The following is a 229,185-nucleotide window of genomic DNA, read 5'->3' as shown; positions in this document are numbered from 1 at the left end:
CGGGCTCTTCCCCACCCCCCTCCAGCCTGGCCCTTTAAGTAACTTGAGCCTCCAGGCTGCAAATCCCAGTCTCTAACTAAAAGGATGGAAAAGCAGTTTTCCCCCTTCCCCCTTCTGGGTCTTGTCTTTTTAAAGCAACCATTTCTCCCCCTTTCCTTTCTGGTGGGAAGAGATGGTTCACCAAGAGACAGAGCAACTTTCTGAGCATCCCCCTCCCATATCAAGGCAAATTGGTAATTTCCCCACCCCGTAATGGTTCTGGCAGCTCTTTTTTGCAGCTTTCCTCCCCTCCCACTGGTCTTTGGCAAACCTCAGCTGATTTCCAAACCCTCCGTGGCTGCTGGGGGTTGGTGCAAAGGTTTAATTATTTGCTTTTCCTTGGATGTGTAAGGCGGGGATAGGGAGGTTGGGCCCCACCGCCTGACGCTGCAGATCTTGCCCACTTTTGTTGTATAGTCCCTCTCCCACCCCCCTTCCTTCCCCGTCTCCCGCCCAGCTCCCAGAGCCCACCATGAATCCGCAGGCATTTTGGGGATACATTTGCCTGCTTTGCTTTTCCTTCGTGAGCCCAGCAAAAGGTAAGAGACTTTGGGCTGCTTTGGGTCCAGGGACACGATGGGGTCCGGATACCCCAAGAGGCGGGATGCTCATCCTGGTGCACAAAGAGCCTCCCGGGGCTCGCCGTAACACAATATCTCCCCAGTCTCCGGCCGGGGAGGGAAGAGTTATTGCCACAACTGCAAACTGAGCATCTCCTGAGGCGGGGAAATATTTTGGGACCATGGAAGTCCTCCCTGGGGGGTAAGGAAAACCAGAGAGCTGGAGCTTTTTAAACTGCACACAGTGCAGAAATATAGAAACTCTTCAGGCTGACTCATGGAGGAAGCCCCAGGGAATGAGCTGGATTTCCATCGATTCCTTTCATTTGTCATTATAACAAAATTAGCAAAACTACAAAACATTTCAGAACCCCAGCAAGTGCATCAGATTTGCAAGAGAATTTCAAATGACTTCTGAAAATAGATTAGGCTGGTTATGTCATGGCAAAGGCAACCCTCCCCCCTACAATCCTATTTGTATATGAACAAAAGAAGGGATTCCAAATAATTCTAGATAAATGAGATTAAAGCAAGGAGTTTTCATCCTAAGCTGCCCCATCAACTTCATTTTGCCCCATCACAAAGTCAGTGATTTAATTAAGAATTGGCAGTTCGGATGGGAAACACACAACATGAAGAATATGACCTCTCTTCTCCCCTAAATAAAAATGCTAGCATTGCCCCAGTTAATGCACAATGCTGAAAAGACACTTCAGAGACATCCCTCCTGTCTGCGGGCATGCTCAGGAAACTTTGCTTCAGGACTAAAGTGTGTTTCTCTGGTAGTTTCGAAAAGTCCTGAAGTTCCCAGAGAGGACCCCCACTCTGGCCATCATTTCTAAGGCAGGACTGGAAATGCAAGCAGGAAGCAGCTGTCACCCCGCGAACACCCAAATATCCAAACCACAAGCACAAATAATTTCTTGTGAAAACCTTCCCACGTTCTCCCCCAAACATGTCAGTTATACCTGCTGCTTGGCATAAAAATGACACTTCTAGGAGGCAAAGTGATGCAGGTCACAAGCATCCCTGTGGGTCCAGGTCCTCTCTAAGGTGGAGGATGCCAGCTGCAGCAAGCAGAGGGACTGAGGTCTGTGACCACATACCTTCAACATTTGCATCTTTCCTTAGGGGATTTGCAGCCGCTTTCTTTCCAGCCTGAGACCCTGTATCAGTACCGCTATTCCCTGGATCTCCAGCTGGACCACGTGTCCACACCGTCCCCGCGGGGAGCCTGGCTGCGGGCTGAGGCATTGGTCCAGCTGCAACGTCTCTGGAGGGACCCCGGCGGGGAAGAGCTGCTCCAGGTGCAGGTGCGTGAGGTGGTAAATCCATTGCAGCCAGGTACTCCTCCTGGGAGCAGCGATGCTGTCTTTCCTTACCCCCTTCACTTTCTAGTCCAAGCCACCTGAAAAATGACCTCTGTGACCAAGAGGCCATCGCCTGCAGGTAAAATGCCCAGCAGCCTTAGAGCAGATGTGCTCGGTCACTGCTTTCTGCCATCTTCTGCTGTCATAGATCCGCGACCTGAAAACCCAACATGAGCCAGAAGAGGAGAGGAGACAGGACGGCACTGGAGGTGCCCCTGCAGAGATTGCACTGAGCCAGGAGGCGTGGGCAGAGCTCCAGCAGCCGGTGTTCATCTCCTGGAGCGGCGGGAAGGTCAGCTGGACACCTCCTGGGCTTCCTTATGCCCTCTGCAGAGCACTCCTGCCCGCATCCCAAATTTTCCCAGCTACAAAGCCCATACAAACTCCTGTTCCACCTCTGATCTCATACCAGAACACAAGGAACTGGACAGGGTGGCAAATGCAGTTCTTCCAGTGTGACCCTAGATGCAGCCCCATCCTCCAAAGGGGCTGAAGGCTTGGCTGGAGCTGCAGCATCCTGTGTGAAAAGGGCCTCGGTCCTTACTGTGGGATGCGAGCTCCTTTCTGACCTTCTCCTCTAAGGCTTGGGAAAACCATCACGGGGAATAAAAGGGAAAATTTGTGAGCATGTATCCACAAAGCCCGTGCCATTGAGGGTTAGGGTCCTCCTTGTGAAAAATCTTTGGGTATCTACAGGGTTTTGCTTAGGTTGCAGGGGAGATGCCTTTCAGCAGGGAAGGCGGCAGAGAGCCCGCAGAGCCACCCCCGCAGGCAAACATCACCTCTTGCCCTCCCAGGTGAAAGCCTTCTACGGGGACGAAGGGGAAAGCATCCTGATCTCAAACCTGAAGCGAGGCGTCGTCAGTCTGCTCCAGCTCCAGCCCCACGCCGGCACCGCAGTGGAGGTAGGTGCACAGCTGGGGCCAGATCCTGCCCAAAAGCCAGGGACCGTGGTGCAGCAGGAGAGCTGGCCCCAAAGCACAGTCAGCCCAGGTGCTTTGGCAGAGGAGGCAAAATTCAGGATAAACATCATGGGCTTTGCTGATCCAGCTGCGTTTGGGCTGTGAGCAAGGATGACTATTGGAAAGACAGAAGGGGTTTATGAACATCAATTAAAAAAAAAATCATCTGTAGAGGATTTTCAGGAATGGGCACACTGACAAAATCATCATCTTTCCTTGGGCAGTGGGAAAAGTGGAGGAAAAAAGAAAATCTACAGGGATTTCTACCAAGTGGGATTCACTTCACCCAACCTAACAGGGAAATCTCTCCCTCCTGACCTCAGCTGATGCTGGACTGACCTGTGAACAACACGAAATATCCTCAAAATCCAAAATGCAGGCACAAAGATGCTGCTGCTGGTGTTAGCCTGAATTTGCAAAAGCAAATTTCCTGCCCTTGGAGCTATCTAACACCCCCAAATATGGCCCACTTTCTAGCTTTTTGATGATTTTTCTATTTATTAGTTTGTTCTTTGTGTCTGTCCTTGACACAGATCATTTTATTCAGGCTCGATCAAAGCCGATCACCCTTACCCATGGTCACTTACATTTGCGTTTCAGGAGGACGTCTCTGGGAGCTGCGAAGTCACGTATGCCGTGTCCAACCATTCCATCACAAAGACAAAAGATCTCCTCAGCTGCGCAAAGCCAAACTCTGGATTCACCTCCGTAAACAAAGCAAGTCCATTGCTCTCGCGGTGGTGGGCTCAACTTATGTCAAGTACATCAGGGCTGTCCCCAAAATCTTCCTGCAGGTGGGTTTTGAGTCCCACTTTCAGCTGGCTTCAGCCTTCTGCACCAGCCTGGGATGGGACTCTAGCTCTTAGACCCATACCCAAAGTGGGATGCACCAACATACCTCGGGAGGAGCGTATTGTTTCGAGGTGGGTAGGAGCACAAAAGATGTCCTGGGTCATCCCATCCCCATCCTTGTTATCACTTCTGACCTGTCAGCTAATCCTGCTTGGGAAAGTGGAGATACAGAAATGTTTTCTGGACCTCAGACTCATTGGATTGGGGATTAGATTGACAGGGGACAGCACCAAAGACCACTGCTTGTTTTGTTTAAAGCAGTAGCCCGCATTCAGCCCCGACATAAATAGGTGAAACTCTCCAGGTCTTAATGCAGTTATACCTGCCATGGTTAAAGCTGATGGGTTTTTAAAATAAATATATATATTGTACTGAATTCAATATAAAAATGGACATCACTGCACAGAGAGCCCACAGGCTTTGGCAGGGGTCTCCACACCTGGCAGTCAAACTCTGAGTGTTCATATAATCAAAGCTTTCAGGGGTATGAATCATGGGAAACTTACCCAAGCAAGTAACAAAACCTGCACAGCACATGTTTTTGGAAATAGGGGTTTCCCACAAGCCTGCCATCTGGATTGAGGCAGCTCTCTGGACCTTGCCTGTATCCATAGCTGTGACAGCAAAATAACAATGCTGCCCCGCTCTGTAAAAGGCAAAGCCTGTGGATAAGAAAATTTCTATTAAGATAGTGATGTTATTATTGCTAATGCCATTTGCTGTCAAAAACCACCGCTTGCACATAGTTCACCTCTTCCCCTTCCCCAAGACCCGCCACGTGCAAGCCCAGCTGCTCCGATAACATCTCCTGGTGTGACCAGCGCTCCCCTCACCACAGCTGGGGAACGAGGCAGAGGTGAAGTCCAGCAAGTGCGTCATTTCTTTCGGAAGGAAAAAAATCCGGAGAGCTTCCCCAAGGTCACAACGCAGCGCAGCGAGGAAGCCGAGCATTTTTTGGCATAAGCTCGGTGGAAATTGCTGTTGCTTAGCTTTCTCTTTCACTCAGAGAATGTCCTTGCTGATGCTCGTCAGGATGAGGTGGGTTTTGGCATTGAGGGCCATACCTCTTCCCACGCCATGCAGCTGCGTTGGGGCAGCTACGGAGCTAGCACTGTCAAATGGACCTGAAGGAAGGGCAAGGCTTTGGGAGGCATTTTTTTCCAGTTTGCACTCTCCAGGCATCACCCATGCCAGGCAGAAGCATTCCCTGCTCCCCTTTCCTTCTGTGGCTGAGCCAAGGTGACACCACCTTGTAATGAAAGAGAAAGTCTGCCTAGTGTCACCAGTCCATCTCCCCACAGCAGCCACGGGTGAGAGCATCCCCTCGCCCTGGTCCTCACCTGGCGCTGCCTTCTCCATCTGGGAAGAGGTTGGGCTCTTCCAGATTTTCCTTTCCTACATTTTGCAAGCGAAGCAGATGACACTGTGGTCTGGAAAGCTCTTTTGCTGCTAATAGAGAGGAGACAAATCACCTGGAGTGAGGGGAAGAGAGAAAAGGTTGCATTTTTTTCTCCTTTCTTTTCCTTTTTCAAGATTTTTGGAGTCGAGTGGCAGCCCACCAGCAAAAGCCAGTACATGGTGAAGGAAAACCTCCTCCAGTCGGTGCTGGCAGAGGAAAGCCACACGGTGTCTCCAGCCCTGAGGTCCACCACCGGCATCAAAATCAGTTCAAGGTGAGTGATGTCCCCACATACCACTGCCCGAATTGGGCAGCCTGGCACGGGATGAAGGTGCATCTGTTGGAGTTCTGGCACAGCCTGGTGCAGGCAGCAAGGACAGGGTCCAGCAGCTGGGCACGGCACGGAGGGAACACCAGACACCTTTTGACAGCTTCCCGCTGCATCTGCTCCTTCTCCAAACCTGTATGAACCCAACCAGCCTCTGAGCCACAGCGGGTGTAAATGATGAAGCGCTTCCCAATGACTTCTTCTCCCTCCACAGGCAGCAGCTCCAGCTAGTGTCTCCTCCGATGCCCGGCCCAGCAGAGGTGGCCGGCCAAAGCCTTGAGGATGCGCTGGCTGGCACAGAGGGACGGCACCAGCCCCTGGGCATGGCCAGCCTGCCCTTCAGGAGGGTCTGCACCCACTGCCCATCGGTCAGTGACGCTACCCACCCCCAAAATTCACCCCATGTTCTCCCCCAAGCTGGGCACCTGGGCGGGCAGAAGGCGGCTGTAGGATTTGGGGTTAAACCACAATGGTGCATTTGGAGGGGCCGGTTACCGCTGTCGAGGCAGGATGTGGCCCCGGGAGCGCTGTAGATCAGCAGCCTGCCTTATTACCTCTCTTAAATAGTGTCTAATGTTGCTACCCATGGTGGAAAGACCCCTCTGTCCCTCCAGACATAGCTGCGTTTCTGTGACGGGAGAAGCAACCTGGTCCACGGCTGGCACATCCAGTTGGGTTAAACTCATCACAGGTCCGAGGTCAGGAAACATTTCCACCGCAGGTCAGGCTAGCAAGGACAGAGGGTTATTTCTGCCTCCTCAAGTCCTCCAGGCTTTTCACCTAGGAAATCTGGACTTGCCGTGACTTTCAGGCACCAGTGATGCTCACAATTTCTCCTGCTCTTTTCCTGGCACATACCACAAATTGGGGCGTTTGGGCTTCAGCACAAGTCCTCAGCAGTGGGGGTGGGAGGCTGCAGTAGGGGCCTGCAGGCAACTGTGCGACCCCCATGGGCTCCTCCCACTCCTAAATATTTCCTGAGTATAAACATAATCCCATGATTCAGAATTAGGCGTAAAAGAGGCTAAATTCCACCTAACAAACCTCATCTTTGCAGCTGAGAGCCTACCTGAAGGCTTTTGACAGCCAGAGAGTCAAAACAGACACCTCCAAGGTGGCGACCACATGGCAGTTCCAGAGGTTCATCCAGATGCTGCGCAGCGCCAAGAAGAGAGATGTTCTGCAGCTGCTGAGGAAAGCGCCCGAGGAGATGCTGTGAGACTCCCAGGAGCTATCTTGCCAAAATTGGCTTTCTGTGCATGTAGAGCCCTGGCACATAGGGTCATTCCTGGCCCTGGCAACTAGGGTCGTTTGCTGCTGGTCCACACACCGTACCTGGTCCAGGCAGCTGTCCTGGCTGTCCTCACTAGTGCAAACATACTCTGTTTTTTCTTAATGCCTGTTCTGTACAAACACTGCATGGCTTTTTTTTTTTTTTTTTTCCCTCGATTTGGAGCAGAGCAAATGCTCCAGCAAGGCTTTCTGCAAATATCATTGGAGGTCTGTTATTTACAGACCATCCACCCATGGCCATAGCATCCATCCCTTGTCAGTGTGGGCACTGGGGCCGGGCTCCTCTCTGCAGTGAAATACCTAGACATGGGTGAGTTTGGAGCAAGAGCCGACCTTCTAGGGTTTTTTTAACCCATAAACTGAAGCTTCCGTGAGTTTTAAAGCAAGAGGAAAGCATGGAGAAGAGAAAGGGGGAGGAGGAGCTGCACAGGGTACCTTATTTCTTCTCCAGGTCTGCTGGTGGGTCATGCCACTGATTACCTCCCTCTTCTTGCTCCAGCCCTTTCGTTGTGGAGACAGCAGTGGCTGCACAGTCAGTGGCATCCTTGGCTGCTCTCTCGGACTTTCTGGATTTCAGCAAGGAGCCCAAATCCCTGCTGGAGAAGTTTCTCTACGCAGCAGCTTTCTCTCCCCGGCCTTCAGGAGAGCTTCTCCGCCTGGTGTTAGTAAGTACAGACATTTCTCTCCCTCCCTGAGCCCCGGATAGGTCCTCACCCCATTTCAGCCAGGAGGGAACAGCAAGCGTATTTTCCTGGAAAAGGAAATTAGTTTCTGCAGAAATATATCTTCCCGCTTATGGGATTATTTTATGTGCTTTTAATGGGACACTGGTGATGGGAGTAGATGCTCCTCCGAGGAAAAGCATTCAGCAGAAAGTGCTTTATGTCAGTGCATTACAGATAATAAAAGCTTAATTAAAAGCCACTGTGAAAAATCAGCATTTTATCCAATTAAACCATGCATTGCCTCCTTCAAGACAGGTAAGAACTAATTTTTCCTTACTTTTTTGGTAAACACTTTGAGATAATAGGTAAAGCATACCCTCCTCTGTCTTTTTCCCCATTTTTTTTTTTTTCCCATTTCCTAATACCCCTCTCCCGGTGCCTAGGACAAGCTGGATGGGAAGCAGCTGGCCCCCGAGGTCCAGGAGACAGGGATAGTTGCCGTGGGCTCTCTGGTCGGCAAGCTATGCTGGCAGAAGCTGTGTGGGCTGCAGGTGGGTTCTCTGCAAACCTCCATGCTTTGCTTTTTCAGACCCCCCGCCATCCCGCCTCCGGGAATGCCCAAAATGTCACCCGTCCCTCCCCTCATTCTCCTTCTCTTCTGCCCTCCTGCAACCCCGAGCAGGAGGTGGAGCATGGGGTGGAAACCATCCTCGCAGGGCTAAGAGGTGCCAAGGAGGAGTCCGAGGTGGTCATTTACCTGCTGGCCTTGGGGAACGCAGCACTCCCCAAAACCATCCCCACTCTCCTTGACCATGCCGAGGAGGGTCCCGCCGCCATCACCACCGCAGCCGTATCTGCCCTGCGGCAATTCCCTGCTCGGCACATCTCCAGCAAGGTACGAAACAAAGCTGCCAAGGCTTGGTGCTCCTCTTCCCATTCAAAGCCAAGCCATTGGGGTGCAAACAGAGCCACCGTTTGCGCATCCCCACCCTAAACGGCACCATTTTAATTGGCCTCTCGCATCAGGTGAAGCGAGCAATGAGGAGGATTTTCCATGAGAAGAGGAAGAACTATGAAAAAACGTGCCGCCTGGCCGCTGCAGAAATCCTCCTAGATAACGAGCCCTCACCCATGGATGTCATTAACATCCTGCTGGCTGCCAAGGAGCTGGACACAGAGATGGCAACGTTTCTGCTGCTGAAAGTCCAGAACAGCCTGCGTGCTGACCACCACCCAGCAAGGTGGGTCTGGAGGGGAAGGTTGCTTTTTTCCCCCCTAGCTCTACATCGCTATTTTTTCCTCCTCCACACTCCAGCTGTGGCTTTTGACCCAACATGCCTTTAAAGCTGGATAAGTGCGCATGCTAGCATCACTTTTTGGAGCTGCCTGGAAATTCCCTGCTGCAGGAGGAAGAAAACAGCAGGGCTGCTAATGCACATGACACCCAGCCAGCCGAAACCTGGCATCCCTCCTCATTCTGCCCCGTAGCAACAGGATCCAGGCTCATGGCTTCAGCAGAGTCCTTGGAGGCCAAAGCTCTGCCTCGCAGGGCAGTGCACAATTTGTAACTGCATTAATCTTCCTATCTGCACAAAACGAACCAAGCATTAACATTTTTCAGAGCTAAGCAAAAGCTGCACAAAAATATCTGACTGGTTTATCCTAATAAACCAGAGGAGAGGGAAATTCCAGGGTAGCCCATGTCTGCTCATTGTCTTTTTGCTCACGCTTCTCTGAGCAGTCAGCAACCAAGAGAAATACTTTGGAAATCTATATTCCCTTCTTTGTACAGCCTTCTGTAATGACCACTGACATTTTCCCTTCCTTTTCTCCCAGTGCTGACATACCCTTTCCCTCTTGCTTCTAGGAAGATAATGAAAGACATCATGGGAGACCCACAGATAAATAATTACAACTTCTTCTCGAAAGCCGGCATCTCCTCTTCTTTCTCAGGACCTCTGACAGGTGACACCGCAGAGAACACTGATCCCATAGTCCCCTCAGATGGCTAAAGGAGGAACTGGTAGGGAAAGGCAGCTTTCAGAAGAGGCCTCAGCTTTATAGAAATGCCCCAAAATCTCAGTGTGATGTTTCTGAGCATGTGCTCCCACACCAGCTGAGGCTGGCTGGTTGCCATCACCTGACAGATAGATATAGATATATATATATATATACACACACACCTTTCTCTGACACCCCTACAGCAGAAGGGCTGGGCTGTGCCACATACTTTTCCCAAATCCTACTAATTTGAAAGGGGAACTTCAGCTGAAGATGAGACTAATGGTGCATTGTAGGTGGGAGTTTCTATGATTTTCCTGATAAGTCAAGGTATTTAGCTCCATTCCTCAGTTCCTTAGGTATTTTTAATAAGCTCTTCAAAGAGGAGAATCCTTGTACTGAGATAAAAATCATCAAACTTCAGAGACACTGCAACATTCCACACTTGCTAAATATCTGCTTAAATCTTCGCCCCTCAGCTCTCATTTCTGTCCCTCTTCAAATTAGCTCAGCCTAGCCTTGTAGGAGGTAGGTGAAGGCAAAAATAGCCAACACCTGGGAGAAAAACATTGCAATGCTAAATCCTTTGATTATTGCAAGAATGGAAGGAGACAGTGCAGAGAAGCTTTCCCCTCTGAATCATTTAGCTTTATCAGATATTTAACAGTTAACATATGAGATGTGTGCATGTCAGCCACCCTGACCATAGATGGGACAGCTCTACAGGACTAGCCACGCAATCTATTGAGGAGGCTTACAAATTACCAAGGAGCTCTCAGGATGCTGCTTTTAGATGTACCCAGTGACCTCCCAATTCCTGCAATCAATCTGGATGAGCTCTTTTAAGAAACCACCCCATTCTGCCGAGTGCTGACTTAGCGGCACTGGGCACAGGGGATGCGCTTGCCAGAATCCCAGCCTTGCACATCCTACCTATGGGCTCTTTATTTTCTTGTCAGCCTTCATCTCCTGCTGCTGCTCTCAGTTCACCACCACCATTCAGTGACTCATTCACAAAAAGAGATGTGCCAGGCACTGCCCAGGGATGCTTATGGGCATCTCTATGCCTTTCAGTCACCCAGGACCTGCTTTCCACCTTTGGGCTGGACCTGCTGTTTTTGGAGGGTGGATTCCTGAGGAAGAGCATCTCTGACTTCTCGCTGCTCAGCCACGGCCAGCGGCTTCATGCAGCTCAGGTGTGCTGCCGGGAGAGCAGCTGGGGGGCACATACATGGGTGGGGGGGGTGACCGCACCAACCCAGTGCTGCCACTGCCCCATCTGTGTCCCTTCTTCATCTCCTTATGGTGCTTGACCTCACCTCTGCACTCAGTGAGCCCTGTATCAGAAATACATAAATGCATACCCCCCATCACCAATGTGAAGCCAGGCTGACCTGCTCAGGAGAAGGGAGTCCCCTGCCCCCCCCCAAAAAATAGGGGATGTGACACCGCTTCTGCAAGGTGCTAAGGGAGAGCTTGGATGCCCCATCCAACCCACCCCATCACTGTCCTCCTGCTTCAAAGGGTCCCTACCCAAGGGTTGGACAAGTATAGCAATTGAAATAGCGTTGTGGGGCACAAAATGGACTCTCCAGCTTTGCCCCATGCAGTTTTCACATCTCTGTTTTTGTGTTTTAGGTCACTATTGAAGCACAAGGGATGGAGTCGATGCTGGGAGAAAACGTCTTGGAAGGGGAAGAGGAGCCAGAACTCATGGCTGGGATGTCTGCCATCTTCTTCGATGTTCAGTTGCGGCCGATCGTCTTCTTTCGGGGATATACAGACTTAATGGCCAAGGTCCTGTTAAGCAGCGGAGAACCCACAAGTGTGGTCAAAGGGAACCTCCTGCTGATGGACCATCACCAGGTACTGGATGGGGGGGAGGACGGGGCGTGACCTGCCTCCACACCAAATCCTAGGGAATTCCATAGCATGAGCCAGTGGATTTTAGGTATGTTACTCACTGCGGATGCAGACATAAGAGCAAGGTGGCACTGCCGGACAACTCCTGGAGTTGGTAGAACAGCCGGATAGCTGGCTCTGCCGTGGGACATACGAGGCTCAAGTTCCTCCCATGCGAGCCCAGCTGCGGAGTTGGGTAGTCCCAGCAGCCACAAGTCGCCGCTGGTATCAGCCGCTCAGCCAAGAGCAGTGCCCGGTCACAGCAAGGTCTGCCTTCTCCATCTTCCAGGTCATTCCTCTGCAGTCTGGCCTGCAAGTGGCTGTCAAACTCCAGGGTGGGCTGGGGCTTGACATTTCAGCCGACATGGACGTGAGCATTTGGGAGCAGGAATTGAAAACGAGCATCAACACAAGGTCAGTGGGTGGGAAACTGTTTGGCTCTGGGGACCCAGAGGGCTCAGCACCCACCGCAAGGCATGCTCCACCTTAGGCTGGCTTTCCACAGCCCCCTGCTCTTCTCCTGCTGGGTCCAGCCCTGCCTGATGGACACGTTGGGTAGGGGTCTGGCAGGCATTGGTTACACGCTCTTTTTCCACGGCCAGACCTAAAATTAAGATGCTTATGGGGCTGTTTGGTGCCAGTGCATGGTGCCCAGCACAGGGCCATTGCTCAGTGACCGGACCCACGTGTTTCCCTCTCGCAGGGGAAGTCTTGCCATTGATTTCCAGGCAGAACTAGATGCCCCTTTCCTCCAAGCCACCCTGAGAAGCCAGACAGAGGTGGAGACCTCAATCCACTTTGACACCATCCTGAGGTTTTCCAGCAGCCCGGTGCTCATGTGCCTGCAGCTGAGAGAGGAGCAGGTCCCATACAGGTAAGCTCTGGATATGGCCAGATACTGCAGAAACATCACGACGTGTTTGACATAAAGGAGGACTTCTTGGGGAGAGGAGGGAATTAATGCCTGTACACTTATTGAGCAGGGTGGGTGGAAACCAGTAGGGAAGGGGGCGAAGGACACCGCAAGTTCATGGTGATGGTCTAGGCATGGCACTTCCATCCCCATCAGGAGAAGCTCTGTAGGTGAATATACTGGTCTGGGAGGGGGGACGAGGTCCACCACCACCACCACCACAGCCTCCTGACCACCTTGCTGTCGCCTTGTCCCACAGAGAAATCTTCACAGTTTCCAAGTCTGCCGGGAGCCAGAGCAGCACCGCTCGAAAAGGCAGGCAGGGCACCGTGCCCGGGCGGGAGTTTGCCTTGCACCGCGCCAACTCCAAGGTCTGCAACCTCCTGCTGATGGCAGAAGAATAGGGGAGTCGGAGCACTTTGGGACCGGGTGTCTGCCCCCTCTCCTGCCGCACACCCCAGTTCTCTGTGAACCCGACACAAGCTGTCAAGGACTCTGCCCAACTCCTCCACAACCATCTTTTAATAAGAAAAATGCTGCAATAAGGGGCATCAGAAGAGACCACAAGAGAAACTGCTGCAGGACAGCCAGAGGCACCCCTTGCTTGGGGCTGGAGGAGCCAAACCTGCCCTCCCCACCCCAAAGACTGAGATTTCCCCTGCCTGAACTCTTCCCCTTCGTGGGGAAGGGCTTGCTGGAAGCCAAACTGGTCCTTGTGCAAAACAGCCTTCTTTTGCGAATGAATGAGTTTCTCAGAGCCCAAGAAACCCTTCTGCAAGCCTATGCCCCAAAATGACATGTTTTCTCCCCATTTATCAAAGCAGTCAGGAGGGAGCACATCTTCAGCCAGTAGGGAGGAGGTTCCCCACGGAGGGAGTGAATGACCCTCCTTTAATGCACAGTTTTGTGGCTGCCAAATTGTCCAGGAATATGGGAAAAAATATTTCTGGAGGAGGTGTGGGGTTTTTAATTTTTTTTTATTTTTTTTTTTTTAATGCAACCACGAAATATTCACCCCAGAATAATCCTCGGGGAGAAAGGCAGAGAAGCAAGACAAAATGCTTCATAACCTGTTGCCAATTATTCTGTTGTTTCTGGATTAATTGAAGGTGTTTGCATTTATTTGCATACGAAGGCAACTCAGCTCCCTCACAGCTTGGTGCCATCCAAGTGCTCTTGGGGGGAATTTGCACTCTGTTGCCAGGAATTTGGCTGGTGCCACATCAGGCAGAAAGGGTGAGGCCCTTAAAATACAGCTTGTATTTCAGTGGGGATGAGATTCACACTCAGAGCCAAAAAAAAAAAAAAATTAAAAATGAGCAAGGCAGAGGAATGCAGCCCACAGAGCTTTCCCAAAAATTGGGCAAAAGGCGGCAAAGTTAAAACAGAGCAAGGGAGAGTGTAGCAAATTGCAAGAGACCCTTCTAAAGAGCATGGACCAGCAGCCTCAATCCTCATCTTGAAACAGGGAGAACTGTCTTGAAGATGGAGCTTTAAAATGTGGAAAAAATGTTGGGGACTCACCAGCTGCTGGGGGAGGCTGGAAGGAGATGGGGGAACTAGAGCAAGAACTGGCTGAAGGAAAAAGGGAAGAGACATTGGCGTCTCCAAGGCATTAAAGCATCTCATCGCAGCTCTGCGTATCCCCTTGTGACGCCGATCCTCAGTGACTGCTTCCTGCTCTAGTGTCTACACTTGAATTTTTCCTCATGTTTTCCCCTTTAAGATGGGCAGGGCTGCAAGAATCATCCCAGGTCATAGAAATTTGTAATTAAAAACCACAAGAGCACAAACATTTTAGTGTTTGCAAAGAGTGGATTAAAAAGGTGTTTTGAGATTACCAGGACTCCCACCATAGGGTGAAGACGCTGGAAGTAGAGATACTACTATTTTGACAGGGGTGGCACACAGACCTGGATCTGAAGTCAGGAATTCTCAGCTGGGGAAACAGATTATTTCAAACCATGGGCACAAGGTGCCAAGGTGTTTGGAAAGTTCTCCGTCCTTTGGGTATGATTTTTTTTAATGAGTTATTGGTGGTTCAGTCAATCCTATAGGGCAAATACAGATGCTGGTTGCCATGGAGGGCAGGAGATCCTTTTTGGCTGATGTGGTCCTGTCTGGATTTGAGAACCTATCACAAGAGCTTGGACAAACATTACAAAGCTGTTACTTCAGGTATACATCCTTCAGGGTGGACATTATTCAATCCAAACTGGAAAAGTTTAGTGGGATCATATCTCCATCCCATCCTCCTCCTCCTCTTTATAGAAGCCAGCACATACTAGATGTGCCTTTTGCTGATGCATGCAGATTCAAAACCCATCTATTGAGAGGTGACTTCTGCCTAGAGCCTCTTTTTGATCCAAAGGCTTCCTTCTTGATCCAAAGTTTACATATTAATGGAGAAGCCTCTGCCCCCTCTTATCACCTGAACAGCAGTTCCCCTTCTCTTTTAATCGAGGCAGCAGATGGAGATAAGATCGCCTCAACCCTACGTGCTGGAAGGCAGCGTTCCAGCAACAAAGAGATACAGCAGCTTCCCTTTTCTGCTGATATTTGGGCTCTTTTGGTGACCATTTGTGAAAATTACAATTAGCTTCAAGTAAATATTGTTATTCTGTTTTGCATTCTCCTCTCAAGTTGGATTGTTATCAGCCACAATCACCAAGCACCTCTCCAGCGCTGGAGGGAGGCTCACAATGAAAAAAGCAGTATTTCTTCATTCCTTCCTGATAAGAATGTGTCTTTGAAATATTTTTAGCCCTTTTTTTTTTGTATTATAAAACCTGCTTTTTAGGAAAGAAGAAGGACATGGAGCATTTTTTTTTTATTATGAGCCTGACAATGTAGCACTGAGTCTCCTGGTTTGGGGGGAGGAAACTTGTCCGGGTTTCTATCTGGAGATGCTAATTACGAGCGCTTTGGTTATGTACAGAAATAAATGACATGCATTTTTATATTTTCTCTGTTTGACTCTTAACTTTTCTGGACACACAATTGGGAAGAAGAGAGACAGAAAGCAGCTCCCACATCAGAGGCATTTCCAGCAAGAACAGCATGGCCAAAGGTCCCCAGGGACCTGCTTTCTAGGTCCATATTTAGGGTGCCCCAGAGACGCATAGCTAAATGCCCCATCAGGGCTGCAAGATGGGGACGAGAGGGCTACCTCTGCTCCTAGAAACCCCCAGAGCACTGTTAGGGATGACTGCAGCCCTGCAAGAGGGTTCCCATGGGGCCAAAGACGCTGCCTTATCCTCTGCTGCCAACTTCTGCAAAGGTATTGGAGGCCATCCAAGACTTTGCTTAAAATCAGGGCTTCCCCTGCATCAAGGCTCTGCTGATTACAGAGCAGTCTCACTCAGAGCAGGACTCAAGGACATGAAGAGTAATTGCCCTGGGACTTGCCCTCGGGTCTGAACAGGAGGATCCCTGCATGACCGTGGGAGGAGGGAGCCCGTATCGCCCTTGCTGCATTGCTCAGCTTTCTGCCGAGCTGCTGATAGCAGCTCCGAGTCCCGCTTGCTCTCCATCTTCACCCTTTCACCAGGAGCATCCCATTATTTCCCACTCCACTTGTCTCACAGTCAGGATTTGGGCTGACTCAGACTATGTTTTACACACTGATGAGTTGCTACAACCGCTGCTGGCATGCACCACCCCTGTGACCACCTATGGACCTGCACAAGCCTTAATCCCCACCCAAAACCATGCTGGTCTACCAGGTGTTTGGGAAGGACTGTTTGGACCCAAAACCTCTCAGCCTCAGTGTTTGCTCCTCAGCCAAAGCCAGGAGGCACCCACCTGCTGTTTAGGACCTTTTCCATTGCTCTCTTTCCCCCTTCTCCTTCTCTAAATATCCTTTAGAGAGTCAGATTTGTCATTCAGCTGAGGTTTGCATTGCACAGGCTAAATCAGAAAATTCTACCCTCACCCCTTGGGGTGGGGAGAGGATAATATTCCTGATGGGTGAGCTCTTATAGCAGATAGCGGATCAGTTTTGCCCTAAACAAATAAGTGAAGTTTGCTCACTACCTGTAGACAAGGAAACATCAGTGTTCAGGGGGTGTAGAAACCCCAAAAGATTTTAGTTCAGGTTTTACTTAAGTGCTGAGCAACAGCGTTACCCTAAATTGGTTGAACTTCTAGTCCTGAAGGACAATACTTGTCCTGCCAGAGGGGCCAGGTGCTATAGCTGGGATTGGAACTGGAAATGTGGTTCCACCCATTTCTTTGGCAATGGCTCCAAAACCCTCCTAGAAGGGACTTTTCAGCCCCAAACGCCCAATGCTGACTCTATCGCACCCACAGAGCTGGGGTGTAGCACCACACGGGACACCGGGACACCGAGCCACCTCGGTCAAAGGGGGCAGAAAGGGGCCTGGCCAGACCAAGAAGAGGTGAAACGAATAAGAGCATCCTCCTTAAAATGGACATTATTCCTACTAGCGAACTTCATTACAGACTATCTGACGAGAACAACAAGGGAAGAATTAGCTGCTGAAATTCTACCTTTGCCTCCCGAAGTGCGGGTTACAGGCGTTGCATTTCACATTTGGCAGTGCTGTTTGCTCAGGAGCTGTAGGATGCTCCCCGAGCCAGCATCCCTCCCAGGAGGTCCTACACTGAACCGGGCAATTGGAAATGGTGGGTCCCCAAAGGGTCCTTGCATCCAGGAGCAGGGCACAGGGATAATCGGGGAGGGTTGGGGGTGCCAAATCTTATTTCTAGTGGAGGTCCTACGTGCCAGCAACCACCCAGCTCCCAGGGAATTTGTAGGGGGTTAGAGGCAAAGCAGCCCAGAGCCAACACCTGGGAGCAGGGCTCCTACCCGCCTCTCCAAAAGTGGCTTTGCGTGTGGAGCTGCAGATCAGCAGTGACCTCCAGCGGCTGCAGCCAAAGTTGGTGGAGATGTCAGGCCAAAACTGCTCCGCTGCAGTCACGCAGGAGCTGGGGCCACGGCACCCTGCACCCACGGGTGTCCTGCAACCAGCACCCAAGGTCGTGGGACCTTTGCATCAGCAGGCTGTGGACCAGGGCTGACCCATGGCAGCCCCTCACTGCTCTGAGCTGGGGTCTCGTTTGGCAATGCCATCCTGTCCTGGCCTCTGGGCTTGCCATCACAGGCAATTTTTGATATTTTCTTTTCCCCTGTAAGTCACTTCATTCCCAGGACATCCCGTACAGGCCTCAGGAGAGCATATGGACACCGCTCACCCAATGGGGAGATAAAACATTATCTGCCTGTCTATTACAGCTTTATGCAGAGACAAAACTAACACGAGAAAGTGTGCACAAAAGTGAGGGGAATGTGTGTGAGAGGATAGACCATCAGCAGGGACCGGCTTGCTCTGGGAGCTAACGGAGGTGCAGGTTTAAAGCGCTGGGGCAGATCTCTTATCAGCCGCTGCTCTGTCCTCCCTAGGCAGCTTGCCGAAAAAGTATTGTCATTCCTAACTGCTGGGTCCCAGTGACTCCCCAGACCCCATGAAAAAATCCAGAAAAAGTGGTTTGCAACTCACCAAAGCAGCAGTGTAAATCCCAACGCTGAACAGAGAGCTCTGGCAATAGCAAATCTCCCACAGAGCTACAGTTGGGCTACAGCGCACCTCCCAAGCCCCTGCTGCAAAGCTTGCAGCTGCTTTGGGCCACGCACATCACACAGGCATATCTGCAAGGCTTTCCTGCAGGCACGGGACATGGACACAAGCACTTATCTGGGTACCACCACATATGAAGTCACCCTGGAGCAGACCGCAAAAGCGGAGCATCCAAAAAGCAGCAGCTGGCAGGGGGTTGCTGTTATAACCTGCCCAGCAATCAGGAATGGAGGGAGAAAGCTGTGAAGGTGCAACGGGACACAGCTGTGCAAGCCACAGCGGCTGTGCCATGAGGTTAGCCCTGCAGGAAAAGCCAGGGGGCAAAGCTCAGGGCCAGGGCTGGTGAATCAGGCAAGGAGCCTGGGAACTGGCTGAGCTGAGCCAACAAGTCCCCAGGGCTGGGATAAATCTCTCTGGCACAGCAGGGTCAAAACCCATGGGAAAAAATCTGAAGTTTTCCTAGGAAACTGTTCCACCCGCTCCATCCCTGTCAATAGTGGGAGTATCGAAGGGATGCGATGCTTGCTATCGGGAACAAGATACTAGCAGCGCAGACGTTTGGAGGGACAGCCGGAGCCCCCAGCTCTTGTGTGGGACAAGGCAGTGAAGGGTGACACAGGGACAAGCCCCTGCTCTGGCCCATCTCCCCGCACGGGCAGGGGCTGCTGCCTTCCTCAGCTGCCGGGATGCCGGGCAGACTGCAAGGGTCACCCCATCGGTGAGCGGTTGCTTCTTGGCATGAGCACTCACCAGGAGGGACCCAGCACTATGAGTCAGAAAGAGCAAAAAACCATAATTAACTCCATCAGTTTTGGCTGAAAACAGTCGTTTCCTACTGCTGGTTTTCCCACTTACTCAATTACCCTCCGCCGCAGTTATTCTGCCATGCCCAAAAGCCATCCACAGGCATCTCTCTTGCTACTCCGCTCCTAATAAGACACGTATTAAATCAACGTGCGATACTGTATAGATTCACCAGACTGTCTCCATCATGGCTGTGACAGCCCCAGAGCTGCCAGGGAACAGGGGTCCACAGGCAGCTGCCTGCAGCGCTTGCACGGGCGCCACGGAAGGACTGTTCCCCTCCCAGCAAGAGATCTGCTTGCCACAACCACACCAGATTGCAAGCCTTGAAGTCTCTCCTACCCTTTTTGAAGCCAAAAAGCCCTCCTGGCCTCCTTGCCCAAGTATTTTGGCTGTTGCAGTCTCAGATACTGAAGGTAAAGTGGGCCACAGTGTTGCTAAGTGAAACAAAAGCATCCAGCCCCTTAGGCACATACAGGTGGAAGAGCCTTTCCATGGTAAAAATCAAGCAGGGTTTTCAAAGCACTTGAAAAAGCAGGTATTGCAAAGGGCCAGAGGAATACAATGTGGCTGTATGTTAGCGAGTGACCTAGTAGGTTTTATGTTTAACCTTTTAACAGGGGCAATTAAAAACACAAGGGGAAGGACTGAATAACTTCATGCCAAAAGATGTAGTGATCCCACCATCACCCTGAGCAACAGAGGTCTGCAGGGGACAATTAGGAGGGAGTAAAGTAGAAAAGAGGAAAATAAGGAGTTACTTGAGGAGTTACAACAGCAGCAATTACCACCATAATTTCTATGGAGTTTCCATAGGAAGAAGCACCATTTTCTGCAACCACGGCTTTAACAGCAGCTTCCACGCTCCCGGAGAGCAAAGCCATGTTGCTCTCAATTCCCACCCCATCCAAGTGCCTTGGTTGCCTTTGCCAGCTTGTTTGCCACCACAGTCCTCGATCGAGTGGCACTGGGGACCACTAACGCCCCCCATCTCAGCCGTGTCCCGGGGACACATTCATTCACAGCCGCCTGCCCAGGGCAGGAGGAAAGGCAGGGACTGCTCATTCAAAGGGAATCATGGCCTTTCCCTCCGGCCCCTCCTCTCGCTTGCCTTGTCCTTGAGTACTCCTTATTCCCAGCTGCTATCTGGCACCGTGGTCCTATCATCAGGTGCCGGCCTTCAGGCCGGCTATAAAGACGCTCCGGGATGCGGCGTGCTCCCGGAGGCAGCCCCGCTCCCACGCCATGCTGCGGGCCACCGTCAAGCTGTGCTGCGGCATCGCCCACGACCACCTCCGCCGCCTGCCCGGTAAGCACCGCTCACCTTCCCCCTCCGCAGCCCCCAACCCTGGGAAGAACAGGCAGAAAAGAGGGTCCTAAAGGAGATGCTAAGTCTGCATCTGATGGGCATCCCCTTGGGAGGTGCTCCCTTGGAAACGTCGCATCTATGCGCCTATTTTCCTCCAGCGTTGTATCATGCATAGGGTAGTCTCGGTCTCAGCTGCAAATGAACTTCTAGCAGGGATGCGGAGCACCACGGCATCTTCCTTGCACGCTCTGTGCTCACCAAAGCCTGCACGTCTCTCCCCCAGGCTTGAAGATAACAGCCGTTGCGGCAGTACAGAAGGACGTGAGAGGGCTGGTGGTAAGAGGCTCCCGTCGCCTGCATTCCAAAATTCCTCGTTATATTCAGAGGCTGATGGGGAAGGAGACAGGTAAGCTCAGCCCAGGCGCTTGGGCATTTCCTAGCCCTGCTCACAACCCCCTTGCAATGCATGATGGAGGGATGTGTATTAAAACGCACCCCTCTCCATATGATTTGACCATATTTGGAGGGACAGAGTTAACTGTCTTCTCACTGCTGGGCTGGTTTCCAGCTCTCTGATAGCTTAAAAGCATTCCCCGTACTGTTGGCAAACTGGGTTAGTGGGGAGACCCTGAGATTCTGGGAAGGCAAATTGCATTGGCTCACCATACAGGCAGGCAAAGCTTTTAGCAGAGGTTACAGGCACTTAAAAGTGTTTTGTTGCATGTCTGCTGTGTCTCTAGTTCCACCGCTTACCTAAAGACTTGAAAATTGGCAAATTCATCTGGGTTTTTTTCGAAGTGTGGCTCGGTCCAAAGGCTGCCTATGCAATGTTAATAATACCCAAGCAACGTGCAATTTGTACCACAGTGTAACCGGGAATTGATTTGGAAAGCAAATTCAAAAAGCTTTCCAAGCAGTCAGCCCAGACACAGCGAATGAATGCCAGGGATGCTCCTGACAGCAAGGTTTTCTACACCAAGCCATTCCCCCAGCCCAAGAGGGGACCAGCTGCGTGGCGGAAATGAAGGTGTAAGAGCCGAGACTTTGGGTCAGCAAAACCCTCTGCTCCAGCTCCGTTTGCACTTCTATACCTGCAGCCACGTGCGCAGGCGAAGCCGGGGGGGGGTGGATTTTCACGTTGCTCTGCCTTGTTCCTTCAGCCACGTGCCCAGAGTCTGACGGAGACGCCAGCCCCAGCCGGTTCTCCAGCACGGACCTCTCCTACATCACCCAGGGAGAAACAGCCCTGCAGCGAGCGCTGAGCATCCTGCAGCAGCACACCAGCTGGCAGGCAGAAACGATGCTGGTAAAACCCGGCCGCCTCTTGCCTTTGCTGCTTCATGCCAGAAAAGCTCTCGGGAGGAGAAATGAGTCCGGGAAGGGGAGATTTGCTTCTCTTATTCCTCCTGCTTGAAGGGAAGCCGCGGGCGCAGGAGACGTGCCGTGCAAAAGCATGCACGGCAAAGAGGGTTTCCAAGCAAGCCTTCCTTAAGCACATTCGCAAGCAAATCCGCAAAGTAAATAGACAGCAGGAAAAGGCTTGGAAGGGGAAACTCAGATAATTCTGTTCCCAGGGAAAGCCAGGAGTATTTCGGCAGAAAAACCCAACAGATTGCGACTTTATTGTTATTTACGGTGTTTGTTCATTAAGCTGTTTGCTGAATTGTTTAATTTAGCTAGAAAGGAGCTTAAAAAAAAAAAGCAATCATGGTGTCATGATTTAGATATAACAGCTTTCGCCTGTAAACCAAGCAGTGATTAAAAGAGGACTGGGATGATTTATTAGCAAGGCATTTCAGCGTGTAGCCGATGCCTCTCGGGGTATTTGGGGTTGATGCAGGCTCTCTGCTCTCCCAGGACGCCGGGGCCACCGTGTCCAGCGCTGCCCTCCCTGGGCTGGGCAAGGTGTTTCGGGCAGAGGTGGTCTTGGCCGTGCCAGTGGCACGGCTGCACCAGGAGCTGTTCGAGAGGATCGAGCAAATGCCCCAGTGGAACCCAACCCTCAGCCAGGTGAAGGTAAGGTGGGGAGGGATGCCCCACAGGTGGCAAGGGATGCCATCGTGGGCAGACGGTCCGAGATTTTGCATCACCGGGGTTGCTAGCATCCAAAAAAATCGTATTTATCAAGGTTTTAAAGATCGCTGAAGGATTAAAGCTAATTCCACACTCCTGCAAAAGCAGGATATCACCCCAGGGAGAGAAGATGCGCTTTACTGGTGTGGCACTGAGAAATGTGTTGTTTCCAAGCTCTCTTTTCTGCACGGTGCCGGTTCACAGAGGTTTTTCCGCACTGGGGGACTCCGATGTTGCTCAGACTTTAATGTCACAGGAGACGTCCTTCAGGGGAATCAGACAGCTCAAAAAAAAGAGGCAAAACCAAATATATCAAGCTGCGGGGGCACCCCCAGCAAGCTTATGTGTTGTCTTGGGCTTCTTTTGAGTAGTTGCCTTATTTCTCTGCTCCCAAATCACAGCATATCCCTAAGCAAGCTGCCAGTCTCCGACAGCCTCCCCTAACTCACCTGGGCTGGCTCAGATGCTACCCAGCCTCTGCTTATTTATTGCTACCACTTCCCTGTCCCTTCAGAAAAAGGAATAGCATAGAGACAGGGAGTCACCCACCCCAGATAAAAAAGGCTGCAAAAATCACCCACTTTCCCCCTTAATAGCCTGCAGGGGATGGGGATTTAATTATCACCAGGTGCCGGCCCCAAGCCCCTGTTTTGCTGATGGTCCTGCTCCTGCTGCTACCCCACGTTGCTGCCCTCAAGGTGCCTTAATGTCCCCCGGGGCAGGAGTAAGGGGGTGGCAGGGATGTCCCCAGAGGGGACTTAATCCCCCGGGGCCCTCCTTGCTCTGGTAGGTCCTGCAGCGCGTCGGGACGGACACGCTGGTGACGCACGAAGTCACCGCTCCCAGTCCGGGCAACCTGGTGGGCCAGCGGGACTTTGTCAGCGTGCGGCACCGCGGGAGGAGGGAGACGGCCGTCTACCTGGTGGGCACCGCCACCCACGTCGAGCCGCTGCCCTTGCAGGAAGGGTGCATCAGGTAAAGCCCCCCCCCCCCCAAAAAAAAAAGTGACCGTCACGGGGTATCGTGTCCCTGCAAGGGGGGAGACCACGGCTGCAGCCATGAACGTTTGCAGCGGGTACGGCAAGGGAGGCACGCCAAGAGCTACCTGTTGCGTTTGCTCCGGGATCTCCTTACCCTGTTTTTCCCACTGCCCCGTGTCAGACCCTCACTGCCTGCTCCCTTGCCCCACCGCAGGGCCGAGTCCCGGCTGAGCTGCATCGTCCTACAGCCGCTGGCGGGGGACCCCGACCGTACCCGCTTCACCTGGCTCCTCAGCATGGACCTGAAGGCAAGTGCCACCGCGTTCACTCGGGGTGGGACAGCAAGGGGTACGCATCCCCTGCGTGCAAACGCACCCTCCTCCCCGCGGGGCTGGGCGCCCCAACTCTCTTTGACCCAGCGGGACCAAATCCAGGGGGTGTTTTCTCTCCCAAAGGGCTGGATCCCCACGTCTGTCATTAACCGCGTCCTGCCGCAGTCCCAAGCAGACTTCATCGAGCACCTCCGCCGGCACCTCTCGGCCGCCGCGTGCCCCTGAGCCGCGGGAGGACGGGCTCTGCCCCAGCACGAGGGACGAGGCCCGAGCTGGAGACCCGTTCCTGCCCCGGCTCAGCACGAGGAGCTGCGGCCGCCGGCGATGGGGCGAGACGGCGCACCCGCCGAGCACCCACTGAGCACGGAGGACACCCTTCGCCCAGCACCGAGGTGCTGCTTCGGGGACGGAGCGGAGCATCTGCAAGCTGGGGCGACCGAGGCAGCACCGAGACGTGCAGGAGGGGCTGCCTAAAAAAACCCTTGCCCAAACCTCACCCATCAGCAGCAACGGTAGCTGATGCTGGGCATCGCTCCTCCCCGCCACGCGCAAGGGAAGGGGGGGCTGCCGAAACGCACCCCGACATTGGGCATCGCTGCCCATGGTGCGGTTTGCTCTGCAGCTTCAGCCCTGCCCTGGTTTCGTCGCTCTATTTATTACCCGACCGTGGATATCAGTTGTCAGTGCAAACTCAGGGGCTCCTTTTGGCCTGAACCAGTAACACATCTTTTATTTTTGCAATGGCTAAGCTGTATGTTTTTGTGTGTGTTTATATGTATATACGTAGAGGTTTTTCTCCTGCTATGCCAACAGTAGCAGGCACAGCTGGAGCAGGCGTATGGCACTAAAGCCATGTCCCGGGGGGTCAGCAATGTGCTTTTCACCATCAGTTCAATTGACTTAGGGTACTGCAACGCGAGAGGGGGTGGCACGGCAAGCGAAAAAGCAGCAAACGGAGACAGGCAGCAGCAGGGTCAGACTCGGCCCCACGACCCCACAACGCAGCATCGTGCCCTCCGGGACCATGCATCCAGGGGAGCTTGTCACTGCAGACCTGCAGCATGATAAAACCCCTGGTTGGTTTTGTCCTAGGAGGATCCCTGGGACATCACCAGCCATCCCACAGCCACAGCCCTTTGCAGCAGCAGGGATGGCCGGTCCAGTGATCCCAACATTATCCTGCACCCTGGGAACGAGCACGTTGTGCCAGAAAGCTGTTGCCGACCGCAGCTAGAAAAAAGCCTTGCGAGAGCGAAGCCAAGCAGCTGGGTGTCATGAAATGGTATATCACAGCCATCACAGGGTGCTTGTAATTTAGACATCCGTGGGTTTCCCTGGGTCTTTGTCTTATTTAAAAGGAAAAAAAAAAATCATCTCAAAACAGCTATGCGAAACTCTGGCTGACAGAGAGGAGTGGCTGTGTTGAAATAAAATAAAGAGGTGGTGGCTCACTCTGTGAAATCCATTTCTTTCAACAACCACACACAGGTCACAATCGTATTTCCCCCCCCTCACACACCCATCCCCCAAATAAATCAACAGAAAGAGATTTTGATGTGGATTTATTTTTTTTTTTTACATTATGTTAGAGTTCAAAAAAAAAAAAAAAAGAGAACCCAACAAAATTAATAAATATTAAAAGTTAAAAAGCTCTGAATCTCATATGTACAAAACTTTATACATCATTGTAACACTGAACAAGGTTACATCACAGGAATGACTTGGTGCATCTGCCCGCCTCAGGAGGATGGGGGGGGACCAGACGCACCCCCTCCTCCCGAAGACAGGGCCAAATCCCTGCTGGGAGCTGGGCTGTCGCAGCGTTACATCCCCACGCCGCAGCTTTCCACGCACCGTGGCATCTGTACGGCGAGAAGCCGCCCAACCTCAGCCCGCCCTAGGTGCTTCTTGCGCTCGCCTGGAATTAAATACCCAGTGCTGGGTCCCAACCCTGCAGCATCACCGCCCCAGAGCATCCCCATGTGGCAGAGGAGGGGGGGGGTTATCACACCTTGCTTTAAATCTCGCCCGCCTCTCTTGGCTAGAGGCAGGGGGTTAGCACCTGCAGCGCAGAAGCCCCCCCCCGGGCACCCCAGCTGCGGGGTGCGAGGGGACTGGGCCAGTCCTGAGCCACCGCTCTCCTCCGAGGTATAGCAAGGAACCACTGCAAATATTCCTAATGCAATAAAGCACTAATGCCCACCCAGGACAGCACTGAAAAGGAGGGGTGCAGACGAGAATTTGGGAGGAAGGAGCGAGCACGCATGCATGCACGCACATCTACTGCGCCCTGGAGACATTACAGCCCATTTTTGATGGGGGGGGGGGGGGGAGGTTTTTTTTTTATTCAATGCCTCCAAGGCTACAGGGCAGGGGGCTGAACGCTGGAGAAAAGACTTGCTCCGGGCAGGGAAAGGCGAAGCAAGCTCAGTCCTGCCCTGAGCCAGCCCAGGGCTGTCCCAGCAGCAGGAGAAGGCTGCGGCACACCCTGCACCGCGCCGCAGGGGAAAGATGCTCCTTGAAGAGTAAACGAAGCGTTATCTTTGGCACAATAAATAAATGCTGGCACTCCTGCGGAGGGCGGTACTGGCGGATAGGCTGGCAAGGGGCACGGCGGCAGTGTCAGCAGTCCGAGGGATGAATCCCACCCTGGTACATCCAGAGCGTCTCGTCAATCCCGTGGGTACCAATACCTGCAACGCCTCGGACCTGGGCACCCCGCCGCAGCGTTTCATAGGCATCCCTCCGTCTGTCCGCTCCCAAGAGGTGTGCTGGTTGCTTGGCTCAGACAGACGTGTGGCTTTGTTTCGTCTTTCGTGAAGCCCACTTAATGCCAAAGGGCAGCACCCAGCAGGCAGGGGACCTCCAGCCTCAGGTGCTTTTAAGAGTAGTTCCATAAACGCTCCTCGTCCAGCCTTGACTTGAAGGCGATCCGGGGGCAGGAGGGTGCACAAGCTGCCCTCTTAACATCTCTTCAGCCCCTTCTGTACTGCTGGGTAGCTCCAGGGGAGCACTGCAGAGGGAGTCCAATGCTTAAAACATCAGGAATGCACAGGGGTCTCCATTCGGTTCAATTAAAGCGTGTACCTCAACCTCTCCCCTGCTGCAATCCACGCCGGACCAGCAAAGGTTGAGGGGAGCTCGCACACTGACGTGAGCTCCTCCAAGATGCCCCGACCTCAAGTTTCTTGCAGCCACACAAGTGCTACTGGTGCGGCACTCTGCCCCAGCACTGAAAGCACCAGTATCGAACAGCAGCGTGCCCTAAACCCAACGTGCCGAGCACCCCGGGGTGCCTCGCCAGCAAGCCCTGGACACGTGAAGAGCTTACTAAGCAGTGCCCCTCGAGATGCCCCGTCCTGCTCGTCAGACGGCCAGGGAAGCGGCACCATCAGGGCCAGCGGACGCACCCACGCCACGCACGTGCTCCCAAGAGATCCTGCTTTGCGATGCCAAACTGGTCTATCGGCCAAGCCTTGCCTTCCTCGGACTCCACCGCTCTGTCCCCCAAAACCTCCTCCCTACCAGCGTTCATCCCCCAGGGAAGCCCACCTTCCCCTGCCACTGCACCTAGAGGTGCTGGATGCCCTCAGCTGGGAGGCTGCACACCCCTAAGCACCGAAACCGCGGCAGCCCCCTCGGGGACACCCCTCAGGGATACCCCTCGGGGACACAGCAGGCTGCCTGACCCGGCTCTGGGGAGGTTTTGAGGACTGTTAACTCCTCCAGCAGACCCTGTGCCCGGAGCTGGCCTGACACCAAGCAAGCTGCACGCAGCCCTTGGCTCCTAAAGTGCTGTGCATACGTTTAGTACTTGGCACAATATTTTTTAACGGCGTTAATCATCTCCCTTTCAGCCCAGCCCCTCCCAAGTGACAAAAAAGGACGGAGATTAATCTTCCTCTCCTTTCTTTGTAACTGCCCCTAAAATCCATTCCGGGCTTCCCAGTCATCCCCATTTCCCTCTGAAAGGAGTTGATGCCCCACAGGCACTGAGTACAAGGGTGCAGGGATGAGGCTGGTGGTCCTGGGGAGGCTGCGCATCAGTATCAGCTCAAGGCTGGCCAAGGGCAGTACTGGCTAAAAAGTCACCGCCAGGTGACAGGCATTTTTTACATGTATTTTTGGTCTTTGACCTTGTTCTTATTGCTCACGTTAAAGTTGCCTGGAACATCTCCTGCCTATCCTGCAATGCAGGACAGAAGCTGATCTATTGGTTTTCACGCTCCATCATTCCCCCAGACATGTTTCCCAAACCCTCTACCCCAACAGAGACAGCCCAGGGCAGCAGTTTGAGCATTTCCCGACATTTCCCCCTCCCCACCTCACCACCTCCCTCCAGTTGCTTGTCCCCCCAAATTCGCAGCACCCTCCCATTGCTACTCCCAAGCTCCGAGCACTGGGGCTGAACCGCCGAGCCAGGACCCTCCTCTCCAGCACATCTTGGGGGCATGGGGAAGGAAAAAACAACATTAAAGCCCCCCCCCCAATCTTTTTTTAGCACCTTGGGAGGAAGCAGCCCGTCTACCCACAGCCAAGCCGCTGTCGCTTTTTTTTGCTCCTTTTGACCTTTTTTTCTGTGGCGCTGTCAAAAAAAAAACCCCACGCTACAGCTGGGAGGGCGGGGGAGATCATGAGAAAAAAAGTGGTTTTCCCGGGAATTTCTGGGTGAGCCAGGTCATTTCCAAACCTGGCAGTGCCACCCATGAAAACCATCACTGGAAGCGGAGAGGAGAGGAAAAAGAGTGGGAGGAGGAGGAGGAAAGGGAGGAAGGGAGGGCGGTGAAAGGCTTCCCCTGCTCCGCGGCGAGGTGGTCCCGAGCGGGTTACCTGGCTGCCTGGCCCCTGCCCGGCTCCCTCAGGGCTGGCAGCCCCCCGGGGAAAGCACCGCTGCCGGGCATCCCTCCTCCACCAGCAACTGGCCCGACCCGAGGTGCCGGCATGGGGTCCCCACCGGGTCCCCCCCGTGCAGGGGTGGTGGGGTTGGGGGGGAGCGGCGGAGCGGGGCTGGGAGCGGCGGTTCCCGGGGGAGCGCTGGGGCCGGTGGCCGGGGGCGAGCCGGTGGTGGTGGAGGAGGCTTTCTTGCCGCAGGATTCGCAGCAGAGCTTGTTGTAGCCAGGGATGGAGCAGTAGCGAGCCAGGACCTCCATCTGGCAGAAGATGGACTTGTCCCCAAGGCAAGGCTCCCCTGCAGAGGGACAGAGCAGCGTCAGACAGCACGCAAGATGACGACGGCATTAGGCTCCCACCCCTGCACCTTGTCCCGAAGGCAATGAGGTGCCCCCGTTGCAGGGTGCTGCCAAACCTATAATTGCTCTCTGCCCCGAGGCGGCAATTTTGGCAATGCTTGTATAGGAAGGCGGGGTGAAGGAGCTGGAAAACGAAGCCGAAGCGCTCGAGGTTTCTGCGCACGGGAGGAAAAAGAGAGCAAGGGATGCTTCAAACCAGCACTTTAAATCAGATCGTGATGCATCTCGCCCCAGCTATGAAACGCTCTAAGCAATCCCTTGCCTGGAGCAAGGGCCAAAAGCCAGAAGCCATCTCCCTGCTCGGGTAAACACGGGAGAGTGAAAAAAGTTCCAAGGTAAAAAGGAAAGGGCATAAAATCCGGGAGACAAAGGGAGTGCGCCGCGGTGCCCAGCCAAAGGCAGTGGAAACTGCAAGATCCCAGACTCCACGAGATGGCAACCGAGCGGCAGGCTTTGCAAGCAGAGGCCTCAGGGATGCAGCAGCAGAGGGTAAAACTCCCCAAAACCACTGCTGGATGTGCGTCCTCCCTCCGACCCGCCTCCGTTTCCCACGGGGAGCTGCAGAAGCCCTCGGGAGGGTTCTCCTGTTCTCCTGGGAAGCATCATCCTTACCCGAGCAGGGCCACTTACTGGAGGAGATCTTGCTAACAGGGTTTTTGGCCCCGTCCTGGGGCACCCGCTGCCCTTTGGGCGTGCCGTGGTCGTCGGCGTCGGCGCTGGCGGTGATGCCGGAGAGGTTTCCTGCGGAGAGAGCACCGTGATGCCCAGCCGCCACGGGAGGTTGGGGGCACTTGAAATACCTTAGGAGGGGTTTTGGCGGCGTTTTTTGTTTGTTTTAAGGGATCTCCTTCAAAATGAGGCCCCTTGCGGAGCACCCAGTTGGCCCAGCGCTTAAGCCACCCAAAAAACCCCAAGATGAACTCCAAGGTGCCCATCTCCATCGTACCCACGCTGCCAGAAAACCCAAAACCATCTACAGCAAATATCAGGGCCAAGAACAGAAAAGTGCAATATTTGGGCTGGTGTTTAACCCTTTCTCTGCCAGCAGCATCAGGGACTTTCAACCCGACCTTCTTTGCTGGCATCCCCCTGAAGCCAAGATGGGCTGGAGGCATGCATGAAGGTTGGTCCCCACCGGTGCGTGCCCCCCACCCCTCCTCCTCGCACCTCCTCCTCCTCCTCTCACCCGGACAGAGGGCCACGTGGCAACCCTGGACGGCCTCCGGCTTGTCCCCCTCGCAGCGCCCACCGCTCTCGCTGCCTTTGCATACCACCTGCCGCTGCTGGACGCCTTCCCCGCAGCTCGCCGAGCACTGCGCCCAGACAGACAGACAGACAGTCAGGGATGGAGTGGGGGGAGCTGGCATGCCCCAATAGCCACCCCGGAGGAGTATTTAGTGGCAGATAATGACTCCTCGGCTGAATACTGCTTTCTAATGAGGGCTTTTCCTCCCCCTCTCCAGCAAACCCCAAACGTTCTCCGCTGGGGCGCACAGGGATGCTATATCCCCTGTCTAATTTTGAGTTTCCCCACAAACTCTGGTGAAAAAATCACGGGCTCTTGTACCTTTATCTCCATCCCTATGAGACCAGCCTGCTCTATAAGCACGTGGCCTTCACACCCAGCTCCTATACCCGTCCTCCCGACCCCACCGTGCGGTCGGGGGGGGCTTCCTCCCCCTTCACCAGCTCACCTCCGACCAAGCGCCCGTCCTCCACTGTGCGGGGCAGGGCAGGCGGCTGCAGGGCCGGCGCGTCTCGGGCCGCTGGCCGGTGCAGTATTTGGTGTGCAGGGTTCGGTTGGTGCCGTCCTGCAAGCGCTGCACGCACTGCACCGCCCGCGCCTGCACCCCCAGCTTGCCGCAGGACCTGCTGCAGGCACCCCATTCCTCGGCCACCCAGCTGCCAGGGGTTGGAAAGACGGACACGGCGAAGGCGTTAAGAGGGGATACCCGACCCGGGAAGCGGCCGGCATCCCCCCCCATAGAGGGGATGGGAGCACCTCGGGCCGGCCGGGGAGGACTTACGCTGGCTGGGAGCACTCCTGGAGGTTACAACGCCGACGGATCGGCTTCGGCTTCTTGCCGTTGTCGCAGAAGTTTCTATGCACCATCCGGTTGTCGCTTTTCCGCCGGCAGCCGTACTTGGTGTACTGGATGCCTGGGAGGGGCAGAGCATGGGCGGTGAGGCAACGGGTGCGGGGGTCCCACCGGCTCCCTGCCCAGTCCCCTCCTGCATCCCCGCTGGGACGCGTCCTCTCGGATGTCACCGCTCGGGTGGGACCCAAGCGGTGCTTCACCCAGGCTTGCAGAAGATGCTCGTGTGGGTGCCAGACCCCCCAGACTCCTGGGGTCACCCAGCCTGCCGTGGGGTGCACACACAGAGAGGGGTGAAGCAGACTCAGCCTTCCCCCACCACCTCCCTCCCCCAAGCTGCTCACCCCAAAACCCAGGTCAAGACATCAGAGTTTCTTGGTGGAGACAGCCAACCACAGCCCCATGAGCATTTAGCAAGCTAAAAATTCAGCTTTATTGCTCCAGATGGGGGGGGGGGGGGGGGAAAGCAGCACATTGCAAGCCCAGCCAAAGCACTGCTCTAATTTGCCAAATAAGCTGCACTTGCTTGGGAGCAGACCAGACCGGGGCTAAGCCAGCCTTAACCACAAGCTGCCTGCCGCCTTGCTGGGAGCCAGGCTGCAGCAAGGTCTGGGGAGCCAGCGAGAGCTCGCTTTCCAACTCTGCAAGTCCCAAAAATCTTCCAGCCATGAGCTGGCCGGTGCAAGGTGGAAGCGCGAGGTCTTCTCCGTTATTTGAGGGTCAGGGAGGTTGGAAGTGACCTCTGGAGGTCTCTGGTCCACCCCCTGCCACCACCAGTCATCCGCAAGATTGCTACTCCTTGGCTCAAATCCTGCTAAAAACAGCCAAGGAATTCAAAAGTCATCGCAGCTACATGGATAGACAAAGGTATGCACACATGATCACATAAGCCTGTTTTCATAAAAAAACTGGCTAAAATGCTCACCTAAGCTGCTCTGCAATAATGGTTTTTAACACTCATGTTCCCATGTGGTAGATCCCCCAAATTACAGAGGTGCAAAGAACATGGGTATGGGCATGGAGAAGAAAGCCAGGCCTCCAAGCAGTACCAGGTCTAGGTCTAAAGCCTTGCAATGTGTGATCTTAGGGAGAAACGCTTTAAAACAGCATCTGCGTGTTTCCAAACCAGAGATGCCCCAAAGGGCTCACGCGCTGCCCAACATACCCAAGTGTCCTCCCAAACACGCGCTGTAGGCTGCTATGAAGGGAAAGCTACCTCCTCCGCACGCCTTGGAGCACTGAGACCAGCTCTTGAGGGCCCACTCGTAGGAATCCATCTCCTCAAGCAGGACGTTGTTGTTTCCGATCATGGGCAGCAGGTCTTCATGGATGATGTACCGGTACATCAGGCTGCTTCTCGCCTCCTCCTCCTGAGGGATGACCTGCAGGCAGAGAGAGGACGATCGGAGAGGGGGAAGGAGAGGAAGGAGTGATGCCATGGGAGAGGGAAGGGAAGACGAGGCGATCAAAGAAAAAAAAGAAGTGAACAATGGCCATACAGTACAGAACACAAGAGTAGGAGAGAAAAACCCCGTTACTACCTCCAACATGATTACAACACCAAGTTGGGAGGGAGGGTTGACCTGCTTGAGGGTAGGAAGGCTCTATAGAGGGATCTGGACAGGCTGGATCGATGGGCTGAGGCCAACTGTATGAGGTTCAACAAGGCTGAGTGCTGGGTCCTGCACTTCGGTCACAACAACCACATGCAGCGCTACAGGCTTGGGGAAGAGTGGCTGGAAAGCTGCCCGGCGGAAAAAGACCTGGACATGCTGGTCGACAGCCGGCTGAATATGAGCCAGCAGTGTGCCCAGGTGGCCAAGGCAGCCAACGGCATCCTGGCCTGCATCAGAAATAGCGTGGCCAGCAGGAGCAGGGAGGTGGTTGTCCCCCTGTACTCGGCACTGGTGAGGCTGCACCTCAAGTACTGTGTTCAGTTTTGGGCCCCTCACTCCAGGAAAGACATGGAGTTGCTGGAGCATGTCCAGAGAAGGGCAACGAAGGTGGAGCACAAGTCGTATGAGGAGCAGCTGAGGGAACTGGGGCTGTTTAGCCTGGAGAAAAGGAGGCTGAGGGGAGACCTTATCGCTCTCTACAACTACCTGAAAGGGGGTTGTAGTGAGGTGGGTGCTGGTCTCTTCTCCCAAGTAACAAGCAATAGGACAAGAGGAAATGGCCTCAAGTTGCGGCAGGGGAGATTTAGGTTGGATATTAGGAAAAATTTCTTTACTGAAAGGGTTGTCAGACTTTGGAACAGGCTGCCCAGGGAAGTGGTTGAGTCACCATCCCTGGAAGTATTCAAAAAGCGCGTAGACAAGGCACTTCAGGACATGGTTTAGTGGGCATGGTTGATGGTTGGACTTGATGATCTTGAAGGTCTTCTCCAATCTAAATGATTCCATGAGTAGGTGGGCTCTGAACACAGAGTCTACCCTTCAGGAATGTACCTCTCCAGTTGTGGAGAAAAACGCTGCCCAAACATCCCAACTCCAGCCTCGGGTCGCATGCCCCTGGCCTCTCCTCTGACCTGCAGGACCACAGTCTACACCCAAAGCCAGCGCCGGCCACGGGGATGGACGCGAGTGCAAACCTACCCTTCGCAGGGAACCCAATCCCTAACTCCCCAAAATACCAGTATAACTAAAATGAGACGTGAAGTCATAAGCAATTGCTGCACAGAGCAAAATACAGTTGGACTCAAAGGCAAGCACCTGAGCAAGGCGTCCTTACGCCATTCTTGCACGCAGCTCATTGCCCCTTGCTTTTGGCTAGCTCATTCCCCTGGTTTTAATGGCAGGCCCTACATCCTTTCTCTACCAAAGTCCTTCTACCACCTCTTACATCCCATCTCACTCCACCTGCCCTCTCTGTACCGCTGGGTGATGGATGGTTGTCCCCAACATCCCCAGAGGATGTGTCAGCCAGGCTTACCAAAACGCTGATGGCCTCGTGCAGAGGACCGCTGGTTTTCAGGCTCTCCTTGCCATGTTCGACGGTGTATTCCCACTCCAAGCCCATCTCAATGAACACTTGGCTTTTGGCTTCTTTGCCCTTGGCGTTAAGGATGAAGTTACCTGTGGCTTGATTCTTAACAGCTGGAGGAGAAAGGAGGTATTTCAACGTCATTTCCTCTGGTAACTGCCTTTGAAGGACTGGAATGACCCAAATAAGACGCTTTGGGTGGGAATTGTCACAATAGGTCTGAGAAAGAGGTAGCGGGTGAAGGGAGAGGTGAATTATAGCATACTTACCGATGCTGTGGGATGCCGGCTCCATCTCTTCTATCTGAAGATGCCTCGCCCCAGCTGGAATCTCAAACATCTTCAAAACACCTGCTGAAAGGGAGGGAGGAAGGATGGAGGGAAGAAAAAGAGCAGGTTTGCTCCAACCAGACACATACCCGCTGGTACCCATACGTGAATCCAGCCGACCCTGACCGAATCTGCTCCCAAACCCATCCAGCCCGCTCACCCGGCTGCTTGGGGGTCTTGGCCAGCGTGCCCTTCACCGTCCGGCAGTGGGAGTTGTCCCCCCCGCAGACCCCGCACTTGTCGTCCTGCTTCAGGGAGCCGACCTCCTTGTCACAGCCGACGTGCTGTCACCCGTGGGGAAGAGAAGACAAGCACGGGGTTACATCCCTGCAGCCCATCCCATCGGTCCGCCATCCCCTTTGCTGCACAAAGGGTCGGTCCCCGGGCTAAAACATGCGTCCCCAAGGGGCAGTGGGTCAAGGGGATGCATGAGCTCTCTCCTGGACAGGCAAAGGACAGGGACAGTTGTGCAGCAGCCGTCAGCTCCTCACCACGCACTCGCCCCGGACGCAGATGCTGTAGGGGTCTCGGTAGCTGCACCGGGTACCGTCGTGAACAACCTGATTCATGAACACCACGTCCCCCGTTCCCTCGGACCGGCAGATCAGCTCACACTTCTGAGCATCTGCGGCAAAATAAAAAGTAAAGGGGAAAAAGGGGGGGGAAAAAAGGGTTTGTGGAAATACGTTAGGGTGATTGAAGATCCATCTCAGCTTGTACCCCTAAGCACAGCCAGACTTCCAAAGCCCAGGCTATTCACGTGCCTTATTTTGCCGCGTCCGTTTGCTGCTCAAGAGCCTGCACTTTTGCCCAGCACACTCGGGAAATTAAGAGAAGGCAACTGGACGGGACACGCTACGTGACACTGCAATGCAAGACGCTTGGCTGCGTGCATGAGGAATACCAAGCCAGGCAGGCGGACCTGGCTCCCATCCCAGCCCGGAGTGGCACGCTCCCCACTGCGGCTCCGGGAGCGAGGAGGCAGCACCGTCACCCCACCGTCTCCAAGGAAAACAAGTCCTCTGCGTGCTTTGGCACGCGGAAAGCAGAGATAAAACTTTTAAAGTAGCGCAAACGGATTAATCTCTGGCTACCATTACAAGGGGCTCTCCTCTTGCTAGCGCAGGAGGAGCAGGGAGAGGTTTCAACACAGGCTGATCTTCTCAGCCCACCTCTGCCGCGCTTTGAGACAACAGGAACCAGAGCAACGTCTGGGTTTCTCTACGTGACACCTGAAGGCAAGCACAAGAGATTGATTTTTAAAGACCCGGCTGCTGGATGCTGGCTTATTGCACTCTCGTTTCCAGCTCAGGAGCTTTCCACAACCCAACAACCTCTGTGCAGCTGGCACAGTCTCCATCCCACGGTGACAGCCACCGGCACGGCCTCCTCTGGGAGAGAAGGCAACGGGGCTCCTGCTCCTTTGCTAGGACCCGCCGCCGCTCACCGTCGTGATGCTCGTAGGGAAGCCAGGCGTGCTTGCTGTTCTGGTGGGTGTAGTAGGAGTTGCGCTTGGAGCACTGCTGGGCACGGAAATCCTGGTAGGGCCCCGGGCACTCCTCGGCGTTGCACACTTGGTACTCGTAGGTGGCTCCTGGGCAGTGGCGCCCGCCATACGCCGGGCTGGAAAATAAAGCGGGTGGGTTAAAAGAGCATCGGGGAGGAGGGGGATGCTGTCGAAACGCGACGCAGCTCAGCACCCGAACGCGTGGCACAGCTCACGCAGGAGCAGATGTCCCCATCCCTGCCGACCGAGCGCGCAAGGGGAAGAGCGAGGAACTTCTGGCTCTCGGCCACTTCCAGTTTTACCCCCTGTTAAAAGGGAGGGAGGGAGGTGAAGGCCAAACGTACGGTGGGTTGTCGCAGCTCCGGCTGCGCGAGCGCACGCCTCCCCCGCAGGTCCTGGAGCACGAGCCGAACTTGGACCAGGAGCTCCAGCTGCCGTCCTGGCTGTAAGGCTGCTCCGACGTCTTCCAGATGCAGTGACCCTTGAAGCACCACTGGAAGGGAGGAGAAAGAAGGGCGAGCTCCACGCCTGCCTCTTCCAAAGCACTCGGCACCACTAAAGAGAGCCCTCCTGCACCCACACCGCTAAAAAAATAGCTCGCAGTTTGCAAAGCACGGGAGGAAGGTGCCCTTCATCATACCCTCGGGCACATCCCTCCCATTGGAAGCAGGACTAGGAGCGGGCCCCTGGGCATGCAAGCCTGGGGACGAGCAAGCGGTCATTTCAGGACCGACTAAGGAGCACAAGCAGCCCATGGCTTCGCTCCAAGAGCCCAGCACAGCTCCACGGACAGGACTTGCAGCAGAAAATGCAGCAGAGGAGCAGGGATAAGCAGGGCAGGTTCCTGACACATCTGTGCTTGAATCTGGTATAGAATAGCCTGCGCAGTGGTGATTTACATCAGCTGGGAAGCTGGCAGCTGGGTTACATTGTCATGGTTTTCTCCAGGGTTTACTTGTTCGCAAGTGTTTTGGTTTTTTAAATCATAGCTGGAAGAGCAGGCAACAGGGGAGGTGTGATTTGCTCCAGACATGATACACAAGCTGCACAGCTGCAGACACGGAGAGATCAGGATGTGGAAGGACAAACCCGTGCGAAAGGCTACTGAAGGCACAAGGCTGGCACATGCAAAGATCCCTCTGCAAAACAAATCCCTTTGGTTTTCTTTCCATAACACTGTATTTTTGAGTTCCTGGACTGGTTTTCTCTCTCCAACCAAGCTGCCTCTCTCTACCCATGCAGATCCTCGGGCAGGCACTGAATTACACCTGGGTCCGGGACTGGACCAGCCCTGGGGATGTCTCCTCGCTGGCACAGGGGGGATGAACCCCAACTTTTGCATAGAGCAGAGCAGCAAGCTGCTGGGCATTTTGGTAAGTGAAATCCAGAGCTTCCCACGCACGTATATGTCTGGCGTGAAGCTGGGTTTAACTCCAGCCCTAGGGAAAAGCCAACGGTGCCTTCGGTGGCCAACATGACAGACACGGGGAAGGTCCCTGAAGGGGCAAAACACTGACCAGCCCGTGGATGTCCCCAGTCCAGATGTTGCAGTCCCCTGCAACAAGCCACGTGCCAGCACAACGTGTAACACATCTGTACACGTTTCAGAAAGCCTCATTTTGGAAGCTTCTGGCAAACTGTCATTCAAGCACTCAAGGAGGCTGCATTTTCAGCGAGATTGCTGGGATTTATACAGAAACTTATCAGAAGTTGTTGGATGCTTTACGCCCAACCATTCTCTGGCAAAGAACCACCCAAAACCTACACGGGCCAGCAGCTTTTCCAACATATCCACGCTTTCATACTGTGCTAGCAAGCATACTAAGAGAGCCTAAAGTAAAAGCCTGATGACATCATGAGGTTGGATGTGCAATGACGTCATCGCTCTTTTGCCAGGTGACAAAACGAGTCCCGCTTCTCCGCAGAAGCAGGCGGATCAGAAGAAAAACAAAGTCCTCATCTGAGCACAAACTGGGGAAAAGGAGTAATGCCGGCTGAAAACCGGGGCACCCACCGACTGCTGCCCTCAAGGGTGTCCCTGTCCCCTCCCGAGGAGGGGGCAGGCAGGACCAGCCCCTACCTTGCCCGGAGAGCACTCGGTCCCGTCCAAGGGTGGCCCCTTTTTGGTTTTGCAGAAGTAAGGGTTGTCCGGGTGGCTGCACCACAGCTGCTTGCAGGGATCGAAGGTGCGGAACTGGGGAGCACAGAGGAGCTGGGCTGGGACGGCAGCGGGGAGTCCCGGCAGGCTGACGGCACCCCTCCTCGCCCCCGCAGCGCCCGGCTGGGCATCCCGGGGTGGGGGGGGCAATGAGGCCGTGCAACCCCTACTCACCGCCGTGCACGTTTTGTAGCCCACACCGAAGTCAAAGCGGCACTGCTCGTCCATGGAGTAGTTAATGCCCGGCAGCTCGGGTAACGTGGGCCACTGGTGCTCAAAGGGGTCGTCCAGGAGGCAGTCGTAGGAGCTGCAGAGGTGCAAGGCAGAGGCAAAGCAGAGTCAGCCATGGAGGATTTCCCTCCTTTGCCCCTTCCCTCACCTCCAGCCCTCTCTCCAAATTCAGATATTGAGAAATCTGAATTCTCTTGGCGCTGATGCTAACTACCTGCCACTGGAAAACCTGTTTCCAGCAAAGACCACCTCTCTCCAAATTCAGATATTGAGAAATCTGAATTCTCTTGGCGCTGATGCTAACTACCTGCCACTGGAAAACCTGTTTCCAGCAAAGACCACCTCTCTCCAAATTCAGATATTGAGAAATCTGAATTCTCTTGGCGCTGATGCTAACTACCCGCCGCTGGAAAACCTGTTTCCAGCAAAGACCAACTGTGCAGAGTCGCCCAAAGACAAGCATCCCTCCGCTGCCTGCGGCTCCCTAGGGCACAGAGCACCTTGGTGCTAGTGGGTGCCACCACTGTCACCTGCTTTCCCACTACTCTTCTTGGCCCCGATGCACAGAAAGCCGCTGGCCTCTTTCTACACCTTTTTATTATGCGGCACAGAACATTTTATAGCCTAAAGGGGAAACCACACAGGCTGCCCAAAGCAAACGACAAAAATATTTGAGATCTGGATCTGGGCTCCACCAGCACAGAGCTTCTGCATGCTATTGCTCTGCTGACATCACCAGCTTTTATCACGCTCCTATTTGCCTCCAGCCTCCGCAGCCCAAAACCAATTCAGACTTGTGCAAGGAACCAAAGCTGTTAGTAGAAGAAAAAAGGGAAAATAACCTCCCAAGGACCCGTTTTTGCTATTCCAGGCAAAACAAGCATTCCCAACGGGGACCTGTCCACTGCTCGCTTCACGCAGGAGCTGCTGGGTACAAAATGCAGGCAGTCATGCCGTCTGAAGGGAGAACATCCCCTCCTCATTAAAACTGACTTACTGAATGTAGCGGTTGAGCTCCTGCTTGCTGCAGCGGGACCAGTGGTAGCGGTGGAAGGCGGCCTGGACCAGCGGTGCCATGATGCTCCCCATGCTGGTCTCATCGGCGCAGCGGTTGCCCTGGCCGTCGTGCTCCATGCCTAACCTGGTGGGAAAAGCCAGTGTAAAGTCGGGTTCCCGGGGGATTTACGCCAGCCCATTGCATGCCAGGGGTCCGCACCAGCAGAAAGTCCCTTTTGCGAAGAAAGGGGCACCACCGCGCTTGTCCCCCCCGCCGAAGGGGACAGCCAGCTCTGCCCCCGTGACTTACACGTGGCCAGTCTCGTGGGCGACAACGAACGCCGAGGAGAAGCCGTCTTCGTGGTTGAGGGTGCAGCTGCGGAGCGGGTGGCACATCCCCGTCACCGGTGCGTAGCCTGGGGCAAGACAGAAGGGAAAGACAGGGGAAGAGAGGAGAGAGAAAACCTTTGAGAGAGGGGTGAAAAAGTGAAAAATTAAAAAAAAACAAAAACCCCTGCAGCCTGGCTTTACTGCAACAGGAGGAGAAAATGAAGAGGAAGGCGCTGAAGAAGAGGAGCCGCCCAGGTCACTTGGATGGCAGCCCGAGGACTTGCTCACCAGCACGACCATCCCGGCTGCCAGTGCCAAAAGCAGGCTGAGGTTATGCTGAGTCTCGCCAGCATGTCTCTGCCCTTGTGCCAACGCACCTGGGCTGGCGCGAGGGCAGCAAAGGGACCCACGGGTGCTTTATCGGTGTCAGTGACCACCGCCTCCCAGCCCAGAAATTACATCGCCCGCATTCTTCTTTATTAAAAAAAAAAAATAAAGAAGAAAGGAAGAGAGAGAACGAAAGGTGTGAGGTATCCCCCAGAGCCCCACCAAAAATACAGCCTTGCTCACCGCCGGCTATGGGGGACCCCTGCCATGCACCCTCACATGCACCCCAGGCACGGGGGCACCCCCCCGCCAGACAGAGCCGGGGAGGACCATGCACCTCCCCAGCCCCCAGCCCTCGATCAAGTGCAGTGCAGTGGGGCAGCTGTGGGCAGGGAAGCCTTCCCCCCGCCCATTCAGCAATGCATCATCTCGATTTTGGTTTATTTTCCTTTTTTTCCTCACATTATTTCTGCCCAATTAATTCCTTGGCACCTTCTAGAATTTACTTTCCAAATTTTTTATATATATATATATATATGTGTGGTTTGTTTTTTTTTAAAGACTGACCCTTTTTGGCATCAAGGGGAAGGAAGTTAGTGAAGGAAGGACTTACAGGTCCGAGAGGCAAAAGCAGGGCAGGACCATGCTGGATAACTCTGCCCTGGGGATAGGGATGCTCGAAGAGGAAAGCTCAGTGAGCCAAGAGGAAGGCTGAGCTGCAGCAGAGAGGGGTGCTGATGAGCTGAGGGTGGATGCACACCCCTACGCCTGCCCTCTTGCACACACCCCAGCCAAAACACGGGGTCCACGGAGCCCACGTGCCACCGCCCTCGCGGGCCACTTGCTCCGCACCAAGCCAGCGACTCGTGACTAATTGCCCTGGAAGAGGGTGGAGAGGAAAGGATGCGGTTGCGCTCAGCTTAATTCCCAAGCTGAATGAAATGGGTCCCGGCACCACGCAGCTGGCCCAGGACAAGAGATGAAAGCAAAAAATACAAAGTTTCTTACAGCTCTGCCCTAAAGTCAACAGCAGTTGACTTTATGGGCACACTGAGCAGATCGGATGCCTGATGGGACAAGGGACGGGTTGCTGCTGCACTGTTGGGTACCCAGAAGTCACCATGGCCCCAGGCATAAGGCAAAACCAAGGGGGTTTGGGGCGAGCATTTCCCTCAATATTTCTTTTTATCAGCTGAGCAGATTTTCCAGGGTGTCCACCTGCACTGGAACTTCTGAAGGAAACTTCTGTCATCATCATAACTTAATTTTTCAGAACAAGCCCAGACACGAACCTTTGAAGGGCTCACTCACATGGTATTTTGTGGGAAGCGATGGATGCATTTTTGCCTGTGCTCCAAGTGAAGGAGAAGTCGGATGAACCCAAGTTGCCGAGCAAAAAGCCCGAGATTAAATAAATACCCGATTCTCATTACATGCAGAGCAAGTTCACTTCTGCCTGCAAAACACCACGTAACCTCAGGGAAAGCCCTGCAACGGCAAGGATCTTCTCAAAGCAGTAAATACACTTGGGGTTTTATTTAACGGGGAAGTGTTTGGGTTTTCGTCTTCCCCACATTCAAGTGGGCAACAAGACTTACTCCAACGAACAAATAAACTAAAACACCTTAAGAAAGAGAGCAGAGAAATGACATGCTCAGTGGCTGCTGCCGTCAAAAGGAAAGTAAAAGGTAACAGGCCAAACTAAGAGCTTGAGAGAGAGAATCAGATAATTGGGTTTAACCATACAGTAATGAGCCGAATCCTGGATAAATCATTTTAAAAGTTCCCCCCCCATGAGACTTTCCACAAGAAAGAGTAAAGATGTGGAAAGTTTTCTGTACAACAGCAGAGAAAATATATTTTGTCTACGATGAATTACAAATTCCCAACCAAAGAGGCTCTGGATGTCTGGATGGGAGATGGGACAAAGGAGTATGAAAAGGCAGATGCTCAGGAAGGCAGACACTGGTCTCTCATAATTAAGACCCCAGTGAGAACTGGAAGAAGTATAAAGGGTTCTCCGCAGGAGAATGATGGCAAGAAGTAACTACCTGGAAAACACTTAATTGGTAAAGACCAGATTAGCCTGCCAACGCTTACCGGACACACATGTAGGAGAAGCGGCATGTCCTCACCATACTGGCAAGACACCAGCCAGTCCCTTGCTTCCTCCAAATGCACTTTATTCTTCTTTATGGACACTTTCTACCTGCTTTCAGCCTCTCTGACTTTCTACATGGACCACCAGCCTGCTCAAAGGCCAACCATAGGTGATTACAGGGCAACAAATTAAAATCTAAGCAAAAGCATCCTTCAGCTTGGGCCAGAAAGCCCCCCATGCCCACCGCTACACAGGGACACGGCACTCTCTTCTGGTTTAGACAGGGCTTCAGCAGCAGCAATTAATAATTTACAACCCATCTGTCCACCGCCGAGAGGCGTTTCTCTTTGAAGGGCAGGGGTTTATTTACAACCCACGTGCGAGGGCAGCGTACCTCAGCTGTTCCTCCTGGCCCTTCCCCTTCACACCTTCCAGCTTCCCTCAATTCCCAAAGCAACAATTGCATCGGTTTTCCAAAATTTCTCCGTGTTGGCCGTGACTGCTCCCATCCCCATCAAGAGATGCCATGAACAGGGCTGTTGCCAGCACCAAGAAGTTTTTGTAAACCTCCTTAGGGCTCGGCTTGGACCTGCAGTGGAGAACAGCTACGCCGCAAGACCACAACCGGTGCCATGCTAGACCAGCCACCAGTCTGGTTTACTGGCCAAGGGGAGGTGACAGGACACAGGGGGAGGTATGAGCCATGTCTGGTGGCAATGCGGTGACGGACCATGGTTGGCTTGCCAGCATGGAAATAGCCTCGGCTAAGAGGACTGCGCAGGTTAACGAGTCAGATTCAGCCCCGTCTCTGTTGCTGATCAGGCACACAACTGTAAGGAGTGATAAGGCATCAAGCTAAGAACGGTCTTGACGTTTAGGCTCCATTCCCAGGTCCCTGTGACATGGAGAACTTCATCCTCAAAGGCTTCCTTTCTCCTGGCTTGTTGATTTAGGCTGAAGGGTCTTTTGGGGGCAGGACCACCTCTGCCTTCAGCTCGGCTTCAGAGCACATATGAGCACGGCAGATGGCACTTCAGGACATGGTTTAGTGGGCATGGTGGTGTTGGGCTGATGGTTGGACTTGATGATCTTAGAGGTCTTTTCCAAACTTAATGATTCTAATTCTAATTCTAATCCTAATTCTAATTCTTCCCAACCTGCACATACATCCTACAGCAGTAGCTAAAGAAGCCAGCAGGTATTTGCCATCACCTCAGCAAGCCGCTCAGAACCATCAGTGAACACACGCCATGAGCAAGTATTGGAGGTGCCACAGTCTGGTCCTTCATCGCATGTAGCCCTGAGCTGAAGAGGGGTGATAGGGATCTAAAAGGACTTTGTTTTGAGGAAAAGAGGCAAGAGTAAGCAAAGTGTTGCTATTCCAGCAGCCCAACGAGAGGGCAGTTCCCGCTGGGTGAGGAGCACCCGCACTTTGTGCCATGCAACACAGCCAGGCAAGGACACGGCAGCCACAGGGACTTCTGCAGAAAGCAAACATTCGTCCCAGAGATGTGTGAAAAGCAGGGAGCCAGATCCACAGGGAAAAAGGGGAAGGAGCTGGAACAAGCACCCCTAGAGCAGGGCTACTCCACTGATCTCACAACTCCTTCCCACCAACGGGGAGTCTATGACGCTCCCCCTTCTGCCAACATGCCAAAAAAGGTCCTCTCCCCAATGCCTTTGGACACAGTCGCTTTGCCAGGAAGGGTCTAGAAAAATGAAACAAAACCTGGTATTTCACCCACGCTGTTCACCCCGGTCAACAGCTCGATGGGAAGGCTGTTGGCACAACCCAAGCTCTGCTCTTTGATGGCCAAGAGCACGTTCAAGAGGGCTTCCAGCTGGATATCTCCTGCAGTTCATCAGCTGCTGCAGGAAGACCCTTTTCAGGGAGGTAATCAAGGTGAGGACAGGACTCCTTCTCCATCTCTCCTTCCTCCCATGCACGCCAGAAGGACTCGTGCTACAAATCAGTGTGACGTTACCAGCATGTCCATGGCATCACATGGAGCCTCCTGATGGGAAATTCAGACCTTACCACCAGTGTGGGAAGGAGGAGATGGCAATTTGGAGGCAGCGGGCTCAGGAGAACTGGGAGAAGTCACCTCTTGTGATGACACCAAAGCATCTGCTTTTCTAATGGAGCCATGAAACACCAGAAGCTTTTCCTGCAAATTTTTTAAATTTTTTGCCTAGCTCTCTAACTTCTCAGACCATGTCAGCACAGCTTCTGCACCAAGGGGGTGAGAGGACCATTGCCATCATCCCTGCAGACTGCTGTAAGACCTCCTCTTTGGCCCAGGATTTACTCAGTGCTCCCACGTCCAAGTCCTAAGAGGACCAAGAAACCGACCCACGTAAAACCACGTTTTAAAGGTCCTCCAGAGGATGGAAAGGATTGACCGGCCCCGTGAAGCTCCCTGTAGTATTCCATCTTTTTTATGTTATTTTTAAACTTTTAGAGGCACTTTGGGACAAAGGGAGGATTGGTGCATGAAACCAAAGTAAGGGCAGAATGAATAAAGATGACTTTTTAATCCGTCCAGGTTGATGCTCTGGATGAATTCTGTCTTTCTTCTACGTCACATAAAACAAATACCAATTTTTATAACCTTTTTCTGGACCTTGCTGGCCAAGAAACAGACTGTGTTTGCAAGAAATCCTCTCCCCTCGCTGGCTTTCCCCCAGCAAACTGCACATACCTGATCGAGATAAATACAGTACCTTGCATACCTGCGGGACCAAAATCTTGCCTGGTGAGGAATACAGCGTGGTCATGGTACTCGGCGTGCTCCGGGTCGGAGCGCTGCTGCGAATGAGCCCAGCGGCAGACCTGCTCCAAGCTCCGAGACGGGTTCCCTCGCTCTATCAGGCTGACTGACTGGGTAAAGAATTAAAAAATAAAAGAAAAAATAAATAAAAAGATTGGTAAGTTAGTGGAGGAGAAGGAACCTTCCAAGAGTTTTGGGGTTCGAAAGACTCCAAAGCAGTGCTTCTCCATCATTAGAAGCAACAACACCCCACTTTGCATCTGCAAAGCATCTTGCACTTTTTTATTTAAAAACAGCTAAGAAATCACTCCCACAAACGGATGTGGTCTGGTACAAGAGACTATACGACCCTCTTTGGTCACACAAGTGCTCAGGGCAGCAGTAGATAAAAGGGAAGCAAAGAGGATTCGGATTCCCAGATCCTGCACGGGCTCCTCATCGAGATGCTGAGCATCAGCATCTCGTGACGATGAGCAGAGCAATGCTCCCCTGTAAAACTTGACCCACAGAGACCAAGACCCCAACAGGAAACAGGTGGAGGTCCAGGACTGTTTTATAGCAGTCACCTTACCCTTCATCTTTTTTTTTGGTTCAAGATTAGCATTTTGCAAAATTGTGCTCTATAGAATAAATGATGCTCTATAAAATAATTGATGCTTTCAGGCAGGTACTTGCTGAGCCGCAGTGGTGGGAAGAAAGGTAAGAAATATTGCCCTTTCCCTGGCCCTTAAGTGGAAGCCACGGAGGTTTTATCCTACAAAGTGGAAGATGGGAGACAAGAATCCACAGGAGGACTCACTGAGGAAGCATCAGACATAAACAGTGGTATGCTGAGATATTGCCTGGATTCAAACATCTGATCATCCCTGAGTCTCTAGGAGGCACTGGGTTTCTGCCAGCCAAAGAGATCTGTGTAAAAGCAGGGTTTTTTCCAAGACTTAATGGAGCTTATTTGTGGACCACACACACAGACAGCACCGTGTTGGGTCATTAATACCCTTGCTAGAACACTTCATGTAGGATAGGGGCTTGCCGCCAAAAGTATAGCAAATCACATTGTTTTAAAGAAAATCTTTTGGCTGCCGCACTCAGACGAGCCTTAAAAAAATAAATGCAACTTGAGAAACCGCAGGAAACCTTCCCGTGCTTTTTCTGTCTGTGCCCAAGCCACCCGAGAGCTGCGGGACAGCCAGCGAAGCCTTCCAGGGCTGCTGAGTCAAGCCCAGGACATAGGAGATCCAGGTCTTGGCTTCTTCTCACTAATATCCAGCTTCTGCCAATTTGGGAAGCCACATTTGTCCCATCACCTACTGCCACCCTAGAGCTTCTGAGGAAACCTCTTCGTGGTCTTTCCCACACCCCAGAGTGAGCAGATAAAGGCTGATCGCAGCCACCTGCCATCTCTCCAGGGACGGCTATGGGGCTCTCCAGACCTTCAGGCTCCAGAAACCAGCCGGATGAGGGTTCAAATTCATCCTTGCTCAGCACAGTTGTCACTTGGGCTTTGACGGCTGACCTGAACAGCCACGTTTTTCCAAGCTGGGGCTTACCTAACTGCTAAATGTTATGGTGATGAGATGCTAAGCCACGGTGCCGCTGCATGCTTGCTCGCCTTGGGAGAAGCAGCAGCTGCCTGCTGTGTCTATATTGCATTTCAGTGACCCTCCTTCCCTCACAGGGCAGGGCTCAAGCCGGGAAAGCAGCCGAAAAGCAGGGGCCAGCCTGAATCGCATCTCCTCCTCGCCATGTCTGAGTGCCGTACTTACCTGGCGGTATCCCACCATGATCATCCTGACCAGCACGATGTTGATGTGAACGCCCAGGGACTCGTCGTGATAAATTTCATCCACCTGAAGAAGGCAGGGAAATAAAAGAGAGAAGAAGTTAAGACCATCCCAGCTCTCAAGCCCCTCCTGTCCTCCACGCTCCCACGTTCAGCATTCTACCCCGCTTTCCAAGACCGCACAAGACCAGGTGCAAAGATCTCATCTCCCTCCTCCCACACCCAGCTTCCCCCCCCCCCCCCCCCCCCCCTCCCCCGTGTAAAAACCATGAAGTCAAAAAGCCAAGCTGGAATAAGCCAAATTTCCCCAGGATGGGTGGCTCAGATGGTCAATGACACCATGACATCACCCGTCCCACCGAGAGAGCGGAGGAGGGCTGTGTTTCCCACAGGGGATGCCTCCGCCGTCGAGCATCTCGCAATGAGCCATTGCCCCCTTCGGAGTATGAATTCCTCAGATGGAAGGAAACGCTTCAGACTCCAGCATCCTTGCATTTGGTGGAAAGAAAAACTGGCTTTTTGGGGAGAGGTGAGAGATCGTATCAAAGCAAGGGCATTACTCAGTTATACCGGTGAGTCAAATTTGACCTACTGCTTCCGAAACCCCAGGAGAAGACAACACAAGGAAAAGAACAGGGAGGGCTTGTGAGTCAATAAGATATCTATCAACGGCGGCTATTAAAAATGACTTCGCAAAGGAAATAATGAGCTATAACCTTTTCCTTCTGCGTTTCTAGGACGAATAAACAAATTCTACTCCTAAGTGCTACCAAGAGAAGAAGACACCCAGACGAGAAAGGTTCCTGCGAGCTGAGCACGGTGACAGCCGGCCACCAAGAGAGGCACTGAGCGGGCAGCCCTAAACCCATGCAAGCACAGGAGATCCCGTACCAGCCTTCACCCACCTGTGAAAACACAGCCCAGGAAAAAAAACTGATTTTTAGTGAACGGGACTTTCTTATTCCCCAGAAGTCTCCAAAATGAACGCTGCCACAGATGGGGGTTCACTGCAGAAGTCGAGGAAGTCAAACTAAAACCACTTTTAATATTGACTAGAATTAACGTTTAAATTAAAATATACTTTTTCAGCTTTGTCCAAGAGAGAAATAATTCGCCTCAGCTCTATCATAGCTTTCCAGACTGGATGAATATTATAAAGCCAGATTTCTGGAGCTTTTCTATTTTTTTCCCCATTCCTTGGTTGTTTTTTTTTTAAGCTTACATTTGAACTCGAGGGTTGGGTGACAACTACCCCTTTACCGCTGCCCAAATCCAAGTCAGCCATTTCCCAGACTGCACAAGTGCCTTGCGAGCCACCCGATTTATAGGCTGTGTATCCATTTGAAATACCCACTCGGGCCATTTTTAAACCCAAAGACCCAGCATTAACATTTCCCCATGGCAACTAATACTTCTGTGGAGGGGCTCCGAGCTTTACAGAGAGGTAATGCAGGTCCTGAGCCTGCCATGCCTTGAATGTAGTAAAATTGATTAAAAAAATAAATAAATCAATAAATAAATCGCCAGTCCATCCCCATTAATGCATCCCTCTGGATGCACAAGCTGTAAGCCCCACGGGGTCATTTCTTCATCAGCGTGGAAAGATAACGCTGCACGACCCATCCTCAGCTCACCCCTGCTTATCGTGGTTGGGATGCTCCTTCACGCTACACCAGTACATTTTAAAGGCATTTTGTAAGAATAATGAGAATATGATAGATTTCTTCTGATGCTAATTCTCTTTTTTTGGTGGGAGATGCGCGCAGATGGGAGGAAAGTCGTGCAGAGCTGCAGCTGGGCTCCTGCTTGCAAACATTACTCATACCTACATTCCCACCAAAGCACGAAGCACCCGTCCCAGCAAGGAGCTGCAACACCCCAGGGGGGTCACACTCAGCCCTGGGTTTTGGGATGTAGGAGGCTTTGGCATCCTGGAGAAAACGTTAGTGGATCTGAGAAGTCCCACGTCAGGAGTTTGACCTTTTACAAAAATATTTCAGCCTTAATGCGTGTCATATGAGAAGTAATATAAAAGGGCAAGAAAACGGAGGGGAGAGAGGGAGAAATGAAAAATATGCTATGGCCCTGAAGAACTGGAGAGCTGGACCTGGGGAACAGTTGAGGGGAACAAGGAGGAAAAACACAGCCATTTCCTTCACTTTCCCAAATCTTTATGCGTTTTCCTTCACCGCCAGCGCCTGTGGGGAGCTGGAGCACCATTAAGTCAGCGCCTCAGCATCATCCACTGGCACTCTGCTGCTTGCTCCCCGCTCCCGAGGACCCCTCGATCCATCGGGACGAACGGCGTTCCTGCCTTAGGGACCTGTCCACCAGCTGGAGCTCCCGGACAAGCCGCTGCCCAACCTTGCCGTGATTCAAAGCACCCAAGGGAGCAGCGCAGACCTCTCCCTTCCCGGCTGCACAGGATATTTTGGCAGGATGCTCGGCAGACCCCGCGGGCAGCGGGAAAGGATGCTCTGTGACAGCCTGCCACACCGCAGCCCCAGCCAGGGAGTGAAGAGGAGGGTCGCATCCAGAGGAGGAAGGAGCACGATCAAAGGAGCTGTCGGGGCAAGAGCTTTGCTCGGTGCCGGCTTACCTACCCAGCAGCTCTCCTCTCAGCAATGCCTTTTCCCACCAGCGGTGCCTGCAAACAGTCCCCAGGTCTCAGAAGAGCTCCCTGCCCCAAACTGTGCACCTGCAGGCAACATTATTAGCTACCCTGGGAGAAAAAAAAAAATTGGGGAACAGCAACGCTTTTCACAGGCACTGACAAATAAACTCATCAACGCCCTCCCGGCACTGCGCATCCTTCCTCAGCCTTGCTAGAAAAGCGGCTATGGACAGCAGCAGGACCATGAGCAGCTTAGAAACAGCTCATTAAGGGACTAAAAGGCAAGAAACTGTATTATTCCAAGATGGGATTTAATCCCCTAAATCTTCCTTTTAAAGTACTGCTAAATCCCACTCTCCTCCAGCTAGCAGGGACTAGGTCTCCCTCCAGCCTCTGAACCAAAGAGTTAACCCTAAACCCCAAACCCTGTTTTGTCTAGGGGAGGGCAGCATTTAGGCGGGGATCTGTACCTCACAGATACCAGCTCGGCAGCAGTGACCTTTACGGTTAATTGAGAAAGCAGATGTGGAACCAGACCGCCCAAGGCTACGGACTTCCCTTAATAGCCAGATATAAATAATTGATCGAGAAAAAAAATTTAAAAACAAATCAAAAGGGCTCGGCACTCGCTGCCATGGAGGCTGCAACCCCACGGTCCCCAAGTTTCAGGGGGGGTGAGCATCAGCAGGGCCAGCATCCCCCCCAGTGCCACGGTGCCTGTGGAAGGAGAAGTGGGGATGGAGCTGCTGGGGGCCAAGCATCACCTCCCCGCTCCCCATCAACCCGCCCTGGAGTTGGTTCAAGCCAGCAGAGGGGATGGAAATTGGCCCGGAGAGCAGTTTGCAGGCTTGGCACAACTCCCCCTGCCCTCTGCGGATGCCATTAAGTGAGTCAATGTCTTCAGAGAAGATCCCCCCCGAAAATACCTGCTCAGCAAAGGGCTCTGGTAAAGGGACCCACCTCCCTGAAGAGAGATGGGATAAAGATCTTCTTATCCCTCTCACCCATGTGGTTAGATGCCCAGCCTTTTTAATACTGTCACCTGGCAAGAAACGTTCTCCTATTTCATTTGAAAGAGGGTTTTTTTCACCTAAAACAGATCAGCCCTTCAGGTTAACTGCATGTTAAGGGCAAACCAGCAAGAACAACCAGTCCGCAGGCAACTCCAAAGCCCCCAGCCCTGCAATGCCAAGGGGATGACGCTAATGCTTTCCAAAGAATGAAAGGGACATTAAAACCCTGTGCATCCTCTCCGAAAAGCTCGATGAATTCGCCAAGTGCATAGGACCCCCTGCCCAGACGCTCGCTGGCGCTGGGAGTGAGCAAGGCTGCCTACCAAAATCCCTGCAAGCCTCTGGCCAGCCCCGAGCCTGCAGCCCCAAACGCAAGCTCTCGACAGCAAACCGCACTGGCAACGTCTAGACCTCGCCGTTCTTCAGGGAAGGAAAACAAAGAGAGAGACACGAGAAGAATTTGCCAAACCAGCAGAATAGCTGACATTTCAAAACCCCAGATCGCTTACTCAGAACAGCCAAGTCATCCTTAAGCTCCTTTCTTTTATTCCCTCGCTCAATTTTCAAGCCGGTGGATTCACCCCAAGCCTGTTTTCTGGGGCTGAGGGGCTAGGAACAGAAGCAAAAGTCCTCCTGACCACATTATTGGGCTTGCTACGTGCACTTGCATCCCCTGCAGGGATGCACACCGCTGTGAACGCCTTTGCGAGGGCTGACCCACATTATCTATGTTTTCAGTGCAGAGGAATGGAGGAAAGGGGAGGTTTGCCCTGCAGAGCAAGACTAGATTTTATCACAGCTCTCTACGCAACAGGCTATGTTGTCCCAAAAACATAGCAACAAACACATGAGCCTATATAGGGGGTGCAAAAAAATGCGTGCATGCGTTAAGAGAGACATCAGAGGTATTTTTTGTTATTATCAGTTGGTAAGGAGATGGCTCGCGAACCACTAAAAAAACCCCATACAGCAGAAGGACTACGACTTGCCCGTTATTTTAGACCAGCCTCCCTCCTGAAATGGCACCAAGCTTAGAAAATCAGTGTCTCGAGCAATTCACGCTCCGGCTTGGCTTTTCAGATAATCCCAGGTTAAAATTAAAGCCGGAGGTTTGATTTTTTTTTTCCCTAACCCTCTCCTCTGCGGGGTCTCACTAGCATTCTTTGTTGCTCAGCCCTTGGGAACAATAATTCGGCCAATGTGCCGGAGGGGAGCCGGGCAAGTCCTAGCCTGGAGAAGGCTCTGACTCACGGGGTTTCCCTAGTAACCCGAAACAATTGGAAAACACCAAGTACCTTTGCATCTTTAACCAAATCATGGGCAATATCCTACAAAAACCCAGCAAACCAGTTGACACCAGGGCCAGGCTTAACTGAGCCCATAGCTCGTCTTGTCTCCTCCGAGCGGCACCAGCCGCAGCCTTGAGAGCATCAGGGACGAGTGGTGGGAAGTCAGCAGAAGAAAACCAAGGAGCCCAACTGAATGACAAGGGGCTGAAAAGCAAAGCAGGACACAAAACGTTTCCCTCTCCTCTTTCCCTTACGGGGTGCTGGACCCCCTCCTGGTTCCCAGCCCTTCTCCCCACCCTTCAGCCCTCGCACGCAGCAGTCACTGCGGCTGGGGGATGCTAATTACGCTGCGATAGCATCGCAGTCCCTGCCACGGGCAGCAAGCGAGACAGGGGAACGGCTTTCCCCAGCTATCACATCACCCAATATTCATCCCGAGAGCCCAGCGTCAGGGAGGGGGCCAGGTTTTGCTAGGGTGGACACAGCTCAGAGTTACGAGAGATGCTCAGATGCGTCTTCTCCAGCGTGCACAGCAAGTGATTGCAAAGGATGCGTTTCCCACTCACTTCAACCTGTCCCAAAATCCTCGCGTAGCCTCCGAGCCAAGAAGGGAACGGCAGGCTGGGAACGCAGGCTGGGAGCTAGCAGGGACGGCAGCCTGCAGGGAAGCTCTTAAGTGCACAAAAGGAGCAGTCATCCTCATGTCAGCTTCCTAGGATGGACGCAGCGCCGTTTAATGAAAAGCCTGGCAACCCTATTTCTGGCAACAAAATAAGGGTGGTGTTTTGGTTTTTTTTTAAAAAAAAAAACAAAGTTCTCTGTGACGAATCACTTACCACCGAGCTTCGGCCAACACCGAGTTCCTAATAAAAGGGTTTGTGTCTCGGGGAGAGCCCCAGGACCCTACCTACAGCAGCGCTGCGTTAAGCCAAGCCCGCACAGCACCGGGAAGGGGTACGTCTCCCACCACCCCCTCGGCACCCAACGGGGACCCCAGAAAAGGCCAGGAAAGTTTTTGATGAACTTCCAAGCTCGCTGCCCCCTTTTCTTGGGACAGATCTTGATAGGAAAACTCCTGGAGGCTTTCCCAGCCGGCTCCCATGCACCATCTCCCCAGCATACTCCAGTCCAGCTCATTAAGTCCTTTCCTCGTTAGAGGGCTGGCCAAGCCTCTCCTCCTTCCCCTTGCCTCCAACTAATGGGATTAGCGTTCGGCTGTGTGGTCCCAGCACGCTCCTCCCCGCCAACCCCCGGCACCCTCCTCTCTCTCTCTCTCTCTCTCTCCCTCTGCCATCCAGGCCAGAAAGCATGTTTTTTTCTGCTGAATCGGGTATTTTAAGGCAATCCGAGCCGGTAAGGAAACGAGGCAGCGCCAAGGGAAGAGGAGGCAGACGGAGGTCATGGCAAAGCCGGAAAGAAAATGCACTAAAAAGCAGAAAGAAAGAAGGGGAAGGGGGTGGGGGAAGAACGTATAGAAGGAAATAATACTTGGGGAAGTATTTGTTGCGTGCATTATCCTGGTTTTTTCCCCCCTTTTATTGATGCTGCTTTTCTCCCCTCTTTATTTAATTCATTAAAGTCTCCAGCGCTGCCTTTATTTGAATAGACAGTGGTCCGCCCTTCTCCCAGCACAGCATCCCGCGCATTCACTCCCTGAAAAGTCCTGCCCACGGGGTATAAACCATGAAATGCGCCTGAAAACCAACCTTTTGATTAGAGCTGACAATCCCCAGGCGCTCAAACCGTCTGTCCTCCCCGATCGGAAAGGAAAAATGACATCATCTCCGACCCCCGTAACGTGGGAAGAGCCCTGGGGTCAGAATGGGGAACCCTGCGGCTTCCCGCTTGCAGAAGGATTTAATAAGCAAAGGGGAGAAACTTTCAGAGAGGGAATTTAAGTGATGCTGAGAGCATCCTACCACAGGCATCGGGATAACGCACCGGAGAATAAAACATTGTAGTGAAGGCATTTGCTTTTTAAAACCAACATCTTCCCTATTTGGGACCGGCCACATTACACTTGGCCTCTAATCCTGCAAATCCTTACCCCTTATGTTGATCATTTCCCCTTCATTACTGGCAATATGGCTCTGAGCCTGCCTGCCAGGGCAGAAATAATGCCCAAACAAGCTAACAAGCAACCAAAAAGCAAAAGAATCTTTATAGCTTGGTTATTTCTGAGCTGGTTGCGCCTTTTGAACATTTTCCGTCACCATGCTAAAGAGTACTGAAATAAAAATAAATAAATAGGGGCAAGGATAAAGCATGGAAAACAAAACAAAAATGGGACAGTGCGCAAAAGAGATCTTTGAACGCTGACCCTATCTGCAGACGTTCAGGTGCCGGCAGAGCAAACCTCCTGCAAGATGAATAGCTGAATAAATATTGATCCTTCCACATCTCTCAGGACTTGGGGAATACGCACATTTTTATCTTAAAAAGGAAAGAAAAGCAGTGTAGGGAATCGGCACAAGCTGCCCCGCGCCACCAGGCGAGGAGAGACGCAGAAGCAGGGCTGCAGTAAAGCTGCTATAAACTCCTTTTCAAAGACATCTGACAAATCCTCAAGGTGCGCAGGTTTTCCAAGGAATGTGAAAAAACTTCTGAAAATGTATAAAAATCTTCCCCCCATCAACAAATACTACTCAAAATAAATAATAAACATCATAATTACAAAACAAGTAATAAATATCACTATTTCAAACCAAATAATCAACAACCATTCTCTTTCCTAGCATTTGCTGAGGTTTCAGCCATGAGGAGGAGATGGTCTTGGCCAGGAGAAACAGAAGATGCTCTTGGACTCGGGTGATAGACAGTGATGGCAACCAACACGCCAGACCCTGCCGTTGGCCAGGGGAACGTGACGGAGATGAACATAAAAGGGCTCTGCTTTCCATCACTCCGATTGCCACAGCTATTAAATGCCAGAGACGGCTGTGCGAAGGAACAGCCCTTCCTGCAGCACCTTCCCCTCCCCAAACCCATTTTTTTTCCAGGATAACAGATTTGCAGCACCAGAAAAGCAGCAAACCAAGGGAGGGGTGGGAGCCACGGCCCCCCCAAAGCCAAGTCTTACTATGTTCATGAGGGTGAGGACATAGTTCTGGACGTGCTCCTTCCCGTGGAAGCGTACGACCGAGTCGTCCACCGCCAGCAAGACCTCGATGTTGTAGTCGTCCTTCCTGGCGTGACGCCTCTTGCGCTCCGCGTCCCCCAGCCGCTCCGTCATCAGCTCCAGGGAGTTGGGGAGATCACCCACCCGCACGCCGGGCACTGGGCAAGGCATGGGGGGCAGAAGAAGAAAGAGCCGTTGAGGTGACCTGACACCACGGTCACGCTCCAAAAAAATTTAAATTAAGCAGGAAAAATAAATAGGAGGTTTAACTCCAACCCGGTCGCTGATCCAGCTTGCTGTACGGTGGGGAAAGGGCTCTGAATTGGGAGCGAACAGCACCAAAAGACACATCTACGTGATGATGGTCCTACATTGTCCGTTGGGTGGTGGTGGGACACCCGGGGAGATGGGGAGAACACGTGCAAAACTGCGGGCTGCATTTTGAGAGTGGGCAGCCGTAGCCAGAGCATCCCCTATCCTTCATAGAATCCTTCACCCTTCATCCCATCCTTCACCCCATCACCCAGCAGCGCCTTCAGAGCTCTCAATCTCAATCCCCTTAGCGATGCTACAAAAGCAACGAGCACACCCTGGAAAACTTTCAAACTTTTTTAAAAATCAGGGAGCTGATTACGGTGCCACAAGAGGTGAATAAACGCTGGGGAAGGCTAATGCCTCTGCGTAAATATAAATAGGTTTATAGAGTGCTTTTGCACAACATTGACCCCACGCTTGTAAACACTTCTGGGTGCGCTCGGCTTTGTGCGGGTGAGAGGGGACGTCAGCAGGTGATTTATGCGCACAGAGTGCAGCGCATGGCTATGTGATGCTATTAAAAAAAAAAAAAAAAAAAGCCACGTTTTCTCCTTCAAGGCAAAGAAGAAGAAAAAGGACAAGGCACTAGAAAAGCCAAATGAATTATGAACACTGGGAAAAGGAAGAGCTTCTATCGTCTGTTAAAAAGTCAAATCAACGCCACATTTCACAATGTATAGGTGATTAAAACAAGACTGCAGCACCTACATCTCCAAGGTGTCGGACCAAGTCCGGCTCTTCCCGACCCCTCCACTCATGAGTCCCGACTCTGCTTCCCATCCCAAGCCCGATGTGACCATCCATGGGCCTGATCACACCCATCTAGGAGATTCTTCCTCTTTGAAGAAGAGGGAGAATAACTCCTATATAACTCATCCAATTTTAACGAAATTTGGAAGAATTTCAGAGTTCCCAGCAAAAGCCCAGCATTTTCTTTCCTTTCTTCTCGCTGATGACCCAACCGGCAGTTAAAGCCAGCCTAAAGCCATAGGGCTAGACTTACGACCCAGAGGGCAAGTGGAAGGAGAAATCCTCTCCCCACAAGAAATAGTTATTCTAAATTGCTGGGAAACACACTAGAATCAAGGAGTCCCTACCTTCGGGGTGGAGGTCCTGGCGGGGCTCGGCGCCGTCCTGCCGGATGGCCGACCGGCGGTACACCACGTGTGCCCTCCCGTGCTCCTCCGTCTCCTGCTGCCCCCTCTCCAGGGGCTCGATGAAGAACTCGTTGCTGTCTGTCCGAATCAGGCCAGCCTGGACTCCACAAAGAGATAAAGAAAAGGGAAAAAAAAAAAAAAAAAAAAAAAAAAAAAGGCATGTTTTTATATATGCATACATGTACATACACACTCAATATACTCATTAAAGATTGACGCGGAGCATGCATGAATGCAAGGGGAAAAAGCATCCCAAATAAACCGGGTGTCTTGTTGCTACTCCATGACACTGGGATGGATCCGTTACCATGTTCATGTATGATGACCCTTAACTTCTCCTGTAGATTGGAAAAAAAATAAAAAAGGGGGCAAAAAACAACCAACCAAAAAAAACCCAGGCCACAATTCAACTTATGTCTTTATATGGTTAGGAAACTCCATTCCTTCTCATCAGCGACAAGTTTTTCTGCCTCACCCTGTGGATCAGAGGATACAGGCTGCACAGGCTTCCACGCCACCTCACCTCCCTGCACCCTCCCCATCCCCATGCCCATGGTGCCGGGGAGGAAATGTGCCATTTCACCGACGCTACGAGCTGCAATCACAGCGCAAAGGAAGGAAAAAGAAACTATCATCTCTGCCCCGTGAAGTGCTTGGGAATTAACGCAGGGGAATCCCTTTGGAGGAGAAGCTGGAAAGCATTACGACTCCACCTCCCAAACACGGGGAAGATGAATGAGAGGGCAATCGTCGCTGGAAATGTTGCCCTGGCTACCGACCTGCTCCTAATTAACACCAAGCTCCCACCAAATCCCACTTACATCAACCCGAGCGCTCATGCCCCGCAGCGCCAGCCGGCTCGGACCTTGGGCAAGCAAAAGGATAGCCAGGATTTGGCTTCCATCCCACGGGCAGCTCCCCCCAGCCTGGCATTTTTCACGGTTCCCTCCATCGCGCACACGCGCGCTCCTTCCTCCGGCACTGCCCGCCGCTGCCTGCTGTTGAATAGCTGCCTGGAAAGCACGAGCGGAACATATGGATCTGTTCTTATAGCTGTTCGACAGCATGTACCTACTGGAGTCCTCATCAGGGCTGGGGTATTGGAACTGTTTTCGTCAAATAAAATACAATAAAATATACATATATTTTGCACAGAGCGGTACGAAGACATGACCTGGGCTCTGTAAACAGCCAAGCAAAGCTGGGGGTCTTCCAAGCCCGCCTGGGTCATCGGATCACCTTCGCGTTCACGTACCATTGCATTCGTCATGAAATCAGCCAACCCGGCTCTGTTAGACTTCATCAAATTTCCTGCTCCACTTGGGTTTTATTAGCTGCTTAACTCCTCTGGAAGGCAGGTTTTTGGCTGGTTTTGTTTCACCTCCTTCCCAAGGAATCTAAGTACGGGCAGTTGTGCTAGGATCGACTTGCCCGACACACGTATCTCAGGTCCTTCCCACAGGAGACGTTCAGGTCACCAGGGCAGGACCTCTCCAGCCAGGGCTTGTCCCACCACCCCCAGCCAAGGCGATGAAGATCACAGCCAGGTTCAACCAAGAGTTTGGAGCACCAGGCAAGGTGGCGGTGACGAGGCAGAGATCAAGCCAGGGAGTCAACCCACAGATCAGATCCAGTGACTGGACAAGTCCGCGACGACGGGGCAGGTCCAAGCTGTTGCTGCTCTTTGTTATATGATAGGAGAAGGTGGGCATCCATTGCTTAACACAAAAATGAGTAGCTGGGTGGGCATCCGACACAGGCATCGCAAACACACTTGGATTTTACATGCATGAATTACGCTGATGATTTCCCTCCAACTAACGTGCTTCCAGCTTCCCCATCGCTACAAATTTGGGCTGGATCGTCACTCCTGCTACCCGAAAGCACCCAGCGCGGTACCCCTGCCAGCACCCCATTTTAGCTCGGCGGCAGAAGAAGCAACCCCTGCCCCAGGAGGAGGTCTGCTAGGACATCGCTACGCCCTCGCAACCCTGCCACGGGGCGTTTCGCCCGGGACAAGGCATCCCAAAGCCGGTTTATGGGTTTACGGCAAAAGCCGGGACTTGCTGAGTCAGGCGGCCGGAGGAAAGCCGCGCCGCCGCGCCGGGGCAAGGCTGGATTAAAATATGAAAGAGCCTGGTCCCAAGCCACAGCCCACTTGGGTTTGTGCTGCTCTACAGCTCGTGACTAATTATATATGGCTCAAGAAATAAAGCAGCCCAGGCTTTCTCGCCCATGCTTTCTCCCAAAGGCAGGATGCAACACACTGCTGACTCCAGCGATGACCGACAGGCAAAGTGGATACCGCAAGGACTCCTGCCCACGTCTGATCAGAGCACCCTCATAAACGAAACAGAAACCGCAGCAGTCACCTTGGCATTTACAAAAATAAAAAAAAACAACCCAAAAACACCATTGCAAGAGGCATGCACGAACCTGCTCGGTCTTAAAAAGGAGCAGCTCGGGTTGTATTTCAGCATTTTGGGTAGGTTATAACAGTAGGGAGGCAGCAAGAGAGGCCAGACGTCACCCAAAAAGCCCCAATAAGCTTTCCTTGGGCACTTGCCAAGAGATCGATCCCATCTTCAGCGATCCATTTATCACGTGCTTCCCAACCCCTAATTTTATTTGGTTTAATAATACCAAATCAAATGAAATCTGGTAAGGTGGGACTATCAGTACTGATATTTCTAACACGAGATGCTGTCTGCAGCTCTCGGTGAAGGTAATTCCCGAAGTAAGAAAATGGCCCTTTGGAGACAATTCCACTGGAAAGAAGGAAAATACACTTCTTTTTTTTTTCTTTTAAGGAAAACACCAAACTCATTCCTGCCAGCTCACAGAGGGTAAAATCTCTTTTCCAGCTCTCCTGCGTCTCCCCAGGCTATGGGAGAGATGACCTGGGCTCGCTGGCCCGGCACCAGCCTCGCTAAGGGGGATCCCCCCCACCACCACCCCGGGTAAGCGACTCCTCCATCACCACTGGGTAAAAAGCTCCAACTCCCACAGGAATTCAGGAAATTCTGACACTTCAACGCAGCTGAAATGTGGAAAAATTAATAAAGCTGCTCCACTCAGCCAGAGAAGCAAACAGCACCAAGGAGGGGGAAATCCAGCTGCGTGCATAGTATGTATTTTTCCTACACGATTCACACTTAATTTGGACAAAAAGTCCCAGAAAGCCGGGCTGTGTGTGAACGCAGGCACCGTCGCTAGCCACCGCTCCCCTTTCATCCCAAGATCGCCCAGCGAGGGCATCGGAGGGATCTGGAGAGGGATGCATCTGCCCCGCGCGGAGCAGGACCACGGCTGGCAGCAGCACGGTCTGCATGGCACCTGGGCACAGCCCAGAGGTGCTCGGTCACTATTTTGGTAGCTCTTCACCTGCAAGCTCATTGGCATCACGGGGGAACATGAAATTAAGGGAGATAATTAACCACTGAGACTTTTACCCCACGCTCTTTACTGGGCACGCGGTCTAGTATTGCAAACTCGGGCAAGATGCTAAGCAGGACGCAGAGAGAGCTTTCCACTGGTGAAATTGGGGGGTAAAATACCACTTTCAGACTTGGGGGGTAAAATACCACCTTCGGACACTTTTGTTCCATTCCCATTGAGAGCAACATCCTGAGACATCTCACGCTCCAGGCATTTAAACCAGCACCTTTTTTCTTGCCGAAATGAACCCTACAGTTGAGGAGCTGCAAGGAAAATCCCGGAAGACAAATCCATACTTTTTGCGCAGGGAGATCGTTATGGGGACTGTTTCTCCCTTCGTTCCCTATTAATTACTGTTCCTGAGGGCTTTTGTGCTCTGCTTATCTGCTGCCACCCATCTGAAGCAAGCCAGGGCAACAGGGATGGAAAACGCTGGCTCTACGGTTTGCAGCACGTTAGCGTTTGGTGCAAATAACCCCAGAGAGCAGCAGGGAAAAGTCAGCCACGAAAAGCAAATATGGGGCCTACAGATGATAACTCTTCACCCATCTCTGCAACCAGCAAAGCACGAAGGAAGCAAGATCGACCACACGCTGCTAAAGCTGGCGTGGAAAGATGGGATGCCTTCACTGCAGCGAGATGTGTCCGCCGGGGGAGATTTCCGCCTAACGCTACTTTACCAGTTAGGAATTTGGTGGCTTGGATCAGCTTTGAAATTATGTTATGGCCGACAGCATCTTCCCACCCTGGTACGAGACACCCTTGCAAAAAAAAAAAAAAAAAAAAAAAAAAAAAAAGGCCGGATTTTCACGCGTGGATGCCCGCAGCAAATAACCCATGTGGAAGGTGCCATGGGTTTGGCATCTGTGAAAAAAAAAAAAAAAAATCAGGTCACTTACATGGCTAAATAAGGATTTAGGAAAGACTTAATGCGTACTCTGTTTCAAGAACTGGGTTGGGTTTTTTTTTCTCATTATTTATAATCTCAGTCTCCATTTATACACAGTGTAATCTCTTTGTGTACACAGCCTTCATCCGCAGCATCCCGGAACGCTTCCTCTGACCAGAAACGAGCGGCCAAGCGCAGTCCTGTGCCTCCCACGCACGCTATACTGGGACGCAAAAGCCGCAAGCCCCTTTTGAAGCTGGTGGAGAACATCCAGCAAAAGTCCACAGTAATTCCAGGGTACGTGCAGACCCAAGAGCAACAAAGCTACCTACAGCTGGTGCTCCCCACGTTAAGTTAGTCCTTATTTAGCGTGAGGTTAACAACAGTCCCATCGTGTACATCCCTCCCAGATGCTCTGCTGCTTCTCTGCTGGGTCATGCTGGAGGTACAGTGTGGTCATAAATACCATCCTCCCATCCATCCTCACCTATCGCCACATTCCAGTTCTGTTTCTTGGTCCATTTGCTACCTCAAGCTCTTTTTACCGCTTTTTGGAGGGGTTTTTTGGGTCCTCTTGATCTCATAGCTCCTCCAAAGGGGATATACAAGCTGTCAGACTTACCTAAGCCAGAGGACCATACAGCAATCTACACCAGCCAGAAAACCCATGAAAGAGAAAAACCAACCGCAACGTTGACCGTATCACAAAATCCTCTTTACCAGGGCAGGAGCAGAGCCCCTGCTCAGGCTCTGTCCTCCTGACCTCTTCCCCCAGCCTGCAATCACCACATGTGCTTCGCCGGATGATGGGAAATTGCTGCTTGAGGCCAGGGCACTTACTTGTTGGCCATGGAGCAATAAATACATTGCAGGAAGAAAAAAAAAAAAAGCATATTTTTTTTCTCTTCCCTAGTGCTGCTGGAGCTCTACGTGAAGAAATAAAACATCTGCGAGACAACACATCGGCAACCACGATGCCAATAGCGTGTCCCACGATAGCTTCAGAAATGGGGGTGCACCAAAACTGCCCTGCAGAAGCCCTCGGCGTTTGCAAACCACCGAAGCCCCATGCATCAGCACAACGTGGCTCGGCTAATCCCACCCCACACGGCAGAGCTGGCTGCATGGGGGGTTAATGAAGGTAAAAAGGGACGAAGCGAGCGCCCTGAGCTGCTGATCCTGGGGGAAGAGCCATTTCTTCCTTTACATGAGCTTAAAAGAGTGGGCTTGGGGTCACCAGGGATGGCAAGACAGGTATGGCTGCATAAATCCACATGCAAAAGCATCCCGCAGTACAAGTTACATCCTAAACCGGTGTCGCTGCTACTACCTGCGGCCAAGGGATGGCTGGAACAAGGGCAAAAATAACAACAACCCCCGCCTGAGAAGATGCGCAAGGGGCTGAGATGGGAGAACTTGGCGCTAAAGCCTAGAAAAGCCTGGAAAAGTTAAACTAAAGCCTACCTGAGCTGGACCCTAACAGTACAGTGGGCTCTGGGGAAGAGAAACCCCCCAACACCATCCTCGCTGCTTCCCAGACACAGCCTCAGCTGCTGACCGCTTCCAGCATCCCTTCGCTCACGATGCCAACCGGGAATTCTATCTGCAATGCAACCTGCACACTTAAAAAACAGGTTTTCAACTGGGACGCAGCACTACTAGTTGTTTGCTAGAGCTATTGGAAATACCTTTAAAGCTTTCAAGCCTGCCCAAATTCACCAGCCCCAGCACGATCCACATTACAGGGAAATTTCTGCAAATTCACAGTCTCAGCCAATTCCAGAAAAGATGCTTCAAAAGGTGTGGATTATGTGCTAAAATTGTTGGCAAAAAAAATAAACTACTATATGTAGGTGAAATATGTATTTCTAACTGTGCTGCTCTATCATTTCTGCTTGTATAGTAACACCAGGCGCTGTATAAAAAGAAAGGAATGCCAAATTGTTTGTGCTAGCAGCTAAAATTGGCTAAGGAACTCCCAGAATAAAACAACCAAAAAAGAAATATATAAAAAAAAAAAGGCAAAATAAGACGTTTACTGCAACCCAGCAGTAACGCAACTGGTACCAGGAGAAAACAGCAAACGCTCGCACCTACAACAAGAATTAAATTGGCTCAAAGGAAGTTTGAAGGGCAATGGGCCAATGGTATAAAAAAATTAGAAGCTATTCCTCTAGCGTATCAAAGGTAGGAAACCCACGGGCAGACCAGACGCTGGGGATAAGGAGGTAACAGAGCCATTTAAGTAATTAACGCGCTGTAGCAGTAAGTTACCGATGCTGAACTGCGCTCACCCTGCAGTGGGAAAGCCAAAAGGCTCTGAGCACGTCAGCTATTAGTAAAAAAAAAAAAAAAAAAAAAAAAAAAAAAAGAGGTCCTTCCTGAGAAAAGATGCTTAGTGGGAAGAAGACCGCATGCTAACAGTGATTTCGGGAGATGCTCGAGCTCACTTGGCCTCATTGAAGAGGTGGGAAACGCAGAGGAAAAGTTCCTGAAGCAGTCCCAAGGTAAAACGCGGGTGAGCGAGGATGCAGCAGCATCACCGGCAGCGTGGGTACCCGTCCCGGAGGCAGGGCAGAGCCCGCAGGCGTTACGGCATCCGACACGGTCCCCCTCCGGGCAGGAGGCAGCTCAGGTATGGGACAGGCAATTTTTTCAACCCCTTTAATTAAACATAGCTGCACATAGAGCGGAAGGACAGAGCGCTCACATGTGGAGTACCCTGCCCTGCTTACGCCACAAGCCACGTGGGGAAAGGGAACCCGCAGCGGCCAGCCAGTAAAGGGCAACGTACGGTGCAGACACCTAACACATCACCAAAAAAATCACGTTTCAGGACACCGCGATCCGCCTCTTAAGAGAAAACCACACTAAAACGCGGGCAGCGCGCACGAGGCCTCGAGGAGCTTACCAGTCCGTCGCAGTTGCTGATGGCCACGGCGGCTCCGGGCATGCCGGAGATGTCGCCGGTGAAAAGGCACCGCTGTTGGAGGGGTTCCCGGAAAAGCACCTCAAAATCCTCCTGCCATTCGGCCACGGCGCCCACCGGCACCAACCGCCGGTTGGGCCTCAGCCGGAGGTGCAGCTCCTTCCCGAAAACCGTGACGTTGAAGTAGAGCAAGCGGCCGCCGGCCCCGCGGCGCTGGGGGGACTCATCCGGGGGGCTGCGGGGGACACGGCGGCGAGACGGGCGCAGGGACGGGGGACAGGCGGCTTCGCCGATCCCCACCGCCGCCTCGCCGGACACCACGTGCGAGAGGAAGCGACCCCGGCAATCGGCGCTGAAGGGAACGATCACACCATACTCGCTGAGTTTGCCGGACAGGAGCAGCTCTGCGGAGACAAGACGGAGGGAAAAGGGCTCGACGACGGGCACGGAGCATCCCGCGCTACGCGCGCCGGGATTTCGGTGGCCAACCCAACTCGGGGAGCCTTTGGCGAGCCCCGCCGAAGCTCGATAAGCCCAAGAGCTACTTTTCCCTTCCCGACGCAGCCCCGCTTTGTAGTTTTAACCGAGCGCGTCAACCGTAGCAGAATAAACTCGGGCTGACGTGCCCCTCGCACGCCAAGCACGCCAACTATTTCTCGCCCAACCTCCATCTCCCCCAATTTCCCACTGAACCCGAACCCCCCCCCCCCCCCTCAACCCCAACCCTCTCCTTTCTCCCCATCCTCCGGGGTCCAAGCCACCTGTCAAAACAACCCCCGAGGAAAAAAAAAAAAAAAACAACAAAAAAAAAAAACCACACACACACACAGACACACACCACGCCGGGGGGGGGTGGGAAGGGGCCGTACCTGGGGCACTGCCGGCGGCCAGGCAGCCGTGCAGGGGGACGAGGCAGGAGAGCACCAGCCGCAGATAATCCATTAGGGGCCGGCGGCGCGGCGCGGCGCGGCGGGCTGCGGGGCGGGCGGGCTGCGGGGCGGGCGGCGCCCGGCGCCCGCCTCTCCCCCCGCCGCCGCCGCCGCGGGGGCCACCGGGGCCGGGGCCGGGGCCGCTCCCGCCGCCGCTGCCGCCTCTTAGGGAGGGGAAGGAGAGGGAAGGGAGGGGGGGGGGAAAGGGGAAGGGAGATGGGGGGGGGGGGGGGGCGGGCGGCGCCGCGCTACGCGCCCGCGGCCCCCCGTGCGCGGCGTGGGGCGGGCCGGGGGCAGGGTTTGAGGGAAGGGGGGGGAGTTGTGGGGTTTGTGGGTTTTTTTTTTTTGTAGTAGTAGTAGTAGTATTAGTATTCTTTTCCTTAATTTTTTTTTTTTAAGAATTTAATTTTTTTTCCTTTTTCACATTAAAAAAAAAAAAAAGTTCTCCGGTTGCGTTTGGATGGTTCTTTTCTCGGAGATTTAAAAAAAAAAAAAAAAAAACCGTTTCGGGCAGCCGGCTCCAGCCTGCCAGCCCTCCCTCCCTCCCCCGCCCCGCGGCCGCTCGGCTCCAGCCCTGCCCGAACAAAGGCGAAGCGCGGCGGGAGCCCCCCCCGCCCCTCCCGGCTCTGCCCCTTCTCTCTCTGCCTTGGGGTTCTCCCCAAAACCCACCCCTGGCCCCACGCTGGAGCGGGACCCCAGCACAGAGGAACTCCTTAAGGAGAGCCAAATCGTCTCCCAGCACTTCAACCGCTGCCGCCTCACGGGGTGTAGGTAAACATCCCGGTTAGAACCAGCTGGGATGATTATTTCTTTATTTTTTTACTCCTCCCTTCAGTTTTTAGGAAGAGATACGATGGGGAGAAGGCGCTCGCAGGCGAGCAGCACCTCGTTTCTGGATGCCAGGTTGCCGGTTCTCCAAGGCCGCCCGCCGCTTGGGTTTTCCAGCGGGCATCCATCGCTGAAGCTCTGCAGCCGGGACCACACGGTTCAGTCGGGCTCCTCCCTACCACCCTTACAAGGGGCAAAAAAATTAGGTTGTCCCCTCAAAAAAATAAACGGAATATCAACAAACCCAACACCACAAGAAAGGGGCTTCCCTCAACGCTTCTTGTCATTGCAGAAGACACCCACCGGCGCGAATGCTTGAAGCACAGGGCAGAGGACGAGCGGCCACCAGAACCCTCTAGAGCAGGGCCTCGCGTCATCTCTTGCCCAAACCTCACCTCCATCAACGCAGAGGAACATGCCTTCTGGGACCGTTTGCATTTTGCTGGGTCCAGCTATGTTTTGGGGGGTTTTTTTGCTTCTGAATCACATTCTGGACAGGACTCTTAAGGCCGGTTCCAGGGAGGGGGCTGTGCTGCAGCACCGGTAATACCAGTTGTGCTGGTTGTGCGTGGATTATACTTACCTGGGGCCTCAGGGGCAGTTCGGGTTACGCTGAGCAACCCAAAGCCTGTCCTAAGAGGTAATCCCTGCCTTGAAGACCTTGTCGTCTAAGCCGCCACAGGAGCCAGAGCGCGATGGGAGAGGCGAGCAGGGAAAACACCGTGCCAGGCTGCAAACTTAACATCACCTCGACTGTTAGGATTATTATTTTGGATCTCCTTGGTAGGACCTCGGTTGGAGCTTTGCTCCCAGCCCGGCAGCACGGCGATGCCGGGAGCAGCAGGAGAGGACCACCATTTGAGAAAAGCCACCTGTGGAAAAGTCCTGCTTACCTCCGCTGCGGACGTGGGTGGATGGTGAGGCTGCTTGGGTGCCAGAAGAAGGATCCACACGTGGGGATGGGGAACCCCTTGGAGATGGTCCTGCTGCAGCCGTTTCTGGTGCAGCGCTGAGGGAAGCGGTACTTCAGCGCTCCCCGGTCGTGTTAACGCAGAACGGCTGCTGCCAAAGCATCACTCCGGAGCTGTAGATGAGGGTGAAGAGCTTTGCTTTCTAGCTGGGTGATTGGGTTGGGTTTTGGAGAGAGGAGAGGAGACTGAGGTCTCGGTGATCAAAATCCAACCAAAAAACCCCTGTAGGTAAAGCCACAAGATGCCTCCAGAAAAAGAGATGAACAAGCTTACTTCAACTAGGGAAAGAGAATTTCAAGTGGGAAGAACAGACTTTGTTTCCCGGTTTAAGTCTTCGCATGCTTCTGTTGCTTAGTGCAATACATAATTAAACAGAAGAAGTGATATGTAAGAAATTCTTTGCATGAAAGATAGAAAAAGAATTTGTGCTCCAAGCATTTTAGGTGATTTAGGCAGATACGCACCCGTTAGAGCATTAAAGCTGGAACAAGCCCTCATTATGACTAGATTTATGATGAAACACGTAATAAAGAGCATACTTTACTTGTGAAGAGCAGCTCCGCAAAACATCATTTAATTACTTTTTTGCAGAGGCAGAAACTATTGCTTCATCCACAAGATTCATGAACTCATCCAGTCCCTCTAGACCATTAACACTTCCCCAGCGTTACCAAACCGTTGGCTTCGGCAGCATAAATCTGGCTGAACAACGGTGGCCGTGAACTGACATGCGACTCCCTCCGCATGTGGACCTTCTAAAGGTCCATAAAGAAATGGGTTTGGGTACCGATCCTATAACTTGCTGTGCGTGGTGAGAAGATGACCCCGAAGGGGATCTCTTGAGCTCCCAGATGCTGAGATGTTAATTTGACACCTTCACAGTGGCATCGGCCCTACCTGTTGGTCTTACCTGCCTGAAATATTAGAATGATCAACCACTACAAGTGGATGTTTGTGTTCTCTCTGCCAATACACCCATCATTTAAAAAGAAAAAGTTGTTGTTCTTGCCAGCCTTCTTCCTCCCAATTCCCAGCATAAAGAGAGGATAGGAAGAGTGAAAAAACAAGGCAACTATGGGATATTTCTTGCTGGGAAGGCCAAATCGAGACCTGCAACAATTTAATCTTTTGATAATAAATTAATAATGGAGGGGAGAGACAGCGACTGCGTCGTAGCATCGCCCCAAGCGGGGCAGAAGCCACACAGAGGAGACCCTGGGGGTCCCTCACACCCCGGAGGGGACTTGGCCAGGGCAGCAGGGTGGGTACCTGGACAACCCAGCTCCTTTTCCCCATCAACGCACTCACTTTTGCCCCCCAAAAGCCCCGCAACACCCTGTTTCAGCTGCAGCTGAAGAGAACAAGCCCTGCAGCGGCCCCCGGCCCCTCTGCCCCCCGTTTTGTCCTTTTCTTTCCTTCCCCGTTTGTCCTTTCCCTCCTGTCCTTCCCCTTTGCTTTGGCCCCTCTATTCTCCTCTTTGTCTCCTCACTTCGCCTTTCCCCTCCTGGCCTATAACTCTGCCTGACCCTTCTCCTTGACTTTAGGCTTAACCTTTTCCTTTCCATTTTTGAGTTCAAATGGAGCCTTTTCCTGTTTTCCCCTCCTCGAGTGTTAGTGTATCTCAAGCCCCCGCTTCCTCCACCGATAATACACTCTGTAATTCTGCTTTCTAATTCAATGGGCCCTCCCCTCTTCAGCCCTGAGATTTGCCAGTGACATCTTTTCGGGGACTTTCCCATTTACTAAGTGACCTCTAGGTCCGGGGAGGAGCACTTTTTCTTTCCAGCTTCCAGCGAAGAAAGCCGACAACAGCTGCTGCTTTTAAAACCCCAAATCAGATTGTTTTCCCTCTGGGAGACTCCAGCGTGTATTCCCAAAGCCTGATTTTTATCTGGCAGTACCCAAGCTCTGCCCATTCCAGCCGGGTACCACTCGGAGCTGGAGCCCAAGCAATGCGTCCCAAACCTCCGCACAGGGTAGTGTGTGTCCCCCCACTGGTAGTAGATGCGGCTATTGGCCCCTAAGTGCAATTAATCTTGAATTTGAGGGCTGGGGAAACCTTCACACCAGGCTGGAATTATTTCTTAAAAAAAAAAAACAACTTAATTGGTTCTATTTTTTGTGTCTTTATGGGTGCTGGTCGTTTTGCTCAGCCATGCAAACCTCCTGGAGGGGAGAGCATTAGGTCTAATAAAATCATAGCAATCTCCACCAATTACCTAGACTGGCTTTTCTACCCATAATATCATGAGTTGAGGAGCCAGGAGCTCGGGATCTACTGGAGCAAGAAGCGAGGGCTGTATTTCCAGCCATCAGTCACCATGTTTCTTCCTCCCAGAGATGTAAAGCTTCTGTTTGTTAATCCTAAAGGCTATGAAACAGCTGCCCCTGCACTCGGACTGAGTAACTACCAGCCTCATCCTCACGATGGGCTGATTTCTGGCAAGAAGCGGTAAAACCAGCAAAAAAATGTAAAAGAAAGAAGAAGGAGGAAAAAAAGCATTTCTCCAGCCATTTGGTTTCATTTGTGTTTTTAAAAGCAGCTGCAAGAAGAAAGCAGGAGCCCTGGGAGAGCTGGACTAGCATCCCGGGAGAGCTGGACTAGCATCCCGGGAGAGCTGGACTAGCATCCCGGGAGAGCTGGACTAGCATCCCGGGCACAGGTAAGATGGGCAGGGGGGCATGGCCAGGGTTTTTACCCGATGCCTATCTCCACCCTGGGTGCAACACACATCCGTGCCCAGAGCAGGACAAAGGTCTGCAGCGGTGTTTGGCGGTTAGGGAGCCATCCAAAACCCCACGGTGCAGGGACCCGGAGCCTCTGCAGGGACTGCAATCCCACCCAAACTAGAGGGACCGAAGCAAAAGCACCAGCAGGCTGGGGGTGAGCGAGCATGACCTCATCCCTCAGACACGCAGAGCCGCCATGAGATTAAACCAGAAAATAGTCACTGCCGCAGCGCCGGTGGCAGAAGGGGAGCCTCGCTCTTGGGGGAGAAAAGCCCCCTGAGAATCTTTCCCTCCGTCTCTAAAGCAGCCCCTGGCCGAAGCGGGGAAAGACACCCCTTTTCCAGGATTTCAGCTCTTTCCCAGGGCGGATTTTTAGGAGTGCTGCTAGAAGACCACCAAGGAGGGTCACAAAGATGCCACGCTCATCCAGGAGAAGAGGAGGAGAAGCGCAAGCCCTGCTCTCGGAGGCAGGGAGCTGACAGGCACATCATCTGGTCTCCGGCTGCCCGAGGCAGGATCATTCCTGGCAGATCTCTCCCTAATCCCTGCTTTAAGACCTCCAAAGATGGAGGGAGCCTCCACAAGCCCCCGGGACAATTTTTTTTTTTTTTTTTTTTTTTTGCTGTGTCTTGCTTTTCTTATCTTGGAAACTTTTTGCTCCTGTTTAATCTGAATATTTCTTGCAGCTGCTTACACCAAGGAGTTTTTGTGCCATTTACTTGGATTTTCTCGCCTTTCCTACAGCCCTTTCCCTACACAAAGATAGCTGCCGTGCCCCTCCGCAGCCTTCTCTGATCTCCCCTGACCTCTCCCTATTCAGGCCGGTGCTTTCCCTAGCCACGACGCTGAGCTCTCGGTGCACTCTGAATAAAATCCAATTAGCTGTCCTAATCCTCCACAAAGGTCCGGGGATACGACTTAAAGGCTTCTGGGCTTTTCCTCCAGAAGTGCAAAAGCAAAGCCATGCCCATCTGCCTCGCACACCCCTTGGGTCCCTTGCACGCAAGCACCCGCAACACCCGTGCGTGAACTCAGCTTTGTTCCGGGGGAATACTAATGCAAATATGCACGTCTGATACAGCCTGCCACCAAACTGCTTCTGCTAACATACCGAAGATGCTGGATGCTATTACAAAGCCAAGCGACAACGGCAGCGCCTGGCAATGTTCTCCCACGAGGCCCCGAACACGCTGCCATCATCACAATTTTGAAGGTGAGACTTCACCGCAGGTGGAAAACCAAGTTCTTTGTATGGATTTAGCACCTAGGAAGCAAGTAGCACAGGATGCTGTGGGTTTTCGGGAGGACTCAGGCTCCCAATGCCCTTTTCCAAGACCCAGAAGGGAGAGGCAGGTCTCCGGAGTGGGTAAGCTAGCCAGGATGGGAAACGGCGGTGAACTCCTGTGGTGCAAGGTCCTACGTTCTTCCCATCACCGGCCGCTCTGCAGCCCACATCTCCAAAGGCTCCCAGCCTCTTTGCTTCCTCGGCGAGGCCAGCATCCCACAAACATGTGGCATGAGGCCATTCCCGTGCAGGCAACGACCCCTGGAAGCAGCTGGCCAGCAAACGCGATGTCAAGTTATCGCAGGAAGGTGGGGGATAATGCGTGAAGGATGACAGCAAGAACCCCCCGGAGAGTGACAAATTCCCATACAGATGCATACCCTGCACCAAGACGGGGACAGAGCACAAACCCTGCCGGGGCACAGGTCCTCCTGATGGCACCCGGGCAGCCTTTGCTGGGATCAGAGCCCTGCACCCAGCCCGATCCGAGGGGAAGCATCTCCCGCTCATCCCACCTAACCGCATCGTGCTGCGCCTCCGAGCATCGCTTCTCCCGCGGGCCGGGCTCAGGCTCATCCCTAAAGCACATCTCCTTGCAGAGCACTCGGTTACGGCTGCATCTCCAAATTCCTGCAAGATATTCATCTTGGCAACCTCACAGGGACAAACCCGGGAGGTTTTTAGGGGCCAGCAGCCCCCCCTCAGCTCCCTGCCCACCCAGGGATGAACAAGCAAGCACGGGAAACGAAACCGTAAAGCTGAAAAAGGAATAAATGAGCCAGAAAGTGGAAATCAACGCCGGCCTCGGCTGATGGGAGATGCTGAACTGCAAGTTAAGGGATGGTGAAACAAGGTCAGTGAGATTTACACCGACAGCCTTGGATGGCTTCCAGCCCCTACTGTCAGCGGCGAAGGCTTGGAAAAGAGGAGGGAAAAAGTTGCTCTCCTTCTAGGAACCGCGCTGCAAGGTTTGCGGAGAAATCTCCGCCGGCGTGGCTGGGTCCCGCCGATGGGAAAGCAAAAAATAAACCCCCAAACCCCCTTGTTTTCCAATTGTAATGCAACACGGAGCCCAGCCGCGGCAGATGTTGAACTCCGGGTCAGCGGGACCGCAGAGGAGTTCAGGCGTTCAGCACCACCTCAGTTTAAATAAGCCAGCTGCCCAGCCAGCCCAGACGCCTGGGTGAGGGGCTCCCCGCTGTCAGGGGCGGAAACCTATTTAACCGCTCCTTCCCAAAAACACAGTGCCTACATAGAGGCTTAAAGCCGCCTGATCGCTGCGGCATCCAAAAGAAATATATATGCCGTATCCTCGGGACCCAGACGGCTGTTAAAGCCCCTCCGTGCCGGCGAGCGGCCGCGGCTCGGACCACCTACCGCCCGGGGGGGCACGATGCTAATGGCAGCATCTCCCGCATCCCACCAGCATCGCTTCGTCTCTGGGGCTCCGTGCGGGAGACAAGCTGTCCCTGCCAAAATACGCACCCACGCCGTGGGGCTGGCTGGTGGGAGACATCCATCCCTGCCCACTATCTTGTCATCCCTAGCCCTTTCCTTTATTTAAGGCAATATTTTTCCCGTCGAGGCCCAACACAAACTGGGTTAGCCTTGCCCAGCATCCCTCCAGATGCGCCTATCCCTCTCTACACATTGACTACCTTATTAATTTTTAATCATCCTCCTGCTAAAATTAAGCTTACTGGCGTGTAAAACCCAAATCTATATTTTTTTTTGCCTCTTCAAGCTAGCTACTGAGCATTTCCCGGTCCCCCGGGGCCTCACTCATCCCCTCAGCCGAGTTATCATTGCGGCACAACTCCTGCCAGCCAGCGAGTGCTTTCGAGTGAATCTCATTGAGCTCCATCTCCTCTTTCAGTGCTTTCAGCTCGAGCTGGGGAAAATTAATTTTTCATTTGCATGGGGCCAGAAGCACCCCGGGGTGGTGGAGAGCCAGAAAACAGCTTTTTCTTTTTTTTTTTTCCTGCAATAGTCACAGCTCAAATGTGAGAAAGAGGGGAGAAAAGTCATTTCAGGCCTGGGGACCACGGTTTGTACACACTTTGCTGCAAGAAAAGAGGCAGCCCTGATGCTTTGCATGACACCCCCAATTTTTCAGGCTTCGTAAAACCTCCCCTTGATACCCACAGGGATGCTTTCCCCTCCATGTAGGACAGCGTTTGCATGGCTCCTCTGGATTTAGCCAAAAATCCCCCTTCTCCGCACCATTCCCTTTCAGCCCGCTATTTATTCCTGCCTCCGCAGCACACCCCAGACCTGCCGCTCCGCTCCCTGAAACGATGCGGGGCTCGGCTCTGAAATGAGCCATGCTCGGGGGTCTGATGGGTCTTGGAGGGTGAAAACGGGGGGGAAAGGCAAGTTTATGGTGCTTGGAGGTCTGGTATTGTGCCTATATGGCTTTTATTTTTAGTTTTCCAAGCCCTGGCTCTGCAAAAGCATCTTAATTACTATTCTTCAGCTATAAAATGAAACACAGATGCGCTGTCTTTGCAGAGGTCCAATGGTTTCGTCGGGGGGTTCTGCTAGAGAGGTACATCATAGAAAGAAAAACATGGAAATTATTATTATTATTATTTTAAGAGCCGTTATGTCAGAGCTATTCGCGGTGGCCCTGAGCCAGCACGTGCCTCCCCAGCATTGCATTCACCCCAGCCCGCCAGCAGCTCCCCTGAGCTCAGCCTCTTCCCACGCACCCTCGCCTGCTTCATTAAATAGAAATTATATCATCCCCCAGCCCCAAAACAGGCTTTATTTTCACCAACGCTTAGGGAATGCTCCTGAGTTGGTACTTGAAAAGCTGATGTCCGTGGGACTCGGGTACATCTGACATTTTATATTAAGCAGAACTGCCACAGCTGGGTGGAGAAAATAGGAAAAAAGGGGTTTGTCTTTAAAAAAAACACAGCCCTGAAGCCCCTGATAGCTGCGGTGATTATCTGGGGCTGCGGCAGCTTTCCCCTTGCAGTCCCATGTGCCAGTGGAATATTGGCTCCTCGGTGTATTTTCCCCTTTCGATGTATGAAAAAACATAAAGACACGTGAATTTAAGCTTCCAAGGATTTCTGCTCACCCAGAAGAGGGGGGGGAACCCTGGCCAAGGTAAGAGGAGCCTCGTTCCTTTTACCTCTGTTAAGCCCAAAGAGAGGTCCCTTTGCCAGGGCCCCCATCTCATGCAAAGATGCAGAAAGGGAGAATCTGGCCGGGAACAGCTGTATTTTTGCACATTTTTGAGTTTAAAAAAAAGAAGCCTATCGATAATCTTACCAAAATAAAGGGGGTCCTGCAGGCTGGCTTATTCAGGGGGAGTTTCACAGGGAATGGTGGAGCTGCGATGTGGACCCTTGCCACCTTTTCACCCCCTGTGCAGCGAATTTATGTATTTATTTCCTACACATATTTATTATATGGATTATTATTCTGCCAGAAAATAGTTTCTGGCAGAAAGCTTTGCTTTCTCTGGAGGGAGGCAGCTGATCTAAGGGTACACGTGGATGAACACGGTGCAACTCTCCACTAAAATATTGCTCACGACAAACAAGCGTCATCCGAACGCGAAGGCTGAGCAGTGAGAAAGCACATCTGTACCCATCACATAGCGCTGATGCCCTCGCCCGTGCAAGGAATTAGGGTGTACCTCCACTTACCAGGCACCTTTTGACCTTGAACTTCCCACAGATGAAGTCACAGGGTTTTTAGGCAGTTCCAAAAAGGTTTTCCTCTTTTTTTTTTTTTTTTTTTTTTTTGAAGTGGTTTATATTAAAGTATGTTTTAATAGGGATGTAAGAAACAGCTTTTACCCCCGCGTGGATAGTGAATACCATTTAGCACTGCCAATGGTTACAGGTTAATCATGTCTCATTATATATAGGTGAGTTTTTTAATTCTACCCTTATTTGTGACTTTGCTATGAGAAAAGAGCACACGTGCAGCGCATCTACTGCAGAGAAAAACCTGGCAAGGGTACATCGGCATACACCAAACCCTCAGGGACGGGAAGGCAAATAGGAGCATTAATAACTGCATGCTTATCCATTTAAAAAATAATCTCGTTAGCCAGTAGCAGAGCACAGCTAGAAAAGTCACCGTTGCCACGTTACCCCCACGCTGCAGCCAGAAAGAAGGAAAAAAGTAATAAAATCACTCACTGCTTTTACGACAATGGAGCTGGACTCCCAAACTGGCCAAAAAAAAACCCTCTTTGATGATGATCCAGGGTATTTTGGCGCGCAGGAGCAAGCAAAGTCCCTCCTTTGCTCTGTGCTCAAGACTTCCTGAGCAACGCGGGGAGAAATGCAAACATCACTGCTGTGCAAGCAGAAATTGGGGGGGGCTTCTGGTGTCCCCAGGTTTGGGTTCCAGCTCCTGGGGGGGGGGGGGTGTAAGGCAGGTCCCACCTGAGGACAATTTACCCTTAAGATGCCCTTAAGGCTGCGTGTCCCAGCCCTGCAGGGAGGGAGGCACCGACAGCGATGCAGCGCCCGGATTTCTCTGGGAAAATGATGCGGTCCAGCCTGGGGCACGTGGGCAAGGCTCTGTTGGCATGGCAGCCTTCAAATTCGCTCCCTACAGCAATAGATATATATATAAATATATATCAAATATATATATTTTCTCTGGCACGGGTCAAAGGCCGGCTAACACTATTTGTTAAGGCAGCTGTGGGCCCCTTTTCAAAATTCTCCAGCCCCACATCTCATCTCTTTCAAGCTCCATCAGGGCTGTTGCCACAAAGACCATTTTTCAATGCCGCAAATAACTTTTTCCATAGGCAGAATAAGGGGTGGGGTTTGGTTTTTTGGTTTTTTTTACATGATGTTCAGAGTTTCCATGACCCACCCCAGCCTGTGTGTACAAACGTGGGTGCAAGGCAGGACGCCGGGCAATTTTGGGGGGTGTTGGCTTCTCCCCTTACCTTGCCGTAACACAGAGCCTGGCTTCGCATCCTTAGGTAGCCCAGACATCGCATCCCTAAAGACGGCGTGCTGGCTCCCGCGGCTGCAGAGCCGGCTCTTTCCCATTTTCCCAGGAGCCTGTGGGTTTGGGAAAAAAGAGCTTGTAAATAAAGCAAAGCCCAATAAATGGGCGACAATACCCAGAGCTGTAGGGATGCCCTGGGTGCCCCATGGAAATGAGATGCAGACCCGGGACGAACACGGAGATGTTATACCATCTGCCATATGGATGGATGCTATACCATCGGGCCGGTATAGCAGAAAACCAGCCAGGAATCCGTGTTTCCTGCTCTGAAATCAATCCCTTAGGACTGCTGGCTGGGATTTAAATATTTAATTATCTGCCCCAAAATAACCTCAGATCCCCTTGGCTGTATTCCCACACTCAAAGTCCCGAACAAGAAGATGGGGAGAGCAGAGAAATAGGAGTATAACATGGTTAACCGAGGGTCAGAAACCTGCAGAAAACCAGTTTTCATGAAAATCAATTAAATCAATCAATGAGCGCTCTTTCCATGGGCTTTCCTCGGCTGAGCAAAGCCGGCTCTGAAAAACCAGGGTAGAGTAGGAGGCAGGAGTAATACAGAGGTGAAAAAAATAAAGGCTTGTTTCACTCCCTGAACCTCACACTAAGCAATTTCCAGTGAAAAGGTCAGCTAGCAGACCCAGCCAATGGAAAATAGCATTTTTTAAAAAAATATAAAACCACCCTTTGAAGTTCTTTTTTGTAAGTATTTTTGTCCACAGACCCCCCTTGCTGATGCCTCCCTGGGTTGAAATGCTGCTCCTGGCAGGGAATATACCCTACTGAGGCTGGAGGTCAGCTCATTAACCCCATCTTACTAATAGCTGCTTTTAAAATATATCTTCATATTATATATATTATATATGTGTGTTATTATATAGAATATATATTCTACATTATATTATATAGAATAATTGTGGTTTATATTATTGTATAATTGTGTTCTATATAGTATATAAGATCTATATAATATATATACAATATATACACAATATATAATATACTATATACAATATAGTATATATGGTATATATAATAATGTATAATATAAATTCTATAACTATTCTATATTCTCTATATATGATATATGATATATATCCCCGCCCTGTTTGCTTTGTCTCCCTCCAGCTGAACGCTTTCAGAATTGCTGATCTTTTCCTTGGAGCCGTGGTTTCAGCAGGCAGGGCTGGGCGGCAGAGCTGGGGCAAGCACGGCGCTGGCACCCCCGGTGACCCCACGAGCCTTTTGCCGCCGGTGAGCGGCAAAACCGTAGCTCGGAGGGGACGGGCTGAGCCCGCGGAGGGTGCTGAGGGTAGGAAAGTCCTGCAGGTCAGGATGGAGATGCACGGCCGAATATCTCAGCAGAGCTCAGTGGTGCAACCACAGCTGGTTGGAACGATGGGAAGAAGGGAAACCATGAACTGAATTTGCAGAAAAGCAATTTGCTGCAGCAATCAGGACGGGAGAATTGATGGGGACCAGGTCACCCAGCACCCTTGAGGATGCTGTGCCCCGTCTCCCAGCCATTCCCCCCAACGCTGGGACCCCCCCAAGCTCCCCCCTGCCTTGCACCAAGAGCTTCAGCTTGAGCAAATCCCTCCAAAAAACCCATTCAGAGCCAGGTTTAACTTATCGTCTGGGAGAGGGAGCTAGGTTTCTGCCTTCCCAGCCTGGGGAAAAGAAGAAATAAATACAGCACGGTTGATTTTTCACGTTCAAACACATTTCCATCTCCAAGGGTTTGTTTTTTTTTTTCCCAGGCAATTGCTTTTACCCCACATTGGAAATCGCTTGTTAGGATGGTGGGAAAGCAGAAAGAAGCCTTTGAGCCCCGCGGTCCAGGTGATGCAAAGCTCCAGTCTTCATTACCAAGATTAAAGGGGCTGGGATTTCCTAAGCAATTAAAAACCCTGCCTAATTAAGTCAGGGCTATTAGGCAGGACTTCCAAGGGTTGCTGCCGGGGGCAGGAGAAGGGTCTGCATCTGCAGCCTGGCTGAAAGCAAAGGAGCCTGCAGGTAATTTCTTTAGTAAGGCAGAATAAATGGAGATGTACTGTGGCTCAGCAAAGATGGAAAGCACGTGCTCCGTTGAAAAAGAAGAGGAAAAAATAGCATCAACAGCCTCTTGCGAATCGCTAAGTCAACTGTCCTACTACATCAGCAGCAAATTATCCAAACACTGAAATATTCAACAAGGGACAAAATATTCAGGCAGGTATTTCTACATTTAAAAAAAAAAAAAAAAAAAAAAAGGAGTAAAACCAAAATGCATGGTTAAGTCAAAAAGAACAAGGGACCCCTTGGGAATCAGGGCTCTTGCAGCCACGGCAGGAACCATCCCAATGTTTAAGAAAAAGCATCCCTTGCTATTGAAAAATGATATTTTTCTTTCCACCCTCTACATTTGAATTTCTGCCGCCTGCGCCTCCCGCCACTGGCAGCAGATGAAAGCAGCTGCTGGGAGAGATGGAGCGTGTGCTCCTGCTTTTGTGCTCCCCATCCTATTTTATCATCCCTCCATCCGGGCTGCTGCCCGTACCAGTGACCTCCCCATCGCCCCCCAGCCTCCTCTTCCCCCCGCTGTGAGGGAAGGGGGGGCACTGGAGCCCTTCTTTGCATCTTCTTTTGATTAACTTTATTTTTCACTCTTCCCTTTCTCCTTTCCTTAAATAAGTAAGTCCCTACACTAATTATGCTTTTAAGTCTCCTCTTTGCTGAGCAGCTAAACCCCCCCCCAGCATCACTTTGGCAATGAAAAGGCAGGTCTGGGGGTCAGCAGGGCCCCCCAAGCCTGGGGCCGTGGCTGCCTTTCCCCCAGCCGCATCCATGACTAAAAAAGTTGGGAAGAACCAACAAAGATGCCTAAACCTTAAAAACACCCAGGTCTCCAGTGACCGGGATCTCTGTGAGTCCTAATCCAGGCTACTAGTGTTTATGGCTCCAGATAGATATAGAGATATATATATATATGCACAGACGGAGCCATAAATATATATCTGTGTATATTTATATATATATTTATGTGTACGCATATATATGCACGTATGATATTTGTGCGTGTATGCTGCACTGGTTTAGGGAGAAAGTGAGGATGGTCTCAAAAAATCTGGCACGATTCCGTGCATCCACCAAATTCAAGCGATGGCGTCCCAGCATTTCAGAGCCGCTCTTCAAATCACACCAGCTCGCATTTAAGCACCTGCCTAAAAGGATTGATTTTTAATTTACAATATTTTTATTGCATCCAAAAGAACCCCAGAAATTCCCACGTTCTAAGGCAGTTTCGGGGCTCACCCCTCCCTCCCCACACCCCCAGATTTTGGGAAAACAGTCTTTTTTCCTCTCCCCGCGCCAGGAGAAAGCGACGGGGGGGTCCCCCCACACCCCGATCCTACACGAAGTCCCCACGGAAAGGGCGGGAGGTGCCCCCCTGCGCCTGCCAGCGGCCCCGCAGCGTGCACAGGGGTTTGCCCTCCAGGCTCTCCAGCTCAGGGAAACCGAGCTGGTTCAGGACCTCGTAGATGCCAGCCACCGCCGCCACCTGAAAACAGAGGGAGAAGAGAGATTTAAACCCCCCCCCACAGCATCCTCCCGGGTGAAGATGCGCGGGGAAGGTCCCCAGCATCTCCCCGCATCCAGGTACCCACCCGCCTCCCACAGCCCCCCCAGCTTTCCTCCACCTCTAACATTTTATAAGCTGCTTCCTCGTTGCTGGGGTCAGCCTTTGCAGGGTTTGTTGGCTTTGGCACCCTTCTGCCAAAAAGCTACAATGGCGCCTTGTTTTTGCTAAAAACGCAGGGATTATGCAGCAGGAAGGGGCGCTTTTGGGGCCAAAGGCTCCTTGTAGCCACAGGTTGGGTGTATTTCCCCCCCCCTTCAGCAAACGGGGGGGACAGGGGGCAGATGTAAATGCAAGCATTAAAGATGCAGCATTAAAGATGCATTTAAACCCACGCATCCCACAGCCAGCCAACAGCAAGCATCACACATCTCCACTAAAAGATGGTCCAGCCCCAGCCACCGCCTTCCGCCAGGCAATGCAAACACCGGCATAACCGGGATGCCACGCCGGGGTGGGCACCGGCCATCCCCCCCCCTCCTCGCTGCGGCCCCTTCCAGCAAGATGGGGCAGGGGGGACGGTGAGCAGAGCTGGCAGCCACCGCTTTCATCTCCCGCCCGGCGGATCAAACGTGCCAAGATGAATTAGCGGCACTGGCAAAGGCAGGCGGAGGGATGAGGTTTTTTTTCCCACAAAGGCAGGCGCTGCCCACTTAGCGCTGTGCACACCCGGGGAGAGAAAAACGGATCTCTGCATAATAAAAATTAAAAAAATAATAAAAAGATGGAAACATGGATAATTTGGGGTCTCTCACCCACCTCCCATTTCATTTTTTCAGCTGGCTCACAATTCTCTCAGATGCCCAGCGCCATCCCCATCCTCCCAGGCCCTCCATCCCCTGCGCCGCCCGCCCCGGCCAGGCAAGGCAAAGCAGGTCTGCTTTTAATTATTCTTTCCTTTCACTCCCCCGATCCACTTGGCCAGGATATTGTATTTTTAATACGCTGCAAAGAGACCAGAGGTGGGTTTGGGTGCAAGGAGAGCCAGCCAAGCTAACCAAGCCAAGCAGAGGTACCCGGGGGGGGGTTGGCTGGTGGCCTCCCAGGCCCAGATACTGCAATCACAGCCAGCAGATCAAAATAAAACCCTGGGAAACTCAAAAGAGGAAAAAAGGGCAGATTTGGGGTGGGAGGAGCACCCCATCCATGTGGTGGGATGCCACCCATCTCCAGTGATCTGCCTGGCTTTCCAAGGAGAGCCACCAGCCCGGTGATACGGGAGCTCACCCAGAGCGAAGGGACCATGTACGATGCCCCCAGCTACCATACAGAAATCATATATAAAATAAAGACGGGGGTCTGCTTCCCAGCGCCCTCTAAATACAAGGTGGAGGCAGGGAGAGCCTCACCTCGCGCATCCAGAGGCTGAAGGGCCGCTGCCAGGAGTCCTTCTTCTCCAGATGCAGGTAGGCGTTGAAGAGGATCAAGTAGATGTAGCGCTCCAGGTACTGCAGGCTCCTCAGCTGCAGCGTCCACGTCTCCTTCTCGTCCTTGCCCGATTTCCCCTGGAAGAAGCAAGAAACCGGCTGAGATGCCTGTGGTACCCGCTTTGGGAGAGCATCCGAGAGGCAGCTCCTGCCCCAGTCCTCATCCACGGTCCTGCTCTCCATCCCGCGTGTGAAGTTTGGTGGTGAAGGACCCACGAGGACCTCTCACACTGGGGAAAAGCCATATACACTGCTGCACACCAGCCCCCCGACCCCGTTATCCCCCCACCCCGCGGAGCCCAGCCCAGCCTGCAGCTCCCACCTCGCCTCCAGCCGAGGAGGGAGGACCACTCTGAGGATAAAAATAAGCGCATCCTTCCAGCCCGCTCCCGCTGTGGCTTGGCAGTCCAGGCCCCCATTACCTTGTGGTTTCCAGCATATAAAAACTTCCCCTTCACCGTGCAGACCTCAAAAAATAGATGAGGCATTGCTAAATGTGTGGGGTGTGTGCCCAGGAGCCAGGAATAGATGCCCAGGTGCAAACCGTACCCGAAACCGTGAGCTTCTGGACTGCAAAGCATTTCCCCAGGGAAAAACATGTCCCGTTCCAGCATCCCCCAGTTGGCTTCAGCCTCCGCTGCTGGAGGACAGGAGGCCACGGCAGCCCCCCAGTGCCCCACTCCAAGGCTGGTGGCCATCACACCTCCCATTATTGTATTATTATATATATTATTATATTATTATTATAGCTGTTATTTTAAAAGCAGATGAGCCCTGCAGTGAAGCCCCTTCCAGGAATTAATAAATAATAAATAAGGGTTAAACAGCCAGCCGGCATAAGAGCCCTAATCCCACAGGCAATCCTGCTGTGTATCCCACAGACCACCCCAAAGAGCAGCAATTCCTCGCTCCGGTGTCAGCACCAACCCACCCTCAGGGACGAGCCAGCTCCACTTTCTCTAGGTCCTTCCCTGGAATTTTGTTGCCACGGCACACAAACATTTCCATACCTGGGCTTTGAAAATCACGGTTTGTTCGACCCACTTGCACCCCTATTCATGGCAGCACCAGGCAAGCGGTTCTGCCCTTGGATAAGGTGTCTCCTCTGCACATGTGTGCCAGTATTTGCAGAGAGCAGATCCTATTATTTATCATGTTATTTATTTATCCTTTTTATTTTTTATTCTGTTATCCTATTATTTATCATTTTATTGCATTCTCCTATTTAATTTTATTCTATTATCCTATTATTTATCATTTTTTATCCTATAATTTCTCTATTATCCTATTATTTAGTATTTTCTTACATCCTCCTATTTTTTCCTCCCAGTTAGGGGTGGGAAGGGGTAGGAACAAACCAAAGCAATTACCAGAGCACCTTTTTCTTCCCTCCTGCTTGCCCTATAACCCTGCAAAGCATCTCCCAGCAGGCACCCCAAACTACAAAGCAGCGTCAGCCCCGGGTGCACAGCATCCATCCCGTGACACTGCTGGTTCACCCAAACCCCACGTTTCTCTCAACTAACCACGGCTTAATTAAAAGTCCATTAGAGGAACGCCTAGAATATACAATTCCTGTAATTCCTCTTCTTCAAGGTGCCCATCACTGGGGAAAAAATAAAAATAATTAAAAATTAAAGCATTTGCATGTGCCTCCCTCCCGGTCCAGCCAAATCCAACGGGATGGATGGAGCAGCCAAGAGGGAAATGCAAAATGCAGGCAGTGACAAAAAGGCTTTTCCTAGGGCAGAGGGTGCAGGGGGAGCGGATGACTCCCTCCTTATCTCGCTTTCCCACCAGGACAAGTTGGATACGGCTGGCCCGGAAACAGGATACGGCCCAGGAACACCGACGTGTTGGTCCTGACCGCCAAGCACCGGGAAGAGAGGCAAGGAGGTCACGGGAATTGTCTTGCGAAAAAAAAAAAACCAAACACACTGGGAGCAGGCGGGTGAGACTGCTCTGCCGGGATTCTTCCTCCTGGGAGCCCCCAAAGGCTGAGTCTAGAGGCAGGAGTCGGCAGCAAGGCAGGGGATCATTCGGGGTCACCGGAGAGCATAATTAAATCCATAAGCAGGCAGCCGCTCGTTTAGCACGGGAGGTTTTTTGCTCTTGCAGCAGCAAAGCACACAATAAAATAGGTGAGACTTCCCGCCGGCCACGTGGCTGCCTCCCCGTAATACATAAAGGGGGGGAAAAATAAAATAAAATAACTTATCCCCAATAATTTCACAGTAGCTATTGCTGCAAACAGCCAAGGCCCCAGTGGTTCAGCCCGCAGAGCTCAGGTTTTTCCTCCCAGCCCCGAAAAAACGCAGAGGACCCCACAAACCATGAGGCAAACGCTCAGGGAGCTGCGGATGTTACCAGGTGAGTAAATGCGTCAGTTTTTCTTCCCCCAGTCAATCATCTGTGGCCATTAATTGAAAATACGGGTCAATGGCAGCCATCACTGGTGGGGACGTGGGTCAATCCAGCCCAGGCAGGGACATTGCCGAGCGCCAAGCTCAGCCCTTCCAAGACCCCATGAAACAGTTGCATAGCTTAAAAAAAAACCCCAAATCTAATAAAAATTATCCTTTCTCCCCTTCATCAGCTCCACGGAAGCTCCCACGTAAAACCGGGCCGTGGCCCCCAGGCTCGGCCGGCCGCGGGATGCCCCCTGCGTGGGTACGGATGGGTCGCCTCCCAAGGATGGGTCCCCTTCTGTGCTTGGAGGAGCCGGAGGAGCCTTCGGGGCTGGGAGCGGAGCGGGACGGATCGGCCCTGCCCTCTGCCGGCTGCGCGCCACTGGATGGGCGGGATGCTGGCTGGGATGCGGGATGGGATGCAGGATGGTGCCAGATGGGCGGGATGCTGGCTGGGATGCGGGATAGCACCAGACAGGCGGGAGGCTGGGTGGGACGCGGGATGGCACCAGATGGGCAGGATGCTAGGTGGGATGCAGGATGGGATGCAGGATGATGCCAGATGGGCAGGGTGCTGGCTGGGATGCGGGATAGCACCAGACGGGTGGGATGCTGGGCAGGATGTCGGATACCACTGGAGAGGTAGGATGCTGGGTGGGATGCAGGATGGGATGCAGGCTGGTGCCGGATGGGCGGGATGCTGCGTGGGATGCAGGATGGCACCAGATGGGCAAAACGCTGGTTGGGATCCGGGATGGTGCGGGGATGGGGGACTGCGCCAGACAGGTGGGATGCTGGCTAGGATGCAGGACAGCACCAGACAGGTCAGATGCGGGACAGCACAGGATGCAAGACGGCACTGGGTGACCATGACCAAAAGAGCCCTGGCACCTCTCTGGTGACATGCCAGAAAGCTTCAGCCCAAGAGAGCATCCAGCTTCAGCAGGGCTGGTCCCGGAGCCTGGCTGCACCCCCGGGATCGGGTGCAATGGACCTGGGCAGCGCTGTGCCAATGGGGAAGAGGGCACGCTCACCTGCCGGTAGGTGCAGATGATGATTTCTCGGAGGTGGTAGTGCATGGGCGTCATGGTCTCGCTGACAGTGTCCAGGGCCATGTCCACCTCCTTCTTCATCCGGTGACCGTCGGGCAGGAGCTGGACCACCTTCATCACCACCTGGAGCATGGGCAGAAGCAGCAGGGGCTTCAACAGGTGCCTCCTCACCTTGACCCCACTGCTCTGTCCCTGCCCGGGAAAGGACCCGACCCCTCCAAACAAGCAGCTGTGGCTAAGGTAGCAAAGAGTCGGCTCAGAGGAGGACCCCTAAAACACAGTCAGGCCCAAGGACTCACCTCGAACTCTCCTTTGGTGTACTTGGCATCAGGCACGCTCACGATTTCCTCCTCGCTCATCTCAGGAATTCCCTGGGGTGGTCAGAGAGGGCCATGCCATTAGGGGCTGCGCGGCCCCGTCCCCGCCGCCCAACAGCTGAGCAGAAATGCAGACCCAGAACCCAACCCACCAGGACCCAGGCATCCTCCACCTCCCCTCTGCAGAGAAGACCAAAACTTTACCCCCACCATTCGCTCTGCAAGGAGGGAGCTACAACTCTCCTGCCCTTAACCCTTCGTCCTGGGGTGGGAGCTCTCAGGAACGGGATAAAAGCTCACCAGGGATGCACCCAAACTTCTGCTGGAGCTCACTGGGGGCTAGGCACAGCAAGAAGCCAACGTACAGGCGTCCCCCCGCAGCCCACCCTGGCCCTCCCCACGCTCCTTTTAGCTCTCCCGTTGTGCAATGGCTGCTGCGGGCTGTACCGAGCTCCCCCAGCAGCCCCCGCTCCAGCCCGACCTCCGGGGAGAGCTGCGGACCCCAGTACCCACGTTGAAGTGCCAGAGGGTGAGGACAGCGATGACCATGGCCGTGGTGGTCCTGCCCCGGCCGCTGGAGCAGTTGAACACAAAGGCTGTCCGTGAGTCCTCGGCCAGGGCACTCTTCATCGCCTCCAGCAGCCGGTCAAAATCCTGCCGGGGGCGAAGCCAGTGGGTTTTTATGGGTGCAGCCCGCCATGGATCAGCACAGGCTGCCCACCTCCCTCCCCCACCATGGGATCCCCCTTGTCCTACAGCCTCCAGGCTGAAATCCCTGACTCATTGCTGCCGGATCCAGCCCGGCAGCGTCCCCTCCATCCCTGACCGGCTGAAGGTACCCAGGGTCTCAGTGCAGCATCTCCTGGGGGACCCTCCTTGCCCCAGCAAGCATCCCGCACCGAGCCTGGGCACACCACCATAGCCCCAGGGCTGGGTGGCACCGAGCACCCAAGTGACATTCACCCCGCAGCAGCAGGGGTGGCTTGGGAAAGGAGGCAGCAGCACCGTCCCGTCCACGAGGTACCTGCTCCTTGGGAGCGCAGAAGTCGGGGATGGGGATACGGCGGTAGGTCAGCCCCTGGCAGGCGTTCTTCTGCTGGCTGAAGATCTCCTGTGTGGTCAGGCAGCTCTTGAACATCTTCATTTGCTTCTCCGCCTCCAGGTACACCTCCAGCCACTTCTGGCACTTCAGCAGGTCACCCTTCAGGGTAGCCTCTAGTTTCTGTAGAGGATGGAGAAACCCTCACCATAAGACCCACTCCTCTTAAGTATTTTCAGGATTTTAATCAGGTTTTTCAGATGCAGGCTGACATCCCTCTCAAACACCCCGCAGTCAACTCAAAACCCCACACCAGGTCCTGGCCACCGCTTCTGCCCAGGACCACGGTCCCCACCGTGCTCTATGGGAGCCTCAGGAGCATCATCTCCCACCACCCTGGGCAGCTCCTCTGCACAGCCGTGCTGGCAGCCAAGCTCCTCCACTGCCTATCCCCTCTGGAAACGCAGCTGGGAACATCTGCTCTCCTTTCCCCCGGTGCCTTTTACCCTCGCTTTCAAGCCACACTATAAATTCTTCAGGGGAGGATCTCCGCTTTGCTCTGCTTTTGCAAACTCTTACATAGTGACAGGGAAGTCAGGAGGACTCCTTTATTTTTACAGTACGATAAAGAGCAGGTCGACCACCTGGTTTTGCATCAGCCGGGCTGTCCCCAGCCTCCAGCAGACACGAAGGGCACGAGCCAAGCACGGCACCCAATACCACCGCTGCCCCTCATTGCCAAAAGAGAAAAAAAAAAAAAAAACAACAAAAGAAAAAACCCAAAACAAACAGCTCCGGAGGGTGAGGGACTATCAAAGCCTGCGGACATCACCTATGAAGGCTCCCGCGAGGGGCATGAGCTCACCTCCAGCTGCTGGGGCGAGGCGGCGGGCACGGGGATCAGCTCCTCCAGGTGCCCGGGCTCCCGCAGCGTATAGATCTGTTCGTTCCCCTCCAGGACCACTTCTTCCCGGAGGTTGATCCAGACGATGCGGGCGTGCTTCCTCTTGGCATCCGTCAGGTACCGCAGGACGCTCCCCAGGGTCTAGGGGAAGGGGTGGGCAAGGGTGATGGGAGGGCTGGGAGCCCGTTGCGGGCAACCCTGCCCACCGCGGCTGTGCGTGCCCCCTCACCTTGGAGCTGGGCTGTGCCGTCCCGTAAACGGGCATTTTGGGCACCCGTCGGAAGTTGGCCACGCTCATCTCCTTGGCGGTGCTCAGCACGTCCGGGCAGAAGCGCTCATCCGCCACCTGCAGCGGAGCAAAGCCCGGGCAAGGGGTGCACCCCCCCCCGGCCATTGCAGCCGCCCCCTCCCACCCACGGCTTTGCAGAGGGGGTTCCCAGCACACCACAACCTCTCACCCGTGGTCCCCGCTCAGGAGAAGTCCCCAAACCCTTGCGACGCCAGCCCGCCGGGGCTCAAAGCCGCACGGCTGCATTTCAAAGGTGGGAGACGCTCTTCTTGCAGCAAGACCGTGCCAAAGCAACAGCTCTGGCCTCCCTTCATCCCACCGCAGCCGAGGACCACCAAGAAATAGGAAGCTGCAGCTAGGCTAGCAGCTTAGGCTCACGTCACGGGGTGCTCCAACATCCCGGTACCCTGGGTCTGCGGGGCCGGACACATCCGTGCGTACAGGGGGTCTCTGGCCACATGCCCATCCTTGCCGAGGATGCCAGCAGGACACGGACCCGAGACCCCAGCACAGACCTGGAGACCCCAAGACTCAGCACCTGCCCTCCAAAAGGGAAACCCTTTGCTTCTCCCACCCCACCAAAGCTCTTTGAGGGCGAGCATCCTGGGAAGGTGCCGTTTCCAGGGGACTACGAGGAGCCACCAGCCGAATCCCTACATCCAGGACGGGTACTCACCAGCACTCGCGTCCCCTTGGTGACGAGGTCCCCGGTGACGGTGAGCTCCGACGCATTCATCTCCGCCTGCAGCCGGTAGAGCTCGGGGTGCCGGCACATCCACCTGCTGAAGCTGAGGGCAAAGCCCAGGGGGTACTGCCGGCGGGGGGCCGGGGAGGAGGGGGGGGACGCGCCATCAGCCTGGGCTCGCACCCCCGACCCCACCAAAAAAACCTTGCATTTGCTTGGGAAACTCCAAGGTGGAGACCCCTTCCCTCCCACTACACGGGGAAGACAAAAAAAAAAAAAAAAAGCAAAAGAGGGGGGTTTGGGTTGCTGGGTTGTTTGGCTTTTTTTTTTTTTTTTTTTTTTTTTTTTTTTTTTTACCTGCTCATGAAGGTAGTAGTTGAAAGCAATCAAGTAGAAATAGCGTTCAAGGCTCTGCAAAGTCCTCTGGAGGAAATACTCTTTGGTGCTGCTCCCCTAAAAGCAAAGGCAGGTGGGATTTGTGATGCCCAACACCAACCCGTCCTGCAACCCGCAGCAGACTGGGAAGGTGGGGGGGATAAAAGCTCTACACATGCTTGTTTGCGGCTGGCTTAGAAGAGAGACGAGCAAGTAGCAAACAGGCCCGAGGCATTTTTTTTATGGAGCAGTTTTTCTGGGGGGAAAGAGAGGCAGAAATGCCATTTAAGCCACTCAGAATGTTTTTGGTATGTTCATGCTAACTTCACCAAGCTGTTTGTTTGGAAAGAAACCACTTCCAAATGAGAACGTGGCAGAGAACCTACAAAATCCAACTTCGAATATAGTTTTTTTGATGTTTTTTGTTGGTTTTTTTTTTTTAAATGAAACATTTCTAGTTTTCCATATTAAATGATGCTTAAAGACATAAATTTGCATTTCAGGTCAAACAAAACCTTCCCTTTAGCCCAAGGACACCTGGGAGCGGTTCCAACTGGTCCCAAGGGGCATTGCTGTCCTGGGGGGGGATACACTGTCCAGATACTAACGGGAGACTCCAACACAAGGGGAGGGTGTTGATTAACACCTCCCAGCCCCATGCTCCGGGTAATGTGAGGAATGGTCAGGGAACTCTTGGGGACCCCCCCGTCTGCCTTCAGAGCCCAGTGGGACACCCCAGACCTGCTCCGGGGTCAGCATCTCGGGGGGATGGCAGACCCCAAAATGATGGGTGACACTAGACGAACTTAAATAAGAGCAAGACGAGCTTATTAAATAAGAGACATAAGCCACACACCCTGTAATATCCTCCATTTCCAAGCGCCTGCTCTTTCCCTTCATCCCCAGAAGCATCTCAATGCCTACATAGATGGCTTCAAGCGTGCTCTCCTCCTCCTCGTCTTCATCATTACCCAAACCAGGTGTGTGTCCCAGTACAGCTCTCTCCTCCCAGGGGCACAAGCTCAAACCCTCAGGATCTTCCGTAATTTGGAAACCACCCCCACGCTGCCTCGGGACAGGGTTTGTACAGCTGAGCATCCCATCCAACAAATTAACCCGCAACGCTTGCACCAGCGAAGGAGCACCCAGCACGGGATCCAGGAGCATCCCTGGAGAGCCCGTTGGCATCCCCTCCCCAGGGTATGATGGAAAATCCTCTAAGATGGGGCTGTGTATGTACGGGGGTCGGCTTGGCGAGCAGGGTTTGCGCATCTCTGACATTACGTGGCTGAATATTTACTTACTTATGAATATTTACTTGTTCTCCGCAAGAGAAATCTGGCCCGCTGTCATTTATGAAGAGGCAGGGCAGCAGGCTTTGCTGTGGAAACTCAAAACAAAGCCTGCGAGGATGGAGCCGTGCCGGGGTTTGCCGGCGGCACTGCTGACAGAGCAGCGCTTCTCCCTGAGCGCTTGGGTTCCTGAGCCCTGCGCTCTCACCCAAGGTAAATCTCTTTAATATTCCCCTTAAATAGGCTTTTGATGAAAAGGGGGATGATCCGCTGGCGTTTCAGCTGTGGAGAGCTGGGTACCACGGGCGTCCATCTGCAGCTCAGCATCCCACACTGCGATGCACCTCCCCCTGCATCACCATCGCTTGAGGACCTAAATCTCCGCTTTTGGCCCCCCAACACAGGGCAGAAACCCACAATCCAGCGTGACATCATTCCCCTGTGCCCAGAAAAGCCCTTCCTCTCCCCAAAATCAAGCGGGGCTCTGCCGGCTCACCCGGCAAAGCCCCCCGGTACCACCCGCAGCCCCTCCAGCCCTCCCAAGCCCAGGCTGGTTTCTCAATGGCTGAGCATCAGCCCCTCTTCCCTCCTCATCCTCTCTCCCCCCTCCAGCACATTTTCCTGGCCCCTCGCCATTGTTTAAACCTGCTCTGCCTCCACGCAGACTTCAAATAAACACTCCTTGTAGCTATTTTACAGCAGTCCCCCAGCCGTTTGTTTCCCCGGCATCGAGGATGACATAGACCAGTTTGCCCCAGTGGAGAAAAGTCAGAGAAAGGCTTCGAGGCAGTGGGAAAATCCCCTGCCTCTTGCTCAAGCTTCCCCCACCATACAAGAGAGTATTTGCCATCACACGAGCCGCACCAAACATACCCAAATCTGCCCTAAAAGTGGTGGGGGGGGCCTAAAATTTAGTGTTTGCCACTAAACACTGAAAAAGTGACAGTAAATGCTTTCTTTTCCCATGGCTTAATCATTTTCATGGTGCTTTTCTGCTCCAGCCTATTTGCTTTGGCCGCACAGCACCTGTTTTTAGATTGCCCTTCACAACCAGCCCCAGCACTTCCACTCCACGTTCAGCATTTAAATGGGAAAATTAAATCTCCAAAGAGGCTGGGATCGGGGCAGCACTTCCATCTGAGCATCCTCTCTCCCTGTCTCCCTCCCTCCATCGCCTGGTGCGGAGCCCCCTGGTCAGACAGGAGAGACCATGGCTTTCCAGTGTGGAAAACCACCCTGATGGCTTTTCAAAACAAAAGGGGAAAAAAAATTTTAAAAATCTACAGATAGAAAAGCTTGACCTTGAGTAACTATATTTGCAGGAAAACCTCTAAGCAACAATCCCTCCCAACTCCCGAGGACTTTTACCACCCAGGCTGGTATGGATTTTCCAATTTTAGAGCTGACAAAACCAGGGCACAGGATATTATTTGGCCCCGAGGTCATCTACCAGAAGCAGTGGTGAAGCCCAAAACAGCCAGCTTCCCCCCAAATCCCAGCCTGCTCAATGTTATGGCTCTTCAATAATTGCTAAAAAAAAAAAAAAAAAAGAAAAGCGAAAAGCTCCACAACCTTCCAGGTTTCACATTCCTGGGAAATTTCCAGCTCACAGGAAGCTTCAGATTTCCAGAATTTACATTCTTCTCATCGCCGCGCAAAAACAGCTTGATAAATTACTCCGTGCAGGCAGCTTGCATCCAAGCAATCCTCTAATTAACGTACCTGGATCTGATAGTCCTCCCCGATCCCTTCCAGCTTCTTCTTGTACTCGTAGATGGCTTCCTTCATATCGTGCATCTCCGAGCAGGAGGCGATGGCACCATCCACCTTGCGAGGAGCAAGCGGAAAGCCGCTCAGCGAGCCCCGAATCGGGGCAGGGACCGACCTCGCCCCCTCCCACCCACCCCACTGGGCGTTTCGCCGGCACCCCCTTACCTCCTCGACTATCTGCTGGCCTTTGGGGACCATCTCGACGAAGGTCTGGATGACCCGAAGCCTGTCCCTGGGAGATGTTTTAGGCGGGTGGGGGAGGCTGGGGTGGGAGAAGAAGGGGATCAAACCGGCCCTGGGGGCACGGGGCATCCCCCCCGACCCCACCGGCCCCGGGGGTTGCCCCGCTTACTCGGGCTTCTGGGCAGCTCCTCGGTGGTGGTGGAGGACGAGCGTGCCCATGGCCATGGCCAAGTTGGTCCTGCCCACGCCGGTCTGGCAGCCGAAGAGCAGCGCCGGCGGGGGTCTGCCGGGGTCCCGCAGCAGCAGGCTGGGGCTCTCCTAGGAGGGAGGGACAGAGGGATGGGGACCACAGAGGCATCCAGGAGACCCGGGTCTGCCACCACTAATGGCCAGGGTGGAGGTGACGACGGCCCTGCCCAGGCGCGGAGGGGTGGGTGGCATCTCCCCTTTGCTCAGGGGGTGGTGTGGATGGACCAGGACAGCCCAACGGGTGGTCCATCCACTGCATTCCCCTGCCCCCTGCCCTCTCCAGCTGCCGGCGGACGTTGGCCTGTCCACCCCACCAGAGATGTTCCCACCACCTGCTGCTGAGATTTCATCTCCCAGACTAAAAAAAAGTCAAAAAAATAAGAAAAGAAAACAAAAAAAAAAAAAAGAGAGAAGCTGTGCCATCAAAAGCCTTTGCACCAAATGCAGATCATTTCTCCCAAACCCATTTAGGGAAAAGCCAACTGCACAGGGATGCTAGGAGGTGGCGAGGGATGGTCACCTCCAGCCAGCGGTAGGGACAAGCAGCTGGACAACGTGGACTTCTCCAGCAGGGTCTACAGCAATGGGAATGGGATGGAACCGCAGGCACAGGCATCCTCTAACAGGCAGAGTAAAGCCAAAACGAGAAGATGCTCCCCAACGCGGCACGCTTGCTCAGGCACCGGAGCAAATCCCAACCCGATGTGGCCCCGCAGACCTGGTGCTTTTCCTCGGCTCACCCTGAGGAAGCGGATGAAAGCGTCAAACTGCTCCTCCAAAGGGGCTCCCTCGGCAGGCAGGGGCAGCCGGTGGTACCTGCCGGACACGGGGACAGCCCTTGTTAGGAGGCCAGGGCCATGGCAGGGGCTTTGTCCCCACCACGGCGGAGGACACGTGGCTTCAGAGGGTATCAAGAGCCTGGCTTGCAAAAGCAAAGCCACCGACCGCATGTGAGGAGGAGGAGGAGGAAGGGCAGCACCTGTAGGAAGGCAGGAGGAAGACGGGTCTGCGATAGACCTCCTCCGTCACCTGGATGTCCTCCTCACATTGCACCCGCACGGCGTGGGGCTCGTCCCGCAAGCGCTCGATGTCATTGTAGACGTAGTAGACGCTCTCGCTCAGCTGCGCGAAGTCGTGGATCTAGCGGAGATGAGGACCCCTCATCAAAACCCATGGGGCGCCCACCACCTCCAACAACCCCTCCGCTCATCTTCGAGGGGGGGGGTGGGGGGTGCACGCACCCCATTATGGCTGGGGTGATGACCCCCTCCCGTCCCACCTCACCTCTTTGCGGACGGCCAGCTCCAGGCTTTCCGCCCGCAGCCCCCGCTGCAGGCGCTGGAGGTTCTCATGAAGGTTCTCCTTGCCCCGGGGGGTGTAGGACACGAAGTCCCCCTCCAACCGCAGGAAGACCACAGGTTCCTCACGGACACAGAAAAAGACGCACTCCTGCGAAGAGGGGGAGAGGCTGCCCAAAAGTTCTCCTGCCCTCTTCCAACCCCATTTCCACCCTCCCACCAACCTTGTGGCCCTCTCTCTGCAGCTTCTGCAGCACGAGCTTGAAGCCGTTGAGGCTGGGTTGCCCCATGCCGAACACGGCGTAACCTCCTTTGGCTTGTCGGAAATTGGGAGCGCCGCAGCTGCCAGTAGTGTTCAAGACATCTAATTTGCCGTATACGTCCCTGACCATGAAATATTTCCCCTGCAAAATAAGATGGGCAGAGAGAAGATGGGGAAGAAGCGGATTGGAGCAAGCAGGCTTGAATGCAGCTGGGAAGACAAGTGGCTTTTTCTTGGTGATCTTCAAAATTAGTCCCCAAAAACCCCAAACGCCAGGCTGAAATGGGTTCGGCATGGGGTGGCGGCGATGCTCACCTGCACAAGGTAGTGTTCCAGCGTGGCCTCAGAAATACGTCCCACCGTGTAGTTGGCCTTCAGCAGGTCGTCGTGGATCTGAAACTCCTCCCTGCAGTTGTACCTGCAAAAGCCACGTGCGGGTGGGCAAAGGAAAAAAAATAACGGCGTAGGTAAAGACTAAAAAGCAGCAATATTTAGGGAAGAGGCTGCAGAAAAAGAGAGGTGTGGAGTTGCAAGAGGCTGCCGAGGACTTACGTGATGACCACGGGCGCCACTTTGTTGGTGATGATGGACTTGGCCTTGCTGTTGTGAAGCCCCAGGGTCTGGAAGGAGTGGATGCTGAGGGAGCGCTGGTCCTCCATGCTGCCGTCGCCCGGAGCCCCGCTCTCCAGGGGGGATGCCGAAACTGCCTGCTGCGCCGCGCTGGCGGTCGTACCCATAATCCGCGGGCGGCTGCGCCGGGATGGGGAGGCAGCAGTGACCGCGGGGTGGGGGGGGGAAACAAGGAGGGAGAGAGAGAGGGAGGAGGAATTTTTTTTTTTTTCAGCCACTCCCGTTTTAGGAAGAAAAAATCCCGGGTGGGTGCAGGGCAGCCCCCCCCGCCACGGACAGCCGGCAAGGAGAGGCCCATTTGGGAAGAAACGCTAAGCCAGCTTTTTCCCTCCAGCTCCCGCAAAGGGCTTTCTTCCTCCCTGCCTGCCTGCCATGCGGCTCCCCCCGTCAGGGAGCGTCCGGACCTGGAGCAACCGACAGTGGGGCTGAGGAGGGGGGAGGGAAAAAAAAAAAAAAAAAAAAAATGCAAAATGCTGCTGGATCCACCCCCCCCCCCCAAATCTGCTGAGTCAGCAGATGGCATTGCAGAAGGACACAGCGGCACAGCCCTTAGCCTCATCCTCCGCTTTCCCAGGGCCCATAAACCACTCCGGGGTCCCTCCCCAGGCGGAAAACGCTTGAACAGCGAGCAAATATTACTAAATTTAGGATTTAGGAGGTGCCCAGCGTGGCTGGAGCAGCAAGCGAGGCTCAGGGAGTTTGCTCCCCGGTCCAGGCTGTGCATGCGTGTGCATGCACACACGCGTGTCGATGCACGTGCAAGCAGAGGAGGAGCCGGGGGGGACGGGTTGTGAAGTTCCCGCACGTGATTTTGCAGCCTCAGAAGCTGCGGGAGGCAGCAAGGAGGAAAGGTGCCCCCCACGCAGCCATAAATAATCCTGCAGTGCCGAGAAACGCCCTTGATTGCACCGGAGACATCGGGAACCTCGAGGCAGCGGGATGCGGGATTTCCTCCAGCTATTAATGAGCAAATCTGAAAGCTGCCTTTAATGTAGCTTGTTATTCCCATACCGGAGGGGCACCCTCTCCCCCAGCGCAGGTGGGAGACCCCAAAAGCAGACACCCCCCCCCGCCCCGATCCCCAGGGAGCTCATCCCTAAACAAGGATGAAAGCAAAAGAGCCAGCCCGGGGCGGGGGGGGGCTGGCGACGGCCAGGAGCATCCTGCCACACTCGACCGGTCCAGGACAATGCGCTGACTGTCTGCGCCAGCCAGGGCCGGATCCTGGTAACCAAATGAAGCGAGAGATGGCAAGGGGGTAGCCTGGAAAAAAATAAAAAAATAAAACTCTGCCCACCCCTAACGAGACGGTTCCCAATAAAATCTTCTTTGTACTTACTGATGCTGCACGGGGAATAACCCCGGCAGCATCCGAAGGGAGACGGTACCTGCTCGGTGGCGATGCACAGCGCTGGGAAACCCGGGGTGGCTTTAACTCAGCCCTACAAATGCTTTTGCAGCTGCTTCTGCTGCCTTGCAAGCAGTACAGGATCAGTCCCCGACTGCAATCCCAGGGAATACGATGCCCCCAGCAGCTGCAAATGCTTCAAGGAGGGGGAAAGCCTCCGGAAAATGTGCTATTTCGAGACGGCCGTGCCCCGGCACAGATTTTCCCCTCCTCCCCATCTTCCTTCCCTGCTCTGCAGAAAACTTGTTGCTCTACCGTGAATTTTCTGCACCAGTAGGCAGCCTGGTTTCTTTTACATGTGAGAGAAGGGGAGTAAAAAAAAAACAAAAAACAACAAAACAGCTCTTTCAAGCCAGTGCCATTTCTCCAAGTCCCCTTACGCTTTTCTTCCACATAAACACTGTTGGGGCAAAAATAAAGCAAAATAAAAATATATATAGGGAGGGTTTGAGTGTTTCAGAGCAGGCATTCGTGGCTTTGGAGAGCTCAGCCAGCAAGCAGGAGGGAGGCGTTCAGCCAGGACACTTTTTTTCCTTATTTTGCTCAGAATTGGTGCATCTTTTCAAAAGCAGCCAGCGCAGCCCAACGAGCCGTACTGATCCCTCTGGGTTTGCTCCAGCATTCCCATGCCGGGGGATGGACACTCACCCCACAACTTGCAGGCAGATGCAGGCAGCTTCTGTATTTCCTTCGTCCTTCTCCCCCCCACTGCAGTCACCCACCTTCACCGTAAATCCCCCAGGGATTATTTTTTGCCTGACAAACCACATCGGCAAATAACAGGCATAAAAGACGCCAGGCAGATTTGGAAATGGTTTTGCAAACCACAAAATGAATGGAGAAAGGAAATCACATTTCAGCTTCCTTCCCCCCCTTGGCTGGGCAGCAAAAGCAAGCATCTTCTAGAAAAGTACCGAAATTACCCAAAATGGGTGCTCTGGGCAACCGCGGGAACTGCTCTAAAAAGCCACGGGAAGAGGGAAGTGTTGGTGTTGTCTGTATGGGAGCAGCTATTTACTGGTACTGCTGCATCCGATGGGAGCCGGAGGGCTTGCAGCCTCCCAGTGCCCAACCTGCAAGCTGGGACACAAAATGGGACGGGCGGGGAAGCAAAACCCAAATCCAGGAAACTAGATAAAATGATCTTGCCTGAAAACTCTCCCAAATATCGCTGGTGGCTGCGATGAGAAGAGATGCAACTAGAGCCAGCATCACGGGCCAGCCAAGGCAGGCAGGAGCCCAGGCACCAGCCCGGGGGGGACCAGCCCACCAAAGGGCTCTGGATTAGCCCAAATATCAGGGTTTTTTCCCCAATAGTTGAACACAGTTAGCAAACACTAAGTAGGTGCTTAGGCAGGCAACTTACCCTTAAAAAAAAAAGTAGTTTTACTATTTTACCTATAGTTAAAAGAACCCCGCTGCATCCGACATCTCAGCCTGGAATGTTAAGATCTGAATTATTCCCAAAAAATCAGCCGAGCTGGTGGGGCTTTGCTCTGTTTTCATGCCACTCTAAGAAGCTAGGAGGCTCAGATGCAATCCGTGTGGATGTTATGACGGCGTTAGCCATTAGCCGGGGCGAGCCGGTTCTGAGCACCCCTTCCCTTGCACGATGCTGTATTTAGGGGTTTCCTTTCTAGGAGAGAGAGGTTGCGGAGACAAAACCCCCTGCACAGCACCCTTGCCTCCTGCCTACATCTTCTCCCCAGGGCGAGGGGCGCAGGGACAAACCCCAGAAATACTCACCCAGCCAGCTCAGCCCCTCGCCGGCACTCGCAGCCCTAAACTCAAGGACCTAAAAGCCAAGCCTGAGATAAATCGTGGCCATGGCTCCTTAACAAAGAGCCCTTTTTCTCCCCAGCCGCAAAAAAGACCGACACCCTGCGAGAGGGCATCCCGCCCGAACAAACCAGCACTGTTCTTCTCCAGGTGTTTTGCCTAAATTCAAAGCTCCAGCGGCCACCGGTTAATTATTCCTCCTGACTAACAAGAAAGCGGAGCCTCCGGGTGGGCAACGTATAGATGCTTCCCTTCCCCTGCAGACCCTCTCCCAGCGTGGCCAGTCCCGCCGAGCCTGGGCACACTGGAGGACGGCACCGGGATGCTGCTTGAGCATCCCAAGAGACGGCGCGCGGGCTCTGCGGCCTCTCCCACATAAGTCACGACGACGTACGGTGCTCAGCCCCCCACCTCCCCGCCTCGCAGAGCAGCTCCTCTCCCCCGCCGCCCGGCACGGGGGTTATTCCCGTGGCCAGGGACCTGGCGAGGACTCAAAGCCGGAGCAAACAATGGACTAAATATAGCGGGGGGCGGCCGGGCTGCAGCTGCAGGATGCATCTGCCCCGGCCGCCGCGATGAGGAGGAAGCATGCACTTGCCCGGCCGCCTCATTGTCAGCAGGAAATAAATCAAATAAATGTCCCTCCGTGCATCCTCAGGTTATTTTATAGTTTGGGTTTTTTTAAATAAAGTGCAAAGCCCTTTGGGAAGCAGCGGCAATTGCAGCATCCTCCTAACGCATCCATCCCTCCCCTGGGTGCGGGGCAGCCCTAGCAGCTTTTCGGCGTCGAGCCGGCACGGATGCATCCGTGAGGGACCGGGGGGCACCCAGCACCGGCGACCCAAGCAGGGAGGCAGGAAACACCGCGGCGGCTGGCAGGAAGCCCCGGCGCTGCCGGAGGGGCATCACCGAACCCCGGAGGAAGCGCTGGAGCCGAGCCCCCCGCCCCGGCGTGCTCTTTAACCTTCTTTTTCAAAAAACAGTGAAAATAAAACAACCCACGAATGGCAAGCCCTTTGCCGGTGGAGCCCGTGTGTGTCGGGAGATATCCCGGAGCAGAGGCTGCGTGGGAACCGGGCTCCTGTTGTTCCAGGTGATGACGGAAGGAAGCAGCTTGGCTTATTAAAAAAACATAATAAAACAAAAAAGAAAGGTGAGAAATAACATATTAAGCCATGGTTTATTTGAAACGTGTCCTTTGCCTGCCGAGCTGCAAGGGTGAAATAAGGCAAGGAAGCAATGTGACCCAAAATGCCTTAAACCAACCCAAAAGCGCTTTGCAACAGGGAGGAAAAGGCTCTGGAAAGCCAACTTCGCAGCAGACAGCTCTGATTTTACAAGCCTTGATCGTTTCATTATTATTTTTAAACAAGCAAAAGCAACCGCCCTCCATCCTCATGGGCTACGGGCTTCTCAGAGAGCCAGCGCCGACGGCCAAAAATATAACTAAATAAGCAGCATTTCCTAGAAAGTACAGAGGTATTTCTCAATTGGGCCGAGATCGGTGCTGCTGATCCCCTGCGCTCTACCACCAGCATTTGCCAAGGAGGACAGGAAAGCATCAGTGGGATGCCTTCCCCCAAATCCAAGCAGGAGCACTGGGATAACGAGGACCCCGGTGTTTCACGCCCCCCTCCCCGACACACTCCTGCCTTTTGGCAGGAAACTGAGTGCCACATCTCCGTCCTCCAACGTAAAAGTCCTTACCCTGAAGTCAGGGAAAGCTGTTTCAGACTGGAAGGAGGGGAGGGAAAAAGAAGGCATCCAGGCATGTCACCCCAGAAAAGTGGGTGCGACTCTGCACCCCGCCACGGAAGCGGCCACCGATGGGGAGGATGCTGGTACCCGTTGGGAGGTACCCGGGCTGCAGCCCCCACTCCCAAACCTGGTTTACAGTGAATAATTAATCATCAACATCAAACTTTCCTCGCTAAGCAAAGCCTGGGCGATGCACGGGAGGACTTAAGATATAAACGCGAGTATCTCGTTAGCAGGATACAAAGCAGACGTGGCTTTTTTGGCTGAGCCGCCTCGACTTTGCACAGAACCCACCTGTAACGGCCAACAGCAGCCCAGGCGCAGGATGCCCTTTGGGTGAGCAGCTACCGCACGCACCCTCTCCCCTCCAAAAAACTCCTTTACCGCGTTTTTTAAAGACCCCCGCCAGGTCCCCTCACACATCACGCCGCTCCCTGGGGTGCTGCTTTGCAGGGCCAAGAGGCGAGAGGCGGCTCTCGGACACGCGGGAGATGCTCAGGCTGCCCGATGTTGAAGCGAGGGGTTTTATCAATGAGCGTCAATGGAAAGAGGAACAAAGCCCTAATTTGCAAGCGCCAGCACTGCCGGTTGTGCCGTCAGCCCGCTGCCAGCGGTTTCAAGGTCTGCGAGCATGCTTACTGAAGAGTTTCCTTTCAATAGTGCAAAGAAAAAAAAAAAAGCCATAAAGGATGGAGAAAAAGGCCGGGGGCATCTCCAAAGAGACGACCGTCCTGCGGAGGAGCTTTCCTCTGACACCAAATACTCCCCGACTCACCAAGAAGCACCACGGCCCTACACCCAAACCCGCTCCCCCAAATTTTTCACCCCGAGGGTGGGGAGCCCGGGGTGGCACCCACGCCGCAGCACCCCGCTCCCAAACCCCGGGAAGCTCAGCGCCACGAGAAGCCCGGCCAGGGCGTTTCGGGAAGGCGAGGGCTATGATTTTGTGCTATTCATAGCTAACCACCGGCTCCCTTCCCGACGGGGCGGGGGGGAGGAAGGCTGGCGGAGCAACGGGCCGGCTCCATTTACACGGGGTCGCTTTTCAAAGCGGGGCTGCTGCAGACCACACCTTTTGCAAGACAAGCAGCACCTTCTTGCACGCCAGCACCCGCCGTCGCGCGCGCCTTTGCACGCTCGGTGGTTTTTCGCGCGCGGTAGCGCGCGGGAGATCGGTCTCCCCCAGCCCGCTCTCTTAAATAAAGCGAAACCGAGCAAATCCCAGGGGGTATTTGCTCACAACAGAGACCTGCCGGTTATTTTTAGGCTCCGTGTCATTCGTGCAAAGACATAATCACTTCCTGCCTTCCAGGAAGGAAATGTCCCACCACCGCTGCCTGCCTGCCTGCTCCTTCCTCAGGCAATGCCTGCCCGCTCCCAGCCCAGCCACGCCAAAACCCACTGCCCCCCCATCCGGGGGAGGTGGGGGGCAACAACCAGGACACAGTTTGGGATGTCACGAGTGCCACGGTCCGGAGTGCTGCGGGGAGAAGAGGTGGTTGTTCACACCCCCCCCCACACCCCGGTGCTAAGAGGAGCAACGCGCCGAGGAAGGAGTCCGGAAAAGTCCGGCAGCCATCGGAAACGCAGCCTGGATGCAGTTTCTGGAAGTTTTCAGCCCCGACAGCTACAGACGCTGGGCAGGAGCTCAGCGAGAGCGGGCAGCCTTTCCTCCTAGGATATTCTCCGTGTCCCGGCTCTACCCAGGCGACACGGCAGTGAGGGTGACCCTGTCCTGGATGCGGGTGGGAGCCCACCGGGCTCTGCAACATACCCTGCATGTACGTGGCAGTGGGAAACCTATTGCTGAGTGATCCCAGGTTTCCTGCCCCTCCTGTGCTCCCCAAATGGAAGGCTGTGGAGCCAAACCCCAGACCGGGATGCTCCCCGAGCAGGGAAGGGACTGTGGTTACATCTGCTCCTCATCCTCCTCCATCTTCATCCTTCAGCAGGGAGCCCTCCCACAGCTCCCCATTTCAAAGCCTGCTCCCCAGACGGTTTTTGGGGGTGTAAGGGAGGCAGCCAAGGGACACAAACCCCAAAACTCACTTTGGGGCACTCTAACCGCAGCGGGCACAGCTGGCACCAGCAGACAGCTGCGGTGGGCTCCCCGTCTGGGTCAGTCTCCTGCGGGGCTGGCTTCCAGGCAGCAAGAGGGAGAGAAAAGCCCCTTTTAAATAGAAAATGGGACTGCAAAGGCACAAGAGCTGGGGAGACGCTGCGGGGTGGATGCTGGGCCTCAAAACTTGTTATCCATGTATTTTCTAGAGGTTTGAAGCGCAGCGTTGGCTGCGGATAAACCTTGCTCGCTGGGGTTTGGGAACCTCATGCCCACCCTGGGGGGTGGGGACGTTCCTGGGGCAAAATAAAGCTTCCTCCCACCGCCCCCCGCCACGGCTCTGGGGCGAGGGGACCCAAGCCCAACAAGCACCCCGGGCCCCACGGGAGGAAGGCTGCTCCCAGCAGCAGCACCTGCCCCCCCTCTCTCGATGGTGGGGTGGGGAAGGTTGGGAAGTTTGGGGGGCGGGGGGGGCACCCCCGAGGTGCCACCCGGCTCCAAGCCGGTACCCCACGGTGGAGCCTGCTCCCTCCATCCCCTTCCCCACGCACCCGAGTGAGAAATGAAGTCCCCCCCGCCCCCGCCCCGTCTCCCCCCGGGGGAACTGGGGATGCCCGGTCCCGGAGGGGGAAGATGGTCGGTCCCGGGGCGGGGGTTGATGTCTGGTCCCGGGGGGGGGGGGGGGAAGATGCCCGGCCCCGGGGGGGGAGGAGATGCCCGGTCCCGGGGGGGGGGGAGGAGATGCCCGGTCCCGGGGGGGGGGGAGATGCCCGGTCCCGGGGCGGGGGAGGAGATGCCCGGTCCCGGGGGGGGGATGCGGTACCTGGCGGCGGCTCCGGGCTCAGCTCCCGCGCCGGGCTGGCCGCGCCGTCGGGCGCCCCATGGGGGCGGCGGGAGCGGGGTGGCGGGAGCGGAGCCCCGCGGCCGCCCCGACCGCCGGAGCCTCGGCGGGGGGAGGAGGCGGAGGCGGGGCCGGAGGAGGGGCAGCACCGCCGATCGGCCCCACGCCGCGCCCGCCGGCTGCCGAGCACCGCCCCCCGCCCCGGGACCCCCCCCCCCCCCCCCCGGGCCCGCCCCGCCGGGGAGCGCCAGTGGGTCGCAACACCCCCCGGCCCCGCGGGCACCCCCCGGCCACAGCACCGGCCCCCTCAGGGAACCCCTGGCACGCAGCACCCATCCCTGAGGGGACCCCCCCCCCTGGCACGCAGCATCCCCCCCCACAGCACCCATCCCTGAGGGGACCCCCCGGCACGCAGCATCCCCCCCCGCAGCACCCATCCCTGAGGGGACTCCCCCCTGACAGGCAGCATCCCCCCCCCACAGCACCCATCCCTGAGGTGACCCCCCCCGGCACGCAGCATCCCCCCCCACAGCACCCATCCCTGAGGGGACCCCCCCCCTGGCGCGCAGCACCCATCCCTGAGGGGACCCCCCGGCACGCAGCATCCCCCCCCACAGCACCCATCCCTGAGGGGACCCCCTGGCAGGCAGCACCCCTCAGCCACCCTGATCCTTCACATCCCCTCCTGGTGTCATTCCCCCCACCCGGACAAAAGAGGGGACCGGCAGATGCCACCACCCCAGCCAGGTTCAGAAGGACAAGAGCAGTTTTGGGAGCATCAAGGCACGGCCTGCATGTCTCAAAGCCAAAATGCCCTTTCTCTTCCCAGAAATGGAAGGGGGGGGGTGTGCATGTGCGATGGGGGCCAGGGCGAGGGATGCTGCTGGATCCAGGCTGGGACTGGTGTGAAAGGGCCTGCAGGGAGCCCCTACCCCCCTGCTTTACCATGCCAAGGGGGATCGCTCCCCAAAACTCACACGGGGAAAATAAAGGTCCAGCACTCGCTTCTGCAAGCGCTCAGCACGACTTTTAAAAGCAGGCTGAGAGCTGAAGCTTACAGAGGAATCTGCGCTTTCTGCTCATGTGAAGCCTCCTCGCAGCCTGCTGGAGATGGACCCCCCCTCCTGCCATCTCCTCTCCCCCGCGCTGTCGGACGGGCAGGTCCCAGGGCTCTTAACCACAGGCAGGGTGGGAAGCGGCTGCCCTAAACGGAGCTGGGTACGTGGCATCCCTTTCGCAGACCCACGCACAGCTCGTTACAGCAGCCTGGCCTAAGAGCAAGCCATCTGCAGAGCCTCCACTCTTGGTCTTCCCACCTTGTGGGAGGCTTTCAGACCTGGAGGTATCTTCTGAACCATCGGGGTAGCTCCAGGACCCCAAGGTTCAGAGCAATCCCTTCTTGTTTGGGCCACTCAAACGCCTGGGGAAGTCAGGCTGCTGCCCACCCGGCTGCTCCCCACCACGTACAGGTACCGTGGTGGGTTCCTGCGACAGCTCTGCCAGTATCAGCAGGGCCAGCTGATCAAGGTCTGCTCATCTTCTGCTGGTTTCCACCACAGCACAGAGTCAAGCCATGACATGACTTCAGGTCTCCCTCGTTGCCAACAGGCATTGCACTTATTCTGCTGCCGCGGAAAGACGTTATTTTAGCTAATCCATTAAAAACCCAATTCCTTCAGCTCCTAGCTGCTCTCCCCCATTTCATTTGGGTTGACCTCTGAGCTCTCAGAGGGTCCCATCTAGGAGGACCCCAGCCCCAGCTCCCTCAGAGAACCCCAACGTCCCGACACTACAGCCTTGCTCGTACCCAGCACCAGCCACGGCTGCCGCACCGTCAAATAAATCTTTATAGGACACCAACAGGTCGAAGGAAAAGAAGAACGGCATTAACACATTTGCCGGTGCTGGGAAGGAGGGCCAGGAATGTAAACGGAGCCCAGAGGGAGTCCGAAAATGGTAACGGCTGGAAAGCAGGGCTGGAAAGTTTGTTAATCGGGATCCTAGATACTAGCCAGGCTCCCAGCCTTCGGCTCAGCCAAAATACCCTTTCCTGAGCCGCTCTGCTGAATTTTACAGCCGAACGCCACAGGGCAGACCCCAGCAGTCGCACATGCAGATGGCAACTCCGCTGGTTTAAAACTTCAGTCAAGAGCTATAAATCAAACCAAAGTTTCATTCATTCTGCTGCACATGAAATTACCCCAGTTTAGTTCGTTTACAGCTCGATATCAGTTAAGAGCTTCAGTCCTAGATTGAAATTTTACCAATTTTTTTTTTTTTAATTCTCCATTTTTAGCTCCCAAATCAGCATCTAGAAACTCCCCCTGCCCTAAGGAGCACACCAAAAGCCAGGGCTCCCCCCGCACATGCACCTTGCTGCAGTGGCTTCAGAAGCCAGGTTTAAAAAAAAAAAAGCACCCCAAAATTGGGGAGGAAAACAGTTGTCGCTCCCCTAAGTTTGGCATCGCATAGGCAAAGCCAAACCCAGAAGAGGGGAGCTCCCAAATGCCTCATGAGTGGTATTTTTTGTCTTGCTCCTCTCCTCTGTACACATGCCTCAAAATTGGCTAACATTGCAGAATTAAAAAAGAGCAACCCAACGATCCACCGCTCCCGTTCAGCGGTGGAAGGAAAAATCTCTTATTTTGATTTTCTTTCATTTTTTCAAAAGTCTTGCTGCCTGTTTCCAAGCAGCCCAGCTTTCCTCTGGATTTTTTTGTGCCGCCAGGCTTTAGGCACCCCTTAATAGAGACTTCAGGTCAGAAACAACCCACAGAGCCAGATTTTGGGGAGAAACTGCGGGAGGGAGCAGCCGTGCAACACGCATGCTCTGCATCAACAGCAGTGCCTGCTCCAAAGGAGGAGGATTCCTCACTGCCTTCTCCACCCCCCCCCCCCCCATCTCACTTTTTAACTCAGGATCAGGCTGGAAAGGAGCACGAGAAGCAAGAGTATAGTAATAAAAATAATTTAATAACAATAATTTAATAATAACCCAGGTAACAGCATGATGTGACAGCCCTTCCCTGGGCTCCCAGCGGAGCGGAGGCACCGCTGCTGCAATATGCGCCCACATCCACGGGAGGTCACGGCAGGACCACGCCGGGTACGGCCAAACCAGGGGTGCGTGAGGAACCCCCCCCCCCCCCAAAACCCAGGTCAGCGGCACCCTTGGTGCCACCCTCCCGGCTTCACCCGTGGGACCTGAGCGAGCGTGGGTGGTTTGGAAATACGGCGTGCCGCTGCGGTATTTCACACGGGGACTCTGCATCCCCAAGCGATGCGCTTTCGGGGGTGTCACGGCGCCAGGGTGTGGGGAGGGGAGTTCCTGGTAGTTTGCTGAGACACCCACAAAAAATTGGGGGGACCCCAGGATCCGGCTGCTGCAGCCAGAGGGAGGGGACACCCTGCTCCCACCCACCCCGCAGCACCCTTCCTACTAGGGGGGAAAAGGCTTTTGCTGCTCAGAGCCCCCACCCATACAGAGCGGACGGTACAAAAAAAGGCTGACTTTGCTGCTACTTGGTTTAAAACTTAAATACGACGCAGCCAGGCCAGGGGCTGGGCTTAAACGTACTCTTGGGCATGGTGAGGCTGCTCGGGGGCTGTTAAGGTCCATCAGGGCCCCCTCAAAGATGAGCCTGGGTTGGGGTGGCCGTACCCCCACGCTCATACCCGCCTGCTCTCCTTGGCCAGCACTGATTTGCAAACCAGCTTTGGCTTTGCAACAGCTCTGTAGCCCCCGGCAGCTAAAACCCGGTTTATACGGCAGCCTTAGCAGCGCAGCTGACATTTCGGAGACTCGCCCAGCGCTCACAAGGCAGGGATGGGTGCAGCGTGCGGGCGTATGCTCCTTTCGGCATCAGCTGGAAGGGGTTATGGGAGGGTGGTGTACCCCCAGGCTGGTGCAAAAACACATTTAGCAGCAATGTGGGAAATTGCTGGGGGGGTGGCAATTTAAGCTCAGCTTAAGTTCAGGAGTTTATTTGCACGTTCAGAGTCTGGCTTGGACATGTCCCGAGCAGGACTTTCTTTGGCACCTCTCTAGTTTGATGCCCAGGTCTATATAGGTTTTTGCACCTGATGGTGCAGGATAAATGACCAATGTGCAGCAATTTTGTACACAGGAGACCTTTCTACAGTAAAATCAGATTTTTCTGTACAGGAAATTTTGCAATCAAGTCCCCTCTGCTTAACCGTTGGCTGTTGGTTCTGGGTTTGACCGACCCCTGCTCTTTTTAAGCGTTATGCCCAGCGAGAGGCGGGGACTCTCTCCAGACTTACTGTCCTTGGCCCAGATCCGCCTTTCTTCCAAATTGGAAACTTGGAAAGCAACTCACCTAAAGAATTTGGGAGGGGGAAACAAAACAAAACAAAACAAAAAGCTAAAATATAAAGGAAGGAGGGTTGACCTGCAAGGGAGGTGAAGCCCAGGCAGCATTTGCTCTGAAGGGAAGGGAAAATCCTCAGATTCAGTCACAGTCAGAAGAAACCTCCAGCACCTCGATTTAATAGAACCAAGATCTTTATTGATGTCACTGTAACAGCAACCACTGGCGAGAGCTTTTCTCCTCCCAAACACCTGCTTGAAGAGACGGTAAAAAAAAAAAAACCCAAATCTATACCCTGACTAGCAGAAGAGCTGTCCCGGCGAGGCCAGGCACTCCCTCCCTGCTCTTCAGCCCCGAGCCTGGTTATAAAAGAGAACCGGGAGAAAGTCGCTGGGATGGGAAACGGAGACGAAAGGAGGTCAGGAAAGGGGGCCTTTAGAAAAAAAAGTGTTTTCCCTCCAGCTCCTGTCTGTAAGCTAAGTTGTCCTCGGATATTTTCTATTTTTTTATTATTTTTTTGGCTTGGAGAGCAGGTTTCCCGAAACGAGTGGCTGTGCCGAGGGCGCCAGGTCCCTGCATCCGCAGTGGCCATCCCCGCTCTGCAAAGGATGTCCTCGCCCCCTGCCCCTGCCACTCCCTCGATCTGAGGGCCTAAGAGACCTCCTAGGATCTTCACTTTAAGGAAAATATATTTATTTATATATAATATATATATTTGTGTGTGTCTTATCACCACCCACCCACACGCATATACATATTTCTACTTGCACTCACTCACTCGTGTGCCTACGACGGCCGGCTACACGTTCACATCACATCCCACCAAGCGCTACCCACGCAGGGGAAAGGATGGGAGAGATATCCCCTTCCCTTGGGGTTGGTTTTTTTTTTTGCTTTTTCGCCCCAAAACGAGTGGCAGCCCACCCCCTCGTGAGAAAAGCACCTGGAAGATGGGAGCTCGCAACCAGCCGCCGCGCCGACCCGCGCCAAACACACCTAGAGAAATAAATTACCGGACGGAAAGTGCACAAAACCTGCAGCACGAATGCCGGTGCGGGACGTACCCGTCCCTGGCACGCAGAGCCACCGCCCCGGCAGGCGACGGGTCCCTGGGGCTGGGTACCGGGGTGGGGGGATGACCCCGGCGAGGGAGGGAGGATGGATGGAGCAGGCACTCAGGTGGGGGCTGATAAAATGGCACTTGAGAAGGTTGCGAAGCTGTTGACGGCTCCCAACAGGCAGTAAAAAAAAAAAATAAGGGGGGCTGGTGGGCTCGGGGGGCACAGCACGGCACCGCCGCGGCACCCCCCGCCACGCACGCCCTCACCCAACGCTGCTCTTCAAGGCGAGAGTCGCACCAAGAGAGGAGAAAAAATAAATCCCATCTCTGGGGGGGGTTCAAGATGCCGGGAACAGGCAGGATGGCCACAACGTGCCAGGCTGGCAAAGCCACCGCCAGCGGGGAGTTTAACATGGGAAACCCTTTATCCACGGCAGCAAAACCCAGCCGGGGGAAGCCCTGGCATGAAAAGTGAGCAGAGGATGGCACCGATGCCGGCACCCTGCAACCGGAGCGCCCTGGGTGCAGCCGCGATGCTCCCGGCCGCAGCGTCACATCCCTGCGGCGTCTCAGCTTGCAGCCCCCCCTGGGCGCCCAGCTATTCCTGAGACATCCAGCGGCACCGAGGGATTTTGCTCCTGTATTATTCACATTTTAAAAGGGGAAGGAGGATTTTAAAAAAAAAAAAAAAAAAGCACTAGAAAGCACTTTCCCAGAGGCGCTCATCCCCAGCCCGATAAAAGAAGCGTTGCCGGTAAAGTGCCCCTTTTTAGTACCAAAAAAAATAAAAAGCAAGGGGTTTTTTGTAAAACATGGCTACGTCGCTTTGAGTCCTGGCTGATGGGTCGGGTATGCAGCCCCCGGTCGAAGGGCCAAGACAGAAGAAATCCGGGAAGGAGAGAGATGCGGGCACACTGCCCGACGCTGTCGGGGGCTAACTCGGACCCCCAGAGCACCGAAGGGAACGGACTGCCAACGGTGTCCTCCACCGAATGCCAGCAGGTCCCGGGGGAACTGAAAAAAACCCCTCCCCGGAGTGCAAGTGGGCGCTCGGTTTTAGGTGCAACGCTTTCCCCCTTCTCCCAAGAGGCTGCCCAAATTTTCCAGGAGAAGGGGCAAAGGGGGTGACGCAGCTCCGGACTACCAAGCTGCCGGCAACGGGAGGTTTTGGGGTAACAGGAGGGTTTTTTTGGGGGGGGAAGGGCAGGGGAGCATGAGGCGGCAGAAGAGGCAAAGGGACGTTTTACAAAGGAGTCCGGCGGAGATCAGGCTGCTGGTGGGTGGAGGAGGAGGAACAGGGCCGGATCCAGAAGGGATGCTCCGGCTGGCACATGCTGGGACCGGTCACCCATAAAGGGGGTGAAGCCAGAGCCACGCTCCCTGGAAAGAGGGGTGGGGGGGAGGCAGACGGGGAAGGGAACGCCGGTGGGGACCGCTGCCGCCTCCGACTCGCCGGGACGGATCCTGCTAAGCCGAATGGGGTGTGCACAGGTCTGGGGAGTTGCTGCCTCTCCGTGGTTCCCGCTCAGATATCCATCTCGAACTGAGCATCATCCCCTGGCGAGAGGCAAGGAGAGAAGCGTTAGGGGGGGATCACCCCCCACCCCAAATCCCGCCCCACCTCGCACCCCAGGGGTCTCTTACCCATGGACGGCTTCCCCTCCTGGTGATTCAAGCTGTTGGCGTCCGCTTTGGGCTCCTCGCCGGCCGAGCCAGGGCTGGTGACGCCGGGAATATTGGGGAGGTGACAAGGCGGGGTCTGAGCCATGGGGGAGTTGCGGCGGTCCAGCAGGAACTTGCGGTCATAGATGATCCGGGTGCCTGGGGAAGGAATGGGGGGGAAATGAGAGGAAGATGGGGGGGAGATCCGGCCCGGCAGCGCTCGTTTGCAGAAGTATTCCCAGCAGGACGGCCAAGGATCTCCGCCACGGCCCAAGGAGAGGCGAGGAGGGTTGCGTGCCGCCGCTCTGCCCGCTCTTATCTGGGCCCGGCGGGCGATAATTCGGCGCTGGATAAACACCCCCGGCAGCACCTGGGTACCAGCTGCCGTCCCCCGGGGCGCAGAGGCCTGGCCAACTCACCGCAGGGGTGGGAACGCATCCCCGGGGAAGGCCGACGGATGCGGCACCCCGAAACGTTCCCCGTCTGCCGGGGATGAGGGATGCTCCGACCCCGGGGTGTCAAAGCGGAGCCCGTCCCCCCCCCCGCCATTGACACCTCGCGGGGCGTCGAGCCCCCGGTGCCCGCCGCCCGCCACCCCGTACCGGGTCCCACCGGGCCCCTCTGCGCCCTCCGTTATACCCCGGGAAAAATAACAAACACTGGCTCAAACGGCTTAGCCTTAAGGACAACGGGCGGCAGGCGCTAGATAGGCGCGATATACAGCCGCGATAGAGGCGCGATAGGCGCGCGACAGGCGGCGTTCAGAGAGGCGGGGAGGCGGGAGCGCTCCCCCGGCGCGGCCCCGCGGCCGCCGCCCCGCAGGCCCCGTCCCGTCCCGTCCCGTCCCGTCCGTCCGTCCGTCCGTCCGTTCCGCCCCCCCCCCCCACCTCTCCCGCCCCGCCCGGTACTTACCCCCCGGGGTGGTGGAGAAGAGGGTGCCGCCGGGGGTGGTGCAGTAGTCCGGGGGGAGCTGAGCCGCGTCGCTGAGGGTCACGGTGCGGGTGGGGATGGCCCGGCTCTGGCTGGGCTGGCGGCCGCCGGCGGACGACATGGCCCCGCGCTATTGTCCCCGCGGAGGCGGCGCGGAGCGGGCGCCGCCCCCCCCGGCCCCCCCCGCCGCCGCCTCCGCCTCCTCCTCCGCCTCCGCCCGCCGCCGGCAGGGGGCAGGCGCGGGGGCCGCTGCCCGCGCCCTCCCACGTGGTCTAGCGGTGAGGATTCCTGGCTTTCACCCAGGCGGCCCGGGTTCGACTCCCGGCGTGGGAAGAGCCGTTGGTTTTGGGTTGGTTTGTTGTTTTTTTTTGGGGGGGGGGTGGTGGTGGTGTATCTTGTCTTCCCCACCCCGTGCAGGCGGGTCGTCGTGCCCAGGAGTCCTTCCGCCAAAACATTTTGGCTGAGCCGAGCTGATCAAAGTCACCAGGGAAGGGGACAAGCTGATCAAAGTCACCAGGGAAAAGGGACGCATCCCCATATCCCAAATGCACCAACCCAAAAAGTTGGGAAACCCGTGCCCCAAGGGCTACACCATCCCCAGATCACCAGGAAAGGGGACGCATCCCCAAATGCCAAAGTACCAACCCAGAAAGTTGGGAATCCTGTGCCCCACATCACCAGGAAAGGGGATGTATCCTCATATTGCATACCAGGAAAGGGGATATATCCCCATATCCCAAACATACCATCCTGGAAATTTGGGAATCTCATACCCTGAGGGCCATGCCAGCCACAGCACAGCCTCCCTCCCTCCCTCCCTCCCTCGGCAACGCTGATCCCGCTGGTTATTTTTAGCATCCCTCTCCTGAGAGGCCGGAGCGGCTGGTTTCTTCCTCCAGCCGTGGATCCCCCCGGCCGAAGCGCGTCCCCGGCGGGACCGGGCGCCCGCATGCAGAAAAAGATGGGCGAGGCGGTGGCCCGGGTGGCCAGGAAGGTGAACGACACGGTGGAGAACAAAACGGATTCCCTTGGTAAGCCCGGCACTCCGGCTCGGCTCCGGCTTGGGGCCCGGAGAAGGATCAGGTATCCGGGAGCAGGGCTCTATTTTTTGCTGCTGTGGTCTAAAAAAAGCTGTCGGGCACCCTTCTGGGTGCTGCACCCAAGGCTCCCGCAGCCCCGGGGAAGGGAAAGGCTCCCCCAAAGGGCTCTCAGCCTCCCCAAAGCTTGAGCGGGTTCCCAGCGATGGCACATGATCCCACGGGACATGCCCCAGGGATAAAGTCTTTCCTTGCAAGCGATGGCAGGAGCCAGACCTTTCCCTGCATTGCTTTGTCAGATTTGTGTTTTTCTGCAGTTTCCCCGTTTCTAGCTAATATTCAAGACCCACGCATGGTTCATCAAAAGAGAGAGATGAAAGCTGCTCATTTTTATTCATACTGGATTCCCGACCCTGGGGTATTAAATCGGCGTACGCTGAGAGTCAGAGCTTCATTGCTCAGCCTCTTGATGTCCTCCTGAGTGAGACGATATAAGCAGGGGAGGACCGAGCTTACGCAGCCCCCACCGTGGCTTTGGGAAGGGAGCAGGCAGCAGAGCCCGGGCTGAGCAGCACGGGGCCAGGATACAGGTTTTCCATCCCCTGGCACGTCCCGGGAGGGGAAACAGAAACAACTCAGAGCAAAACAAAAATGCCAACAGGTGAGAAGCACAGTCGAATCCTTTTCTCCTCCCCGCTGCTTGCCACGGGGCAAGCACCCATCACGATGGGAAATCCAGCCAGGAGCATGCCCAGGAAAAGCCCTGCTCCATGCCCATCCCAGTCAGCGGTGGAGGAGGCATCCCTGCACTGCTCGACCATCCCCAGGGGGTTAGGGACATAGGGGAGGGGGATTACCGAAGTTGTGAAGTTATTAGACACGGACAGGCTGACTGAGGGTTTTCAAGAGGACATTGCAGCGTGGAAGTATTTGCAATGTGATTTAGGGTTGAACACACCTAAGGCAGAACAGCCTTAGCATTGCTGATGGGAACAGACTCTTGGTGCTTGCGGAGGTGACTGCAAAGATCCCTGCAATGGAGAGAAGTATGGCAGGAGAACATGGTTTAGTGGGTATGGTTGATGGTTGGACTCGATCTTGAAGGTCTTTTCCAACCTAAATGATTCTATGATTAATGGCAGCCATGGGTGGCAGCACCCAGACAGGCAAATCGAGCATGAAGGGGTAGAAAAGAAGATGGCAAGCATTGCTCCTTCCCAGCTGGGGTGCGTTGTAAGGTGCCTGGGTCTCTCCGGTGGCAGATCTGGCCAACTGCAAGCTGATGACCTTCCCCGTCGGCATCTACAAAGCCATGAGGACCGTCACCGAGGGGATCCACTGCATCTCCCTGGCGAACAACGAGCTGAAGTCCCTCACCAGCCGATTCGTCACCACCTTCAGCCAGCTGAGAGGTAAGGGACAGCCCCACTGCTTCACAACAGCCACTTCCAAACCCCTGGGACCCAGCAAAGAGCCCCCAGGTTGCTGCAGAGGGAGCACAGCACCGGAGAGTTTCCCCACCGCAGTTTTTGCTCCTCTGTGCTCACACCTCATTCCAAGCACTAGGTTCAGACCTCCAAAAGTCCATTTTTCTTTACCCTTTCTGGTCCTTGCAGGAAGGGGGCACTGGTTTTGCTCTCACTTACCCTCCCAAACTCATGCCCTGCCACCTTCCAGCCGCTTTCAGCAGTGGCCAGGCTGCTGCAGGGTCACTCATCATCCTCCAGCTCTCTCCAAGGATGGGACTGGGGATGAAAGAAGACAGGAAAGGCAGCCTGGGCATAATGGTGCATGGCAGAGATGGGGCATTTCAGGCTGCAGAAGGCATGCTGGCTTGCTGCTGGCTAATTAGCCCCCATCGTGAGACATCAGTGATAGCTGCTCACTCTCCACTCACTGCAGGAGATGGGGACAGTCATCAGCGCATGGATGGCGCCACGGGGACACATCCCTGTGGAGCCCAGTGAAAGCAGCTAGAAGCTAATCTGCTAAAACATGGTCATGCAAGCATCCAGAGCCGTGGTTTTGAACACTGGGGACTGCACCAGGGCTTTGCCTGCCTGCAGCAGCACCAGGGGCTCTGGCAGCTTTTAAAAGCAAATATTTTGCTCATACAATGTACTGCACGAGTGCCGCCGTGGTAGGGGTCTGGGGAGGCTTCCCGTGTTGTCTTGGAGCATCATCCGTGAAAACTCCCCTCGGCTGGAGAAAAGAAACATGTCGAGCAAAGGAAATCAATTTCCTTTTTGAGGAGAAAAAAACGGTCTCATTTCCCATCAGGGATTTTACTTCACCAGTGAACAAATCACTCTGATGATGAACATGCTGGGCCTCAGCAGGGCTCTTGCAGGCAAGAGATGTCCTGGGGCTGGGGAGAGCCTTGCAGTAGCCTGAATAAGGCAGGACCTATAAATACCAGGTATTAGCAGGGGCAGGGCAGCTTGTGTGGATATTTATAGAGCAGAAAGCCCTGTGTCACTGGAGAAGGGTGCTGGGACAGCAGGATTTGGGTTCCTGTTCCCATGGCTCATGGCCTCTCATGCAGGAGCACTGCTCCTGGCCCCACAGGAGCTCATTTCTGGGGAGGGGAAAGTATCACAGAGGGTTAAACTCTGTAGGACAGATTATTTTTCACATATAAATACATTTCTTCCACCACTCTGTTTATACCTCAGAAGGGGTTCAGGCACATGAAGATAGTAAACTAGCCTTAAGCCATGACAAATATCCATCAGGGAGTGAATTGCACTGACTCCGCTAAGAAATATTGCTTATTTCTACAGCCAGCCACTGCTTGCAAAATGCTGCACAGGTTTCATTAGGAAAGCCTGAGGAAGCCAAGAACCATATCGCTTCTAAAAGCAGTATTGACAGCAGGCAAAAGTACGATGGCAAACCATGAAGATGAGCAAGAAATCCCATTTTTGGACTTGGAATCCCGTTGCTGAACCTGGTAGCCCATGGGGGAGAGAGGCTGTAAATTAAGCTACGCATTAATAATTTTCCCGTCTTTTTCCCCCCCATGCCACCACCTCTCTCCTCTCTTCCCCGAACCACAGAGCTCAACCTGGCAGGCAACTACCTGCACCGCCTGCCCGAGGAGGTCACCTCCCTGCTGCACCTCCGGGCCATCAACCTCTCCCGCAACAGGTTTCGGCGTTTCCCCGAGCCCCTGGCCACCGTCGCAACCCTGGAGACCATCGACCTGGAAGAGAATGAGATCGCAGGTCAGAAGGAGCTTTTTCCACTGGAGGGGAGGATGAGTATCACCCCAGGGCAATCGCACTTCCCAGGGGCGATGCCGATCCACATCCCTGGGCGGGGAGGGATGCTGGCTTGAAGTTTTGCTCGTGGTCCACCATCCCCTGCGGATGCAGCCGGGCTGAGGGATGGCTTAGTGATCCAGCAAAAGGAGCAGGAATTTGTCAGGGGGAGGGACACACAAGTGCCGAGGAGATGCTAAATAGACAGAGTCTCGTTAGCCACTTGCTTTTGCTAATGCCTCCCAGGATGAAGCTATTGCAGGCGTAGGGGGAAATCAAGCCCCATTCGAGCCGCCCTATCCACCATGCTTCTCAAAGGCAACTCCAGCTGTGACTCAAAATCACCAGATTTAATAAAAAATAGACCTGACTGCAGAACTCGGCCCCAGGGATGCTGGGCTGGGATGTTTGCTGCCAGGCAAAGCAAGGGCACAAGCCCACCTGAAAATTCCCAGAGCAAATAGGAGCCGTAACACTACAAAATCCCCTAAAAAAAAAAAGAAATTAAAGGAATGGTAAGAGCCACCCATGCCTTGACCCTGCAGCAGGAGGAAAATCTTTCATACGCAAAGCTGAAGCCTTTGGAGTCCCTGAAAGCTCGGCAAAAGGGGCAGCTGTTGCACGTAGATAAAAGGGGATTTATTTAGGAGCGATCTTTCAAATAGCCCAGGCTGAAGCATCCCACAGCCCATGCAGATCCCTGGGGAGGCAAATATCAAGTCCACTCAATTTTGCTGTTTTATCTGGGATGGCTTCAGCTGCTGCTGGGAAAGCTGCTCCCTGCACCACAAGTTTTATTAACAGCATCAGCTGCTCCCTGGCCATGCCTGTAGAAACACAAGACATTAAATACTGCTTCCATGAGAGCCAGCAGAAGATGTAGTTTTTCCTCACCCCTTTTTTCTCTCCCACCTCCCGGAGAGAGCTGTCTCACTCTTAGTTCCCTCCATCATTTTTTGAGCTTAATTGGCCAACTTCAATCGGACCTGGTCTCCAAACAGCATATTTCCCACTTGTTTTACGCAAGCAGGCTGCTGCGAGAACAGAATACAGTTTTTGTTGCTTTTTTTCCCCTGAGTAAATGCAGGGAGGAAAGGATGCATCAAGGGTTATACCCAGCTGGCTTAATCCTGGGGGAGAGGGCAGCTAGAAAACCCAGCTGCCAGGCTCAGTCACCTCCCACCAGGCTCCCCTTAGCTGCAGTTATTAGATTCAGGAAAAATAACAACAGGGACAAAATTAACAATTTCAAGCTAAAATGTGTTAGGGACATATCTTAGTAACAAGCACGGTGCTGTCTGGCTGCAGAAGTAGGTAAGATTAGCCTATTTTGTGCACTTTCTGAAAAGGGAAGAGGTAGAGATTAGAAAGCTGGGGTGTTGCAGCCCATTTTTCCAAGGAAACAATCTGGGCGATCACATCACTCCTGCCAGCCCTTCCCAAATACCCCCAGGCTCATCTGCACAGGAGTTTGCATTTATATATATATATATATATATATATGCATTTTTCTATATTATCTGCAAGCTTATATTTATATATACACCTTTTCCCCTTCTATATTATCTGCAAGCTTGTATTTATATACACATCTTTTCCCCCCATGCTAGCCTGGCACAACAGGGGAAGGAGAGTTGAGGAGAGTGCATCAGCTTGAATTTAACTGGCACAAATTTTGTTTTTCTGTAACAGCCAAGTAGGATTTGAGCCTTGCACACTCATTTCACTCCAGAAGATCTTGGGCCAGGCTGGAGGAGATGGCATCTTCTCTTTTCTCCCTCTGCATGCTTATACGGCTCACCCACTACAGCTGGCTGAGGAGCCTGTTTTGGCAGCAGGGTCTGACAAGGAACAGCTAGCACATCCTTGGAGAAGCTCTTGAGATAGCTGAAAGTTCATCCGGGTGTCATTCTCCAGCAACAATACCTGCACACCTCCAGCCAGCCCAGCATGAGGAGGAGGTACCCCAGTAGCACAAAAGGTGCCTTTTATAATTTGGGACCCAGGTTACCCCCACTTAGCCCAATAAAGAGTTGAGGACCCTGCTCCAGATAAAAGACCAGTAGGCAAGACAAGGATGGTTTACAGATTATGGGTGGGAGATGGAGGTTGGGGAAGGACTGGGGCTTTCTCCATCAGCATAAATGTTGCAGATGGTCTGGTCTGTGGTGCTGGTCCTGCCTGTCCTCTGCTCTCTCAGGGATGCTGAAGGAGCTGATAGCAGGGCTGCAAAGTGCATTTAAAAGCACCTGCAGAAAGAGGACTGAGTCACCTACTAAGACATACTGAGCTGGAGATGGTAGGTAATGTTTTCCAGCTGAAGGGAAACAGGAGTAAAAGGAGATTAATTAATGGCTGCCTCGAGTCTGTGGGCTCTGTAAAAGGAGACATTTAGTGCCATGAACTGCCCTTTTCATCTCAATGAGCTCTTAACTATGGAGTGTAATTATGTATATATTAATGTCAGTGCTTTTAACTCCTTCCCTGCTAATCAGAGTTATATCAAGTTAGCATTTTCAGCTCCCAAGTCCATGGGGATTTTTTGGTGCCTGAAGCTTTGGTTTCCCTTCCTCTTATTCCTTGATGAATGGCTTAATGCAGATGTTGAGACAGCAAGGGGGATGCTGGAGACCACTACCGAGGCTGGGCAGGTCACTGCTGGGGGCAACTGTGGCTAATTTTGTCCTCATGAGCATCAAAGAAAACCACTCTTAATTTGGGATAATGGCATGGAAAATGCATCTTTGTTAATAGCCGTAGAGGAGCCAGCGAGTGGGTTTCCACCCGTGGGTTAGGAGGAGGCTGGCAGGAGCTGGTGGCCACCAAAGGACGTGGGTAATGCTGAAAGGTGACTGGGAAGCAGCTCCACTGATCTGAGCAGGGTCCTTCCCCCTTCAATTTGCAGCTGTACGTGGCTGCGAGACCTTCGGGGCTGTTAGTGTTCATTACCCAGCTCCTCGGATGCCTCAGCAGCCCTTTCATATCCATCTCCTCAGATGCCTCGGCAGCCCTTTCATCTGAAGGAGCTAGGTTTTTCACTCACTTATTATCAAATCCTGATCTGAGAAAATTACTGTTTGCTTTAATTATGAAGAAGCCTTTTTTTTCCCCCCCTTTTTTGCTTAACTGGCAAAGCCAGCATGAATAATTCAGGCTCAAACACAAGTGCCTTATCCATTGGGGAGCCGGCAAGTGATGCTTTGGGTTGCTTATAGAGGCGTTTGTGGTTCCCCCGGCACAGCCGTATAGCTATAGGCTGTACTGCGTGCCCTGCCTGTCGCTTCATGCCAGGGTGAGTCACCGCTCCTTACCTTGAATTAAGCTGCAGACCTGGGCTGTTCCCACCCGGGGCAAGGCTTGCTCCCTGAAATACTTTCCTTCACTCCCTAAATTTAAGCAAAGTGGGGGTTTATCACTCTGCATAGCCTTAGAAGCTCATTAAACAGGACGATCTATCAAAAAAAAGAGATTTTTGTGCATCAAGGCAGGGGAAAAAAAATGCAACATGATACAGAGGAGTGGCAGTGAACAAACCCACCATAAAGAAGAGGTATAAAAAAATCCATGTGAAGCTCAGCCTTATGAGAGAGATGCGCTGCTAAAAAATGTGTATTACAGAAAATAACACTGCTCTCTGGAAGGGAAAGAAAAAAAGCCATCAAGGTGTTTGAATCTTTTTCCAGCATAAAATAAGTTTCATGGTTTAAAAGTTGTATAATCACAACACTGCAATTCTGCTCCAAATATTAGCAGAAAAAAAAAAAGGCGCTGGGGATATAAAGGGCTCTTGTCATTTTGGTGGCCAAATCAAACAGAAACTGTTCTTGGTAAAGTCAGGTGGGTGGGCTTTTCAAGCCCAAAACATTGTGATTTGTAACAAAAAGCAAAATCTATCATCTTTTAATGATCTTAATGGTTAGGTTTTCGTATTGATCTCGTTCCTCTGCTCTCAGTGCATTCACGTTGGGACCATCCATGAGACCTGCACCTTTTTTTCATGTAAAAAGGATTTCCTTTAGAAACCCTTTCTAAAGGAAAACACCCAAATTTATGGAAATTGCAAAATGGGAGGGTCTCTGACAATAGCCGAGAGCCATTTTGCAGCCTGTCCAGCCAGGGCAAAGAGCATGTGCTCTCACATTACCCTGGCCAGGGCTCCTGGGCATTGCAACACTGGGAATAAAATAAGGGAATAAGTCTTTGAATACCAGTTTAGCACCCCAGCAGGGTTTTTTTAGGACTGGGAGAACTGGAGGGCAGGGTCCACATTTAATATCGTGGTGTTGGCACCTTACCAAGATGTTTGAATTGTCATATAATTTAATACTATTTGATGATGTTTCCGGTTCGATAAAAGCCTGGAGACCGGCGGGAGCAGGGTTTGCTCTGGGGCTGCCCATCGAGCCACGGCTTTCTCCCACTCTGCTGCTCTGAATTCCCCGGCAGCTGACGCTGGGGTGGATGTTCACCTCTCGGTGCTTTCTTTTGCAGAGGTGCCAGTGGAGAAACTGGCCTCCATGGCATCATTGCGGAGCCTCAACCTGCGGGCAAACCCCGTCGGCCCCGAGGTGCGGCTCCTCGTCCGGCCCCTCGTCCCCTTCGACCTGCTGCTGTCACCGGAGGAGCCTGTCCCCAAAGCCTGAGAGGGTCTCGGGGTGCCCAGGCGAGCTCTCCCGAGGGGCGACTGCCTGCGAGAGTGGTTTGGTTTAGGTCAGTCCCTGCTACGCCGCTGTTTCTGTCCCGAACCTGCAGTGAGGCAGCCAGTCCCTCTTTTTGTTTTCCTTAATAAAAAGCAAGCAGCGGGGCTCCTCCGTGAAGGGGATGGCTCTGCCAGCTCCTGAGGCAGGGAATCGCCTGCTTTGTGTTTTGCCAAGCGCTTGGGGAGGAAGCGGAGCCAGAATGCGTGCAGTGCAAGGTTTGGGTAAAATTGGGGGAGTTGGATGCTTGGCTGCATCCATCCTGCCTGGCCAGTGATGAGGAGCATCTGCTGCCCTAGTCCAGGCCTGGGATGGTGGGGGATGTCCCTGCAGCCGTAAGGTTCCCCCTTGAATTGCTGATATGGCAATGTGCCACGTGCCTGATTAAATATTTTCCTGTTACATGTGGGTTTTTTTTTTTTTTTTTTTTGTATTTGCTAAATCTATAAGTTACCAGTTGTCTTCTCCTCAAAGCAGCCCCTTTGGAGATCCCCACAGCTGCTTTGCTGCAGCTCAGGCTGACGCCTCTGGCTGGATTCTGCCCGAGCAGTATTTCTCTGGATTTCCCCAGGGAAATTTTTTTTTCCCCATGGTTTTTCATCATGGAAATCAAAGCAACCCAGTGTCAGTGGGTGCCTACATGCTGCTCACCGCATGGGTGTCCCCAGAGGCGTACACCTACCTCCCGGGTGCTGTGGGTCTTCAGGACGTGCCGCTTTCTCTTCCAGGAAGAAATGGGCTGTGGGGCTCAGGATACGGCCCAGGGAGTGTGGCTCCTTGGTGGCAGGGAGGCCACTGCTAGGCACACTGGTGTCCCTTGGCAGCTGGCTGCCTGCAAATAAACTCCTGGGAAAAATCCCGGGCGTTATCTCAAAATACCTTGTTTAAATATCTCCTGTGTTTGCTCCTTTGTGTTTTTAAGGGACAAACGCTTCCCAATGGTGTGGGCTGGCTGGGGGCAGCCAGGAATGGTTAATCCTGGAAATATTTGACTTATACACTTGCCAAAGCTAAACTTTGGTAAAAGACCATGGTAAAAGGGGGTTTGTTGATGTTGCCAATGGTGGAGGAGCCGGAGTGGAGCGGCACAGCTTTGGGCCAGGACCACCATCCCTAAGGACCCTGCTGCTTTTCCCCACCGCATGGGTCATTTACATGGCACAGGGAGGACTGGGGTCCTCACCCACTTGTGTTGGGGTTCCTGGCATGTTCCTCCACACCCCCCGGGGACGGGCAGGAGCACTGCTGGGGACACCAGCCATCAACTGGAGGACAGAGAGGCACCAAGTGCCACCATTAGCGTAGGGACCTCGGGGGTGGCGAGGGGGATGCAGAGCCAGACCCCCCCCCCCAGGGAGCAAACCTGCTCCGGCTCTTTCCTTGCCCCCTCCGTGGGCTGTCCCCCCCCTCTCAGGCGTGGGGAGGGGGGGGTGCCTGTGCGTACCCCGGTATCCATGGCGATGGGAGGCTGTCCACCCCCCCCACGCCGTCCCACCTCCCCCCCCCCCCCCCCCTCCGCTGCAGCCGGCGAGCAGCCGCAACCGGCGCGGCGGCACCGGCATCGCGGTACCGGCACCGGGGCTCAGCCCCGGGAAGGGGGGACCGGAGGAGGGACGGGGACAAACTGGTCCCCGTCCCCCGTGCCCCCCCCCCCCCGCCCGCATGCCGGCGATGCAGCCCCCGCAGCCAGGTCGGGCCGGCGGAGGTGAGTACCAAGACCTGATCTATTTTATTTTATCCCTAAAAAAAGGTGTCTATCCCCCCCAAGCCCCTATTCCATCAGCCCAGCCTTTCCCCGCAGTGGTTTCCCACAGCCAGGCAGGGTGGTGGGTGGTCCATTGCCCCCCCGGCTGCTGGCCCCCCCATGTCCCCTTATCACCGCGTCCAAGATGTCAGCGCTGAATGGAGGATGCCTCCATCCATCCGGCACCGAGCCAGGTGCTCGGCACCCCCTTATTTTCCTTTCCTCGTCTTCCACCTCACTTTTGAAACCGCCTGTCATTCTTCACCCATAGGACACCCACCTCCCGCTTAATGCTGCAAGACACTGCAGCCCAAAGAGGTAAAGTCCAGCAAAGTTTCGGGCTTAATATCGCAGGTTTCGGGCAACCTCATTACAGTCTTTGCTATCGCTTCTGCTAACGAAGGTGGTTCGTGTGGGTGTACCTGATGCCGACTGGCCGCAGCACCTTGCCCCAGCAGTCCTGATGCTTCCTTGCCTCTCCGAGAGGCTCCTTCTCCCATGCCTGTAAACCCCCCCTTTCTGAAGCCCCGCTGGTAATGTGTTGGCCGAATCCTGTGCCCAGGACAGGGGTATAGAGGCTGGAGAGGGCCTCCTTGCATGCCGGAGCCTCGGGGAAGCCGGTGGTCCCGGCGGTTGGGAAAAGGATCTTGGCTGGCGAGCTGGGCACCGGCACAGGGATGGGGGGATGATACGGCCACCCCCCACGCAGCAGCTTTGCAGTGCTTTCTCAGAGCAGGGCTGACCTGCTGGCGGTTAGGCTGAGCCTTAAAGCAAAAATATGCCTTTGCTTGCCTTAAAATTGCAGCCTGGGTTTGCCCAGAGTAAATCCCGTCACCGCTGCAGGCAGCTCCTGCCTGCCCCTGGCATCCTCTCGCATCCCTGCCTGCGTAAAGCTGGGGAAACCCGAGGGTGGGTGCTGCACAGACCTTTTCCTCCTGTTAAATCTGTAGCGACAAAACGCCATCCCCCCCTCCATCAGAAGCTCTCAGGGTCCCAGATAACGATCATAAGTATGTATAATTATCGCTTTATATGTAAAGGGAGGGCAGGGTCTCCTCTGCCCATCTCCCTTGGGTACTGCGGCTTTGCCAGGGAGAAGATTTTAGGGCACCTCAAACTGCAAACCTCGATCTCACGGAGAAGCAGCAGCAGACACTCGAGAAGCAGAGACGTTCCCAGGCTGGCCGTGCTGGGGACCACACGGACACAGCTCCCACACGGCCGGAGCGTTGCAGTGTTGGGACATGGATTTCTCTTCCTTGCTCACCCCTAAAAAAAATCCCATGAGAACAGGCTGTCTTCTGGACTGCTTTAATTCCTCATCAAAATAATGATATGAAATAATAATGATATAAAATTATAATTATATAAAATAATAGTAGTATAAAATAATAATTCAGCCCAGGTGCTACAGTACCTTGGGCTGAACAACCCAAGGAGGAGGAGACTTGTTGGGGCACCGAGATGATCCCAGCAGGACACATCCCAGCCAGGTTGGGCACTGGTATAAATATGAAAACCCACCTCTGAGGGCATTAAGAAATAAAGGGAATAATCGCTTTATCCTCTCCCACCTTCACTTTCCTGCCTTCCCTTCCCCAGGCCCTTCCAACGGCAGCTGGCCCAACTCTACCGCAAGCGAGAGCCACCTCCTGAGGGAGAACTACACCTTCTCAGCATACTACCAGCACTCCTCCCCCGTGGCCGCCATGTTCATCCTGGCCTACACCTTCATCTTCCTCATGTGCATGATCGGCAACATCCTGGTGTGCTTCATCGTGGTGAAGAACCGCCAGATGCGGACGGTCACTAACATGTTCATCCTCAACCTGGCCATCAGCGACCTGCTGGTGGGCATCTTCTGCATGCCCACCACCTTGGTGGACAACCTCATCACGGGTGAGCGGGGCAGTGGAGGGGTGAGATGCAAGGCAGGGAGAGAAATTGGTGGGGAACATCACCCACCTTCTGCCCCCCACCAATGAGGCCACCCCGTGGGTGATTTTTCTGCTGAGGATGAGGAGGGCAGGTGGTGGCCACTCAACCACATCTGATGAAAGGTATCATTTCATTTAGAGCCACTACTTTAGGGGGGTAAAGGCCTTTCGGTTTTCAGGTTTTGGACATTTTTGGCAAAATAAGTATGACCTTAATGCTGCATTTACATATTTATGTTCAGCCATTCTCCATCAAGCAACACTGAATAAACCCCTCCTCTTCCTGCATCGATCTTCTCCCATGCTGGCTCAGCTCTGCCTGTTGACCTTTCCAAAGATAAAAGGCGACACTGGTACAGTTGGCAGGGTTTAGCCACAGCAGTAGCCAGGGCACGGGGCAGAGTCTGTATTTATTATGGGGCGTGATTTATTTATTGCCAACGCCTTAGCACTGGGGTCAAGAAACAAGATGAAAGCCCTTCTGATTGAGGATCCCAAGGTCAGTCCCCGTGATAACAGCTCAAGCCCTATGCAAGGGTAGGAGAAATGACAACCACCGTGTTCCTTGAGTTTCTAAGCAGTGCAATATGCATCTTTTTTACCAGTTCGGGTTTTTTTCTCCAAGCATCTGTACTGCTAAAGGCCATCTCTGTACAAGTAAAAAATGCAGCCCCCCCTTAGGAGCAGGATTTAGCATCCCCCAGCAACGACATGGTGGATGGGGACATCTAGAGGGAGCTGCTGATGGACCTGGCCGAGCCAAAGGCACCTACAGTCTCCGTGGTGTCCCCTCGCAGGTTGGCCCTTTGACAACACCATGTGCAAAATGAGTGGCCTGGTGCAGGGCATGTCCGTCTCCGCCTCCGTTTTCACGCTGGTGGCCATCGCCGTGGAGAGGTACGTTGGCGCGGGCATGGGGGGACATGGGCACCAAGCCACCCCCAGCGTGTTCAGGTGTCCCGTGCCATTTCCATCACGGGAAAGCTCCTGGGGATGTCAGGAGTGCGTCCCAGCTCTCCAGGAGGACCACAAATCTGTCCATGGGGCAACCCAGCCAGGTGTCCTTCCCCACCTTGGGCTGAAAACACCAAAACTGGAGAGATCCCAACCTATCTCTGCCACCAAAAGCCATCTGTAAAAAGCAACCCACCTTACCCTCCCTTCCCACCCCTGGGTCCTGACCACCGTCCTTCCCCAGGGATGTCCCATCAGGTGCCCAAAGCCACCACCGTCTGCTTTCCCACAGGTTTCGCTGCATCGTCCACCCCTTCCGGCAGAAGCTGACACTGAGGAAAGCCCTGGTGACCATCACCCTCATCTGGGTGCTGGCCCTGCTCATCATGTGCCCCGCTGCCATCACCCTGACCGTCACCAGGGAGGAGCACCACTTCATGGTGGACACCTACAACAACTCCTACCCCCTCTACTCCTGTTGGGAGGCCTGGCCCGAGACGGGGATGAGGAGGATCTACACCACCGTCCTCTTCTCCCACATCTACGTGGCCCCCCTCGCCCTCATCATCGTCATGTACACCCGCATAGCCTTCAAGCTCTTCAAGTCGGCGGCGCCTGCCGGCGGCCGAGAGGAGCCGGAGGGGAGGAAGGTCTCCCGGAGGAAGGCCAAGGTCATCAACATGCTCATCATCGTCGCCCTCTTCTTCACCCTCTCCTGGCTGCCCCTCTGGACGTTGATGCTCTTGACGGACTACGGGCGGCTGAGCGAGGGCCAGCTCCGCCTGGTCACCGTCTACGTCTTCCCCTTCGCCCACTGGTTGGCCTTCTTCAACAGCAGCGCCAACCCCATCATCTACGGCTACTTCAACGAGAACTTCCGACGGGGCTTCCAGGAGGCCTTCCGGGCCCCCTTCTGCTCGCCCCGCCGCCACCGCGACGGCCACCGCGCCATCCTCTTCGGCACCCGCAACCGCGTTTTCGCCCGGGCGCGCGCCAGCGACTCGCCCCCCGCCTCCGAGTCGGGGCCTTCGGCGCCGCGCCGCGCCGGCGTCCCCGCCTGGGACGGCTGACCACCTATGCGGCTACCGGTCGCCTCCGGACCGTGAGGCTTTACGGGGCGGGGAACGGGGTTTCGCCACGTTCGCGGGCCGCGAGTCGCTGAAATAAAGGCGCGTCCCGCTGACGCCATGTCCCTGCCTTAGCGTCGTCGGGGAACGGGGCGGGGGGGGGGGGGGGGGGACGACACGACATATGGCGGACCAAGCCATACCACACCGCTGTAGCCACGCCACGCCGTATTGCTGGGCTACCCAAAAACGTGGTGAGTTGCCCACACCCCTCGCCGCCCCCCCTCCCCCCCCCCGCCCCCCGCCACGCCACGCAGTGGCGTGGCGGGGGGCGGGGGGGGGAGGGGGGGCGGCGGCGGCGGAGTGAGCTCCGCGCCTGCGCAGTGCTCACCTCGTTGGACACCCCCCCTCCCGGGGGGCGTGGCGTGGCGCGTCGCGCCTGCGCAGTGCGGCAGCCGGCGGGCTGAGCGCGGCACGATGGCCGGTTACAGCGTGGAGGAGCGGGCCGCGCCTCACAGCTTGGAGTACCGGCTTTTCTTCAGTGAGTGCTTGCCGTCTTCCTCCTTTTCCTCCTCCCCTTCATCCTCCCAGCTCGGGGGTTGCGGGGGGGGGGGGCGAGCGAGCTCCTCTGAGGGAGCCCCCACGGCCTGAGGTGAACCTTCCCCCCCCCCCCCCCCCCCCCCCCCAACCTGAGGCGTTCCCTCAGGCCGGGCCTGACTTCTTCCCCCCCCGCTTTGCCTTGCAGAGGATGCCGCCGGGCGCTACATCTCCCCCTTCCATGATATCCCCATTTACGCGGACCCCGGCAAGGTAAGGGGGGAGAGGGGCTGGAGCAAGGAGCAGCAGGCCGGGTGGCTGGTGTGGCCTCGTTGGCCTGCGGCCAGGGACATGAGCAACCGCTGGAGCTCTGGGCCCTGGGTGTGAGCATTGAGTCGGTCAGGGAGCGAGGTCCTGCAGGCCTGAAATACCCGAGGGAGGCTCCCGGTTCCTTACGGTGGTTCTCGGCAGGAGCGCCTAATGGAAGCATCGCCAGGTGTTGCAAAGAATGGGTGCCCTTTTCTTGCAGTTTTGGGTACAGTGACGTAGGACAAGAGAACGGGTGATCCCATTCTCATATTTGTGTCTGAGATACGAGTGGTTGTCTTGAACTTGCCCATGACATCGCGTGAAAGCGTTTTGGGTTAAAAGAAGCAGTTTTCCGTTTAACTAAATATCTGCATCCACTCCTATGGAGGTATATGCTCATGCTGCATGATGTTTCAGGCTTGGGTTTTGACTGCAGTAAGGCCACTTTATGCCTGCAGTGTAATCAGCTGCTGAACAGAAGGTGAGGATGTTAAATTCTTGCTGTAGCAGCTCCTGGGGACCTCTTGCCTCACAAAAAGTGCAGGTGGGGAACCTGCCGCATGCAGTGCTGCAGGGCTTTTACATCCTTCTGGCAGTCGGTCAAATTAGGCTGTTCCAAATCACTGTCTAAAATGCCCCAGCTCTAGTAGACCAAAACAGCTTTGCTTCAGTTTTCACTAAATGCTTTTTCAGTGGTAACTTGGGCTCTCTGATTGTGTTCCTTACCTTTGTAGCTTGTTTCTTCTTTTCTGATTGTGTTCCTTACCTTTGTAGCTCGTTTCTTCTTTTAACACATACTAAAAAGCTGTGCAGCTTAAGAAACGTAGTACATGAACTGTTCTAAAGTTCGTGATAGAGAGGTATAATTTGGAGGTAGGGAGTGGTTATTGGAAAGGAAAAGAGTATGCAGAATTGAGAGATGAATCTCTAAAAAGTAGCTGATGGAACTTTGAGGTGCAGGTGGTGTCAGAATGTGCTCTGGGAAGTCTGAGGTGGCTTTTGCCTGCTCAGAAGGGAAAAGATGGATTGTAGTCATCAAGGACAGTGGCAAAGCAGTTTCTGTGGCCGACTGGGAAAGCAGTTTTCAAAAGCAGGTGTCTGAAAGGTAACTCAGACAAGGAAAACCCAGATAATGCTACGCTTTGCAGATGCTTGCAGAACAGGGGAGGAAAGAGCAGGGGATTGTGTATAGGGGTGAGGAGGGTTTCTGTGGCCTGGTAATGATTAACAAGGGAAACTGGACTGCTGATGTGCCTTCAGGCGCTTAGTGCCGCTTGCCAGAGTCCCTGTGCAGCTAATGCTGCTTTCTCATGCCAAGTCATTAAGAGAAGAAAGTATCACAGAAGGTCACAATCCCCAAAGTTACACAATAGCCCTGACCACATTAGACCTCCTTCTGTTGCTGGAGTGCCTCTCCACAGAGATTTTACCCGTTACTTAGCAGATTCATTACCAGCTATGGTAGGGAGCCCACTTTGGAGCAAAAGGTTGTCTGTCTCTGTCTGGGCTCCTTGATCTTTATCCTTAGACTTCTAAGACACTGAGAGGATTGCAGGGTGTTTTTTTCAGTCTAGGGCTGGGATGTGCTGACCTTATCTGTACCTGTGTACCTTGGCATTGCAAAGGAATGACCTTGGGCTACTCACTGGGTGTCTTAGACCAAGGCAGATCTGTCAGTTGGACTCTGGGGAAACTGGGAGCCTAACAACAATACACCCCTCAGTCGTCTGTCTTTGCCTGCAAAGCCATAAGCACCCTGCCTTGCCTCATTCCTTTCCTTAAGTTACTTATAAATAATAATACTATATAACTTTTTACATATAAATTGCAAATGAGCAGTGACCCCCTGCAATTAAGGGGATGTAATAACATTCCCTTAGGGAAGGGTGTGGGCAGAGTCAATGATGTAACAGCACTCGTTGCACAATAGCAGCCTAATTATGGTGCAGTACAGGTGTGAGGGATTTTGCAATGCTAATACTGCTTAACATGGGGATTAGAAACCTTGTCGATGCTAGGGAGCAAGGTTTGACTTTTTTGTTAAAAGCCATAGTCTCTTCAAATGGCAAATGTTAAGGTTCAAGTGTGGAAAAGCTTGTTTTCTTGAAGAGGAGTCTGACATTGAACTCTCAAGAGTCCTCTCAGCCCAGCTGGAGTCAACAGGAGATGTTTTCAAGTGTCATCTGTAAACGAGATACTGCAAGATGTGGTTCTGCATTTCTCCCCCACATCTTTATGCTTGCACCATGCTGCTAACAAGGTCTGCTTTCATAGGAGTGCCAGCTTGGAGAGGGGGAGCTCGGGCATCTTTCACTACTTCAAGACAGGCTAGAATATTTGGGAGCGATATTCTCAGTCGTTCAGGATAGTACCTAGGTACCCACGTTATTAAATAGATGGCTTACTCCTGTAAGTCTTGCCTCTTCTAGATTCCCAGGGTGGCTCTTGCTGTAGGATTACGCGCTTTGTATTTAATAAATATGCCTAAAACCTCATTTTGTTATGTCCAGGATAGTTTGTATGCAGCTGTCTTAGATTCATTTAAACCTAACCATTCTGTAACCTAGGAACATGATGGAGATGTTCGTAGGTGGCAACTGATGGAGAATGTGTGAGTAACCTCAATCTAGCTTTTGCTGGTGTCTTTCATGGGATTCAGCTTTGAGTGATGCCATGTGGCTGGCTGGACTACAGGACTTCTATCAACGGTATCAAAACTGGCACTGGAAAAAACAGGGAAAAAAAAAGTTATGGTTTTCATGCGAACTGGCTGGCTTTTATGCTTACTTATATGTGTTCCCTAGTTTAAAGTGTGGTCTTGAGATTCCTTCCCATTCACTGATATTTTGCTTTCTTCAGAATGTGTTCAACATGGTTGTGGAAGTACCTCGATGGACAAATGCTAAAATGGAGGTAACTATATTACAGTTCCTAGCTTAAGTGCTTGAGCTGACTAGTCTATTAATCTTTGGCTTTGCTGATTCTCTCCTTCTCAATTCCACTTCCTGAATCAGAGTGGTTTCTAACTTCTCGTGTAAATACTTGCTTAATGCTAGAGGTCTGGTATGGAGGCTGAGCCTTGCAGAAGTTGGATTAACTTAAAATTCTTCCGTGGCTTCTGATTAAAGCAGCGTCTTGGGGCTGTCAGCCCCATGTGGTTCTGATGTTTGTAAGTCTGCTGAAAACTATATCCCAGGAGATGGCAATGCAACAGGAAATGGAGTTGTCCAGTATGTGCTGTGGGCTTCAGGGTCTGTTGGCTCCTGGTCTCTTGGCTTGTCAGTTAACAGCCAGCTTCATTAAAGAAAAAAAAAAAAAAAATTGCTTGGCTTTTCTTAGAGAGCAAAGTAGAGAGATTTATGTAACTTTTCTTTCAGATTGCAACAAAGGATCCCTTAAACCCAATTAAGCAAGACGTGAAGAAAGGAAAACTGCGCTACGTAGCTAACGTGTTTCCCCACAAGGGTTATATCTGGAATTACGGTGCTATCCCACAGGTACTGTAACTTGTCTCGGTGGCTCACCCGTTCTGGTGGGGAGGAGGGAGGATGCCTGTGTGTGTCTCTCGCTACTGCTGTATTAATGAGCAAAAGATCAGCTGAGGGTCTGATCTGGAACACAGCATTTGCATCTCCATATATAATCTTGCTAATGAAGAGGACCTGTCAAGAAAGCAGGGGTGCTTTTAAGTAGAAATCTCAAGAGGTAGGCTTGTAGCTAATGCTGTAAACAAGCTATTTGAGGATGCGCAGCTGCTGCTAGTGAGGTACCTGCTGTGTTGCTCCTCTCCATGGCCTCTCAGCAGTTTGGCTGGACAGTAGCTGGCAGGTCCTTGTCTTTGGATGAAGGAAGTTGTCACTACACAAGGAACTGGGCGTCTGGCAATGCAATGCCCTCAGTTCCTGCCTGGTGAAGCATAAAGAGCTGAAGTTTTAAGCTAATAATGGTACAGGATCTTGGTGTACAGCCCTTAGGCTGAATCTTTACAGAAGATTCTTCTTGCAGTGAATTAGCTGATTGTTTTAGACTCTGGATGTGGGCAATGAGAATCTGAATAGATCTGAAGGGCTGTATCTTTCCTGTTTCTACCCGTCTCATTGTTCAGGGTCTAAAACACACAGCTAGGCTATTGTATTGACCTGTTGGATGGCCGCAGATGCCCTGTTCTCAGTGTTGGATCTGAGTGGCAGAAAGGCACTCAGAAGTCCAGAGACTGGGTGAGGCAGACATCTGCAGCTGCACAGACACACTTTCTCTGAAACAGCTGGCAAGGGGGGACCGACCTGGGTCGTGACACCTGGACACATGCTCTTAACTGGCTGGTGACCGCTAGATGAAGAGGAACTTTGAGCAAGGCTGTTTGCCTCTGATGTTCTGTAAGGTTTGCGTTTCCTTTAGAGAAATAAATTGTCAGTGGCAGTTCACAGGGAAACACACTGAATTTTGTAATTCTCGTCTTGGTAGCAGTGCCTGTCGAGTGCTTTCTCCAGGTGGCTTGAGATGGTGTTTCAAAGGTGAATTGTTTTGTACTTGGATGGATTCTGGAGACGGTTTCTTTGTACAGAATGACAGCTTTTGAAGCCTTTGCTCAGTCATATGTTAGTGGATTAAAGGTGGTTTTGCACATCAAGGTCAAGGGACCGAACTTAACACTCCCTTGTAGGGAAGTGCGATGGCGATTGTGAAGAGTCCTTCAGCACCACCCAGGTTTCAGTACATCTTCCTGAATGCTCTGGATGCATCACGAGGTTTTGACTATACTTGTCGTGTCCTGGCATGCAGAGATTTGGGAAGAGCATTCCTTCTTTTTATATCTCAACGACCTTAGAGGTAGTTGCTCCTTATGATGCAAGTGGGCATGGTGTCCTTTCGCTTCTGATCAGAAGCGTGTTTTAAGCAGCTATTATTTTTGGAGGCATAGCTCCAATGCCTTCTGGACTCCTGTCTTTCGACTTGTACTCGCCGCTTTAGGTGAGGTGCACTAGGACGCTGGGTAGCACAGTCTATGGGACTCTGCATTCTTGTCACTGCTCTAGTGTAACAATGTGTCTTTAATTGTTTAATTAAAAGGAAACAATACACCCTGTCTGTCTTCCATCTCTGTTGGACTGCTATCTGGAGTTCAGGAAACTTCTGTTAAGAAATGAATAGGGAGAGGAACAGGCAGGCAGCCAAATCAATGAGTGTTCTTTATAGATGTGAACTTCACCTTTATGCAGCTGTGGAACGGAGGAGGAAGTCTGGAAAGTTGTTGAAAAAAGGCTTGTAAGTGGGAGGGAGCAGCTTACCCTTTTCAAGATAACACCTTTTCACTTGGATTCAAACTGCATTTGCAGGCACAACTGAAATAGTAGCCCAACCGCTAGACCTGAAAGCCAGCGTGAAGTGAGCCATCATCTGTATCGGGGCAATTGCATGCCTGAAATAAACCTGCTTTTTGTTTCCTCTTGAAACCTGAGAGTTCTTATTTGTGTGGGTTTTTTGGTTTTTGGGGTTTTTTTGCAGACTTGGGAAGACCCAGGTCACAAAGATGAAAATACTGGCTGCTGTGGAGATAACGATCCAATTGATGTGTGTGAAATCGGAAGCAAGGTAATGCACTCTAAAGGGTAACTGTCTTTTGAAACATGTAATTAATGTCTCTGAAGTCAATTACCCAGAGACATTATTCAGTTCCTACCTCCTCTACCTTAAGAATGTGATGTTTCCCTCCTCTGCCTCTGGAGATTGTTGATGAGATCTTACAGCGGCAGCCTTGTGAGCCAAGGTTTGTGAACCGCTGATAAGCGATAGCTAATTTTGTGGTACCCGACTGCTTGCTGAACTCTCACAGCTTGCACAGTCTCCTGTTGTGCATTCCTTGGATGCATCAGTACAGACAACAAGGTCCTTGTCCTTGCAGGTCTGCTCTCGAGGAGAAGTCATCAAAGTGAAGGTGCTGGGCACACTGGCACTGATTGATGAGGGAGAGACAGACTGGAAGATAATTGCTATTAATGTTGAAGACCCTGAAGCAGACAACTATAATGGTAAGTAACAGGAGGGAGGAGCAGGCTGCGTACTTCCCTCTCTCTGTTGAGAGCCTGCAGGAAACTTTCAAGTCAGGACGCGGGCTTGCTGCTTCTATGCCATGGTATTAATCAGATGTGATACTGGAAGGACAGCAGAGCAGGATGTTATCAATCCTGTAGCGAAACATTTTACCACTGTTGATTGAAAATTGTCAGTCCTCTGCACAGCCTGGCATCTCAAAGAAGAGGGTGGCTATACAGCCTGTCTTCTGAGTGGAAGGAAAGGGGTTGTCCAGCAGGTCTCTAGTCAAAGCTGTTTAAATGCATCCATGCTCCTGGGGGCAATCAGGATATACTGTGAAGATGAAACACTAACTTTCCTGTGCAGATATCCACTTTGTGTCTTCACTGTAACCCGTCTGAAATGTCGCTAAGGCTACTTGAGGAGGGGCAGCTCAGAAGAGCGGGGTAGTAGCTAAGTAACTTCTGTTACTAGATCTGGCTAACAAACCTTTTCTCCCTGGCTAGATATCAATGACGTCAGAAGGATGAAACCTGGATACTTAGAAGCTACGGTGGACTGGTTCAGAAGATACAAAGTACCTGATGGAAAGCCAGAAAACCAGTTTGCTTTTAATGGTGAATTTAAAGACAAGGTAGGATCGCCTTTCTGCATTACTGTGAGCATGCAAAGGCACGCTGTGTAAAAACTGAGCTCAAGGTGCATGGGGACACAAATGAGTAGTCGCTCAGAGAATGGATTTCTACAGGGCTGCTGATAGCTGACTTCGTTCCTCCTGCTGTTTTTCCAGCCTACTGTTCTGCGTGTTTCCAGCTCAGTGCTTGCAGGAATCCTAGGAGAAAAAGCATAGGGTTATCACCCGGCTGCTGTTGGATATTATCAGTTTTTCTTCTAGATGACATTCATGTGGGATCACTTCAGGGCTGGGAGCCTCCGTGTCAGAACCAGGTTGGAAAAAACACCAGGTTTATTTGCTCCTGCTGTGGAGCCAAGCGTGCTTGACATCACCCTTTGCCTCCCTTGCTCACCGGCCTTGTTCCACTGCAGCCTGATGCAAGTTGAAGTTAACTCAGGAGTTAAAATGCTTCTTCCTTCGGGCGTAAAGTGTTCCCTCACGCCCTTTGAGTAAGGTTCTGCCTTGGCAGCGTTATTCCCCTGCCTCTTCTCTGGGTTGGGTCAGATAATCTACTGCTCCTGAATGGGTAAAATCCTGCTTCTGTGCCCTTCCTCCTGCCAGTCCTGGTGTGCTGTGAGCGGGTTAGTGAGGTGACTCAACTCCCAGAGCTCCAGAGTCGGTGCAGAGAGTGGGAGGGCCCGCAAAACCTGGTGTGGGGAGGAAAGGGAAAGGGGGGCTAAAATGGAAGTCACGTTGGAGTGGACTTGTCCCATTCGGCTGTAGCACAGCACTAGGTTGGGTGGGCTGGGACGTCTCGCTGCCCCTCAGGATGGGTAAAAACGGAATCAAGGCCAAGGCGGAAAATGGGGACAAAGAACCTCGCACATGTTGCTGCAGTGTTTTATTTGGCTCTGTGTGGTATCAAACCAGGATATTTATTGCTGGTGTTCACGCTAACAAAGAATTGTGTGTGTTTCCTTCTGCAGCTGACAGGTTAATGCTTGAGCATATACTACGGTTTTTTTTTAAGGAAAAAAGCTGTGATATGCTTGGAAGCAGATTAATTTTTAAATAGTTGCAAAGCTAGATTAGGTGCGTGTCTCTTCCTGTTGATCTGCACAGCAGTTGAGTGATTTGCCTGGAGTGGAAGAAAGCTCGCAGATAGGTCGGGATCAGCTAGCTGCTGGAGACAAACTGAGTGGGATGAGCAGCAGGGCGGAGGTGCTTTTATAATACAGCACTGGCCTGAGACTAGAATATCTGCGTTCAGTTTCTTTTGGACTCGCTAGGTGACCTTGGCGTATCCTCCCATCTTGAAAGCAAGGCAATTTGTGTTGTAAAATCCCCCTTGTTTCAGCTGTTGTGCACTGGGAGGTTGCTGTTGTTCCTGAAAGGTGCAGTAAGGGAAGAGGTCTCTCTGAGTCCCTTCCAGAGTCAGAAACTTTCTAAAATCAGCGTATAAATACTGGCCTCTCGTTCCATATAACTGATAGTCTGGAGAAGATGATCTACTGCTTGCATGTAACATGATGTTTCTTCTCATCTTCAACTTTAGGATTTTGCTGTGAACGTCATCAAATGTACTCATGAACACTGGAAAGCTTTAATAGCGAAGAAGACTGACGGAGGGGAGATCAACTGGTAGGTTAATGCTTGTGGTGCTGTGCATGTTCCTTTCCCCTAAACAAATAACCCTGAAACTTCCTTTCCTGAGTTGTGCTGTGCTTTCCCTTAGCTGCTGGCTGTCTCCACAGGCCTTCCCCTTCAACTTGGCAGCTATAACAATGCTTCTTAATATTCCATTATTTAATACTCTTGGGGGTGAGACTTGGCTTTCACGTTCTCACAAGTGACCTATCTATTCTAGCACAAATCTGACGGTGTCCGACAGCCCTTTCTGCTGTAGTCAAGAGTGTGCAAAAGCTACTGTGGATGCAGTAAGTACAAATTTGCGTATCCTAACCCCAACTTTAGTATCAGGCAAAATGGCACGATTTGTGTGGTACCGTAAACTGTCCTCTCTGTATGAATAGCGCATTGTATGCTCAGAATTTTTTGGATGACACCGCCACACCTGTTTCTGGTTAAATAGGATGAATGTGGAGCAAGCCGGACATTCCTCCAGAGGCTTCTCCTTGCCCTTAGTCATCTGGGAGATGGAAACCAAAACAGAGTTTGCGTGAAGGGCTAAACTTCTGAACTGTAGCTTGGCTGTCAGCTGTTCAGAGAGTGTTTAAATACTTGGCCTTCCAAGAGCTTCACAGTACAGATCACCCTTTGAGAAAACAAAGTCTAATTGCTGAGAGCCTTGCAGCCAGGGACCGTGCATCCTTTGCAGTGAAAAGTGTGAAGTTCCCAGTGTGGTACTCCTATCCAGTTTCAGGACTTAACTGCATTTCCCTAGGCTTGTGAAGTACTGCTGTTGGCAACTTGAAAGGGATTAGAAGAATGGGTCAGGAAAATCAAAACGGAGATACTGCCTCAGTGTATGGAAATGTGACTGGAAACCAGAGTCTCTCTGTAGGCTTGGAGAGACTTTTAAAACCACTGTCTTGGTTTTAAAAGTGCTTGTATCCTCTGGTGGTATCCGAGTTACTTTGTAAGTTTTTGAAAGTGCAACCCTCGTGGAGGATGTGTCACCAGACGGGGACCCTTATCTATCTTTGGCTCTTAAATATCAGGTGAGAGCTCTGTGGAGAAGTTTTCCGAGAGTCCTTTGTACTTCTATTCCACCGTCACGTTGTAGCTTTAAAAAAAGCAGGCTGCCTGCAACTGTATAGGCGCCGGAGCAGTAACTGCTTGTGGTGAGAAGCAGGTGGCACTGCAGCCTGTGCTTAAAGCACAGCACCTCCGGCATGTAGGACATCTATGGAACGAGGAGGCTGTGGGGATGACAGGACTCACGCTGCACGTGAGCTCATTTATTCCCTCACGGCTGACCAGCACTGTCTGCCACAGACCAGTTCATGCTGCGTAGATCTTAAACTGTGCTCAGTCAAGACTTGTGCGGCTCTAAATAATGTCTGGTGAGCTTCAGGTTTAAGGTCGACCTCCGTCAACAGCTGCTGTCTGCTAATACGCTTCTCCTTTCAGGCACCGCCGTGTAAAGCTGCTAACCCGATCCCACCCGAAGGTAAGTCTCAAAACCCATGGATACATTCCAATGCTGAGTGGAGACTTCTTCAAAGGAATTATCAATAAGAAGAGGGGGTCTTAACTGATAGCTAGGCATGGCTCTAGCACTAGGAGAAATGAAGGACCAGGAGAAATTAAGGACCTTGTTAGACCTAACTTGTGTCAGTAATACTGTTTGATTCCTGAATAACTTCTGTTGTTGCCTTACTTTCTTGTTTGGGTATGCAAGGTGGGTAAATGAGCGGTAAGTAGGAGACCTGCAGTGCCATAGTTTGCTCCAGAAGAGATTCGAGGTGTAGCAGGTCCTGCAAGAAGAGCACTGCAGAGGACTGAAGTGCAGGGATAGCCAGAGAGGGATTTTAGTTCCTCTGAAACAGGGGTTTCATCAGTATCCTCAGTGCAGGCAAGCCAAGGAAGGGAATTACTCCTTACCCGCACAGAGCAGAGGCAGAAATCGGTTGCATGTTCGGTGCTTCGGTTGCCATTGGACTTGTTGATCAGAGATCTGTCACTGAACAACTGTCTGCTGCAAGCTGGTGACAAGCCTTTAGAGGCCTCGGGACTCAATCCGTCGCGCGGAGCACGACTCCATAAGAAAAGGACGGCTGTGGGAGGAATCAGCACTCAGCTGTCACCTTTTCCTTCCGTGCGAGGCAGCAATGGGCACCTTGCACATGAAATCTGTATCTTGCTGTAGCAGGGATGAGACCCGAGGGCAAGCGTGAGGTAATGGCGATGTTGAGAACCCACAGCTGTGTGGCAGAAAGAGGAGCTAGGCTGTCATCTCCAATCTCTTCATGGGTAATAAATCTGTGAAGAAATTGATGTCTTCTGCATGGGCACAGGAGTTGGAGGTAAAATGACTTTACCTCCGAGTCAGCTGAGCCAGAGGGAAGCCGAGCTAGCTGTGGCTTGCTCTCCTCACCTGAACTGAGTCACATGTAGGCTGAGCAAGGGTGACTTCTTCAGGAAAACACGTACACGTGGCTGCGCAAGAACCTGTTGGGTGCATGGCGGTGGTGTTGACAGGAGCGGGAGGAAGCCCCTGTGCTGGAGGTGATGCGTGCAGTGCTCTGTGACTACCTAATTAAGTGGATGGCTAACAGAGGGCTAACCCCGTCTTTTTTTTTTTCTTTTTTTTTCTTCCCACCCCCCCCCCCCCCGCCCAGTTGACAAGTGGTTCTACTACCAGAAGAACTAAGGCCTGAGGATGGGTGGCAAGACAGCTGTGTCCTTCCCACTGAGGAGTTGCCACATGCAGGAATAGAGCAGAAAAATAGCTTCAGTGTCAACAAGAAGACCTTGCCTGTAACTTTGCCGATTAGAATTACGTATCTAGCAGTGATGTGTCTGCTGCATCGAGGTCTTGTGGAGGCTAGAGGACATAATTTATAAAATCAAAACACCCTGCTTGTGCATGGTCGTACAGTGTACTTTGTAAATGGCGACAGAAGATCGCTCACCCGGTACGTGTATGGACGTTAGAAATAAAAACTACTGAAACTGAACGCTGCGGGGCTCCCTCTCCTTTCCCTCGCTCTAACGAAGCACTGGAGCCAAGGTGTGAACAGCGGCCCTTAGACGGGTCCGTGCTGGGGGGGGATTCGGGCAGGATTTATCGGGTAATGCGGTACCGTGTCCTTCAAAGAGAGGGGACTTTGACTCGGGGCGGCCGGGCGCCGGCCTCGAACCCGGGTCCTAGCGGGGCGGGGCGGGGCGAGCTCGAACCCGCGCGCCGGCGTGGCGTCAGACGCACGGCCGACGTAAAGGAGCCAGCGCGGCGAAGCCGCCGGGCCGGAAGTGGGCGGGGCGCGCGCGGGGCGACGTATTTCCGGCGGGGAGCTGGCGGCTGCCGAGGAGGGGAGTCGGTGGCGCGGCGGCCCGGGGGCAGCCGGGGGTGAGCGGCGGCGGGAGGAGGGGCGGCGGGGGGGGTGGCCGGGCCCCGGGGGTGGTGGGAGCGGTGGGGGGGGGCCGAGCGGGGCGGCGGGGGCCGGGCGCGGGGCGGCGGCGGCGGCGGGGGGTGACACGCAGGCAGGGTGGGGGCGGGGCGGGGGCTAGGCCGCACCGCCCGCCCTTGAGGCCACCACCGGGGCCGCCTCTGACCCCCCCAACCCCCCCTCCCCTTCTCTCCCTCCTCTCGCCGCCTCCCGCCGCCGTCCCAGCGGCCGCTGAGGCGACGGCGGGGGGGCGTCCGGGGTGGTCCGGCGGCCGGTCCCTCGGGGAACTGGCCCCGGGGCGTGGGGGGGGCGGGATTAGTCACCTCCCGGGGGAAACGCTTCTCCTCCTGCCCGGCTGCCCGCGGGAGGGAGGGGAGCGGGACCCGCTCCTGAGTGGCAGCATCCCGCGGGGGCGGCGGGGGGCGGGGGGAGGCAGCCGGCTTCCATCGAGCACTGCCGCCTTTAACTCTGGTTTTGTCCCCGCAGGAGATTAATCTTCAGCGATGTCTTTCATTTTCGAATGGATCTACAACGGCTTCAGCAGCGTGCTGCAGTTTCTAGGTAATGCCGCGTTATGTTAGTTCTTAAACAGCTCAGCTTGGGCTGCGGCAGCTGCCGCGAGGTCAGTTTGGCTTGTGCCCGTTGCCAAGATCGCTTAAAAGTTAGCGATTAAAGTGCATCTCTTTTGGAGCGTGCGATAGCTCTGACTGGGACAGAGTCTGGCGAGAAAGCTGCAAACCAATGTTTTTTTACACCAGGAGGAGGAAGAACTCTGAGAGTAATTTGGAGGCGTTTGGCTCCCACTTGATCTTTCTCTTGCCCTTTAGAAGCGCGAGAGCAGCTGGGCTGATGCCAAGGGCCCATTTAGCTCGGCGCCCTGCCCCAGGCAGACATGCTGCCTAGCCAGGGAGGGAACCCCATCCTCCTCCTCCTCCTCCTCCTCCTGGTATCCGAGCTCACCAGCTCCACCAGAGCTGACCCTTATTTCTCGCAGCTGCAGCTCACTGGCTTGCTTCTCCTCAAATTATCACTTCTTACACCAAGCTACCCACCATGGCGTGCCTGGGGGATGCTGCTGGCCGCTGACTAACGCCCTCGGTGCGATCTGGGTTGAAGGCTCTTTGCGGAGGTGCTGGCCAAAACATCGCCTAATCTGGGGTGACCTGCGCAGCTAGGCTGGCTGCTTCACCGCGGCGTGAGCAGCCCTTTCCTGAGGTGCGGGTGCTGGCAAAGCTCCTCCTGCCAGAGGCATGAATTCCAGCGGAGGTCCTGGCTGGAGGACGGGGTGCTCTCTGTCTGGATCGCCTCACGAGGGCTAAGGAGGGATGAGAAAAAGTCCTGTTGGACAGCTAAGGGAACTTTCCTGTGGCAGATGCATACCTGGAAGTGGAAAAAAAGTCAGTTTATCTAAAGAAAATGATGTGTTCTTTCACGCTTTGCACATTTTCTCCAACAACTTGCTGCTCTCTTTCATGAGTTTATTCAATTTTCACATTTAAATACCCCTTTGGGGGCGACAGATTGATCCGTAACCCATTGCACGTAAGCAGTGCTTTGCTGCATGCTCTTCTGCTGGGATGTATCTGAGAAACGAACACGTTACTTGTAGAAACACAAGCTTAGAAAATGTCCTTTGTTGTAGACGTTACCTTGCATTGCCTTGGTAAAAGCCAGTTCCAGCTGTAGGGTTTTTTTCCCTGCTGTTCTGTGTCCGTGCTGGAAGGACTGTAAATGCACAGGTAGCACCATAGCTCTGGGCAAGGGGCTCATATAAACACAGCGGCAAGCGTCGCAGCACTTCTGCTCACCCGCCGAGATAAACCTGCTGGAGTTTTTCTTGCTTGTTTGTTTTCCTTCCAGGTTTGTACAAGAAGTCAGGAAAACTTGTGTTCCTGGGCTTGGATAACGCAGGCAAAACCACTCTGCTGCACATGCTCAAAGACGACAGGCTGGGTCAGCATGTCCCGACGCTACATCCCAGTGAGTCTGCCAGTGACTGAGCCCTGCCTGCCTCGTGGTCTCGTTTTTTCCCCTTTAATTTTGGGGACACGGTCTCAAAAGATGCCTCGGTGATAGCTGTGCGTTGGGGCGGCAGACTTTAAGAGTCTTAAAACTGCACCTGAGGATGCAGCTGCACGTCGGTTGCCCGAGCTGAAGCGGATTTGCGTTTTCCTCTCAAATACAAAACGGAGAGCCCGAGAAGTGGCGTGGCTCAATTAATATGAGGTGCCTCTCTTGGGGAGGGAGTGGGTTTCTAATGAAAAGTGTAGTTGAGTGTAGTAATTGCAGACTAATAAGCATGTGCTTAAGTGGGGAGGTGGGAGAAATTATTTTCTCCCGTTTGTGGTTTTGTGAAACGACTCCATTTCAGTGACTGAATTCTACAGGAAAGTCAGGGAATTCCTGAATTCTGCAGTATATTGGATAAGATGAGCGTGTGTGATGTTAACGCAAGTCCCTGAGAAATTCTGGCCGTGGCAGCTTCTTTATTTTCCTGAAATGCAGCCTGTATTTTTACTTTTCAGCATCAGAGGAGCTGACGATTGCTGGAATGACCTTTACGACTTTTGATCTGGGTGGACATGAACAAGGTAAAAGTGAAGCTGCTGAGTGGGAGACACCGAATGAGGTTAATTTTCTGATTCCTGTGATGTTCTCCAGCCACCTTGAGAAAAATCTACCGAAAAGCGATACTGAAAAGTGATAGCAATTAGCAGCACCTAATTATTTGTTGCCTGAAATTATTTACGGAGCAATACGTGGAAATAACCTCCTGGCTCTAGGATACCTGTTGTTTGAGTGGTTCAATACTTCTGCTTAGTTCTGGCAGTTTGGAAAAAAATGTGGCCAGTTCCTGCTCTGCTGCCTGAAATATACTTTTAGCCATGGAAGACTTGAATGTCATAGGCTTATTCTTTTGAATAATTGCTGAATTTTTATTTTTACACTTTCTAGAAGTTCTAAGCAAAGTTTTTCTGCCCTTTTTTTTTTTTTAAATACACAAAAATACCAGAAGACAGACACCCCGGCTGAAAAGGCAGCCGTGGTTGCAGAGGCTTACTTAACGAAAGCCGAGCGAGCGTAACTGGCTCTCCGAACCACCTGGCTTGCAGCCTCAGCCAGTCCCTTCACCAGAAGGTCTTCTCTTGCCTTGAGGAAATCATAATGAAGAGGGTGGCTCCTTTTTCGGTGTAGTTTTTCCCTTGCTTCAGGTAGCGTTTTCACGGAGCGGTGTTTGTCGCTTCTGTGTCTTCCAGCTCGCCGGGTCTGGAAGAACTACCTGCCGGCCATCAACGGGATCGTCTTCCTGGTGGACTGCGCAGATCACTCGCGTCTTATGGAATCCAAAGTTGAGCTTAATGTAAATATAGTTGTTGGGTTTTTTTCCCCAAGACCTCTGAATAGCTAAATTTATAAATAATACTCTTCTTTTTGGGGCTGGAACTTGTGCACAGCGCGCTTTGAGAGTCTCGTGCTTTCGATTTGCACTTCCAGCGCACCTTTCGGGACAGCCGTGTGGTGTCCAAAGCGTGTGCTTGTAGGAATTTGCACATTACTTTATGCAGGGACCGGATCGGTATGGATTTATCAGTATGCTCTCCCAGAGCTGAAGAAGTTTTGAAACGGCCCATGCGTTTAGATAGGAGCCGCTTCTGCGAAACCTTTCTGGAGAGACTCCTCTTCCGCAGGAGTACTGTAGCACCAAAAAATAGCCCTCGGTGGTCACAGAGCCTCAACAAAATGTTTTTCCTCAAACTTAACTCTTCTTCTGTCTTGCACCCAGGCACTAATGACAGATGAAACAATATCCAACGTGCCAATCCTTATCTTGGGTAACAAAATTGACAGACCGGAGGCCATCAGTGAGGAGAAGCTGCGGGAGATCTTTGGGCTCTACGGACAGACCACGGGAAAGGTAGGGGGGCATCCAAATCTCGGGTTGTCCGCAAGCCAGGGAGGGCTTGCCTGTTTCCTTGCACTGTCCAGAAACTAACTGAGCTGCCACCGTGAATTTGTCCACAAAGTTGACCAAGGCGAATCTTTAATACAAATAGTTTTGAAACTGCCAGAATTGTGCAAAACATGGTGGTACCTCTATAACAGCTGGGGAATTGGGCGTTGAGCTGGTATTTTAACGCATTGTCTGGCTCTTCTGCTTTCATTATGCTGCATTTCCGTCCCATTACCCATCTAATCATTTTTTTTCAGCGTTTAAAAAACAGCCCGGTTAGAGGCAATTGATCAGAAATGCTGGGTGACGGTAGCAAAAGACCGTAAGGCTGCTCTAGGTGCTGGCTTATCCGCGCAGCGACGGTTGCTTCTTGCATGGCGCCGCCAAGTATCGCGGGTACGTTGGGGCCGTGCCTCGAAAAGGGCGCGCTTCAGCGTTCCTAGCACCCGTTCTCCCGCGCTGCTGGCTCCCAAAATTCCGGTGGCCAGGTCCTTCTCGCCAAGGGGACGGCACGCCGCTGGGAGAGGAGGCTCCTGGGGCCCAGCGGGGTTTCCCTAGACACGGTTGCCGCTTCACGAGGCGGGTTGGGGTGCGGTTCTGACTTCTTTTTGGGTTTCCCTAGGGAAACGTGCCACTGAAAGACCTGAACGCCCGCCCCATGGAGGTGTTCATGTGCAGCGTGCTGAAGAGGCAAGGCTACGGCGAGGGCTTCCGCTGGCTATCGCAGTACATCGACTGACGCTTGGACGGACGTAAAAGAGTTTTACTCCTCTGGACTGATCCTGTTCACAGCTTCCCTGTGGACTTTTCTATTCGAACGCGGAAGGTTTTTCCAACCGCTTACTGGCATTGACCAAGAGACACTCCTGGTTTTCGGCCGCCCTTATTGCACAGTGGTGACACAACTCTTTTCCACGCGGCGGGGAGGCAGCGCCGCCGTTCTGCACGCGGGTGCGAGTTGTCCCTTTCGGTTGGGTTACAGCGGGAAGTAAAAAAAAAAGAAAGAAAAAACAAACTCTGCAGACTGCGCTGTTAACAGCTGAAAAAGAGAGCACGTCTCACCACTGTGGTTAATTGACTTAAAAGGAAAAAAAGAAAAAAAAAAAAGGAAAAAAAAAAAAAGAAAGAAAAAGAAAAAGCAATTATATTTTTTAAAGAAAGCGTTAATGTAAACAGCGTCCCTTCTAACTTTTTAGTTGAACGTTCATCTTGTTTAGTCCAGAGTCCGGTTAGGGTTTTTTTAAAAATATATTTAACAGTATTTAGGTATTTCACAAATTACTGAACCGAGGTATCACGCTATTAGAAGTCCTCAATAAACGTAGCGTTTGGGCTTAACTGAGCTGCCGGGTGGCTGTGCTGTCTCACGCTGACCGACGACGAGGAAGAGGAGGCGGCAGGTGCCATCCCACTGGCTTTCCTCTTAACCCGGATTTTTCCGGAGCGCCCGCTTTTTGGGGGGCAGCCGGGTGCTCCCTCCCACCTGCTTCCCCCCCCCCCACCCCCCACAGCCAAGGCCAGGCTCCCGGCCGAGCGCGTTGGATCCGCTCGCTGTGACGTCACGGCGCGACCCCAGGGAACCCGTTCCGGTCGTCGGTGGACGTTGGCGCGGCGCGAGGTCGCCGGTGTCGCCTGGACCCGCTTGCTTTTCTCCTCGGCGGCTGTCGGTTCGTCTGAGGTTTCGTGGCGGCCTAGCGCTCCTTCGCCGTTCCAGCCAGACGTGCCTTTTCCCTCGGGAGTGACGAAGGCCTGACGTCACCGCACGCGCTGCGCCCGGGCTGGAAACCCGCGTTCACCTCTGGCCCCGGAGGGGGGCGGGGACGGTCACCGCCTCGTCGAGCGCCCCGCCCCCGCCACCCCCCCCCAGCCAATGGGGAGGGCGCAAGCTCCCACCTCAGCCAATGGGCGAAGGGGGCGTGGGGGGGAGAGAGAGAGAGAGAGGGAGGGGCGGGGCCGGGCGGCAGGCGGGGAGAGCCCCCGGGGGCGCCGAGCTCTGCGCGCGGCGGCGCGGGGCGTTGCGTTGCGCTGCCTTGCATTGCCTTGCATTGCCTTGCACTGAATTGCATCGCGTTGCATCGCGTTGCGTTGCGTTGCATCGCCTCGCACCGCTCCCAGCGCTGCCCGCGGGCCGCCCCGCACGCGGCCCCCCCCCGCCTTGCTCCCGCCGCCGCCATGGCGGAGGAGCGGGCCTGCTGCGTGGTCAGCGTCTCCGGCCCGGCCGACTCCCAGCAGCCGGCCGCCGGCCCCTGGAGCTGCAGCGGGGTGGTCCTGAGCCGCGGGCCCGGGCTGGTGCTGTGCCAAGGCGCCGTCTTCGCCCCCTTCCTGCGGGACGGCCCCGCCGCCTGGGCGCAGCCCCGCGCCCTGCCGCCCGACGCCCTCCGGCCCGGCCTGCGCCTCTTCGTCCTGCAGCCCCCGGCCCTCGGCCTCGACGCCCCGGCGACGCCGCTGCGGAGCCCGGCCGGCGGCCCGCGGCGGCACGAGGCCCGGCTCCTGGCCCTGGTGCCCTGCGGCGCCTTCCGGCGGGCGCTGGCGCGGGCCTTCGGCCGGGCGGACCGCTGGCGCTTCGGCGGGGAGGCGGCGGGGGACGGCGACCCGCGGGCCCTGCACTGGTTCGCCTGGCTGCGGGCGCCGGGCCTCGACGCCCCCGGGGGCGGCTGGACGCCGCGGGTCGGCGCCGGCTGCCTGCGCAAGGGCGAGGGGCTGCTGGCCTGCGGTTCCCCCTTCGGCGCCCTCTGCCCCGACCTCTTCCTCAACACCCTGAGCAGAGGGGTGGTGAGCAACCTGGCCGGGGAGGAGAACGCCCTCATCCTGACCGACGCGCGCTGCCTGCCCGGCACCGAGGGCGGCGGCGCCTTCCTGCCCTCGCCCGCCGGGCCCCGTCTGGTGGCCGTCATCGCCGCCTCTTTCTGCTGGAAGGGCGCCGAGTGGGTCGGGCTCACCCTGCTCTGCTCCCTCGCCGCCATCTTGCGCGGCAGCGCCGGCGTCCTGGACGAAGCCGGGGTGGCGGTGCCGCCGGTGCCGGGGCGGGCGGTCGCGGCGCAGGCGGGAGGCGGGCGAGACCCCCTGGGCTGGACGGCGCTGGTGGAGTGCGGGGCGGCGTGGGGCTCGGGGGTGCTGCTGGCCCCACGGCTGCTCCTCACCTGCCGGCACGTGGTGGAGGCGGGCGGCCCGCTCCGCGTCACGCCGGCGCCCGGACCCGGCCGGTGAGTGCGGCTGCGCGGCCCCCGCCTCGCTCCCCGACCACCAACCCCCCCCCCCCGCCACCGCCGCCGCCGTGCCTTGCCGCCGTGACATCTCGCGGGCCGTGTCCGTAGGGCTGCCGCCGTCCTCGGGGGACGCGTGGTGTTCGCCACCGAGGAGTCGTCCCCCTTCGACGTGGCGGCGGTGGAGCTGGAGGAGAGCGTGCCGGGCTTCGTCCCCCCGTGCCTGGCGGACACCTTCCTCCCAGGTAAGCGGCCGCGGTGGGTGGGGGGACGTGTGGGGTGCTGGGGGGGGGGGGGGGGGGGGTGTCACCCCCTTGCACCCACCTCCCGCCTCTCCCCACCCCAGGAGAGGAGGTGAGCGTGGTGGGCTTCGGGGCGCTGGGGCGGGCGTGCGGCCCCTCAGTGACGGCGGGGGTCCTCTCGGCCGTGGTGGCGGTGGCCGGGCGCCCCGTCATGCTGCAGACGACCTGCGCCGTCCACGGGGGCTCCAGCGGCGGACCCCTCGTCTCCTCCCGCAGCGGGTGCCTCCTGGGTAAGTCAGAGGGTCCCCCCACGGGTTTGGGGGGGGAGGGGGGTCCCACGGGTGTCCCCCCCTCCCAGCTGGCCCCGGTGACCTGGGCGATGCCTCTCTCCCCACCAGGGATCGTGGCCAGCAACACCCGGGACACCGGCGTGGGGGCCACCTACCCCCACCTCAACTTCTGCATCCCCGCCACCGTCCTGCAGCCCCCTGTCATGCGCTACCACCGCACTGGCAACCCCGACGCCTTCGCCGCCCTCAATCGGGCGGGCGAGGGGGTGCGGGCGGCATGGCGGCTCCAGCGGCAGCCGGGACCCCCCAGCAAGCTCTGACCCACCTCCCGGGGGGGGCTTGTGCCGGGGACGGGGCTGCCACGTCCCCCCTTTGGCCCCGGCGGCGGTGAAGCTGAGTCCCTGGTCCCCAAGGGGGGCCGGCGGAGGCTGGGGGTCCTGGGGTGGGGGACGCGGCCCGGTGCCTTTGCCAGGTGCTGGCACCTCCAAATTGGGGGGAGAGTTTGGGCTTTGTGTTCTTTTCTTTTCTCCCTGGAGCCATAAACGCTGTGAGTTGAGGCCCTGGTGTCCCGTGGTGCTGAGCAACCGGGGTGGCAGGGGGGTGGTGGGGGTCCTGGCTGGGGTGTGGGTTGGATTTGGGGGTGGGGGGTCCTGTAAGGGATGTTCTCAGGTAGGGAAGGGGGTTAGTTTGGGGCTGGGGTCCTGGAGATGGTCAGGGTCGGCTATGGGGGGGGCATATTTGGGGCTGGGAGCCTGTGGAGGAAGGTCAGCTCCAGCCCCACTGTCAGCTGAATGCGGGGACAAAACCCAGGGGCACTGGTGGGGGGGCAGCAGCAGGGCACCACCAGCAGACCCAGCACCCCACCAGCAGACCCAGCAGGTACAGGTGGGGCATGGGGGGGTGTCAGAGGAATGGGAGGGCGAGTGTTTGACACAGCACGGGGTATTTATTTCACAGCCGCTACACAACGCCGGGGGCCGGTGCGGCCGCGCAAGCACAGCACGGGGGGGGGGGGGGGGGGGGGGGAATGCGGGGGGGGGCAGCTTTTCTATGGGGGTATTTTTGTTTTTTTCCTTTTTTCCCACTTTTATTAGCGCCGTTTGCCCGGTTGAAGACCACGCAGCAGCACACTAGGCCTACAAGGCTCTACCCAAAAAAAAAAAAAAAAAAAAAAAAAAAAAAAAGCTCAAATTCGCACAAGCGTGGCCCCCCCCCCGCCCCGCTCACCCCTTCCCTGGGCGAGCACCCCGATGCCCCGTCCCACACGGGGCCCGGGGGGGGATGCACCCACCCCATGCCACACTGGCAACGGGGGGGGGTCACGGGGACCCCCGGCTGGGGGGCTGCTGCCCCGCCGTGCCGCTCGCCGGGCTCTCCTGCTCCTCTACCAGATGTAGCCGCCGTCGTCGCCCTCGCCCGCTTCGCCCTCCTCTTCCTCGCCTTCCTCGCCCGCCTCCTCCGGCTCCTTCTCCTCCTCGTCCTCCCAGCCCACGCTGCTCCCGAAGTCGCCCGAAAACCCCGCCGCCTCCTCTGTGGGGGGGGCAAGGGGCAGAGGTTCGTGGTCGGGTCGTGGGGCTGCAGGCCCTCTCCCCGGGGCAGGGGGCTTCCCCCCCCCCGGCACTCACCGCAGTCGGGGCTGCCGCGGCCACGGGTGCCCGTCAGCTCGGCCCCGTGCTGGTCCACGCACCAGCACTCCCCGCCGCCCGGCTCACACTGCGCCCGCCGGTAGTACCCGTCCTCGTCGCAGCTGGGGATGAAGGTGCCTGCGGGGAAGCGATAAGACCCCCCCCACACACCCAAAGACATGCAGTGCGAGAGCCCCCCGTCCTCATCCCCAGCCTGGCCGTCTGGGGCCCTGCCAGGGGACAGGGGCCCCGGGACCCCCACCCCACTCACCCGGCTTTTTTTTGGCTGCTTCTTGGATCTGAATCTTCTCCAGCTCCCTGAGACAGGGCGGCTCTGCAGCACCCCCCCCCCACATGCCGCTCTTAGGGTCGGCGGGCAGCCCCCCGCCGTGGCAGGCACCCCCCAGCCCCATGGTGTGCCTCCCATGACCCCACGGCATGCACCCCCCAGCCCCCCCCCCAATTGCTGCAGCATGTGTTCCCCTGTGGTGTGCATCCCCTGGCCCCACAGCATGCACCCCCCACGGTCTGCATCCCCCCAGACCCTGCAGCATGCATCCCCCATGGTGTGGACCCCCCCCCCCCCAAATGTGGTGTGCATCCACCCATGGTGTGCTTCCCCGTGGCCCCACAATGTGCACGCCCCCGACCCCCCAGCACGCATCCTCCCATGACCTGCATCCCCCCCGCCCCCCCAACCCCATAGCATCCGTTCCCCATGACCCCACAACGTGCATCCTCCCAAAATCCCATGGTATGCATCCCCCCAGTGGTGTGCGCAACCCCCCCCCCCCCCCCCAACCCCATGATGTGCATCCCGTGACATGCATCCCCCCGCCACGGTTTGCATCCCAGACCCCATGGTGTACATCCACCCACGTCAAGCACCCCCCCACCCCACCCCACTCCCACAGCACGGATTCCCCGTAACCCCACGGCGCGCATCCCCCCCCAACCCTGTGATGTACACCCCCCCCTCCCCACACACCACCCCCCCCCCCCCCCCCCCCCCCCGCCCCGGCGTGACGCACTTTCCCTCCAGAAGCAGAAGCACCACTCGGGAGCGGAGACGCGACCGTCCTTGGAGGTGTCGCAGGAGTTGAAGAAGGCGCGGATGCACACCTCGTACTTGTCCAGGTTGATGGCGGCCAGCTCGGCCGCCTCCAGGAAGAGATCCCCGCTCGTGTCCAGCCGGGCGAACATCCACCCCACCGCCTCCTTGCAGCTGGCCGCCACGCTCCTCTCCAGCGCTGCGGGGCAGGATGGGGCCCGTGGCTGCCCAGAACACCCCCCCCCCCCCCCCCCGGGGACAGCACCCCGTGCCCCCTCTTCTTGTGGCAGGGTTGGGGGGGAACCTACCGGTGGCGGGGCTGGCGGGGAGGCCGCCGGAGCCGTTCTGCTTGGCGTTCTCCCGCAGGAGCTGGAACCAGTCGCGCAGGCGGTCGCCCAGGTCGGCCAGGTCCTGCCCGGTGCACGGCTCTGCGGAAGGGGTGGGGGGGAGCGGTGTCAGGCCGGGTGGGACTCAGGGACACACTCCCCCCAGGTGCCCCCCCCCCCCCCAGTCCCGCTCACCTTGCTTGCCATCGCCGGCGGGGCCGTGCGGGGTCGGGCAGGGGCACTGCCCCTCGCACCGCACCGTCAGCTGCTTGCTGGCCAGGCACGCCTGCTGCTCCAGCTTGCACTGCAGGGCGGCAGCGGGACGTCGGCGGAGGGGGGGGGACACATACGCGCGCACACACACACACACACACACGGCACAGTGTCCCCCTCCCCGCGGTGAGGTGCCACCGTCCTTACCGCCGAGCTGTAAGTGTGGCCGTCGGAGCCGCAGACAGCGGCGAGCGGGGCGGCGTGGCAGGGCTTGCAGCCCCCATGCCCCTTGGCGCCCGGCGGCTTGATCCTGCACGGGACGAGAGGCGCGGGGGGCATGGGACGGTGCTGAGCCCCTGGCTCAGTTCCCCCCCCCCCCAGCTCCTCGCCGCCAGCTCGGTCCCGGCCCCGCCGTCCTCCTACCTGTGCTCCAGCTTCTTGCGGCTAATGCACATGGCGCGCTGGTAGCCCTGCGCCACGCACACCTTGTGCCGGCTGCACTTCACCTTCTGGCAGGGGTCCTTGGTGGTGTCCAGGCCTGGGGGGGGCGGTTAGAGAGAGGCCGGGGCAGGTGGGGACCCCCCGGGGGAGCCCCGGCAGCGCTGGCCACCAGCCGGCCCGGCACAAAGCGCCATTCAGGCTGCAGCTGGGCGGCCGCCTCGGCACCAGCTGCCGCTTCCCGGCACGCACCGGCCCCGCCGCAGCTCCCAGCCGGAAGGGAAAAGCCCCCCGGGGGGGGGGGTTGTGCGGGCAGAAAGCGTGTGTCCCCCCCTCCCCGTGCTGGCTGGCACGGAGTCCCCTGTGCCCCATCCCAAACCCGTCCCAGTGGTACCTTCATCCCCGGGCTGGTTGTCCTCCCAGCTCTTGATGTAGTCATCCTGCAATTAATTGGGGGAGAGCCTGGGTGAGGGCAGGTGGCGGGAGAGGTGACGCCGGGCCAGGCGTGTCACCGTCCCACTCAGGGCCACCGCTGTGGCGAGGCCCCCCCCCCCCCCCCCCCCAAAAGCGGGGTGCCGCCAGGGCAAGGCAGCACCGGCAGACCCTCGACGCTCACCTCTACCTCCTGGCAGCGCAGCGGTGAGACGGCCCGGCCGACACCGAAAAAAAGAGAAAGAGAGAGCGAGAGCGCTCACCCTCAGTCCTGGGGCAGCCCAAAGTCCCTGGCCCCGGCCCACGGTGACAGGCACCCTGGCACCCCGACCGTCCGAGGTGCCCACAGCTCTCGTCACCAGCCCCAGATGTCACCAGCGCCCACCCCCAATACAGTCCCTCATCTCTGGCTCTAGACCCGTAATCCCGGAGAGCCTTTATACAGGATAAAACCTTTCCCCATCATCCCTTGGCTGGCCGGGAAAGGCAGGGAAGAGGGATGGAAAAGGCATCGGGTAGAGGAAGCCCCCGGGAGCCCAGCAAGGCCCCGCTGGGACCCCCGTGGGGTGACAGTCCGGGTGCTGCTGCCCCAGTTTTACAATAGCAAGCCCAGAAGGAGCAGGCTAAGATGGACGTCGCTGCCTGGGGAGGCAGAGCTGCTCCCCCGGGGCCCCGAAAGCATGTCGGGGGTGGGGGGGGGGGCAGCGGGGACTCAAATCCTCCCGGCAGGCAGCATCACTCGCCCCACGGGATGCTCCAAGGCGGGTTTCGTGGTAAGGCTGGAGCATCCCTGCGGCCCCGGGGAGGACAGGCAGGGTTTTGGATGGCAGCTCGAAGCAGAGGCGCAGGAGGCAGCTCCGGAGGGGATGTCTCTCGCTCCGGCGCAGCGGCGTTTGCACCGCAATCGATAGCCTGCGTTCCTGTGCCGTGATTAGTAACACTGCGGCGCCCGGCAGCTCCCTGCGGCGCGGCTTTCGGCACACGGCCGCCGGCCTCCTCCCCGCCACACCGTGGGTCACGGTCCCCGCCACCGGTGCTGCTCGGCCGAAAACCCCACAAATCCGTGGGATTTGGTTATTAATCCCTGCTAACCGCCGGCAGGGCCGCAGCCCCCCCCGGCCTGGCAGCCCTGGCACAGCCAGGCAGGCCCTGCGTGTGCTCTTAGCGCCTGGGGATGGGGGTCTCTCGGCCCCAACCCCCCCCCCCAGGGATGCCCAGCGTGGTGGGGGCACAGCCGCACACACGGTCACCCTCGAGCATCTGCAGCCGGCCAAGGTCCCAGACGCCCAGCGCTGGTGTTGGCCAGCCGGGTATGTTGCTGGCGGGGATCTCCGGGGGGGGGGGGGGGGGTGTTTACCTTGTCCCACGCACCCTTATCCATGCTCTGTCCCCCTAACTGGTTTATTTGGGGGGGGGGGCCCCCCACCCTGCCCAGTGGTGGGGCACATCTCCCAGCAGTGCATCCTTGCTGCCAAGGTGAACCTGAGTGCGCATCTGAACAAAGACCGGAGGGGCCGTCTCGGGGTGGGGGGGTGTTGGTTTGGGGTGTGCCCCCCCCCCGCTAGGCTGCCGCAGGTCCCCCGGGTCCCCCCGGATGGGGCTGCAGCACCGTGCCCTCGCCCTGGGGGGTAACGTGAGGGCAGGGGTGTAAAACGAGCCCGGGAGAAATCTCCAATTGCCCCCCCCCAAAAAAAAAAAATGAAGGGCTGGGACAAAATGCCATCGAGGCTGTTACTAAAGGCTGCGTAAAAGCAAGGGGTTAGAGGACCCCCCCCCCCCGAGCCGAATGTGCCAGGTCACCTGCCGTCGCTCCGGCAGTGCCTGCATCCTCCCCCTCCCTGCCGTGTGTCCTCCCCCACGCCCCCCCGAGCCCAGGGACCACCACCCCACCGAGCCAGGGCCGACTCCGGCTGCGGCACACACACCCCCACACCCCCCCCCCACCGGTAAGGCTCGGGGCAGCCGGCGGTGCCCTCCCTGCCTGCCCCACGGCGAGCTGTCACCGAGGGGCCGAGGCCACGGGCGCTGCCCTCCCCGCTGCCCACGAAGGGCAGGCGGGGCCTGCCTGCACCTCTGCCTGGGCCCCCACGGGGTGCACGGAGGGGGGGGGGGGCAGGGGACAGCACCCCCACGGCCCTGCCCGGGGTGGCCTTGGCGTCAGCCGCGCCGGTTTTGACTTCGATGCCCACGTCGGGAACGGCGGCCTTTGGCGTTGGCTCTACCGAAGCCGGGGAGCATCCCCCGGGTACCGGGGCCGGCGGGATGCGGGCAGCGCCGAGCATCCCCGGCCGCCTGCCGCGGGGCCGGCCACCGGGAACCGGGGGACGGGTCGCGCTGCGGCAGCCGCAGCGGCGGGGCGGGGAAGGCGGGGAGGGGGCTCCCGGTGCCCGGCGGCGCGTCCCGACCCCCCGTTCCCCGTCCTCCGTCCGCGTGTCCCCGTCCCCCCCGCGCCTCCCCGCCCCCGCTGCCGGCTCGGACTCACGTCTCGGAAGCGGTTCCAGTGCTTGATCCTGCCGCCGTACTGGGAGATGGAGGAGAGCCATTGCTCGTCCTCCATGAAATTGCCGGGGCTCTCCCCCGCCGCGGCGGGCCCGGGGCCGGTGGCGGGGCCGGCGGCGGGGCCGGGGCCGGCGGCGGCGGCGGCGGGCAGGAGCAGGGCCAGGAGGGCCAGGAGGGCGCGGTGCCCGCCGCGGCCCCGCATGCTGCCGCAGCGCCGGGGGGGAGCGGAGCGGTGCGGAGCGGTGCGGTGCGGAGCGGTGCGCACGGGGAGGCGCCGGCGGCGAGTGCGGCCGCGGGGCGGCACCGGGCGGCACCGGCGGGAGGGCCGGGGCGGGGCCTCCGCCGCGCCCGCCGCACCTGCGCGCCGGCACCGGGGCGGGGGAGCCGCCGGCACGGCACGGCACGGGACGGCACGGCACGGCACGGCACGGCACGGCACGGCCGCAGCCCCGGTCCCTCCCCTGTCCCCATCCTGCATCCCCGGTCCCGACCACGTCCCCATCCCGCTTCCCCTGCCCCTGCCACACCCCCATCCCGCATCCCTGGTCCCTACCATGTCCCCATCCTGCATCCCTGCCACACCCCCATCCTGCATCCACCATCCCGCATCCCTGGTCCCTACCACGTCCCCATCCTGCATCCCTGCCACACCCCCATCCTGCATCCACCATCCCTCATCCCTGGTCCCTACCACGACCCCATCCTGCATCCCTGCCACACCCCCATCCTGCATCCCTTATCCCTCATCCCTGGTCCCTACCACATCCCCATACTACACCCCCTGTCCCTGCCATGTCCCCATCCTGCAGCCTGTGACCCTGCCACGCCGCCCCCCCCCCCCATCTCCACCAAAACTCTATCCTACATCCCTATCCCCCCATCTTCCAAACCGTCACCTCCAGACATCTCCGTCCCCTTAGGTTTGGCAAGGAAGGACGGTGACGACTCACCCCGCTTGCAGCTGCGAAGGAGCAGTGGGGGCACAGGGCTCCGTGTCCCCGCTGCTCCTTCGCAGCTGCAGCCAGGGAGCTCCCAGCACACACACGTGGCTTTTCTTCTCCCTGCGAGGATGCTCAGGATGGAGAGAAAACACACGGCTGCATTTCCTTACGGGAAAACCAGCAGCTACGGCCCACGGCAGGTGCACGCGCCATCTCTGAAGCAGCGATGCTGACCCTAAGCGAGGCTGCTGCGGTTGGAAATACAGCTTCCAGGTGCTGTGTTTAAGAAAACAGTGTTGGGTTTCAACTTTACAGTTAACGATGAGCCGCATTCGCGACCTGGGCTCCGGTGAGGCTTGCTGCTAAGCAAAACGGCGGCATAAAACAACTTTCTTCTTCCTCTGCGCAATAAGGACACGGGGATCTGCAAGGGTGGTGGCCAGCCTCCAACGCAACCTGGATGGGGGAAAGAAGCAGAGCCGCAGATTTCAGTTTTAACAAGTTTTAGGCAAATTCTAAAGTATTAGGTTGTATCTTGCAAATCCGGAACACTGCCAGCTTTAACAGGGTTTCCATTCATCGGTGCAGGACCATGCATAAAACACAGTTTTATTGTGCTCAGCATGAAACTGTTCTAATTATATCTACGAATACTGATAGAAAAGGGAAAACCCTTGGTAAATCCATCACGGTACATTTTCTTCTGGCCCCGACCCTCCCGAAAAGCAGTACGTGTGTTTTATTTACATGAGTAGCTCCCTTGGGTAAGGGTAAGGGGATGTAACACCCAATTCTGCCCCTCTCGTCTGTAGAATAAGCGCTATGGGCAAAGAAGAGCTGCCACTCCACCAGACTCACGTGCGTGCTTAACGTTATACAAAGGGATCAAGTGAGGTGTAAATTTAAGTACACGCACAACGGCTTGCTGGATCACAGCCTAACCTATGACTCTGCAGATGAGAGGAACAGACCAGATCCCTTAATTCTGCCCAGGGATGGAGGTGTGAAACGAATTTAGCCGTGCCAGGCTAGAGCAGCGGGATAAGCCGCTTACTGCCGAAATTCAACCAACTTCCAAACAGTCACAGAAATAATAGTCATTAAAACATGTCTACACTAGTGGAAAGGGGAGGCGTATCCTCAGATCGGCCCTTCTTTGTAGAAAAGCCTTGTTCACCTCCACGCCGAGGGGCTGTTTGCAAGGTCAAAGCTAGTCCCGTGTTAGGGAGGTGTGAAGGCTTAGTCCCAAAGCCAGCTGCGCTACGAGCCCACCGCAGTGAAGAACTCGGAATTGCCAGTATTGGGTGACAACGGAGGAAAGCAGGTGTGATAGAAATGCCACCAATGCCCTGTTAAGCAAAACTCGAGCGCAAACAGCACCCCCCATGTCCTGTAGCGCTCAGCTTCTTGGTGAGAGTTGTCAAAACCCCAGCAGGCAGAAGCTTTCCAAGGTGCGTCCCCCTTTCAAGCTGTGCGAGCAGCTCCCAGGTCTGTTCTTTGGGCAGCTGATGAGATTTGCCAAGTACCTCTTCAGGCAGGCAGAAAGATGACAGCAACCAGTGTTAAGTGCTCTCAGCACCTCCCTGCATCGGGCTGCTAGTGAGCGTGCCGGTGCTCTGCTTGCTGAGCAAACAGTTTCGAAGGCAGCCCTTCCTCCTCTGTTTAGAGACCACAAAAGCATTTGGCTGCAAGGAAAAGCAGAGACAAAAAGCCCAACGGTTGTAATTGGGGACAGGCGCGGACTCCAGGGTAAAGGGCAACCAGCAAAACCACGGATGATTTGATTCCCTGGCAAGAAAGCTTGAAAGCAGAGATAGGCAATTTGGTCTGGGAAACACAACCGGCAATGCATTTGGGGGGAAAAAGAAAAGCCACCCCGAATCCTGGCCGCCTCCCACCGCCGTTTGCGCATGCAGTCAGAGCACGGCCACACAGCCGGCTCACTTCAGGAGGGAGGAAAAGGGATGAAAACCTCTTAAAAAAATGATTACTAGTATGAGCGGGTGCTGCTGGAGCAGCCCCGTCCCTAGCTAACACACTCTCCACCTCGATGACAGCGCGATTCCACATTCATGGCAGCAACTAGGAACGGGCAGCAGCAGCCGCCGCCAGGTCGTTGCAAAACAACTAAACACCAGCATCTTCCATTTTTCAAAGGGCTCATCCTCGGGTGAGTTGAAAGCCTGTGTTGCTATTCTTACCAAACACGGAGATTTACAAGAAAAAACAGTCATCTTCAGATCTCTGAAGGATTCACAATGGTATCAAAGAGTTTTGCACTTCTTTTAATGGAGAAAACACCTACGAGGCATATGTTTTTTGACACGCTCCAAAACGGTCACTGGAAAAAGCTCTTACCATAAATGCTTTCTTATTAACGTAGTTGCATGCTGGAAGTTTAATTACAGAAACTATCAATGCAACAGGAGATAAACACTTTGCTTTTGAAGGGAATTAATTTATTTGGAGATCTACATCACACAGGCACACTGCTGGAGATCCAAGCAAAGCCTGACCTCAATATCGTTAAATCATGCTCTGGGGAGCTCTCTTGGATTTTAAATACTTATTTTAAGACAAACTTCCTTCTTCTGAAATAAAGGCACGCTTAAACATCAGCAATGCCCCAAAAGCCACCTGCACCAGTTTTTCTAGTTGTTTTCTTGGAAAACAAACAGGCAACAGACATCAGACAGGCAACTTTGCAACATTTAGGTTACCAACGGGGAAAGGAGGCAGAAGGACCCCGGTTCCGCCAGAAGGCAATACGTGTAGGAAAAGCTGCAGGGAAATGCCACAGTTCCCGGCTGCAATGTGCTTTCGAGGAGTCACGAGGCATCCCTGCTTGGAATTCCCAGGTTCCCATCCAAAATTCGTGTTTTATAAAAACATTTGACCGATGAGTCACGTCCCTCTGTGCACAGAGCGGACCTGCTGCGGCAGCCGTGTTGCCGCTTCAGGAGAAAGTCAGCTGCCCAGACGTTGCATAGTAGCCAGAGGCATCCGAGGAGAACCTCTGGGAAAGACGCACCGAGTCCAGCTGCACCTCTCCGAAGTAGAAGTTCTCGAAGAGCTGAAAGAAAGGAGAAAAACCATTTGATGGGCACCTAGACAAATGCAGCCTCCAGCTGGTCCATGGATCTCTCGCAAGAGCTGGCCCTGCAAAGAGCCTCTACTCATAGACTTGTTTTGTCTTTAATGAAACTATTCTTTAAACTATTTTTCCCCCTAGAGACTGCACTTAGCCTTTAAAGCAAACAGGGTATAAAATGAACACCTCTTTTTATCTACAGCAGCAGTTGCTCAAACCTTCCTCACTCTGCTTTCTGACTGTGTCTCATTTAGGGAGCCTGGGGAGGCTATTCACCGCCGCGAAGGCCACCACCCCGGGGTGGCTCTTGAGGTTGCAGGCTCCGCAGGAGCGAGGATTGAGGCCAGGACGTTTTTACCAATCCAGGCCACAGGACATAGGACTTAACAGTTACGGCTCAGTCCTAATTCAAACTAGCAGGCTAGAGGCGCAAGGCTCTTCATCCCAGCACTGACCCCGCTTTGTTCAACAAATCCTTCTTTGTTCGGCAAAGACTTGAGTGCAAATTAATGAAAGCAAGCCAACTCTGGGACCCTGAGGGCGTGTCTCTGCTGATTAATCCAATCTATGAAGCAGACCAAAAAAATGACATCAGAATTTCTTACAGGGAAGTTCAGCAATATTGCTGGAAAGGCATCGTGTCCAAGCGTAAAGTGCTCCTCCTGTTCCATTATGACGCAGGAAATTGCTCTACCTGGAAACATCAATTGTGCCTTCGGAAAAGCTTTTCAGCGGAGATGCTAATTTCAAAACTCTGCTTAACGGGAGCGCTGTGAGTCACCAGGGGCCTGAGCAGTGACATCTCCCCACCACAGAGATCTCCAAAACGTCCATTCCATCTGTCTCCTATTGAATTTTCTGCACACCCCTTCCTCCCATTACAGAAGGCACAAATGCTAACGGCCAGCATAAGCTGATGCATTAATTACAACACATCCTCCTAGAGCCAATGGTGCATCAATTCCTCCATACAGCCAATGATCGAAACCCCAAATACCTAGTTAGCATCTGAAAGGCTGCACTTTGCCTCCTCCAAAAAGGCATTTGGCTCTGCCTGGCACTGATCTGGGCACAACCGCTCTTTTGTTGGTTCTCCCAAGGGCATTCTACTTTGCAAATACCCCTTTTTCACAAGGTGACCAGCTACGTTTCTTTCAGCACGATTCCCGGTTTCGCTGTCACTCCTCCACAAAGGAAAAATGCCTTAGGGAAAGCGATTCCCTGTCCATCTTCAGGGCACAGCAAGCAAGGCTTCGTCCAGGGAGCACCACCGAGGTAGTGGGCCACAGACCAGATGCCAGGCACCAGGATGAAGCCAGCCCCTGCTCCAGACTGCCAGCTCATCCGGACAACTCTCCACTCAGGATTTGGCTGAGGCCAGCAATTCCTCATCAACACACGACAGTCAGACCGGCATCTCTGAAGAGAAGGGGTATTTATGCGTGCCAAGCCAGCTCTCAGCGATTGCTAAGCCCCCGCTTCAGCCTGAAACGGCTGCAGCTGCAGTCAGACGTGCTGCAGAGTGCTTGCCGCCAGCAGCCCACCTGCCAGGGACCACCTCCTCCTCCCCGGACCTGCCTGCGTGGAAGCACCGGCAGTTGACCCCCAAGCTGCTCCTGCAAAAAACATCTGGGTTAGCACAAACGCTGCGAAGAACTGGGTTTCTCTGCGCCGGAACATTTAGTCACAGCGTGCCTGCCTAGGAAAGGCGGTGGGCAGCCTCCGGCTCACCTGCACCTCCCTGCAGCTCATCCTGCCTTTGGCGTGACGCTTGTCCCTTAAGACCCCGGCACAAGGACTTACTTTGCACAGGGCCCGAAGTAATTCGCCGCTAATCGCTCAAACTCATATAAAGCCGCAACTTGCTGTCCGTTCGTCCGCGTGTCTACTTGGCAGGAGCCAGGCGCCCCGCCACAGGGGTCACGCAGGTCCCCGTCCCAGCAAGAGACCCCGCCGCAGCAGCCTGGCTTCAAGGGACACTCTGTGTGTGTGGCTCCATGCAGCTGCTGCCCTAAAGCGAGGCACCCTGTTGAAAAGTAGTTGTGCTAAGGGAGCATCTCAAACAGGGAGAGGTGGAAAAGAGAGACAAGAAATGACTACAGCCATATAAACTCCATTTTATACAATTAAAGATTTATACAATTAAAGATTAATTATGTTCCCAAAAGCCTGCGCAGTTCATGTTAGAGGACTTAGGATAAAATGTCTCATTAATAAGTGATGGTAGTAAAAAGGGGTTGGTCTCCTTTCTCTTTTTGTTTTGGCTGATCTGAGAAGGAAGAATGATTTCCAGCTCTCCAGGGCTTGCTGCAGTGCTTGCCACCAGCTTGCCCACTCACCCCAAACCTTAACACCCATCTCTGTCAAAATGGTTGTTCATATCAACACTCCTTTCCTTCCCAGAGCATTCTCCACCCAGGAAAAATGGAAAGAATTTCTCTCCATTCCTAAAGGAGGGAGTGGTAGGTGCATTGGTAAGCAAGGAGATACTAGGATTTGAAAAGTATTTTTTTAAAAGAGAAGGGGGATGAGATGCTTTATTTCTGTAGAATAAAGTCTTTGCAAACATGAAGAAAACAAACGAAACGCTGGGATGCGCTGGTCCCATCAGCAGCCCTGGAAGTCAAATCTTTACACAAAACAGCCAAAGGAAAAGTCTTTCAAATACTTGTTTATATTATCTCTGCACACCACAACCTGTTTGGTGTTGGGGTTTTTTTTGTTTTGGTTTGGTTTTTTTTTACAAAATACATGTACTTGAAAGCAAAAATCAGTTATTGAGACAAACCCTCCCCCCAGCCCCTCTTGCCTCGCACAGCCTCAGGCACATCGGACCAGAAAGACAATCAGAAAGTCCCAGAAGACACTGCCCAGGTCAAGGGCCCTCCATTTGTACACTGCTAAAAGTGAAGCAAAACCCTTGTACCAAAGCACTTTGTATTCCCTTGGCTTTTTTTAAGACCTACCACCTCTCGTGTGTCCGAGCGTGTGTGTGTTTCCCAGGGAGAACGCTGCTAGAACTATTGATTTTTGGTAATGTAGCTGTACTTTCTGAGAGTAAACATGCTACAAGATTTAGAGGACAACCACAGACATTTTTTTCTGTTCTTGTTTCAAGCTGGCTTCTCACCGATGCTTCTTTGCTCCCTGCGGCTTCCCACGACAGAAGCCACTGGACGCCAGGCGTGGGGATCACAGCCGAGCCACTGTACAGTCGAGATCTGCCTCCGGCAGCGGGGAGGAAGGCCCCTCAAACATCATCCTCCGAGACCCCCAGAACACCAGGAGCTGGCTTCCCATCATGAAAGCATCCTGCGCTCGGGTCCCGGGGGGCTCAGGAAGAGATTGCAGAAGGCCAAGCCTCTACTTTTGACTTTCACTTCTATTTATCTTGGGGAGAAGCCAAGCAGAGCCGAGAAAGATATTTATATCTCCCCCCTCTCCCCAGCCACCACGGAAACGCTCCGGTTTTGGAGGAGGCCAGTAGCACAGCTGATGAAACGCCTCCTATAAAAGCATTTTACCCTTTTTTTATTCTGGGCCAGGAAAGAAGATACCTGGAGGTTGTTACGCTTCACGTGCAAATGCTGATAACCCTAAGACTTGCCTAGTCCCCCTCCTGTCCCTTCCCCTGGGTGCCAAGAGCCCACCTTTCCCCAAAAAGGCTGCAGGCAGCACGAGGAAGCGCGGATCAGGAGCAGCTAGGAGGGAGGTGGGGGGAGGAAAAACGCAATCACCCGCGCACGGTTACTGAAAGCCATGTCATTTGATTGGAGAGGGACACGAGGCTCAGCAAAAGCACAGTAATTCTATAAATCCAAACACACTGAAGGATTTACATCCTCGCTGCCTAAAGAATAAATAAGAGGTTGGGGGGTTGGGATTTTTTTTTTTTTAAATATTATAAATGAAAATCAACCTGATGGAGGTAAAGGTCAGCTTACGAAGTCAACACCACGCGTGCCGTGCAAGCTACTAACTCCTATCAAGGGAATAGCACTTAACAGACTAAGTGCCCTCTGTCTCCCTGCTGCCTTCCCAAATTAAATTAAAACCAAATGAGGAAAGAGCATTGTTAACTTTTAACCCCAGACCCAGCACCTCTCAGCAAACGTGCCAGAGATGTGCCCTATCTTTCACAGCCACAGACTCAGAACCCACTCAGCGAGGATGCCTAGAAGGACACGGCATCTCCCACAGGGAAGAAGCGGGTGCCTAGAGAGCGGCACAGCATCCTCCTGGGAGCAGCAGCATCCCAGGACCTGCAGGGGATGGCAGGGACTGCAGCTGTGCCGCCTTCCCCAAAAGCCATAAGCCCCCGAGAGAGGGAGCGTACTGATCCATGGATAACCCATATTTCACATCAGCCTGCAAACTACTGTAGGGCCACGTATGCCAGCACTCCTCCTTCTCCCTCTCCCTTCTGGGGGCTGGGTCCAAGGACACAACCGCACAGGTAACGATGAAAGGCAGGCAGCCCCGCGGTAGCTCCCTGAAAGCAAGCTTTTCTCCATTTCTCCCCCAAAGTCATTTATTCTGAGCCAGGAAGAGCCAGCAGCACGCCTGTCATTTCTAACACCCCAATTTCTCTCATTTAAGACAATTCCATTCAGATGTTGGAAACCCTTCTTCCTCCAAGGTCCGTTCCCCTCTATTACCCACAAATTACAAAGCAGGGCTCCCTTGGGGGGCGACAATAATTTTCTAAAGGAAGACAGAGGCTGAAGACTTGTCTGGGGAGAGAAAGAATCACACATCAAACGGCTTGCTCCTTGCAAACCTGAGCCAAAAATGCTAGTACAAACTTCAGCCCCCAAACCACAACAACTTCCTTATCAAAGGCAGAGCAACAGATCAAAACCAGGATGCCTCTTTTCCGCATTTTTTTCCCCCTTTTGCCTAAGCCTGTAAAGTAGGTTTTACCGAAGCACTGTAGAAACAAATGCAAAGGAGGACGATTCCTCGATGAAGCAGTTAAAACGTGTGTCTAAATGATGCTGTGTTCCTGAGCGTGGGCATTTGTCAAGCAGCCATCCTCGGGGGCTCGCTTCCCACAGACAACCCTCCCAGAATGAGACAGCACCTTTGTGTTCAAACCTGGAAACAACAGTAATAAATCAGGGCGCTAATCCACGTAAGGACAGCAGCAACGCATTTCAGCTCCGGTTATGAAGAGCGGAGACGCCAACACAAACTGGTACTTTTAAATCACCTGTCATGGGCTCAACAAGCATGAGAAATATTAATGGATTCGCCTGGAGAGGCACCGGGCAGCGGGAGGACAAAATAAGTCCAGACAAGGGAAGGGAGTAAGAGGTATTTAAAACTTCCTTCACGTAATCTCTGGCTTGCACTCACGCTGCCTGGCCTGGATTTTGCTGCTACCATCAGGATTATTGATCAGTTTTTAAAGCCTTACGTCATCTACTGTAGTTCAGCCAAAAAGGACCCATCCTGAATTAATAAAAAGTCCAAGCAGCTCTGCTGAGAGCCTTGGTGCTCAGAAATGCTGGGGGAACAATTCACTGTAATGCCTTGCAATTAAAAACTACCACCAAAGAGCAGCATTATCACAGGATAAAATGCATACACACACACACACACATATAACCCCCTAGTCTGCAGGGAGCTCGCTTTGTTGTGAACTCCAGCCACAGAAAGCAGTGCCTTAGGGTAGGGGTATTATAGATTAACAGTACAAAACTGTCCCCGGTGAATCAGCGCTGTGGGCGAGCAGAGGCATGTAATGTCATTAGCCTGTGACCAATCAGCCTAAGAAACCCGGCTGCCCTCGGCAGGGAGCTGAGGGGGGGGTCCTGTTTTCCGTATCTGGAACAAACACAGCAATTAGCAACTTCTGAGACGCGAGGAGGAAGAGGCTCACAGCTCCGGGAACCTACAGCTGCGGATGAGCTCACACTGTCATTCCTGCTGTGCAGTCCACGCTGAGGACGGGACACCAGCAATCCCTTCTCCTCTGTTTTGCCGGGGTTGAAAGCGTTCATCCAAAGGATCTCTTCCAGGAAGGCAAGTGAACAGGCTGAAAGCCACTTTCCTCTGCCTCCATGGAAGAACATGGGCAGGAGGATCGTTTTTGACAGGTAACCCAGCGCTGTGGCCACGCAAGATCACGCCAGCAATCAGGGTCCAGCAGCAGACAGCAGTGCGGAGACAGCTCAAACCAGGAGATTAAACTCAAGCTTCAGAGGAGCCACAGGCTTTACAGCTTCATCTGCTCTGCACGCAGTGACAACAGTCACCAGCTCGCCTGGCAGCAGCCACTACCCCCAGCGTGTCCTGATTGGGAGCAGCAGTGAATGAAGGAACAAACTCGGAAAGCCGGGAGGGACGGGAGGTTGCTTTCCATGAGAAATCAGCATGCTACAGTGCTGTTATCCCCTTCGGGGAAGGAAAGAAGCAAACAAAATCCCAGGCACCCGCTGACAAGCATGGAGGAAAAATTAAGTGGCATGTCTGAAAAGGTGCCTCAACATGGAGCAATGAAAGCTGTTTGTTTTCAGATTCCCTGCACTCTCCCCTGGATATTCCCGGCGGTACTCACAGCAGAGCATGACCCCAACACCCCAAACCCTTCATGCATCATCTTACACTAAAAGGGAGGAGAGGGGCTCAGACAGAATCAGACCACGGGCTGTGACTTGCCCAAATAAACATCAGGCTATTTTTCCATCTCATAAGGGATATTACATTTGAATTAACACTTGTATAATGCATCCATAGCTTGGGATGGAAAACACTATAGAAGAGCAGAGAACAATCACTCTTCCAAATCATCTGGCTAAAGCACAACTGCGGTTGGTACCCATGCCAGCTACAGCAGGGAAGGCGCCGACTCTTCGGCAAACTGCTATGTTACAGAGCTGATACCAGCATTAAGCAAAAAGGACTGACAGAGGAAAATTTACTGATGGCAAGAAACATGGATGGATTAAAAATTAAAAAAAAAAAAAAAAAAAAAAAAAGATTTAGAAATGTGAAAGTAACACTCAGAAACACTGATGGACTCCAAGAAGAGTCTACGGAACTCCAGCAAATGCTGTCCATCAGAGCTCTTCTGATTAACCTCCTCCGCTGCACAAACCACAGCCTCTTATCCTGCTTTTGGGATCCCACCTACCCGCTTAACATGCCTCACTCCTGCGACCTCCCACAGAGACCTGTCGGGGCCTCTCAGGTCTGAGCAGCACCTCTGTCACTCCTTGGCAGGCTGACTCATGAACACAGTTCAGCAATGGAAAGCTGTTGGTAGAAGAAAGACCTCAAGGGCCAGCCTGCCTGTGGCCCATTTCGCCTTTGCGGATTTATGCTACCAACATGTCCCTGTTGACCACCCCAACGGTCTACAGAAGGCTGTTACCTCCACAGCACGAAATGGCAGAAGCTGTCCCAGTTCCCAGGCTGCAGTACGTGCTGGAAGAGCTCCTTCTTCCTTGTCCTGAGAAATGCACCAAAACCCTTTCCATTTGCGACCTAGACTCCCCCAAACTATGACAGACAAACCCCAAACCAAAGCCCCTGGTGGCTCCCAGAAGATGAGACACAACCGGGCAATGCATCAAGATCTGGGGAGTTTGTTCAATTAATAGATTTTTTTCCTTCTATTTTCAACTTTCAAAATATGTTTTCTGAAACAGTTTGGTGCCAAAAAAGAAATATTTGATTCCTGTATTATTCACTCTGGACACCACTCTGCCAATGATTATCTGTCAGAGGTTTAATTGTGCTTGGAAGCTTGCCAGCAATAATGCATGAGAAGTGCAGCAAAAGCAGGTAGACAGGCACTCATCCAGAGAAGCGGCTCTTCCCGGTGTTCCCCACCTCCTCTCTAAATTAGCAACTGCTTCCTTTTCATAGCTTTTTAAAGGACCGCTGGCCACGCATCCAACGGCTTCCATTACTGCACAGGCGTTACAGGATTAAGACGTTGTGCAGAGTCGCAAGGCAAGGGTGGAAGAGAGGGCTAGGAAGGACAGAGAAGGTGGTTGTCATCTGGGCCGTCACCACGAGCACGCTGCCTGTGCCAAGGCCTCCAAGTATCAGCCACAAAGCTCGGCGGGTGTATGCAGATCAATCGTTTGTTTTGTTCTGCAAGTGCGCAGCTGGCTCTGGAGTGTCTCTCCATCACCGATATAGCATCGAGTCCTTCCACCCAGATAATGCGAGGAACGGCCCTTCCCCTCTCGTTTTCTTTCAATCTCTGGCAAATTTTAAAAGGTGGCAGCAGAGGCCCTTTCACCTCATCCCCCTTAGGAAGAATAAAGCATGCAGACTTCAGGAGAGAGAAAATCTGGTCATAAAAGTCCCAGCGGCCTATCTTTTGGGAGCACAGCTGATCTCTATCATAAGCAAAGCACTAACTCCTTTATCGTTCGCATTCAGCTTGCTACTTCTCGAGTCATTGATATCTGCAAGCTTTGCCACGAACCACCAAGACCTGAAATTACAAACAAGTGAGCATCTTGGGTTAGCACAAGCCCAACACGGGATGTTAAGTCAGGTGTATCTCCTCCATGACACAGGAAAAGCCCTTCCGATTAAATCACCGGTGCCATCCCTCGGAAAGCAGTAACAGTGTAACAATCCCCATCTGGAAAAGTACCACCAGTGTAAGAGCAAGAAGCATGTATGGAGTTCAGGGAGAAAGATCCTAGGTGTATATGATGGGAGGTTTCTTTTTAATATTTTTATTTTGCTGAGCCAAAGTAAATGCCACATAAATGCCAAGAAGCTTTTGGTACGTTCACAAATGCCACCTCATGGGTGTTTTGCATATATTTCACGTAGTAATAATAAAGCAACAAGCTGAAGAAAGGACCAAAAGAGGTCATCGGCTCCGCCATCTTCTCCTTCCCCAAGGCAGGAAGAGCTCATTGGTGGCAGATCCTGGACTAACGTCTCTGCTCCCTCAAAACAACTGGGATGGCCATTTCTCCAGCTCCTCTAGAGCAGTGAATGCTTCACTATCCTTCGCGTGACAAAGATTTTCCTAACACCTAATCTCTTGCTGCAATTTAAGCCCATTATTTATTGCCCTCCCATCAGAGCATGGAGGACAGAGTATCCACTACTGGCAAAAGCTTTCACAGGCTTAAAGTGTTTTTCCTACATGTTGTCCACCTCCTTCCCTTTATTAGCCTCAAAACAACGCTACGTCTTTCAGACTCAGCTCATAGACATTTTCTAGCCCTCCAACTATGTTATTGTTGCCTTCTGGGCTCTTTGCACCCCTCCACGGTGCCCAAAACTGGACAAATGCTTCAGCTAGGGGCTAAGTGTGGTCAAAGGTTTACTTTACAGACATTTGCCTCTTTCTTTTATTTCCACAGACGGACTCAGCTGGCTTGTGCTCTGGAGCAGTCCCCCATAACCCAAACCCCAGTCCGTGGGGCTGGTATGGAGGCAGTTCTCCATCCTGCACCGATGCCACCGCTCCCTCCTGCACCTGCCTTTGTTCACAGCAGTCCATTTGTTTCTGCCCGATTTCTCAAGATCATTTGGAGCTCTGTCCCCTCCTACTAATGCGTGCAATTTTCCTGCCTCTCCCCAGCTGCGTTTCATCTGCAGACCTAAGAGGAGCATGCTTCACACTGCCCATAACACCCTTCTGACCTCCACAGGTGGGAAGGGTACAAGGTTTCCAGCTGAGCTCTGCGAGCATGGAAGCAGCCGATCCTTCTCCTCTGACTGCTGCCATGCGAAACCTCAGCTCTTCATAAAACTGGAGCAAAGCCACCTCAGCTGCCAGAGGGTGATGCAGCAGTGGGGAGGGTGACATTCAGCAATAGTCTAAATTAATCTGTCAGGCCTGATTTTTTGCAAATAAAACTATTTGGGGACAGGTGCAGGCCTTTGTTCAGCTGAGATCCTCTCCCTCCAGGGTCCCCCTCCTTCACAAGCCAAATCTAGTGGTGCTCCTGCCACTGCCATGCTTTAGCTCAGGGTTTTGGGTCTGTTCCCCCCCGCCACAAATCCATGAAAATTCATGCGCTTGAGGAAATCAAACCCTAGTTGCTATGGTGAAAGGCGTTCTGCAAACTAAGAAACAAATACAAGTGGGACATTTGGAGGTTACCGGATTTTTGCACATCTTTCAGACAAGAATAAAAAAAACCTCCAGCACATTAAAGGCTCCGCTAACTTCCCAGACCCTGCTATGCCTCAAACGTGAAGGATTTACAGTATAACTTGTTTAAGGAAATTAATAATCAAGCACTGCATTTCTCCAAAGAAGCCTCATCCCCGTGGCTCCTAGCACTGCCTATTATAGCAAATGCAGCAACAGTTTTTAAGAGCTGGTCTTCAGCTTTGCTGCAGAGATGCCAGGAGGCTTGGGACGCATCTGGGAATACTAGGACAAGGAGCTCCCATCAATGTGACCTACTCGCTACGCTCACCAAACCACCAAGAGGAGGAGCCCAGCTATGGAGCCAGTAGATTAATTTGGACAGACCCGGGAAATCATCCAGCAGAAGGGTCACGGCACCTTTGGGATGAACTGCCTACTTTTGCTAATCAATGTGTCGGGTTGGTTGTTGGGTTGGTTTTTTTTTTTTTTTTTTTTTGCACTTAATGTGCTGGGTCCCTGTCTTCTATTAATGCGTCTCTGTAATTCAACCCCTGCCAGCTCCACTGAGAAAAACTGTCCTCTTAAGATCAAAGAGGTGATGCTGTCTTGGCTGGCTGGTGGCAGAACAGTGATCTCAGGGAAATGAGTAGGCAGGATGCCCGCTGGATGGGAGGCAGAGGCACCCACAGAGTGACCTCCAAAGGCAGAGGCACCCAGAGCACCTCCAAAACGGCTGAGCTGCCAGGCTGGAGGGGACTGTGGCGGTGCAGGCAGCCCTGCCTGGAAGGTACAAGAGGATTCAGAAACTTTATAACCCTCTCAGCAAATCCTCCCTCTTCCAGCACTCTCAGTTCCTGCTAAAATTAGTCAGAGAGGCACTGAGCACCTCTGTAAAAAAAAGAGGCTTCTCCCCTTTATGGTAAGGTCACCAAACGGATCTCCGTCACATGCGGGCAAGTTAGCACAAACCTTCTCCACTTCTTGCACTGTGTTCTCCTCAGTGCGGCGTCTCAGCCTTCTCTCAATACCTCCAACGCCGCCTCGTCGCTCTGCTCCAAGGCCCAAATGCTCCAGCAAAGATATTTTTCCTCTATTGTCTAGTCTGGTTTTCCAAATGCCACATCAGATTCCTGTTTCACTGAATGCAAATAACGCGAATATGCCTTTTTTTCCCCCTGAAGAATATCATTCGTAGGAAAGTGTTTTCACAGCAACCCCAATTTAATCTCCTTTTTTTTTCCCCAAGATCATACAAATGCTGATCTCCAGACTCATCTGCTCAACTGTCACATCCTCCCATCCCACTGTTGCTCTAATTGCTCACTGCTGAGCCCCCTCGATCATTTCAGTATCCCTCGATAATGGCTGGATCAGAACTGAAGGCAAAAATCCTCTCTTCTGCAAAGTGGCATTACAGCCTTTCATTTCTGCTTTTGATTCTTCCCTAAAACCAAGGCAAGGAAAGCACTGGCTTATTTCTGATACACTGAAGTTGCACCACAATCTCTTACTCTGTCTGTTCTCACCCCAGTGGATTTTTGTTTGGTATTTTTAACTCTAAACTTTCCAAGCAGCCACCTCCTGTTAGGTACTTGTTCCAGTTGCCAGTCCTACTTCAGATATATATCTACACCACCTCGCTGAGGATAAGATGATGTTCTTACCCTTTCTGAACACCGGGCAGTCTTGATCTCACCTAATGCGGGTTCTTTGGCCCTTTGATTTCACCTTAGCTTAAAAATACATTGGGAAAAGACTCCATCTCCTTAAATTGACTAACAAAAGTTACACAGAAAAGGCCCGGGTACCAATGGCTGCAGAACACCAGAAGCACTCCTCATCTGCAAGTCGAGTCGGTAATGGTGGCTCTGCACAGGGGCAGATGTTAATTTGTTTAGCGCTTGGTGGGTTTGCAGTATTTTGAGGGGTTAGGGGGCTTATCCAGGACAAGATTTTTCTTTTTCATTGTAGCGCTCTCTGTGGCACTGCATCAGATGTCTTAAACTGACCTACTGCATACCACAGCCACTGCACTATTCTTACCCAGCAAGACAGAAATGATAACAGAGAACACTACCAGATTTGTTTGCTATGATCAGCTCTCCAGTAGTCCTGGTACATCAGTCAGTAAATGCACCTTCCCCCTGCTCCAAGTGAAAGCAGATACAGTCCCATAATTTAATACCCTGTATGCAGGCCTCAAAAGAGAAGGAGCCTCATCGAATTATGCCTTGTCTGACCTAGAAGCCCTCCCAAAGCAGCCCTGCAGCCTGGCTGCTCTGGTCCCGCTGCTGGACCAGGGCACGGCAGCATGTCACTGCCTCGACTGATCCAGTTCCCAGTCTCGCATCCCAGCTTAAAGTCTCCCCTAATGCCCTCAGACATAAGATGTGCAGCTTTCCGCTGTTGTACCTCAGTAGCTGTTCCCTCAATATTTAATCTTGTAAGCTGTTAATGCACAGATCTGTGCTAAGCGACGGGGTTCATCTTTTTCTGTGCTCAAAATTTGCTTCTCCCTTGTTTGAATGTGGCAAATGCCACTCCTCAGACCTCAGGTCAAAAATCACTCAATTTTAACCCAGTGAGAGTCCAGGTGGGTTTCTTCCTGCTGCAAGCCTTGCTTTTCTTCAAAAGCATAATAGAAAATTTTGGTCAGGCGGTACCTTTGCATTTCTTCGCATTTTTATTTATTCACCACAGCCTTCGTTTTTTCACTAAGCGAAATAAATAAAAGCCCGGAGGCAGCCAAGCCTCGTCTCCGGAGATGCAGGCAGCTGCCCCAGCTGCCTCTGTGCCAGCGCTGTGCTGCTTGGCCAGCTGCGACGCAGGGCACGTAGCCACTGCCCGGGACACAGGAGGAGGCAAGGCAGAGGGGCTGCCAAACCAGCATCTCTCCGAGGCCCAGCTGCCTGCCTGGCCCGACCCTGCTCTCATGGGGAAGGAGCTGCCGCTGCCTTTCAGCTGTGAATTGCTGCTCCCTCCCTCCACTCTCCAAAGAGACGAGTCACTTTGCTCCCGACCGGAGCAAGATTTTGGTATGCGACTCGGATGTTCTAAGGCGGCGATCAGCTAGCAGCTAGCCACCCTAGAAGAAATACATATTGCTCCATATGAAGTGGTGCATAAAGCATCTCCAGCTTCCTGGGACTAGACAAGCACAAAGTTAAAGCATCTAGCGCTTTTGTGGGAAACACAAATCACTCAGCTGTTGGGTCACAAGCTCCCTTGGGCTTTCAGCACCAGCTAGGCCAGGGAGCCTTTTTCACGGATATTCTTCAAGACAGAAGTAATTTAAACTCCTAAACGCAACTCATCCTACAGGATCTATTTTCTGAGCAGTGTGGGAAGGTACCGGCCTGCACAACCATTTATTAGCACAAATAGGAGTGTATGTTTAACTCTGCGGAACGGGTAGAACAAAGGATTATTAAATAAAATTCCGATTAGTTCGGCTGAAAGCAAAATACCAGCTGGAGCCTGGGGTAACGCAGGCATGCTATCAGCAAACATGTGCTGCCAGCGCATCTGCACACACACACCACCTCTGACCACAGGGGAGCCTCAGACTGGAACAGCATAACCAAGGCGTCTCCATCGTGCTCTGTGCTCTGACAGTTCAGGTCCTGCCCTCCGCTAGGCAAAGCCTTTGGCTCGACAGCACCGGTCATAGCTGCACAATGGGAACAAGAATGACGAAACCCGAGTTTTCTGACTTGATGCCCTCCTACCAGTAGCCATGCTTTGTCGGCTTTCCAAGTGGGAACACTGCCGCCCAACACAGCTATCACAGAGTCCCACCGCCTGGAAACGCACACACGGCACATCGCTCTCCCTACAAGGGGATGGCGCCTGCAAGCCAGCCTGCCTAACTGCAGCCATATTCATTAACAGCCCGTCGTTTAGATCCTATTGCAAAAGTTAATGAAGCCACTTTGCGAGAGGGCAGCTTCCCTGAGCAGAAGATAAATAATGTATATAAAAGGGGGCTGGGAGGGAACTGGCGCATCCTTGCAAGGTCATGCTAGAATGCATCACTGGCTGGCTGAGGCTGGGCTCCTCTGGTTAGAAGCCTGGAGCTATTTATGACTCATGTAATTAATTAATGCCAACGGGCGTTCTGCTGCAGGCACGTGGGAGACCAAAGGGAAATACGAAGCGAGCAGGTTAGGAAATGTAGTGGAGGTGGGGGAGAAGGATGACATTTCTTGCGGCAAGACATGCTTTGAAGTAATTATAAACAGTCCAAACAGCCAGCAGCTCTTTTGGCTACATCAGTAGAAAATCAATTAGGAGCTTTAAAAATGCATCGGCTCATATTTCAGACAGCATCAAGAATAAGAAGTAGCCATCTGAGGTAGGGCAGTTGCATTTCTAAGTGCCACACACTACCAGACCCACAGATCCTCAGACCCCGCAGTGCGGTCTACAAATGGTGTGACCAGTAGAGGGAGTATCGTCAATGCCTTCCCAATCGTCAATGTTTTTGGATGAGGAGCATTAAGGAAGACTGACGGTTTGATTTTATGCTTCTCTAAAGTCTGAGGACAAATTTAACAGATGTAAGAGAAAGGAGCAAAGGGCAAAGTGAAACGTGGGCGTACGCCTTGAAAGCTGAGTCCCTGCAGGCGCTCAGGGCTCCCAACATATACCACCATCCCTTTCTGGAGCCTAGCTCTCAGACACCGGGAGCTAACCAAAACTCGCAGATCACATTAAGAAAGGGACCACGTCTGTGGCTTTCCTGCTTCAGTTTGCAATACTGCAGTCTCACACCGAACACTCAACATGTGGTGATGCTGAGTCATAACACTGCGCTTGCACAGACCGTTTGAGGACAATGAGAGCTTAACCTAATTTTGTCCCTTTGTTTGTCCTCTGCACAGAGGAGATCAATCAGTTCCACTCCCTGCCTTCACATCCCGGTGCATCAAGTGTCTAATGCATTATATAGCAAAACTGTAAACAGAAATAAAGCGCACACTTTCCCTCCTCTGGTGCCCTAAAGTCCCTCTGGGCTGTCCAACTCCCACCCTGCCTGTATCCTCTCCCACATCTCTTTGTTGCCACAATATCTTCTATCGGTTCCCAAATGTATTTAAGCATTGTCCCACCTCCCTCTTATCATAGCTGCCTGCAACAAATCCCTTCACATAACAAGGATTGCAAATTTGCTTACAACCCAGTGTTGTTTTCCACTTCTACTTCTCTGTGTGCTTGTCTTTTCTCTCTGGACCCTTGCAGGGGCCAAGCACCACAGCATCAGTCTGACACCGCCATCTGGATGAGCAGCAGCGGCTGCCTGCAGTCTCAACCCTGGCTGGCAAAGCCTGGGAGGCTGCAGGATGCTCCCCTTCAAGCCTTACCCACCTCCACGGTCTGGGGGATCTTGCTTCCTACCCTCTGATCACTGCCAAAGCCCTCAGATCCTGGCTGGTGGGACTCCCTACTGCTATCTGCTATTTTTCTGGAGCAAAACCATGCAAATCAATAGCAGAGATTTTAAAAAAAAAGAAGAAAAGAGTAAGTGAAATGGCAGTCGGTTTTAGTTTCATAAATATGTATGAGTGAGTAGAACAAGAGCAACAAAGTACTCCTTTCTGGTGGGCTGAGAATCCACACGAGCCTGAGTCTCCAGGGTAAAACACAAGCGAAGTAAACGACAACACGAACACCCACTTAGCATTCGTGCTACATACTCCTGATCTGAGCCTCACCAGCTTTTAGAACGCTCCTGTTAAATACTGTAATGCTCCCTGTAATGCTCCCAATTACGAGTGATCTGGATTGTTTATTTTCTAAACAGATTTCCCCCCCTCGGGAAATCCCATAAGCCTAAGACAAAAGCAGTCCTGAAGAGGTGTTTCAACCTCTTTTGGCTATACAATATCCACAGCTGGCTCAATTTCCCTAATTGTTTCATACTGACCTTGAGGATATTTCGGCCATTAAACGACTCCCGTTCCTTGAAAGATGATTTACCAGTCATTGTATAGTTTCGCTCTTCAGCTGTAAAGAGAAAAGTCACCACCAGAATGAGCTTCAGATGGGAGAACTGTGTGCGCTGTACTTTGCCCCCCACTCTCTCCCTCCCCAAAGTCAGCTGCCAGCTAATAAACCATCTTTGCCCAGTTCTTCGTGCAAAAAACCACTTCCACTTTGATTTTAAAGAGAACAAGCCTGAATATGCAGGAATCGGTGTCTTTATCGGGATCACCTACATTACCTGGAGGAAAGACCCTAAATCACAGCTACTGCTAGGGTGATTCTGTAGGGCTGATGGCTCAGTGCAACACATCTGCTTCTCTCTGGCTGATTTTAATCCCACATCCTGCCAGGGTGAGAGTCAGCACTGTGAGCGCTTGCATCGCCTGGAACGGCACCAAATACCAGACTGAGCACGCAAGCATAATGCCAGGCGCGATCTGGACGGCACCTATACAAACCTCTGCTGCCTGCTCCGGGAAGTACATATATGTGGTATGTATGCTTCTGCAGGGTGGGCATGCAGCCACACACACAGACTTTAAGAATAGCAACCTAGGCCTATAGCAACTGCCAAATGCCTACGTCTTAGATCCATTTCCCCAGAGCATGTCTGGATTTTTATATAATCCCTAAGTACATGATCTGTTCTTTCCACAGGACCTCTGCCTCACTCAATGAATATATTCAATATTTCTTTTTCATCTCCAGCATTAACTATGAAGTCCCTCTCACATCCAGCATGCTATTCAAATCCTGTATGGAATATAAAGTGACTTCTATGGATATCTGTGTAATGCTCTCACCATTGTGTCTGAATGCCTCACATGCCTCATGGGGTCGTTCAGAATATAGACTCATAATGCCAGACGCAGCTGCCCATGTGCCTCCCCTAACAGAGAGCTACATCAGCACTTTGGGCCCACATTTTCACCAGTTTTCAGGGCTCAATTTGAGAGCTAAGCCTCATCTTTTCAGGATTTCTACCACTGGAGTATGCCTACCTGACTTCAGTAGCAGTCATCCCCAAAGTCTGCTGCTGGGTGCCCAGAAAACCATAACACAAACCATCTGCTGTTATCACTTTCCACACAGAGACTCAGAGAGGCAGTAACTGGAGAATACTCCATATAACCTATCGGCATTGCACAGAGGCCACTGCACCAGAGAAAGCTACGAAAAGCTTTAGTGCAATGCTGTTAAGGCTTGCAAACTACACACCAGTGCCAGAGCATATGCATGTTTACACACGGAGAACAAGGCTGTAATACACTGCCCCTCCCTAAAGGCAATGCATCCGAGGCTGCTTTATAAAGTAATGCGATAAGAACAATGCTACAGACTGCTAGAGCAGACAATCTTTTGGCAGAGACAGCAGACACTATACACTCAATAATAGCTCATATTCAGCCTCATAGCCGTCTGAATCTGATTTAACGAGAAAGAGACTGGAATCACGTTCCTAAACCAACAGGCAATCTTTAACTTGACCAAAGAGGCTCATGTTTTTGTCTTGTTTAAAGGTCAGTAAAGCACATCGAGTTGTTACTGAATTTCAATTTAATGTTGGGGCACAGAGAGCCCAAGACTTCACATGGTACTTGAACGCATTCATCTCTGGCCCAGACCTTATGAGTGCTACTGGTCAATACAGTTTTTGAAGCTATGACGAAGAACCTTAGAAAAGATCCAGAAAGTGCTCAAAGAATGCCTGCCTTCTCCAGCTCTGCTGATTGCTTTTTCATTTGCTTCTACATTTTATCTACTGACATCCCCCCACAGCCTTGTAGGTATTCTTGAGATTAAGAAAAATCACAAAATTAAAAAAGCAAACATAAAAGCCAACAAAAGTATTTCCTGACCAGTGGGACTACTTTAAATGCATTTATCAGTAAGGATGAAGATTACACACCACTTGGATCTTTCCTGAAGAGAGTGTTCATGACTGTAGCATGCAGTTTCACCCTATCCCATTCTTTAAGCATCAGGCCGGAGGCCACAAACCGCTCCACCAGTTGATCAGCGATCACCTGCAGTCTGGGAAGGCAAAAAGAGAAAGAAAAGAGCCATGCAAACCAAGGAGAAACTCCTGCATCGTCAGCTTTTGGTTTTCAGCCAGGGAGGGCAGCATGTGTGAAATGAAGTCTCTGCATGCACATGAGGAAAGGGAGCTAGTCTCTGATGGAAAGTGAACAGAGCCATCAGGATTCAGTTCTAATGGAAAAAGTTCTGGCTGTTTTGCAAAGCTTCCCCGGTGATCACTTCTGCTGAAAATATTCCATGAAGAAGGGCAGATTTAGCATAGCAGAGAGCCTGTTCACAGTGACAGATGTTATTGGGACTTGAAGGATGCATCTTTCTACTGCCAGGGAACACAATGTGACTCTCCTTACAAATGCTAAAATCTGCAGACCCCCAGGGGACTTAGGCACCTTGACTGTTGGAGGACCTACTCTGCTCAGGGACCGTGATCTGTACAGTGCACCGGGCTGGAGCTCAGACCCTCTCTGTCCCAAATAAGCAACCCAGTCGGGGGGCTTAATTTCTGGGAGAGCCCAGACCGTGAGCCCAGACCGTGGTGACAGAGGGCACAAACCCAGACAGCACATCCTGGTGAGTGCTCCAGCTTCGGAGCTAGTGAGCAAGCAGAATCAAAGGACTTACTGCCACCTTTTTGTCTGGCCTTGATGAAAACGGCCGTGGCTGCCAGGATCTGCAGGCAGACTTGTCCTAGGACAGGCAGCAGGACCAGACAGCTGATCAGAGCAATGTGCTCACATATCCTACGTCTAAAGACCTGAAGGAACTTCAAGGCTGCTGCTGCCCCCACAAAATTTCTGCAGTGCCCTAGCCTTACCAAAAGCAGCAAGGATGTGCTAGAACAAGAGCTTCCTGTCCCTGAAAACAAGGCAAGAGGGTATTACTCTGTGCAGAAGAATTTGGGCTTCTCTCACCGTGTCCAAGGTGTCCGAGACAGCTCTCTGCTCCACCAGGTGCCACCACTTTGGTGGCTCTGCTGCAGTGGGAGAGGCAGAGTGTGGCCTCTCTGAGGCTGGCCCCCAGAGCCTGGGGCTGCCACGCTCCAGATGCCAGCTCCTACCCCACCGCTGGTTTTGTACTGCCCCTCACGGGCTGCCAGCCCCCATGTGACGATTTCAAGACTCTCAAACTACCAATTGTCATGGTTTTCTACCACTTTCTGGCTTTACTTCAGTGATTTTTAGAATTAGCAATGACAAAGATTAAATGAATATCATTACAGACAATACTAAAACAAATTAACAGAGAATAGTTCAAGTGAAAATGGTGTTTTATTACGTTATAAAGTTAATCAAGGAAATAAAACAAATTAGAATGAATTATAATGAAAATTATTTTCCATGTGGGAGGCATCAGAGCATGATCCCTCTCTCAGTCTGAGCCATTATATGTGCAGAAGGGCTTGCCAACCCCCAATTCTGTCTGCAGTTATGCAAGCTAACTCAGGGTAAATCAAATCTCCTGCTTTATAGCTTAAGCTGATCAAGATCATCCAAAGACCAGGAAGGAACTCCACCCCTCAGCTATGCCAGGAACTACACAGAGCTAGCAAGACGTCTTGCATGAGACAGGAAGGCACACACCTCTCTTAAATGCGGGCTGCAGCAGTCTGATCCAGCACAGCAAGCCACGTGGCTGCCGCTCTCCTCTAGTATTGGCCTTGCAGCTGAGAAACTCTGTTTTCTACCTGCCTTCCCCATTTCCCTGAGCAAAGCACAGCATGTTTTAGCAGGCAAGAGGTGCATGGAGCTGCTCAGCAACGATTCATCTAGCAGACGAGAAAACGAAGCAGAGTTTTCTGGAGGGAACATCACTTGTCCCCTCTTTATAATCACTGTTTGTCCAACACTGTGTCTGCTGGAATCTCAAAGGAAGCAAAAGAAGCATTCACTGCTCTCCATCAACACAAAGATATCTTCTTTCCCCTCTGCGAAGATAAATGTTTTCTGGATGCTCACTAGCATTTTAGGAACTATATTCGGGGAGAAGTGCCAGATGAATTAATTTGCAGGTGAGGGCAGGACCAGCCTGGGCCAAGGATAAAAACTTAAAATCACTTGGCCCTTTCTGAGCACGCTGCTATGCAAAAAGCAAAAAAGGTGTTGCAGAAGAGAAGTCTGGCAGCCTCCAGGTGCCATGCAAAGCACAAGATCTGGGTTTGGTCAAAACCTCAGCTAACAGATCTCTGTGAAGGACAGAGGAGATATCAGCCCTTTCTTAGGGGGGCAGGTACGGGTCATTTTCAGTTTCAAGGCAAGGTGGATTTGAAGAACTCATTTCTCTCCCCTGCCAAAAGCAGCTCTGCCACCCCTAATGCACATCAGCATTTTCTGCTAGCATTACGGCTAAGTGGCTTCTCAGCAAAATGGATACGGCTGGTATCTGAAGCAGACCACAGTACTAGTACGAACAATTCAAGCTGTCCCCAGACACAGGCAGACATCACTGTCCACTTTAGGCCCTACTTACGCTCTACAGGATTTTCCTACCAGCTCCTCAGGTCACAGACTTATTTTCAGATGCAAGCAGACTCGCAAGCACTGCACCTCAGAGATGATCCAGAGCTTGGGGTGACTCAGGAGAAAAGAGGCCCATACCTCAGCTCTGAGAGCTGACACTTCAGACGCTTTCCATAACAAACCCACCGAAGGGCATTTGGGTCATCCAGTGTCTGCCTCCATCTCGTCTTTCTGAGGGCTTCTGCCTTGTTTCTCCCTGCCCTTCTCTTCTGCCTCCTGGCTGATCTCTAGCTTGTCCTGGTTCTCTACCCGCCCCGTTTGTTTTAATCTCACTTCTTTCAGGGTAGAACAGACTTCAAAGTGGAAGAGCCAAGAAGAGGAAAAGATTTCAATTCCTGCTGCCTCCCAGCAATTCTTACATTTTCATTTTCCCACCCATTTCCTTATCCCACTTCCGATCTCTTACTTCAACACAGCCTCCAAAGTGCGGTTTTAAGCAGGTCCCCCCCGCCCCGCGCCTTGTCTCCTCAGCCCTCAGGGAAAGGAGATGCCAGAACATGTCCTTTCTTCCCTGAGCCAGTCCCTGCTTACAGCCTCCCTCCTCCAGCTGCACTGCTTCATGCTCCCCTGCTAGCTCCTGCTGTCCTCTAGCAACAGGAACAGACACAAAATGGCAGCACTGCCAGAAAAAGAGAAGGCTAAGGCTCAGGGAGAGAAGGCTAAAGCTCTTTTGGCTACTCCCCTACCCCCTTCCACACCCATCTCACAACTGGCAGCATGGAATACAACAGCTCTTACGTTTCCCTAGTCTTCCAGAAAGCACTAAGAGAAAAGATGGTGCTGCCATTGGTGACGTACTTGTCAAAAACGAGACAGAGGAAGGTTGACCAGACACGGCCACATCCCGGGCAGCACTGTTTGTAGAGCTAAAGCCATCAGCCACAGTGGTGAACAGCATAAACACATCCACTGACACCAATCAGGCTTCGAGATTTCACACCCAGCGCCTGTTCCGGGCTGCTCACAGACACAAAAACGGACTCTGTAATCAAGTCATGCTTTTCTGAGGACCTTCTGGTGTAACTGGGTCTTAAGAGTAATTAAGTGCTGCAGAATATGCCAGGCTGTCTAGATTAATCTGGATTGCAGGTTGAGAACTAGACAGCAGAGGCCAAGTTGTCCTGCCTTCTAAGTCATCTCAGGAGTATCTCCTTGGCCATCTTATCACCACACGAGCCACGACACCATTATTCAATCTGACAGACTGCTACAGAAACAAATGACATCTTTCAGCCGCACCACCAGTGACTGATTTAAAGAGCAAACACATCACTGCCTTAACCGGTTTAGGAGGCAAGAATGACTTCATCTTCCTGACTGCTGACCCAAGGACTGCTAGCAGTACCCAATAGCTTCAGACGGCACAGGGTTTCTCTGGCACACTGCTACTGCTGCCGCAGCACATCAAGGAGGAATGAAAGAAAGGAGCATGGAGAGCTCACCTGTCAGAGCCATCCTTCATGTGGACTTTGGCGTAGAGGACGTCCGTCATGGCAGGGTCATCGTTCATGTACTCCACTCCTGCCACCTCCACGGTCAGGGGCTTGCCTCCAGCAATTTGGCTAAAATGCAAGAAATCCCTTATGTTAAAAAGTGAAACAAGACACCTGCTTTTGAAATGCAACACATAGTACTCCTCATGCACACACTAAATATTTGGTTTTACTAAGGGAATGACATAAAATACATTTTTTGCTACAGTTAAACACAACTTTGTGGTTAAGTGGGACTTAAATGCTATACAGACCATATGGGGCAGTGAACTCCACTGAGATCTTTTCTTTCCCGTATCTTTCAGGTTGTTTGCATTGAAAAAACCCAAACACAAAAAAGGCTCCCTAATTTCTAAAGCTCAAAAGGCTACAGCTACTATTGTCTCATCATCTCAAGAAATACTGTAAAAACATTTAAACTCATACGTTCAGTGTTTTAGACACATTAAGTCAACTTGTCAGTGTTCACAGGCCATCTCAACACGAAGATCTCCATTTACATCTCAGAAAACCCATCAGCAGTAAAATGGTACAAGTTCTCATTCCAAAGAAGCTCCTGCCTTCACTGTGAAGAGAGCGATCGTGACACAAAGTCTCCAGCTCGTTGATTTTTGCTGGGAAAAGTACTCGATACAGAATGCAGTTTTAAGTACACTTCAACATCCACTTACAAATGCTGGAAGTAAATAGAGCTGTTTTAAAATCAGCTCCAGCTACTCCTGCAGGAAGGCGAAACCAAAAATGTGTGCAGGATGTAATATGCACTCCCACACCTGCAAACACACTGTGAAGCGTATCTGCTTCCAAACACGCCGCCTCCTTGCCTTTGCCACCAGAACATCACAGGGAGGCAGGGCACCGCAGCGAAAGCTCCCTGTGAGTAAGTGCCGTTGTCTCATTTAACGCCGAGGTCTCGTGGAAAGTACAGGGAGTGTCTGGGCAGGCAGAAGTAATAAACACGAGTTAACAATGTGAGCGTGACTTTGGTCTAACCTTGCTCACTTCTGTTCAGCTTGCCTGACAGACCGCCTTTGAGATTCTCAGCAAAGCTTCCCAGGTGGAATAAGGAGAGCGCGATTTCCCCTTCCAGTACGTTTACTGGGAGGAAAACAGCACAAGTGTACTGTCACGCACATCACACCGAGAGTGCTAAAGGCCACATGTTCTAAAAAGGGTCAAAAAGGGCACATCTACCCTTCACATGGCACTACCTGCATTTAGAAAAGTGAATGAACACTAATGAAAGTTTATGTGAGTGGAAGGGAGCCTAAATTAATTTTCGAAGTATATTGATTTGGGTGTGGCAGGGGAAATAACCTAAAGGTTACATTCAAGTGTTGATTCCCCCTCCACTAAAGGAAATAGAGAGTAAAGATTTTCTCTGCCTCAGTTCAATCCACTTATGAGGAAGCTGGCACTTTCCAAATACTGTGGGCAGAGCCTCCCCCTGGAAACGCACTTGCATTTCTGTTCAACAGCTGAACAACTGGCGCTGTCATTTTAAAGGCAGAGGTATGAATTTTGGCCATGCATTAATTCCCACAGATATTAGCTGGCACAGCATGGCTAATTCTCCATGCACCAAGGCAATAAATAAATAAATAAATATGAAGGATCTGTGCTCTATGTGCAAAGGCTTTGCAGAAATAAATAAATAAACCAATCCCTCAGGCCATCTCCAATTTCTAAGCTGACCAGAGATAAGCTAATTACAGTGTCATTCAACCACATTTACAGTTAAAGCCCTAACATCTGCAGCTCAAGTGTTAACAGGCAGTGAGAAAGCCCCGGTCCTGGAGCAGCACTGAACGCTTCAGACTGATTACTCACACGGCTCATGCTGGCTTCCCTGCACACAGCTCCCCGCATCAAGAAATGCGTGTCAAGGACACCTCAGCATCTGCTCTGAGGCAGGAGGGAAGCAGCGTGCCAGAGCCTACTGCAGGCAATGTGCGAAGGTAATGGAGCTCGTCCCTCCCTCTGCAGCAGGCAGCGGACAACAGCAAAAATTGCTCACGCAAAAACAATGGGGACGCATGTGAGAAAAAGAAATGAGTAGAGCAGGTTCTCAGGGAATGCTGAGGGTTTGAGCTGAGCTGCAAGATGCTGTAAGACTCTTCGTGACCACTGGGTGATTTCTTCTGCTCCCACTTGAAACGTTTCAGCCTTTTTCTAAATTTCTAGAGTTGAGATAGACTATTGAGCTGCTTTTTTCTTCGCTGTCCCTGGTCAAAGACAGCTTGCTGCTTTTCCCCCCACTCATATCCTTGGTGATGACATCCCATTTTTATCACTTACTCCACGAAGTCCTCTTTGCATTGCTGTAGGAGGTCACACGCTTTCTGGATCTCTTGCTCATTCAGAAGTACCAGCGTCCCAAGAGTCAGGTGAAGCTTTGCAGGGTTCTGGAACAGGCTGCTGCTGACCCCATGATCCTACAAATCAGTCAATCAATCATATACAGGTGTCTTACCTCACCCACACCCACACCCCCCTCCATCAGAGGGATAATTACTACAGACAACAGGTACCAAGCCACTGGCACGGAACCTTTTATCTCTGCATCACTGGTCAGGTTGGTAGTGACTCAAAGTTGAAATGAGAAACAAAATTTCACAGGCTTTGCAAGCAAGCGAGCTCAGCCTGACAGGCGAGGTGCAGCCCCCCACCGCACACACACTCCCTGCCTGCCTTTTCATCAGTGCTGCTGAATGGCAGCCTGGAAGCTCGTTACGACAGGCTCTAACTCAGGACCCAGGACCAGCAGCACTCACTCGTACAGGATTTTGAGAGACTTCCACAGCTGTCAAAGTGGCAGCTGCCATCAGCAATGAACTCAACACAAGTCAGCACAGATTTAAAACTTGAGTTAAGTCCATTTTTTGTGCAATAAAGCTGCAACCAGCTGTAGTGACAAGCTCTAAATCGTCTCTAAATCCTGTCTAAACACAGGTTGCACCTCACAACACAAGCACAGCTAATACCAGCTCTGATAATTACATTTTTCTTGTTCCCATGTGCCCTATAGTTTGCCGAGATGAATTAAGTTTAAATTCCCTTTATAAGAAGAGCTACGTGTTGTTGCTGGGGAAGAACTGTTCCCAGGTGGAGCAGTGGTTACATTCAGCTTTAAAAAACACGCTCTTTTGTTCTAGGATATTTATAAAAATACCTCGAGGACGGTTAACACACCCATATTAAAACAATTATTTCCACTTAGTGGCCATTTCCCATCAGCACATTAAGTAACCTCCACTTTTAACTCCAGAAGCAGCCAACTTGCCAGGCCACTAAAGCCTTTCTCTGAATAAAGTTCACTGACTGAGAATGACAGCTTTGAAGTTTCTAGCTGTGCTTCAGAGTTTGAAATAAAACCTTTCAGATGTTTAAACACTGCAGTATCTCAGCCCGTCAGAGTTTAATGCCCCACATCTCACTCAGCATTTTTCATGTCTAATGACAACATCCATACTCTTCTTTACAGTGGTGCTTATGGGCTGGACTAGAGATGAGCCAGCCTGCAACATGGAGGCCTGGGGCTTGCTCCAGCAGCTGCAGGCTGGCAAAGCGTGGTTGTCCCCAGAAAAAAGAGAGCATGTAGGTACCTTCCACCGCTGCTAATTACTTTACTGCTAATTGAAACCCCAAATTGTACCATGCTAGTAGCGGCAAAGCACGTTGCAAACCTCAGTGCTGTGCAGCAGCCTGAAACAAGCACGGACTATGTCTGGCACATCAGGAGCAAAGGAAAGAGGGAGGGCTCCATCTTACTTCTCCCCACCTTCCCCTCGCTGCGGTAAAAGCCTTGTGGCTTCCTTGAATTCATCCTGCTATTAACATGCATGACAGGACATGACATCTCTCCACCAGCCATTTTTCTCCAACGGTATCCGTAGCCAGAGAATATTTGGCCTATCACAAAACAATAGCTCGGGTAACAGAAACTGAGAGAAAGTTCCATTTATCCTTGCCATGGACAACCAGTCACTCCCACAGTGTGCACAGATGATGTACAGTAATGAGAAAGTAGTTCACAGGTCAGAAAGCAAAAGCCCTACCCTCATTTTCTGCCCCAGCACTATTTGTACTGTAAACATCAACCTGCCCCAAAAGCACCATTTTCCCCTGAGCTTTCCAACACCTGAGTGTGGGCTGATAGCTGACAAAGTGATGGCACGTCACCTCCACAAGCCATGCTACCACTGCTGGGGAGATTAGCAGGCAAGGGCAGTGCACAGTGAGCAGGCCAAGACCTAGATAATCTTCCTGGTTTACTCCCTAGTATTTCAGACAGCTCCTAAAAACCCTGCTTACACCCCTACTCTTTCACAGGCCAGCAGATCCCACTTCTCCCACGCATAAAATAGATGCTACGTCAGAGGTAGCTCTCCTTGGAACAGGCAACATTTCTGCTGGCATCTTAGCAGCCCTTCATGGCTGGATGCTGCTCACCAAGATGCAAAAAAGGTTGAACCCACTTATTCTAATCCCAGATTATGATATGCTATCAGCGACCGCTGTGTCGCCTCACATGAAGCTGTCCTGTCCAGTGGTATCAGGCCTCTGCAAACTGACCAGCGGGGCCAGACAACAGCAACGCAGTGCCTAGAAATATGTGTTCATAACTACTGGTAAGGAAAAAAAAACCTCCTCCTCCAGGGAGAACAAGCCCAAGAGAAGTGATCCTGTCAACACTGTGATTTTGGGACTTTATGGACATCTTCCAAATACCTAAGAAACATTCTCAAGGTAACCTACAACCATAAAAGCAGGAGTGAGGAGTGAGATTCAGCATCAGAGATGGGCAGAGAGATCCACCGGGATCTAAGCCATGCTCTCTGAGTGCCTCTCGGCGACAAGCTCCTCTTTCACCAGTTTCCTCCCCCATGCAGTGGAAGGTGGGCACTCCTTCATAGCACAAGTCACAGTGGCTTGTGGCAAGTGGCGGCTTCCAGCCCTAATGAAAGCAGAGCACCAAATTAGGGAAGGCAAGGTGTCACAGCAGGGAATCCCCATATTCTACAGGGGAATCTGAAAGCAGCGTATTTGCAAGAACTTGCTGGCAGACACAAACACATAAAACAGACTCTATCATCTCTCTAAAAATGTACTGTTCAAACTTGGGTTCTGTACCGAGAGGCAGGAAGAATATCCCCTTTATGCACCATCCTTATGTGATGACTGTCCATTCCAGCTTATGCCTCTCCCTGCCAACTGCCCTGTCATGACAAAAAAACCAACTCATTTCCACTCAGCCTTAAAAATTCATTTTTCTTCTCCCTCCTGCTACTTAGACTTCCACCTTTGCTCTTCTCCTTTAGAAGGAACGCAGAAAGGGTTTTATCTGGAGTCTCCACCTCTCTTTGCAAAGCCCAAGCATGTTGTTCCTCCAAATCTAAGGCCCTGTGGTAGGGAAACCATAGACCACAACACACTTCAGGCCTTCTACATGACAAGGCAAAGGATCAAACTCCTTAGCTCTTCCTCCCTGGCTGCATTCTCTCTACTGTCTTAAGAGCTTCCAATGTTTGCAGACAGCTTTATGGTTTTGGTTTTTTTCTTAATAGCAGGATACTGCATGCCAGCTATATGCCCTCTCCCACTCTGATCCACAAACAAAGGAGCGAGCCAGAAAAACAGCATTTCCTCAGAAGTGACTGAAGAGCTGCAGCCTGATAAACCCCTCCCATTTTCTGTCCCTTCCACTCTGAGATATAATATCTCATTAGCAATGTTTGATATTTACAGGTTGCCATATATTACAGCAATCATATTTCTTTTCCATGCTACATCTGCAGCCTGTTAAGACTGCAAATGCTGTGCTTGCACAGCTCTGAAAGACCCAACTGTGATTTTTCACGGCAATATTACTGCAAAATCTCTTCCCTTTTCCACCTGCATACTCAGACAGACGTTTCAGTCCTCCTCACTCTGACACTTACATGACTGTGCGAGGAGAATTCCAAGGTCATCCAGTCATCTCGACTTCCCACTGCACCACATCAGTAATGAGCCTGTCCAGGTGAGCCACCTCCCCGTATTTATATTAAATTAGCCTCAGAAGAGCCTCCCCTCAGCCCTGCTTCATTGCCTGGCAGCCCTGACCATACAACAGTGTGAATGACACCTGAAGTGTTCCATATTTCAACACAAGGTTCATCTTATAAAAGGTCTTAAAGACACACACACAAAAAAAAGTTAGAAAGCATATACCCACCAACATAACCCTATGCTATAAAATATAAATGAATGGTTGTCATGGTAACTGCTTCTGAGAGAAATAGAGTCCCTCACAAATGCTCAATGGCCAGAAGAAATCCTCACATACACACACCTGGTCCTTTCCCTTCCTTACCGTTATTACCGAGCTTCATTCAAAGCCTGGAGTTTACCTAATTCTGCAATGTTTCGCACCAGCAAATTGCACCAGGAAGAGAAGCGCACCACTTCTGTCACTGAAACCTATTCAGATTTCTCCAAGTATCCTGAGAAATCCTGTTGCTTTGGACAAATCTATAAGCTCTTTTATTGCTCTGTGAGGCACAGTTTTGAATTACTGTTTTTCATTACTGATGTGCTTTCTACCAGACCCTGCTGTGAGATAAAGTGGTATTAGAGTGGCATTACCGGCTGGTAGAGTGATTGAGAGACATACGGGGCTGCAATATATTCCTTGAACTAACAGTCAGCAATATATCTGGAAACCCTTTTCCTAATACCAGTAGGAAGGGCAGAAAAATAAAGCACCATATATTCCTAGGCTATACATATGCAAACCCCCAAATACCTGCTACTGACCGAATTCTATATTTCAAACTAAAAATGGAAACTCTAGAGCTGATGTAAGCAGTAACAGGAACATTTCAGGCCCTCCTGAGAGGCACAGGACACCAAGCAGTGCTAACACAACCCCGCAGCTTTCAGGCCAGGGCACCTTGTGGCCACGCAGCATGGAGAGCAGGAACTACAGCCCCAGACCTTCTGCCTCCACCCATATAGATGTGTCCTGACATAGGGCAGCTTCAGCTGCCACCGTTTTGGAAGATTCCCCAAAAGCACCTTGATGACGCGGCAGCAGCAAAAGGCACGCCATGTCTTGAGTGCCGCACTCTCTCGGAGATATTGCTATTACTGGTATTAGGAGGATTCAGGCCTCGGTGCTGGTTCTGAGTACAGTTCAAGTCTGAGGTTACTAAAAGCCAGAAGTAGCTGTTAGGCTGAAATGTCTACATGCACACCTGTGCTGCAGGGTCCCTGACCATGAAGCAGAGCCTTACAGGACTCAGTGCTGTCCAGACACAGAACAAAAACTGCAGGAGAGAGAGAAGGTCAAGCAAGAGTAGGAAAAATTAACATGACTAGCCTGGTCAGAAGTGGCCTCAGCACTCCTCTGACAAAGCTTGGGTTTCTGCAGCTTTCTAGGGCAAGGAGCACATGAAGGTTTGCCAATGTTCCCAGCCAGCTCCTTTGGAATGAGACTGACAACACTGGGGAAAGCACCAAGGTAAATTTATGAACATGTTTCTAAGAGGATGGCAGACCTCCCTGCCTACCCAGGGATGCAAACCGATACTTAAGAGTGAGCAAGAGACAAACAATGTGGCAGAGACACATCACGAGGGGTCTGGAGAGCAAGTAAGATCACCAGCCGAGGCTGGGCCAATGGAGGGCTGCAGAGATGCAACCAAACCAGCAGGCAGGAAAAACGAGTGCTCTGCAAGGAGAAGAGCTAGTCCTGTGTAAGGCCAGTGTGTTGTTGCAGGATTAAAGACACAGGATGAGAGCATGAACGACAGCATTAGCCGCAAAGGTGAATAAAAGAGGCCACATCTTAGAGATGTGACACTGAAAGGATTCGCCTGACACTGAGGCAGCCTGGAAGCCAGAACCCAGCAAGATATATGGGATGACACCGAGGTTACTGCCCTGTACAGCAGGCAGGTCTGGGTTTGCTGTCCATGGAGAGGGACAAAAGAGATCCAAAGGACCTGCTGGCAGACAGCTAGAGGGAGAAGAAGGATCAGATAAGCGGAGTCCAGGATGCCAAGGCTTCAAGCAGAGCAGGGCCAGACCTCGAGGGAGATCAAGTGAAAGGACTTTAACAGCCATAAGCCCAGGTGGAAGGGGATAAAGGGCAAGAGAAGCACCAGCCTGAAAGCAGCGGTCTCAGTCCAGGGCCAATGGCATGAACAGCCACTACCAGAGCCCCATGCTGAAGTTACCGGCCCCCCAAAGAGCCGCTTCTCTCCCTGTAACTTTGGTGTGCTCCCACACAAGGACTAGAACTAGAAACCAACAGAGGGAGCCAGGCCACCACTGACGCCAGCCAGAGCTCCAGCACTCAGTCCAACCAACACCTTCTCAGGCTAATGTTTCCATCCCCCTGTCTTCAGGGCTTTCCTTTAACAAAGGTAAGCTTTAATAAAGGTAGCTGCCGCTGGCTAATGGGGATAGACGATCGAGCCAGTGATACCCTCCTAGCCCAAGGAAAGGGTGCTCATGGCATTGCACTGGTTGCTAATCCCTGGATCTGTTGGCCAGTTTCAGTTGTATTTAACATCAGGTGGAAACACGAGTGATAGGAAGCTCCTAAGATGTCACGGAAATAGGCAGCTGGGTGTAGAAGAGGGACTTAAATCAGAACTGCCAGAAAAGACAAGACTGCAAAGCCAGCTCAGTTCTGCTCTCGGAGATGAGACAAGTGACGTGCAAGTGACCACGAAAACTTGAGGAAGAACTCATATTTCCTCAGATAGCAGATAATTCATACCCACGGCATGAAGACATAGGAAACTAAACTTCTTAAGCTGTGCTATCTGCAAGACTGTATTTTCCCCCTTGAAAGGCACAAGCAGAAGTGATGGCCACGAAGGTAAGAATATCAGCCCACAAAACCCTGCTGCGTGTATGCAATCTAACCTGCAGCAGCCACAAAGAGGAACCCTTCTCTCTTGCCTAGAGATGTCCTCCCAGCAGACTCAGAGGACACAGCAATTTAATAATACTGTTCCCTCTCCTCAGCCTGGCCCTGTGCATTGACGTACCACTTCTGTCAAACTAGAAGCATGCTAAAATAGACCAGGGAATACACAGCTTTCACGTCGTTCTGTTCCTCATTTCCCTATGCCTAACTATTTCCTGCTGCTCTCAGTGCAAGATCTGAAGGCAAGTAGGAGGGACTGTCAGCACAAAGTCTCATGGGGAAGAAGGGAAGCGATTAGATTTGCAGGATGGCATGTGCTACCAAGTCATTTCTCGCTCAGCTCCGGTAATGGCACACATCTTCCTTCACTGTCAGTAACCAAAAGAAAAGTGAAGAAGAAGCAGCAGCAAACTTGTGAATTCCTACATGGTTTCACAGTTCTGTAGAAATTGTATAAAATGTAGAAAGGTCCACTACATTATTTAGTGGTTTTCCTATTAAAAACAAAAAAACCCACCAAAACCAACCCCAACCCTCTTTTGAATCTTAGATATCCTCCCACCTAGGAAAATCTCTAAGGAGAACAAAGTACTTTACTAACAATTTACTAAGCCAGCCATTCTACTTTCCAGAAGATTTTACAACAGCACTCAACAAATTCACAGCAGATCCGCCAACTTAAGTAAAAGGCTGTTAAAAATACATTCTAGGAAATAGAATAGAATAAGGCCTTCAAGGTAAACGCCAAAAAGCTATCTCAATAAATGAAATGGTACTCTGCCGAACGGCTTCCACTTGATTTTAATTCTCCTGTGGATCCTTACCTTTGAGCATTTCTCCAACACTTCCTCCTTGAACTGCAGGAACTTCTCCTGGATGGCAGGCTGGTTGAGAGCGAAGGACAGGAAGTGTGTGAAGGGCTGCTTCTTACGGAAGCTGTCCAGGAGAACATCGATCCGTGTTCGGGCAGAGATGACACCGCTGCGATGCTGCCCTGTAATCACTAAAAGGAAACAAAGCAATACCTGTCTGGTTTCTGTGAAGCTACAGTGAGACTACTGACACCCATGTCCATGCAAAACAAAGAGTAATTAAATGGATCGTGATTTTACATGATGCTTATCCATCTGCTTTAAAATATCAATGTTGGAGGATATTGTGAAGGTAAGAACATTTCACCCAGGAGATGACAGGAGGAATTAGAAAAACCTGCACAACAGGACCTCTCTACTGTTAGCCCCGGGCTCGCTGAAGAAGCATTAGGAATTAAAACCCCCAACCCTGCACAGAGAAATCTTGCCAGACTCCATGCTTGACTTAAAATGCCTGACACGGCTGTGCTTTCCTCTGTAAAGACAGGATGATGGTATCAAAAGTATCCCTCTGCTCTCAAGAAAGTCAGCTCTGAGTGCCTAAACAATAACCAAGAGTCTATCATTTCAGTGGCTCTTCAGATTTCTAGAGCATTATTTCAAGTTTTCATAAAGGCAGTCAAAGCGAAAGAGAAAAGAAAATCTATCAAAGATCAAGATGGCCTATATTGTTTGTGCATGCACTTCAAGGCACCAAACAGAGAACACTTGAGCTTGAAAGGAAAGAACTGCAAGGGGCAAAATTTTCTTGGCTTCCTCTTATTACATGTTTTCAACATCTCTCAACCTTCCTAATAGTCCTTCACGGTTCTCAGGAAGAAGTCAAGACCCACTTCTTGAGAAGTACTGCCACATTCCTCTGCAGCACCACAGCTGGATCCCCCCGTCACTTACTCCTCACAGCTCTACCACGAACGTAACTGCACACCGTGCCAATTATCACCGGAGCGTGCGTAAGGGGCCCTCCAGATATCCATTCAGGCAGAAACCCACATGGGCCAGCCCTTATGAGCAACACCTCCTTTCTTTTTAAGTCACTGGAAGTGATGAGAAGGAACATACGGTACAAGAAAGCCTGCTCTCACTATCAGGATCAAGTGAAGTGACAACACCAGAAAGGCAGCAACATCATCAACACACTTCTCATATTAAAGCAGATGCTGAAGTTTATTTTGTGCATAAATATACAACACGGTAACTTTTTCTGGATGTATATTACAGTTTCTTAGTAATGGAAATGGTATTATTTTAAAAACAAAACAAATCCAACACATTCAGGCCCAAAGTTCTCAAGCCAGTCATTTAAGGCCCAGAAGTGACTTCAGTGAGACTATCCTATTCTTTGGATTAGAATTTTTTTTTTTTCCCCCAAAAAAAACCTTACACTGATTTATAAGCATTTATAGACAGAAAAAATAAACTCGAGAGAAAAGTGAAGTGATTTTCCCAGGGCCATAAAGTGAGTCAGTGCCATGTCAGAAGCAGGAATTAAAGGAAAAACACCTCCTATACCCCCTCCCCGCTCAGATCATGTCTGTGCAAGAGCTAATGAGAGAACACCCATTTTGTGCATGTTAAACTCACCAATTTCTCCTTCGACTCCAGGCTTGGGAATGCTGATGGAGGTTCGAGTCTCTGTTTCTAGTCTCTTTTTGGTTTCCCCTTTCTTCCCAATGATGTACCTGGAGGCATAAAAGTCCAAGAGTCACCCACACAGTGTCGCTGGGCCACTCTCCATCACATCTGTCCAGCCAGCAGATTAACCGTGTCACGGATCAACCAGGCTCCGAGATGGCTCCAGGCAGCTGGGTGCCCCTGGACTCGGTATCTCTGTGCTAGAGAGATGCAGGCACCCAGCTCCACCAGCAGGTCCAGGCACAGCGGCTACTCTGGGACTCCACACGTGACCAGCCCAGGACCACCGGACGATGTTGACCCATGGCTCAAAACTGGCTTAAGCTAAAACAAGTCAGTCGGTCCATGATAGCTCTGCACAGCACATCCTGCCACAGCTTATTCGTCAGCTGGGTTATCCCTTTTTCCCATTACCTCAGCTGATGAAGAACTAAGGGCTCTTTTTCTGCTTTTTGCTTTGCTCGAGGTAGTCATTTGCCAGCATCCAAATACACAACAGAACACTTTTGCTTCTCTACATTACTGTCAAAAATAACTAGATAAAGCTTTGAACACTACAGGCTTCCCAGTAAACATCAGATTGGAGTCAATAGTCAATTCCAATCGTGTGTACTTTCTCTCAAAGCTTTCACAAACTCCCCCTGCCAGGCTGCTTGCCCCAGTTCTTCCTCCCCTTCTCCTTTTATGTTCAAGGGAAGAGATGCTCAAAAACTCTCCTGCCAGCAAGAAAGCACCACCTGCTGTCTCTGTCACAGGGAAGGCTAGGAGTCAAGCGTGGCACAACTGCACTAGAAAGGCATCGCCAATTTTCCCTTCCCAAACGCTAAAATCCACATCACGGAATACATTTCAGAGATCTGGCGCTTACCCCGACCTCAAAAAAATATTCTGCGCTCAACTGCTTCCTCAGCCAGCGGCAACTCAAATAAACCAGAAACACACGGGCTCACTTGTATAATGGGCTGGGAACGTCCACTTTGCACTGGAAGCCTTTCCCAGTCTCTTCCACCACAAAGGCATCACAGGGTTCGTCTGCGCAGTCACTGGGGCCTACCAGGAAAAAAACAACAGACCTTGTACAACCTCTCTAAAGTTTGGCAGCGCTTTATGTAGGACAATAGTCTCACAGCCGCCTTCTCCCAAGGTTAAATAAAGGAAAAAAATGGACTCCCCTCCACTGTGGCTAACTGCTTTTTATTTTACCTTACTACCAGCTCCGGAAAACATAATGACTGCTTCTAAATCCACCAGGCTGGGAGGCGTAGGAAAGCAGTAGTTACAGCCCAGGTTTTCTCTCAGCTGGAAGTTGTGCAACTACCCAGTGGGAATGGTCTCTTCTCCTGGCATAGTGGAGGCCACCAGCCCATTCAGAGACCCCAGCAGGAATTTAAAGTCACAGAAGAATACAAATAAAAGGTGAGGATACTTTTGGTTCAAGGGTTCAAGTACAGTGTTTTGGAAAAACAGAGAAATTCTCACACCCTCAGCATGGAAGAATAGATGCACCTTTCATCTGTGGGCCACAGTCGTGCCTGTTAGGACCAAACACGACTTCCAGAAAGAGGCCATGGTTTCCATCTCCTCTCCAACACATACAGGGACTAATTTGGGTGGCAAGCAGGTTATTAAAGCTTTGTTCAATCTGCTGAAAGGCAGGGTGGAGGGAGAAACAGGACACAACAGCCACAACCCTTTCCATTTGAGAAATAACAGCTGAGCTTTTCTGTGCCCACAACTCACGCAGAACTACAACAAACAAGCAGGCAGAAAGATAAAGTATAATACATCAGAACAGGAACAATTTTGCCCCCCAAAGAGGTAACACCTTCCAAAAGCTACATTATAAGAGGCCAGTTCTTCAAGGGGCAAACATTGCAAGGACAGAGGATCTTTAGCGAGCAGCTTTTACTCCTGCCATATCTGCAAATAATCACACTACAGAAAAGAAAGGCACTTCAGGAACCTGAGGAAAACAGATCTATGGAGCTCATTTTTTTTCCCTCTTTATTGGAGATCTTTCACAACCAGCAAACATAACCGACAGTCAGCAGCACAGTCACCCAAACCCCCATTAGGTAACTGGGATTACATCCACTCTTTGGTCAGCAGGATCATCAGGGACCAATGCAAAGCATTCTTCCCCCTCTTGAACACCTCACTCCACTGCACGGGCAGGTCCTTGTGCACATAAAGATGTCAGAGACAACACCAAGAGCTCCCTAGGTCCCCAGTGTCGATGCTTTCACCTGTAGCGCATCCTGACAGCACCACGGTCACCCCTCACGCAGCACTCTCTACCTGCACAGAAATCCTCCTCCTCCTCGTGCTGGTAGGCCTGCTCTTGAATGAGATTCTTCCTGTATACTCGCCCCCCGATCCTTATCAGGGTGGGTCGCAGAATGTCCATCTTGCTCCTCCTCCTAATGCAAAAACAAAGACAGCTTTGACAACTTATGCCAAGAAGAGCTAAATTTCAAAGTTTCCTCGTGAATAATTTGTAAGAGGCATTGGGGGAGCTCTGAGGTAAACAGCGAGGTCTGTACCTCCACAAGAGCTATAACTCCTTCTGTGCATATGCAGGAGAGACTTCAGAAAGGCAGTACCTTCTCAAACCTCAGGTCACTCATTCAAAGACTAATTTTATGAGAACTTAGGAGTATACTCGTAAAGCACAATCAAGTAAAACCAGGAAATTTAAGCAATGGTAAGATATGTAATGAAGCATCAGGTTTTTTGCCCCTGCAAGGAGGTCAGCAGCTGCTCACCGCTGTCCCTGAAACTCACAGGTTTTACCTAAACTCACTGCAGCCTCAGTCAATGTGCCATTTCAGCACCGTTCAGGATTCTGAACAGTTTCACCACATTATTTTCCATAGCTGCAGACCAAAGAGACCCCAGCCTCTTGCAAGGATTCCCCTACAGCACTGAACTCTCTCAAAACACCTGTCACCCTCCATTAGATTCTCAAAGGCCTAGGGAGCTTTTCAAAAGCAAACCCAGTTCCCTGGATCTGCTCGGGAGGTGGCTGGGGAAGGGAAACAAAGCGCTCTGAGGGGTTGGCGCTGGCTGGTGTAAGCTGTAACACCTCCTGCCCTCCACCCCAGAGCACCGTCGTAAGTTTGAGGCATACACATAACAGTCTTACGCTACCCCGCAGTATTCCAAATGATATTAGAAATACAGGGCACAGAGTTAAACTTTTTACAGTGGAAAACATTTAATGGTGCAGAAGCAAAGAACTGGCAGCCATCTATCAGAAACTTTACATCTTCCGTACTTTAATTTCTACATTCACTGAAATTGTTAACATTGGGTATCTCAGTTTGCCTTGTTTTTTAAAAAAGAAATTTCTGTTACTCACAAGACAAAGTCTCCACCAAAAAATTCACCTTCGTCAGAAGGTTTACCTGGCTGCTACAACAGAACCTGACAGGAAAAATTGAAGAGCTTGCCTTTGAAGATGCATTTATCCTAAACTGGATTTATTATATGGGGTGACACGAGGTTCAGAAGGTTAATGCTTTTCCCCTCAATTAAAGCCCCACCTTCTGAAATGACTTACAACCACCTGAACGTAAATAAAAAGGCATTCCTGTAGTTGAAGGGAAGAAGCGCAGATGTGAACTGTGCACAGAGGAAGACAGAGTAAGCCATGAAAAAAGCTCAGTGGTTTCAGCTTCCCCCCCCCCCAAATTGCAAAGCCGGTGTCACAATTTCTTGGTACAGGACTTTTAAAAAACACTCAGGAGCGACCACACCAGCAATGCCTGCCTGCCTGCCTGCCTGCCTGGGGGGGGGGGGGGGGGGGCCCTTGGCTCTCCACGCACGCAGGAAGAGGGATCGGGCCAGGCTCCTCACAGAGCCGCGGGGCTGAGCGGCAGACAGGGCACAACAGCCCTGAGGAAGAGCCCGGAAGCAGCGGGGTTCCCCCGGCCCGGCCCCCCGCGGGGCAATGGCCGCCGCAGCCGTTACCGATCGCCCCCCCGCCCCCGTCCCCCACGGCCACTTCCCTCCACGCCGGAAGTAGGAAGGGCGCCCGCCCGCCCCAGCATGCACCGCGAGCGCGATCACGCGCGCCGCTTGCGCCAAGCCGTCCGGGCGCCTAGGTAAGGTTCGGAGGAGCCGGCCCCCCCCCCGGGAGCGGGAGGGGAAGCGTCCCGGGAGGAGAAGGGCGCTCGGCTGAACGGGAACGGGGAGCGGGGGGGGGGGAGAAGCTGGCGCCGGAGGCCTCACTCACCGGGAAGCAGCTTGCTACGGAAGCGGGGGAGGGGCTACGGCGAGAGAGGGCGGGGGGGGCGGAGCCGGGGCGAGGCGCGGCGCAGGCGCAGTGGCGCTACCGAGGCTGCCGCCCCCGTCGGGGGGGAGTGTGGGCAAGAGGCACCGCGGCGCATGCGCAGTGCCGGCAGCCCCACCTCTCTCTCCCCCCGCCCCCCCCCCCGCAAAATGGCCGGCCCCTCGGGCGATGGTCGTGGAGGCATGGTCCTGGGCCGCCGTCCCCCTCCGCTGTGCTTGCCTCAGCCTATTTAAAATAAAAATCCTGCAGCTCTGCCTAGGGATCCGCCAGGTTTGCGAGCCCCGGTCGGTGTCACTTCCGCGCAAACCATCGCTTCCCTCAGGAGCGGGGAGCTGGGCCTGCCCAGGTTTGCGGAGGACGGTGTTCCTGGACGTCTCATAGCCATATTAAAGCTTTTTTTTATCCAGGCATTTTCCTTCACATCCCGTAAATGCCCAGGCTCCTCTGCGAGCTGCCACGCCGTTTTGTATTACTTGCAGTAAATGAAACAACCTTGAGTTTAACTGTGAATGAGCATACAATTTCTAGTTGTAACAGACTTTCAAAAACCCATTTTCTCACCTAAATCCTTGAGTGCTTTCCAAAGGCGCTGTCTGCCCAGCCTAAGGAGTCTGCAGAAGTGTATTAAATAGGAGGATAATAGAAATGTGTTAAATGGGCAGAATAATTGGGAAGTGCTTATAAGTGGTTTGGAGGAGTAGCAAGTGCTGTCACTTACAAGTGCAGAGTGACAGCTTTTTTACTATCGGAGAGGTATGTGACAAGTTTTAAGTGCTCCTTCATGGTAAACGTAAAGCCAATACCTCTTAAAAACAAGGCTGAGAAAAGGGTGCGCAAGATGCGACCGGGCTTGTGCTGTACAGGCAGATGGATGCTCAGCCATTGCCAGTTTAGGTCAAACACAGGGTTTTAAAAGCAAAAGCACATCTGGAGTGATGCAGAGGGCAGTTGCTGCAAATTAGGCCCGGTGTGGCTTCGTGCAGGATGTGACACTGGAACTGGCAGTCCTGTGGGCTTCCAGGTTTTATGAGGCAGCAGGACTTTTTCTGTGTTTGTGCTCCTGGAAACAAGGCAAAAAAAGAAAAAAAAAAAAAAGTCTTTTTATGACCCTGGGGAGCGGAAGAAGCACCAGACAGCTGAAGGCCAGTGAATTCAGGCCAGTGACCTGTGCCAGGTTATTTTTACGAACTCTCCGATCCTCCCGCTGAATTCCCAGGCCCCCGTTGTCCGAGGGGTCAGAGCGTGGGTTACCTTCAGTTTCTGGGTGCCACCGCGTGGTGCGACAGCTAACTGCACCCATGCCCGCAGCAGGCACGGGCAGCCTCTCCCACGCATGCAGGGCAGCCTCAAATCACCAGCGCCTTGAGGCTGCAGAGCCATGGAGCAGGGGCGGCAGCCCAAAACTGCACTCGCTGGCTCTTCCTGGACCTCGCCGCCGTCATCTGCCGTCAGATATGTGCGTGGTCACTGGCTTCGTGCCCTGGGAAACTCCGAGACGCCCTTCCTAACTCCGCTTTGGTCCCTTTTTGTTCTTCCAGGCTGGGACGGAGTGAAATGGCAGCCTCTTCCTCATCCTCTTCAGCTGGTGGAGTCAGCGGCAGCTCTGTAACAGGATCAGGGTTCAGCGTTTCGGACCTGGCGCCGCCCCGAAAAGCCCTCTTCACTTACCCCAAAGGAGCTGGGGAGATGCTGGAAGGTGATTGCTCCTGCCCTTCTCCTTCCCTGCTCCTCCTGGTATGCAGGCAGCCCTGCAAGGGAGTTGCCGAGCTTGGCACCCCACTGCCTTTTTGGACTTTAGCTGGCAAAAGCTGGAGGGAGGAAGGAAGCACGAGGTCTCGGGTAGGTCCCGAGCAGCCCCAGCTCTCCCACCAGTTGTTCATGAGGAAGTGATTTTTCTGGCAGTCACCTCTTTTTTAGCTCCGTGACAACACTTCAGACAAGGAAACAATCTACCTGAAAGGGAACATGACGGTGTTAATTGCTCATTGTTAGCTAATCTTTTGATGTCGGGCAGGAATTACTGTAAAGATAGCTGAGGCAGGAATATTTTTCTTGGCAAAATGCATTCTGGGTTTGGATTTGACTGGGCTAGTACAGGAGGCAGCTTGTATCCCTGCTGGCCAGGAAACGTAAGGCTTTCTTTTGCCCTCAACCCAAATTAAAACCTCGCCGCAGAGGTCTGCAAGAGGATAAATCAGGACTAGACCTCTCTTTTAATCCTTCGAGGCTTAAAGGATCCTTTTGGGCTCACTCTTGTCGGGGTGTTTCTCCAGGGCCACCTGGAGAGGGTCGGGGCTCTGATCCAGCACCGTGTCTTGCGTTTGGGTGCCCGAGCCCTGCCACCCGCTTCATGGTGGTTGCCTGAAGGAGGACTCAGGCACGTCACAGCTACACATCCCTGCCCCTGCTCTGGGTGAGGGAGGAAGGGCAGGTCCTCCACATGACAGGGTTAAGCCAGGGTCGGTCTGTCTGTTTGTCTGTCTGTTCCCCTTGAACTTCCCGTGTCACCATGCCGCACACTTGACTGTGTGAGCCTGAAATTCATTGGGGTGGCTGGGACCAAGGCTTGGGTGGCCCTGCAGTTCAGAAGTGACACGGCAGCGCAGGGCAGCTGGGAACTGATCAGTACATCGTTCAAGGACTGTTTTTATTACACATTAGAGCCCATATGCTGGTCTGTTGAAGTAATTATGACTAAAGGCTTGCTCATAGAACTTAACGAGCCCTCAAAACAAATTAAAATGATGAAGCACTTCATGTTACCAAATAGACAGGCAGCTGTTCCTCCCGAGAGGCACTCAGCAGGACAGCTGGGCTGAGGAGTCGGAGGAAAGGGAAGGGTATGTTTGGAAATAGCACAGTGCAGCACCAACACACCATTTCAACGGCTTGCAAGAGGATGCTCTGAGCACAGCAAAACTCCCGACTCTTCCCTCTTACCTGGGGTTCAGCTTTGGATTAGATTTTCCAGGGCCGGGGGTCTGTTTCTACCCTTAGTCTTTGAAATTGCTTCTCTCCTCATTTTTATGGCTCGGAGCTTTTAATTGATTTTGTGTTGGGCTGACCTCTTTACCAGTAACATGGCAGTTTGTCTGCTCTGGGTAGCAGCAACAACTAAACACTCTCCCTGTGGCAGGAAGCTTTAGGTTAGCTTTTTAATTTCTGAGATAAAAGGTGATACACCCATTCTTTCGTCAAGCAGGTACTAGTGGGGTAGCTGCATACCAGTTTCCTCTTCAAAAATCCCCACTAACTGACTGATTTTTATTGTTACTTTAACTATCTATCTCGCTTGGTTTTAAATAAACCTGTAGGTGTTTTGGTGTTTTTCAGAAGGAAGTAGTACAAACTATGTCAGTGCCTGGCACACAGTTAGCTATGTATTCTACATTGCTTTATTTCTGAGGCAGTTGTGTGATCAATTACTGACTTAGATGGCAAGATCCACATTATTTGAAATCCTTTATGCGGGGTTATGGTCTAAGCCTGTGGGAAATCATAAAGCATTATAAGGACACAAGTGTCTGAGCCCTGAGGGAATCGGAGACTGCCACAATATTAGCTGGCTTCTCCTTAGCTTACCTTCTATTTAAAATGGACTAAAATTGCTTGACAGAGGGGATGTAACAGAATGTCAGCCAGGGTGTCTCCCAGGTAGCACAGCCATTCCCCAGCAGCACCGGGAGCCAGCCAAAGCCCCACACAGGATTTGACTGCGGGGCTGTATGGGCCAGAAACCGGAGCGCTGCACCCTTGGTGCAGGGGAAAGTGTCAGAACAAGGCAAGTGGGGAAACCCACACCTTGAACATAAAATTAGAAGGTCGGTGGCACTCGGTTAAGGCTGCTCAGTCTTAAAACTCTCAGATAAAACTATGTCCCTTTTTCTGTTTACAGATGGCTCCGAAAGATTCCTCTGTGAATCTGTCTTCAGCTATCAGGTTGCATCTACATTAAAGCAAGTGAAACACGGTAAGCACTGAAGCACTGTCTATTTTAACTGCACATTGATGGGGGAAGATGGCAGGGGAGCACGGAGAAAAGGCTGACATGTTCTCGGGTGCCAACCACAAAAAAGCAGAATAGCCTTTTAAGTTGGCGAGTTAACGCTAAGTCAGACCATCATCGAGTCCTTTTGCAAGCCCTATGCAAAGCGACGGGAACCCACACAGCCTGGGTGGGAACAGACTGTGCCTTTCGAAGCTTGTTTTTCCATCGCTGTGTGCCGCGCTGCCTTCACGAGAGGTGAGGCCAGAAGAGGAGGTTATGGGCAGGAAACGCCCACGCTCTGATCTTGGCCCAGCGCTGACTGTCTCTCTGGCCTCGGGCAAAGAGACACTTGATTCCACCTTTGTTTCTCTGCTGAGCCCTCGTGACACTGGCAGGGTCAAGCGAGGTTTCCAAAGGTGCTCAGGAGACGGACACGCAGGTGCCTGGTGTGGCATGATGGGGCTGACTCCACTCCCTACCCTCCCCAAGAAAGAGCCTTACATCTTGTTTGAACTTCGGCTTCCCTCCTGGGGCCTTTGCCCGCCTCCCAGGTGCCTGTAACTGTACGATGGGCTTGACTGCACGGCAGCTTTCGTTCTTAAGACGTTGGGCAGAGCTCAGCACCAGACCATATCTGCTGCTCGAGGGTCACATCCTTTCTGGTCCGTGCCTCTTGTCAGCTAGAACACTTCCCCGTGTTGTCTCAGACCGGTGAGGTTTCCTGTGCTCCGCCGGCAAGGGTTGTGAGGAGGAGGTCTGGGGGCGTGCAGCAGCTTGCAAGGCTGTGATCCTCTATTTCTGAACCAAAGCACAAAGCCGAACTTCAGAGCCATTGTTTCCACAGCTCCGGCGCTACTGTGGCTGTAGCTGCTGGGGGCTGCTGCACAGACTGGCACCCTGATAAGCACCAGCCTTTGAAACTGGTTTGTGGAGCACCGGTTGCCTCCCTGTAAGAAAGGGGAAAGGCTTAAAAAAAGATCGAGGTCATCATTTTTTGGCTTGTTTGTTTGACAGTTCCCAAAAGCACTCGCTTGCGGGAGGTGGAGTGAGAACAGTCCCTCTTAAAAGCACCCACTGCTGCAGTCAGCATAAATCATGTACATTTTGTGTTACGCCTCTTGCTACTAAGTCGGCCCGTAGCAGGCCGTTTTTCCAAGAGGCCGCTGCTCTCTTAAACCTCCAGCAGAGCCAAGAGAAGGGCTGTTCTCATCTCTCTACCACTGCAGCTAATGTAACTGAAAATGGAGCCTGCGTGCCCGACGCACAACCAGTTTTAAATAAAGCTGAGAGGAACAAGTTGTCTTGAGGATCCCCAGGGAGGCAGCCCGTCTCTCCGCGGGGACCTTCGTGTCATTAGCGTGCTCTGATTGCAGAGCCTTTCTGCTACAGTCATCCAGGTCCCGCTCAAAGGACCCTCATTAAAATGAGGAGCTCCTCACACTGCACCCAGCTCTACCGTGGGCTGACCAAGCCCTCTCTGAACTTCTCTGTTCTTTTGCACTATAAATATTTACGCTAAAAAAATGAGCTTCATCCTATTTTCACCCCCATGCACTAATTGGCCTTGTGTTTCCCTGTTAGGACTTGAATTTACACGGCACGGGCAGGGATGGGTAAATACACATTCAGTGCTGGACGAGGCAGAAAAGCCTGTCCCTGCTTTCTCCTGTGATCTGGCGAGGTCTCGCCGTTTGCATAGGGCGTCGTGTAGAGTGGGTTTGCATTCAAATTGGCTCGGTGGGTTTTATTCTACTCTGTTCCCCGTTGACAGCTGGGAATTTGCATCTAATTGAAAGGTTTCATTGCGCTGTCATTGCAAACCACAGTTACCTTTGAACTTCTCGCAGATCAACAAGTCGCACGGATGGAAAAACTAGCCGGTCTGGTGGAAGAGCTGGAGGCAGATGAGTGGAGGTACAAGCCAATAGAGCAGCTCCTGGGATTCACTCCCTCCTCGGGCTAAGCGTGGCTGGATCGCTGCTGTCAGGGAGCAGAAGAAAAACATTCTCTGGCCTGGCTTCAAAACACACCCCCATTTATCAGGATGCTGACAGCTGCATCAGCAGGACTGGGCTTTTTGTTTTTTTAAGTTGAGAGTGGGGATCCCCCGCAAAGGTGCCAGTAAATGGAAATGATGGGATTCTTCAAGTCCTCTGCAGCGTTACAGGCTGGCAGGGCTCAGTTTCTGTAACTTAGAAGGTAGGATCAGTTTTACAGAACTCAAGAGAATCACCTTATTGTTTACAGAGGTGGTGGCAGGGGAAAGCAACCCAGTAACTCAGCCTGGCCTTTCCCCAGTGCATGGCCGAAGGGCCGGGTGATCGGCAGGCTGGGAAGCCTGCATCTTTGCCGCTCAAGCCAGGCCTCTGTAGAGCGGAAGTACGACGCCCTGCCAAAAACGCTCTTCAGCCCTAGCCGTTGTTTTGGGGGATGAACAGGACGAGAACTGTCCCGGGTCAGTTGAGAGGGGGCAAGCGGTGACACTTTCTCCAGAGGTACCTCGTGTATCACTGAAGCTGTTTTCTCTCCGTTGCTGTTTTTCTTGTGTCTGCATAGCGCGTGCCGGTAGGACACTGCTCTCTAATGCAGGAGGTGTATCTTTAATACCCTGAAACTCTTTTTTTCCTCTTTATTATATATTAGATTGCTCTGTGATAATAAAATAATTCTGTCTTTGAAACCGTTTATCTTTTCAAAGCTTGGTGGGGGGGGGGCCTGATGAAAGAAACAATTCACCATTCGGTAGGTAACAGGAGGTTTAATGAAGCTCAGAGGCAGCTTGGCTGTTATGATGGTCAGCTTAAGTTCAATTTAAAAAAAAATCCTCTGAGAGCAGCCAAACCACACTTGCTTTACGCTCCAAAGTGGATTGATTTAAATCAGATTTTAATCCTGGTTTAACTCGGCCAGCAGAAAACCCTTATTTAAATCCATCCATTTTAATCATCTTGTTTTTCATTTGTACTTCACTTCTGTTCTTGAGGGGAACGGGATTTCCATTTTCTGGCATAACCATTTCAACATGTTAATTTTCCATTGATTAGAGCCTTAACACCACGTTTTTGCTAGCCAGCAGGGGGATAGGCTCTGCACAGTATTTAAGCAATTGTACAACTTAATGCTCCCAATGCCTAATTCTTCCACTTTCAACATCTTATTTATGAGACGATTTTATTTTTACTTGCTTTTTCAGTCCAGCCACATCTGGACTGAAAGAGATTCATTTGAATCCATCCCCATCTGAGCTATATCACTGGCAATTTGTGTTAGCTAAAACTAATGGGAAAAAGTTCTGCGTTCGTTTCTGTTTATAGATTAGTTCTAGTATCAGAGTCAGCTTTTTGTGATCCAGAGCCACATGCCACCCAAAAGCCAGCCCCGATCTGCAGATGCAGCCCCAGTCCCAGCTCCGCACCCGTGGAAATTTGCTCTACGGTTTCCAAAACCGTGTACGGGTGTTCTCACGTAAGGCTACAGCTCAGCTGAGACGTGTCCCATACCGCCTCCCCCGTGCACGGCCCGGAAAACCTCCTCCCTGGTCCTGGAGGGCCGCCAGCCCCTGATCTGCAGGGGCCTCCTGCACAGTAAGCAGCTCCTCGGCCAGTATCGCTTTAAACGTGACGGCATTCGGTATTAAAACTCCATCCCAGATGGGGTTATTTTGAAAAGAAGGGAGCGTTTCAATCGTCGACTTGTTTGTTTGTTTTACATCATCTATTTTTAATCCTGCTTACTCCAGCCACCTAAACTTACCTTGGCCAAACTTGCCAAAAATACCCCCCCATATCAAGACAACATCGTGGGGTTTGGGAGCGGAGCCCCGCGCCTTCTGCTGCCGACCACGCAGCAGCGCCCCGAACCCCCCTTGCTCGCACCGAGTCCCACCCACTCGCCGACCCTACGTGCTGCAACCGGCGTAATCAGATGCAGAAAGAGCTTTTCCTTTTTACTGCTCGACGGGAAACTTTTCCACTCCGCCAGCCCTCTGGGGACGCCAGGGGATCGGCGCCTGCGGCTCTGCCGGCGGGATGCGGTGCCCAAGCATTGCCCACATCTCCCTGCGAGCCCAGCTCGTGCCGAAGGGTCCGAAACATGGCGGGGCTGAGATTTCTCCAGAGCAGCCCCCCCCTTGCCCTCCTCCCATTCCTTGTTTTCCAGCCATTTCTCGGCGGTGTGCCGGGCTCATGGCTGGATGGAGCAGGAGCAGGGAACGGCCCCAGCTCCGTGCCGTACATGGCTTGTTTGTATGTGTGCCCAGCACCAAAATAGACACATGTGTGAGAGCCATTCAGAGGAAGTGAAAAGTTCACCCTGTACAGTACTACAAATGCAAAAACATGTTGTTGGCTGTTCCCTCCTCCTGCTCAGTAAACACTTTATGTAAGGCGGCGAAAACCAGAGGGATTGCTGCACGGTAAAATAGAAAAAAAACAACCTGCGCTCCCCCTCCTCCAAATACAGGTTTTCCCTGGCAGCTGGAAACTCCTCAGCTGCCCTATTTCTGCTTTGCAGATCTGTGGGGCAGAGCTGGCGGTTAACTATTCCTCCTCGGGGTTTTGAAGCACCGTTCCCCAAAGCTCGGGGTGGGGGGGTCTCTGCAGCATCGCCGGGGGCTCGGCGAGCAGCTTGGGGGGGCTATTTGGAGGCTGCAGCTGGGAGCAGAGCGGCAGGGGGAAGGGAGCCTGTCAGCTGCGAGCAAAAGTTGATGCGGGGAGGGGAGGGAAAATAAAAAAAAAAAAAAAAGCTGAACAAAGAGCTCCGTTCAGGGCTGCTGGTTGGTTTTCCTGTGGGTGCTCGCAGCAGAACGTTATGTACCGGCGTGCAAGTCCCACTCGCGCCTCCCTTCTCTGGCTCCTCGCGCTGCTGGCCATGGCCCCAGCGCCGGGGACGGTGCCAAGGCACGCGCTTGCCTTGCCGCCCGGCCAAAACACCGGGCCGGGGAGGGCCTCTCCCCCTCCCCATGCCGAGGATGCAGGAGTGTGGGGCAGCACCTCGGCAGCCCTCCACCAAAACACCGGCTCCCGGTTTTTGCCTGGGACGGGGCGAAAGCATCCAAGGGGAGATGAATTTCACAGCCCCCCACCCTGCAAATGGCACGGTGCCAACCCGGCACTCGGTGTCTCAGCTGCCAAAACCCATCCACCGACCTCCTCGGACGCACGTTCCTTGTTTCTATGCCCGACTCCCGCACGTCGCGGGTAGGCAGCCTGCCTGCAGCTGCTTGTCCCGGGGGTGAGAGACGGGCCCGAAAGGTTTGGCTGTGGCAGAGACCTGCCCGGCCGGCGGCACGCCGGGACCTGCTGCGGAATCCCACCCAGCCCGCAGCCTTCAGCTTGCCTGTTAGAGACGGCCGTGGGCTCGGCGCGGTGGCGAAGGATGCGTGGGGTCACCCCTGGTGTACCCGTCACCCCCCGCCACCACCAGGGAGCCGGTGACCGAGGACAGAGGCAGAAGGGGTGCAAAGGACACCCACCCTGCAGGTACTTAGGGGACACCCCGAAAACCGTGGCCTCCCCCCCCACCAGCTCAGCCCTTTCGTTACATTCCCCAGGTGAATGTTTGGACACAGAGGGTCACACCAGCCTCTGCGCCAACCCTGGCCAGCCATCGTGTGTCGAAATAATGTGTAAATCTACCTAAAAGCAGCTTTTTGGCCCACGGAACTGCTGGGAACCAATGTGAAGATGAAGACGACACCATGGGCAGTGGGAGCCACACCATGGGGCAGGAATCTGTCCCCCCCCAACCCGGCATACGCGGGGCACAGTTTGCACCCGACGTGCGCCAAGGCACTCACTGAGCACACCCCCACACACAACCGGTACATCTCCTCCCTTCCTCCTCCTCCTCCTCCTCCTCCTCCTTCTCCCCAGCCCCCTCCCCCTGCAGTCCTGCAAAACCGCTGAGCTCAGCACATCCCGGGCAGGGGCCCAGCAAGGACCCTCCCCAACGCCAGCCGCCCCCGCCAGCTCCCGCTTAACCCTTTGCAAAGCCGGTCAGGCTGGAAATCGGAGTGATCGAGCAAACAAATTTCATCATGGGGCGAGGGGCCGGAGGGGGGGGGTGTCCCACAAGGCGCAGCCAGCCGGGAACAGGCTGTCCAGAAAGTTTCATCCATCATCCTGAAGCCCCCTCTGCTCTCCCCAGAAAGGACGGCAGGTTGGGGGGAAAGACACGCCACTCAGCCACAAAAATCACGCTGGGTTTACGCCAGCAGCAGTACCCGGGAGGGGGAAGCGCAAGGATTACTAATACTGTAGTTAAAAGTTTGCTTTCTAGCCCCAAACCATTTCTAGAGGCTCCGCTGCAGAAGAGCAGCCCGGGTCGCAGTCTCTTTTGGGAAGGAAAATGAGCTGCAAGCCCCGCAACGCCTCCCCTCCCAGCAGAAGCGCGAGTGCTCAGCAGCCCATTAGGATTATTTTATTTCAGAGATCAGAAGTCACGTTTCACTTTAAAACTTGCTGTCACACCAGAGGCTGCCTGCTCCCCTGCCTACCAGGCAATGTTATGGCAAAGAAAGAAAAATATTTATGCTCGGCTTCAGAATTCAAGCTTATTTTTAGCAAGGCGCCTTCCCTGTGGTCCTTTACCTCTTTTTTGTTTATTTGCCGTTTTCCCCCTGGTTTGACCCCAAAGCCAGCAGTTCCCCATCTATTTTCAGCCTCGCCCAGCGAACATTCGTACCAATGACTTGGTGATTGTGGGGAGAAAAAACCCACGAGCTGGATTTTGTTAAAAACAGGATCCCAAGCACAATCCAACCATTTCTGAGTGCACGTGTGTATATTTCACTGCATTGCGCGGCGAGTGCGCAAATATCCGCGTATATTTTTAACAGCTGGGGTTGGGGTTTGTTCATTTTTTGTCCCAAAAAGCAGAGCAGTAGCCCTGCGTGCCCCGGGCACGAGCCAGGGCTTGTTCCCAGCTCCCCGCACATCCCCTCCACCCCACCACTCCCTGGGATGCTACCCGCTCCTCCGGCTTGGACCTCTGTTCCCAAAATGGTGACAGATTCAAGCCCCACTTCTCCTTTGACCCCTAAAAAGCAATTTCCCCACCGCTACAGCTGCTGGTGGGGTGCCTGGACCCTCCACGCCCACCACCCTGCAGCTCTTGGGTGGGAGGATTTGTCCCCGTCTCCCCCACGGCAGAGGTCACAGGCGGCGGGCGCTGTCCCCCTTGCTCCCGGCCAGTGTTGGCTCTCTGCAGCGTTTACCGCTGCGTTATCAATCTCTGCTCAGGAAGGACAGTACCCAAGATAGGTCCCGGAGTGACTTCAGAGCCTGCTCAGCTCCTCCGATAAAGCCACAGGCAGCGCGGGAGGACAAACAAAGCCCCTTATCGCCAATTAATGAGCCTTCATTTGGCTCCCCGCGCTCCTCAGGGTCTGGCTTCGGAAAGGTCACGTACGCAGGGGTAGGCACGCACGGACCCGTGGGGAGGACACACGCTTCCAGAGCAGAGGGCTCAGAGGAGGACAGCGTCTCGCCCCCGTTTTAGGAGACCGCTGGGGGAGGCAGACACCTGGCACTGAACAAAATCCCCCGCCCCAGCCGTGCCCTCCTCTCGCCCCCCCTCAGCACCCTCTGATTTTTAATGCTGTTTCACTCCGACAGCCCTTATTTTCTTAAAGACACCTGGACAACTCCGGCTAATGGGACACTGGCAGCGCCCCGGGCTCTCGCTTTGGGCAGGAGCGAACCGGAGTCCGCCATGTCGCGTGCCCGGGCCGCCCCTGCCGCTCGCAAGCAGGATCAGGCCCCGCCGGTGCTCACCGGGCAAACACCGCCTGGAAGACGAAGGGCCGTCGGCCTTGAAAAGCAAGGCCGGGTAGGAAAACCCTCACGGCCTCGTCACCTGCCGTCCGGTTTCGTGCCAGCCGGGGCCCGCTTCGCAACCCGGGGACCGAGGCGAGGCCCGGGGTGGGCTCTGGCCCCGGGGGGGTTGCCTGCGCTGAGGCCCGGGCGCTGAGGTGAGGGCCGGGGTGAGGCCCAGGCCCAAGCCGGGACCTCAGGGGGTGCCCGGGCCCTGAGGGGGTGGCAGGAGGCCGGGGAAGCCCGGCGGGCGCTGCCCAGAGCGGCAGGCGGATCGGCCCGGCCCGGCCCGGCCCCTCCTGATGCAACCCCCGGCGCCGTTTGCAGGTCCCGGGGCCGGGCCGGATCGGGGCCGAGCCGAGCGGAGCCGAACGCAGCCGAGCGGAGCCGAGCGCGGGGCGTGTGGGGGGGAGAGGGCGGGGCCTCCCGCTGTCACCGGGCAGGAGAGACGCCGCGGACGTGCCCCGCGCTCCCATTGGCGGGCGTCAGCTGGAGGGGCGGGGACTCCCGTAGAGGCCCTCTATAAGGCGGCGGGCCGGCCGCCGGCGGGGCAGAGCGGGCGGCGGAGGCGGCGGCGGGATGCCGGGGCTGTGGGAGCGGCTGGCGGGCGGAGAGCGGGGCCGCCTGGAGACCTCCGACTGCGAGTCGCTGGGCAGCGCCTCCGGCTCGGAGGGAGGTGAGCGGGGGTCCCCGAGCAGGGGGCGGGAGACGTCCCTGAGGGGCCCGGCGTCCCTCTGAGGGACGGGGCTGTCCCTCAGGGGCTGGGAGGTGGCTGAGGGTCCCCGAGGGCGGGAGGGGTGCTGTGCCAAGCCGCTGTGCCCCAGATACCCACCCCCCCCCCAAACCCCTGGGCTCGGTGTGCCCCCACAAGTGTGAGACCCCGGGCTGATCTGGCTGCCGTCCCCTCCGCAGATGCCGAGTACGCCGAGGGGGCCTCCCTGCCAGACCTGGACCTGCTGCACGACCCCGAGGACGAGCTGCTGTGCGCCAACCTGATGGACCTGGTCCAGGCCACGCTGGGCAGAGCCCCGCTGGGTGCCAAGCGCTGCTCCCGGCTCCTCATGCCGGCCCAGCTCCTGGCGCAGGTGAGGACGGAGCTGCTGCGCCTGGCCTGCAGCGAGCCCTGCGGGCTGCGCGGGGCCCTCCTCGACCTCTGCGTGGAGCACGGCAAGGCCTGCCACGACGTGGGGCACATCGCCGTGGACCCAGCCGTGGTACCCACCTTCCAGCTCACCCTGGTGCTCCGGCTGGACTCCCGCCTCTGGCCCAAGATCCAGGGACTCTTCACCTCGGGGCCGGCTTTCACACCGCTGAAGCTGAGCACGGGCTTCAGGGTCATCAAGAAGAAGCTGTACAGCTCCGAGCAGCTGCTCATAGAGGAGTGCTGATGGGCCGTGCTGGAGAAGCGACTTACCCAAGTGCTTTGGAAGAGCCGGTTAGAGCGTGGCGGCTCCCGGCAGCCGCTGTAGTTTAGGTTAGGCTGGAGTAGGGCTGTAGGTGGAAGTAGTTTGGGCAGGTGGAGGTCCCCGCGGGGTGCCTGCCTGTGCCGGGGCATCCCTGACGCGGAGCAGACTGGGACCCAGGCGGAGGTTGCTTCACACTGTCGATGATTGTGGGATGATTGCGGTGACTGCGCTCCCGGATGCAGCAGCGGGGCTGCTGGGGGGGCAGATGGTCTCCTCCTGTTGGCTGATTAATCATGGCTTTTTTTGTAACAAGGATTGTAATCAATGGGGTTTCTGGGGGAGGGCGTGTGTGTGGGAGTGAGGGATGGCTGGGCTGTAGGTCTGGATCAAAGATAAAACCCCACTGCTGGCACTTGGGCGGCTCTGCGCAGGCTCCCAGTAAGGCAGGAGATGGGGTCCGGAATCGCGTTGTGTCTTTGATCACGAGCGGGGCGTGTGAGGTGACACAGGGATGGAGGGCAGGACCCCTCGCTGTGACATGCTGTGGGTGCTTCATTGGTTACAGTTTACACTCGTACACTTGATGTTCAAGTGCAAGAACTTCCTATGCAATCGTGTCGGGGTGGTTTTTTTTTACTTTTCTAATAAAACTTGTCTTAATTGATAACCTGCTGTCTCCCTGTTGTCAGTGTGGTCTGGAGAGGGATGATGCAACCACTCCCTGATGGTCTGAAATCCCCGCTGGCATCCCCAGGAAGCCTTTCCCTGGCAGGGCAGCCCCTGTGGTGGGAGCTGAAGGTTTTGGGAATGGGGGGGGGGAAATCCCACTGCGGCTGGTCCTAATTGCAGGCCATGGGGCTGTGACTCAGGGGGAGCTGAGTCAGGCCCCTGAGCCAGCCAGGTGCCTGCCTGTGCCTGGGGAGGGAGCACCCTGGCACCCCAGCAAGGGGCTGCTGCTCCTCCCCTGGGAGCTACGGAGGGGAGTTTGGGCAGAAAACCAGGAGAATTGGCTAAAATTGAGAGGGAGGGGGACAGGGAGGGTCACACCTGCTAGGGGGAGTGCTCCCCAGCTCCAAACACACTCTGCAAAAATGACACCAATTACCCAAGCCTGCAATTAGAGGCACTCAGAGAAAAGGCTTTCACTAAAGGGTAATTAAGCTGCTTGGCAAAGGAAGAACCCTTGGAAGGTGTGGGGGATAAAATCAGCCTAAAAAAAAAAAAAACACATTTCCGTTCAAATGTGTGTGTTCTGGCTCAGGCTTCTGTTGTTGGTTTGGTAGTTGTTTGGGTTTCCCCCCGTCCCCTGTGGACAAACAGTAACTTTTCGATGAAAATTTTCACCAAAAAAAGTTGTTTCTGAAAATGACAACCCATGACAGGAGTGTTGGGAGCTGAGATTGCTCACCCATGTAAGTACCACCTAGGAGCAATCGGCAACAAGCAGCGCTGGGCAGGTACAGCTGGAACGGTGCCCTTACAAACTCACATTGTGTAAAGTGGGGGGGGTTCCCCTAAAATCTTGGGGACTGAGGTGTTTCTCGAAGTGTCACGTGCCGGAGCATCCCCGCCTCACATGACGGGCATCCCCATGCCAGGGTCCGGCAGCACGGTGCCCTGCGGTGTTGTCCAGCAGCAAAACCACTGTCAAACCAGCCCAGGAGCCACTGAGAGGGTTGGAAAGGAAACTTCAAACCCAAAGTTTTTTGGCAAAATTGCAAGAAGAGCAGGTTTTGGCACTGCCGGCACGGGGCGGAAACAGCACATTGCTCCCCAGCCACAGTGAGAGATTTGTGGCGTGGTGATGGCAGCGACACCGGCAGCTCGGTCTGTGCTGTCATCCCTTGCTGAGGTATATTGTGTCTTGAAGCTACATCTATAGCTCCATAAATGTATGTATTTTTATATACCGAGCTCCTAAGCGCACAGAAGGGATGGCCCTGTGTCTTGCCGTGCTGCCAGCAGCAGTGTGGCCCCTGCTTGTCCCCTGCCAGCCTTTCTGAGGGTGGGCGAGGGATGCCGCATTGCATTTTTTTTTACGTTATTATTACAAGCAGCAATCAAGGCTTTGCAGAAAATGCCGAGAAAATGAACAAACCTCCATCAAAACTCACAAAAGCAAACGCGGAGCGATAGGACAGCCTCTTTGCTGGGGAGGTACCTGGCAAAACCCTCCGTGTGGATCCACATGCTCCTGAAATGCCCCATGGTCACAGCCACGAGCCACGGCAGGTGAAGATTTGCTTCTATTTATAGTAAAATGGCCTTTCCATGACAAATTTGGGGGGGATGTCAAGGTCCCTGGGGTTTGCCAGCTCCCTGGAAGGTTCCAGGAGCTTCCAGCGAGGCTGTATTTAGCCTCTCTTGGGATGGGGGGCAGGCAGAGAGATATTTTGGGACCTGGGAGGCAGTGATGGGGCTATTTGTGGCACCAGCATCAGCCCTGGGGGTCCCAGGTGCTGTCACGGTGGTGGGGAAAGGGAGATTTTTGGGGGGCATCAGCAGCAATAAGGCAAACGAGGATTTAAATCCCAGGGTAATGCTAAACCCTCATGTTCTGCTGCGAAAAAGGATAGCGGCGAGAAGCGGGGTCCCTTTTGCTCTCTACCTGCTGGAGGAGGATGCTTGTGGGGCACCTACCTTCCCCTGCTGCCTCCCTTCCTCTGGCTGCTGCCCCAGTTAAAAGCTTGGGTTAATGAGCCGCTGCATGGGGAAGGAGCTAATGGGGAGCCCAAATCGCCCGCACCTTTGATGAGTGGGCAGGGACCAGCACACTGAAACACAGAGCATCTCCCATTGCTATGAGCTGGGAATGACCCAAAAGACACTAAAACCACCCCAAAAACTGGGGCGTGGATGTACCTGATCGCAGATTTTTTAAAAAATGAAGCAGGGTCTGTGTCGGTGGTACCAGGGGGGTTTGCCGGATGGTTGCGTTGGTCCGTGCCGGACTCTCCTGGCTGATGTGCCGGTGCGGGCATTGCGAGAGGCTGGCGGGGCTGACTCACCGCTGCTGCCAGGAACACGGCACAGAGGGGAAATGGAAGTGACGCGACCCCTGACCTCTGAGAAAGGGAAAAAAAAGGGAAAAGGGGAAAAAAACCCCAAACAACCCCAAACCCCAAACTTCCAGCCCTCTGGTGCGTGGGGCTGGGGAGGAGGAGGGGAGCGCTGGCAGGGTCAAGCCTGCCTTGGGTGCTACAGGAAAAGCCTTTTGCTGCCCTGGGGAGGGGAGATTTGGGAAAGAGAGCCCCATTTGGGACCATGGACCCTAAATCTGACCCCGGGGGCAGGTGTTGCCCCCCATTTCAGGGCAGCAGCTGGCAGTTTTCAAGCCGCCACCATCGGGAAGCATGTCCGAGCTAGCGTTTCCACCCAGGACAAAGGCAACCCGAGCCTTCCTGCCTGCTGCCCTCCCTGGATGGGGACCCATCCACAGGGCACCTTAAAATGCCAGGACAATGCCGCCGGGATGGTGGTGTTCTGGGATGAGAATAAAGCATCTCCCAAAAGAGCTCAGCTGGAAGATGCTGGGGGACCCGGCTAACAGCGGTGCTTCGATGGGAGGGGAGGAAAGTGAGGTCCCCCCGGCCCGAGAACCAGTTGGAAGCAAAGATGTCCTGCTGAGCGGTTGCCGTCACCTTGCCGGGACCCACGGCTAACTCGGGGGGCACCCCCTCCTCTCCATCTTCTCCCTGTCCTTCCCTCTCCCACGCCGGGAAGGCCCCTGCAGCACTGGAGCTCTCAGCCGCTGGGCCTTGCCGTAACAGCAAAGATGCCGAATTTCATTTACCGAGCGCCTGTGCGGATGCGAGGAAGGCGGCGTGAAGAAGGAGCTGTAAAACTGGAGCTGGCTGGGACGAGGATCCACAGGACACTAACACAGCTGCAGCCTTTCACATTATAAACATTTATTTATAGATGTACAATTGTATAATTAATTCTAAATCGAGAGATACAGCCTCTGTGAGCATCCGTTAGGATCTATGCCTTCTCGCTCGTTATTATCCATGGGTATCTACTTGGAAGAAAAATAATCAAAAGGTTTTGGCGGGCAGGCTCTGGGCAAGGAATGCTGTTGTGCAAGACATTCAGCACCTTCTGCGTACGTGGTTTTCGTTTAACCCCCTCCCCATGATCTCTTCAGGCCAGCTAGCCTGTGCCGCTACTAAGAGCTATTTCCAAATGCTGTACTTCCACCCAATTCCTTCCAAAGGTGGAGGAATTTAAAGAAACAAAAAGAAGAAAAAAACCCCTTAAAATCAGGTCCAAGTCATGGTGGCTGTGGGATAGTAAGGCTTGCAGTTAACGGGAGGGCTGATATTTTGCAAAATAAATAAACAGCTGAAGACAGAGCATGTGGATTCCTAATGACAAAGAAATAAAACCACCTTACCTCTCGCCTCTTCCAGCCCCTGCCACCTCACCCGGAAGCCACTGTGCTTTTGATTCATTCCCCCGAGCGTGTTGGGGGACTGTTCTCACTGGAAATGTCTTTAGACAAAAATGAACTGCAAAGTACCAAAAAAAAAAAAAAAAAAAAAAAAAAAAAATCCAGTTTATTCGATGGAAGGGAGCTCCGCTCGTGCCGGCTTTGCTTTGAAGAGATGGCTCCTGACCTCGAGCACCCTCCCGCCAGTCCTGCCTGTCGGTGATCGAGTGAGAGACGCTGCAGAGCTCAGGTGGGGTCCGAGGAGAGCTCAGGCGCACCCTGTGATCTCCCCCGGCAAAACTTCTTTCAACAGAAGCAACAGAAAGCTCCATTTCTTGTGAATTAGCAGTATTTTATGGGTGTCCTCTAGGAAACGTTAGAGTTAGGGTGTCAAGGCCACAGCCATGTTGCAAACGGGAGTCCTGGTGGGTGAGGAACCCCAAGTGTAGGGGACACACAAAAAAAAACCCAACAAAGGGAGACGGCTTGTGGAAAGCCCTCTTTACAGAACGAACGCCGCACGCTGATGACGAGGCAAAATTAAAGCAGAGTCTGCAAAAAAAGAAGTTACGTGCACAAATAAACCCAACGACTGATGAGCAAAAACCATCCAGGACAATCCTTCCCATCACTGAGTGCGATGCGGGGGCTCAGCTGACCCGCTGCAGCTTCTGCCCACGCTGCAAAACCACACCACAAATCTGGACAGTTTCCCTGATTTCTTTGTTACCCCCTACAGATTTGGAATTTCTTTTATTAAAACCCGAAAGGCAGGTATCGACATCCCAAGCCGCAGAACGCCGCTGTCCTCCAGAAAGCAAAATACAGTAACAGCAAAGTGATTCTTCTTTTAGTGTGTCAGGCAGGAAAGCACTGCAGAGCGAGACACCCTGGGAAAAGACTTCCCGCTTCCTTGTTTACCAAACCGGGCAGAAAACAAAATAATTTAATCATCCAACCCCTGCATAGTTTAAAAGTACAACATATATACAGCTATAAATTAATTCTAAATAGATTATATTTTCTTTTTTTCAAAGTTTTCTTTATCACCAAATCGTCCAATTTCTCTCTCCGTCGGCAGTGACCAGCGCAGTTGCGAAGGATCTCCTTCTGCTTCACGGCTTCTGCAGTTAGTTTGTGTTATTTTACACTCTACGCGTCTGTTCTCGGGGTTGTGGGAGCCCAGGAGCAAGGAGACTGTCGCACACTAGCGGTGTCAGAAGGGAAGGAGGAAGACGGGCAGCTTGATTTCCTGTCCTAATCGCTGCCTGAGACGTAGGTCGAACAGCGGAGACAGGCAGAGAGAAGAAAGAGGGCAGTTGTGCGTTGCTAATTCTCCAATTCCATTTTTAAGATAAGGTTTGATTCTTTTAAATATCAAGTCTGTCACCTCGGCTCAGTGCACTTCACCAAAAGTCTTCAGGCATTTCATGAGTCTGGGAACAAAAGCGGTAGCGGTGTCAGTCTCCGGACAATCACACGTCACCGTACCTCCCCCTTCCTTCCCCCCCCCAAATTGCAGGCAGCAGCTTACTCAATTGCACTATTTCAGTCCGCAGCGGGCCCTCTGCCTAAGAGCGGCTCTCTTTTCAGACCACGGGTAGAGAGAGGGAATTAAAGAAAAGCAGGTAATTAATGCCGGTCTATCGTGAAAGAAGAGGTGCAGTTATCAAAACAAGAGAGTGGGCGTATCAAGATAAGAACGGTTCCAAAAACAGGATACACCCAAAAAAAGGCCAAACGCGACCCAGAGGATCTGCTTTAAAGGCCAAACTTTCAGACGTGCTCCCTTTGCCAAGGAAAACAAAAACTGAACAAAAACTCCCCTGCTAAACCTCCTTAATTGTGTCCACAAATCAAGCAGCTAGATGCCCAACATTCCCAAGAAGCCTTCGCAAGTTGTACGGTGTCCGTACAACTAATACTTGGTGCAAGCTTCACCTCCAATTTATTTTCTATAGAAAGCCTGTTTTCAAATAATTTTGTGGCAGGAGGGACCTGTATGTTTTACAGCCATCCCAGCAGTATCTGGTAGGTGAAATCAGCCCAGATAATTAAGCAGAAAAAGGACTCCAAACTCCATGCCAATTTTTTTCATTATTTTTGTGCAGTTCTCCCATGACCCAGCACACCCGGTCTCATGCGTGCTATCTGGGCTCGCCTTAATTCAAGCTCTTCAACCCCTGAGTCTTCCAGAATCCCCCTCAGCTGTTTTTACTTTGATTCCCAGTTTAACGCAGTAAGATATTTCTACAACCTGCTGTGAACTCTGGCCATTTGCTTTGTTCTCCTTGAGTGTCATGGGAAGGCAACGGGGGGGCAAGGAACATCTGTTTGGTAAGAGTCTGTTCCCTGTCATCATACTGCTCCAAGTGCCAGGGGATAACAGCTTTTTCAGTAAAACAGAAAATAAAGCAACCAAAAAAAGTTTCATTAAAACCTGGCAGCTGGCTGCCACGGCCGGTAAAAAACTTCCAACCAGCTGAGGCATGCACGGCTGCTGTATCGAATGTGCAGTTGACAAGACTTCTGCTGAGTCGCTAACATGCCTGGGGCGTTTGCTCTGTTCCTAGAGACCCAACACTGACAGTGCCAGAGAAAACAGTGAGCTTGGAGAGAGGAGCTGAGGGTGCCGACATGCAAACTAAACAAAATCAATTTCCAGATTAATGAGTGTATGCTTGACAGAGGGGGGTGCTTCCCCCCTGTGATGGGGGTGCATCCAGAGGAGAGTGGTGAAGATCTGTGTCGCAAACAGAGATTTAAGTAAGTATGAAAAGCACTATCGTGCCCTGCTCCGCTGCCAGGGGAAGCACCACCAGCTCGTACTTAGACCTCTGCTGAGCGGGCAGGCGGTGACTATCCGTGCAGAGAGGCTTGAACATCTGACAGTCTGCTACAGCTGGGGGTGCCCATCTTCTGTGCTCGCCGGTACAGATCCGAGTCTCCGAAGTAGCGTGCCCGGTACAACAAGCCTTCCTCTGCAAAGGGAAAAGCCCAGCGTTACAAATGCAATGTGGAAGGAGACCCACCCGCCAGGCCACATCCCACCATGGGCTCTGCTGGGAACAGGAGGCACCTTAAGTTCTTCAAGGCGAGACGAAGCACAGGATGAGGCTGAGGAAATGCCCTGTGCCCTTTAGGACAGGATGGGCGTAACATCTGCTGACAGCTCACCCATCCCAGGGAAAGCCTTGGGAACCTGAAGGGACCTGCCTCTAGTCCCAGGAGGCACATGAGGCAGCCTACACAAAGGCTACCCCAGCAGCATGGGGAAGAAGAAACGCAGAGGCTCAGAGCTCGCTGCATTGACCTCACTTGGCACCACTTGGGGCTTTAACAGCCCCTCCGGCGTCCCAGGCGCTCAAATTCTACCCTGGCCACTGCTCCAAGAGCTGTGATCATCACGTGCTGGGAACAGGCAGGCAGAAAAGTCAGGTCACCCCTGGGACTTGGCAAACAGTTTGCTGCCCTCGCCACACTCTGCTGCCTGGCTAGATGGCCACATCATCTCTCGCGCTGGCTGGCTGGGTAGCCGTCCCTCCTAACCCTGCGTGCCTTCAGCAGCACGCAAGGCGATGTCAGTGCTGCCGCCACAGCCTTCTGAGCAGGGATGTGATGCAGGATGGACGACACCGTGGGCGGCACACTTTCAGACACAGTCCTTGAACAACTGAAATATTACACAGAGCTATCAGGGGCTTCCTGAAAATCAGATGGCTGCAACCTTCTCCCTCCATTGGAAATCAAGAGATATCCTACTGACATGACAGGGAAGCTCCAGGGCACAACTCCTGTCTGACCAGTTCTACAGCAGCATTAAAAAAACAAAACAAAACAAAAAACCCCACATACTGGATTTGTCACAAAGTCACATATAGCAAAAAAAACCAACAACAGAGGAAATGTGCTCGCACCATGTTAAAGTATAACTTTAGCATAACTCAGTCCCTAGTTAAAGACCTTTCTGAAGCTGACCTCATGCAACAGCCAAGACCCTCCACTCCTGACCCCACACTACTCACTCTGCTGCTTCTCTTTCCAGCAGTTATTTCGAAGGTTTGCAATATAGTCGTCCTCCACGCTCCTTTCAATGTTTTTCAGGTTTGTGCCTGTGTATTCGTCTGCAAAGTTCTCAGATACGTAGTAGCTGACTTTCAAGTGCTCTGTCACTCTTCTGTGTATGTGACCCACAGACCTAGTTCAAGGAGAAAAGGCAGAACAGTGTAGGACACACTTGAAGGGCAGAGCAAAAAGCTCCCAGCTCTTTATAAAGCACAACATGCCATGATACCAAACCGCTGAAAACATACATCACTCCTATGCATCCACAGACTTGAAGGTTTGGAAAGGAGAAGCATTTCTAGTGGAAATGAAACGCCAACACAGGCAGAGAAAACCTGCCAGGCCTCTAGCTAGGTGGGCAGAGCTCTGAATACAGACGTAACTTTGAGGCACATTGCCCAAGGCCTAAACCCACTTAAAATAAAGTGTTCATTAGCATTTTCAGCACTAATTAAATCTCTCTGCAATTTCCTTGCTGACGACACCATCATCTGTTTTTGGCGGTGAGCCCCAAGGATGCTTACAAAGCTCAGAGGCCGATGTTTGTGCGGTGCAGGGTAAGAGCAGCCAGCGAGGCAGAACAGCTGTCACAGCTCCCCAGCAACCCCCCCTCGCTCAGCAAGGCTACCCGTCAGTCAAACCCAGTACCCTCTGCTAAGATATCTGCTAACCCCAAGAGCGTCAGCTTCCTCTACCACATCACATGCTGCAACGAACACTGTTGCTGCAAGAACAAAATTAGACCCGCTCTGCACTCGAGCCTGCACCAACTAGCACAGAGAGCACTTTCTAGAAGGAAATCTCTTCTTACCCTACCCCCATGGATTTGCATTTCAGACGGAGCCCTGTACTTATTTTCCCCAACACTCCAGCAAACCTAGAGATACTCACTAGGGCGTGTTTGCAAGCTGTAACACAGGACCTGTGCCCAAATGCTGGATTCATCAGCAACAGCTCCATCTGGAGACATACCCAAAGTTTCCCATAATAAATACCAGCTGGCTGCTGCATTAAAAGCAAGCCTGATTCTTAAGCCAGGTATAAACATTAACTCATCCGGCTCACCCTTCAGTCTGTTATCAGGGTTTACAGGAGTGATTCAAAGACTCCTGCACATTTCATCAAGGTCCAGCACTCAGGGATGAGTGGTGGATAACTGGATAGACTGAACATGACCAAAAACCTCTCTTGGCATTTTTCGAGAGAAAGGCTAACGCATCTCCTGCAGTGCCTGCTGGCAGAGATGTAGTCTGGAAGAAGCTCAGCTCACTATTTTACCTGTCAAGACAGAGCCTTAAGCTCTCCCATAGTCCATACTCCTCTTCTGTATAAAGATCAACTAGGGAGGCTACAAAGCGTGCCCTCAAAGGAGGAGTATTTGAGCTTGCAGAACTCCAGCAGCGTGCCTGAGTGTAAAGCATGAAAATAAGGGCAGGACCTGGTGCAAGAAACCTGCCACCTGAAGTCAGACATGCAATTAAGTCAGGCAAATTTGATGAGGTGTTATTGAAGAGCAGGGTGGCAGAGTCAGGCCCACAGCCAGACAGGACTTTCAGCAGAAAGCTAGTTTTTTGGAAGAGATTTACAAAGGTAATGGAGTGACAAATGGTTCTTTAGGACTCCACCTTTCTCAGAAACAGCTTCACTACCAAGAAGTGGCATTAAAATCTCCATGTGCCACTGAAACCTCACCAGGTTCAAAAGCTTCTTGCCTCCTGCTCACCGAGTTCAGTTCAGCGAGCTCCAGCTTTCTGCCAAATGACAGCCAAGCACGGCATTTCCCTTTACATCGGGCAGCAGAAGGGACCTGGCTGCCTGTGCGAGCAAGCGAGCGAGCAAGTGAGCAGCACCGCCTGCCGGCACAGCATGCCTTTTGCTCCGAAGCTAGCTTCATTTGAAGTGCCTTGGTCACTCAGAAAGGATAACAGAGGACTGGATCAGCTCATTTGCTGCTCTTGTCCAAATCCAAACTTGGAAATTGGTTTGCTTACCCAAGCGCGCAGAGACAGGGACAGTATAGGGAACAGGGAACCGAGCAGCAGAGAAACACCTGGGGCTCAGGGATGGCTTTCCTCTGATAGCTCACAAGGCTGGAAGCAAATCCCTGCCCACTTAAAAGCTGCCCTCCACTGAACGTCTTCTCGCCCCATAAACCGCCTCTTCACCAGTCTAAAACAAACTGGTATACATGTATAATGCTTAATTTTATAGTCCTAATATCAACTGCAGAAATCACACCTCAATACTCTTTAGCCTCTCAGAATAACCTTTAACTGTGCCCTCTTCAAAACCGCTCCATCTTTCAGCTCTAAGCACTAATGTCATAGTCTTTACCTTGGACCCAAAAGCTAAGCTGGGTTTTATAGTATTTAACATCATCAGTGGCAAACGTTGTCATCTGTGAAACTAAACAGGGCCCACTGGCTGTAACCAAGTCCACCTACCCTCTTTAAATACACACAAGGAACTTCCACTGAAAATACATTAAGCTTTTGTCAAGAATGATGCAAGCAGCCAGAAATCAAGCCTGTTTTCCCATTCTTTGTTGGCACTGCAAAGTGAGTAAGAATGAAGACTCATTTCATTTGTCAGCCAGGTGAGCAGATCGGGGCATTTCCACAGGATCTAGAATGAAACAGCTTCACTTTCTCACAGTAAATGTCTGGCCATAGCTGTTTCACGGCAAGATCAGAGTTCAAAAATAGGGGATTTCTCTGGGAGTGTCTTTTACTCCTTCTTTTCTTCCTCTACTGCTTTGTACTAGGCATAAACTGAGGCCTTCATGAAGAACAGATCTGGCTTTTGTTTTTCACACCCCAGCTTAACTCTACATCTCGATTAATTCTGAATATGGGATCACAGTGCTGGGCTGCAGTCTCTCAGAGTCATTTCGTCTGTCCCTTTCTAGGACAGACACACCCAGCTGTGGGTACAGGCTGCAGAAGGTCCCTGTCAAAGAACACCCTCCCTTAGGCAAGTGAGCACCCTCCAACCTTCCCCACTCCTTCCATCTCAAGACCTATTTGAGAACCAGGAGGCCTTCAATGATGTGTGAGAGATCTGGCAGCAAGAGCAATGGTGTGATGAGATAAAGCAAAAAAAAAAAAAAAAAAAAAAAACCAACCAAAAAACCAGAGAGGAAAAACAGAGAGCCTAGATCCCTGCCCCCTTACACCACCATGCCCTCCAGAACCCAACCCCCTCCCCAGCTGGATAAGTTTTAGAGTAACAGGTACTAACGGCCTCTGGCTCAAACTGTAGGGTGGGCTGGAGACCATCATCTGGCTGAGAGCAGACACAATGATCAGGATGAGGATAGGCATCAGCTGGACAAACAACCCAAGGCCACCCTGAAGGAACAGAAACACACAGTGGAGTGCCACCCATACACTTGTATGCAAGGATCCCATAGCATTGCTCTCCCTCCTTCCCAGCCCCAGCCCAACCTTGATTCTCCTGCTTTTTGCAGACATTTGGCTTAGGAGGCACCCCAAAATAACTGGGGGGAACCCAGCAGCACACAGTTCCCCTCCAGAAAGGGCAGCATGACTCTGAAGGTCCAAACCCACTGCCCCTTCTCCAGATGTGACAAAGGGCAGAGGGGACTGGCAGGGGGAACCTTGTAAGTGAATTTCAAAAGCCTCATGCTCATATTTTGTTTTTCCAGAGCATATGTGGTTTCTGTCCTGCTTGTGCTAGTGAGCAGAACTGGTTTTATGGAAAGTCTTCTCCCTTCTTCAGTGTCAGATGAAAGTAATTCCACCCCCACCACGTCTTGAGCTCTCTCCAGTTCCAGCAGAGTACATTTTCCCCTTTAAGCTTGAGAAAAAATATTCAGGAAGTTCTTGTTGTTTGTTTGTTTGGGTTTAAAAAAAAAAAAAATTGGCTATCTCCAGAAAATACTAATCTTCAGTATATAACCCTGGTCTCTTAAATAGTAAGTCCCTCATTCTCACTTCTCTAGACCAGAGGACTTGGAGTGCTGGAGATATACTTAGATTTTCTGTGATGGGAAAACACAAAAATAGCTCGTACCATAAAGTGTCTTCCTTTAAGCATCACAGATTAGAAACACCCCATCTTCAATACTGGAATAAAAGGGAGAATGAGTTCATATTGGGAGGAGCCATGAGTATTCACATTATCTGAAAAGTGGATTTACCTTTAGAAATTACAGAATTAAATCAGAAAGGAAATGCTTATTCTGTAATAAAGACAGGGACATTTTACTGGTGCAGTCTTATTTCAAAGCGGCACTGCTTCAAGACACACCAGTGTTTTTCCCACTGGATGACAGCTATGAGAGTCCCTGGAGAACAACCACCAGTAAATTAAACCGCAACCTGGTGTAAATTCCAAAGGCAGCTGACTTCCCACGACTCCAGCTTTCTGTTCAGGGTGGTGGAAACAAGCAGGCCCGTTTCACAAGATGGCCACACCAACTAGCTTGCAATTCACGTATTGGAAAAACCTTTAGACCCTCAGCTCACCGCCTGTTCTCCACTTACATCACCCTGATGTTCTCGTCTGTCCTGCCTCTGATGGTAGGTATATCGCATCCTGCCATTGCTGTATACGTGAACGTTACCTATAGGCAAAAGAAAAGTGTTACACAAAAGTCACAGTAAGATGGTGTAAGATGGTGCTGGCTGGCCAGGAAGGAACCATAAAAGGTGGTCAAGTTCCATGTCAGCCTCACCAATAAAAACACAGTAGGAAAAAGTAGACTGGGTGCTGACAACAGCAAATTCAGGAATTTTAACTTTGAACATTGTCAGAATGGGCTTGATCTGTTTCTTTGGTTCGGGCCATACTCAGCAAAGATGTAAGGACATAGAATTGTAAAGGAATCCACGCTGCGCTCCCACCTAGATCTGGTCTGCCGTTACCACTGCTCTCAGTTCAGTCTACTTCACATAGCCGGCAGCATGCCAGCCAGTTCAGAGCTGGAAGAAGGACAGCACATCTGCCCGGCTGGGCTTCTTCCAGGCTGGAGCTGGGATGTCTCAGTGAAATGGTGATTTGACAGAGTTGGGCTGTGCCCGAGATGTCTGCATATGTCCCAGTGCTCAAGGTGCATGTCCATGGTTTTGGTCAGCAGGCCACATGGCCGAAGCCCCTGACTCAAGCCACTCCATCATGCTGTCTTGACAGATATGGCTGTAGCTTTAGAGCGAAGCAGATATGGGACTCCACAGGAGACGGACAGAAGAATTCATAAAAAAATTCTATTCATCACCTGAAGCCAACATTTACAAAATGAGTTATATAAGCCACAGATGAAAAAGGAGTATTCCTAAGCTGTACTGAGCGCATAATGTCTGAAGGTGAACTGGTGGTGGGCACAGAGATCCATCAGGATTTTAGAGTAACAGGTACTACTCCTACAGGATTTTGTAGGATCACATGAAAATTCAGGCTGGAAGTGACCTCAGGAGGTCCAACCTCTCGCTCAAAGCAGGGTCAGCTATGCAGAGAGAATATCTTGTACAGGCCTCCTTGCTTCTAATTGAATTTACTTTAGATTAAAACCAATTACAACAAGAAATCATTTTGGCATTTTTTTCAACCTAAAAACAGAGCTCTTCCATGTCTTGTTTTAAATGTCAAAGCTACAGCTGAAAAAGGAGACTGGCTGAGAAAGCGGTCCTGAATTCTCTTGGGACAGTGAGGAAAGGAAAAAAAGACTGAGCTAAAACAGCAATCTGCTGTTTTTACTCGCATAGCTTTACCTCTCTGACAGGCAGAACATGAATGCTGCAAAAGGCTTCAAGATGCCTTTGCAAGTACTTGACATTAGTGTGTTAATTCTTACATACCAGATAGGAAAGAGCTACCAGAGTAAATCTTCTCAATTGAAACAAAAATATTTATTTTTTCCAAGTTGGTCCACAGAGGTCAAATAACCACTGCCTTCACTGCCAGTCAAATATGACTAGAGTAAATACAAGGGAGTCTTCTAAAATACCCTTATCCTTATATTAAATTTGTGTCTTTTTGATCAGAACTGATCAAGTGAAGGAACAGTCACTCAGTTCTTTCCTGCTACCCAAACCATGGCCGGCACTGTGGATAGACAGGATACAGATTTAATTTTCAATTCAAGAGGTTTAAATTATGCTCTAGAAATAACACTTTCCTCTTTTTTATGGGACACAGTGGAAAGAAGGAAGTGGACACTGATCTCAAAGAAACTGCTTCAGGTGCGTGGCAGACCAGATACAGATCAAGAACAAGGCTCAGGTGTTACCAAAGTTTGTTCTGATGAGAAGATTTAACTTCTAAAAACACCAGGCAGAAAAGCCTTCTTCAAAATAGGATTGTTTTTACAACTAGCCTTAAAACAAGTCATTTTTTGTTCTAACATTCAACCCAACCTAATAACAGCTAATGTTGCCAGCATGCAAACAAATACCTGAAGTTGGGAAGAAGTCCAGCTCTGATGGTATTACCTGCTGGATGCTGAGTTCTCCAAGTACCCGTCTGAACAATTTAGAAAACTCTAGGTGTTTAGGTCATGTGTGAAGGAGAACACTCTCATCAAACTCAGCAATCCTTGCACGGCCAAAGAAATCACTACTGCACTGTTGCTCTGTCAAAAGGATCGGGTCCCATTCAAGAGATTAAGGTTTAACGTGCTTACTAGAAGGAAAACCACCACCAAAAAACATGTTGAAGAGGTCCTCGGGTGAGATGTCAGCCTCAAACCCACGGTGGAAGTCCGAGTGACTGTGTCCGTGCCGAGCAGGGTTGAGTTTCTCATCTCCAAACTGGTCATATTGCTTCCTCTTCTCTGGGTTGCTCAATACCGCGTACGCATTACCAATGGCTGAAATATTGACAATAAGGAAGCAATTAGCTTCTTTCTTCTACAGATAATACATTTCGCCCTGCAAACTGCCAGGACTTGCCTCTCTCATTACTCAAATGAGGTTCTCAACTACCCACGTCTTGTCAACTTGGCTACTTCAGCAGTGCAGCACTAGCACCTGGCACACTTCTCTGGCCAATGCAGACAGAAGGAAACCACACCAAGAGATTCAATGAAAAAGGCCTTAATTAATTCAATGATATGACTGGTATGGATTTGGTATAAGTCCCTAGAGAAACCCTCTCAGATGAATGAAATTATGAATTGTGAAGGAAATACTGGTAGTAGAGCAGCTACCCGTTTCATTTAATTAAACTTGTTATTCCTTTTGAACAACTAATGCTCAAATCCTTCAGCCATAAGCAACTGTATAGGAAAATATGATTTTAGCTGACAAATTTTATTCAAAAGTGGCATTGAGGGAATTCAATATCATAGCCTAAAACCAGAACTGCAAAGAACTTAAATACAGGCTAGATCTCTAGAAGAGACTTTAAAACCTCCCATCACAGCTAGTAAGGAACTAGAAGTTTCCTTACAACAAGAACAAGAAACTTGGCTAGAAGTTGTGTCTGTCAGCTATGAATTTCAAAATTCCCAGATGCCAGAAGTAAGGCATGTAATTACAAGGACTATTAACCAGTGCCTGTGATGGTGGAAATGTACTGGAACTAAACCCCTGCCAGTTTCCCAGGTCACTCTCCTTCCAACCTCAGCATGTTTGAGGCTTTCTACCACAATGTCTGCCTGCCACCCTCCTATTTCTGTACTTGTCTCTCTGCACGTTCCAGCTTATCGATTCCCCTCTCTACCAACCGACCCAAGAGCCTCCCCACATGACTGCAGAACCTATCCTCTCTCCTCCCTGTGTCACAAGGAAGGAAAAATGTTCATGGCAGTAGTTGACTGGTGTATAAAAGGCAGGGGCAGAAGTGATAGAAAAGGCAGATACCTGCCCTTTGGAGGAGATTAACTCCAAGATTCAACATTTTCCCAGTAGTTAGATCGAGGTGTATGGTTTCTGCTTGGACTAGAGATTCGGAGTGTGGAGGATGTAATGTCAATACTCTTGTTCTCCTTCTTGGTTATAATTAGTGCACACAGAGCAAACATTTCTACAACCAGGCAAGGAAGCTGGATGACAAGGACCGACTCTTAGCATATTAGCTTGTTCTTTCAAATTGTGCAGTTAAGCAACAAAAATGGAACAGTTCAAGGTTTTATTCACTGTCCTTCTGCTGACAAAGCCCAAGAAACACCTCATTCCAAATCAGGATTTTAGCTCAAACTAGCCAGGTTCAACTCTTTTTCCAACGTCAGCCAAAGGTAGTGATGCAAATCTGCCACAAGACAGACTGCAGCCAACTGCAACTATGGACTGAGACAAGGTCTCAGGACAAGACCTAACGCTTTATCAGCTGTCACTGGGAAGATGAATGCCAAAACTTCAGCTAATACATCAACATAAGAAAAAATTAACTAAAATCCTCATAGCAGTGCACATTTCCCCCTTCACCTTCTGGAACCAAACAGCTGGACTTCAGTGAGCCCTGCAAACTAGGAGCTCAGCTCAGGCTGAAGGACAGGAGAGTCAATGAGGCAAGGCTTGGAGGAGAGATAACCCGAGAGCAGATAGCTCTGCAGTGGAGGATAAAGGGCACCTTGCTTAACACACGACTTCTGGCATGTAACTCTTGTCAAAGCCTTTGGCAAACATCATTATTTAAGATTACAAGTGAAGAAACCTGCCTTTCGCCACTTAGCAAGGATTGAAGGATAAACTATCAAACCGTGGCTTACTGCACATGCGGTGTAGATAGATGTCTGCAGAGGCTCACTCTTTAATCTGGCCCCATACTAAAACAGGCTCTCCCAAGTAGCTGGGGGTCAGTTCATTATTTGCTAACAGCAACACACTTATCAGTTATGGATTTAAGTCTTAAAAGGCTTGAACAAACCTTACATAAGACTTTTACTGCTAAATTCATGTCTACTAGAAGCTTACCCGAATACTATATCAATACACTCACACCAGGCTAGCCTTGCTCCCTGCTCCAGCAGAAGTCTCATGCATTTCATTCCCAAGATGGCCAGAATCAAACCACACCATTTAAATGGCTTAACACTGCAAAACCAGTGCTGTACAACCGGCATCAAGAAGTTCTGCGTTTAGCTCAACAATAATAATCAAACTTCCACAGCTTGCAAGGGAAAATGGGGTTATATGTTCCAAGCAATAGCATTTCTCCTGGAAAATTACTCCGGTTTTAAGGTATCTTATTAATCAGGAAACATCCCTGCTGCATTTGTAGAGACACCCTGAGAACTGGGCTCTTTGCAGCAGAACTGAAGCTCATGGTGACCTGTTTGAGTCCTGGATAGCCTCAGTTGTATGGCTGGTGCAGTTTCACCCTAGAAATTTTCACCTGAGGTTTCTATCCACTAATTCCATCTGCAGCCCTTCGCAACGGTCAGGTGCTGAGTGCTTGCTTAGAAACCTGAAGGACTACTGGCTGCCCAAAATGCTCAATGAGTGGAAGAGTCTAAATACCAGTTCTGAAGAAGATGAGTTTCCTGCCATTGGGCCTGCCCAGTAACGTTTCTCTCGAGGGATTCATGAACCCAACGGCTGCCTCTGGTGCTGCACAACTTACTGGGTCTCTACTGGATTTGTCAGTAGAGAGGGGTGCACCACAGTACCTGCCCCATGCTGGATGGCTGCAGGAGTTGGAGCTTCTCCCTGCTAGGTGAATGCTCCTGCACCTCTCCAAAAAAGGCGATGTTTAACATCCCGAGGGAATTACCTCCTGAGCAGTGTGGCAGGAGGCTGGAGCAACACACAGGTAGGGCTGCTAGGAGAAAGGGAAGGAAGGCTTCTCCTTGTCCAACTAGCAGAGGTGAATCCTACCTGTGCCAACCTGTGTTTGTTATTTTAAGCTTATGCTTTGTTCATAACACAACCAGCTCAGAAGAGAGACAACTTTACAAAGAAAAGCTTTATTTCACTCTACCTGACTCATGAGGTTGTTTTTAAGGGTCCTTGCTAGCCCAACTCAGCACCATTGCCTGATAATTGAGGGCAAATGAGAAAGTTGGAAATATTCTTTACCTTTAAATGCCTCTGTAGCCCCCGGTGCGTGGTTCTTATCTGGGTGAAACTTCAGTGCAAGTTTCCGGTAGGCCTTTTTCAGGTCCTCATCAGAAGCTTCTCTGTTTACTCCCAGAATTTCATAGTAATCTTTGCACTGCTTTACCCTGCCAGTAGAGAGGGGAGAAAACACAGACAGGTAGTTTCAGCTGTGAAAATCACTTTGCATTGAATAGGCCAACTCTGCAACATCTCACACATCACAGTTTCGATTGATGTTGTTCAGCGAACTCTGGTTTACTCAGCACTAATTCCTCAGAGGGTGACCCAATTTTTGTCACAGACTCATTCCCGCTGTGCCTGCATTACTAGCACACAAACAGTCTCACAGAACAAGTCAAGCCAGTAGTGGTAGAAGGGCCTCTCCTCAGGCAAGGATATCACCCGCAAAGGAATGTGATTGACAAATAAGTTTCAGATTCGTCATGCTCACGTTTTGGAGGCTATTTGGGAGGGACTACAAATGGCAGGCCAGGATCTGAAGGATAGATGGGGCTATTGGCTTTTTTCTCCCCACTCTCCTCAGAGTCAGTTAATTCACAGACCTAAAAATAACATCAGCTGAATTCTAGAGGAAGAAAGAGGGAGCTGCCCAGCCCAGTTCATTCTGGGTACACTCACAGCCCAGCGATGGTTTCTCCTTCTCACATGACTTCGATGAGACAGAATACAGCAGGCTGGGTTTTTGGAGAAATGGATGACGTAACAAGCATCCCTGTAAGTCCATTAGCCAGAGCAGTTCTTGTGCAATTCAGACCATGCCCATAACCTTAAACAAAGTTTACCAAGTGACTGTGCCTGCAGTGAAGTGCCTTCAACTTCCAGTATTTGCAAATGGTAGAAAGGAACAAAGAACAGCTTGAAACAGGGTTTGGGAAAGAGGTGACTGGATAAACATGTCCTGGGACTTTCCAGCAGGAGCTTTAGAATTGCATCGTGCTAACAGAGTCAAGTGTCCTACAGTGGATTTCTACTTTATCGGGCTCTAAGAGAGGCCATGAGCAGAAGAATATCATCAGGAGAGAGGAAGAAGGATATGCCCTGTCACTTTCTACTAGACCAAAGCTTAAGAGCAGGAGGGCTGCCTACTGCAAGCTATGAGCCATGACTTCCACCTACAGGATCTCAGGAGCACATGGGATTTTTCACAGCATTACTGACTGTGACATGTGAAGTCCATGAGATGAATGCATCCAAAATGTCTCTTTGGACCTCAGCCAGGAAAAGGCCTGCGTGCCTACAGTTCTAGACCTCATGCATGCCTTTGGGGGAAAATCTCATCCCTCGTTTTCCCAACCCAGCTGCCTCCCAGGGCTGCCGTAGCTACAAATCCTCCTAGGTATGCTTTTAGCAGCCAGCCAGTTAAAAACCACTCAATGGGGTTCAAAGCCAGAATCTTTAAAACACTGTGAAAAACAGACCGGTATCACATGATAAACTCAAACAAGCTGCGGGTTGAAGCCATGGAGAGCTGTGCACACACCTCTTCACTGCATCCACCTGGTCCTGAGTGTAGCCCTTGGGGGCCTCCCCACCAGCCTCTCCATTGGCCGATGGGAAGTCTCTGCTCATTTTCTTGAACTGAGAGTTTGTGGACTCCCTGGATTGGGACTGGCCATTGGCTGATTGCTCGTTCTTGTTGAGTGATTCAAGCAGAACTGAAATAAGAAAAAGATGAAAAGAAAAAAAAGAAGTTAAGAGACTGCCAAGCTCAATCTGCCCTTCCAACTCTCCCATAAAGAGACCCCTCTTCATCTTGCCACCGCCCTAAGACCCCCCCTCCCTTCATCAGAAAGACATTCACCTTTTCATCCAAGGAACCCTTGAGCTCCTGCTGCTTCTTGCCCAGATGTGAGGGCTACTGCTAAACATATTGCCTGCTTCTCCCAATGCACGCAACCTCCATCAAAACCCCAGGCCTACCCAGCTGGACAGTCTGGGAGCCACAGTGGATCGCCAAAGCAGCACATACTTGTCCTCTGCTTTTTTTTTTTTTTTCCATGTCTCTCCTTAACAGCAAAGCATTTCCACATTTGTTCTCTAGCATATTGTAAGGCATATTATTCTTCTTTATCTCCTGCCTTTGCAAGTCTACTGTGCTAGGTAAATTATGTGACAATGCCACATCTTTAGAAAGCTTAGAAAATAATACTGTGGGATGCCAGTCACACGGGGATACTCCCCTTTCAGGGACAGAGAACTGCAGCACTAATTGCTGGCAGCACGATAGGACCCATAACACATGAGTCAGAAGGGTGCTTTGTTCTCTTGTGCTGTCTTACCTACGTATTTGAGGCAGGTAGAAGCAGCTGTGAAAACCACCTTCTCTCTCAATTACCAAATATGAATTGCATAAATTTAGTTTTCCTTTTCTTAGGCGGGGTGCGCATGTGTATTGGGTGAAGTGCTGCGGACTATTGTCTCCTCCTTGCAAGGCTCAGACACCGACCTCCATCCTTTTCAGCCAAGAGGGGACAAACATTCAGGCCTGGCCTAACCGCACAGGTGACTATACTGTGAAACCAAGTGAGATTCCTCCAAGCACAGAAGTATCTTTCCATCATGCGTTTCCCTGGCAGCTGGATAGCACCATCTTTTTAAACTACTTTTGTCTTTTCTAAACCAAATATCAGACTGATCTCTTCATGCCTGTAGTTTCTGAAGTTTATATATTGCATCCCCATTAAAAAGAATAGGCACACGTAATACGATTAAAACCAGATGATGTTATTTACAAAGGCATCAGTAACTTGACGAGCTTGCAGTCCTTTATCCAGAGCCTAGAACTGAGAAGGACGTTTCGTCTCCTCCTGCAGATTGCACATTACAGACCTTGCACTATGGGGGTATCACATTCTTTATGCAAGTGCAAACAACGCTTGCAGGCCAAGAGATGAGCCAAGATATCCTATCTGACCCGCAGAGCTTGTAGGGGCAAGAAAAAACCGCTCGGTAATCCAACAGCCAATACAAGCAATTGTTACAGGATGAAGGATATAAATGACAGCAGGCTAAGGAGTAGCAACTCACTGGATGAGCTTCTGAGCTTGGGGGCTTCACGGATTTCAGCTTTTGGAAAAATAAATCCTTCCTTTGCTCATATTTACACCACTAGAGTGTTCACAAAATTACAGTCTTTGCTTTTGTTCCTTCCAAACCTGAAGCAAACTGCCAGTCACTTTTAAACCTCAGCTCACGAGGCAGTCCCTCCCACCCCACTCTTCCTGTTTAGGGCTCAGTTCCCTACAGCTTGCCAAGAGATTTTTGGCAGTGTGGTTCCCCAAACCAACCACAGAAGTCCACGTATGGCCACAGCTCAGTTCTATTTTACTCCCCAGCTCCAGTCGTATTGCTTCTGCATCCCAAAGCCATACTGCGCAAGATCCACGTCGCTGATTGTTGCCAAACCCAATGTAACTCATGAAAAAGAGATTTCCCAGGGGCACATGAACTACGTAAAGACTCAATGACCACCGTGTAACTGCAGGATCTTTGGCAACATTTCCCAACTATAGACCCAAAGCACGGGGGCGAGCAACCAGCAGGACACCAAGCAAAGGGTCCTTGGACAGCACCTCAGACGTGAAACTTGTACCAGCAGCTTGGTTGGGTCTGGCCACAAATTAGCACGCTGTATTTTAACATTAACCTGCCTTGCTGCCCCGCTTTCCTCCCCAATGCTGCAGTTCTCTAACAGTACATAACCCGCCTTTTACTCTGCCTGTCCCAGGCCACAGGATTAAGGCAAAACTTGACTGCTTCACATTGCGAGCTGGTGCTTGCTGTCACCCAGATCTGCTTTTGTGGTGCATGCCCTAGCAGAGCTCCACAGGAAGAGCAATACTTGTCAGAGTGGGCCCTTCTGTGTGCTACGCCACGCTTTTTCCTCTAAAAGTCACTTTTCTTACCCAGTAATTTTGCAAAAGTGTAAACTCTGAATGGGAAGGAAAATCACACCACATGTACGACAGGCTGATACACTGTGTTTGAGGGAACGGGAGGAGGCCTCGTGCAACCAAAAAGAGGATTACAGGACGCCTTGGGCTCTCCATGGGACAGACAAGCTACAAAACGCAGCTGAAGAATCAAAACTCGGATAAGGTCCGTCAAAGTAAAAAAGTAAAAAACCCCCCAAACCCCTACAGACCTTTACATAAATTTCTGCAACGTAAGAACACACAGAGAAAGAATTGTGTTTGGCTGTTTCTACAAACCACTTCCTAGCTGCTTTTGTGACACGTCAATTATGGACGCCATAAGGCTTCCAGGAAACGAGATCGTTCCTCAGAACTCATAAAACCGGCAGAAGGTTTTCAAAGAAAGCAGCTTATTTTCTATGCGTACTGAAATGAACCACAGTAGCTGTGCCATAGCAATTGATGGGGGCGTATGAAAGGAGAAGCAACACTCGCTAGCGGAACAGCCAGGGAAAACAAGCCCGCTCCACCACGTAAGCTCAACCAAAGTGTCTCTGCCTGCTGGCAAACTATGCAAAAACTGCTCAAGGAGGGGATTCTGCAGCTACGCCCAGGCCCAGCACTGTCGCAGCTCTGCGGAAAGGATGGAGCTCCAGGACAGCCCAAATGCCAGGAGAGAAAAGGAAGGCGGCTTTGGCCAGCCCCACCGAGAACTTCTCGGCCTTGCCAAGCTCCTTCTCTCCCCGCAGCCAGCGATGCTCCTGCAAGCAGCCGTAACGGCAGGCCCAAAAAACCAGCGAGAATTTAGGGAGCGACTAGAACCACCGTGCTCTGCTCCTAGCGTACCTCTTCCCGCCCTCCTCTCTGGACAGAGACCCTCTCCTCACAGCCCCCCACGTTAAAGAAAAGGGCCCTGAGTGGGTGAGGGGCAGCACCGGGGAAACACACGCCACCGGTAACAGGTTACAGCCGGTGAACAGCAGCCCCGGGGTGGGGACACAGAGACCCACCGGGACAGCCCCGGCTCCGGGGAGGGGGGGGGGCGGAGCGGGTGTGTGGAACACGAACGACGGACGGCGGACGCCCGGCCCCGGCAGAGCCCCTCATGGCGGCGGGGCCAGCCCGCCGCAAAGCCCGCTGGGAACGGCCGCGCGCCCCCCGCCCCCCCTCCCGTGGCGGACTCGCCTGCCCGGCATGCCCCGCGCGACGGCGGCGGCGCCCCCCCCCCGGAGGGCTCATGGCGCAGGCGCAGTGGGGGTGAGAGGTCAGGCGCGGCGGCGACGGCGGCGGCGCAGGCCCCGCTTCCCCGGCTTCCCCCCCCCCCGCCAACCCCGGCATCCCCCCCCCTCCCCCGCCGCCGCCCCCGCCCCGGCTCTCACCGCGGACCCGCGGCGAGGGGTACAAGCGCTGCGCCTTCTCCAGGAACCGGCGGGCCTTGTCGGGCTGGTTAGCTTTGGCGGCGGCCAGCGCGATACCGATGCACCGCTCCGCCTCGTCCCTGTTCGACTCCATGGCGGCGGCCGGCCGGGCGGGGGGGGGGAGGGGGCGGGGCCGCGCGCGCGGCCTGATGGCGTCACGGGCGCCCCGCCCCCGCCTGCATTGGCGCGGACAACACCCCCCCCCCCCCCCCCCCCCGTCGCAACCAAGATGGCGGGAAGCCCCGCTGGCGCGTTTGAGGCCGCTCTTCGGCCTTCAGGGTTCCCTTCCCCTCCCATCGCTGCCTCGGCACCACAAACCCCCCCAAATTTAGGGCTGCCCCTA

The 229,185-nt window shown here is 52.9% G+C and overlaps 15 protein-coding genes, 1 long non-coding RNA gene and 1 other non-coding gene across 35 annotated transcripts; 10 read left to right on the top strand and 7 right to left on the bottom strand.

Annotated features, from left to right (window-relative positions):
- Positions 1-473: 473 nt before the first annotated feature.
- LOC115348626 (microsomal triglyceride transfer protein-like) lies at positions 474-15,244 on the top strand. Its single transcript, XM_030031579.1, has 18 exons — positions 474-578; positions 1,731-1,912; positions 2,118-2,261; positions 2,767-2,874; positions 3,532-3,648; positions 5,317-5,456; positions 5,725-5,878; positions 6,568-6,725; positions 7,303-7,468; positions 7,912-8,019; positions 8,151-8,363; positions 8,495-8,709; positions 9,336-9,433; positions 10,544-10,665; positions 11,108-11,335; positions 11,661-11,785; positions 12,075-12,245; positions 12,544-15,244. The coding sequence occupies exons 1-18, from the start codon at positions 512-514 to the stop codon at positions 12,686-12,688; spliced, it is 2,661 nt and encodes an 886-aa protein (XP_029887439.1). The 5' UTR covers positions 474-511; the 3' UTR covers positions 12,689-15,244.
- Positions 15,245-19,933: 4,689 nt separating this feature from the next.
- On the top strand, positions 19,934-23,607 carry LOC115347934 (steroidogenic acute regulatory protein, mitochondrial-like). The gene is made up of 7 exons (XM_030029657.1): positions 19,934-19,997; positions 20,281-20,403; positions 21,158-21,303; positions 21,855-22,013; positions 22,861-23,045; positions 23,265-23,358; positions 23,506-23,607. Exons 1-7 carry the CDS (start codon positions 19,934-19,936, stop codon positions 23,605-23,607), a joined length of 873 nt encoding a protein of 290 aa, XP_029885517.1.
- A 1,273-nt stretch (positions 23,608-24,880) lies between these two features.
- On the bottom strand, positions 24,881-63,989 carry ADAMTS14 (ADAM metallopeptidase with thrombospondin type 1 motif 14). Of its 5 annotated transcripts, XM_030031061.1 has the most exons (23): positions 63,874-63,989; positions 62,987-63,408; positions 55,689-55,845; positions 54,238-54,434; positions 46,226-46,309; positions 44,413-44,569; positions 39,241-39,346; positions 38,932-39,075; positions 37,878-38,010; positions 37,626-37,739; positions 35,890-36,038; positions 35,486-35,661; positions 34,530-34,663; positions 34,199-34,322; positions 33,979-34,062; positions 33,659-33,822; positions 31,944-32,109; positions 30,659-30,791; positions 30,326-30,533; positions 29,818-29,944; positions 29,262-29,372; positions 28,396-28,570; positions 24,882-28,356 (listed from the first exon to the last, which is right to left on the bottom strand). In XM_030031061.1, the coding sequence occupies exons 1-23, from the start codon at positions 63,944-63,946 to the stop codon at positions 28,209-28,211; spliced, it is 3,486 nt and encodes a 1,161-aa protein (XP_029886921.1). In that variant the 5' UTR covers positions 63,947-63,989; the 3' UTR covers positions 24,882-28,208. The 5 variants fall into 5 exon arrangements, with proteins under 5 accessions (XP_029886920.1, XP_029886921.1, XP_029886917.1 ...); XM_030031060.1 differs by having other exon boundaries at positions 24,881-28,570; positions 33,979-34,059; positions 44,422-44,569; XM_030031057.1 differs by having other exon boundaries at positions 24,882-28,570.
- A 7,695-nt stretch (positions 63,990-71,684) lies between these two features.
- LOC115348227 lies at positions 71,685-75,562 on the bottom strand. Of its 2 annotated transcripts, XR_003925768.2 has the most exons (4): positions 74,678-75,562; positions 74,175-74,328; positions 73,911-74,036; positions 71,685-73,483 (listed from the first exon to the last, which is right to left on the bottom strand). It is a non-coding gene; the product is annotated as an uncharacterized LOC115348227 (long non-coding RNA). The 2 variants fall into 2 exon arrangements; XR_003925767.2 differs by having other exon boundaries at positions 71,685-74,036.
- Positions 75,563-77,932: 2,370 nt separating this feature from the next.
- Positions 77,933-100,510, bottom strand: PALD1 (phosphatase domain containing paladin 1). Its single transcript, XM_030030798.1, has 20 exons — positions 100,369-100,510; positions 92,464-92,661; positions 92,227-92,329; positions 91,874-92,053; positions 91,636-91,800; positions 91,331-91,491; positions 91,092-91,167; positions 90,272-90,420; positions 90,085-90,181; positions 89,872-89,976; positions 86,840-86,935; positions 86,474-86,608; positions 85,738-85,854; positions 85,470-85,649; positions 84,590-84,787; positions 84,079-84,219; positions 83,548-83,619; positions 83,231-83,371; positions 79,711-79,866; positions 77,933-78,283 (listed from the first exon to the last, which is right to left on the bottom strand). The coding sequence occupies exons 2-20, from the start codon at positions 92,646-92,648 to the stop codon at positions 78,134-78,136; spliced, it is 2,607 nt and encodes an 868-aa protein (XP_029886658.1). The 5' UTR covers positions 92,649-92,661; positions 100,369-100,510; the 3' UTR covers positions 77,933-78,133.
- A 4,383-nt stretch (positions 100,511-104,893) lies between these two features.
- On the bottom strand, positions 104,894-108,544 carry EIF4EBP2 (eukaryotic translation initiation factor 4E binding protein 2). Its single transcript, XM_030031236.2, has 3 exons — positions 108,352-108,544; positions 107,422-107,598; positions 104,894-107,334 (listed from the first exon to the last, which is right to left on the bottom strand). The coding sequence occupies exons 1-3, from the start codon at positions 108,488-108,490 to the stop codon at positions 107,303-107,305; spliced, it is 348 nt and encodes a 115-aa protein (XP_029887096.1). The 5' UTR covers positions 108,491-108,544; the 3' UTR covers positions 104,894-107,302.
- Positions 108,545-108,630: 86 nt separating this feature from the next.
- On the top strand, positions 108,631-108,702 carry TRNAE-UUC. The gene has a single exon. It is a non-coding gene; the product is annotated as a tRNA-Glu (tRNA).
- A 517-nt stretch (positions 108,703-109,219) lies between these two features.
- Positions 109,220-117,768, top strand: LRRC20 (leucine rich repeat containing 20). The gene is made up of 4 exons (XM_030031233.1): positions 109,220-109,400; positions 110,669-110,818; positions 112,466-112,633; positions 117,161-117,768. Exons 1-4 carry the CDS (start codon positions 109,319-109,321, stop codon positions 117,310-117,312), a joined length of 552 nt encoding a protein of 183 aa, XP_029887093.1. The 5' UTR covers positions 109,220-109,318; the 3' UTR covers positions 117,313-117,768.
- A 1,165-nt stretch (positions 117,769-118,933) lies between these two features.
- On the top strand, positions 118,934-123,413 carry NPFFR1 (neuropeptide FF receptor 1). The gene is made up of 4 exons (XM_030030549.2): positions 118,934-119,071; positions 120,713-121,009; positions 121,845-121,944; positions 122,294-123,413. The coding sequence occupies exons 1-4, from the start codon at positions 119,029-119,031 to the stop codon at positions 123,069-123,071; spliced, it is 1,218 nt and encodes a 405-aa protein (XP_029886409.1). The 5' UTR covers positions 118,934-119,028; the 3' UTR covers positions 123,072-123,413.
- Positions 123,414-123,472: 59 nt separating this feature from the next.
- PPA1 (inorganic pyrophosphatase 1) lies at positions 123,473-135,206 on the top strand. Its single transcript, XM_030030550.1, has 11 exons — positions 123,473-123,609; positions 123,814-123,878; positions 126,774-126,827; positions 127,292-127,411; positions 129,420-129,506; positions 129,817-129,943; positions 130,454-130,581; positions 132,119-132,204; positions 132,431-132,500; positions 133,657-133,696; positions 134,868-135,206. Exons 1-11 carry the CDS (start codon positions 123,546-123,548, stop codon positions 134,897-134,899), a joined length of 873 nt encoding a protein of 290 aa, XP_029886410.1. The 5' UTR covers positions 123,473-123,545; the 3' UTR covers positions 134,900-135,206.
- A 288-nt stretch (positions 135,207-135,494) lies between these two features.
- SAR1A (secretion associated Ras related GTPase 1A) lies at positions 135,495-140,929 on the top strand. Its single transcript, XM_030030975.2, has 7 exons — positions 135,495-135,595; positions 136,121-136,196; positions 137,496-137,615; positions 138,161-138,226; positions 138,893-138,996; positions 139,420-139,551; positions 140,210-140,929. The coding sequence occupies exons 2-7, from the start codon at positions 136,139-136,141 to the stop codon at positions 140,324-140,326; spliced, it is 597 nt and encodes a 198-aa protein (XP_029886835.1). The 5' UTR covers positions 135,495-135,595; positions 136,121-136,138; the 3' UTR covers positions 140,327-140,929.
- A 725-nt stretch (positions 140,930-141,654) lies between these two features.
- Positions 141,655-143,878, top strand: TYSND1 (trypsin like peroxisomal matrix peptidase 1). Its single transcript, XM_030030974.2, has 4 exons — positions 141,655-142,790; positions 142,902-143,035; positions 143,137-143,322; positions 143,431-143,878. Exons 1-4 carry the CDS (start codon positions 141,760-141,762, stop codon positions 143,640-143,642), a joined length of 1,563 nt encoding a protein of 520 aa, XP_029886834.1. The 5' UTR covers positions 141,655-141,759; the 3' UTR covers positions 143,643-143,878.
- A 370-nt stretch (positions 143,879-144,248) lies between these two features.
- Positions 144,249-150,205, bottom strand: SPOCK2 (SPARC (osteonectin), cwcv and kazal like domains proteoglycan 2). 3 transcript variants are annotated; one of them, XR_003925840.2, is made up of 12 exons: positions 149,890-150,196; positions 147,592-147,600; positions 147,370-147,415; positions 146,961-147,075; positions 146,745-146,847; positions 146,520-146,628; positions 146,307-146,426; positions 145,979-146,197; positions 145,219-145,281; positions 144,948-145,085; positions 144,614-144,852; positions 144,249-144,468 (listed from the first exon to the last, which is right to left on the bottom strand). XR_003925840.2 is itself a non-coding variant. In XM_030031329.2 (12 exons), coding segments are annotated over exons 1-12 (1,284 nt in total). In that variant the 5' UTR covers positions 150,109-150,196; the 3' UTR covers positions 144,249-144,467. The 3 variants fall into 3 exon arrangements, 2 of the variants coding, with proteins under 2 accessions (XP_029887189.1, XP_029887188.1); XM_030031329.2 differs by having other exon boundaries at positions 144,711-144,852; XM_030031328.2 differs by having other exon boundaries at positions 144,249-144,852; positions 149,890-150,205.
- A 168-nt stretch (positions 150,206-150,373) lies between these two features.
- Positions 150,374-191,841, bottom strand: ASCC1 (activating signal cointegrator 1 complex subunit 1). 9 transcript variants are annotated; one of them, XR_005933506.1, is made up of 11 exons: positions 190,897-191,028; positions 189,788-189,909; positions 188,440-188,539; positions 187,439-187,536; positions 185,807-185,985; positions 178,358-178,494; positions 176,009-176,128; positions 171,920-172,044; positions 169,952-170,031; positions 155,742-155,964; positions 153,117-153,920 (listed from the first exon to the last, which is right to left on the bottom strand). XR_005933506.1 is itself a non-coding variant. In XM_041127162.1 (10 exons), the coding sequence occupies exons 2-10, from the start codon at positions 189,894-189,896 to the stop codon at positions 151,163-151,165; spliced, it is 1,089 nt and encodes a 362-aa protein (XP_040983096.1). In that variant the 5' UTR covers positions 189,897-189,909; positions 191,035-191,099; the 3' UTR covers positions 150,950-151,162. The 9 variants fall into 9 exon arrangements, 8 of the variants coding, with proteins under 8 accessions (XP_040983098.1, XP_040983096.1, XP_040983094.1 ...); XM_041127162.1 differs by lacking the exons at positions 153,117-153,920; positions 155,742-155,964; positions 190,897-191,028 and adding exons at positions 150,950-151,303; positions 191,035-191,099; XM_041127160.1 differs by lacking the exons at positions 153,117-153,920; positions 155,742-155,964 and adding an exon at positions 150,950-151,303 and having other exon boundaries at positions 190,879-191,037.
- Positions 191,508-198,451, top strand: ANAPC16 (anaphase promoting complex subunit 16). Of its 2 annotated transcripts, none has more exons than XM_030029858.2 (4): positions 191,508-191,595; positions 193,322-193,479; positions 195,679-195,753; positions 197,619-198,451. In XM_030029858.2, the coding sequence occupies exons 1-4, from the start codon at positions 191,540-191,542 to the stop codon at positions 197,732-197,734; spliced, it is 405 nt and encodes a 134-aa protein (XP_029885718.1). In that variant the 5' UTR covers positions 191,508-191,539; the 3' UTR covers positions 197,735-198,451. The 2 variants fall into 2 exon arrangements, with proteins under 2 accessions (XP_029885718.1, XP_040983099.1); XM_041127165.1 differs by lacking the exon at positions 191,508-191,595 and adding an exon at positions 192,027-192,129.
- A 5,667-nt stretch (positions 198,452-204,118) lies between these two features.
- On the top strand, positions 204,119-205,658 carry DDIT4 (DNA damage inducible transcript 4). Its single transcript, XM_030029857.1, has 2 exons — positions 204,119-204,261; positions 204,498-205,658. The coding sequence occupies exons 1-2, from the start codon at positions 204,165-204,167 to the stop codon at positions 204,971-204,973; spliced, it is 573 nt and encodes a 190-aa protein (XP_029885717.1). The 5' UTR covers positions 204,119-204,164; the 3' UTR covers positions 204,974-205,658.
- A 3,227-nt stretch (positions 205,659-208,885) lies between these two features.
- Positions 208,886-228,975, bottom strand: DNAJB12 (DnaJ heat shock protein family (Hsp40) member B12). Of its 3 annotated transcripts, XR_003925782.2 has the most exons (10): positions 228,804-228,975; positions 224,991-225,165; positions 223,469-223,614; positions 220,132-220,317; positions 217,997-218,076; positions 216,729-216,838; positions 213,449-213,621; positions 212,253-212,404; positions 210,958-211,008; positions 208,886-210,859 (listed from the first exon to the last, which is right to left on the bottom strand). XR_003925782.2 is itself a non-coding variant. In XM_030030736.2 (9 exons), the coding sequence occupies exons 1-8, from the start codon at positions 228,934-228,936 to the stop codon at positions 212,283-212,285; spliced, it is 1,125 nt and encodes a 374-aa protein (XP_029886596.1). In that variant the 5' UTR covers positions 228,937-228,975; the 3' UTR covers positions 208,886-210,859; positions 212,259-212,282. The 3 variants fall into 3 exon arrangements, 2 of the variants coding, with proteins under 2 accessions (XP_029886596.1, XP_029886595.1); XM_030030736.2 differs by lacking the exon at positions 210,958-211,008 and having other exon boundaries at positions 212,259-212,404; XM_030030735.2 differs by lacking the exon at positions 210,958-211,008 and having other exon boundaries at positions 228,804-228,974.
- Between the last annotated feature and the right edge of the window lie 210 nt (positions 228,976-229,185).

This window comes from Aquila chrysaetos, chromosome 11, assembly GCF_900496995.4.
Source record: "Aquila chrysaetos chrysaetos chromosome 11, bAquChr1.4, whole genome shotgun sequence".
NCBI classification, from domain to species: domain Eukaryota; kingdom Metazoa; phylum Chordata; class Aves; order Accipitriformes; family Accipitridae; genus Aquila; species Aquila chrysaetos.
This window is presented reverse-complemented; position numbering and strand designations above follow the sequence as displayed.

What these genes read in the sequence shown, in the direction of transcription:
- LOC115348626 (XM_030031579.1), top strand. Translation starts at nt 512, where the DNA reads ATGAATCCGCAGGCATTTTGGGGATACATTTGCCTGCTTTGCTTTTCC. An exon ending in CTTCGTGAGCCCAGCAAAAG is followed by an intron (nt 579 to 1,730) that starts GTAAGAGACTTT and finishes ATCTTTCCTTAG; the next exon opens with GGGATTTGCAGCCGCTTTCT. An exon ending in GGCATCAAAATCAGTTCAAG is followed by an intron (nt 5,457 to 5,724) that starts GTGAGTGATGTC and finishes CTCCCTCCACAG; the next exon opens with GCAGCAGCTCCAGCTAGTGT.
- LOC115347934 (XM_030029657.1), top strand. Translation starts at nt 19,934, where the DNA reads ATGCTGCGGGCCACCGTCAAGCTGTGCTGCGGCATCGCCCACGACCAC. An exon ending in GCTGATGGGGAAGGAGACAG is followed by an intron (nt 20,404 to 21,157) that starts GTAAGCTCAGCC and finishes TTGTTCCTTCAG; the next exon opens with CCACGTGCCCAGAGTCTGAC. An exon ending in TCCTCAGCATGGACCTGAAG is followed by an intron (nt 23,359 to 23,505) that starts GCAAGTGCCACC and finishes TCTCTCCCAAAG; the next exon opens with GGCTGGATCCCCACGTCTGT.
- ADAMTS14 (XM_030031057.1), bottom strand. Translation starts at nt 63,946, where the DNA reads ATGGATTATCTGCGGCTGGTGCTCTCCTGCCTCGTCCCCCTGCACGGC. An exon ending in GGCCGCCGGCAGTGCCCCAG is followed by an intron (nt 63,409 to 63,873) that starts GTACGGCCCCTT and finishes TTGTCTCCGCAG; the next exon opens with AGCTGCTCCTGTCCGGCAAA. An exon ending in CTCCAAGGCGTGCGGAGGAG is followed by an intron (nt 30,792 to 31,943) that starts GTAGCTTTCCCT and finishes TGCCCCTCCCAG; the next exon opens with GCATCCAGTACACCAAGTAC.
- PALD1 (XM_030030798.1), bottom strand. Translation starts at nt 92,648, where the DNA reads ATGGGTACGACCGCCAGCGCGGCGCAGCAGGCAGTTTCGGCATCCCCC. An exon ending in CTTTCATCCGCTTCCTCAGG is followed by an intron (nt 90,421 to 91,091) that starts GTGAGCCGAGGA and finishes CCTCCCTCCTAG; the next exon opens with GAGAGCCCCAGCCTGCTGCT. An exon ending in GGGAGGACTATCAGATCCAG is followed by an intron (nt 86,936 to 89,871) that starts GTACGTTAATTA and finishes CTTTGCTTTTAG; the next exon opens with GGGAGCAGCACCAAAGAGTA.
- EIF4EBP2 (XM_030031236.2), bottom strand. Translation starts at nt 108,490, where the DNA reads ATGTCGTCCGCCGGCGGCCGCCAGCCCAGCCAGAGCCGGGCCATCCCC. An exon ending in CTTCTCCACCACCCCGGGGG is followed by an intron (nt 107,599 to 108,351) that starts GTAAGTACCGGG and finishes TTCCTTCCCCAG; the next exon opens with GCACCCGGATCATCTATGAC. An exon ending in GGAGGGGAAGCCGTCCATGG is followed by an intron (nt 107,335 to 107,421) that starts GTAAGAGACCCC and finishes GCCTCTCGCCAG; the next exon opens with GGGATGATGCTCAGTTCGAG.
- LRRC20 (XM_030031233.1), top strand. Translation starts at nt 109,319, where the DNA reads ATGCAGAAAAAGATGGGCGAGGCGGTGGCCCGGGTGGCCAGGAAGGTG. An exon ending in GAACAAAACGGATTCCCTTG is followed by an intron (nt 109,401 to 110,668) that starts GTAAGCCCGGCA and finishes CTCCGGTGGCAG; the next exon opens with ATCTGGCCAACTGCAAGCTG. An exon ending in CACCTTCAGCCAGCTGAGAG is followed by an intron (nt 110,819 to 112,465) that starts GTAAGGGACAGC and finishes CCCGAACCACAG; the next exon opens with AGCTCAACCTGGCAGGCAAC.
- NPFFR1 (XM_030030549.2), top strand. Translation starts at nt 119,029, where the DNA reads ATGCCGGCGATGCAGCCCCCGCAGCCAGGTCGGGCCGGCGGAG. An exon ending in GCCAGGTCGGGCCGGCGGAG is followed by an intron (nt 119,072 to 120,712) that starts GTGAGTACCAAG and finishes TCCCTTCCCCAG; the next exon opens with GCCCTTCCAACGGCAGCTGG. An exon ending in GTGGCCATCGCCGTGGAGAG is followed by an intron (nt 121,945 to 122,293) that starts GTACGTTGGCGC and finishes GCTTTCCCACAG; the next exon opens with GTTTCGCTGCATCGTCCACC.
- PPA1 (XM_030030550.1), top strand. Translation starts at nt 123,546, where the DNA reads ATGGCCGGTTACAGCGTGGAGGAGCGGGCCGCGCCTCACAGCTTGGAG. An exon ending in GGACAAATGCTAAAATGGAG is followed by an intron (nt 126,828 to 127,291) that starts GTAACTATATTA and finishes CTTTTCTTTCAG; the next exon opens with ATTGCAACAAAGGATCCCTT. An exon ending in TGAAGCAGACAACTATAATG is followed by an intron (nt 129,944 to 130,453) that starts GTAAGTAACAGG and finishes CTCCCTGGCTAG; the next exon opens with ATATCAATGACGTCAGAAGG.
- SAR1A (XM_030030975.2), top strand. Translation starts at nt 136,139, where the DNA reads ATGTCTTTCATTTTCGAATGGATCTACAACGGCTTCAGCAGCGTGCTG. An exon ending in CAGCGTGCTGCAGTTTCTAG is followed by an intron (nt 136,197 to 137,495) that starts GTAATGCCGCGT and finishes TTTTCCTTCCAG; the next exon opens with GTTTGTACAAGAAGTCAGGA. An exon ending in AATCCAAAGTTGAGCTTAAT is followed by an intron (nt 138,997 to 139,419) that starts GTAAATATAGTT and finishes TCTTGCACCCAG; the next exon opens with GCACTAATGACAGATGAAAC.
- TYSND1 (XM_030030974.2), top strand. Translation starts at nt 141,760, where the DNA reads ATGGCGGAGGAGCGGGCCTGCTGCGTGGTCAGCGTCTCCGGCCCGGCC. An exon ending in CCGGCGCCCGGACCCGGCCG is followed by an intron (nt 142,791 to 142,901) that starts GTGAGTGCGGCT and finishes CCGTGTCCGTAG; the next exon opens with GGCTGCCGCCGTCCTCGGGG. An exon ending in GGCGGACACCTTCCTCCCAG is followed by an intron (nt 143,036 to 143,136) that starts GTAAGCGGCCGC and finishes TCCCCACCCCAG; the next exon opens with GAGAGGAGGTGAGCGTGGTG.
- SPOCK2 (XM_030031328.2), bottom strand. Translation starts at nt 150,108, where the DNA reads ATGCGGGGCCGCGGCGGGCACCGCGCCCTCCTGGCCCTCCTGGCCCTG. An exon ending in CGCAAGAAGCTGGAGCACAG is followed by an intron (nt 146,848 to 146,960) that starts GTAGGAGGACGG and finishes CGTCCCGTGCAG; the next exon opens with GATCAAGCCGCCGGGCGCCA. An exon ending in CTTCTGCTTCTGGAGGGAAA is followed by an intron (nt 145,282 to 145,978) that starts GTGCGTCACGCC and finishes GGGGTGCTGCAG; the next exon opens with AGCCGCCCTGTCTCAGGGAG.
- ASCC1 (XM_041127157.1), bottom strand. Translation starts at nt 190,955, where the DNA reads ATGCATCTTCAAAGGCAAGCTCTTCAATTTTTCCTGTCAGGTTCTGTT. An exon ending in GTTCCCAGCCCATTATACAA is followed by an intron (nt 187,537 to 188,439) that starts GTGAGCCCGTGT and finishes TTATGCCTCCAG; the next exon opens with GTACATCATTGGGAAGAAAG. An exon ending in TGCAAAGAGGACTTCGTGGA is followed by an intron (nt 176,129 to 178,357) that starts GTAAGTGATAAA and finishes CTTGCATTTTAG; the next exon opens with CCAAATTGCTGGAGGCAAGC.
- ANAPC16 (XM_030029858.2), top strand. Translation starts at nt 191,540, where the DNA reads ATGCACCGCGAGCGCGATCACGCGCGCCGCTTGCGCCAAGCCGTCCGG. An exon ending in CAAGCCGTCCGGGCGCCTAG is followed by an intron (nt 191,596 to 193,321) that starts GTAAGGTTCGGA and finishes TTGTTCTTCCAG; the next exon opens with GCTGGGACGGAGTGAAATGG. An exon ending in ATTAAAGCAAGTGAAACACG is followed by an intron (nt 195,754 to 197,618) that starts GTAAGCACTGAA and finishes AACTTCTCGCAG; the next exon opens with ATCAACAAGTCGCACGGATG.
- DDIT4 (XM_030029857.1), top strand. Translation starts at nt 204,165, where the DNA reads ATGCCGGGGCTGTGGGAGCGGCTGGCGGGCGGAGAGCGGGGCCGCCTG. An exon ending in CGCCTCCGGCTCGGAGGGAG is followed by an intron (nt 204,262 to 204,497) that starts GTGAGCGGGGGT and finishes TCCCCTCCGCAG; the next exon opens with ATGCCGAGTACGCCGAGGGG.
- DNAJB12 (XM_030030736.2), bottom strand. Translation starts at nt 228,936, where the DNA reads ATGGAGTCGAACAGGGACGAGGCGGAGCGGTGCATCGGTATCGCGCTG. An exon ending in TGGTGGTGGTTTTCCTTCTA is followed by an intron (nt 218,077 to 220,131) that starts GTAAGCACGTTA and finishes TTTTGCCTATAG; the next exon opens with GTAACGTTCACGTATACAGC. An exon ending in GACGAGAACATCAGGGTGAT is followed by an intron (nt 216,839 to 217,996) that starts GTAAGTGGAGAA and finishes CTGTTCCTTCAG; the next exon opens with GGTGGCCTTGGGTTGTTTGT.